Source organism: Peromyscus maniculatus, chromosome 3 (assembly GCF_049852395.1).
Source record: "Peromyscus maniculatus bairdii isolate BWxNUB_F1_BW_parent chromosome 3, HU_Pman_BW_mat_3.1, whole genome shotgun sequence".
Classification (NCBI taxonomy): Eukaryota; Metazoa; Chordata; class Mammalia; order Rodentia; family Cricetidae; genus Peromyscus; species Peromyscus maniculatus.
In genome coordinates, this window is record NC_134854.1 from 107,442,325 (window position 1) to 107,685,952 (window position 243,628).

General features: G+C 42.4%; 3 protein-coding genes across 8 annotated transcripts; 1 reads left to right on the forward strand and 2 right to left on the reverse strand.

The window, feature by feature from the left end:
* Positions 1-6,467: 6,467 nt before the first annotated feature.
* Egr4 (early growth response 4) lies at positions 6,468-9,175 on the reverse strand. Its single transcript, XM_006991554.4, has 2 exons — positions 8,662-9,175; positions 6,468-8,325 (listed from the first exon to the last, which is right to left on the reverse strand). Exons 1-2 carry the CDS (start codon positions 9,065-9,067, stop codon positions 7,016-7,018), a joined length of 1,716 nt encoding a protein of 571 aa, XP_006991616.3. The 5' UTR covers positions 9,068-9,175; the 3' UTR covers positions 6,468-7,015.
* Positions 9,176-89,566: 80,391 nt separating this feature from the next.
* On the forward strand, positions 89,567-210,900 carry Alms1 (ALMS1 centrosome and basal body associated protein). 5 transcript variants are annotated; one of them, XM_076567066.1, is made up of 24 exons: positions 89,567-90,037; positions 103,529-103,654; positions 104,976-105,171; positions 113,028-113,145; positions 114,538-115,508; positions 116,350-116,465; positions 120,963-121,122; positions 131,011-131,141; positions 131,580-136,331; positions 136,431-136,608; positions 137,648-137,781; positions 141,328-143,117; positions 168,701-168,930; positions 170,434-170,559; positions 171,810-171,965; positions 179,928-180,077; positions 185,632-186,773; positions 202,533-202,647; positions 203,647-203,850; positions 204,187-204,428; positions 204,946-205,099; positions 206,009-206,072; positions 209,811-209,910; positions 210,747-210,900. In XM_076567066.1, the coding sequence occupies exons 1-24, from the start codon at positions 89,693-89,695 to the stop codon at positions 210,789-210,791; spliced, it is 11,745 nt and encodes a 3,914-aa protein (XP_076423181.1). In that variant the 5' UTR covers positions 89,567-89,692; the 3' UTR covers positions 210,792-210,900. The 5 variants fall into 5 exon arrangements, with proteins under 5 accessions (XP_076423181.1, XP_042130362.1, XP_042130360.1 ...); XM_042274427.2 differs by having other exon boundaries at positions 89,569-90,037; positions 114,538-115,859; XM_042274428.2 differs by having other exon boundaries at positions 131,580-136,608.
* A 4,127-nt stretch (positions 210,901-215,027) lies between these two features.
* Positions 215,028-217,416, reverse strand: LOC102903252 (N-acetyltransferase family 8 member 3-like). Of its 2 annotated transcripts, none has more exons than XM_076567067.1 (2): positions 217,334-217,390; positions 215,028-216,015 (listed from the first exon to the last, which is right to left on the reverse strand). In XM_076567067.1, exon 2 carries the CDS (start codon positions 215,940-215,942, stop codon positions 215,259-215,261), a length of 684 nt encoding a protein of 227 aa, XP_076423182.1. In that variant the 5' UTR covers positions 215,943-216,015; positions 217,334-217,390; the 3' UTR covers positions 215,028-215,258. The 2 variants fall into 2 exon arrangements, with proteins under 2 accessions (XP_076423182.1, XP_015865313.1); XM_016009827.3 differs by having other exon boundaries at positions 215,029-216,015; positions 217,260-217,416.
* Between the last annotated feature and the right edge of the window lie 26,212 nt (positions 217,417-243,628).

The following is a 243,628-nucleotide window of genomic DNA, read 5'->3' on the forward strand; positions in this document are numbered from 1 at the left end:
CCAGTGCTCTTAACCTCTGAGCCATCTCTCCAACCCCAGAAACTATTTTTATCCCCACTGTGATGGTTCACCCTCTGTCAACTTGACTGGGTTTGTAACTACCTATGGGTCTGTCTGAAAGGGGGTTTAGAGAGAAGTTTAATTGAGAAGACCCTCCCTGTGCGCAGCACGGTCCCATGCCCTGAGGCCCCAAACTGAATAAAAAGGAGGAAGTGAGTTAAACACCAGCATTCACTGCTGTCTCCTTCTCACTGGGGCCACAATGTGAGCAGCTGCCAAATACTCCCACTGCCGTGCTTTCCTGGACATGCTGGACGGTGTCCTATCAAACGGGGAGGCAGGATAAGTCCTTCCTGCCAAGTTGCTCACGCCAGGGTTTTTGTCACAGAAGTGATAAAATGCACCCACTTCTGCAGGAGAGGCTAAAGTTCAGAGGTCAATGAATGGCAGGACCAGAACTGGAATGCAAAATACTCAGCTCATCCTCTGGTCAAACCATGCACCCTCATGCCATCTCTCTGCTCCAGTGAAGTTCCCGAACCTGCTCTCTCCAAATGCAGACTGGATTCTTTCACCTGTTTTCGTAGCGAGCCCAAAGTATCTCTATACCATCCTGGCTCCACCTTTGTTATGATATTGCCCTTGTGATGACTATACAAAAATAATTTACAGCAAGGAGTGTGCTTGTATGTGTTTTGTGTATGTGTACACATGGATTTGTATGGATACGGAGGTATACACCAGTGGCTGTGCAAGTATATAGAGATGCACATGTGTATGGTTATGTATGCATGTGGATGTACATGTGTGTATGTGAAGGTGGGTGTGCTGTCCTTATGCACGTAAGTACACACATGAATTCCAACATGTGCACACATATATGCATGTGCGCATGTGTGACCATGCTATATTTCACAGACAACAGTTCCTGCTTGGTTGTTATGGGAACCACTGTTCTAAAAATGTGAATCTCACTCCATGTGGGCCAGAGAAACCAAAAGAACGAGTGCTCAGTGACAAACCTATCTAGGGCTCCCAAGGCTAAGGCAGGGAATCATAAATTACGAATCAGGCAGTCCCAACTGGTGAGAGGTACATTACAGCCCCACTCCCAGGACCCCATGTTGTGCCAGGGCCTCCATCCTGCCTCTTTTCATCTCCCCATCTTTCCCAGCTTCATGCTCTCTGGCTACCTTCCTCCTCTCTTCCTCTTCTGTGAACTAGTCAGAACAGTGATTCAGTCTTTAAGTGGACTGGGTCGACTTGGTGAGCTGGAGGTTGTGTGGATCAAACATCTACCTCAGAGGGAGCTCAAAGGTGGGAACAGTTGGGTATTAGATTGGAAAGGAAGAGGATAAAGAGGTGATGGAGGGGGCGGGCAGTGGTGGCACATGCCTTTAATTCTCAGCACTCCGGAGGCAGAGCCAGGCGGATCTCTGTGAGTTCGAGGCCAGCCTGGTCTACAGAGCAAGATCCAGGACAGGCACCAAAACTACATAGAGAAACCCTGTCTCAGAAAAAAAAACAACAACAACAACAAAAAACAAACCAACAAACAAAAAAGGACAGAGAGATGATAGAGGAAGGTGAATTCAGTTGTGAAAGGGTTTACCCTCACAGTGTATGTGGTTGTTTTTTAAAAGACTTATCTTTGGTTACATGTATGTTTGTGTGCGCATATGTGTGTAGGTGCCCTCAGTGGCCAGAAGAGAGCATGAGCTCTGGAGCTGGAGTCACAGGTGGTTATCAGCTGCCATATGGGTTCTGGAAACTGAACTCAGGTCCATTCTGGTAGCAATAAGTGCTTTTAACTACTGAGCCATCTCTAACCTTTATGTGTGCGATTTTGTTTTGGTTTTGAGACAAGGTCTCTCTGTGGGGCTGTCCTAGCCCTGGCTGTCCTGAGACTCACCGTGCAGAAGAGGCTGGCTCAAACGGACAGAGATCCACTTTGCCTCTGCCTTCAGAGTGCTAAGATTAAGAGCATGTGTCACCATGCCCCATGCGTATGTGACTTTAAACATGCGATTGTGGGCTCATGTGTGTCATGGCTTGTGTGTGGCGGTTAGAGGAGGAATTTCTCTCCTTCCATTCTGTCAAGGCAGGGTCTCTCTTGCCCTACCGCTGGTGTCCTGCAGACTCCATGCTAGCTGCCCATGAACTTGCAGGCAATTCTCCTATGGTTTTCTTGTCTCCAACTCCTATTTTATGGGGGGGGGGGTGCTGGGATGACAGGTTTGTCCCACTGTGTCTGGCTTTTTAAGTGTGTTGGGGGCAATAAACTCAGGCCACCAGTCTTGGCCATCTCCTTGGCCCAGGTGTATGTATTTTGGTCAATCTGACACTATCATGCCATGAGTGATGTTCTAAGGAGTTTCTAGCATGAGCTCCGTGTAATGGAATGGAAGGAGATATCATGAATCAGAGAAACAAGGGGCACAGTTAGGTAGTTCAAACTGGTTTATACTGGTCTTCTTTCAAGCAGGGAACAGGGGTTGTTGGCCAGGATGAAAGGAAAGGGCAGAGCAAATGTTCTAGGCTGTTTTGTCCAGTTCTTCCAGATCATACCTCATCAATTCTTATTTCCAGGCCTGAGGATGTAGCTCATTGGGTAGAGTGCTTGCCCACCATGCAGGAGGAGGCCTTGGGTTAGATTCATGCAGATAGACAGCTATGTAGATAGATGCAAACTTTTAAAAAGGGTGAGAAATTGAGAAAGAGAAAAATGTCAGCACAAAAGCATGAGGTGTTGAGTTTACCCCCGGAAGGCCCGGGGAGGGCGTGTACTGCCTGTAGATCCTTTGGAGAAGGAGGAGAGCTGCCTCTGAAAAATTGTAACTACTTATATCTGCTTGGAACAGGAACTCCAAGTAAAGAAATTGTCAAAAGATTCAGCTGGGTGTGGTGTGGCATGTCTGCAAAGCCAGCTCCGGAGACACAGAGACCACACAGCGAGCTTGAGGAGAGCCTGGGCCACATGAGGCCCTATCTCAAAAGAACAAGAACAGAAAGACTGATTCCTACTGGGGCTCATGCTCTTAGAGTACCGGGTTAGGGAAGCATACCGTCAACCTCTGCCACAGAGTGCTGTTGCCCAGGTCAATCCCCAATGCCAGGTGAGCTCACGAGCTAAAAGCCATTAACTCATAAAACTACTGATCACAAGGACAGCGAACAAGACTGTAGAAGAATGAGAACAGGATTCCAGAGAGACACTGGCTGCTCTGGCAGAGGATCTGGATTTGATCCCCAGCACCCACATGGTGGCTACCAACTGCCTATAACTCCAGTTCCAGGCAATCCAATGCTCTTTTGACCTCCTCAGGCTGCTGCATGCACATGGTGCACAGACATATACTCAGGCACACACGTGTGCACGTAAAATAAAGTAAAGAAATACTTTTAAAAAAAAAAGAATGCTGATAAGGTCCACCAGGTGTGAGCAACAGTCTGGACACATGGATGGGGGACAGCAAAAGTGACTGGCAGGGAACTGTAACTACTCAGATGGGTGTAGAGAATCCAACAAAGGATTGTCATTATTGACAAGCACTGGGACTATGGAAAGATGAGTTGATTCTACATAGATTATATCTGAAATGATGGTGGGACACTCAAATGGAGGCCACAAGTGACCACTCACCTGGCTGACTTAGGAGGAATTTTGTAGGGGTGGAAATGAATGTGCTCTCCAAACACCGGAAGCAGGAAAGACAAGAGCTAAGAACCGGGTCTGCTGCGGACCCGTGCTAGAGCACTTGGCCAGCAAGCATGAGGACCCACGTTCAATTCCAAGTCAGGGGAAAAAGAAAAAGAACTGAGTCTGAGGAAATGTCCTCATTTTGAGGAGTAGATGAGAGGATTTGTTTATCTGTTTCTCTCCCCGACCCCCAGTTTAAAAAAAAAAAAAAACACTGATGAAAAGACATGTTTTTGCCAAGTGTGGTGGCTTGTCCCTGGAACCCAGTCCTACCCACCATAAGTTCAAGGCCAGACCCAGCCAGTGTCTCTCAATAAACAAACAAAACCCAAAAAACTAATGACAAGAAAAATCCAAACCAGAAACTGGAGAGAGGGCTCAGTGGTGAAGTGTGTACTGTTTTTGCAGAGGACCAGAGTTCGGTTCCTAGCACCCACATGAGGCAACTTACAACCACCTCTAGCTCCAGTTCCAGGGGATCTGGTTCCCTATTCTGGCCTCTATGGGAGCTGCATGTATGTGGTGCATGGGAATATTTACAGGCAAAACAACCACACACATAAAATAAAAACAATTAAAGATGTGGGGTGGTGCATACCTATATATTTTTTATTTTTATTTTTTCGAGACAGGGTTTCTCTATGTAGCTTTGGAGCCTTTCCTGGATCTCACTCTGTAGAGCAGGCTGGCCTCGAACTCACAAAGATCTGCCTGCCTCTGCCTCCTGAGTGCTGGGATTAAAGGCATGCACCACCACCGCCCAGCAGTGCATACCTTTAATCCCAGGATTCTAGAGTCAAAGGCAGGAGGATCTCTGGAAGTTCGAAACCAGCCTGTTCTACACGTTGAGCTCCAGGACAGCCATGGTTACATAGAGAAACCTTGTCACAAACAAACAAACAGATAATAAATAAAGAGGTTGGAAGGATTGCTCAGTGGTTAAGAGCATTCAGTGCACTTGCAGAGGACCCAGATTCAATTCCCAGCACCCCACATGGCAGCTTACAACGTTCTTTACAGTTCTGTTCCAGTTCCAGGGCATCTGACACCCTCACAACAACATATGTGCAAGCAAAGCACCAATGCACATTAAATTATTTTTAAAAACCCAAAGTAAATAATAAAAAAATAAAATTTAAAATCATAAAGAAATCCTGAACAATTAAAAAAAAACAACTCAAAATGAAAATGAACTGAGAGCCCTTGATGCGTTTGGGGATCTAAATTTGGGTTTTCTGATTGATTTGAGGCCTCAAACTCAGAGATCCACCTGCCTCTGCCTCCTAAGTGCTGGAATTAAAGGTGTGTGCCACCACTACCGAGCTGGGGGTCTGATTTTTAATAACCAGTACATGTGTAAGAGCCAAGCATGGCCACTCATTGATGCTTGTAACCCAGGGTTAAGGGGTGGAGACAGGTGCATCTGGGAAATTTACTGGCTGGCAAGCCTAGCCAAAACTGTGAGCTTCAGGTCAGGCGAGAGAGCATCTCAAAAACAAAACAAAACAAAACAAACAAACAAACAAAGCACAGTTAGAAGGGGCTGAAAAGATGACCCAGTGGACAAGAACACGTGTTACTCTTACAGAGGATAGAGGTTTAGTTCCCACAACCCACATGGTGGCTCATAACCATCCAGAACTCCAGTTCCAGGGGGTCTGAAACTGTCTTCTGACATCAGATGTCAGAATATGGGGCACATCAGGCAACACATTTATGCACCCCAAAGTAACAAAGCTAAAAACCATGGTGCAGTGTGATAGAGGACATTTGGCATTCTCTTCTGGCCTTTGCACAGGTGTGCACTTGCAAACACACATGCATACGTATACATACACACAGACAGACAACCAAACCAAAAGCAGTAAGTAGGTGGCTCCTGAAGAATGATAAAGTTGACCTACACACACACAGACACACACACACACACTTAGCTTAGAGCAGAAAAGAACAAAGTCATCAGATATAGGCCCTCTCCTTGCCTTAGCTTAGAGCAGTCATTCAAGAGGTGCAACATGGTACACAGTAGGCTGTTTATACTGCCCAACATGGGAAAAGCTTTGAGGAGGAAGATCAGAGAATAAAGCGGGTGACCCATCTTCCCTATTACAGGATCATGCTTTTTTCACCAGCCTCCTGCCTGCATCCCCAAAACATGAAGGGTTGACCTGGAAGTAAAGTTTTGGAAAGGGCTGTGACCTGGAGACCCTTCTGGTCTTCACAGCCTATGATTCTTGAACAGATACATCTGTGATAGCAAATGCTGAGTTTCATAAATCCCACTGTCATTCGGCAACCTCTGATGCCCAGGCGCCCTCTAGTGCCACAGCTTTCTCTTTATCTGTTTGAAAGCCTTTTCCAAATGCTTCCCTCTCAGGGGCTGGAAAGCAAGCAATCAAGGCTGGCGTTAGGTACCTGACCCTTGCTGTTTCTACTTGGATACTTGCCTGCAACCAACTTACACCGACTGCTTCCTGTTTTGAAATGGTACTAGAAACTGAGGATCAGGACATCAGACCAACCATGTTTACTACCTACACCTTCCACATTTGGTTCCAGAAACACAGCTAACCCCTAAGTCAGCTGTGAATAAATACATCACTTCATTCTATATATATTTATAAAATGCCTGAGGTATATCAGTGTCCTGTAGGTGCAATGTGTCAGGGGCCTGCATCTCACCAATGTGGGTTATTTCCTGTCTCCTGGCATATACTGTCCTGGAAGAGAAGTTAGGAAGGGTTAGGAGTTTACAAGGCAGATCCAGTAAGCTTTTAGCACAATAATTTTAATTGCAAAAATAAACAGTTTTGTCAAGTGCTTGAGAGTAGCGTCTGCTTTACAAAAATGAACGACAACCGAAAGAAAAATCACCCCAAAGCAAAAAACACCACATCCAAAGGCTTGCTGGACATTGCTATACAAAGTTCTCAAGAGACCGGCTCGGCTCGGCACATCCCCAGCTTTGTCTCCGGGGAGGGATAACGAGGAGGGCGTGGGGCAAACGCCAGTTACAAACAAAACAAAACAAAAACCTCTCTTTAGTCCCAAAGGAAGTGCCTGCTCTGTGGGTGGCCCAAGAGGACTGTCCCCACAGCTGGCTAGGAGGAAGGCGGCTGCGAAAGCAGGCGCTGTCCACGGAACCCGTGCTGAAAGGGCGTCTGCGGCGGGCGCTTCGTGGGAACTGGAGCTGGACTGCGGGTGGCCCCGGACGTGCGTGGAAGAGGCAGGAAGGGTAGCGGGGAGGAGGGACCGGCCAGACCTTGCCGCGTGCGCCGAGCGGCGGCGCCCCCAACCTACAGGGCCAGCTCCAGCTCAGAGGGCGGCGAAGGAGAGGCCCAGCGAGTAGAAGCCCAGGCCCTTGAGCCTCTCCTCGGCCCGCGCCTTCTGCTTCAGATGCACCTTGCTGTGCCGTTTCTTCTCGTCGCTGCGCGCGAAGCGGCGGCCACACACGTCGCAGGCGAAGGGCTTCTCGCCCGTGTGGGTGCGCACGTGCGTGGTGAGGTGGTCGCTGCGGCTGAAGTTGCGCAGGCAGATGCGGCACTGGAAGGGCTTGTGCCCGGTGTGGATGCGCAGGTGGCGATTGAGCTCGTCGGAGCGCGCGAAGCTCCGCACGCAACTCTCCACCGGGCAGGCGAAGGCCTTGACGTGCGGCCGCGGGCAGAAGCAGCGCGCGCTGCACTTGCCGCCCCGGCGCCCCTTGCGACGGGCCTTGGCCGCGGGAAAGGCGGCGGCGGGCGACACCGGCGGCGGGGCCACTCCGCTGCCTCCCGCGAGGTCGGCCACCAAGGGTTTGGGGAAGTCCGCCGCCGCCGTGGCGGCGCTGCGCAGGCCCAGCGGGGACAACTGAGGCTGAGAGGTGGCCAGGAACTCCGCGCCTTCGCCACTGCTCCCTCCCTCCCCGCCCGGAGGGGTCAGCAACTCCGGGAGGCCCTCGGTCCCCTCCCCTAAGTCACCCGGGGCCAACGAGAAGGCGTCGTAGGCCCCTGCCGGGTAGAGTCTGGTGGCCGGGCCCGGCAGCTCGGCGGGGCAGCTGATGGACAGCAGGTCCTCAACCTTGGTCCCTACCGTGGGGAAACGCACCTCGGGGGTGGCCTGGAAGCTTGCATGTGACCCACAGTTCCCCGGGGCCCCCGCAGACAGCAGCTCCCAGGGGGCGTAGGGCCCTTTGAAGGCCGAGGCAGCGTCCAGCGCTGGCGAAGCGGGAGGCGCCCGCAGCCCCGGCTTGACGTCGGGCGGGGAGAGCTGGGGCTCGAACAGGCACTGCGAGGGGGCTCCCGCCGAAGGCGCAGCCTCCCAAAACGCCTCCGGGAAGGCGGCTGAGCTCAGATCCGGGGAGTAAAGGTCCGGCAACAAGGCATCGAGGCCGGCGGGGAAAGGGGCATCCAGCGGGGACCGAGACGCTGCCGCCTCGGGGCTGGGGAAGGGTGCCAGGCCCAAGATGCCCGACATGAGGTTGAAGAGGGCCTCCGGGTCGTGCGGGTGTTCGGGTACCGCCTGGATGAAGAAGCTGCCGCTGTAGCTGAGGCCCGGAGGGGGCGTGGGTGCGGGGCCTTCCAGGAAGCAGGAGTCAGCTAGGTCGCCCCCGGCGCCGCAGCCGCTCAGAGCCCAGCTCAAGAAGTCGCCTGCCGAGGGAGGGGACCGCGCATCAGCCCCGCACACCTCAAAGGGCGTGCCCCCATCCTGCAGCCGCGACCCATCCCACCCGAGCCCCCGTGCGCAAGCCACAGGCAGAGCGCCTCGTGCACTTCCGAGTCTGCAGCGCGGGGGTTCCTCCCTACGGACGCCCCGGGACCGGAACACGCACGGGCTCCCACCCAGGAGCCCGCGGCCTTGTTGGGGGTGGGTGGGAATAGTACCGCGCGCTTTGGGACATCCCCCCACCCATCTCCACCACGCGCGCCTCTTCCACCACCCCTCGCCGCGCTCGCCGTCTGCGCGCCCCTAGTCCCTCTCCTTACCTCCAGGATAGGCGGCGGCCGAGGGAGCGTCCCTGGCGGGCAGCCGGGGCAGCTCGGGGCTGGCGTGGGCGCAGCCTTCGGTGGGTTTGGCGAGGGGCGCGTCGGGGCCGGAGAAGTCGCTCAGGTGGAGCATGGCGCGGCGGCGGCGGCGGGGCGCCCGGGGCCTCGCAGGGCTGGGGCGCGCGCGGCTGGCGGGGAAGCCTGGAGCTCTAGCTCCAAGCTCCCGACGCTCGGGTCGAGGATGCGGGTCGGGGGGCCGCGACGCCCTGGCTCGCCGGCACCGGCCTCGGGCGGCAGCTCCTGGCGGCTCCAAAGCGCAGCCGGGCTCCCCCAGCCCGCCGTCCCCCCACTTATATAGCCGAGGCGGCGCTGGCTCCGGGCTTCCGACTCCCCGGGCCACTGCCATTTCGGGAGGCCCCGGCCCTGGCGCCGTGACGTAAATGACCAAACATGGACACAGGATGTATGCCGGGGACTCCCGAAAAGGAAAGCTCGGCTTGTGACGTCGCTGCCGCCGCCGGGGCCGCGCCGCTACGTGCGCGCGAGTCCCCTGAGCGTGGAGCCTCGTGCGCGCTGGGCCACGGGTGCGCCCCGCAGGGGCTGGGCGACGTGTGAGAACCCGGAATGCGCGTTGCCCTTCCGTCCGGAAAATCGCGGGTTCGGATCCACCCTTTCCAATTTGCAGCGTTTGCTTCCCACCTAATGCCAATTTCTTCACCTGTGAGTTTGCTAAGCAGAGAAATTGAGTCAGGTAACGTGAAGTCCCGGACATACTCTGTAACCCAGAAATGGATAAGAGCACGTGAGTTGCAAGCACGAAGACCTGAGTTTGAAACCCCAGCGCCCACAGAAAAAGCCAGACAGGACTGCATTGGGGTCCTGGGACAGGCAGATTCTGAGAGATTGACTTTGTGTGTGTGTGTGTGTGTGTGTGTGTGTGTGTGTGTGTGTGTGTGTTCATTCCTGTTTAAACATCTAAGTTTATGCTTATTTATATAAAAATTGCCATAATGAAAAATTCGAAAATGGTGGTGGATGGTATCAATTAGCATACAAGAGTATTCCGTTCTTTTTTTGAGACAAAGCTTCACTATGCAGCTCTGGATGACCTAGAACTCTGTGGACTAGGGTGGCCTTGAACCTAGAGAGATCCACCTGCCTCTGCCTCTGAGCCTTCTGAGTCCTGAGATTAGTGTGTGTAGCCATACTAGGCTAATAGTACATTTTTAAAAAATTTTTTATTTTATGTGTATTCATTTTGCCCGCATGTATGTCTATATACTACATGCATGCCTGGTACCCACAGAAGCCAGGAGAGAGCATTGGATCCCCCTGGAACTAGAGTTAGAGATGCGTGTGAGTCACCCTGTGGGTGCTGGGAACTGAAGCCAGGTCCTCTGGAAGAGCATCCAGGGCTCTTATTCACTGAGCCATCTTTCCAGCCCCCAAGAGTACATTCTTAACTGAAAATTAAAGGTTTCTCTTGTCTCGCCTTCATTTTGATCTCTTGAGGTAGCCACGTAAGAAGTTTCTCGAGTAGTTTTTGGCAAAATGTTTTCACCTATGCAAACATTCAAACTGTTTTGTAATTTTTTTCCCACTTAAACTAGCTGAGAGATTTCATCATGTCTCAAGACAAAGACCTAGTTTGGCGTTATCTAAGGCTGAACAGTTAGTTCTCCATTGCACCGGAAGACCATGAATTAGCCACTGGCTGGTACCTATCCATGAACACACGAGTAACTTCTAACTTTTTTTCCCCAACCAATGTTGTTGGCATCATTGTCCTTAACTATATAAATGTGAACATGCCCAGGATTAGTTCTTATAAATGTATGTCTAAGCTACAGGATATTCAGATTTTGACAGACAGCTGACAAGCTGTTCTCCAAGGAGGTAGCAGTTCCTGCTCTGTCTCCTGCAGGGAACAAGGTGCTCCTGGAGGCAGTTTTTCTGCCCTTCTACGTGTGGTAGTGCATGTCTGTAATCCTAACACTCAGAAGGTAGAGGCAAGGGGATCAAGAATTCAAGGCCAGGCTGGACCGTATAAAACCTCTTCTCAAATAAAAACCCTTTAATTAAAAATGAAGAGAAGTTGTTCCCAAGAACACTGAGACTCCCCATCCAGAGTCATGTGGATTCCTCAACTTTAAGGAGGCTTTGACTCCCGGCTGAAAAAGCACCAAGAATCTGCTCCAGCCACGATCCCTCCTTGTCTCTACTGTAGTTTCTGATTTTCCATACAGTCTCATTCTCTATTTTATCTTAGGTCACTCGAGTCTTTTCTGAAGCCATTAAAATAAGGAGATTAAACTATATATAGGGTTGGAGTTGGGCAGTATCCCAGCACTCAGGAGGCAGAGGCAGGCAGATCTCAGTGAATTTGATACCAGCCTGGTCTACAGAGTGAGTTCCAGGACAGCCAGGACTGTTACACAGAGAAACCCTGTCTTGAAAAAACAAAAAGAAAAAGCAGACAAATAAACAGAAAAACCAAACACTTATATATAGAATAGCTTTTATTTATTTATCTACTTATTCGAGATCAGGTCTCTATGTTTCTTGCTGTCCCAACTGGCCTCAAATTCGCAGAGCTCTGCTTGTTCTGCCTCTTGAGTGCCTGGATTAAATGTGCATATCACTATGCCCAGCTTGGAATAGCATTTATTTTATTTTATTTTTATTATCTTTTAAGTACATATGTGGCTGTGTATGCATATGTGCATGTGAGTGCTGGTGCCCACTGAAGGGCTCTAGCAGGTCCTGGCATGGCAAGCATGACTGGCAGGCCTTGCCCCTGCCTCTCCCTTGCAAACCAGAGATTATATCTCTAAAGCTAACCACCAAGGTCTCTACCCTTATTTAGACACTTTCTTATGTCAGACTCATTCCTAAGGCTGATCACCAAGGTCCAGCTATCAAAGTATTGAGGTTCACGAACCAAAAGCACCCTTTTGGCTACCCTAATTAACATGCCCAATCAAAAACACACCACCGAATCCTAGCCCATTCTAACACAGACCTTCCCTTTTTTTTTAACCTCTTAAAATCACATCTGCAAGGCCATTTGCTGCTGTTTTCTGCCTGAGTTGGAAAGCAGCCACTTCCCTGCCTAATAAAAGCTCTCTCTGTGAACACAGGTGTTTGGGTGTGGTTTGTACCTAATCCAGGGTCTGGGAGGGAGCACCTCCCTGTGTGCAGATCCCTTGCTCCATGAGGTCCAGAATTGATGGATCCTCCTGGAGCTAGAGTTAGCGATTGTTGTGAGTCCCCTAGGTGGGTGCTGAGGACAGTACCTGGTCCTCTGCAGGAGCAGTAAGTACTCTTAACTGCTGAGGTGTCTCTCCAGCCTGGAATAATTTGATAAAATGATTATGTTTAATACAGAAATTTAAAAAGGAGCTTCAGTTTCTGGGACTCTGGCACTGGAGGGCAGGGGGAACAGGTCTGAGGTTCCTCATTTTATTTCCACTCTCCTAAAAATGGAAACAAGGTCCTTGTGGGGCGTAGGCTACAGAGAGGCAGACAGTGTATCTTGGAGAATCCTCTCCTTACTCCTTTAAAAAGACTGTGCCCCTTACTTTATGGACCGTACAAACTCAGTATTGCATGGTACTCTGCATCTTCCCCTAGGTTCCTCTTTGGGCCCAGATGGTAATTTTCAGCTTCTACTGGAGAGGTTCATCCTTAGCTACTCATTTCTCCACCCCACAGAGATGTTTCAATCGTTCATAGAATAAACGCTATCACACACTCATCTGTGGAATGCACCGACATGCTTTCATGCATCTTTCTAAGCCTGCAAGCCTGGTGAAGGATTCTTTACAGCCATGCACACATGTGTCCCCATGACGGTCACAGTTCCGATTCTATGTTGTCAGTATACAAGATGTGCATATAGAAAATACAGAAATGGGGATGATGATACAGCTCACTTGCAGAGTGCTTGTTTAGCATGTATATCCCTGCATAAACTAGGTTTGGTGGTTCACCCTTGCAATCCCAGCACACTGGAGGCAGAGTTAGGAGGATTTTCAGAAGTTCATGGCCAGACTTGAGCTACATAAAACCTTATCTAAAAAGAAATCCATCTATAAGGAACACACACACACACACACACACACACACACACACACACACACACACACCTATTTCAGACCCAGAGCTTGACTCTAACCCAAATGCATCACCTAGGCCAGGTGCCCTCACCAGACAGGAAGGGCACACGTGTCTCACATACACTCTGGCATCTTGTGGCCTAAGGGGAGGGGAAGAGAGGAGCATGGCTAGGCGGGTGTCCAGGGTTCCCCAGGTGGCCCGTCGGGCCAGATTGGCCAGCCCCAGGTTGCCTATTCCTTCTGCTGTTCTTCCCTCTGCCACAGTGTCCCTCTTCCCTCTTAGTCATGGATAATTCCCTTAGTCCTGTGGTGAGGTGCCAGGCCACTGCTACTTTCTGCCAAGGGCTGTTGGGCAAGGTCTGTGCTGGGACAAGCATCCAAGTCACTTTAATTTGCTCTTGCTGGAGGCCAGACCTGGGGCTGGGCTGGAGAGTAGGAAAGGGTAGGGGAGGAGACAGGTGACATCTCTGAGTTGGGGCTGCCACACCCCATCTCTGTGCACTTATATAGGAAACACATTCATACACATGCTCAAAATTGCTGCTCCTGGATAGGTAATGAGCACCTACCTGTATCTTGTTCCCTGTGGACAAGTGGGGAGTAAATGGGAGACATCTGACTATTCCTCTTCTGGTTTGGCTCTCTTCCTCCAGCTTTGTGCATGCATGTACATGTTCATATGTGCTTGCACATATGTGCTAGTGCATTTGGAGGCCAAAGGTCATTGTTAAGTACCCTTTTTTTTTTTAAAAAAAAAAAAAGATTATTATTATTTTTTTTTTTGTTTTTTCGAGACAGGGTTTCTCTGTGTAGCTTTGCGCCTTTCCTGGGACTCACTTGGTAGCCCAGGCTGGCCTCGAACTCACAGAGATCCGCCTGGCTCTGCCTCCCGAGTGCTGGGATTAAAGGCGTGCGCCACCACCGCCCGGCAAAAAAGATTATTTTTATGTACAATGGTGTTTTCGTCTTGCGTGTATTTCTGTGTGAAGTGTCAGACCCTCTGGGACTGGAATTACAGACAGTTGTGGGCTGCAATGTGGGTGCTGGGAATTGAACCTGGGTCCCCTGGAAGAGCAGCCAGTGCTCTTAATCCCTGAGTCATCTCTCCAGCTCTCAAGTATCTTCTTAAATCACTCTTGTGCTGGCTAGTTCTCTGTCAGCTTGACACAAAGTAGGGTCATCTGAGGAAAGGAACCTCAACTGAGAAAAAAACAGTCCCCACCAGATTGGCCTGTAGGTGTGCCTTTGGGACATTTTTCTTGATTAATGAATGATTGATGTGGATGGGCCTAGCCCACTGTGGGCTTTGCAGCTCCTGGGTGGGTGGTCCAGGCTTGCTGAGCAAGCCATGGGGAAGCAATCCAGTAAGCAGAAGCCTTCCCTGGGCTCTACTTCAGTTCCTGCCTCTAGTGAGGTCCCTCCTGGACTTCCCTTCATAATGGACTTCCCTTCATAATGGACTACAACTGTAAGCTGAACTAAATCCTTCCCTTCCCAGTTGCTGTTGGTCCTGGTGTTTATCATAGCAATAGAAACTTAGCTAACAGCTCTCCACTTACTTTGAGGCAGGATCTGTTTCTGACCCTCATTCTCTCTCTGAACTCAATAGATTCTGCAAGACAAACTGACCCCCACACTCCCAAGGACCTGTCTCTCCACAACTAGGATTACAGGTATGTGTCCCCATACCTGGCTTTTTCTTTTCTTTTTTCTTTCTTTTATTTAAAACAAACAAACAAACAAACAAACAAACATGGGTTCCAGGAGTCAAACTTGTGACCTCATGCTTGTGGGACAAGAACTTTACCAACTGTACCGTCTCCTTAACCTTCCCTCCCGACTTGTAGCAGTTTATAAAGAGACCCTGGGCCCAGATGGAATAAAGGTCTTCGGGAAGCCATAGAAGGTAAGGGAGCTGGGCTCTCTGATCTCTGGTTAGTTACACTTCAGATAGAAAAACATGTGAGTTCAGAAGGAAAATGATAGCCTCCTAGGCTTCCTAAATGTTGTGTCATTTTCTTATCTCCTTGGAGTAAGGAGCCGCATATTTCTGTTTTCAATGAGAAAACACTCGAGAAGTTGTGTGAGTTACCCAGGGCAAATTCTGTTCTCTGGTGGGGCAGAGTGGTGAGCACAGGGTAGTCTACTCTATAAGATTACATAGGAAAACATCATTCACTTTACAGAATGATTCACACACAGACATCTGTGGGTGGGGGGGTCTTCCTCTTCAAATAGGGAACACAACCTAGCCATCCCTGATCCCTGCAAGACTGTCAGGACCACCATGGACAAGACAACAGGGGTCATTCGGATGCCTGTCGTAGAAGCTGATGGTGGTGGTAAGTTGTGTGTGTGTGTGTGTGTGTGTGTGTGTGTGTGTGTGTGTGTGTCCTTGAGGAGAGGAAAAGGTAATTTCAAATTCCCATTAGGACAGGTAAGGTGGAATTTATTTTTAGATGATCGAGGCACAAAATGTCGCTGAATGAATGAATGGATGGATGGATGAATGACCGATTTCATTCATTGAACACAGCCTGATGCCAGGTGCTTCGAGGGCCCTTCAGATGGTGATGCTGCTGCAGCACCTGGCAGGGGGAAGCTCTGCATCCAGAGAGCAAGCTGAGCCAGGAGGGGATGGATGGCAGAGAAGGCAGCCTACTTTCTACCTCCTGGGGGAGGGAGGGAACCCAGCCGGTGCCACAGCTCTGGTAACAGGACCGCTCTCTCCCCCACACCCCACCTTGATCTTTCTGCTCTAAATATCATTGTGTTCAAATAATACAGTGTGTATTTTAAAAGACTCCAAGAAGACAGCTGCCTGGGAGTATTAATCATGAAGAGACCAGTGCTCGGTCGCCATGGTGACTCCTGACAGCTGAAGAGCAGTTCCCTGCCCCACTTCCTGGGGCCAGGAGGATGCAGGGACATTGCATCCTCCTTTGCTCCTCTTTCCTTTCCGCTTCTCCCCTCTTCCGTTCTTCCTCCTCTCCTTCCTTCCCTTTTCCTCTTCCTGAAGGCTTTACCTAAAAACAGGCACAGAAGCAGGGTGGGGCTGCAGGATTGACGAGGCAGAAGGCCAATGCGGCTGCAGCAGGGATGAATCAAGTGTCTACAGCGTGCCCAGCTTCCCCTCAACTCTTGCAGAGTCCCCCGGTTTCCATGACCACTATGGCAAGAGACTAGTCATCTGTTCATGGAGCAAGGGACCTCTGTCCTTCTCTCTTCCCTGCAAAATAGGCAGTCATTTTTATTTTCTTCCTTCCTTATCCTTCTTCTTTCTCATCCATTTTCCCCTTCTCTTTCTTTTTCCCCTTCTCATGATGGGGCTGAAATCCAGATCCTCGTGCTATGTTGGACACATGCTTATCATCATGTTTTTTGTTTTTGTTTTATGTTGTTGTTTGAGATTGTCTCACACATCTCAGACTAGCTTTGCATTTGCTGTGTAGATAGCCTTGAACTCCTGATTCTCCTACCCTGGTCTCCAAAGAGCTGGGATTACAGGTGTATGCCACCATGCCTGGTTTATACAATGCTGGAGATCAAACCCGGGCCTTTTTGCATGCTAGCAAGCACTCTTAACAACCGAGTGACGTTCCCAGGACCATTTGTATGTTTTAAACTCAAATTCACTGGTTACTAAAAAAAAAAAAAAAAAAAAAAAACTGGGTGTTTTGTATGGTAACTAAAAAGAGGAAAGAGAAAAGACTCAATGGGCACAGTGGCTTATGTTTGGAATTAGTCTCAGCACTTGGGAGCTGGAGGAGGTAGAACCAAGAGTTCAAGACCAGTCTGGGCAACATAGTCATTGTGTCATAATGAGTTCAAGGCCACCCTGGGCTACATAATGAGACCAAACCAAAAAAAAAAAAAAAAAAAAAAAGCCAGATGGTGGTGGCACACACCTTGGTTCCCAGTACTTGGGAGGCAGAGACAAGCGGAACTCTGTGAGCTTGAGGCCAGCCTGGTCTATAGAGCAAGTTCTAGGACATACTCAAAAGCTACAGAGAAATCCTGTCTTGAAAATTTAAAAAAAAAAATGGGGGCTAAAGAGATGGCTCAGTACCAGGTGGAGGTGGCGCACACCTTTAATCCCAGTACTCAGGAAGCAGAGGCAGGCGGATCTCTGTGAGTTTGAGGCCAGCCTGGTCTACAGAGTGAGTTCCCGGACAGCCAGGGCTGTTAGAGAAACGCTGTCTTGAAAAACCAAAAAAGAAAAAGAAAAAGGAAGAGGTGGTTCAGTGCTTAAGAGCATTTGTTGCTCTTGTAGAAGAGCAGAGTTCGATTCCTAGGACCCACATGGTGGCTCACAAGCATCCAATCCCAGTTCCAGGGGACCCAGCAGTCACTCACATGGTGGCTCACAAGCATCCAATCCCAGTTCCAGGGGACCCAGCAGTCACTCACATGGTGCGTATACATGCACGAAGGCAAAACATTCATACATATAAGGTAAAATAAATCTAAAAAATATTAAAAAGAAAACCACAGAAACATGGCCAGGCAGTGACAACGTATGCATCCCAGCACTCGGGAGGCAGAGGCAGGCGAATCTCTCTGAGTTCGAGGCCAGCCTGATCTACAGACCGAGTTCCAGGACAGCCAAGGCTACACAATGGAACCCTGTCTCAAAAACAAAACAAAACACAACCAACCAACCAACCAAACAAACAAACACTAAAACAAAGGGCTTGAGAGACGCCTCCACGGTTAATAGCAAATTCGCTCTTGCAAAGAACCCAAATTTGGTTTCCCAGCACTCACATTGGGCAGCTCACAACCACCTGTGACTCAACTCCAGGGGATCTGATGCCCTCCTCAGGACTTCTCAGACACCTGCATTCACATGTGCACAAACCCACATGCGCAAACACACATAATTAAAAATAAAAATCTAAGAAAAAACTTAAAGCAGAACAGGAGCCAAGTAGAGTGGACATGGCTACCTAGCACACAGGAGACTAAGGCGGGAAGGTCAGAAGTTGAAGGCTATCCTGGGCTCCATAATGAGACCCTGTCTCAAAAATTGATGAAAAGGAATCCAGCCACCTCTAGTCTTCTGTTCATACTTCGAGTATTAGTGGAGTATTAACACATTAGTATTCTAGCTAGTGTTTATATACCATTCACTATGGGCACTGCTGGGCATTGAGAGTCTCACACACAACATCATTTACTTCTACAAGCTCAGGGAGGGGTACTATTATTACCTCTATTTTACAGGTGAGGGAACTGAGGCATGAAGCTGTTAGTTTCCCCAGACTTAACAACGTTAGTAAATGGTGGCTACATGTCTAGGCCAAAGACAGAAACACTTTAACATAAATACTGCCAAGCATTCCTTGAAAAAAAAATGACTTCAGTTTCTAGGTCAAGCAGAGGCAGGGGGGAGCCAGCTGGCAAGCTAACCGAGGTATCCCGGTTGCAACTGTAAGCATCAGTAAGGATGGGCATCCTTGCACAGGACCTTGGTGTGTCTTTTCCCGTCACCCAGGCACATGAGTGGAAGCGTTCATGCTGCCGCATTGGACCCTGAAGGCGAGGCTCTCTGCTGTAGGCTGGGCTGAGGACCTGATTGGATTATGGAGGGGCAGTTCTGCACCCTTCTTACTATTGTCCTATGTTGGCTGATGGGGGATTTGGAGAGGAGGACAGGGTGGCTTCCTAGAAGCTATTCTCCCACTGTGAGGGCGGTTAGCCTTTCTCCTGCGTTCCACTCTGCACCGTGCAGGTTCCTCCACGCTGGGCCCTAATGTGACCGTGTTGAGGTATCACGGCAGTGACAAGCCACATGAGACCCTCAAGAGACCAGAGCCTGCCCAAGTGTCCCGCTTCCATTCCTGTGGCTGTGACAAAATACCCTGACAAAAACAAGGCGGCGGGGGGAAGGATTCATTTTAGCTCAGATTTCTAGGTTGCAGCCCATTCCAGCAGGGAAGCCACAGACAGTGGGAACTTGAAGCAGCTAGTCACATCTGTAGTCTAGAACAGAGAGGAAATTAGTGTGTCCATGCCTCTTCCAGTGCTCAGCTGGTTTTCTCTACTCTTACCCAGCCTAAGACACCCCACCCCCACCTAGAGAATGGTGCCATTCGCAGTGGGCTGGGTCTTCCCATTTCAGTTAATGTAATCAAGACAGTCTCCCAAAGGTCAGCTTAATGAAGACAATCGCTCATTTAGACTCTTCCCATGTAATTCTTGATTGCATCAAGTTGAAAAAAAAACGAAAGCTAACTATAACAATAAGGTCCTCGGGAGGCCTCTCCTTTCCCAAAGATTACATGAAAGGTGAACAGTTGACTGGGTTGAGACTTCATAATAGTTTAGCTGCCTTTGGGTTTCCCATATTTCTGTAATTTTAAACCCAAACTGGACTTGGAAAGAACCAAAGTGGTTTAAAACTTTGGCCTATTGGTGCTGTCTCTATACCTGGTCTCTTTGTCTCTAAGAAAAGTCACACAGCATCTTTTTTTTTTTTTTTTGGCAAAGTAAACATTGGACAGAGCCGAAGAGTGGATAATCACAGAAGAGATATGGCTAAGATGAATCATAGATGGATCTGAGGCAGGGGGGTGGACCTAATGTGTTTCCTCTCCAACCCTGGGATTTGGAGTCAGCCTCCCACTATCCCTTTGTAGCTAAGCTTGGTCCTCCTTTGAGGACAACAGTGGATTTGGATGTCTTGTGTGTTTTGTTTCTATTTAATTTCTTTATTTAGAGACAGGGTCTCTCTACATAGCCAGGACTGCCCTGGAACTCGCTTTGGAGACCAGGCTGGCCTCGAACTCACAGAGATCTGCATGCCTCTGTCTCCAGAGTGCTGGGATTAAAGACGTGTGCCGCCACACCAGCTTGTTTCATTTTTAAAGATATGTTTATTTTTACTTTGTGCCCATGTGTGTTTCGCCTGCATGGATGGCTGTGCACAGCCTGTGTGTGGTGCCATGACTTTCCTGCACTGACGGGCTGTAACCTCGCATCGTGAGCTGAAATAAATGTTTTCTCCCTTGAGTTGTCTTCGTCGGGATATTTTATCACAGAAAAGAAATCAAACGGGGCCACTTGGGGAGGCTGTGGTCTCCCGAGGGTCTCACGTAGAAGAGGGTGTCAGGTTCCCTGGAACTGAACTTACAGACGGTGTGAGCTGCCACGTGGATGCTGGGCTGGGTTCTCTGGAATTGAGCTCTGGCTGGCAGGCTTAGTGGCAGGCACTTTTGCCCACTAAGTCATCTTGCTAGCCCTGGATTTATTAGCCGATAGCATTAAGAACGCAGATTTTTAGTTCATGGGCTGAATAGGCAAAAAAGAGGCTGCTGGAGCAGACGGACAAGTCTGGAGTTCTAGAACAGAACTGAGATGTTCCAGTCAAGCCTGCTACACCCTACGTCCAAGTATTGCTTCTTTTCTGGTGTTCTCTCTCCTGCTTCCTCTCTTCCCACTTGGGCTCATCTTTTTATCTTTTCACCTTCTCCCCTCCTTCATCTTTTTTTTTTTTAAGTTTTTGACTTAAGGTATATAGCTGTATATATGGCTTTAGTATGTAGTTGAGGATGACCTTGAACTTTGTATCCTCCGGCTTTCCCAGCACTGGGGTTACAACTGCATGCCGCCATTGGAAACCCAGCATTTCCATGTGGGCTCTGAGTCTCATGCTCTCGTGACCAGCACTTCGCTGACAGAGCCACCCCAGCACTGTCTTTCCTCAGCTTTTGCTCATTTTCCTCTTTGAAACAGACCGGTCATTGTAACATGACTCTAAAACACCAGGTAATCAATCCACAGATGGGCCCACGAATCTGGAGTCTGGGCGTCTGTCTGCATCCCTGAATCCTGTCAACCGGCAAGCTGGGCTTCTAGCTGTAGAGGACAGAAATACAACCTTAATGAGTTTTGAGGCAGGAAAAGGAGTTTACCAGCTCAAGGGCCTGCTTAGATATAGGGAACACAGAGACCCAAGGATGGTTCAGCCCAGGTGTGCCATTTGCTTATTCCGTGACCTTGAACAAATAACAAATCAAATGGCGAGGGAGTCTGGCCCATGGCTGAGTCAGGAACCAGAGGCTGAGAGTTTCTAGAATGCTCTCAGGTCTTCCCTGTTGCTCTCACTGGTGACTGAAAAGTTGGCCATTAGCAGACTTGTGTGCCAGGCTCTACTGCTGAGGTAAATGAAGGCTCTTTCTGAGTCCTAGGCAGGGAGTCCCAGGAAAGACCCGCCCACCTCCTAAGGCAGGGTTCTGGCTGCTGGGCACGGGCAGTGCACAGCGGACAGCATCTCTAACGGCTTGCACTTGTTTTCAGGGCCCTTCTAGGAGAAAAGGATGCCACTGTGAACCAGGAAGCCCTCCAAGAGGCCTCAGCCTCAGGCACCGAAGGCAAGAGTTGTGCCACCACAGGCCCTGGCACCTTCTCATACTCCAGGGCAGATCAGTAGTTCCCCTTGCTTAACATGCCCCTGGAGCAGGCTACCTCCTCCATCTGTCTGCCAGCTCCAAGGAACACTGCCCAAAATAAAAATCCCCAATTAGAAATTCCTGCAATCCAGAGCAAAACAACTTATTTGTTTCCTAGAATAATCTGGAGCTACATTTGGCTTGGCAACCAATAGGTTCCACATATTCATGCCGTGCACCAGCAGGGACTTCTGTTCCGTCAAGGAACAAGAAGAGGGCCTGTGGTCACCTCCCAGGCAGCAGCAAGCAGGAGCTGAGAACAGAGATAGTTTGCTCAGTGCTCTGCACTGGGTTTCTGGAACAGGGTAGCTCGGAGAACAAAGAACTCCAATAGGACTTCAAACACCGTCTCCCACAAAAGCTGAACCAGTGACCCCTACGTTTGTGAGGGAGACATGTTCTGCAGCGAGACAGAGGCAACCAATGAAGGAGGAACAGCATCAAGCTGGGAGTCAGGGGAAGAGAGTGAACCCCAGGCTACCACTCACTGGTTCTGTGACCTTGAACCCGTGGCTAACCTTTCCTCTGCTTCCTTACCAATGAAATGGGGTCCAGAGTTGGTTCTACCTACCTACACTCACAAGAAAGAGTTAGAATTAAGGCTAGGCGTGGAGTCACAAGCCTATGACACCAACACTCAAGACTCACCCAGCCCAGCCAGGACTACATAGTGAGACCCTGTACAAACGAAATCCAGCTGGGGACATAATGTAGCAAGGTTTGTAGAGTGCTTTCCTGACATGCACAACGTCCTGGCTTTGATTCCCTTCACCACACATACCAGGGGAGGTGGCTATGGTGGTTTGAATAGGTACGGCCCCCATAGACTCATGTGTTTGAATGCTTGGCCCATAGGGAGTGGCACTATTAGGAGGTGTGGCCTTGTCAGAGGAAGTGTGTCACTGTGGGGGCAGGCTTTGAGGTCTTATATTCTCAAGCTATGCCCAGTGTGGCTCATGTAGACTCCTTCCGCTGCCTGCGGATCAGGATGTAGAACTCGCAGCTCCTTCTCCAGCACCATGTCTGTCTGCACGTTTCCATGCCCTGCCATGATGATTATGGACTAAACCTCTGAAACTGTAAGCCACCTGAATTAAATGTTTTCCTTTATAAGAGTTGCCGTGGTCATGGTGTCTCTTCACAGCAATAGAAACCCTAAGACAGTGGCCCATACCTGTAATTTCAGCACATAGGAGGTGGAAGTAGGAAGATTAGTTCCAGGCTAGCCTTGGCTATATTGGGAATTCCAGGCCAGCTTTAGCTACATGAGATACTATCTCAAAACAATGACCACAAAAGCAAAACAAAATGTAAACGAAAGAAATGAGCTAGAATTAACAAAAGAACTAGTTGAAGTTCAAGCTTGATATAGCAAGGAAAAAAAAAACAAGAGGAAATGTGAGAAACAATATATCTGGCTAAGAAAAGGTTCTTGGGGTCTGGAAAGATGGCTTAGCAGTTAAGAACATTTGTAGAGGTTGGGAGTTCAGTTCCCGGCACCCATATTAGGCAGCTCACAACCCCCTTTAAATCTAGCTTCAGGATGTCAGTTGACCTCTTCTAGCTTCGTGGACATTGCACATGCATACATGTAGATAACACACACACACACACACACACACACACACACACACACACACGCCTTTTAAAAGAAGAAAGAAATGGTGGACAGCCTTGTGTTCTGTGTTTTCTGGCACCTCCTTTGTTGTTGTTGAGACAGGGTCTCCTTATGTTTCCCTAGCTAGCCTGAAACTAAATATGTAGACCAAGTTGGCCTTAAACTCAACAGAGATCCATCTGCCTCTGCCTCCCCATTAAGGTGTATGGGATTAAAGGCAGCTCTCTGGCCCCTTTTTAATGGGGTAGGCAGGACTGAGCATCATGACTTGATTTCACTATCTTCCAATTTCCTCTCCTTCATTCATTGATCCATCCATCTAAATGGTTCTCCAATACTTAATATTCCAGCCAGTTCATTGACTTATAACAGAAAACGTGATACCATGACAGTGGCAGAACCAGCTAGCTGGTTTGAGATCCTATAGTTGTCCAGTCAAGATACTCGGGGATGATTCTCCAAGGGGCTGATACTTGAATTGAGATCAGAGGTTGGTAAAAGGGACCCAAGGAAAGGAGAAAGTTTGAGAGGGAGAACGTGGGTGGCAAAGGATTCAGTGTGCACAAAGTCAGAGACAAAGAACAAAGGTTAAATTCAAGGCGCTGAAAAAGGCCTCCATGGCTGGAGAACAAGGCATGGAAGGGCCAGAAAAGAGAAGCTGGAATCAGCTCAGAGCTTAGCAAGCTTAGGGCAACAGGGGACCTTTAATTTAAAAATAGTTTTATTACATTTATTATGCATGTTCATGCCACAGCATGTATGTGGAGCTCAGAGGGCAGATGGCAGGAGTCAATTCTTTTCCTTCTACCATGTGGGTCGTGGGAATCGAACTCATGTAGTCAGGCTTGTCAGCAAGCTCCTTTGCCTGCCCACATGGAGGATCTTTTAAAAGTTTGCTCAGGCACCTGGACCGTACCACTCACTAAGTAACGGGAACAGATCTTAAAATAAGTATTTTTAAAGAGAATATGCAAAACTAATCTTTATTGATAGAATTGAGGAAAAAGGTTATTTGAAGAGGTGTCTAATGGCTGCATGAGCCAGGGAGAGATGCCCTTCCCCACCCATCAGTGCCTGAGGCAGGTGGGAAAGCTGGCCCTGAGGTCATAAGAGTGAGTGCAAGAGCTGTTCCTGCCCCTCATGAGCTGCAGTACTGGAGAGAGTCCCCTACACCGTGCCTGGGCCACGCAGTAGAGCTGGCCCTGAAGGTGTAGGTAGGTGTGGGATGTGAAAGCCTGAGAACTGGCCCCGCCCCTTGCCATTGCGGCAAGGGGTGACCTAGCCAGGGCAATGCTGGAGAGCTCCCCCTGGTGGTGAGGACAGGGGAGAGCTGGCAGGTTGACCAACCCTGCAACTACCCAGGCCCAGAACCAGGGTTGTTAGGAGTTGGCCCACCCTAACAGCCACCCCATCTGTGATCTGCTGGAGGATGTGAAGGGACCAGCCCGACAGACCCAAGGCTGCAGGATCTCCACAACACAGGGCAACAACAGGATAACCAAGAGGAGTCCCAGTGAGGGCGCAGCATTGATAGTGTAGCAGGAACCAGAGGCCTTGAACCAGACCAATGACTCTGCAATGAACACTTGCAAGTAAAGATATGGATAAAAGGGTTTTATTGTGTGACTCACTGCGTCACACTACAGCTTCTATGACAAGATTGATTTTTTCCTTTTCAATTTTTTTCTTTTCTTTTTTTTTTCCTCTTAAATTTTATTTTATTTTATTTGTGGGGGAGGAGGTTGCAAGGGCAGAGGGCAGATATGAAGGGACATGGAAGTGAATGGGATGGAGATGCATGATGTGAAAGATATAGAATAAATAAAAAGAAAGTTCTAAAATACTTCTTTTAAATTATGTGCTTGTGTGTGGATATACGCACATGTGTGATGGTGTCTCAGTGAGAGGTAAATTTCCCCATTTTACAACCGGATCTAGGTTTGGTTTTTTTTGTTGTTGTTGTTTTGTTTTTTGTTTTATTTTTATTTATTTATTTTTATTTTTTATTTTACAATACTATTCAGTTCTACATAATAGCCACAGATTCCCTTGTTCTCTCCCTTCCTGCCCCCTCCCCTTCCCCCTAGCCCACCCCACATTCCCACCTCCTCCAGATCAAGGTCTCCCCCGAGGACTGGGATCGACCTGATAGACTCAGTCCAGGCAGGTCCAGTCCCCTCCTCCTAGACTGAGCCAAGCATCCCTGCATAAGTCCCAGGTTTCAAACAGCTAACTCATGCAACGAGCCCAGGACCTGGTACCATTGCCTAGATGCCTCCCAAACAGATTTTTTAACAGCAAACAAGGTTTTTTGTTTTGTTTTGTTTTGTTTTCCCCAACAAAGGACATGACAGCAGAGGGGAGGAGGGAAGCAGTATGAGGCCTGAGCCAGCCCCGACACTGTCACAAGACAGTGACCAAAAAGGACAGTTCCTGTAACCCCCTAAAACGGGCTCGGACTTGTCCCAGTATGCCCAAAGATAAAAAATCTAAATCCCCAGCCAATCAAAAATATATTAATGTAACTGCTGCTTGTAACCAATCATGCTTCAGATGACCTAGCTGTTCCTGAAATACCCCTGGCTGTGCTCAAGAGGACCTGCGTGCCTTTGTCCAGGGCAGTAGCCAGTTTGTACAGGTCAATGACCCCGCATATGCTGGTAAATAAACGCTCTTTGCTCTTGCATACTATTTGAGTATGGGGTCTTCCCTTAGTGTTTTCTTGCGCCTGATCCCCTGGAACTGGAGTTATTGGCCACATGTACTGCCATGTGGACCTGGGAAGGGAACCTGGGTCTTCTGCAAGTGTTCTTAACCATGGAACCATCTCGTCAGCCCCCTTGTTTTGTGTATTCTTGAACCGTCTATAAACGGAAGGAGTCTGTTTATGCCTGGTACCTTCCTACCTTCATTTCTTTGGTTTTCATTCCTCCCTCCATTCTTTCTTAAAAGTGTGTGTGTGTGTGTGTGTGTGTGTGTGTGTGTGTGTGTGTGTGTGTGTACATACATATTCCATGACATATGTGTAGAGGTCTGAGGACAACTTACAGGAGTGGGTTCTTGTAGAGAGCTGCGTGCCACACCCTAAGATGGCGCAGGCTTCTGCCCTCCACCCTCCCGACGGTGAGTGCTCTCTGTGATCAACAACTCCTTATTTGGCTAAAGCTGAGGATTTGGCTTATTTCTGCGCACCTGGACCTATCCGCAGTACCCACGTGGCAGATTGGGGTTGGCTGTCCAGAAGCTATTTTGGTTGTGGGTTGGCTTTCCCCGGGGTCTGAAGTCAGAATATTGTTCAAGGTTCCTGAATAAGCTGCTGAAAGAAGAGCTCGGTGTTGCGTCTTCCTTGCTGGTCGAGGCGGACACAACAGGTTCTCCCTTCCCGCTATGTGGGTTCTGGCAATTGAACTCAGGTCATCAGGTTGGGCGATGCCTTTAGTTACTTTTCTATTGCTGTGATAAAACACCATAACCAAGGCAATTTATAGAGGGAAGGGTTTATTTGGGGCAGAAAGACAGGATTCCATCATCACCATGATAAAGAGCATGGCAGACGACAGGCTGGCTTGGCACTGGAGTGGCGGCTGAGTGCTCATATCCTAATCTACAATCAGGAAGCAGAGGCAGTCCATTGGAGATGTAGGGAGCCTCTGAGAGGCCACGGTAGCACCACGGTGGGCTTCTCCTGGCCCCAGCCTCTACGAGGCCTGAGTTTCCGTTTAGGTCTCAGTTTCTGTTTCAGTTTTGGTTTCTGATAAGGCAGGTAAGGAAGATATTGCATGCCAGGCATGATTCAGCACTTACAGCCCCAGTCAATCAGAAACATATTAATGTGGCTGCTGTTCGCTTGGCCCGTCACATTTAGGTTGTCTATAAAAGGAGCCTACGAGCTTCTCTGGGGGGAGGGGGGTCATTGCCATTTTGTTGTGTGGCTGACCTCTACAGGCAGGAATTCTTCTCTCGAGAAGTTAATGCTCTTACCTTTGCATATGTGAGTGGTAGTCTTTCTTGGGGTGATCTGTGGACCCTAACAACTTTTGGAACCTTAAGACTGTCTCCAATGACACAACTCCTCTAACAAAGCCACACCTCCCAATCCTACCCAAAGAGCTACCAACTGGGAACCACGTATTCAAATGTCTGAGACTTAAGGCATCTCATTCAAAAACTGCCAGCCTCCAAAGATCATGTACTTCAACTACTTTTAAAATCTAGTAATAAGCTTGAGAATGTGCAAGGCAAATATGGACAGAAGTGTACATTTTTCCTAAAGGGCAATTAAAAATAGATTGAGCATGGAGATGTGCTCTTGGCTGGCAGGATCTGTTGTAAATGCATCAGTATGAGAGCCAGGCATGGTGGCTCATTTGTGACCCCAGCACTTGGGAGACTGAGGCAGGAGACTTGACAAAACCTTGAGACAAGCCTGATTTACAGAGGGAGTTCCAAACCAGCCAAGGCTACCCAGTATGGTTTTCTCTCAAACCAGACAAGACAAACAAAAAGCTCCAGTTTGGGCAAGGACCAGCAAGTGGGGGCCCAGCCTTGGAAAGAGTGAAGTGTCCTCCTGAAGAAGGCTGAGCACAACAGAGGTTTCCAGGGGTGCTGGCTGTCAGTCCAGGAGTGCTGGCTTCCTCACAGCATGGGGTCTAGCTCTGGGGAACTGGGGAGGAAGTGGAAGGTAAAGGAAGAGACTCTAGCCCTGCTGTTAATTGTGCCCGTTCATGTTCATCGTAAACATGACTGAACTTGGAATCACCTTGGAGACACACCTTTGAGTATGTCTATCAGACTGTCTCCTGAGATGTGTTTTCTTCCTAAATTAAATATTTATTTATTTTGATTTTTGTGTATAAGTGTTCTTCCTGCGTGTGCACGTGTCTGGTACCATCAAAGACCTGAGGAAGACACCAGATCCCCCAGAAACTGGAGTTACAGATGGTTGCAAGCTGCCATGCATGTGCTGGGAGCCAAACCCAAGTCCTCTGCAAGAACAACAAGTGCTCTTAACTGATGGCCCATCTCTCTAGTCCCTCTATATAGAGGTTTAATGGAGGGATAAGAAGACCCATGATGAATGTGGGCAGTGCTATTTACTGGACTAGGGAAAAAGATTGAGTAATAGAATCCACCTTTTTATGCTTCTTTTTCTTAAAGTGTGTGTGTGTGTGTGTGTGTGTGTGTGTGTGTGTGTGTGTGTGCGTGTTATGCATGTACACATGCACATGGGCTCTGGAGACTGAATCTAGCTTGCACTACAAGCGGCTTACCTGCTGAGCTAGCTCACTCTCTCTGGTTCTCAACTGCGCTCTGGCTTTCATGCCTTCCCTGCCGTGACGGATTGTATATCATTAACCAACACAAGCCTTTCCTTCTTTACCTCCCTCTTGTCAGGTGTCTGCTACAGCAACCAAAGAGTAATGACCACACGCAGCTTCGGCATCCCTTCAGCCACGTCCTCCCACTCCACAACACAGTAAACACTGAGAGTGGGAAACCTGTCATCAGTGACAAGGCCATCTGTACCTTCTAGAGTGAGTCCCACCAACATCAAATGGAGTGATGCCAGTGCTGAGTGTAGTCTGCTGAGGTCTTCATCACTTTGGAGGAGACCAGGGCCTACTTGCAGGATGGAGTCAAAACGATCTTCACCTCTGCTTCCTCTGCGGATGCCCTGTGTTTGTGAGGGGTGTGATGGGTGCCATGGTAAGTAGGGCAACTCACTCAAGACTGTCAGCAATGCCTCCTGCCCTCCCCCCCAACTGCTTAGCTCCCTGGCCAAAGTCACCCATAACAGCTCTGGCATTGTCAAGGGACTCAAGACCTCAGTCCATGCCATCCCACAGAAGACTGGACAACCTCTTCGGAAAACTAGTGTGATGGCTGTGGGTTACCCAGAACAACATTCCTGCAACTACTGGTACTGTATGGGCAGAAGGGAGCCATACTCTCTCTCAAACATCATGATAAAGTTCACTGTACTTAGCCTAAAAGAGGGGAACATGAAGAAAAATCAATAGCAATAGAGAGATGCACTCAGATATGTCACTGGAGAACAACTCCTCTGGACAGTCACTGGGCAGGTGCTGCCCAAACTAGACCCAGCTCCCAGTTGATGGAACTATTTGAGAAGGATTAGGAGGCATTGCTTTGTCTGCTTTGAGGATTCAAAAACCCACACCATTCCCAGTTATCTCTCTTTGCCTGTGGATCAATGGTTGTAGATCAAGATGTAAATGCTCAGCTATTGCTCCAGCAAGGATGAGGGGTTACAAGAGTGTCAGGGGGTGGGAGATGTGACTCTAAGACACATCCTCCCAGCATGGGTGAGTACTCACAAGAACTCATCCCTGGAGTTCCCTGCAAAATTTGCAGGCAGTCTCTGGTCTTTTCAGCAGTTGTTGCTATTTGTATGGTCTTGGTTAGGGGGAGGTTTGAATCTTGTAAATTTCAGGAGCTTTCTGAGGCTTGTAAATTCTATTTACTTCTTGAGCCTTTAAGAAAATGTTGTGATTTGAAGAACACAGTTGCAGAAGATTCACCAGCTCTTCAAACTCCCTTTGGGTTCATTGTGCCTGAGAGGCAGGCAATTTTATTGTCCACATTTATAGAGGAGGAGTCTGAGGAGTGTGCAGTTTAGTGTCATATTCTCCAGTCCCAGGTTAGTTTTACTGTTGTTGTTATTGAAATTAATAGTTTCTAGTATGATTGGGGGTTTAATACCATGTTAGAGATACGATCTTAAGATATCAATGGAAAGGCAACCTTCATCAAAGGTTGCCTTTGGGCTGCCTTCCCATTGTTGCCCCTTTGTGGTGGTATTCTAATTGTACTGAAATGTGATTTTGATTGTATGTTAATAAATAAAGTTACCCGGGGGTCAGAGCTATTAGAGCCATAGACAGAGTGTGGCGGTGGTGGCACACACCTTTAATTCCATAGATATCTGTGTGTTCAGGGATACAGCCAGCATTGGAGACATATGCCTTTAAGACCTAGGGGGCTGTACATTCAGACAGTGATGAGGCAGTCACGTGTTTGGGTTTACAACCAATGAGAAGGCAGAATGACTAGAAAAACGACTTACACACAGGAAATAGCTCTTTCGGGAAGCTGGGACAGCAGGAGGAAGGGTGAGATTTTAGCTCTGAGCTCTGACCTCTCAGCTTTCTCTTTTACATTGTTTCTGTGTTTCTTATTTAATAAGACTGTTGGATACATCTACACCTCTTCCCCATTTCCTTCCTTCCTTCTTCCTTTTCAGCATTGGGGATTGAACCCAGGACCTCTAAATGCTGAGTTAGTGCCCTGCCACTGAGCGACATCCCCAGCCTGGGTGCTGTCTACTTTGATGGGTTTCCCTGTCTGTCTCTGCTTCTGTTGCCCACACTTTTGACGTCATGTCAAGAATGTCACCCAGACCTGTGACAAGAAGCTCTTCACTTAACTGCCTTCTAGTGGTTGAACGTTTCAGGTCTTAAAGTAAGTCTTCCATTTGTTTTGAGTTGGGTTTTGTATTTCTGTATGTGTTGTGAGCTAAGGGCCCCATTGCATTCTCTACTGTGTGGATACCAGTTTCTGCAGTGGTAGCTACTGAGCAAACTACCTTTCTTCATTGTGTCTTTTTTGGCATCACTGTTGGAGACCTGAGCTATGTGGGTTTGTCTGTGGGCTCTCTATTGTGTTTGGTCAGTCCATTTGTCTGTTTTTATGCTAGTTGCTTACTGCTTTTTGTCTCTGTGTGTGAGAGAGTGAGCATAGTGTATGTGTATATGTATGTTATGTGCATGTGTGTGCAAAGGTATGAATATGTGCAAAATGTATACATGTGCAGGTCAGAAGTCAACAGAGTTATCTTCCTCGATCACTCTCCACATTAACTTTTTATATAGGGTTTCTCAGAAAACCCAACACTCACTGATTGATTAGACTGTTTGGCCAGAGAGCTCCAGTGATCCACCTGTCTCCATCTTCCCTGTTCTAGAGGTACAGACTGTACCTGGCTTCTTATGTAGCTGATGAGGATCCAGACTCAGGTCCTCATGCTTATATGGCTGGCACTTTACTGAGTGAGACATCTCTCTGGCCCTGTTTTGTGATCTATTTAAAATCAGAAAGTATAATATCCCCAATTTTTGTCCTTCTTGCTTCTGCTGGATAGTTTTATGTTAGTTTGGCATGGGTTGGGTCATCTGAGGGGAGGGAATCTCAATTAAGAAAAATGTCCATAAAATCAAGCTGTAGATGGCTGGGCAGTGGTAGCACATGCCTTTAATCCCAGCACTTGGGAGGCAGAGGCAGGCAGATCTCTGTGAGTTCCAGGCCAGCATGGTCTACAAAGCAAGTTTCAGGGCAGCCAGGACTGTTACACAGAGAAACCCTGTCTCAGGGTGGGGGGTGGGGGTTGGTGGGTGGGTGGGGACATCAGGCTGTAGCAGACCTGTAAGGCATTTTCTTAATTAGTGATTGATGGGAGAGGACCCAGCCCATTGTGGGTGGTACCATCCCTGGGCCAGTAGTCCTGGATTCTATAAGAAAACAGGCTGAGCAAGCCATAGGGAAGCAAGCCAGTGAGCAGCACTCCTCCATGGCTTCCGCATCAGCTCCTGCCTCTGGGTTCCTGCCCTGTTTGAGTTCCTGTCCTGACTTCCTTCAGTGATGAACTGTTACCTGGAAGTGTAAGCCAAATAAACTCTGTCCTTCTCAACTTGCTTTGGTTATGGTGTTTCATCGTAGCAATAGAAACCCTAAGACATTACTCAAGTCTGCTTTTACTCTGCAGGGTAAAAGTGACCTTTTTTTTTACATTTAAGTATTAAAACTCATAACTGGGGAGATATATTAGCCAGTAAAGTGAGTTGAAAAATATGAGGATCTGAGTTTTCTCTTCAGAAGTCACATAAAAGCTGGGTGTGGTCTCACTGATGGGGAGGTAGAGATCACAGCATCCTTGGGTCTTCTTGGCCAGCCAGCTTAGCCTATGTGGCAAGCTCTTTCCCAGTGAGAGACCATGTCACAAAAATAAGATGGAAAAACTAGAGGAATGACATTTGAAGTTGTCCTCTGATCTCCATATGTACACATGCATGCACACACACAAACATGTACCACCCTGGTGCTAGAGAAATGGCTCAAAAATTAAGAGCACTTACTGCTCTTGCAGAGGACCTTAGTTTGGTTTCCAGCACCCACAAGAACTGGTCAAAACAGCCTGTAACTCCAGATCCAGGGGATTAGCACCCTCTTCTGGCCTCTGAGGGCACCCCCATAGCCTTTGATATACTCACACAGACATATGCACACACACAATTAAAAATAAAATAGCTCTTTGCATGTACCACCTCAAATGAATGCACACACACGGACATGATGGATGTCTAATTCCAATATTCATGTATTACAGGAGAGTCACTGCGAGCTCCAGGCCATCCTGGGTTACAGTGTGAAACCCTGTCTCAAAAATAAAAAATAACAAACTGCTCGCTCAGATTCTCAGCTTCATCATTTCTTCCACCCAGGTACTAATCAGGCGTGGCCCCGCTAAGCCTCTGAGATCAGACTCGATCTGGTGCGTTCAGGGTGGTCGGGATGCAGCCTCTCCTGCATCTAGTTTATAAGTTATAGGTCTGTGGGGATTCCAGAATCAGGCCTGTTCACCTCACACTGTTCACTGCATGGCACCATGTCAAAGAAGCACTTTGGAAGATATTTTAAGGGATTTTGGAACTTTTATTTTTATTTTAAATGTATGGGTGTTTTGCCTGCATATATGTCTGTGTACCACAAGCATAGGGTACCAGCGAAGGCCAGAAGAGGGCGTCAGATCCCCTAGGACTAGAATTACAAACAGTTGTGAGCTGCCATGTGGGTGCTGAGAATTGAACCCAGGTCTTCTGGAAGAGCAGCCAGTGCTCTAAACCACAGAACCATCTCTCTAGCTCCCTTTAAAGGGATATTTTTTTTTTCTGTTTCAATTTTCCTAAATTGAAAAATATCTCATTTAGTTGGGCATGATGGCTCACATCTATAATCCCAGACTTGGCATGTGGGGGCAGGAGAATCAGAAGTTAAAGGTTATTCTTGGCTATACACAAGTTCAAGACCAGCCTGGGCTACACTATAACTCTATTTAAAAAAGACAAAAATATGGGCTGGTGAGATGGCTGAATGGGTGAATGCATTTTGTCTTAGTTTGGGTTTCTTTTTTTTTTTTTTTGGTTTTTCGAGACAGGGTTTCTCTGTGTAGCTTTGCGCCTTTCCTGGAGCTCACTTGGTAGCCCAGGCTGGCCTCGAACTCACAGAGATCCGCCTGGCTCTGCCTCCCGAGTGCTGGGATTAAAGGCGTGCGCCACCAACGCCCGGCTTAGTTTGGGTTTCTATTGCTGTGAAGAGACACCATGGCAACTCTTATAAAGGAAAACATTTAATTGGGGTGGCTTGCTTACAGTTCAGAGGTTTAGTCCATTATCATCATGGCGGGGAGCATGGCGGTGTGCAGGCAGACATGGTGCTGGAGAAGTAGCTGAGAGTTCTACATCTTGCAGGCAACAGGAAGAGGATTGTGACACAGGGAGGTATCTTCAGCATAGATGAGACCTCAAAGCCCAAAGTATGCCCTAAAGTGACATACTTCCTCCAACAAAGCCACACCTCCTAATAGTGCCACTCCCCATGATCCTATGGGTCCAATTACATTCAAACCACTGCACACTTTGTGGCCAAGTGTGATGACCTCCTTTCAAGAACCCCCATGGTGGAAAGAGAGAAGGTCGTCTGACCTCTGCATGCACACTGTGGCACATGCACAGACACACAGTAAATTAAAAAACGAATATTCCACTTAAAAGGAATTTGAAGGTGCTCAAGAGTTCCTGGTTTTCCACCTCACATCTCATCTTCATGTCTATTATTTAATTAACTTTAATAATGTAATTAGCACTCCCAAGTGAGTCACTCAGCAAACAAGGCTTTTGGTAGTAAGCCACATATAACCATATGGTCCAAGTCCAACCCAACACAGTCCCTCACTTCAGATGCCTTTTTGTATGTTCCAGTCAGGCCTGTTCTGTGACATCTCCTTCATCCTCTCTCTTCTGTATCAATAGGGCAAACCAGCTCAGCAGGTTTAACATTTAACAGAACCTTAAATGGCCTCACTTGGCAGAGAGGAGCTCTCGGATTAAATGCTATTTCTTGTAGCAAATTTTTTCTATGTTTAAGAAGAGTTCAAATATAGCTGAGATATTATTCATCTTGAAGCCATCACCCACCAGCCTGGATGTAACTTCCTTCTACACATTCTGGAAACCCTACCAGGATGGGATTCTTGGGCTGACTAAGAGAATCTCCGCCCAAGCTGGCCCACGTCCTCTCCAGTACTGGTTAGTGTTTTCTGCCGAGGGTCTGCCGAGGGCTAGAATGGCTCCCGAGTTCTCCTAGCCCCTTAATTTAGCGGCTGCAGGTTGGAGAGACCCTCACAGCACTGAGTTTGTTTCTAAGCAGTCCTAGACTCTGTAAGAGGTGACTGAGGAGCTGCAGAGCTGGCACAGGGTTAATAGCATGTGCTGCTTTATTCTTCCAGATGACAGCGCCTACCTCGAATGGCTCACAAATGCCTGCCACCCCAGCTCTGGGGAATCTGTCCCTCCATTTTCTGTTGAAGTAGTTAAGATGTCTTATATTTTCTGCTATCAGGAAAGAAAAAAGAAACCTTTCCTTTTTTGGTTTTCATTTATGTGTGTATATTTTCTGTGTGTTCTGTCAATGTGAGTGAAGTGCTTGTGGAGGCCAGAAGAGGGCACCAGATCCCCTAGAGCTGGAGTTACGGGTAGTCTAATGGTGAGTGCTGAACTCCAAACTTGGATCTTCTGCAAGAGCAGCAAGTATGCTTAATCACTGACTTGTCTCTCCAGCCCCATCAGGAAAATCTATTTTTTTTTTTTGAGGGGGAAGTGGGGGCATTGAGACAGAGTAACTGCCTTGTGTAATTGCTCTGACTGTCCTAGAACTTGCTCTGTAGACCAGGCTGTCCTGGAACTCACAGAGATCTGCCTGCCTCTACTGGGATCAAAGGTGTGCGCCACCACCGCCTGGGCCCATTAGGAAAGTCTTAACTGATGTAGTTCATCAGTTTGGTTACTATGAAAACTGCACCAGTTGTTACTGTTGGATTGTGGAATTTGGGCTCACCTGATCCGTGTTCATGGGCCAACAGCACTAATATTTGGCTCCAGAAGGAACTATGTCTTACTCCCTGAATCAATAAAGATTTCCAGGTTTATTGCTTTGTTGTTTTCTCTAGTTTCTTTAAATTTCTGTAAGTCTGTCTTGTGTCCATTTTTCTATCTTTGACAACAATGAATTGTGAGGCTCTTACTGTAACAGAATTGCTTTTCTTTGCATGTTCACTTATGGATTTCTATTTACTAACCCTGGTTTGGTATCTCTGCCCTCCTGCTGTCCTTTATACTCCTGACTGTAATCCCTGTTAGGTTTCATCCTGCCAATATCAATGCAAAAACACAACTTTCACCTCAAAGGGAGTAAGACATAGTTCATTCTGGAGTCAAATATTAGTGCTGTTGGCCCATGAACATGGATTCAGGTGAGTCCAAATTCTATGATCCAACAGAGAAACAATTTGGTGATGTTTTCCTAGTAACAAAATAGGAGTCCTAAACCAAGGCATTTTAAATGTGTTGGTGATTACATCCGGTAAGCAGGGTTAGAAAAGGGGGATTTGGTGGAGTCTGATGACAGAAACCGAGGTTCTGTTTGTACTTTTCAAAGAATTCTCCTCATGGTCCCAGGTTGTTAGGCCACATGCAGAGGAGGGCAATAAACGGTTATTAAAGGGGCCTGAGATGATTTGGCTCTAGGCTTGTGACAGTCCAAACTCCCCACATCAGTCCATCAACCTTGCAAAAGATCCAGTCTTTTCAGGACCATCTGTGTAAGCCGACAAGATAAGGCCTTCCCTTTTGTCCCTGCAAGGTCTTTTGAGCCACTCATGAGAGCAGTAGAAATGAAAACAGACAAAGTCAGACAAGAATGGCATCTCCGTGTGCAGGAAGGTAAATTACACAGCCAAGAGTGCGGAAGTGGTATTTAACAGGTGATGTAGAAACTCACGGGAAATCGTAGTAAGCACCCCCTACCTCAATAACCATCCCCCCTCTCTTCCTGGCATTTGACTGACCTGTGAGAGCAACACAGAGCTTGTAGCAAGGGCTGGGGAGATGGTCTTGTTAACGAAGTGTTTGCCTTGCAAGCATGAGGACCTGTATTTGATCCCCCAAACGAAATAACCCCCTACACGAAAATAGCCAAGCCTAGCCTGGTTGGTTAGAGTCTTAAAAGAAAAGCTGTGGGGTGAGGTGGGATGGGAAACGGCTCAGTGCTTAAGAGCACTTACTGCTGTCCAGGGTGTCTGAACTTGCATATCAACAGAACCCCCCGCCCCAAGAAATTGACTAGAATGCACATTTCTGGCTCCCTGCCTCTTCTCTAAAGAAGTACTCCGGAGCAGAGGTTCCATGTGGCTTACCTGGAAGACACTTCATATGGAGGGTTAATCGGAAGTGATGGTGGGTGACGCCTGGTTCGCTTTGGGCTGTTGTGTGACCCTAGGGAGACACGCACAAACATCTCCTCATGCCAGAAAGGGAACTAATGACAGACCCAAGTAATATCACCCAAGTTCAACTCAGTAAACCAATGAGTTCCTGGGGGTTACTTACAGGAGTATGGGCAAGGTGTTACTTACATCGGCCGCATCACCAAAAGCCTCCTCTAGGTAGCGCAACTGAGCTGAGAGTCTTCCAGGCAGCTTGGATGGTCTGTCTCCTTAGCAGTACCTCCAGCTTCCATAGCCTTGGGGAGGGAGGAGGCTTGTGCATCTCGTCAGTTTCAGAGACTTTCTTTTAAACTATTTTTCTACATTTATTTAGTGTGTATACAGGCTCACATGCGCCATGGCACAAGTGTGGAGGTTCAAAGACAACTTATAAGAGTTGGTTCTATCCTTCCATTAGGGATCCTTCTGTATAGGGATCAAACTCAGGCGGTTAGGTTAGTGGTAAGCACCTCTACCTGCTGAGCATCTCTTTGTTGTTAGTAGTGGTTTGTGGTTTTTTCATGTGTTTGTTTTGTTTTGTTTGAGATAGGAGTCACACTATATAGCATTGATTGGCTTGGAACTCACTATGTAGACCAGGATGACCTTGAACTCAAAGAGATCTACCTGCTTTTGTCTCCCAAGTGGATCAAGGCATGCACTCACCACACCTAGTTTGAGCCTCTCTCTCTCTCTCTCTCTCTCTCTCTCTCTCTCTCTCTCTCTCTCTCTCTCTCTCCCTCCCTCCCTCCCTCTCACTCCCTCCCTCCCTTCCCTTCTTCCCTCCCTTTCTTTTTTTTTTTGCATTTAAAAAATTTATTTATTTTACATCCTGACCACAGCCTCTCCTCTCACTCCCTTCCTCTCCTCTCCGCTCCCCCTTCCCCCATCCATTCCTTCTCTGTAATCACTCGGAAAGGGGCTGGCTTCCCATGGGCATCAGCAAAGCATGGTGTATCAAGCTGCCATAAGACCAAGCACCTCCCCCTGTAGTCAGGCTGGGCAAGGCAATCCAGCATGAGGAGTAGGTTCCCAAGAGCCAGCCAAAGCACCGGGGACAACCTTCTCTTAACAGACTTCCCTTTGGAACTTCCAGAATCTTGAGGGGTTTCCCTCCAGGAATCCTTCAACGTGGAGGAACCCGCTCCACAGCCAGGTCTGTCTGACTCGAGTCTCTCTTCCTTGCCCCACTCGTGGCTTTCTCCTCTTCTTGCCTCCTCGGGGCTGCTCCTCTCGTGACAGCACTGGCTCCTAAGTTTGGCTCCATTTTCTCCAGCAGGGAACCTAGGCTAAGGACAGAGAATGGAAGTGAACGAGTTACATGTAGATGCTCCATGCAGAAGACCCTCAAACGAAGTAGGCGGTTCCCCGTGGTTGATTCCAAGACCCAAGGCTATAAACTTGGGTTTATAGCTAACTGCGCAGCCAATGGTTTATAGTTAACTGCTCAGCCAATGGTTTATAGTTAACTGCTCAGCCAATGGTTTATAGTTAACTGCTCAGCCAATGGTTTATAACTAACTGCGCAGCCAAGCACCCCGGTGAGCCCAGGACAGAGGGGACATTCTCCCTCCTTCCAGGCTGGTCTCCAGATCCCTAGTGTCTGTTTGGGGTCTTTGAAACACACAGCACTGAGCTCAGGGAATGACAGTAACTGCTCTCTCTGGGAATGGGAGGGGCCGTCTAAAATCTTGGTGATTGTGGGGCCGGGGCTGTCCTTTCTTAGATATCCTTTTACATCTCAGGACTCTTGAAAAAGTGTGCTGTGCTGTTAATGGGAATGTAAATTAGCTCAGCTATTATGGAAACAAGTAAGGATGTTCCTCATAACATTAAAAATAGAACCGCCATATGATCTGGCAGTCTCATTACTAAGTATATATCTAGAAGAAATGAAATAAGGATCTTGAAGGGATGTGTGCACTCCCATGTCACTGCAGCATCATTAGTAATAGCCAAGATAGGGAGTCAGCTTCAATATCTATCAAAAGGAGAATGAGTAAGGAAAACATGGCACACACACACACACACACACACACACACACACACACACACACACAGAATATTATTTAGCATTAAAAGAGAAAGAAATCATGTCATTTTGTGATTGATTGGATGAAGCCAGACAGTATTGTGCTATGTGAAATATATTGAGCACAAAAAATAAATATATTGCATTATCTAATTATACATAAAATGTTAAAAGTCCAATACATCAAGGCAGAGAATAAAATGGTAGTTACCAGGATCTGAGGTGTGGTGTTGGTTTGGCAGGTGATGGTCAAAGGACACAAACTTTAAGAAAAAAAAAGATTTATTTATTATGTATACAGTGTTCTGTCTGCATGTATCCCTGCAGGCCAGAAGAGGGCACCAGATCTCATTATAGACGGTTGTGAGCCACCATGTGGTTGCTGGGAATTGAACTCAGGACCTCTGGAAGAACAGTCAGTGCTCTTAACCTCTGAGCCATCTCTCCAGCCTCAACACAAACTTTTATTAAGATAGGAGTATATTCAGAATATCTATTGTATAATATGGTGACTATAGTTAATGTCAGTTCTGCTTTTGTTCTTTGCAATGGTAAGAATGACCCCCAGCACCTCTCAGAGTGCTAGGGAAACACTCTACCACTAAGCACACCTCTAGGTATCCTTGAAAGTTGTTAAAAGGGTAGATTTTTTTAAAGATTTATTTATTTATTTATTTATTATGTATACAGAAGAGGGTACCAGATCTCATTACATATGGTTGTGAGCCATCATGTGGGTGCTGGGAATTGAACTCAGGACCTCTGGAAGAGCAGTCAGTGCTCTTAACCTCTGAGCCATCCCTCCAGCCCAAAAGGGTAGATTTAAAAAAATTATTTTTAGATTTTTTTTTTAATTTTTAGGAGTATGTGTATTTTGCATGCATGTGTGTCCACCATAAGCATGCCTGGTGCCCATGGAGGCCAGAAGAGAGCATTGGAACTGGAGTTATAGATGGTTGAAGTGGAACCATCTAACCACTGCTCTAACCACTGAGCAATCTCTCCACCCTAAATTTCCAATATTCTTATGGGCCTAACCACTAGAACTGTGGTGGACTGTGTGAGGCACATCCAGCAATTATTTTGGATGGGAAATAAAAGGGAGAATGAACTCTCAGCTTGGAGATGCTGGCCTAGGAGGGGTTTAGTTGATGCATTGTCTAGTTTATTTCAGGGTCTTCTGGTGGCCATGGTTCTGCAATATCCTTAAAAGCTGTGACTGGTGTGATGTATGCATGCTGTGGGCAGAGGACAGGCTTCTGTTTTGTGGCAGCCAGTAGGCTTTCCAGATGAACTGGTTGTTATACATCAGTTTTATCAGTAATATGGTAATGATTTGTTCCTTTTAACTCACTCTGCTGTTCTAGTTCCTGTTTGTGTGGGCATGTTGTGTGTAGCAATGCACCTGTGCATGTGTGTATGTGTATGTATATGTGTGTATGTGGAAGCCTGAGGTCAAGGTCGAATGTCTTCCTCAAACAGATTCTCCACCTTTAAATTTGTTATTGTTGTTGTTGGTGGTGGTTTTTTGAGACAGTTTCTCTGTGGTTGTTCTGGAACTCACTCTGTAGACCAGATTGGCCTCCAACTCACAGAGATCTGACTGCCTCTGCCTCCTGTATGCTAGGACTAAAGGCGTGCACCACCAAATCTGGCTTAAAAGTTTTATTATTCATTCATTTATTTATTTTTGATATTTTGAAGCAATGTCTCTTCGTGTAGCCCTGGCTGTCTTGTAACCTGCTGTGTAGACTCGACTGTCCTTGAACTCACAGAGACCCATCTACCCCTGCTTTACAGGTGCTGTGAACCAGCATGCCAGCTTCCAGCTTTGAGAAAAACATTAACATCTATTTACTTATTTATTTATGTATGTATTTATTTATTTATTTGTGTGTGCACATGCATACACGAGTGCACATGTGCGTGTAAGTTCCTATGGAGTCCTATAGAGGGTGTCAGTTTCCCTGGAGCTGGAATTATGGGCGGTTGTAAGCTGCTTGATGTGGGTGCTGGGAACTGAACAGGGTCCTCTGTGAGAGCCGTAAGAACTCCTGATCTCTGAGCCGTAGCTGCAGCGCCTCCACCTCGGGTTTCTGAGACAGTTTCTCACTGAAAGCTGAGTTCAGTGAGACTCAGACTGCCTGGCCAGCAAGCCTCAGGAATCTGTCTGTTCCCACCCCAGCCCTGTAATACTTGAGTATAGATACACGCTGCCATGCCTTTTTTGGGGTTTGGGGGGTCTGTATCCGGTTGTCATGCTTGTACAGCAAGCACTTTGCCTGCTGAGCCGTCTCTCTGACCCCCTTGATTTTATTTCATTCACTTCATTAGTCTGAATAATGTCACTGTAAGCCTAGGGAAACCCTCACTGGTGTCATTGATCCAGAACCACATACTCTGCAAGGCAAGCCCTGCCCTAGGCATCTTAGGCTGAGGACCCAGCTCTGATGTTTCATGCTAGAGAGTCATCCCTCATACAGAGAGAGGGAGATGATAAAGGTTTGCTCTCCTTACGGTGAGTCTCTGGAAAAGTGTCTCCCCTCAGCATGGCTGCTTGTGAAATGGGCCTGGTCTAGACCTTAGAGCTCGCTGAATGATAGCCGTCTGAGGCCACTTCCTTTAGTACAGGAGACCTGTTGGGTGTTTCTGCTCATTTTTCAACAGTAGAGACATGACCTTTCAGGCCACAACTACTGCCTGTCTCAGATAGTTTCCCTGGATTGCTCCAGCTTTCCTTACCCCTCAGAAACTGTGTTGACCCATGACCTCAGTGTCTTGGATTTCCAGTTCATTCTTTCATGGCTGAGTCTCACTTTCCTGAGCTGTCTGTGTGGTGAACCCTCTGGAGACTTTTTCTCCTTTTCCCTCCAACTGTGGATACATTGGTTCTCAGTAAACAGCCATTGAATTGAATCTTCCATATCTCAAAAATGAGCAGGGAAACTTGGTGATTTCTAAGCCCGGGTCTCGCTAAATGGCCTCTGGAGCTCTGCAGTTCTCTTCCGGGTCTGTTGTGTGGGATTCACCAGGGTGGTGGGATTTTAGGGCCTAGAACCAGATCCATTAAGAAAGCCTTCCGAGCTGGGCAGTGGTGGCGCACGCCTTTAATCCCAGCACTCGGGAGGCAGAGCCAGGCGGATCTCTGTGAGTTCGAGGCCAGCCTAGGCTACCAAGTGAGTTCCAGGAAAGGCGCAAAGCTATACAGAAAAACCCTGTCTCAGAAAAAAAGAAAAAAAGAAAAGAAAAAAGAAAGCCTTCCTGCTCTGTTTGTACAGCTCCAAATGGATCTGAAGCATGGACTCCTGGCACTTTGGGGCCTCTCTGCTCCCTTGGAAGTCATAGCTTGTAGCAAAGATTCCTGTTGTGCCTGACCATCTTGCAGGCATGGGTTTAGCTGGGGACGTGGGAGCCAGACTTTTCAGTTTGTGTCCTGTTGGGACCGAGTACCACTTCTGAGCAGGTCATGCTTCCTTTTTTCAATTTTTTTTAAAAAGATAAGGTCTCATTTATCTTAGGCTATCTTCAAGCTCAAAATGTGTGTTGGTCAGGGTTCTCTAGAGGAACAGAACTGATAGACTACCCATGTATATATTCAAAAGGGCATTTTTCAGAGTGGCTTTACAGGCTGTGGTCCAGCTAGTCCAACAATGACTGTCTCCTGATCAAAAGGCCAAGAATCCAGTAGTTGTCCGGTCTGGATGTCTCCACTGGTCTTCAGTCTACACTGGAATCCTGAAGAAGTAGGTTCTAACACCACTGAAGGGATGCCTCAGCAGCAGGACATACATGCACCACTGTGCCCAGTTTAATTCATTGCTATGGATGATTCATACATTCTAGGTGTCATCATAAACTTTAACTGTCACCTTGACACAGATTAGAGTCATCTGAGAGAAAACCTCAGTTGAGGAATTGCCTAGATCAGATTGGTCTGTTGGCATGTCTGGGGGCATTATCTTAATTGCTAATTGATGTAGGAGGGGCCAGCCCACAGTGGGAGGCACCATCCCCTAGGCAGGTGCTTCAAGCCTACATAAGAAAACTAGCTGAGCATAAGCTTGAGAAAGCCTGAGATCCAGTCAGCCTCAATACTCCATGATATGTGTTTTGGGTTCCTGCCTTGACTTGCTTCAGTGATGGACTGTGACCCAGAAGTGTAAGCCAAATAAATCCTTTCCTCCCCTAAGCACTTTCTTTAGTCAGCATATTTAATCTCAGCAACAGAGAGTTAAGTAGGAAGCTAGGCAGGCACTCTACCAACTGATGCCTAGCTCTGTATATCACACATCTCTTCTGATTCTAAAGCACTAGGATCTCTGGCCCTCAGAAATTCACTTAGTTTTCCTAAGTCACAGAAGCTGCAGATTGCAGGCTCACTTCACCAAAAGGTGTGGGCAGCACAGAGGGCACTGGATAGAGACTGGAAGAGGTTGGTAGACCTTCTAGGCCTGAAGCTCTGCATCTCTTAAATAAGAAGATAGGAATGCAAACCTCAAAACTTCTCACTCAGTCCTGGCATTCTAGGTTGCTCACTGACTTAGGGATTGCAACATAAAGTAGTTGGCTGCTAAATCTACTTATTCCAGTTCCCAGGCTGGGATTCAACTCTTCCTGCCTGAGGCTTGATGGTATGTACTGTCCTAGATAGACTCTGTACTTTTCTCTTGACTCTTGGGGCTGGGCTGTGAGAGGCTGTGTACTTGCAGGTTTTCTACAGAAACCCAGTTTGTAGCACTGTATACTTTGCAGCACACAATTTTTATGGTGCTAAGGATTAAACCCAGGGCTTTGTGTGTGCTAGGCTAGTAAGCTATCAAGTGAACTACATTCTCTGTCAGCACTGTGTACTTTGAATAGAACAATTTGCATATATTTTCTAGTCTGAATCTGACTCTCTCTCTCTCTCCCTCCCTCCCTCTCTCTCTCTCTCTCTCTCTCTCTCTCTCTCTCTCTCTCTCTCTCTCTGTGTGTGTGTGTGTGTACGTACGTACGTGTGTATACACTTGCATATGTGTGTGTGCCTGTGGATGCCAGAGATGATCTCAGGTGTTGTTCCTGTTATGATATGTTCACTTTGTTTTTTTGAGACAGTCTCTCGCTGGCCTGGAGCTTTCCAGTTAAGCTAAGCTAGCTGGTCAGGAAGCCCCAGGGATCTGCTTGTCTCTGCTTTCCCAGTGTTGGCATCACAAGTTTGCACCATTACTCCTGGCTTTTTCAGATGTGTTCCAAGGATTGCACTCAGGTTCTCGTGCTTGTATGGTGTGGTGGCTTGACCATGGGCTCATATATTTGAATGCTTAGTTACAGGGAGTCACACTATTTCAAAGGACTAGAAAGATTAGGAGGTGTGGCCTTGTTGGAGGAAGTGTGTCACTGGGGGTGGGCTTTGAAGTTTCAAAAGCCCAAAATAGGCCCAGGCGTGGATGCTCTCTCTCTCTCTCTCTCTCTCTCTCTCTCTCTCTCTCTCTCTCTCTGCCTATGGAGCAGGATTTAGATCTTAGCTACTTCTCCAGCACCACATCTGCCTGCTTGCTGCCATGCTCCCTGTTACCATGCTCCCCATCATGCTGATAATGGACTAATCCTCTGAAACCGTAGGCAAGCCCCAATTAAATGCTTTCTTTTATAAGAGCTGCCATGGTCATGGTATCTCTTCACAGCAATAGAACACTGACTAAGACAGAAGTTGGTACCAGGAGCGGGGTATTGCTGTGATAGGCCTGACTATGCTGTTAGCAGAATGAAGACTTTGAGACTTTGGATTAGGAAAGCAGTTGACTGCTTTAAGTGGGGCTTAATGGGCCATACTTGGTAGGAATATGGAAGATAGTTCTGAGGGCAGTTTGAACTGTGGGAGCCCAGCTCAAGAAGTCAGAGGGGAAGAAATACTATTAAGTGGTTATTAGTGATTATTCTTGTATAGATCTATAACAAAAAGGAACAAGCTGAGCAAGGAAAAATACAAAATGTACAGTTTGAGGAGAAAAGGAGCACCAGGAAGTGTAAGGGAACTAAGTCCAGTGCTCAAGGAGATCAAAAAGTTTTTAAAACAAAAAAAACAAAACCTGATGTTAAATGGAATAAAGGGAGTGGTGACCTCAGGGCAAGATCCCACAAAGTTAAGCTTCCAATCTGTGAAAAGAAATTAGAGAAAACCTTAAGAATTGAAGGAAACCATAAAATTCAGAAAGCTGATACACAAGTAATTGAATGAGGGTGCCATGTTTCAGCCCCAGCAAGTAGCAGAGCTTGGCTGTGGGATGACTCATCCCTAACACACTTGAGGGCCAGCTGGCCCAAATAAGTAAAAAAGATACTTTGGGAGAGCCAACCTGGGTCTGCCTAAGGGCCTTAGCAACAGCAGCTGAAACATGATCTGGAGATGACCTAGACCAATAAGAGACAGCCATGTCACACCAGCAGATGCATATTCATCAGACCTCCCCCCAAGGTAGGGTGGAGGGTATATAAGGCTTGCCTCTTCCTGAATAAACTGAGCTTCTTGTTTCAACATTCTCCTGGAGTCTGTGTGATTTGACTCTGCGCCTACTTGGCCCCCTCCCCCAAAGGGAACAACAGCAAGGACCCTGCTACACTTGGCAGCTTCAGACACGTGGTCATGGCTTTAGAGTCAAGGACACAAGAAGGGGGTTTTGGAATCTCCCTCTTTGGCTAAGAAAAGCCACTGAGGCTAGCTGTGTGTCAGGACTGTCCCCCTATGAAGGCCCAGAGAAACCATTGCATGAAGGCATGAAATTGAAACCTTGGTTGTGTTGGAGACTCCAAGATGTTGGAGATGTCAGAGCTGTGGGATACCAGTCAAGGAAAGACAGGTATGGAACCACTCAAAGAGAAGAGAAGTGTGTTGTAGTCAACAAAGCTGAAAGGAATTGAAGGTCTGAAGAGCCCTTTGACATCAGGCAGGTAGGTGCAGAATTTTGAGTTTGCCCTGCTGGGTTTCATTATTGCTTTGGCCCAGTATTTTCTCACTATGCTCTCTTTCCTCCCTATTGGAATGGTAATGTACATTCTGTGTCATTGTATGTTGGAAGTATTATGATTTGCTTCTTGATTTTGATTTTACAGGGGATTACAGTTAAGAGATTGCCACGAATCTCAGAAGAGACTTTAGACTTTGGACTTTTAAGCAGTGTTGAGACTGTAATAGACCATGGGGACTTTTGAAGTTAGACTGAATGCATTTTTGCGTTATGTTATGGCTACAAGCCTATGGGGGCCAGGGAGTGGAATGTGGTGGTTTGACTAAGAATGCCAGCCCTCCGAGGTTCATATATTTGAATGCTTAGTCACCAGGAAGTGGCATTTTAAAGAATTATAAGGATTAGAAGGTATGGCCTTTGGGGGTGGACTTTGAAGTTTCAAAAACCCAAGCCTAGTCCAGTCTCTGTCTGTTACAGATCAGGATGTAGCTCTTAGCTACCTCTCCAGCACCATACCTGCCTGCCTGCTGCCATGCTCTCTTGCCACCATGCTTCCCACCATGATGATAGTGGACTAAACCTCTGAATCTGTAAGTAAGCCCCAATTAAATGCTTTGTTTTTATGAGTTTCTGTAGTCATCAAATGTCTCCACAGCGAAAGAACAATGACTAGGGCATATGGCGAGGTCTTTAGGAACTGAGCTATTTCCACAACCCAAGAACTTGCCATCTCTGTTTTTAAGAATTTTTCTTCAATTATTAATCTCTAAAAGTTTCATTTATTTATTTATTTATTTATCTATTTATTTATTTATGCACACATGCCATGGCACATGTATGGAGGTCAGAGGACAATCTGTGGGGATTCATTCTCTGCTTTTACCATGTGATCTTAAGATTGAACTCAGATGGCAAGCATACTTACCTACTAAGACATCTTGCTGGATCCCTGACAATCTCTTTTTATTTATTTTATAGGTATGAGTGCTTTTGCCAGTGTGTATGTGCAGTAGAATGTCTTTCTGTATGTGGTGAATATGTGTTGCTCTGATTGGTTGATAAATGAAGCTGCATTGACCTATGGCAGGGCAGGATAAGGTTAGGCAGTCCACTCAAACTGAAGATGAGAGGAAGAAGGGTGGAGTCAGGGGAGAGGCCAGCCTGCCACTGAAGGAGCCACATGCCAGCTGACCGGTAACACCATGGCCATGTGACAACATATAGATTAATAGAAGTGGGTTGAGTTAAGTTATAAGAGCTAGTTAGCAAGAAGCCTGACCCATAGGCCATACAGTTTGTAAACAATATAAGCCTCTGTGTGTTTACTTGGGACCAAGTGGCTGTAGGACACAGGTGGGAGAGATTTGTCCTGACTGCAGGGCTGGGCGTGACCAGAGAAACTTCCAGCTTCATGTTTCCTGTGTTCCACATGTATATCTGGTACTTGAGGAGGTCAGAAGTGGGCATTGGATCCCCTGGAACTGGAGTTGTGGGTGCTGGGAATTGAACCTGGGCCCTCTAGAACAGCAGCAAATGCCCTTAGCCTCTGAGCCATCTCTTTAGCCCTGCCCTGAGACCATCTCTGAAGAGATAATTATTTATATGTGTTTTCTAGATGGGAAATTGACTCTTGAAGAAATTAAGGACTGTCGGAGATTGTCTGGATTGTTAATTGAGATAGGAAGCTATGCCTTTAACATAGATGGCATTATTTCATGGGCTGGGCCTTGTAGGTAGCAAGCAGCTACCTATGAATTTATCCTCTTGCCTCTTGACTGTGGATGTGATACTTTAAATTCCTGCCTTGACTTCCTTGCAATGATGGACTGTAACCTTGAATTATAGGACAAGTCAACCCTTTCTCCCCTAAGTTACTTTTTGTCAAGATGCTTTATCTTGACTAGACTAGACCACCTGCCTTCAGTGTTGATGGGACTACATGAAGGTGCCATACTGAACACATAACATGCATTATTCTGTTTAAGCCTTATAAGAAGCCCACTGTAATGATTAATCTCACTTGTCAACTTGATGAGATCTGGAATCACATGGATTTGAGCCTCTGGGCTTACCTGTGAGGGATTATCTTGGTTAGGCACCATACCCTTGCTGTGGACTAATCCTTTTGTACACTGTGAAAATATGTTTCTCTCATTGTTAACAAAAACCTGACTGGCCAGTAACTAGCCAGGAGGAGGTTAGGTAGGAGAGCCAAACTGAGAAGAGGTTGGGAAGAAAAAAGGCAGAGATAGGGAGTCATCAGCCAGACGCAGATGAAGCAGGAGATGAACATGCCATGCAGAAAAAAGGTACCATCGTGGTAGAGCACAGATAAGAAATATGGATTAACTTAAGTTGTAAGAGCTGATTAGTAGCAAGCCTAAGCTATCTGCCAAGCATTTATAATTAATAGTAAGCCTCTGTGTGGTTGTTTGGGAGCTGGTTGGCAGGACAGAGCTGACTGGTGGGACAGAAAAACTCTGCCTACATACTCTGGGCTGGGATCCTGGACTTTATGAAAGGGAGAAAGTGAGCTGACATCAGTGCTCATCTCTCTTTGCTTCCTGATTGTGGACACTTCATGACCAGCTTCCTCAAGCAGCTCAAGCTGCCATAATTTTCCTGCCAACTTGGACTGTGAGCCACAGAACCCTTTTTCCCTTTAACTTCTTGTGTCTGGGTATTTAAAACAGAAAAGCAGCTAAGATGCCTACACGGTAATTGTTGGGGCCTGGCTTCCACATAGAAACTGAGGGACGTGAGTTTTTGAGGGACTGAGGCTTAGAAAGGCTAAGTAGCTGTCCAGGGTCACAGAGCTAGTAAGAGGCAGAGGCAGAGCTTGTACCAAGTGTTCTGTGCAGGGTCTGTGTGACACAGGACAATGCAGGTGCTCCTGGGGAGAGTGTCCATGCCTACAGGTCCCCCGATAGTGCTTCAGCACCTCTTCAGGAGCAGCCAAATACTGGGGCGAGAAAGAGAGAGCATTAGTAGGTCAGGTCTGCACAGGACACCTCGGCGGGAGCAGGGGGGAGGAGGACACTGAGAGGGGTAGGTGGCTGGTGGGAATCAGGCATAAGTTCACCGATATCTACAACTGGGCAGCCCCATCCTCAGGTTCTTCTATAATGGCCTCTATTGAGGCTGGTTCGCATAAAAATATTTATCTCCAATGAGAACAGAAATGAAAATATCTCGGAGGGAGGGGGGAGGGAGGGAAGACATCAGGGCATTGGGAGCCGGAATCTCAACCATCTGGAATCCTGCTGAGTTTTGGAGGCCCATTCCAGAGTCTCAGGTATCTTGCCAAGATGTTTGTTTTCAAAGGAGAGGGAGAGAGGGGACACATTAGTGTTGCCTGCCATTATAACTCACCAGGTCCTCTTCACCTTGGCATTTACAGACTTCCTGCCAATGGCCTGGAGAGCATGTGATGAAATAGCAGAGAAGCATTGAGGGGGCACAGCCACGGAGTGATTGAGCTGTGCCTCCCTGGGTTCTTAATATCATTGCTGCCTGTAGCCATATGCTCCTGAGAGGCACTGACAAGCCTGGCCCGCTTTCAAAGGAATTCCTAAACCCAGATTTTGCTATCGTCATTATGTCTCCGGATTGCCGGCGCTCTGCATTGGAAACAGGAATTTATGAAAATTCTTGAATGTTTCCCCATCAGGAGGTGCCTGGAGAGGTGGGAGAGAGGCTGATAAACAGCAAATCCAGTTTATTGTCAAGTCATGAAATGCATTTCTCTCCCTTGAAATAGGATGTCTTACCACTTGAGCGGGTCCCAGCAGCTGGGTAAGAGGGAATCAAACGGCTTCTTTTCCAGCCTGTTTGGTTGTTCCTTACCACCCCCACCCCCACCGCCACTTCTTAAAACAGAGTGAAAACAGACCCAAGCTGCTGAGGACGCCAGCTCTGGAACACAGCACGGACCCTGTTTATGCAGTGGCCACCATCCAAGGCAATTGTCATTCTGTGCTGCCATGGGGATCCCATTGGATTGTACCTCTCCGTGTCTTCTAGGTCTTCTCCCATACATTTTCTTTTCCTCTCTTCACATGCTAACTTTGCTGTATTTCATGAACAGAAAATCTGAACCTGGGGCTGAAGAGTGTTAGTAGACCACTAACTAGGGTTGGAGGCTGGGAGATCATGCACCCAGGTGGGGCTCTTTAAATCTGCGGTATCCCTGACCCAGCCTCCAATGTGATAGACAATATACCAAAGGTTCTAGAGAACCCAAAGCTGTAAGCATACTGTGTATTTAGTTAAGGCTTGTGGAGCAAGATCAAATCAAAGGGATACATCCTGTGTAAAAATGGGAACCTCCCACTCGAGAATTCTTAGGTGAATGGCATGTGCAGTGGCTAGGGGATGCTGGGCATTTGCATGCCCCATGAAGGAGGCTAATAGTTCAAGGACACCCTTGGGTACTGAGGCAGAATGATAGCACATTCAGTGTATGCTTCAAAACCTTGTTCTCCTCATGGGAGTCAATGATAAGGGCAGTTTAATATCTAGAGAGGGAAACAGACTTTCAACTAAACTCTGTCTCTGTCTCTCTGTCTCTGTCTCTCTCATACCTCAGGCTGGCCTTGAACTCACTCGATAGCCAAACTCATTATCCTGCTGACTCCACCTACCAAGCGATGGGATTACAGGTGTGCATCACCACGCCTGGTTTGTGCAAAGTGTTGAGGAGAATAGAACCCAGGACTTTCCTGCGTGCTAGGAAAGAGTGCTACCCACTGAATCCCATCTGCGGCCCTTTAACTATTTTTTGTCTATTTTTGATGTGTATGGGTGTTTCCTGCAGATTCGTCTGTTTGTGACTTACGTGCCTCATGCCCATGCAGCCCCAGAAGAGGGAGCTTAGATCCCTGGAATTACAGGTGATTGTGAGCTACCATGTGGGTGCTGGGATCTGAACCCAGGTCCTCTGCAACAACAATAAGTGCTTTTAACCATGGCACCATCTCTCCAGCTCCTTTCTTTGCTTAAAAAATTATATTTTTGAGAATGTCATATGTATCAAAGATTTCCTGTGTCCACCTGGCCCTCAGTTGGGACAAATCTCTCTCATGTGCATTCCCACAGCCACGTAAAAAATAATCACTCAGAGGCTTAATAATAATAATTACAAACTGTATGGCCAATGGCTTAAGTTTCTTGCTAGCTAGCTCTATCATCTTAAATTAACCCATTTCTATTAATCTATGTTTTGCCACATTACTGTGGCATTACCAATCTACTGGCATGTTGCTCCTTGGGTGGTGGGCTGGCATCTCTCCTGCCTCTGCCTTTCTTCTTCCTGTCTCTCTCTTGGATTTCCCACCTGCCTCTGAGCTGTCTTGCCATAGGCCAATGTGGTTTTATTGATCAACCAATCAGAGCAACACATATTCACAGCATACAGAAAGACATCCCACAGCAGTCATATGTATACAGTGTACATACATTGTACAATGTACAATGTCATAACACTGAAATTTCCTCTTCCAGCTCCATCCATATCCCTGCATGTCCCCTTCTCAACCTCATGTCCTCTTTTATTATAACATCCTACTGTGTTTTAATTTAGAGTTGCTGTATGTGCATGAGTGTGGGGCCTTCCACTAGGGCATGAATACCCGACTAGTGGCCACTTCCCAAATTGTTTTTCTTGAGCACTTACTGCAGGCCAGGAAAAGTTGCAAGTCTATTGTTGGTGCTACTTCAACCCTCCCAAGGACATTCAAGTAGCATGGGGAGCCTAGGTTTGAACTGAAGGCCTGTGTCTCCTGAATCAGCTGTTCTCCACCACTTGCCCTGTTGCTTTCTCATCACCAGGGTTGTTAGCTGACGTTGGAGACTGCCGTTTCCAAATGATGCCCATTCCTCCCCCAGTCTATCATAATTCCAGTGTTCTTCAAGCTATGGTACGGATGATAAATTTAGCTGCCACCTACACATCCACTTACAATAGTGAGAAGTGGGAACTGGTGAGAGCAGGAACTTTACCATAACTAGTACTTTAAAGGAAAGGAAAAGTGGAAGGCAATTATCCAATCATCAAATACTCTAGAAGCAACATAGAAATGTCCACGTGATCATGGCTATGCTAATCCACATGTAAATTGGGTCCTTTCATCATCAGACTGCAACTGGGAGAGCATCAATGACTTCAAGACTTGGGGATGATCCAAACAACCAACAATCTAAAGCAATTTGAATATTTGCTTATTTATGTAGGAGGAAAGCTTGTATTCAGGTCAGAGAACCTTGACCAGCAAGAGCTGGTTCTCTCCTTCGATCATGTGACTTAGGATAGAATTTAGGTTATCAGGCTTGGCAGCAAGAGCCTTTACCCAGTGAGCCATATTACTGCCCCCTCCCCGACTTTGGAACAGGGTCTCATGTATCCCAGGCTAGCCTTGAACTTTCTATGTGACCAGTTGTGACCTTGAATTTCTGATATTCCTGCCTTTAACTCACAAGCACTGGGATTATAGGTGTGTACTACCACTCAGTTTGCTTGGTACTGAGAGCTGACTCAGGATTTTGTGCTTACAAAGCAATCCTACCCATTGAGCCACATCTCTAACCTGAACCAATAATTTTGAAAGTAATACTCATTCCAATTTTTTTCTCTTCAGAATTATAATTTCAGATAAAGTCATCTTCACTTGTTTCTTATATGGCCTTGAGTCCTTATAGGTCATGGTGTGGTTTTTCTTCTTGTATATTTTTTTCTGTCCATGTAATGAAATACCCTGCTCCCAGGAATCGGCTTCCTTTTCAGCCTCTCCTTTCATGGTGAAGTAAATGAGAATTTTCAAAGTTAGATTTTCAGGGTGCACCCCGTGGGACTCCAGAGTATGGGGGAACAAAATGTTGCTATTATTTTTATCTCCTACTGTCTTCTCAGGGTAGTGGGGTCTTTGGTTTGTGCTAAGTTTGAATAGTCATCCTTAGTGTAACAGTCTTGTGCATTCCTAGGGTACAATTTAATGCTGGGTGTGGAGGGAATATACAATTTTAGATGTAGAAGCTAGAAGAAAGCAAAATTACTGTGTTTAAGGAATAAGGATCTATAAAATAGGGGTAATAAGCGTTTGGAGATGTAGGGTTGTTTTGAGGGCTAAATGAGATAATTGGAAGTGTCTGGGCACAGCTAGCACCTAGGAGCTGATGCAAAGTTAAGACGATTTGTTCTCTTACCATTGTTGTGGTTGTTGCTGTTCAAGTCAAAGGCTTGCTTCAAAAATATGCTAATTATAGATTCAAGCAGAGGATCAAAACAAGATCCACAAATGACAGCTGGAAGCATTGCTTGCAAAAAGAAATGTTATAGAATTCGAGGCTATAGAATGAAATGTACATGCTATAAACGTTGACAGTGAAAATAAAGTGGCCGATAATAAAGCTCAGGATGTAGGAAGAAGTATGAATGCTCACTTGTTTTAGGTGTATCTGTAGAACACAGCAGATAGGATTAAAAAAATTACAGCTTTTGTGAATGTATGTGTCTGCTTATTGGCAGGTGTATCACATGCATACAGGAACCCTTGGAGGCCAGAAGAGGGTATCAGATGCTCTGGAGCTGGAATTGTAGGGGGTTGTGAGCAGCCATGTGTGTGTTGGAAACTGAACCCAGGGTCTTCTGCAAGAGTAGCATCTGTTCTTAACCACTGAGCCATTTCTCCAAAACACTTTAAAAAAAAATTAAGACAAGGTATCATGTAGTTCAGTTTCTTTTAACTCAATATGTAGTCAATGATGGCCTTAAATTCCTGATCTTCTTATCTCAGTCCTCTGCCTCCACTAGTGCTGGGATTACAGATGTGTGCCACCACACCTGGTAACTATCCTTTAAAAAAAGATTATTTTATGGGTCTGTATGTTTGTCTGAATGTATATCTATGTACCACATACTTGCCTGGTGCCTAGGGAGGTCAGAAGAGGGCACTGGATACCCTGGAACTGGAATTACAGATGGTTGTGAGCTGCCTGTGTGGGATGGGAACCAAACCCTGGTCAACTGGAAGAGAAGACAGTGCTCTTAACCACTGAGCCGTCTCTCCAGCCTCCAGCTCCCTGGTAACTGTCTTAATCGTCTATTTCCTTAGCCAGCCATTAATTCCCCTTTGAGAGCAATGGTGGAGTTAGAGTATTTCTACTGCTTTCCTTTGTCCTTTCTTCCTCCATGTAATTTCAATTGGTAGCCTCATTCTTAGAGTTAAACTTTGTATTATTAAATATATGGCATATACCCAAGGAATACTCAATCATACCACAAGGACACATGCTCAACTATGTTCATAGCAGCATTATTTGTAATAGCCAGAACCTGGAAACAACCTAGATGCCCCTCAACTGAAGAATGGATTAAGAAAATGTACTTATACACAATGGAGTACTACTCAGCAGAGAAAAACAATGACATCATAAAATTTGCAGGCAAATGGATGGAACTAGCAAAGGGTAATCAGGGAACAATCCACAACCCAGAGAAGTTAACTAACAGGGAAGACCCAAAGAGAAATGCATGGACCACCCTGGGAAGGGGAAATAGATGAGATCTCAATAAGTAAATTGGGGATGAGGGGTGGGCAATGGAGGGTAGGGGATGGGGGATGAGAGCATAAGAGAATGGGATGGTTGAACTGGAACAGGGAGGGAGGGGGAATGCAATGAAAAAGATACCATGATAGAGAGAGACATCATGGGGATAGAGAGAAACCCGGTGCTAGGGAAGTTGCCGGGAATCCCCAAGAATGACCCCAGCCTGGGCTACTAGCAATAGTGGAGAGGATGCCTGAACTGAACTGGCTTGCCCCAGAGATCAGACCGGTGAATACCATAACTGTCATCACAGAACTTTTCTCCAATGACTGATGGAAGCAGATGCAGAGATCCATAGCCAACCACTAGACAGAGCTCCAGGAGTCTAGTCAAAGAGAGAGAAGAGGGAGTCTATGAGCAAGTGCATCAGGATCATGATGGAGAAACGAAGGGATGACAAACAAAACTAGAGGGAACTCATGAAAGTTGGATCAATGGCTATGGAGCCTGCATGGGACTGGACTAGGCTCTTTGCATGGTGAGACAGTTGTGTAGCTTGATCTGCTTGGGAGGCCCCCTGGTGGTAGGATCAGAATCCATCTCTGGTGCATGAGCAGGCTTTGTGGAGCTCACTACCTATGATGGAACACCTTGTGCAGCCTTGAGGCAGGGGGAAGGGCTTGGACCTGCCTCTACTGAATGTGCCTCCCCATGAGAGGCCTTGCCTTCTTGTGGGAGGGAGTGGGGGATGGGTTGGGAGGGGAGGCTGGGGGGGCAGCAGGAGAGAAGAGGGGGACCTTTGATTGGTGTGTAAAATGAATGAAAAAATTTCTTAATTAAAAAAAATAATAAATATATGTATTTCTGTCTCTTGCTTTGTGCTGGCTAATCTTATGTCAGCTTGACACATAAATTAGAGTTAGCTGAAAGGAGGGAACCTCATTTGAGAAAAGGCCTCTACAAGATTTGGCTGTAAGGTATTTTCTTAATTAGTGATTAATGGGGGAGGGTCCAGCCCATTGAGGTTGGTTCCATCCCTGGACTGGTGGTTCTGAGTTCTATAAGAAAGCAGGCTGAGCAAACCATGGGGAGCAAGCCAGTAAGCAGCATCCCTCCTTGGCCTCTGCATCAGCTCCTGTCTCCAGGTTCCTGCCCTGTTTGAGTTCCTGTCCTGGTTTCCTTCAGTGTTGGACTACAATAAAGTGTAAGCCCAATAAACCCTTTCCTCCCCAACTTGCTTTTGGTCATGGTGTTCTGTTGCAGCAATAGAAACCCTAACTAAAGTCTGGGCAGTGGCGCACACCTTTAATCCCAGCACTTAGGAGGCAGAGACAGGCAGATTTCTGTGAGTTCGAGGCCAACCTGGTCTACAGAGTGAGTTCCAGGACAGGCCTCAAAACTACACAGAAAAACCCTGTCTCAAAGAATCAAAAAAGGGGGCTGGAGAGATGGCTCAGAGGTTAAGAGTGCTAACTGCTCTTCCAGAGGTTCAGAGTTTAATTCCCAGCAACCACATGGTGGCTCACAACCATCTATAATGAGATCTGGTGCCCTCTTCTGGCCTGCAGCCATATATGCAGACAAAACACTGTATACATAATAAATAAATAAATCTTAAAAAAAGAAAGAAAGAAAACCAAACTAAGACATGCTTGATACGTGCTATATAGCTCAAACTACTGAAAATGAAGATCTGGACATGATGGCACACCTCTGTATTCCCAGTACTTGGGAAGTGGGGGCACAAGGATCAAGAGTTCAAGGCTAGGACTAGAGAGATGGTTCAGCAGCTTCCAGAGCAGCCAGGTTTAATTCCCAGCCCTTACATGGCAGTTTACAACATCTGTAACTCCGGTTTCAGGTCATCTTACACCCCCTTCTGGCTTCCTTGTGCACCAGGCACCCACATGATGCACAGACATACATTCAGGCAAAACAACCATATACACAAAATAAATAAGAAAAAATAGTCCAAGGCTAATCTTGCCTACATACAGGGTTAGTAGCTAGCCTCTGAGATAAATGAAGTTCTGTCTCCAAAATATAAATAAAAATTAATGGAAGACGAAGGAACAGTTTCATACATGTTCACATTTATATATTGCATGATCTTGTTCCCCCTTCCCATCTGAGTTTTGTCCCCTGTAACTTTTTTCTTTCTTATTCATCTATTTATTTTACATCCCAGCTACAGCCTCCACACCCCCATCCTCTCCTCCACTCCCTCTCCCCCATCCCCTCACCCCCAACCCCCTCCTCTTCTGTCTCCATCCAGGAAAGGGCAGGTCTCCCATGGATATCAACCAAACATGGCATATCAAGTTGCAGTAACACTAAGCACCTCCCCATGTATTGAGGCTGGGCAAGGCAACCCAGTATGAGAAGTAGGGTCCCAAAAGCCAGTCAAAGAGTTGGAGACAGCCCCTGTTGCCACTGTTAGGAGTCCCACAAGAGGACCAAGCTGCACAACTGTAATATATATGCAGAGTGCCTAGGTCAGTCCCATGCAGGCTCCCTGGTTGTTGGTTCAGTCTCTGTGAGCCCCTGTGAGCCCAGGGTAGTTGATGGTGTGGCCTTCCCCTGCTGTCCTTGATCTCTCTGGCTCCTATGCTCCTTTCTCTTCCACAGGATTCCCGAACTCCACCTAATGTTTGGCTGTGGGTCTCTGCATCTGCCTCCATCAGTTGCTAGATGATGTCTCTCTTATGACAATTGGGCCAGCCACTAATCTGGTCACAGGAGGTGCCCAGTTCAGACTACTTATCCACTATTGTTAGGAGTCTAAGCTGGAGTCATCCTCATAGACTCCTGGGCTAGGCTTCCCTCAATCCTGAAATGCCCCCCCCCAAAACTCGCCTCCTCTGTGCCCCACCCCTCCCAACCCGTCACTCATGATCCCTCCCCAGCTGCCCTCAATCCACTCATGAAATCTTTTCTAGTTCCCCTTCCCGGGGAGATCTGGGTGTTCCTCCATGAATTCTCTTTGGAAGTCAGCGTGGTGGTTTCTCAGAAAACTGGGAATCAATCTACCACAAGACCCATACCACTCTTGGGCATATACCCAAAGGACACTCCACCATACCACAAGGACGCTTGCTCAGCTGTGTTCATAGCAGCTTCATTTATAATAGCCAGAACCTGGAAACTACCTAGATGACCCTCAACCAAAGAATGAATAAAGAAAATGTGGTACATTTACACAATGGAGTATTTATTACTCAGTGGTTAAAAACAAGGACATTTGCAGGCAAATTGATGAAACTAGAAAAAAATCATCCTGAGTGAGATAACCCAGACCCAGAAAGACAAACATGGTATGTACTCATACGTGGATATCAGCTTTAAATTAAAGGATAACCATCCTGCAATCCACAGACCCAAAGAGACTAGGTAACCTTTTTCTTTTTTGCGGAGGTTGGGGGGGGGGTGGTTTCGAGACAGGCTTTCTCTGTGTTGTTTTGGTGCCTGTCCTGGATCTCACTCTGTAGACCAGGCTGGCCTCGAACTCTTAGAGATCCACCTGGCTCTGCCTCCCAAGTGCTGGGATTAAAGGCGTGCGCCACCGCCGCCCTGCTACTTTTTTCATTTTTTAAAGTCAGAGTCTCATATGTAGCCTTGGCTATTCTGGAACACACAGATATTCTCCTGCTTCTGCCTCACAGAGTGCTGGGATCAAAGGCGTGTGTCACCACGCCTGCCCCTAGTATCATTTCTAGTCTTCCACAGTCTGTTCTTAGTCACAGTCAGGGCTGTGCTGCCCTGGTTCTCAGCTCTCTGCGGGATCTTCAGCAGCTTGTTCACCCATGCCTCCCTCGAGACCCCAAGCTCATCTGCTAATGGAGTTCTCCATTTAAGCTGACTTCATTCTCAGGATTCTCTGGTTTGATGCTGGTTTCTGACAGCTTTGTTCATAAATCACAGAAATAAGGAAAATATTCTTCTTTCCCTTGAAGATCCAGAAGTGCTCTCTTCACTGCTTTGCAGCTTCTGGAAATTTCCAGGAGCCAGGTGGCCAAATCGCAGCACTAGAGAGGCAGAGGCAGGAGGATCTCTGTGAGTCCCAAAACAGCCTGGTCTACAGAGTGCGTTCCAGGACAGCCAGGGTGACACAGAGAAGCCCTGTCTTGAAAAACAGAAGAGAGAGGGAGAGCAGAAATTTGCAGTAAAATCTAGGAGGTGGAAGCAGGGGAGGAACCAGAGCTCACCTCTGGCCTTGGCTACACAGCCATCCCAGGATAGTGAGACTCAGTCAAACACACACACACACACACACACACACACACACACACACACACACACACACAGAATTGCAGTGATGAGGTCATTGTCATCATCATCATTTCAGATAGGGACTCACTCTGTAGCTCAGGCTGCCCTTGAACTCATGGCCATCCTCTTGCCTTAACCTCCCAACTGCTGGATGGATGGATGCCATCACGCCTAGCTAAATCATTATTCAATGACAATAATTTTTTCCTCTTTTTTAAAAGTTTATTTCATTTTATTTTATGTGGATAGGTAAGTTTTGCCTGAATGTATGTCTGTGTACCACTTGAGTGACTGGTGCCCATGGAGGCCAGAGTAGGTATTGGATCCCATGGAGCTGGAGTTGCAGATGGTTGTGAGCTGCCACGTGGGTGCTAGGAATCAAACTTGCATCCTCTGGGGAACAGCCAGTGCTCTTAACTGCTGAGCCATCTCTGCAGCCCAAAATTATTCTTTAAAATGTTTTATTTGCCAGACATGGTGGTACACACCTTTGATTCTAGTGCTTGGGAGGCAGAGGGCAGGTGGGTCTCTGTGAATTTGAGGCTAGCCTAGTCTACATAGCAAGTTCCAGGACAGTCAGGATTACATAGTGAGACCTTGTCTCCAAAACCAAATAAATAAGTAAATAAACAAATCAAATATTTTGTTAATTCATTGTGTGTGTATATGTTGGGTAAGCTTGTGAAGGTCATAGGACACTTGTGGGAATCGGCTCTCGACTTCCACCACGAGGGTCCTGGGGGTTGAACTCAGGTTGTAAGGCTTTGTGGCCAGTGCTTTTACCCAATGAGTCATCTCTCTGGCCCCCTAAAATCATTATTCTTGAGAAAAGAGGTAGAAGGAGTAAAGAAAAGTGGAGAAAATGCTAGACAGAAATTACTTAATAATACAAGTAAAGGAAAATAAGTCATATAAGTGCAAAATCTGAGAACATTAGGTATGAACAAAACAGCTGAGCTATTAGCTGGAATAAACAGCAGGGTAGAGTCCCTGACTAAGCAGTGACTCAGAGATCAGTTTAAATAGTTCTTTCATGGAGCTGGGGATGTGGTTCAGTTGCTAGAGTGTTTGCCTAGTATGCACAAAGCCCTTGGTTCAATCCCTAACACAGTGGTGGTTTAAATGAGAACAACCCCCACGGGCTCATACAATTGAATACTTGGTACCCAGTTGGTGGAACTGTTTGCAAAGGATTTAGGAGGTGTGGCCTTGCTGGAGAAGGTGTGTAACTTGCAGTGGGCTTTGAGGTTTTAAAAGTCCAAGCTATTCCCAATTAGCTCTCTCTGCCTCATGCTTGTGGATTAGATGTGAACTCTCAACACCATGCATGCCTGCCTGAGGCCATGCTCCTCACCTTGGTCTAACCCTCTGGAACTGTGAGTCCATAAAATAAGTGTCTTTTATAAATTTCCTTGGTTATGGTGTTTTGTCACAGTAATAGGACAGTAACTATTAAGACAAGCATCAAACTGGGCATGAAGAACAATGTGATTGACAGGGTGAGCCTGAGCAACACCATATACAATGATAAACAATGTGATTGACAGGGTGGCCTGAGCAACACAATATACAATGGTACCCCTTGCTTTTCTTTATACACACACACACACACACACACACACACACACACTTTGTTTTTTCCCTCTCTGGCAGGCATTCTTTGTACAAGGTACTGGGTTACATAAAGATATTTGTATCCAGGTATATAATGTATATTGAGCAAATTAAAACTGAATTTTGGCTAGAGATGGCTTAGCTGTTACAAGCACTGGCTATTATTCTTCCAGAGGACCAGAGTTTGCTTCCCATCACCTACATGGCAGCTCACAATTATTTGTAACTCCAGTTCCAGATCAATGCCCTCTTCTGCCCACATAGTGTACATACATACACACTGACAAAACACTCATACACATAAAATAAAAATACATAAACATTTAAAAATTTAAACATAATCAAGTTCATTGAGACAACTGAACAGTGGGGGAGGGCAGGCAGGGTAAATAAGGACTGAGTTTCTGTTTTATAGGATGGAATATTCTGGACAGTAGTGGTGATGGCTGCATGCTAGTGAGAATGTACTTAATAACATTGAACTGTACACTTTAAATGGATTAAAATGGTTAATGTTATACTACATGTATTTAAGCAATTAAAAAAAACATGGAATTGCTATGTGATGATTAACTTAATTGTCAAATTGATATGACCTAGAATCACTTGGGAAGAGAAACTCAGTGAGGAATTGTCTACATTGGGTTAGCCTGTGAGCATGACTACAGGGAATTGTTTTTTAATTTAATATGTGCATTGATATGAGGGTGTCAGATACCCTGGAACTGGAGTTACAGACAGTTGTGAGCTGCCACATGGATGCTGGGAATCGAACCCAAGTCCTCTGGAAGAGCAGCAGCCAGTGCTCTTAACCACTGAACCATCTCTCCAGCCCCAGGAATTGTCTTAATTAAACTGACTGATGTGGGAAGCTGTAGCACACTGTGAGTGGCACCATTCCCTAGGCAGTGTCTTAAACTGTGAGTGGAGAAACTGAACTGAGAACCAGCAAGCAACTGAACACACATGACCTCACTTCTCTCCACTCTTGACTGTGGATGTGATGTGACTAGCTGTTTGAAGCTCTTGTCCTGACCTCCCCACAATGATACAGTGTAGCCTGGAGTTGTGAGCTGAAATAAACATCTTTCTCTCATAAATTACTTTTTATTAGTGTATTTTATCATAGCATTGCAAATGGAACTAGGACACTGTAGGACCCAGAAACTCCACTTGTAATTATTTAATCAACAAAACCACATTTCCACACAAATTCCTGTATATCACCATTCTTCTTAAAATTTTATTTGTATGAGTTTTTTGTTAATTGCATGTACGTCTGTGTATTATGTGTATACTAGGTGCCCACGGAGTCTAGAAGAACTAGAGTTTCAGACAGTTGTGAGCTGCTCTGTGGGTGCTGGGAACCAAACCTACATCCTCTTGAAGAGCTGGCAATGTTCTTAACATCTGAGTCCTGAGTCCAGCCCCCTCAAGTGTTCTTAAGAGCATTATTGAAAAGAAGAAAAAGCCAGAATGTCTATCAGTTGAAGAGTGGGCATGGAGAATGGAGGATGACCATCACGGCTGGGGGATCTCCTTTGGGGGTGATGGAAGAGTTTTGAGGTTAGATAATGGCTGAACAGTTCTGTCGGGGGCACATGACTGGATTATGTGTACTTTGGACAGGCGAACTGCCTATCTTGTGAAGTATGGCTTAGAACAGCCCAGCAATACGCCTAGAATGGTCTTCACTAATCACATGACATTTGGGGTGACTTGTTGCTTTTATGAATCACTTGGAATTTTAAAAAATTAAGTGTATGTGTCTGTGTAGGAGTATGCACACATGAGTGCAGTATCCTGAGAACAGAAGAGGATAATAGATGCCCTGGAGCTGGAGTTACAGGCAGTTGTGAGTGACCTCACCTTGGTACTGAGAACTGTATCCAGGCCCTCTGCAAAGTTCCCTCAACCACTCCAGCTCCACCCAAATTTGTTATTGTTATAATTTGATTTTTTTGAGACTGGACCTTGTAGTCAAAAGTTTTCCTGTTCCCACAGCTGCTGGGTCCCAAGTAAACACACAGAGGCTTATATTAATTACAAATTGTCTGGTCTATGGCTCAGGCTTCTTGCTAGCTAGATCTTTCATTTTAAATTAACTCATTTCTATTATTCTATGTGTTGCCCCATGGCTGTGGCATTACTGGTCTGCTGGCATGTTGCTCCTTGGTTGGCAGGCTGGCCTCTGCTCTCACTCTGCCTTTCTTCTCCTTGTCTCTCTACTTGGATTCTCTGCCTAGCTCTATTCTGCCTTGCCATAGGCCATAGCAGCTTCTTTATTAACCAGTGGTAGCAACACACATTCTCAGTGTGCAGAAAGACCATCCCACAGTAGGACCCCACTTTGTAGCCTCGCCTGGGCTGGAACTTAATATACAGATGAAGCTGGCCTTAAATTTACAGAGACCTGCCTGCCTCTGCCTTCTAAGTGCTAGGATTAAAGTGCTGTGGGATGTCCTGTATGCTGTAAATATATGTTGCTATGATTGATTGATAAATAAAATGCTGATTGGCCAGTAGCCAGGCATGAAGGATAGTATAGGTGGGACAAGTAGAGAGGAGAATTCTGGGAAGTAGAAGGCTGAGGCAGAGAGAGGCTGTCAGCTGCGGCCATGGGGAGCAGGATGTAAAGTACCGGTAAGCCACGAGCCACATGGCAAGGTATAGATTTATAGAAATGGGTTAATTTAAGATATAAGAACTAGACAGCAAGAAGCCTGAGCCATTAGGCCAGACAGTTTAAATAATATAAGTCTCTGTGTGTTTGCTTGGGTCTGAGGGCCGCAGGAGCCAGGCAGGAACAGGATAACTTCAGCTACAATGTACCACCACATCTGGCTCCACTTGGCTTTTTAAACAAGGACTATGAATGTAAAGAAGTGACAATGATTCTGGATTGTAGAGATCTCAGAAGTTAAAAAGAAGAGGTGTGTTAATGGGCAGTGGTGGCACACACCTTTGATCCCAGCACTCAGGAGGCAGAGCCAGGCGGATCTCTGTGAGTTGGAAGCCAGCCTGATCTACAGAGCAGCGAGATCCAGGACAGCTAGAGCTGTTACACAAAAAAGCCCTGTCTCAAAAAACAAACAAACAAACTTACAATCAAACAAAAAAAGAGGTGTGGTTGTTTGGTGGTTAAGAGAAATACATTTTTGAAAGAAAAAATCTTGTCTCTAGGGCTTGTTGTTGGATGGACACTATGCTCGTTAAAGAAATGCAAGCTGGGCGGTGGTGGCACACACCTTTAATCCCAGCAATTGAGAGGCAGAGCCAGGCAGATCTCTGAGAGTTCCAGGCCAGCCTGGTCTACACAGTGAGATCCAGGACAGGCACCAGAACTACACAGAGAAACCCTGTCTCGAAAAAGTCAAAAAAAAAAAAAAAAAAAAAAAAAAAAGCAATCTTGGGTTTGGAGAGATGGCTGGGTTGGTAAAGTGCCCGCTGCACAAGTATGAAGGCATGAGTGTGGATCCCCAGGAGCCATGTTAAAAAACTGGGTGTTGATGACATGCATCTTTAACCCTAGTCTGTGCAGGAAGAAATGCAAGGCTCCCCAGACCTAACTTGTCAGAAGTGTAGCCAAATCAGTGAGCTCCAGCTTCAGGGAGAGACCCTGCCTTAAAATAAAGGTGAGAGTGTGACTGTTGATGTTGGCTTCAACACACGTACACACCCATCCACAGACACATATGCATACATGCACACAGAGGACAGGAAATGAAAACTTTATTAGCACCATTACAATTATAAATATAACTTCATTTTTATGTTCCCTTAAGCTGAGTAATTTTCAAATAAAGACTTTCCCATGATGCAATTTTAGTGAACTCAAGATCTGTTGGGACAGATAATTCAGTGACAGAAAAGTCACTTTTAAAGAAGCAAGAACAGGAATATCTCCTTTCCGTGGTGTGCCTCTGATTTAATCTTGGTGAAGCAAGCCTACAGACATTATCTCAGCAGGCCAATCCATAATTAGAGTTCTAATTTTCTCCCAGGCACTTTCTCCTGAATTGTTCAAGGAACCCGATGAGAGGGGCCTTTAACACCATGACAATGGTCCTAGCCCTGTTCAGTGCCAGCATCCTACTGAGGAGTGTGTGGGAAGTAGGAAGTTGCATAGTGCTGAGGGAGAAAAGCAGCCACATGACCCTTAGGCTTGCGTACAAATTTCCGTGGTTCCGAAGGTTATCTGGGAAGACCCTCAGAATCCCTGTCAACTTTCTTTGCAGATACTTTCCTTTTAAGCATCTGTCTCAGAGAAAATGTGACTTGGTCACCAGAGTTTCTGGAGTATGATAAAATAACACTAAGTGAGGGACTAGAGTAATGGCTTGGTGGTTAAGAGAAGTTGCTGTTCTTGCAGTGGATCAGGGTTCAGCTCCCAGCACCCACTCCTATTCTCGGGGCTCTGATGGCCTCTTCTGGACTCCATAGGCATGAGGCTTGCACGTAGTGCACAGACATATATGCCAGCAAAACATTCATACACATAAAATAAAAATAATACAAAGAAAACAAAAAGTAGCAGGGCAGTGGAAGCTTTTAATCCCAGCACTCGGGAGGCAGAGGCAGGAGGATCTCTGTGAGTTTGAGGCCAGCCTGGTCTACAGAGCGAGTTCCATGACAGCCAGGGCGATTGTACAAGGAAACCCTGTCTCAAAACCCTTCCACCCCAGAAATAAAAAAAAAGGAAAAAAGAAAACAAAAAGTAAATTGAACAAGCTTTATGTGACTTCCATTGAAGCAAGAACAAATCAAGAGCCCATGAGATCAAAAGGCAAAAGACAAAGGACATATGTCGACGTGGGTTTTTATAACTCTCTGTCTTAAGAGTATTCTGACTAATGCCTTCTCTCTCTGTCATGCTTCCTGACCTGGGGTTTCTATTGCTGTGATAAAATGCCAATGATCTAAAGCAACCTAAAGAGGAAAAGCGTTTCTTTCATCTTGTACTTCCACCAACAGTCCATCACTGAGAGAAGTCAGGGCAGGAACCTGGAGACAGGAGCTGATGCAGAGGCCATGGAGAAACACTGCTTATTGACTTGCTTGTTCCTCATGGCTTTCTTAGTTTGCTTTTTTATACACTCTGGGAACCATGCACTCAGGATAGCACCATCCACGTGGGCTGGGCCCTCTTACGTCAGTCATTAATTAAGAAAAACTTTGCACAGACTTTCCCACAGGCCAATAGGGCGAGGGCATTTTCTCAAAATGGTCTCTCTCTCTCTCCAAATGACTAGTTTTTGTTAAGTTGACATGAAACTAGCCAGCACACTCCCTCTAATAACACAGTCCATCAATTCCTTAATCAACTGAGGTCTCAAGTCATAGATGTTTGTTTTTTAACACAAGGTCTCATGTAGACCTTGAACTCCCTATGCAGCTGAGGAAGCCTTTGAACCAATGATACCCCTGCCTCTACTTCCCGAGTGCTGGAATTACTGGTGTGCACCACCATGCCTAGTACCCTGTATGCTAGGCAAGCACTCTAGTGACTGAGCTCCAGCTCCAGCCCTCGGTCCATTATTGTGCCTGTTTCTGCCCATCTTGAGCATCCTTAGACGCTACACTCAGGGATGCTATACATTGAGATGCTTATTTGAATTTACTTGGCTACTTTCAATTTACCTACTTCTAAAACTAGCTTGAGATGCATTGAAATAGCAAGACACTCATGACAGAGGGAGTACAGATTTAGAAAAGGAAGCCAAGATTATTTAAAACGTCAATCAAGAAGGGACTGCTTATGTAATTAGAAGAAGAATCACCCTTTCTCACCCTCTTTCTCTGTCAGGGAGTAGAGGGAGGGTCAGTCTACACTAATCGTTTAATTAGGCCAAGGGTAAAGAGAAAGGGCAAATTTAAAGGTGGCTGTTTATGTAAGTAAGTCATGGGTATAAAGAGGTGGGTGGCTGAGCCAGGCATGGTGCTCATGCTTATGATCTCAGCTCTTGAGAAGTGGAGGCAGGAGGATCAGAATTTCAAGGTTACTACACATGATATGAAATTTCTCCCTGTTAGTTCTCTCTCTCTCTCTCTCTCTCTCTCTCTCTCTCTCTCTCTCTCTCTCTCTCTCTCTCACACACACACACACACACACACACACACACACACACACACACACCTTTCTCATTTTGAAGACGTAAGCTGCCATGACACAAGTAGCTAGGTGGTAAGAAATTCTGGGTAGTCCTCCTGCAGCTGAGGAAAACCTATCATGAGACACAAAAACCTTTAATTCTGGGGCTGTAAGGAAATGAGTTCTTCCAACTTCGGACGGGAGCCTGGCAGCTGCTCCTTCTACGGGCATGTTCTAAGGAGGTTTCAGCCTCAGTTCACACCCGCACTGTAAGTTGGTGAGGCCACTGTTGGGAATATTATTTTAAGGTGTGTTACTTTTGTTTATGTTGCATTTGTTTAACTCTGTGAAGCTGTGTTACTGTGCCTAGTAAAATACCTGAAGGGCTGATAAAGAGCTGAATGGCCAATAGCAAGGCAGGAGAAAGGATGGGCTGGGCTGGCAGGCAGAAAGAATTAATAGAAGGAGAAATCTGGGAGAGGAGAGATCTAGGAGTGAGAGAAGGAGGAGGACATTGGGCCCAGCCAGCAATGGAGTAAGAAAGAATATACAAAAATAGAGAAAGGTAAAAGCTCAGAGGCAAAAGACAGACAGATTAATTCAAAATTAAGAAAAGCTGGCAAGAGCTGGGCGGTGGTATCGAGCACCTTTAACTCCAGCACTCAGGAGGCAGAGGCAGGTGAATCTGAGTTCGAGGTCAGACTGGTCTACAAAGTGAGTTCCAAGACAGCCGGGACTGTTACATAGAGAAACACTGTCTTGAAAAACAAAACAAGAACAACAAAAAGGCTGGCAAGAAACAAGCCAAGCTAAGGCTGGGCATTCATAATTAAGAATAAACCTTGGCAGGCCCCCCAAAAGAGCAAAAACAATAAACAACAGGCCACAAAATGGAAAACCCAGGCCACATCCAGACTTTTGAACTATAGGAACTTCACAGAAATAACTGTGTGTTGTTGATAGTTACTAAGGCTTAGTATTTTGTTACAATCTAATAAGAAAACAACACACCCTGAAAGGTCATAGCCTTTTTGGATACCAAAAAGTAACCAAAATCAAATAAAAAACCAGGAGAAACAGGTTAGAGGCATTGCATGGAGTGAAAATTCAGATTTTGTCATGTTAAATTTTAGCTTCCTATTAGATATCTGAGTAAGATGTCAAGCAGGCAATTAGAAATGTAACCCTGGAGTTTCAGGGAGAGGCAGAACTAGAATATAATTTTGGGAGTCATCAGAGGATGACATTTACAGCCTGACACTGGATGAGTTCGTAGAAAGAATGTGAGGCAGGAAAAGGGAGCACTCAGACTGAGCACAAGATCTCACCAACATGGAGCCTTTGGTTGGAAGGTAAGAGAAGTAGCCGGAGAGGCAGGAGACCAAGAGACTGGAGCACCCTAAGAAGCAAGAAAAGGCAAATGGTATTGTGATGAGATAACCAGACAAAAGCAACATCGGGAAGCATTGATATGGCTCACAGTCTCGGGGGATACAGTCCGTCATGGTGAGGAAGGCGGCAGTGGGGATGCAAGGGACCAGTCATGGTGTGTCCATGGTCAGAAAGCATGCAGAGAGATTAATGCTGACCTTCAGCCCACTTTTCCCTTTTTGTTTCAGTCCAGGACTCCAGCTCGTGAGATGGTACAGCCTAAATTCAGGGTGGGTCTTCCTCAGTTAAACCTCTCTGGAGATGCCCTCATAGATGGACCTAGAGTTGTGTCTCCTACATGATTTCAAAGACAGCCAGGTTGGCAATGAACATTAATTATCATATTAATTCATTCTCTCTCTCTCTCTCTCTCTCTCTCTCTCTCTCTCTCTCTCTCTCTTTCTCTCTCCATCATACTCAGTAATTCCCTCTCTTGATTTCTCTCTCTCCTTCCCTCCTTCCTTCTCCCTCTCTTCATTATCTTTTCCTCTCCTCCTCTCCCCTGTCCTCTCCTCTGGTCATCTATCTGTCTGTCTGACTCTCTTTCCCTCTCTCCCTCTCTCTGTCCTTGAAAGCCTGCCACTACACTGTGAGGAATCTCAGGCCCCATGGAGAGGTACGCCTGAACTTTCTGGATGGGTCTTCTCAGTTAACCCTACCTGGAAATGTCCTCACACAGGTGCCTAGAGGCATGTCTCCTAGGTCATTCTAAATCAAGTCAAGCTGACAATAGAAATTAGACATCATAATGTCTATGTTAGAAGTTGTTGAGAGGTTAAACGGTCTGGGGCTGAACAAGCCACCACTATTTGGCCAGGTGGAGGTCCATGCTGTCCTAGGTGAAACTAGTTCCAGTGGACTGGTGTGATGCAATTGAGTTGGGGATGGATGAGGAAGAGCGCAAGATGAAGGGATAGTAGGGATGGGCAGGAGCAATCTGAAAAGTTTTATTTACTCTTTGTTCGGAAGACAGAAGGATATGGCAGAGCCTGGAGGAAGATACAGATAGTTTTTTGTTTGTTTGTTTGTTTTTAAGATGAGGGATTTGGAGGATTCTGAGGCGTGTTTGTCCCCGATGAAAGCTGTTCAATAGTGTGGGGGGACCTATGATGGAAGAGAGCGAGGGAAGAGTTGCAAATACAAGACTGTAGTGTAAAAGGGGGGAGATTAGATCGCAATGGGAGAGTTAGGCTTAGGGCTAGGGATCTGTCTACTGCTAAACAACAGATGTCAGTGCATGGATGTAGATGGGGAGGGAGTGGCAGATCAGGCCATGGAAAGGTGGCAACCTTCCTGCCTGTGATAGTGAGTAGCAACATACCACACAGGGTCTTCTGCTGAGAGAAGCGGGTAGGAATGGTGTTCAAGGGATGGAGAGGACATCTCCATCCCAGTAAAGAGCTGCGGGACCATGGAGAGCTTCGATCTTGTTTAGATTTGTACTTAAAATTTAAAGTAAAACGGGTCCAAGTAGTAAGATAAGAATCAATGGAACGAACCAGGCTAAACAATAGTTTTCAACATCTTGGCTGCATAGGAAGATCTGAACGTGACCTGGCAAGCACAGGGGGAAGAAGGCAGGGTCAAGAAATTAAGCTGAGGGCCTGGGGATGTGCTCAGTTGATAGAATGCTCACCTAGCATGCCCAAAGCCCTGAACTGATGATTCCCAGCACTACATAAACCAAGTATGGTGACATAAGCCTGTGATCTCAGCACCCTGGAAGTGGAAGTAGGGAGCCAGTCCAGCCTATATGAGTCTTGAAAATAAATGAGGGGCTGGAGAGTTGGCTCAGTGGTAAAGAGCACTGACTGCTCTTCCAAAGGTCCTGAGTTCAATTCCCAGCAACCACATGGTAGGCTCACAACCACCTGTATTGAGATCTGGTGCCATCTTCTGGCCTGCAGGGACATATGCAGGCAGAACACTGTATATGTAATAAATAAATCAATCTAAAAGAGAGAGAGAGAGAGAGAGAGAGAGAGAGAGAGAGAGAGAGAGAGAGAGAGAAAGAAAACCAAACTAAGACATGCTTGATACATGCTATATAGCTCAAACTACTGAAAATGAAGATCTGGACATGAAAGAAAAAAGAAAGGAAATGAATAAATAAATAATTGTTGCAACTGGGAGGTGGAAGCAGGAAGATGAGAAGATCAAGACTAGCCTGGACTACAGAACTACAGAGCAGGACCCTGTCTCAAATGAAAGTAATGCCTGGACCTACTGGCATAAGCTTATAATCCCAGACTCAAGACAGTCTCTGTCAGTTCATGGCCAATCTGGTCTACGTAGTGAGCTCTCGGCTAGGCTATCCGGGCCTGTATGGGAGAGCCTGTCTCAACAAAATGAATGTTTCCTGCGGACAAGTTTGTATACTTGGAGGAAGTGTGGGTACCGGAGGTCAGCAGGGATAGAGTCAGCAGATTAGGGATCTCAATTGGTCAAAAGAAATGTCTAGAGTAGAGATTGGAATTCAAATTGGGAGGAAGGGTGGTGGTCAGAGGAGATTTGGGGAGGAGGTGCATTGATGGGTAACGACAGCTGTTCAGATCTGCGTCCTTTGACCTCATCGACCTTCTGAACCTTTGAAATCTTCAATGCTCATGACTCACACAGACCACAGTCGCCAATTACTTAAGCACATTCATTCTCTCATTCCTAAAATAGTGGAATCACATAATTCATGTTTTTAACTAATGTAAATTTGGCTCTACAGTCTGGGGGAGGGGATAGAAACAGGAGAGAGCACAATTTAAATAGCACAGTTAGTGGCCTGACTGCTTCTCTGCTCCAGGGCGCGTGGGGAGGGAGGATGTGGTGGGAACCATGGAAGTGCCATCTCCTGGGCTGACTCAGGGCCCTTGAACCTCTTACTGTCTGAGCCTAACCTCTAAAGAGTCCTTTCTTTCTTGTCAATATGGTTTCTAAAAATGGGACAACTACTTCATTTGCCGGTCCACCACCGAATTTGAGGTTAAGGACAGTTATGCAGTTCCTACTGAAAAACATGCTGGATGTTTGGGCAAGTTGCATTTTTGCTTGTTTGTTTGTTTTTAATAGCGACTTGTGTAGCCCAGATTGGCCTGGAACTCATCAGGTAATCCAGGCTGAACCTGCTAAGTAGCAGAATAACTTTGAACAACTTTTCTATTTTTGTTTCGTTATGGGGGGTCTCACTGTGTAGCCCTGGCTAGTCTGGAACTCTCTATGTAGACCAGGTTTGTTTCAGACTGACAGATCCGCATGCTTCGATCCACATGCTGAGGTTAAAGGCAGGTGCCACCACACTCTTGCTAGGGAAGAGAGTCCTAATGAGGAAATATCTAGATGAGACTGGGCTGTGGGCAAGTCTGGGGATGTTATAAGTGTTAGTGATATAGGAAGATCCAGTCCATTTGGAATGGCAGTATTCCCTAGACAGAGAGACCTGAACAGCATAAGAGGAGAAAGCTAGCTGAGAGGGAGCAGGCAAGCATCCATATGCTCACTCTCTTGACTATGGGTGTGATATGACCAGTTACTTGATTTCTTGCCTGGACTTCCCTGAAATAATGGACTGTGACCTGGAATCGTAAGCCAAATAAGCCTTTTCTTCCCTTATGTTCCCTTTTCCAGGGTATTTGTCACAACAGATATGAAACCAGAACAGTAAGTTACCCATCCTGCTTTGTGTCTGAATTTATGGTTAAGTCTCTTTCTCTAAATGCTGGAGAAAAAAAGTACTGAGAGACAGGATGCGATTAAATCCGAGCTCAGTCAAGCCACTGGGAGGTGAGTGTGGAGTACAGAGAGATCAGATGTGAGAAACGGGATCACACCACAGGCAAGCTGAGGCCTGAGCCGTTTCAGAATTTAGCCTAATGCTTTTACAGGGTGAATTGATTCTACCATTCTGTCTGATTCAGAGACCATGGGGAGAATAAAAGGTTGCTTTGATAGAATTAGAGAATGTAGAGAGACTATTTAATGGAGCGCCAACAAGGCTTGAATAGATTTTCTTTTTTTAAACATTTTTTTTTGCACAAGTAGAACATGTTTATTGTAGAAAAAAACTAATTCAGAAGAGGAAAAAATAACCCAAGAACCTTGTAATCACACTTCACAGAGACAACCATTATTAATATTTTGCAGCAAATCCTTTAATTTCAACTCTCTCTCTCTTTGACCACATACCACATACATTTATTCTAACAAATGGACTTGCATTGAATATAGTGTATTATAACCTGTTTTTTTTAAAGGCTAAGGTTTATCTTTATGTATGCATGTGTGTGGGTGTTTCCTCTTGAGTGTGGTGCCCTTGGAGTCCAGAAGTCTGATCCTGGATGAGAACCTCCAAAACTGCAAGTCAAAGCAAACCTTTTCTCCTTGCAAGTGAGTCATTCCCACAACTGCAGGGCAGGAACATAGCACTGATTTCCACAGTGCTCATGTGCAGACATCACGCATAGTAAAGGGCTGTACTTAGAACGCTCCAAGCCAGGCTGCTTGTTGGAATCACCTGAGAGCGTTATTTATCACCATATTTTTTTTTTCAGACCCAGGGATGGAAACTGGGGCCTCATGCGTTCTGTGTACAAGGAATCTACAACACTGAAAGTATGTATTAATACATGTTGTATCAGTGTGTGTGTGTACACACACACACACACACACACACACACGAATAGTAAATATGAGATGTTTGTATATAAATGAATTAAATGCGGACTTAGTTAATTTTTAGATAGGTGTGATGACTCACAGCTGTAATTCCAGCACTTAAAAGGCTGAGGCAGGAGGATCAGGAGTTCAAGGATAGCCTGGACAAGATAAACTCTTTTGAGGGGGTAGGGAAAGATGGCTCAGCTATCAAGAGCATTTGCTGCTCTTGAAGAGGACCTAGGTTCAATTCCAAGTACCCATATGGTAACAAACAATCATCCCTAACTCTGCTCTCGATGGGTACCAAGCACACTCTGATGCACAGACATACATGCAGGCAAAGCAGTCGTGCATAAAATTAATAAATCTAATCTAAAAATGAGAAAGACAGGGCCTGTCTCAAACAACAACTATAGTAATGAGATACTATAGCATAGCACGAGACATACAAATGCATGGCTTAATGAGTTATTTAAAGATGCACTCCATCCAGATTGAAACAATGAAACCACCAGATAGGCTGGAAACAACTTGGGATAAGCAATCAAGCTTCAACTTCTCCTCTTTCCAAAAATAAATGCCATCCGATTACACTTCTCACTTTCTTTATGTTTTTTTTTTACCCAAATGTGCATCTTTGCACTGTAGTTCAGTCTTTCCCACTAAAATGTGTATCTACTAAGGGCTGAGGAGATGACTCAGTTGGAAAAGTGTGTACCCTGTAAGCATGAGAGCCTGAGTTAGATTTCTAGCACCCAGGTGAAAACTGCTTTGGAGTGTGAGCACCACAGAGTTAGAGACAGGGGCATCTCTGGTGCTCACTGGCCAGACAGCCTCGTCTGACCTGTGAACTCCAGGCCAATGACAGACAAGAAGATAAGGTCTCAAAACAAACTATTTCTAAACATTTATTTGTGAGTGTGTATATGGAGCATGGGTGGGTGGGGGAAAGGTGCAAAGGCCATGATGTGCTGTGTGTATGGAAATCAGAAGACAACCTGCAGGAGTTTCTCTCCTTCCACCACGTGGGTTCTGGGGCTTGGTGGCAAATGCTGTTACCCAGTACTCTGGAGGCCGATCTCTGAGTTCAGGGTCAGCCTGATTTTCATAGGGAGTTCCAGGTCAGCCAGTACTGCATAATGAAACTCTGTCTCAAAAAACAAACAAACAACAACAATAACCCCCCCAAACCCAACCAAACAAACAAAAAACCCCTGTACTACATATTGTCAGAGCACACAGCCTTTATGAGTATAGTACATCTTAGCCCTCACTGTTTGTGACTCTGCAGGAAACTGCAGAGCGACTATCACTTGTCCTTGCATACATGTCTCTGCAGTTGTTTTTATACTCTGTGGTAGTTTGAATGTAATTGGCCTCCATAGGCTCAGAGGGAGTGGCACTATTGGGAGGTGTGGCCTTGCCGAAGTAGGCGTGGCCTTGCTGAAGTAGGTGTGGCCTTGTTGAAATAGGTGTGGCCTTGCTGAAGTAGGTGTGGCCTTGCTGAAGTAGGTGTGGCCTTGCTGAAGTAGGTGTGTCACTGTGGGGGCAAGTTTTGAGGTCTCTTTTGCTTAAGCTTCTCTCAGTGTCACAGTCCACTTCCTGTTGCCTTCAGATCAAGATGTAGCCAGCATCATGTCTGCCTGCACGCTGCCATGCTCTCCGCCACCACTCTCCCTGCCATGATGATAATGGACTGAACCTCTGAACTGTAAACTGCCACCTCAATTAGATGTTTCTTTTCGAGTTGCCATGGTCATGGTGTCTGACAGCAATGGACACCTTACTAGGACGTGGCCTGAAGCTCTTTCTTGGTAGATTTCTCAAGAAAGGTTCGTCATAATATTACTGGCTTCTTAAATGTAGACAACAGAGTGTATCCTTATACTTAAAAAGATGTTAAATGTAACAAACTTATTTCATGCTTTCTTTCCTTATGTATGCTTTTCCTTCCCTTTTTTCCTCCTAGCATAAAGCATTGTAAAAATGTCTCATGAAAATCTGGTTTTCGGAGAGATGGCTCATCAGTTAAGAGCACTGGCTGCTCTTCCAAAGGCCCTGAGCTCAATTCCCAGCACCCACGTGGGTAGCTCACAGCCATCTCTAGTGGGATTGGATGCCCTCTTCTGACATAAAGTTGTACATGCAGATAGAACACTCATGCACATAAAACAAATGAATAAATCTTTAAAAAAAAAGAAAAGAAAATCTGGTTTTCTTTTTCTGTTTACTTAATGTTTTTATTGATTATTTGGAAATTTCACATAATGCACCCCAATCACATTTACTTACCAGTCCTCCCAGCTCCATCCCCACCCCATGACTTCCCCCAAGACAAAAGAAGAAAAAGAAAAAAAAAAATCCAGTTTGTGCTGCCCGTATACTCACTGGATTATAGTCAAACTCCCAGAGGCCAGCCCCTTAAAGAAAAATGAGTCCTTCCCCACCCCCAGTCCCACCCCCACCAGAAACCACCTTCTGGGAAGCTGGGTAGAGCTACACTTCAGTATCCCTATCACTCTTGAATGGCTTCCTGTCTAGACTGTTTCTTTTGGGGTGGGGGTGGGGGTGGGGGAGGCTGTCACGGAAGCCTTCGGTGTCTCATTCTCAACTCTGAGTCTGCTGTCATTGACACCACTGCAAAAGACGCTTCCTTTTACCGTCAGCAGCAGCACAGATCATGGACTTCCACATGGTTTCTGGTGACAGCATAGACCATGAATATCAACTTGGCCCCCTGCCTCATCAGGGCCCCTGGCAGCAGCATGGACCACAGTCAACATGGCCTTTGGGGGTAAGATGGGCCACAGACATCAGCACAGCCTTCAGTGGTGACATGGACGACAGGCATCAATATGGCCTCTAGCTCTATCACAGACCATGAACATCCCATGGCCTTTGGTGGTCACATGGGCTATGAACATCAATATGCCTCCCCCTCTCCCTCGCCCCTCCACTGGCCACAATAGGGTCACAGACACCAACATGACAGCTGTATGGACCATGGACCTCAACATGGCCACTGGCGGTAGCACAGGCCACACACACATCAACATGGCCTCCAGCAGCAAGATGGACCACCAGATTCCAACATAGCCCTAGTTGACAGCACAGACTATGGGCATCAACATGGCTCCGGGTGGTAGCATAGACCCCAGGCATTCCCACAGCCTTTGGCGGTAACAAGGGCCAAGGACATCAACATGGTCTTCATTGGTAACTCAGACCGTGGATATCAACAGGGCCTCAGGCAGAAGCACTGGCCACAAATATCAACATGACCTCTGGTGGCAACATGGTGGTGGTGGTGGTGGTGGTGGGAGGGACAGCAGGGATCACAGACACCAGCACATCCCCCAGCTACACCATGGATCACAGATACCAGCATGACTTCCGATGGCAGTGTGCACCATGGAGGGCTTTCAAGGAGGCCGGATACAGAAAATGGACTGTTCTCCATCATGGACATAATAACTGCTCTGCACCAGACTGATTGTTCTGCTGGCCAGCATATCTCTCTCTCTCTCTCTCTCTCTCTCTCTCTCTCTCTCTCTCTCTCTCTCTCTCTCTCTCTCTCTCTCTCTCTCTCTCACACACACACACACACACACACACACACACACACACACTTCCCACCCTCCCAAACAGCTTTACATGCAAATACTCATTGCAAGGAGTCATTTGGTCTGGTTTAAGGTTTCTGGTTTCTGAAGCACCGTAAATACTGGCCCATCACTGAGACTCGTCTTGATATCCTGCTGTTGCCCAAAGTGTGGATGATCTTGAGGCGAGGCAGGGCATCTGGGGGCAGGTTCTGCAAGAAAGCTCCAGAGCTCACTAAGCTGTGCTTGCAGTTTCAACGCTGCCCAGCATTCTCCTTCTCCCAGCATGGCAAGCAGCAGGCTGCAGTTCCATGCTGCGGGCGGGCGGGCCCTCCGGCCGAGGACCAGCTACACGCATTAATCCATGTTCTTTGTCCGCTGGGGCCATGCTCCCATATCACTCTCATGCCCTTCCTCACTTTGGAGTTTCGCCATTCTCCCCTGCCCACGCGGCTCTCTCTGTTCAGTCCTTGTTCCTTCTAATTTCGTGAGTCAACTTTTTTTCCCCCCATGTTTTTCGAGACAGGGTTTCTTTGTGTAGCCCTGGCTGTTCTGGAACTCACTCGACAGGGCTAGGATTAAAGGCATGTACCACCACCACCAGCCAACCGTGAGTCCACTTTTTAAAATGCCCCTTCCCACAGGACCTGCCCTTGTCTAGTTCTTCGGGGGGACATTGCAGGCTCTAGAGACTCCTCCTCCGTCACCTCTTTGTCCCCCCTTTGAGCCTCAGTGGGTTTCTAAGGCTCCCCGGAGTGGCACTGAGGTCTCATGGCTGGTTACCCATGGCTGCTGCCATCTTCAGTCACATCTTCAGGCTTTTATCTTTGATGCCAGTGACGTGCCCCCGGATCTGGCTCGGCAGGACCGCTTCTCCACGCGCTCCGGCAGCTCGTAGATAGAGTTGGGGTAGACCAACTCGAAGCAATGGATCTGGGCCCGGAGATCATCGGAGCTGACCAACTCCGCTGCTATCTGGGCCGAGATCCGGTGCTTCCCCGCCACCTGAGAAGGTGCGGGACTTCTGGGCGGCCTCCAAAAATCGGATTTTCTTTTAAAAAAATTTTAACTTAAAAAATATTAAAATATAGTTTCATTTCCCTCCTTTCTCCCTTCAACCCCTCATATTACACCCCCCTCTTCATTCGTGGTCTCTTTTTCTTAGTTGTTATTATTAAATAGACATGCATAAATATACAAATGCAACTGGCTCAGTCCATTAAACTTGTATGTATGTGATTTCAGGGCTGACCACTTGGATAACCAAGTAGGAGACTTGTCCCTGGAGTGGATGCATTCTCTGTTCTTCTGTGGCTCTTTGTTTGGGGTGGGCCCCCATGAGAGTTCCTGCCTCCATGCTAGCCTGCCTATTGGCTTCGTACTCGTTCATGCGTGTTCAGGCAGCCATATTATTGAGGCATCTTTGGTGACGCTTCCCTGTTATTTCCTGGAAACATGCTCTTCCAGCAGCTTCTTGAATCTGCTGCCGTAGACCATCAACCATCCTAATACCCTAATTTTAGTTTTCTTTAAAGTCCGGTAGGGAGGGGGCAGAGGATGGAGCGATGGCTCAGCAGTTAAGAGCATTTGCTGATCTCTTCCAGAGGACGGACCTGGGTTTGATTTCCTGTGCCAACAGGGCAGTTCACACCTGTCAGTAACTCCAGTTCCTGCTGCCCTCTTCTGGCCCCTGTGGGCACTGCATACATGTGGTGCATGGACATACTTGCTCACAAAGACGTATAAAGTAAATTAAATAATTTTTTTTTTTAAACTCAAATGAAGAGCACAGAGATGGTTCAGTGTGCAAAGGCATTTCTGCCAAGCCTGATGACCAGAGTTTGGTTTCTGGGGGACCAACACAGTAGAAGAGAACCGACTCCTGAAGTTGCCCTCTGGCTCCACCACATGCACCCTACTACCACAAAGTAAAAAACACATATTATGTAACTTTTTAAAAGTCACCTTTTTTCCCCTCTAGACGCCCAGAGATTTTTTTTTTCATTTTCCTTCAAGTCCAATAACATTAGAATACGTTGGAGTGAGTATTGGATGTTTGGGGTAAATAACTTCATCTACTTAGATCTCTCTTTACAAAGACACTTCCAAATCTTTTTTATTTTCAGCAAAGTTAAGTTTCTGTTTGTTCGTTTGAGGTAGGGTATGGCTATTTGTCCCAGATTGGCTCAGGCTGACCTCCATTATCCTCCCGCCTCAGCCCCCGGGGTAGCTGGGAGTGCAGGCCCATGCTAGCACATCTGGAAAGAATTAGCATTTATTCTGCATCTGTCCTTTAGAGAGTTCTACTACCTGGCTATAAAACACCTTTGTCTTTCATTTTGTTGTTTTTAAGTTTTTAAAACAGTGTTACTGTGTACACACTCGCCCTGACCCAGTGTGGAGGTCGGGGGGGGGGGGGGCGTTCTGTGGGCTCTGTTCTCTTCTCCACCCTTTTGTAGGTCCCAGGGATTGAACTCGGGTCGTCAGGCCTTCACAGTAAGTCCTTTCCCTGCTGAGCCATTCCACTGGTCCTTTTTCTTTCTTTTTTTTAAAAAAAAAGTCAATGTCAATTTCTTCTTCAAATTTTTTTCTGTTTTTACTTTTCAGACATTTCTCTTCAGGAATTAGCTGTCCTTTTTACCTGATTTCGGTCTTTTTCCATTCCAGTCTTCATTTGTGAAGTGACTTTTTTCCTTTTGATTTTTAGCCTTTCTTGAGTTCTGTCACCAGATTTCTGAGTTCTATTCTGGTTTATTTTATTCTCTTACTGTCTTCTAGCTTATCTTGAAATAGCAGGTCATAATTTTCAACTATTTTGTGGGCACATTTTTATTTGGCTTGCTTTTGTTGCTTGGGGATGTAATTCCACAGTCTCTCTTTTTTCTTATAATAATTTTGTGTAGGACTTGGTTTTGGCAGTGTTTTGTTTCTTTTATTTTTGGTGAAACTACTTTTTTGGACCTCAAAAAATGTGACAGTGTGGAAGGACCAGGAGAGCATTGTGTTAAGCAAAATAAGCCAGCCACTTAAATGCAAATGCTAAAGATTTCACCCACAGGTAGACCCTTAAAAAAGGAGGGATGATTCAGTTGGCAAGTCAGTAAGGTGTTAGCCACATGTGTTGAGAATCTGAGTTGAGATTCCCAGAACCCAGCTAAAAAGCCAGCTTGGTGGCCTGCGTCTATAATCCCAGCAATAGTGATGAGCTTGGCATTGATCAGGAGACGGGGCCTGGCCTATTGGTGAAGTTTCAGGCCAGTGAGAGACTCTGTCTAAACAAAAGGAGGAGGGCTAGGACTGGGGTCCAGTGTTAGAGTGCTCACATGAATTAAGTTAGATCTCCAGTCCTGCCCAAACAACAAACAAACAAACAAACAAATGGTGGAAGGCATGTGAGGACCAATACACAAGGTTGTCCTCTGACCTGCTCTCTCTCTCTCTCTCTCTCTCTCTCTCTCTCTCTCTCTCTCTCTCTCTCTCTCTCTCTCTCTCTCTTTCTAGAAGGTGAGGTTACACAATGGTTCTTGGAGAAGGAAAGAGGGTAGAGTAAAGAGGATGGAAGAAGAGTAGCCTGTGGGTCGCAGGAATTGAACTCAGGTCATTAGGTTTGCACAGGGAGCCTTTCCTTGCTGAGAATTTGTTTTATTTTTATTAATTATTTTTGAGACAGGGTTTCTCTGTGTAGTTTTAGTGCCTGTCCTGGATCTTGCTCTGTAGACCAGGCTGGACTCAAACACACAGAGATCCGCCTGGCTCTGCCTCCCAAATGGTGTGTACCATCGCTGCCTGGCTTGAGAATTTAAAAAAAAAAAAAAAAAAAAAAATTCTCTCTTTAAAAACAAAAAACAAAAAACCCATTTATTTATTTATTATTTTACATCCTGGCCACAGTCCCCACCCCCCCAGTCCCTCCTCCCAACCTTCCTCTGTCCCCATCCCCCAATCCACTGCTCCTCCTTTTCTGTTTAGGAAAGGACAGGATACTCCCATGAGTATCAACATGGCATATCTAGTTGCAGTAAGACTTGGCGCCTCCCCATGTATTAAGGCTGGGCAAGGAGACCCAGTATGAAGAGTAAGGTCCCAAAAGCCAGTAAAGAGTCAGAGACAGCCCCTGCTCCCACCATGAGGACCTGCTGAGCAACTTTGATGAATCTCTCTTTTCTATCACTCTTAGTTTCTTCTTTATCTTGTTCCTGTTCAGGAATTTCTCTCCAGGAGTTAGCTGCCCCCTCTACCAGCCCCTGTTCTCTTCCTATGTCAGTCTTCATTTGTTAGACAGGGAGGACTAAGTCTACAGCAGGATGCTTACACCTAGTGACAGTGCATTCTTTCAAATAGCTAGCAGACAGGATTTTGAATGTTCTCACTAGAGGTGATAAACGGTTAAGGTGATGATGGGCCAGCTCTAGTGGTTAATAGCACTTGTTGCTCTTGCAGAGGACCTGGATTTGGTCCCTGACATCCACATGATGGCTCACAACCCTGTGTGACTCCTGTTCTAGGGGATCTATTCCTTTTTCTGATCTCTGAGGCCACCAGGCACATATATACTCTGCAGACAAAACAATCACACACATAAATAAAATAAAATAAATACATCTAAAAACACTTAAGGTGATGGGTATGTCACTTGTTCTCATCTTTAAACAAGTACACAGGGTCCAACTATCAGATTTTACCCTTCAATGTGTGTGATTATTACCTGTCAATCACAGAAAAAAAACAAAAAACCGGAAACCCGGGTCATGGATCTGAAAAGCCTTTCGAACTTCACAGAGCGCCCTCTTGTGTTGTTTCTGTGTATTGAATACCTGGCTTGCTTTCCTGCTGGGAGTCTCGGCAATGCTCCCCTCTCCAGTTTATATCTAGTTTTTCTATTTGTTTACAATGTCCTTTCCCTGAAATTATTTTTTTTGTTTGCATGCTTGTTGAGCTAAGATTTCAGGTAGCTGAGAATGATCTCAAACTTCTGATCCTCCTCCAGCCTCCACCTCTCAGGTGCTGGGATCACAGGCATGAGCCACCACTCCTGGATTTGAAATTCAAGCTGAAGTGAGCATATTTTATCTTTATTTGCTGATTCTGGCACTCTTTATTTTCTGTGTTTTTGATTTTGCTGTCTGGTGGTTTTGCTGTTTTTTGTTGTTTGTTTGTTGTTGTTGTTAATGGGGAGATTTGTAACTACTGAAAAAATTAGACTGTGGCTACTGTCACTCCTCTCCAGAGTCATTACGTAATTGTCAAATGCTTTGCATTCTTTCACTTGTCTCCCCCTTCCTCCCTCCTTCCTGCATCTCCCCACTTCTTTCTTGTCTTGTATGTACGTCAGTGTGTACCACTCATATCTGCTCAGTTAGTACATGCTGTAAACCTGGTGTCTATTTTTCTCTAATTGTATTCACGTAATCATATATGCATATAAGAATAATGTGGCCGGGCTGTGGTGGCGCACGCCTTTAATCACAGCACTCCGGAGGCAGAGGCAGGTGGATCTCTGTGAGTTCGAGGCCAACCTGGTCTACAGAGTGAGAGCCAGGACAGACACCAAAGCTACACAGAGAAACCCTGTCTCGAAAAAGAAAAAAAAAATGTGTATATGGTTTTCTGTTAATAAAAAAAGACACAAGATAACTTCTCTTAGTACATTTTACTCTTCTTGGCAACATCCCAAAGATGCACACATATGCACATAAGTAAATACTAAAATAAATCTTAAAAAAATAACTCGGAGGAGCTGGGCATGGTGCTGTACACCTTTAATCCTAGCACTCGGGAGCCAGAGGCAGGTGGATTTTTGTAATTTGAGGCCTGCCTGGTCTACAAAGAGAGTTCTAGGACAGCCAGGGTTGTTACACAGAGAAACCCTGTCTCAAACAAACAAACAAACAAACAAATAAAAACAAAACAAAAAACCTAAAAAAAAAAACGAAACAAAAACCCCCCACAAAAAAAAAAATACAAAAAAGAATGTGGAGAGCCAGGTGTGGTGGCGCACACCTTTAATCTCAGCACTCTAGAAACAGAGACAGGTGGATCTCTGTGAGTTCCAGGACAGTCAAGGCTACATAGAGGAACCCTATTTTTTTTTATTTTTATTTTTTAAATTATACTCTTGATATTCATTAATTACACTCATGATATTAATCACATTTGTGGTATTCATAGATTACATTCACAGTATGTATATATGTAAAATATATATATGTATATTTATTTAATTTTAAATGCCGAATGTCATTTATTGAAGAGGGAGGAGGTCTTAAATACAGGCTTACAGCACAATGGGAGAACCTCGGAGGGCAGAAGTTCGCTACTGATGTTTTACAATCTTGCAGAGGAACCCTATTTTAATAAACCAAACCAAACTAAAACCACACCAACCCCTCCCGTTCCAAAAGATGGAAAGCAGTTGAGGAAGACATCTATATCAACCTTTGGCCTCTACATGTATGCATGCACGAACACACATACACACTATTCACATACATACCATATGCCTGTGTACATGTATGTGCACATGCACACACTTACACAAAAGATGGTATTCTAGGGGATGGAGAGATAACTCAATGGTTAAGAGTGGTTACTGGTCTTGTGGAGGACTTGTGTTAAGTTCCCGGCACCCACACAGGGGTTCAAAACATCTGTAATTCTAGTCCCAGGGGGTCTGGTGCCCTCTTCTAGTCACTGAGGACACTGTAGGCATGTGACACACACATATGTGCAAGCAGAACACACATACACAGGAAATGAAAATAAAAATAAAATAAATCTTAAAAAGCTAGGCAGTGGTGCCACACACCTTTAATCCCAGCACTTGGGAGGTAGAGGCAGGTGGATCTCAGTGAGTTTGGGACCAGCCTGGTCAAGTTCCAGGAAAGCCAAGGCTACACAGAGAGACCCTGTCTCCAAAAACAAACAAACAAACAAACAAACAAACAAAAAATATTGTGCTAGCTGGGTGTGGTTTTGCAAGACTTAATCCCAGCACTCAGGAGGCAGAGGCAAGTAGGTCTCTGTGACTTGAAGGCCAGTCTGATCTACAAAGTGAGTTCCAGGTCAACCAGGACTACATAGTGAGACCCTGTCTCAAAAACAAAACAAAAGCCAATGAACCAATAAGCAAAAAAGATAGTGCTCTATAATAAATACATTTTCATTAACATATGCTTATATATTAAATAAAGTCCATTGGTTAAAATACTACAATCCCTGATTTCAATGGGAAGGTCAGGTTGCAGTTAAATCTGTGACAATATATTTAATATCAAAGGATACCTTAAAATGTCACTAATTCTTTCTTGTAAGCAGAAGCCCTCTCCACCCCACCCTACCTGATGCTAACTTCTGGGGCAGTTTGAATCCCTTTTCTTTCTTTCCTCCATGGTTTGCTTTCATGTGGATGCCAATCATTAGGCCATGCCTCTTTTTACTTCCTCTCATTATATCTAAATCTTTAAGTAGAGTCGAATTGTCTCATCTCCCAGGGGTCCAATTATGAAGTCAAAGCCTATTTAGCAAATGAAATGGAAGATTTTTTTTTGCTAATTTATTTCAACAGACATGAATAATGTATGTGGACACAGAGTTCCAAAAATTAGCAGCATGCTTTTTAAAAAGTAGTTTACAAATATTTATTTTTATTTTATTTGTATGTGTGTATGACTGAGTAGATGTATGTTCAGGCAAGTGCCCTGGAGTTATAGGTGGTTGTGAGTTGCTCAATGTGGGTACTAGGAACTGAACCTGGGTTCTCTGCAAGAGCAGCAAATATTCTTAAAAGCTGAGCCAACAGGTTTTGGAGTGATGGCTCTTCCAGAGGTCCTGAGTTCAATTCCCAGCAACCACATGGTGGCTCACAACCATCTATAATGAGATCTGGTGCCCTCTTCTGGCCTGCAGGTAGAACACTATATGCACAATAAAGAAATAAGTCTTAAAAAAAAAAAAAAAAAAAAAAAAGCTGAGCAAGCTCTCCAGTGCCAGCAACACACTTTTAGACTCCTTTCAACTTATTTAATCTTAGAGGGTCTGGCTGCTTAGTTGTAGTGGGAAAGGTAGCTTATACAACTCGTAGTCGAGAAATCAAATTACATACCAGAAATGAACAACACTGTGAAACAGAAACCCAGGGAAAAGTGTTCTGGAATTTGTATTTATCCAATATGTATGTATCTCTTACCCCTTTCCTAAGCAACTTACCTGAGAAGGCTCAGAGAATGTTCCTTTTATCTGGGCTTAGAAAAATGGAAATAGAGTGGAGAGATGACTTAGCAGGTAAGGACGCTTGCTGTTCTTTCTGAGACTGGGGATTGGTTCTCAGCATCTGCACGGTGGCTCACAAATGTCTGTTAACTCTGTTCCAGGAGACCGGTTGCCCTCTCCTGACCTCCATAGGCACCAGGCACATGAGTGAGTGGTGCACAGACATACATGTAAAATACTCACACACATAAAATAAAGATAAATAATTCTAAAAAAATAGAATTGGAAGGAAAGGGGGAATTCATGGTATTTTCCTATTGAAATGTGCTCTTTGGACCTGCTGGTAGAGATGATCATATCACAAGAAGTGGAGGCCACAATGCGACCTTAACAATGGAGGAAAAGTGGGCCTGACTCCCTCATGGGTTCATGGTTAAAGTAGAAATCGAAATAGTTGAGCCACAGAGAGCTTTGGTGTGGTTCCTGTGGGCACTGTGGGCCACATGGACAGCTCACTGAGGTTCTACTTAAATGATCAAACCAGAAAGAGAAGGAGGAGAGTCCTGTAAGTGCGTGAAGTCCTGACGTAAGCTAACACAACAAAAACAAAACAAACAAACAAACAAAAAAATAGGGCTTCTCACTTCTTTCCCATTTCTGAGTCTGGACCCTTTGAACAAAAGTCATCAGGTCTCCTGATGTCACTTAGAAACACAGACCAACTCTTACTGTCTTCCCCAAAGGGACACATACCTACTCACCATGGTAACTGAACCTGGGGAAAGAGAGAAAAGCAGACCTCCCAGGAATTGTAACTGGCTCTAACCCAAGGCTGATCTACCTGCGGAGCTTGAGGCTATTGTGGGACATCATTTAGGGTGGGACTTCGGAGAGCTAGGTGATTGCACGTGGGTTGATATGGTATGTGTGTAAATGTGTGTATGTGTACAAGTGGGTGCAAGTGTCCAGAGGTTGTCAGGTGTCATCCTCAGTTGTTGTCTGTCTTATTTTTTCTCTTTTATTTCTATTTCTTTGTTATGGTTATGAGTGTTCTGCCAGCATGTTCATATGTGCATCATGTACATGCCTGGTGCCTGGGGAGGTCAGAAGAAGGAGTCAGATCTCCTGGAATTAGAGTTACAGGCAGTTGTGAGCCATCACGTGAGTGCTGGGAACCAAACCCTCTGCAAGAGCAGCAAGTGCTCTCAACCGCTGAAGCATCTCTCCACCTTCTCCATCTTATTTTTTTGAGAGACGGTATCTCACTGAACTTGGAGCTCAGCTAGACTGGCTGGCCAGTGAGACCCAGGGGTGCTCCTGTCTCCTTTCCCCAGCCCTAGGACTAGGTCTTCGCTGCCAGACCTGCTTGACATGGAGGTGGGGAATCTAACCCAAGTCCTGGGATTTGTGCAGCAAGCCCTTTTCCCATTGAGGCATTTCTCCAGACCCTTGACAATCTTTTCACAGTGGGTCTTCAAATACATCCTGTGATTTTTTTTCCCCTAGTTTTTGACTTTTACAGTTGAAGTAGAGATATCCAGCTACTGACAGAAAAATACACATTGTTTCCTGACCTTAAATTTGTTAGTTGTGGTAGAAAGGGCTTAGTGGAAGTACTTAGTAATCCCCTTTCCTACTAAAATTATAAACTAAAGGGAGGTTCTGTTTGTTTGTTTGTTTGTTTTTTGAGACAGAGTCTTACTATGTAGCCCAGACTGGCTTTAAACTTCCTATATAGAAAACAGACTGGCCTTGAACTCGGGATCTGCCTATCTCTGCTTTCCAAGTGCTGGAATTAAAGGCATGTATACAAGTGGGTACAAGTATCCAGAGGTCAATGTCAGGTATCACCTGAGCTTTTCTAGGGAGTAGTACCTGGGTTGGTGGACTGAGTGAGGAAGAGCTTTTCTTGTGTAGGCTGGCATTATCCAGTTATCTGGGAGCCTGGGTAGAACTCTGTCTTTAGTAGAGCCCAGATACTTCACGCCCTTGCTCTTGAACCACAGAAATCCAGTCCTTGGATTGCATCAGATTCTTGAGTCCTTATGCTTCAGATTGAAAGTTATATATAAGGTTCCTTGGACCAAGAACCCTGAGTCTCCCACCTGTTGTGTGACCTTTCAGCCTCCATAACCACATAACCTAATTTTTATAACGAGTCCCTATCCTCCTTCACATCTATATCTCTATATAACACCCACTCTCACTTTGCCTAATACACTAAGAAAGAAGAATACCACAGAAATTGCAGATCTTCTCATGAATGTCCTCACTTTGAGCTTACAGCATCATTTAGTGGGCTGTTCAGGCTGTCACTGGGCCAGACCTGAGATAACCAAGGGAGTTAGGGAAGGGGAGTGGGTACCTTACCTCTGAAATGCTACCATTTCAGAAATAGTGAAATTTCTTTCACAGTCAGAATTCATGGTCCTGGAAACCAAGTTAATAAAGGTAGTTGTTCATTTTCAATGCAAAACATTTGTTTGCTTCATTGTCTTTGAATTTTTGCCACATTTTTTGTCTCCGTGTCTCTGGCTTGAAAGAATTAGTTTCTAACATGAACACGACAAGAGGGCTCCACTGGACTGGAAGTTGAAACTGTCACTTGATGGTTTATTTTTCATGTACCTGGCTTACTAGGGCAGAAAGGGGCTTTCAATTTGGCAAGGGTAATTGATTCTGATTATCAAAGGGAACTAGAGAGTGAGCCACAGAATGGAGCGAGGAGAGAACAGATCTGGAGAGAGCAGGCTTATAGGTTAAGAGTACTTTTACAGTAGTCCTGGGACCCAGATGGTGGCTGACAACCAACTGTAACTCCAGTTCTAAGGGATTCCACACCCTCCTTTGACTTCCTCAGATACCAGGCACACATATGGTACACATACATAAATGCAGATAAAACATTCATACACATTAATAAATGAATCTGAAAAAAATGTTTAAAAGGGAATGTATCTGGAACACAGGTGATCTTCTGGGGCATTCTCTAAGAACGGCATATCTAACAATGTCATGTAAGGGAAGATGGCAGCCACCCTATAAAGGTAAGACCCCTCAGAAATGGAGTGTGGAGTCATCTAGTGGATAAAAGATCCTGTGATGCAGGCTGAGACAGGAAGCAGATATGGACAGGGGTGAAGTGGTATTCTACAGTTTGTGTCCACTTGCAAGAATGAGGAGTCTTGAGGTTATTGTGTTGCATGTAAACTGTAGATATGTAGTTGTCTGTTTTGAGTTATGCCACTTCATGTTTTTTATCATTTCATTCTGTTTAATACAAGGTGGTTTAGTTACTGATGCTGATGTTTTCAAATAGCATTTCATTCAATTTTTCTAGACCATGAATTAACTGAGATGTTCTGTTTGGCAAGGTATGTGAGCTAGATTGCTCCTTTCCAATAAATTTTTTTTTCAATTATATTAACTAGAGGAAGCCAGACATGTAGCTGATGCCTATAGTTCTTGCACTGGAGAAGCTAAAGAAGGAGAATCCCCACAGGCTTGAGGTCAGCTAACACAGTTCCAAGACAGCCTGGGCTGCAGAGTGAGGTCCTATCTCAAACAAGCAAACTGACCCAGACTAGTCACTTCCATTACTTCTAACCGAAGAATACTGCTGGACTAGATATGGACACCTGCAAGTGGGTTTCAAACAAAAGGTCTTGAGAATGTGAAATATCTGGAACTGGTCATCAGGCTGGATAAGCCTCAGCCTTGGTTATTTTTCTGTTGTTGTAATAAAACACCCTGACAAGAGCAATTTAAGGGAAGATGGGCTTGTTTTGGTTCACAATTTGAGAGTATAGTCCATCATGGTAGGTAAGTTCTGGTGGCAGGAGCTTCAGACTAGTCACATGACATCCATAGTCACGAGCAGAGAGAAATGAATGCATGCATGTTTGCTTTATTGTTCTCTATTTGATTTTTCTACTCTTAACCAGTTCTGGACCTCCTGCCTAGGGAATGGTGCCGCACACAGTGGGCAGGGTCTTCCTGCATTAACTAACGAGACAGTCTCTCACAAACAAGCAAGCATACAGGTATTAATGTCTCTCTGTTCTTGACTGTGGATGTGGTGTGACCTGCTGCCTTGACTTTCCTGCTGTGATGGACTGTAAACAGGTTGGGACTGTGAGCTAAAATAAACCCTTTCTTCCTAAATTGCTTTTTTCGAAGTAGTTTACCACAGTAGCAGAGATGAAATTAGAGCAAATAGTAACTTACTGAATACTTCATTTTGCCTTCACTGGCTTATCATGTATTTCCTTTATGTTTTTATTTCTAAATTTTCTGGCCCTTTACCATATTTTTCTGTGTATTTATCTGCTCATCTATTTTTCCAAACACATAGGTATGCACACATATATAGCAAAATTTTCTATATATGCCATATATAATTATCATTTTTTTGGAGTTATTTCTTTAGCCATTGGTGGCAATGATTCATCCTGTGAGGGTCTGGCACCTGGAGTCAACTGCAAGTTATAATCGGTTTCCCTCTACCCACACAAACACCAGGAGGTGCATTTCACTTTCTGCCTATCTGATGCCTCCAGGTAGGGAGAGGAAGTCAAAAGTTCTCCAGTAGGTAGACAGCTATAGGAACTCCAAGGGAAGCCAAATTTATTCCAGCATTCTATTTATCATCTTCTGACCAGTCAATTCAATATGGACTTTGTTCATTTAATTTGACAATGTTTACTGAGCATCTCCTTAAACGCCAGAGGCTGTTCCAGATACTAGGCATACTTGTGGCTTTTTCTCGGGGAGACAGGAACACATGTCTATCTGTGACGGTTTAAACTAGAAATGTCTCATTCAATGTTTCAGTCAGTTGAATACTTGGTTCCCAATTGGTTATGCCTTTAGGTTTTGGAGGTGCAGCCTTGATGCTTAGAAGCCTGTCATGAATGGTGGGAGTGGAGTGGGCATGTGCCTTTACCTGCTAAGCCATTTTGCTGACCCTCTTTTTAAATTTTTTTTTGACAGGGCCTCTCTATGTCACCCTGGCTGTCTTGAAACTCCCTATGTAGACTAGGCTGGCCTTGAACTCACAGAGATCCAATTGCCTCTACCTCCCAATTGCTGGGATTAAAGGCATGTGCCATACTACCGGGCTACCTCCCATTCTTCTCCGCCTCCTCCTCCCTCAATAAGGACAATTTAGGAGAATTGGTTCTCTCCTTCCACCTTTATATGGGTTCTTAGGATCGAACTCAGACGCTGTAGATGCCTTATCCGTAGAACCATCTTGCCAGCCCTGCAGGGGCCTCTTAACCTCTTTTTATAGGCACTCCTTCTCACACCACTGCATGTGGTAAAGTCAGATCCCAGTTCCTGTTTTGGACGCCAGCGTCCATTAAAAAAAATTCACTTATTTCCTTACACTTCACAACTGCTGGGTTCAGGTGCCAGCTGTGGACTGTCACTTAAGGCGCTAACCCTTTAAAAATCTGTAATTTGCAAATGTGATTATTATGGACTTATCCTAGGATTTGAGGGCGAAAAACAAAAAAATCAGGGGTGAATTGAGCAGGAAGTGCCCTAGCGCCCCCAGAAGAGCCCGGTCTAGGTTTATTGTGAGCATACAGTACAATAAGCAAGGTCTGGTGACGAAAAAGGACGTAGCAAGTCGCGGTCCTCCTCTGCCGCGGCTTTCTTGCGCGCCCCGCGGGGCGTCCCTAGCAACGCGCGCGCTCACTCGCAGCCCCGCCCAGCCTGTGGCGGTGGCGACAAGTGCGCCTGCGCACGTCCGCAACCGCCAGTCAATTCGCTTCTCCTCCACGCCCCGCCCCCTCCTCTCTCCTCCTCCTCCCACAGCCGCCCGGAGCGCGAAGCCAACATGGAGCCGGAGGACCTGCCGTGGCCGGGCGAGCTGGAGGAGGAGGAGGTGGAGGAGGTGGAGAACGCGTCGGTGGCGGCGACCGAGGAAACCGAGGAGGTCCATTCCTCTGAGGAGACTGTGAGGTTGGAAGAGGAAGAATTAGAAGAGGCGGGGCCCGAGGTGGATTTGGATGATTTGGATTTTAACAGCGAGTTTCAGCCGCGAGAGAGCACGGATGAAGAGGAGGACGAGATGGCTAAGGCCTGGCTGCAGGCTCACCCTGTCCACGCTGGCAGGGCTTTCCCTCTGCCCCCGCCCCCGCGGTACCTGTACGCGCCTGTGAAGCAAGTGAGCGACGCTGAGGTGGGTAGCGGCACTTGTAGCAAGGAGCGGGGCTGTGGGGAGGAGCGGGGCTGCGGGGAGGAGCGGGGCTGTGGGGAGGAGCGGGGCTGCGGGGAGGAGCGGAGCTGTGGGGAGGAGCGGGGCTGAGGCCCAAGCGCCAGTCGAGGTGTTTGAACTCCTGAAATTGCTCCAGGATCTCGGGGCCTGCTCGCTGCGGGTCGCCATGCCTACGGAGACCCCTGCTTGTAGGGCTGGCAAACTCTTCGCAGTCTCGGGTTCTTCCTGGCAATGACATCTCTGGTGTCTTTCCCGCCTCTTAGTGAGTCCTGGTTTTTCTGAACTAGGACAGATACGACAGATGCGCAGGGAGCTGGTACTCCCAGAGCGTTCAATTAGAAAGGCCTTTTGGGCAGAAGGTGGGAGCTGGCGAGGGAGCTTGGGGAATAGCTAGCAAGTGGAGAGACATTTGGCACCTTAGTTTTATTGAAGTGCAAGAACCCCCGCCCCCGAAGAATTAGTGTAGGCTATGGACTCTGCATGGGCTGCCTTGATAAGCTCCCCGCCTGTTTATAGCAATTTCCTGCATTTGTAGCAATTAATGGGTCCCCAACCAGTGGCAGGAACTTGGAAGGGAAGTGATTCAGCTCTAGTTTGGAATATTAGAAAGCACCTAGTCAAGACTAAATGGAGAAAGACCGAGTTTACAGAGGTCCTGCCAAGATTTTTAAAACTTAACCATGTTCTTAATTTAATGCTTTTTAGCTGTCAGGAACTGCGCTGTTGTTGTTCAATACGGCCACGTGTAGTTCTTGACATGTTAACTAGTTAGTAATATATGGAATTAGAAGGGCTGGGGAGGCATTTAGGTGTTAGAGGTCTTGCCTAGTGTGTGCAAGGCCCTGAGTTCAAGCCCTAATACTTGGGGGGAAAGAATTACTAAAATTAGGAATTCAGTGGCCCTGTTTAATCATTTTACAAGTGCTTGATAGCCATGCTTAGTCAGTGGCTGTTACTTTGGACATAGAAGTTACAGAACAATTCCATCATCACAGTGATACTACAGACTGTGATTGGTAAAGAGCCTGCTGGATATTTTAGGGAGCGTTTAATTCATTCAGCTTAGACTTTAAGCATTCACCTTGTGCCACACATTGTACTTGATGCTAAGGAAATTTTGATGACCCAAACCCCTGCCTTCCTGATGTTCCCACTTTAAAGAGGGAGGCAGATAAAATTCACATGGTCTCATAAGGAATAATGGTGTATGCTAAAGTGCTATGAATGCAGAAAAATAGGTAACCTGGACTTGTCCGTGAAGGTTGGCGAGTTGCCTTGAAGACTGTAAGGCTAATTAAGCAAGGGTTTCAAAAAAAAAAAAAAAAAAAAAGCCTAGATGAGGAAAAGCACTGTTAGCAAGAGTGTGACACTTTCACATCTTACATGTTTTGATTTTTTTGTAGGACTAGGGTTGAACCCCAGCCTTTGGGCATTCTAGGCAAACATTCTCCCTACCACTAGGCCGCATCATTTAAAGCATGACATTTCAAGGAATTGAAGGCCAGCAGGTTGAGTCTGGACTACAAGGCTTTATGTGTTATGCCAGGGATTTCAAGGATTTGTCCCTGGAGTTTTGGGGAGTCCATAAAATGTTTTAAAGGAGATGTTTATGATTAGATTTGTATTTCAGCAAGATAACAAGTTGTGTAGATAACTGTGCTAGTAGGGGAAGATTAGAGCATTCTGAATAAATGAGGGACACTAGTTAGAGGGTCGTTGCAATACTGTCAGGCAAAAAGTTTCTAGAATAAGGAAATGAGCAGGGTGCGATGATATATGCTTTTTAATTCCAGCATTTAGAGCAGTGGTTCTCAACCTTCCTAATGCTGTGGCCCCCAACCAGAAAGTTATTTCATTGCAACTTCATAACTAATTTTTCTACTGTTATGAATTGTAATGTAAATGCAAGATATCTGATATTCAACCCCCCAAAGGGGTCAAGACCCACAGGTTGAGAATCACTGATTTAGAGGCAAGGGCAAGTGGGTCTCTTGAATTCCAGGCTGGCCTAGTCTACGTAGAACATGGAAGTGTTGATGGGACTAGGGAGAAGTAGGCTGTTTCAAGTGATGTTTGTCATGCCAGGGACAGTGTTGACAGACTGGTGACCTGGTGCTGTGAGTGAATTCACCCAGACAAAAAGGCAGAAGTAGAAAGTTTAGGCTCTTGAATGGGAGGCTCTTTTGGCATTGTCTCAGTGTCATGGAGTCTTCTCTGGTGGGGTCCTTGGGTGTTTCTTTTTTTGTGACTGGTTATCTCTGCAGGGTCAACTTTCTGATGGTCTGGTGTGCTCATCAAAGAGTGGAGACAGTGGTGTTAGCAATGCCCCGAGACAGATTGCAGCAGGGCTTGTTAAACTAGCTCTTTCTGAAGGCAGCAGGGCCTTTGCTTTGAGGCCCAAACAGCCTTGCTCTGAGATTAGAATGGCTTGGCACAACCACCCATCCCAGAACAGCATTGACACTTAGAAAGCAAAGTCATCACTCTTAGTAATGGATTGTTTGTGAAGGGTAGTGTCCTGGTGTTAGCTTAGTGAGTAAACGCTTGTGCTCGTCTTGAGATGTGGCCAGGTCAGCTTTGAGCTGGTGATGATGAACTGGCTGGATGGGTACTAAGAAAGATTACAGAAGTCGTCTGGGCCAGAAATTTTAGGTACTACATTAGCTACATCTAGACCATAATGAAGCTATACTTTTGAATTAGGTCTTCTAACTTACTTTGTTCTGACTTCTTATTTGAATAACTATGAATATTTAAATTTATTTCTTTAGGCCTAATGGAGGAATTTTTAAATTAGCTCACTTTATAACTCTTACCATACCTAATATGAGAAAATTGTTTTCCTGGTTTACAGTGACCTATATAATTCTAGTTTCAGTGCTTCTTAGAGCTTGGGTTGTCTTTCTCCTTCCCTGGAAGTTTTGTTTTGTTTTTGAGACAGGGTCTCACTATGTAGCCCTGGCTGGCCTGGAACTTGCTACGTTGATCAAGATGACTTTGAACTGTGACTGCCTCTGCTTCCCAAGTGTTGGGAAGAAAGGTGTAGTCGTCACATCCAGTCCTGCTTTTTCTTTTCTTGTATCAGTTACTTACATTAGAGAATATGGGAAGGTGTAGACGGCTCACTTTTAGTTTGTTTTATGAAGTTGGGAATTGTGAATCCTGACCTTGATGCATGTTAGGCAAACTCTGCCTCTGAGCTATAGCCCTCCTCCCCCAGGTCCACCCCTACACACACACACACACACACACACACACACACACACACACAGGCTTTGACTATGTAGCCCTGGTTGTTCTGAAACTCCCTATGTAGTAGACTGGGCTAGCCTTGAACTCAGAGATTCATCTGCTTCCGCCTCCCAAGTGCTGAGATTAAAGGTGTGTGCCACTCTGCCCCACTCCTCCAGGTTTTTTAAGATGTGTTCATTGTGTAGTACTCAATTCCTCTGTCATCTATCTCTTGCTAAGTAGTAAGATTTTTATAATAAGTTTGTTTTATGTGTGTGTATATGTATGTGGTGTAGTGTTTGTGTGCACATATGCATGTGTGTATGGGTACATATGGATTGCTTCCCACCTTATTTATTTAATTTGACCAGCCTGATCTACATAGTGATCTTTATAGAGACCCACCTACCTCTGCCTCCAGAGTGTTGGGATTAAAGGTGTGTACCACCACACCTTCCATCTTAACTTTTGAGATAGGATCTGCCACTGAACTTGTAGCTCACTGGACTAGGTCAGGCTGTCCCACCAGCATGTTCCAGGGATCTTCTTGTCTTCCTCCAACAGAGCAGGGGCTGAGGATTGAATGCAGATGGACTCGGTTTTCCCCCTTTATGTTGGGATTGAACTCAGGTCACCAGGCTTTACAGGTGGAGCCAGCTCTGTCCCCCCCCCCCCCACTGCTCTCTAAGGACTTGGTTGAGGAGTGAGGGATTCAGAGCCTCTGCTCCTTTGTTTTCCTGCTGGACCTGCGCATCTTTCAGCGTACAAGAATTCAAACACCTGTCCTGGAAGCTTGCATTTGGAAGGAAAATATTTATTTTTGGGAGACTGTAATGTTCATGGGTTGTTGCACTAGAGATTCTTGGTTTTTGACTTTTAACGGAGTCATGAACCCAGCTTGCAAATTTTTCTAAGTTTCCTGTCAGCCCCTCCTCCCTCTGCTCTTACCCTCCAACTTCCATCTAGTGCGCAGCATCTCTTCTGATAGCAGGTGGCCGTGTTTTCAGAAGAAAGAACACATGGTCAGAGCCTTTTGCCTGGTCTGTGGTATTCCATTCCATTTGTATGAAAGGTGCTGGATTGAATATTTTCTATGCCCTGGAACAGATGAGTTGTGTAGAAATGTTTCTCTAATGTTTGAGCCATACCAGAAGCAAAATTATGGTGTTTCCAGGTTCCTCTCAGGTGTGGTCTATATACATACTCATGTTTCTTGGGTTAGTTTTGATAATTTATGATTTTCCTAGAAAGTCCTTCATTTCAGCAATGGCTATAGTTCATTAGAATAGAGTGCTGTAGTTTTTTTTTTTTTATTTTTTGTGGCAATTTTCATTTCTCAGTCTTAGTTTTGTGTACTTTTCTTTTGATCCACCACTGTAGAGGTTTATCTACTTTTCATCTGAGGAAACAGCTCATTTTTGGGAAAAAGCCCATTTTTTTTCCGTTTTAGGTTGTTAACAATGCTACTGCTCTAAACAGAGGTGTTGTTGTGTGGGCATGTGAGTTCATTTCTCTTGGGTATGTATCTGGTAGTGGGATTGCTGGACATTTGGCAGTTCTGTCTCCAGCCATTTAAGGGCCTGCCAGGTTGTTTTCCAGTGTGCCTGGGCCGCTTTACATTCTCGCCAGCACTGTACGAGACCTCCTGTTCACCATGTCTGACTGATGGTGAATGTATTTTTTTGTGCTTATCGATTTACTCTATAGAGCTGTCGTCCATTTAGAGCCCTTGCCCTTTCTTTATTTGGGCTTTATCTGTCTCCTGTTGGGTTTTCAATGAGAAACTCAGGGCCTTGCCTGTGTCCCTTGAGCTCTCAGCTAAGGTAATAACTAGGCCGCATCCTGCTTAGCTTCCAGGACGAGCAGAGATCGGGCACGTGCAGGGTGGTATGATACAAACTACTGGGGACCTTTATCTGTTTCCACAATCAGATGGTTTTCCTACTGCTGAGGTGTATGAATTCTGTGTCATTTTATCTATTTTAGTACACTTTTTAGATTTATTTATTTTTATTTTATGTGCATGAATGTTCGCTGCTGTGTATATTTGCACCACTTGTGTGCTTGGTGCCTGTGAGGTAAGAAGACTGGGCAGATCCCTTGACTGGACGGAGTCATAGGTGATTGGGAGCCTCCATGTGGGTGCTGGGAACTGAACACTGGGTCCTCTGCAAGAGCAGCCAGTGCTTTTAACCACCGAGCCATCTCTCCAGCCCCTGTATATTTATTTATTTAGAAGCAAGGTCTCTCTGTGTAGTCCTGGGTGTCTTGGAACTCACTATGTGGACCAGACTGACTTTGAACTCACGGCGAAACAGATTAGATACAGAGTTTGCAAAGACTGCAGATATTTTCTCCCATTCTTTGTGTTCTTCTTCTTCCTCCTCTCCTGTTTCTGTCCCTTCTCCTTCCCTCTGCTGTCTGGTCCCTCTTGTCTTTTCTCTCTCTTTTTGCCCTGTGCTCGATAGTGCACTAAGGGTCTCAGAGTGTCAGGCAAGTGCTCTTCCCTGAGCATCACCTGGGCAGCTTCCCTTCTCACTTGGTGGTCTCCTTTGCTGTGCAGCTTCTTAGTTTGCTACAGTTCCATCTCTTCAGTTTGTGCCCTGAGCTTGTGGTGTGATATGCAAGACATTGCCAAGACCAGACTCAAAGAGCTTTTCCCTGCTTTTCTTGTTTTATGACTTTAGTTTTTACATTAAAAAAATTCATTTTATTTTTCATGTGTAGTTGAAATTAAGAAATAATAACACCTAGCTTTTTCTTTCTTAAAATTGCTTAGACTGTTTGGATCTTTTGTGGTTCCGGATGGATATTGGGATATTTTGGTTTTAAATTTTCATGAAGAATGCCACTGGAATTTGATAGAGATTCTATTGACTTTGTGTATTGCTTTGGGCAGTATGGACATGTTAACAATATTAATTCTTATAATCCCCAAACATGGGCTGTCTGTTTATTTGTACTTTTTTCTTTTTCCCCTCTCTTGAGAGGATTTCATTGTATAGCTTGGCTTGGCTGGCCTGGAACTTAACTATATAGATCAGGCTCGTGTGTGTCATCATGCCTGGCCGTTGGTGCTTTTTTCAATATCTTTCATTAGAATCTTATACTCTTTAGGATACAAGTCTTAAGTGTTTACTTATGTATAACTGACTTTTTTGTTTTTGTTTTTGTTTTTCTGAGACAGTGTGTCTCTGTAATATCCTTGACTATCTGGGAACTCACTTTGTAGACCAGGCTGGCCTGGAACTCACAGAGATCTGCTGCCTCTGCATCTTAAATACTGGAATTATAGGCATGTGCCACCATGCCCAGCTGACTTTTTTAAATCTTTACTTATTTATTTATTTATTTATTTATTTATTTATTTATTTATTTATTTATTTATTTATTTATTTATTTATTTATATTTGTGAGGTGGGGTCTGGAACTTGCTATAGCCCAGGCATGTGCCACTATGCCCAGCTGACTTTTTAAAATTTTTATTTATGTATTTATGTATTTATGTATGTATGTATTTATTTATTTTTATTTGTGAGGTGGGGTCTGGAACTTGCTATAGCCCAGGCTGGCCTTGAACTCTAAGCCCTCCCTCTGCCAAAGCTGAGATTACTGGCTGCTGATTGATTTTTGATGCTATATTAATGAAACTTTTTTCTCATTTTTTCTTTGGATAGCTACTTGTATACACAAATGTAACTGATTTTGTGTGTGTGATATGTATATACTTTTTTTTTTTTTTTTTTTGGTTTTTGGTTTTTCGAGACAGGGTTTCTCTGTGTAGCTTTGTGCCTCTCCTGGAACTCACTTGGTAGCCCAGGCTGGCCTTGAACTCACAGAGATCCGCCTGGCTCTGCCTCCGAGTGCTGGGATTAAAGGCGTGCGCCACCACCGCCCGGCGTATATACATTTTCATGTATGTATGCATGCATGTATATATGCAAATGTGTGGAGGCCAGTGGTCAGCTCTCCTCAGTTACTGTCTACCTTATTATTTAGTAAATTTTTTTAGACTTATTTATTTTGTTTCTTATGTATGAATGCTTTGCTTGCATGTATATCTGTACATCTGGTGCCCACAGAGTTCAGAGAGGGTGTTGTAACTGGAGTTACAGATGGTTGTGAGCTGCCCTGTGGGTGCTGGGAACCAAACCTGGATCCTCTGCTCTAACAAGTGCTCTTTACTGTTGAGCCATCTCTCCAGTCCCCCACCTTTTAAGACAGTTTCTCACTGGGCCTGGAACTCACTGATTTAGCTAGACTGTCTGGCCAGTGAGATTTGGGGATTCCTTTCCATGCTCTACCCCCATCCCCATTCTGGGATCACAGATGCGTGGCTTTTACATGGTGCTGAGGAACCTCAAATTAGGTTCTAATGTTTAATGGAAAGTGCTTTACCAGCTGTGCCATCTCCCCAGCCCTGTAACCAATCTTCTTCTCATGTTGATTTTGCAGTTTTAATGAATTAGTTTATTCTAGCAACTTGTGTGGTGTGTATTTGTTTGTTTGTGTGTGTGTGTGTGTGTGTGTGTGTGTATGCACAAATGAATGTGTGTTTGTCTCTCTGTAGTTTTTGAGGGTTTGTATATATAAGATTATCTCAGCTGTCTTCCTTTCAATCTGTATGCCTCTTTCCTTTTCCTGACAGCTCTGGTTAGGACTTCTACTTTTTTGTTGAAGAGAACTGGCAAGAGAAGGCACCCTTTCCTTGTTCTAAAACCTTAGAGGAATTATTTTCTTTAGGTCTTTCATATTGAGTATGATATTTGAGTGGGCCTTTCACATCATAGACTTTATTCTAAGGTAGTGTTCTTCTATTCCTAGTTGGTTTTTTTTTTTTTTTTTTTTTTAAATCATGAAACAGTGCTTGCCTTTGTCAAGGACTTTTTCTATTTTAATTGAGGTGATCATGTGTCTTTTATCCTTCCTTCTGTTAATGTGATGTATTTATTATATTGATAAATTTTTCTGTGTGGATCATTCTTGTATTGCAGGAATAAATCCTGTTAGTCTTGTCATATAATACTCTTAATATGTTGCTGGGTTTTGTTTGCTATTATTTTGTTGAGAATTTTTACATCAATATTCATTAGGGATATTGGTCTAAAGTTTTCTTTCCTTTTAGCATCCTTCCTTGTTTGGCTTTGGTGTCAAGACAATGGTGGCTTCATAGAATAATATAGCAGGATTCCTTCCACCTTTGGGGGATGGGGAGAGTTTTAGGATGACTTATGTTAATTCTTTAAATGTTTGGTAGAATTCTCCAGTGAAGCTATTTGATCCTGGATTTTTCTTTTGTGGTGATATTTTTGAGTAATTCACTTTCTTTGTTGTTGGTCTGCTCACATTTTAAAAAGTATTTGTTGTTTTTTTTTTTAGGTTCTGTTTTTTTGTTTTTGTTTTTATTTTTGAGACAGGGTCTCTGTGTAGCCCTGGCTGGCCTGAAACTCACAGATCTGAATGCCTCTGATGAGATTAACGGCATATACCACCACAGCCTGGCTCATTGTTTTTGAAATAGAGATTGCTTGTATAGTCCAGGCCGACCTTGAACTTGCAATCTTTCTTTGCCTCCTAAGTGATTGTAAGTATTGATGGTAAATATTGTTTATTGAGTATACTTCAGGGAATCACAGAACTGGGCATTGACCATTATAGAGTACTACCTTCAGCTCACAGAGTGGCAATTTTTTTTTTTTCTTGCAGCATTGACTGAGGTTTGGGACTTGCATAATATAGGAGACAAGCTTCCTACCTGTGAGTCCACTGTGTGAGTCTGTGGGCGACCAGCTACGACCTGCTCCCACCTTTCAAAGGATTCTTGGTTGGAAGAGAGAGGAATGAGGAAATATTAGGTAGAAAGATAGACCTAGATGACGAGGAGAAAGACAGAGAGACATAGGATAGCTTAGGGAGGGCCCTGGGTCAATACCCAGCTGCTGCTCAGAGCTTTATTCAAAAGGGCTTTTTATAATATGCCAAGTGGAGAGGCAAGAGACCTTCCGCTTGCAAGATGAAAGCACAACCATACAGCCAAGTGTAGACCCTTCCAAACAACTGGTAAACACGCCCCTGGCAAAATCATCCTATTCTGCAGGCCTGCTGGGTAAAAGCAAGCTCAGATTCTCTGACCCTGAGTAATTTTGGCTCCCACAGTCTACCACAGCTCCATTGCCCATTTTTCCTTTCTTTTACCTAGAGTTCCCATAATAATATGGAGTCAGGTTGATCATGTTTATAAGTCCCTTAGATTCTGTTGACTTTTACTTATTTATTTTTGTACATTTTTCGCTGCTCAGATGTGGTTGTTTCAGATGAACTGACTTTTTTTCTGTTCAAATCTGCAGCTAAACCCTTCTAGTGAAATTTTTTCAATTCACTTAATTTATTTTTCATCCCCAAAATTTGTTACTTAAATTTTTTGTGTGTGTGCATGTACATGTGCATGTTTATGTATTTGTGGGTACATGTGTGCATGCAGATTTGTGTGCCTGTGTGTGTCCCTGTGTGGAGTCAGAGGACAGACTTGCATGTTGTTCCTGTGAAAAGCTATCTACCTCCTTTAAGGCAGGGTCTCGTACTGGCTTGAAGCAGCTACTTTCTTTTCTTAATGTGGATAATAGAAATTGAATCCAGATCCTTGTGCTCACAAGGCAGGTTCTTTACTGACCGAGCTCCCTCTCCAACCCTCTAGGCTTTGTCACTTTTTAAAATCATTATGTCTCTGTTGATATTTTCATTTTCTTCTGACATTGTCTTCCTGACTTTAATTGTTCACCTTAGCTTATTGCGCATGCTTTAAAAAGTAGGTTTTAAAATTTTTTCTCTATGTGTATGTGTGTGTGCATGCAAATGCATGAGTGCACACACATTTGAGCACAGGTGACCATGAGGCCAGAAGAATATGTAGAATCCCCAGGATCTGGAGTTACATTACAGGTGATTGATGTTAGCATCCTTCAACATATGGATACTGGGAATTGAATTTAGGTCCATTGGAAGAATAGCAAGCACTGAACAGCTGAAACAACTCTCCATCCAGTTCTATTTAATCTCTTGCACTTGGTGTTTGTGTGCATATATGTGCCTTCACATGTTCACACTCTTGTGTGTGTAGGTCAGAGGATAATGTAGGAAAATCAGCTTCCTTCTTTATTATATGGGTATGGGTACCAGGATTGAGCAGTGTGTTGGTCAAGCTAACTGAAAGTGCCTTTACCTACTGAGTTATCTTACCACCTTATTTATTTAGAGAAGGGTATCATGTAGCCTAGGCTAGCTTCAAATCACTAGCTGAGGAAGACTTTGAACTAGTGTTTCTCTTGCTACCACATCCTGAGTACTGGGACTATAGGACTGTATCACCACACTTGGGGTGTTGATATGGTGCTGGAGGTTGAACCCAGGGCTTTGTATATACTAGGCAAGCACTCTTCCAACTGAGCAACCTCTACAGTTTCTACTCTAATTTTTAGTGCCCTGTTTGTTATTTAGCCCTGCTGACTTTTGTTAATTTCTTGTAAACTCAAATTTGCACTCATTTTACAGCTTCTCTCCTCTTCCTTGTTAATTGGTAGTAGATTAGCTGTTTTGCTTCTAGACAGAAATCAGTAACGTGAATTTAGATCTTTTGGATTCTCTTTCCTCCTGGCTGATGCAGAGTTTTTGTTTGTTTTTTAACTTTCTTTAATTTATTCTTTGTGTCTTTCACATAATGCATCTTGATCACCTTCATTTCCCATCCCTTTATATTCACCCTCTGCCCTTGCAACCTCCCCCCTAAAATAAAATTTAAAGAAAAAAAATTTTTAAAAAAGGGAAAATCTCATCATGGAAGCTGTAGTGTGACACAGTGAGTCACACAGTAAACCCTTTGTCCATATATTTTTACTTGCAAGTGTTCATTGCAAAGAGTCACTGGTCTGGATCGAGGCCTCTGGCTTCTGCTACACTGTCAGTGCAGGGTCCTCACTGGGACTCCTTGGTTGTCCTGCTGTTGTGTTGTGGAGATCCTGCAGCTTTGGGTCTGGTCCCTTCACATCCTCCACCACATCACAGATGGGGTGGCTGTTAGGGTGGGCCAACTCATAACAACCCTGGTTCTGGGCCTGAGTAGTTGCAGGGTTGTAGTCTGCCAGCTCTCCCCTGTCCTCACCACCAGGGGGAGCTCTCCTGCACTGCCCTGGCTAGGTCACCCCTTACAGAGATGAGCTAGAGAAGGGGCCAGTTCTCCTGCTTTCACGCCCTTAGGGTCTGCTCTTCCACACCTACACCTTCAGGCCCAGCTCTACCGTGTTGTCCAGGTGAGGTGCAGGGGCCACTCTCTGAGTGCTGTAGCTGGTAAGGGAGAGGGTCAGAACCCTTGCCCACCACAGGAGGCAGGGATGGGGGCGCAGCTTTCTCTCGCCCTTACCATCACATGGCAGACAGGGGTGTGGCCAGCTCTCCCACTCTCACACCCTCAGGACCAGCTCATCCATGCCTCTGCCAACAGGGTCAGCTCTCCTGTGCTGCCCAGGTGAGGTGCAGGGCCTGCTGTCCTGAGTGCTGCCGTTGGTGTGGGGCAGGAGCAGCTCTCCTGATCTTACGACCTCAGGCTCTAGGGGTGGGGGAATCTCTTCCTCTTAATGCCACCATATGGCACATGAGGGGTGGAGCTAGATCTCTAATGCTCACTCCCTGGGCAGCTAACCTGCCCCCCCTCCCCGCCCCCAACAGCGCAACTGTGCTTCCCAGACAAGGCACAGGCCTGCTTTCCTGAGTGTTGCAGCTGGTAAGGGGGGGGGGCACAACAGCTGGAGTAGTAGGGGCAAAGGGGGGGCGTCTCCCCTCGCTCCCACCACCACACACTGATGAGGGAGGCAGTAACAGTTTCATCTCTCTCACTCCCTCAGGGCTGGCTCACCCGCAACCCTGTCTACAGGGCCAGTTCTCCCTAGTGCTGCAGGTGTTGAGGGGTGAGGGGAGGGGACATCTTTCCCTCAGGCCACCACATGGCAGACAAGAGGAGTGTGACCTGCCCATGCCTCTGCAAACAGGGTCAGTTCTGTTGTGCTGCCCAGGTGAGATATGGGGCCCTCTCTCCTGAATGTTGCAGCTAGTGAGAGGCAGGACCAGCTCTATATAGCCCTATCCTCTCTGCCTTTGGTGGTATCAGGAGCCTCAGACATCAACACAGACCATAGCTAAATCAGTGCCATGAACACAGACATTGGCCTCAGCAGCAGCCCAGGCCCAGACATCATCATTGATAAGCCAGAGTAACTATTCCAAGTCCAGCTTTGTGAGCAAATGTATTTATCAAACTTACAGGAGGAGCATGAGATCAGAGAGGGTCATATGAAGAGTACTCAAGGCCCTTAAGAAGGAGTACACTCAGATGTACTTTGGGTATTCTCTTATTTTAATTGTTAGATTAGGTCATATATATTTTTCCTACTGCACATGTCCCTTCCCATAATGCGTCTGATTTGATTCATATGCATGCCCAATTATACATAGGCTTCTTCAATAAACGGCATTCGGCATTTAAAAGATAAGATCTTGAAGATAAAGATTTATAAATTATATATCTGTTTAAAACCTTAAAAAATTATACATAGGCATAAGATTATAAATAGCAATTTTCCAAAAAAATTCACTGGAACAACATGGTTTGTCTTAGTGTACATGCACTCCAAACCAGTACAGGCCAGATTAGCCTTTCTCTTCTTTCTGTCCAGATACATTGGGATTATTCTTGAAATGGTCTAATTTGATTGTTGTTGTGTCAGAGAAACTATGCTATTGTTCAGAGTGAAGTGTACATGAAGCCCAGTGTAGGTGGAGAGTGGAGGGGTTCTGAGGTTGTTAGCTACATTGTTTGGAGAGGGATGTGTGTCTATAGTACATGCATGTGAAGGAACAGGCTGTCAAGTGCATTATTACAAGGGTGTGTGTGTACATAATCCAAACTAGATAGGGTCCCAAGCCACTAAACTGTTTCCTATGTTTGCTTGCCTTATAATGCCTTTCCTATAGGAAGGTCAACAGGCCCAGTCTTGAGAGTCTCTTGTGGGTAGTTACAGCTGCTTCTGATGAAGCTGGTAATGCTGTTATGCTTAGAGAATAGCATTTTATAGCAACATTAAAGCATTTTATAGAGTGAAAAGTGTATTCGAGCATGGTTAATTTTGTATTGTACAGTCCCAGCATTATTCAGCTTAAGTATGCTTTGATTTTCAGGTTGTTCCACTGACTTGCCATGTGTGGCAGGAGTCTTCATATCAAGACAATTCTAGAGCAGAGTTTTCCAACCCCAGTACAGTGCCACTGGAAACAACAGTCCAGTGGGATCCTGGGGAGGATCAGGTACGTCTGCAGCAAACTCTTTCTTTTTACCAGCCACAGAGAAATGCTATAATATGAAGAATGTGAAAATGTGAATTACTTTACTATTTCAGTGTTCTAATAGGGCTACATAATTTTATGTACACCAGAAAGCTTGTCCCTGCTTTTTTGATCTCAATAGTCTACATTCTTCAAAAGTATTGCAAAGTGTTTTTGTGTATGTGCATTATCTCATGGGATATTTAACATACAAGTTGAAACATTGTGGTCATTTCCTGACCATAAATAGAATATTTTAAATGGAAAGGTGTCTATTTCCTTTTTTCTTTCTTTCTTTTTTTTTTTAGACAAGGTTTCTCTGTGTAGCCCTGGCTGTCCTGGAACTTGCTCTGTAGACCAGGCTAGCATCAAACTCACAAGGATACTCCTGCCTCTTCCTCCTAAGTGCTGAGATTACCACCATTACCCAGCTGTCTATTTCCATTTTTAAACAGCTAAGTTTATTGATTTATACTTTCTATTTATATATTTATAATTTATATTTATATATATTCAATATAAATAAAATATAGAAAAGTGAACTGTTTTAGTTATACAGTTTGTCAGATGGGCTTTGAAAGATAGTTACGTAAATATCACTATGCTTGAGACATATAGCATTGCTATTATAGACAGAAGTTTCTGAATGCTATTTGATCCTTTTCTTCTCCAGTCCCTTATCTTAAATCAAGTACCCTATAGTTGGTATCTCTGCTTTGCCTTTTTAGAATTATAGTGTGTGGACTTCTAAAATCTGATTTCTTTCCTTCTGAAATTAGCACATGTTGCATGCATCAACTCTTTAAATTTTCATTGTTTTTGAGTAAACATGACTTCATTTCTGTTAAGTAAATACCTAGGAAGAGATCAGCTAAATTATATTATAATGGTATATTTAACTTTACAAGAATATGCTAAATTATTTTGCGAAGTACCTGTCCCATTTTGTCCAGGGAATGCTGTAGCTTTAGGTTTGGAAATATTTGTTCAGTTTTTTGGTTTGTTTGTTTTTGCTTTTTTTAAATAACCACATTATGGATTTGTCATGCAGTACCAAATGTATTGATTTAACAGTGAAAACTTAAAATATAACACAAGTGTCCTGACTACTTGGTACTAGGATATGGGAGTGATTGGAAGTGGTCTAGAAGGAGGTTAATGTAGTAGAAGGACATAGAGGAACAACTTCCTTTTTTCCACTCTGGTGAGAACATTGTTAAATATGCTGAGTAGACAGTAGTCTAAATGTAAATGTGTTGACTCAGCTAATGACTGAGCATCTTTTCCTTTAAAATTGTTTCAGAGAGCAGAATCTTGGCATCATCTTCCTCAAGAAAGGGATTCTTCCCAAGCCTTGAATACATCCCCGAGCAGTATTGATGTGAGAATAGAAGAAACAAAAGCAATAAATTTCCCCTCTCTGGAGAAAGGTGAATTGACTCAGTCAGAACGTCCAGTCATGGAACCAAAGCTAGATCTCTTCTGTTCTTCATTGCTAGGTAACGCCTTTGTAATTTTTTTTAATCTTTTATTTTATTTCATGTGTATAGGTGTTTTACCTGCATGTATGTTTGTGCACCATTTTTGTGTCTGGTGCCCATGGCAGCCATAAGAGGATGTCTGACTCCCAGGATCTGGAATTATGGGTGTTGGGATTCAAACCCAGATCCTCTTGAAGGGCAGCCAGTGCTCTTAACCACCAAGCTTTCTCTCCAGCCTCAATGCCTCTTTGTCTAACCAGAGGTAATAGTTTATATTTCTAAAAACTATGTGTGGGGATGTGCAGGGTGGGGAGGTGGGGAGGTGTGTGTGTGTGGGGGGGCACTTCTAGCCTTGTTCCCAACTAAATCCATTTTAGTTGAGGATCTCTGTAGAGCTATACTAAAAAAAAAAATAGCTGGTTCTGGTTTTTCACACTGGCTGGTTGGCTTAGCTGTATTAAATATGCATTTTAGTATGCTCCATTATTCAAAGAAGGCTAAAAGGAGATCATTCCCATTCTAATGGGTATGTGTAGCAGAAGTTTTTCTGTCTCTTCTGGTCCGCAGCTGCTCAGATCCAAGTAAACACACAGAGGCTTATATTAATTAATACTGCTTGGCCATTAGCTCAAGCTAACTACTGACTAGCTCTTACACTTAAATTCCTAGAATTCTCCTTGTCTCCCTATTCCACCTATACTTCCTGCCAGTCAGCGTTTTATTAAACCAGTGTACAAAAGCATTATTATTCCACAGCAGTTATGTGTCCTTAGTCTTCCATAGCACAGTTGCTCTTGGGAAAATCACGTATTATCTTTGATTTGTGTTCCCTCATCAGTGGAGACTCAATGTTTCCTGACAAATAAGTGTCTATATGTCTTAAATAGTTTGCTTTCTGTTCTTTGATCAAGATCATGATGAAAAAATAACTTAGGGAGGATTTAGCTTACATATCCTAGATCATAGCCCATTGAGAGAAGCCAAGGCTTCTGGATCTGGAACAGAAACCAGGGAGGAACACTTTACTGGCTTGTTCCCCTTGGCTTGCTCAGCTTGCTTTCCTTTTTTCTTTTCTTTTTTCTTTTTTTTTCTTTTTCTTTTTTTTTTTAAATACAACCAGGACCACCTGCCTACAGTTGGCACCACCCACAGTGGGCTCAGCCCTTCCATGTCAATCATTGATCATGAAAATGCCTCACAGACTTGCCTACAGGCAATCTGATGGAGGCAGTTTCTCAATTAAGATTCTATTTTCCCAGATATGTCTAGGTTTGTATATATTTACCTTATTTGATTCTTAGAGTCATTCTAAGCCATTATTATCCTCAACTTTGAGAACAAAACGATTAAAATGAAGAAATTGAGTCATTTCTTTGAGATAGGTTTTACTGGTTTTTTTTTGTTTGTTTGTTGTTTTTTGTTAGTGTAAAATGGCTTTCTTAGCTCTCTGCAAAGATAAACTTCAAGTACCTTTCAAATCAAGGGATTTAACCATAAAGATAGTTTTATAGAATTTTGTAGAGAAGCAGACTAGGACCCAGTTGAGCTTATTCTTTTCAAAACAAGTTAATGTGCAAGCCAGGATGCTAGTGCAGTGTTACTTGATGCGGATTGTTAAAGTCAATTGTAGGCTTCCCTCTGGAGAAAGGTGTTGACCTCTGTGGTAGTTTGAATATAATTGGCCCCCCAAAACCCATAGGGAGTGTCACTATTAGGAGGTGTAGCTTTGTTGGGGTAGGTATGGCCTTGTTGGAAGAAGTGTGTCACCGTGGGGGGTGCTCTTTGAGATCTCATATATGCTCAAGCCATGCCTAGTGTCTTTCACTTCCTGTTGCCTGCAAGATGTAGGACTCTGAGCTACTTCTCCAGCACCATGTTTACCTGCATGCTGCCATGTCCCACCATGATGATAATGGACTGAATCTCTGAACTGTAAACCACCCAATTAAATGTTTTCCTTTCTAAGAGTTGCCATAGTCTCTTCACATGTATGTGAAAGAATTGCATGTGTCTTTTCACAGCAGTAGAAACCCTAAAACAGGAGTTGTTACTAAGGACTAGGGTATTTTTGTGATAAGCCTGACCTTGCTTTTGTTTGAAGGAATATGGGCCTTGGAACTGTGGATTAGAAAAGCAGTTGAGTGGTTTAAGCACTGTTTAATGGGCCGTCCTAGTAGGAATATGAAAGACAGTGGTGCTGAGTGTGATTTGAACTGTGGGTACATGGCTCAAGAGGTTTCAGAGAAGAATGTTAGTATGTGGCCCAGAGACCAGTCTTGTGATATTTTGGTGAATGTGGCTGCTTTTTGCCCTTGTCTGAGTCTGCCTGAGATAAAGTGAAGAGATTTTGATTAATTTCATTGACAGAGGAAATCTCATAACAGCCTAGTATAGACTGTCATGGAGTTATTCAGTGGTAACTCTAATGAAGATTTATAATGAAAAAGAGCAAGCTGAGTAGGACAAAATACAAAACATAAAATTTGAGGAGAAAAGGAGCACCAGGAAGTGGAATGGAGCTGAATCCTGTGTTCAAGGAGATAGATTAAGAAATGGAATAAACTGGGCGGTGGTGGCGCACGCCTTTAATCCCAGCACTCGGGAGGCAGAGGCAGGCGGATCTCTGTGAGTTCGAGGCCAGCCTGGTCTCCAAAGCGAGTTCCAGGAAAGGCGCAAAGCTACACAGAGAAACCCTGTCTTGAAAAACCAAAAAAAAAAAAAAAAAAAATTAAGCCGGGCGTTGGTGGCGCACGCCTTTAATCCCAGCACTCGGGAGGCAGAGGCAGGCGGATCTCTGTGAGTTCGAGGCCAGCCTGGGCTACCAAGTGAGCTCCAGGAAAGGTGCAAAGCTACACAGAGAAACCCTGTCTCGAAAAACCAAAAAAAAAAAAAAAAAGAAAAAACCAAAAAAAAAAAAAAAAAAAAAAGAAAGAAAGAAAGAAATGGAATAAAGGGAGTGGTGAGCTCAGGGAAGATCCCACCCAGCTAAACTTCCAATTTGTGAAAAGGAACTAAAGAAAAGCTTAGAGCTGGGTGTGGTGGTGCAAGCCTTAATCCCAGCACTGCAGAGGCTGGTAGATCTCTTGAGTTTGAGGCCAGCCTGGTCTACACAGCAAATTCCAGAATAGCCAAGCTTAGGCAGTGAAGAATAACCATTGAAAACAGAAAGCTGGTGAAGATGTAATTGAAAGGTCTCTGAGTTTAAGGCCATCGTGGTCTACAGATCCAGTTTCAGGACAGCTAGGCTTAGGCAGTGAAGGAAAGCACTGAAAACAGAAAGCTGGTGAAGTTGTATATCTAGTTAATTGAAAATAATTTCTTGTACCCACCCAAGTCCTTTGTGGTGTAAGCCCCAGTTTCTTTTTCAAAACCTTGTTGATTCTTCCAGTGGTGAAGATCATCTGCTTTGAAGGTTCAAAAATGATTTTCTAAGTCAGTGCCAAAGATGAACCATATTACATTTTCTCTGATGTTAAAAAGTTTTCCTGTGTGTGTGTGTTTCAAATGTATACTGTGCTTGTGCATGCCAGAGATCAACCTCAGGTATTGTTCCTCAGGAGCTGTCCATTTTCTTTTTTGAGACAAGGTCACTCACTGGCCTGAAACTCACTGATGTGACTGGCTCCCTGCCATGTGAGTCAGTACCTGCCATTTTTACCTCTCCAACATTGGACTTGCTAGTGTGCAACACCATGCCTAATTTTTTTGTTTGTTTGTTTTCTTTTTCGAGACGGTTTCTCTGTGTAGTTTTGGTGCCTGTCCTAGATCTCGCTTTGTAGACCAGGCTGGCCTTGAACTCACAGAGATCCACCTGGCTCTGCCTGCTGAGTGCTGGGATTAAAGGTGTGCACCACCACCGCCTGGCCATGTCTAACTTTTTTACATCAGTTCATGGAATTGACCTCAGGTTTTCATGCTTGAGCAAAAGCACTTTATTGACTAACATTTTATTTTGAAAGTTACTACCTAGTTCTTATTTTTTTTATTCTCTTTTTTTATTTTTATTCTTTTTTATTTTTATTCTTTAAAAAAAGAATTTATTTAATTCTTTAAATTACACTCATGATATTCATTAATAACACATGATATTAATCACATTTGTGGTATTCATAGATTACATTCGCAGTATGTATATATGTAATATATATATATATTTAATTTTAATTGCCGAATGTCATTTATTGAAGAGGGAGGAGGTCTTAAATACAGGTTTACAGCACAATGGGAGAACCCCAGAGGGCAGAAGTTCGCTACTGATGTTTTACAATCTTGTGTCTAAGCTCTTAACGCCCATTATTTAGGATACACAGACAAGGAACTTCCCTTTAGCTTTCAGGAGGGTGGGAACCTGGCAGGAAATTAGCATAGGGAGGATATCAAGGTCAAGGTCCACAAAAGGCAACAGTTACCCAAAACGGGGGCCAGGGACCTACAGGTCCCCCTTTTATTAAAAGCTTAGGAGCTTCTATGAGCTTCTGACTTGGGTTGCATGGGACATCAGCAGGTCACCTTACCCGTCATGGAGACGCCTGCCCAGGCCACACAGGTGCTCTGTCTTAGGTTGGTGAGTGCCCTCCCCCCAGTTCTTATTTTTAACCAGTTCAGTAAATAGTTTTAATTTGAATATCCACTAAGAGTAGCTGATGCTTTGCTTGTCGTTGAGGATATATCTGTGATAAAGCAGCTTTGTGGAGTTTTAGAGGAATCAAGCAAGTGTGCAGAATTCAGAGCAGTGAGAGCATTAAGGCCCCAAGTGAGGGACGATAAAGCCCTGTGAACAAAAATTCTTCGTGAGAATTCCAGGGTGAAGGCTGGTGCCAGGGCAGAGTCCTCACTGTGTACATAGTTGAAATCAAGAAAGTGTGCTGTAGCAATTATTAAATTCATGTTGAAAAAACAGTTTAGTTTTAGCAACATATCATTAAAGCCAATTTTAGTAGGCTGCTGTTTTTATTTCTATGAATATTTAATTTTTGTTTTATAATTGTTTAAGTGCTATAGGGAATAAGGATTTTATACTAGTTTTTTATATATTTAATGACATAATTTCTTAAGCACTTGGAAGGGAGAGGCAGAGGCAGGTAGATCTCTGAGTTTGTGCCATCCTGATCTATATAGAGAATTACAGGATAGCCAAGGGCTTACATAGAGAGACTCTGTCTCAAAAAAACCAAAAACTAAATCACTCCTCCCTGAACCAACACCACCAACACCACCACCAACAACAAAGAATTACTTAAGATGGAAGGAAACCATGGTATTTTTTTCTTTAAAGCAAGTTTTCATACTCTTTAGGTAGCATACTTATTTTATATATTTCAGAACTAGAACTCCAAAGAGTATTTGTTTTTGTGATATCTTCTCATAGTAGAGCTTAAACAGAAGATTTAAGGAATGTTTATTTAAAACTGGCCACACTGTTATTTGTATATTAACATTGTACATCATTTTCTAGACAGCTATTTTGTAAAACAAAAATATATTTTAGAAGGCAGGTCTTGTTTTAATATTATTTTGAATATAATTTTGATCCTCATCACCTAAGAGCCCTCAACTTTGATATAATGGTATACGTTTTTATATTACTTAAGATTGAGGGGCCAGCAAAATGACTTAGTAGGCAAAGGCAAAGGCATCTGCTGCCAAACCTGATCTAAGTTTGATCCCTGGGACCTACATAATGGAAGGAGAGAAATGATTACTGCAAGTTGTCTCCTGATTCCCATTTGAGCATTATTGCATGGTCACATCCACCCACCCACCTAACCACTCACACACAATAAAAATATAATAAAAAGAGACATGCTTTAATTGTCAACAAACACCTAAATTATTATTATTATTATTATTATTATTATTATTATTATTATTATTATTATTTTTATGCCTCACACTTAATTTATTTTAGGGACACTTAATTTATAATAAACATTTTCTTAAGTCACTAAATATTCAGAAATATATATTTTTTGAAGATTGAACAATACATGTTTTATTAATTGATCAATTAATTAATTTTCCCCAGCCCAATCACAGTTTTCCCTTCCTTCCTCCTCTCCTCCCAATCCCTCCCTTCAGCTCCCCATCCCATCCACTCTCTCTCTCTCCCTTTCCTTCAAAGAAGTGCAGACCTCCCATGTATATCAGCCAGTCACAGCATGTCAAGTTGCAGGAAGACTAGGCACCTCCTCTCCTATTAAGGCTGGATGAGGCAACCCATCAGGAGGAAAAGGTCCCAAGAGCAGGCAACAGAGTTAGAGACAGTCCCTGCTCTGTCTGCCGAGAGTCCCACAAGAGGACCAAGCCTTATATTCTTAATGGTTATATTTCATTATATGAGTATAGGACAGTGAGTATAATCAATCTAATACCATTGCATACTTAAGATGATTTCTAATAGGGATGTGGGGTACATGCCTTCAGTCTCAGGACTGGGGAAAAAGAGACAGGCATATCTCCAAAAAATTATATGTTTGTAGTTATAATATTATAATTTATAAATGATATACTCTATTTAATATGGATGGAAAGATAGAAGACAGTATGCAGGAAGGACATACAAAAGTGTTATTTGTCAGCACAGGCATGTTCAGAGAAGCAAAGTTCCTAACAGCCCAAAGGTTAAAGAAACTCAAATGTCACCAGCAGATGAACAGATAAAGAAAGTCCAGCTAAAGGAATGTTTCTCAGCTCTATGGAAGAATGATACAAGTTACAGCATGGGTGAACCTGAAATCATTACATTAAGTGAGAGCAGCCAGTCACACTGACAAATCCTGTGGGACCCACTCACGGGAGGTGCCCGGACCAGCCTAATTTATAGAGATGACATGTAAATCAGAGGTTACCTGAGCTCTAGGGAGGGGAGAATGGTGGATTGTCTAATGGATGCAGTACAGAAGGAAGCAAACAATTCTGGAAAGGTAGTGAGCACACAACATTATAAACATACTAATGACACTAAATGGTATATGTAAAAATGGTTAAGATAGCCAGGTGGTGGTGGCACATGCCTTTAATCCCAACACTCAAGAGGCAGAGGCAGATGAATCTCTGTGAGTTCGAGGCCAGCCTGGTCTTCAGAGTGAGTTCCAGGACAGGCTCCAAAGCTACACAGAGAAACCCTGTCTCAAAAAAAAAAAAGTTAAGATTATGAATTTTATGCTATATATGTTTTATCAGGATATAAAACAAAAATACATTTTAAAACATGATTCATAAACTAAAAAGTGTGAGAGATTATAGTCCTCCTGTTCTATTATCTATTATTTTCTGTGAAAAATATAAAACTTGATTGAAAAAAAAAGTCATGAAATAGCCCAGGGTTCCTCAGGATAAAGAATGCACACATACATAGATGGAATTTCTGCCATGTATTGTGAATGGAACAAACTCACCACAGCATAATCTACAAAAGGAAAAGTTGTCTAATTACCTAGTGTGAACCCTATAGCTTGGCAGAAACTATTCCCAGGAAAGCAGTTCATGGGGAAACAGATGAGAAGCATGGGGAAACCACGGGTCAAACACCTAAATTATATAGTAATTTGCAAAGAAGTCAGAATTCTGGCATTTACCCTTACATATGAAATTATTTAATAATATTAGATTTTATAATCATGTTCCCTCACCTATAAGGTAGCTTTAGTAAATGGTACTTATTTTTAAGTTGTCATGGATTAATGAAATACTGTGTGCTAAATGCTTGGGCTTTTTCAGGTGCCATAGATGGTTGCTGCTGTTGTAAATTATTATTGTAATGATTGTAGAATCTTCCAGGTGGTAGCATGTTTAGATGCTTTAAAGTATTATAATTGTACGCCAAATACTGCACTTCTTGAATGCTCAGTGTTTTTACATTTGAAATTTTGCAGTCATACAGGATAACTTTGCTGGTTCTGATTTGCCTTTGCTGACATGTTTAACACAAGACCAGGAATTTGAGTCTGATTCCTTGTTTCAACAAAGTGAACAAGAATTTGCACCTTTGAGGTAGGGTGATTCATTTTTTTGCCTTCTAAACTTTCTACTCTTTTTTTTTTTTTCTTTTTTTAAAGATTTATTTATTATGTATACAGCATGTATGACTACAGGCCAGAAGAGGGCACCAGATCCCATTACAGATGGTTGTGAGCCACCATGTGGTTGCTGGGAATTGAACTCAGGACCTCTGGAAGAGCAGTCAGTGCTCTTAACCTCTGAGCCATCTCTCCAGCCCTAAACTTTCTACTCTTATTGTAAGTTGTTATTAGTATTAATGGCTTCAAGCCAAAGTGGGATTGGGAGTAGGGGTTAGGTATTCCTATTCCATTTTGGTATTAAATTGGTGCAGTGTTTTGCATGCAGAGATGTACCAGGTGACTGCAGTTCATTTACAAATGGTATATGGTTTGTGTAGCACTTTAGGCATACTTTAGGCATACTCAGTACCCTGAGTTTCCTTATTCTAAATCTCTCTATTTGTTGCCACTGTCCTTCCCCTCCATCCTGCCTTAATTCTGCAAAGAAAGCAGTCATTTCTAGGATACTGATTGGTCTGTACTTTCATTTTGCTCAGCTGTTATTGAATCAGTTTTGTTAGCTTTCTTTATACTATGTGCAAATATCAAGTAAGATTTTTATAATAAATTTCAAATGATGTCTTTTAGAACATTCAAAATGGAAGGATGTTCTGTAATTCTTCAAAAACATACTTAGAATTGTCCAAGGCTTTGTTTTCTGTTAGAACAGAAAGAAAACTCTACCTTAAACTCAAAACTCTAGATGTTTAGAAAGTAAACTTGTATACCCTCTGTCATTATACTATGTATTACTTTAGAATCACATTGCAAAGTTCTCTGTTAACATTAGATTATCAAAGTGATTAAGCTATGTAGTATTTTGGGAGTAGACCATAAGCATAATAAACTGACCAGTAAGCAGAGAAATGCAAGTTAGATGACTATAATTCATACTAGGTAGCATGTGTTTAAAATAGTAAACCTTATTAAAATGTTATTTCAGACTTTTAAACTTTTTTTTGTAATATTCAAATTGATTGTTTTAGAGAATGTCGAGGCAATATCAGGTTCACTAGTTGCAATATTTTCTTTGTTTAATCTTTAACTACCTTGTAGGAATTGAAGATTAGAACTTTTTTGTTTGTTGGTTGGTTTGTTTTGTTTTTGTTTTTTGAGAAAGGGTTTCTCTATGTAGCCTTGGCTGTCCTGAAATTGACCAGGATAGCCTTGAATTCTGCCTCCCGAGTGCTGGGATTAAAGGCATGCATCACCACCGCTTGGCAAAAAAGCACTTTCAAGTAAACTGGGTTTGTATTTTTTTGTTAGTATTTAAAAATTAAAGTATTAAGGTGCTAATTATTTCTTTATAACTTTGTATTTTCAGAGGGATTCCTGATAAGTCGGAAGATTCCGAATGGCTTGCTCGGCCGTCAGAAGTTAGTGAAGCTTTATTCCAGGCCACCTCAGAAACATCTTCAGACTTAGTTAACAGTTGCCTTAGTATATCTCAACATCCACTTACAGGTAGCACAACTTTTGGGTCTCAGCACTCTCTTTTCCCGTCTGAACAAGAGAACAATGGAGAGAATGCACCATCTAATGCTCCTGATGACCTGAAAGACCCGAAGGACTCTGATCATTATGATGCCCTGCTTTCATTTATGTCATGGCAGACGGAAAAGGATACTCAGCAGCCAGAAGGCAACTTGGCTGATAAAGACCAAGTTTCCACCTCCACTTTATCCGATGTTAGTGATGAAAGCATAGGTGCTAAAACCCACAATGATTTTGATTCTGTTTGTTCACATACTCAGTATTGGAAACAGGAAGCCTTCCAACAGACAGAAGCATGTCTGGCTAGTAAGGACGAGGCTTCCTTCCCATGCGAAGTTATTCCTCCTCCTCCTGATAAAACATCCTATTCTTTCCTGAGATGCATGTTGGAAAGAGGAAAAGGGGATCCCTTTACCTCTGTTAACCATCTTGAGAGTGTTTGTTTAAGGACTCCAAGTGAGGATGATCTGAGTCCAAAGATGGATCCTTTGGAGAGCTTTGGAGGAAATGAAGATCTGCAGAAAGAATTATCTCAATATTTTAAGCAAAAGGAGATTAGAAATATTTTGGCATCATCTGAGGTGCATGCCAAATCTCCTGAGATAAAGTTTATTGGGATGGGTGCCGTCCCTGATAGTCATGAACGAGTTTCAGAAGCACATATACTCTCCAGAGGACTTGAAATCTCTAAGCTGGAGGTTTCTGATGGTCCCCTTCAGACAGTTAAATCCAACTTGGATGAGACAGCAGAACAACTATATTTTCAAGAGGAAAGAAACCAAAAGGCAGCTTCTACTTTTGGTGAGAAAAATGTTGATGCTACTGAAAATGTAGCCTTTGAGGCAGTTATTGCCTCAATTGAGCCTTCCAAGCAAGAGAGTCCTATAAGTGAAATCCAAACTGACATCAATAAGCCATTAGCAGATGACAGCCAAGAGAGAGAACCCCCAAAACCAGATCTTCCCCCATTAAATTATAATGATGAAAAGTCTTTCATGGATAAGCTTAAGCATCCAAAATACCAGTCTACTCCTGGGGTGTTTGAACCAGCAGCTTCAAAACCATTGTTGCATAAAGAAGATGATGGTGGTAGCTCCCTATCCTGGGATCCAGATTTAAAGTCACCCCCTAATGCTCCTCAGAACATGCTCAGTAAGCCTCTTTCTGTTATTCCAGGGCTTAAGTCATCTCCTTTAAGTGAAAAAGCTTACAACAGGGCTGTTAGTCTTGGGGAAACACAGTCACCTTCATTTCAGTATGATGTAAGCAATCTTGACCTTGCAGAGAAGGTAGGATCTTCAAACATTATTTTTACAATGAAAGTATCACCTTCAGATTCTTGGGTTTTACAAGATTTAAAGTAGCAGATCTCTGAAAGAAGTTGCAGATTCCTCAGACTATAATTTGGTAAGGATGTAAACTATAGTAACCCTGTTGAAGGTTCTGTCTTCTCCTGTGTGGAACAGCTTGTCAGCAAACTTGGCAGCATGTGATGCAAGTCCCACTTTGCTTTAACACTGACTGGTGATGCATCACTGATTACAGTGAGCTAAGAGGTATGCTGGTAGCTGAAGAAGGCCAAGCTGAGTCTAGCTTCATTGTATATACAGTTATGCAACATGACTATTTTTTTTTTTAAAAGGCCTGCAGGGGAAGGCTGAGTCTGGCATCGTTACTCTGCATGGTGATGTTGAGTACTCCAGCCTATATAAAACTGCTGATGTACACAGTGAAAAAGTTGCTGAATTGCAAAGAAAGGTGAGATACAGTGAAATGGTAGTTGTAGAAATATGATCTTTTTCAGTACTGATTCAGGAAATGGTGTTTGTTTTTACTTTTTACAATTTCCCAAACATGGGATCTGCAAGGCTTAACTGGTGAGTACTTGGAGCTCGCAGATTTAGAGACAATGCTTGATTATCTTTATGACAGCTCCTTGTTTAGGCTACCTACTTCACAACTATCATCTGAGGAGAGCCATTTTGAAAAGTCTGTAAGTTACTCTACTTGACATTTTTTTTTTTTTTTTTGGTTACTTGACATTTTTTATGGATAGGGAAAGGAATATTTTAGTTGAAAAGAAAAATGAAAGTCAAAGGCTCATTTATCTTTTGATACCAATTCTGACTCACAGTGTGGTCTTCAATTCATACCCAGGACTATGATCTACTAAGTGTTGACAGAAAGATTGTTTCACAGACCACGACACTTTTGATATTGCCAAACAGGGTTTCTTTGTATCGCCTTGGCTGTCCTGGAACTTGCTGTATAGACCAGGCTGGCCTCGAATTCACAGAGATCTGCCTGCCTCTGCCTCCTGAGTGCTGTGATTAAAGGCATGCACCATTACTGCTTGGCTTCACTTCATGAGTTTTATGGTGTCTTAGAAAAAGGTGTCTTTTGGAAGTCTAGGCTTTTTATCTTTTTTTTTTTTTTTTTTTTTTTTTTTAATTTGAGACAAGGTGTCTATATGTAGTTCTGGCTGTTCTGGAGTGTGTTCTGTAGACCAGATTGGCCTTGAACTCAGAGAGCTCTCCTTCCTCTGCCTCTCAAGTGCTGGGATTGAAGATGTCCACCACCAACCACACTGGGCCCTCTAGGCTTTTTATCTTGAGGTATCTTTTTCGTGTTGGGCCAGCAAGAATCTTTGGAACATGTGAAAACTAGACATATTCATGAGAACATTCAGTTGTGCTTTCCCTCTGGTCTTTAGTGCACCAGCCTTGAGATACTCAAGTATTTCTGTTTAGAGTTCTTGAAAATTTTGACTTCAGGCATTTAAGGAAATGTGAAGCATCATTGTTTTCCTGGGAAGAATACGACAGTGCTTAGAATCCAAACTAGTCAGTCTTTCTGAAGGGATTTAACTGCCTCCTTCTCTTATGAACTCCCTAAGCTTGTACCCCTGCAACCCCAAATCTGTTTATGCCACTGTTGTCATGTGTCTGTACTAGAAAATGAGTGACTCTAGGGACTTATTAAAATGCTTTGTAAGGCATCGTTTGCTTGGATCTTTGGACCGTCTTGGCTTTCAGTTTCCTTGAGTCCCACCTTGTTTGTGTGGTGCTGTCAGTACCACACGGGTCTCACTTGTGGTGTGTCCTTGTATCTTGTTCAGGTTTAGAAGTCGATGCAAGAAGATGAACAAAGGTAGCATGAAGAGTTTTCCTTTTATGTATAGGTTGTTGACTATGTAAGAAAGTTTTATGGGGTCAATTTTGTTTCTTCAATATTCTAAAATAGACATTGTTTGAATTTTCAATATGATGAGAGTGGGGATAGAAATAATGGCTGACAGTCTGCTCCAGTGCAGTGCCAAGAGCTTCAGGTACATGGTAGTTCACTTAGTCTATCCTCTCAAACTGGATTAGTGTGGATTATTTTCATCCAGTTTTCCAGTGAATACTTCTAGGATCGTGATTCAGTATACAAGGATATCAATAGGAAAGTAACCTCATTATGTTCTTAACTACTGTATGATGAACTGCCTTCTGTTGAACCGCTAACCCTCTCCTCAAGAGGTCTAGTTTTCTAACTGGGCAGTGGTGTTGAACACCTTTAATCTCAGCACTTGGGAGGCAGAGGCAGGCAGATCTCTTGAGTTCGAGGCAAGCCTGGTCTACAAAGTGAGTTCCAGGACAGCCAGGGCTACACAGAGAAACTCTGTCTTGAAAACAAACAAACAAACAAACAAACAAACAACAACAACAAAACTAAACAAAAAAAAAGGTCTAGTTTTCTGGATTGCTATCAATTGTACTTTTAGATGATAATGTTTTCTGAGTTAGGCCCTTTATGGTATCTTACATGAATTTTTTTTTTTTAAAAAAAAGGAACATTATGTTCACCTCAAATGCAATTTGTTTATATTAAGAGAGCTCATACTTTCCCCCAAATCAGACTGATCCTGCAGACTCTGCTTCTGTAAAGAGTGTTAGCATTTCTCAAGTTTCTTACTCATCTTTTATTCTCTTTTCATTGATTAAAATAGGAATTTCCAGAGGACCTAAGTTCAGTTCCTAGCACTCATAACAGGTGCCTTACAACCACCTGTAACCAAAACTCCAGGGGGTCCAGCACCCTCTTCTGACCTCTGAGGGCACCTGTTTCCATGGAATAAACATACATACATAAACAAATAAATAAAAAATAAATATTAAAAAGATGATAATTAAGGGGCTGAAGACCTAGCTTAGTGAAAGAGCATTTTCCTAGCATGTCCAAGGCCCTGGGTTTATTCCCCAGCACTGCACACACAAACTTAAAAAATGGGAAATAAATCTTAACATTTTCCTCTTGGTTCCTTTCATTTTCAAATAGTTCCCTCAGATCTGTTGGTCTGTTAAATACTTCTCATCCTTTTATTCTACATTATTATCTCTTCATTTGGCTATAGCCAACAGGTCACAAAGTTATATGTATTTTCTTTGGTATTACCTGCTCTAATAGTTCTTTAGATTTGAAGGTTTGATAATACCACATTTTATTGAAGTTCAGATTGTAGTACGTTTTCTTCCTTTATTTGGAAGCAGTGGGAGAAGACTAATACACTCTCTTGATCCACCTACATCTCCTCCTCTCCTCCTACTCTGCCTTCCTCCCGCAAGCTATACTAAAAAAAAAAAAAAATCTTTAAGAGTGGGATTCTTGTCATAAAAATTTTGGGCTTCTCGGAGTTGGGAATTTAGCTGAGTGGTAGAGCACTTGCCTAGCAAGCACAGGGCCCTGGGTTCGGTCCTCAGCTCCAGAAAAAAAAAAAAAAAAAAAAAAAAAAAGGAAAGAAAAATTCTGGGCTTCTCAGCACTTATATTTTGGATTATATATTTGTTTGATCTAGAGAACCACTGTATTTTAGTCTGTTTTCTGGCATCTCTAGCAGCTCCCTATCCTACACTCCTGTTCTCACCAGTTATGACAGTGAAAAATGTTTCCTGACACTATTAGATTTCTCTTTGCAATGCACAGGACTTTCCCAAAAGAGAGCTACTAGGCTTAGAAAAGTATTTAGGGAAATAGAAGTAAAATATTAATTCATATACCTGGCTTTCATATACCTGGCTGCCAACTTCTTGAGAACTGAAAACCCAACAAACAAGAAATATAAGTAGTGTATGTCTATAATCTCTGTACATGAGAGGTAGAGACAGGAGGATCAGGAGTTAAAAGCAAGCTTCAGCTATGTAGGGAGGAGTGTGAGGTCAACCCGGGCTACATGAGATTCTGCCTCATTATATATATATATATATATCCTGTCTCTAAATAAGTAAATAAACAGACATAAATGAATACATGAAATTATGCTGTTTGTTTTTGGATTCCTTTCTGAGAGGGCATGACTAGACTAATCTTTTATAAACCTGATAGTGCTGTATGTTTTTACCTAAGTATCCTATGAATTCAGTGGAGATTTATTAACGTTTATGCTTTAATGCCACTAGTTACCAATATGCAGTATTCTCTAAGGCAGCGTTCTAAACCACAGAACCATCAATGGTGTCTTCACCAGACAAAATATGATCTGTATATGAATGCAAATGGCTGAGAATATAAGTCTCACCCTGTCATTAGACTGGCCCAGATCTCACTGTTAGCTTCCACTGGCCTCAAACATGTGATCGCCTCAGTCTTCTAAGATTTCAGGCATATGCCACCACACTTGGGAAGAATATGACCGTAAGTAACTGGTACAACTCCCCAGTGTGTTGGGCTGGGGAGGTAGGTGATTGGTGAAGAGTACTTGTTGTTCTTTTAAAGATGTACTTTATTTTGTGTATGTTTTGCCTGAATGTATATCTGTGCACGACATATATTCAGTGCCCTTGGAAACCAGAAGAGGGTATTGCATCCTCAGACTAGAGTCAGACAGTTGTGAGCTGCCATATGGGTGCTGGGAATTGAACTCAGATCCTCTGGAAGAGCAGCTGGTACTCTTAACTGCTGCAATATCTCTCCAGCCCCAACTTGTTCTTGAAGAAGACCGGGGTTCTATTTCCAGTATCCACATGGTGACTTATAATCATCTGTAACTCATTCCAGGGGATCCAACAACTTCCTTTGAACTCAGTACGAGTTGCACATACATACATGCAGGCTAAATACTCACACATGTAAAATGAAATGAAGTTAAAAAAGTTTAAATAAAATAAAAATTATTAAGCCTCTTCAGTGTTCATTTTTATAATAATGAGGTTTGTTTTTTAGCCAAGTTAAGTGTCAAATTAATCTTTTTTCTTCATTTCTTTTCTAATTTCGTAGGTAGACCATTCTGATCTGGGCATTAGCCAGCCTTTTCCATCTCCGTTGCCTTCATTTGTTCCTCAAGAACCAACCGGTGAATCAAAATATTATTCCCCCAATCTCAGAATGTTGAGGGTATCTCCTGACACTCTGCCAACAGCTCCTACACGTTCAGCAGGTATGTATGTAGAAAATGGAGGCGTTACATTTCCTCCTTATATCTAGCTCATGAATATTATCTTGCTATGCCTTTCTAGCAATTTAATGGATTAAGGGATGCCCAGTATTACCCTGTTAACACCTTGGCCATCTTAGAACTCTCAGGTCACACACTCCATAACTCAGGGAAGTCAGGGCAGGAACTCAAGGCAGGAACTGAAGCAGAAACCACAGAGGAAATGCTGCTTACTGGCTGGCTCCTCCTGGCTTGCTCTATTTGTTTTCTTTTTTTTTTTTAAACTTTTATTTTATAATTAATTTAATTTTACATATCAGCCACAGATTCCTCTGTCCTCCCTCCTCCCAACCCCCAGCCTTCTCCCCTAATTTACCCCCCATTCCCACCTCCTTCAAGGCAATCCCAGGACCATCTGCACAGTGGGTAGCATCATCCACTGATGATGGCTGGGTGTTCCCTTCCCACATAAATCATTAATCAAGAAAATGCCCCACAGCTTGCCTACACTCGGACCTTATGGGGGCATTTTCTCAGTTGAGGTTTCTTCCTTTCAGATTACTGTAGCTTGTGTTAAGTTGGCAAAAAAATTAACCAATACACTAGATAATTGGTAAAACAGTATTTCTATATATACCTGTAAGAGTATCTGAGGAAGAGATTTGAATAAGCAGACCTAATAAGGAAGATGTGCCTTACCATTGTGAGTCCGTCTAATTGGTTGAGTCCTGGACTGAACAAAAGGGCACCCTGGGACACCACTTTCTTGCCCTTGAAAGTCAGAAACCAGGTTATTGACCTTTAAGTAGTTTCTCGGCCCTTACTCGTGGACTGAGTTACACTGTTGGCATCACTGATTTTGAGACTTTTGGGCATGGAATAATGGCCATACCATCAGCTTCCTTAGACTAATATCACAGAATCATTCTCTCCAATCTCAATTTACTTCTGAGAATTATCTGCCAATCTTTTTGTTAGTCATTTCCATCTAGTTTTTCTTTCAATGTAAATTCTATTTTGTTTTTTTTTCTCCCTTTTTTTTTTTTGAGACAGGGTTCTCACTATGTAATTCTGGCTGTTCTGGAACTCACTGTGTAGACCAGCCTCTGCCTTGAGCTTTGGGATTAAAGGTGTGTGCCACCATGCCTGACAAGTTCTAAGTTTTCAACAGGCTACTCTTCTCAGATCTCAACTGCTTCTACCATTAACCATCCTCCCTCAGCAGATAATACTGCTTTCCTCTTCAAAATGATCTCCCATGCTCTTCTTTACAAGATTTTTTGCATCCATACCTCTCTTGAGCTCAATTACTTTTGCCTTTAAGTCATGAAAAATGTCCCTCTGTGAAGATGTGAATTCATTATGGCCTGAATGATTGTGTCCCCTGAAAAGTTCACATTGAAATTCTTACTCTCCCAGTGATGGCATAAGGAAAAGGAGCCTTTGGAAGGTAATTAGATCACAAGGACTCTTAGTGCCAATTAAAATGGACCTTGGAGTGATCCCTTGCCACCCTCCCCACATATGAACACAGTACAATGGCATCCTCTATTTGTAAGAGGCCCTTGCCAAACTCCAAATCTATAAGCATCATCATCTGAGGCTTTCTTCCTTTTCTGTGAAAATGGGCAGTCATTCTAAGTCCTTTAATGTTGAACCAGAGCCAGGCGGTGGTGGCGCACACCTTTAATCCCAGCATTTGGGAGGCAGAGCCAGGTGGATCTCTGTAAGTTCAAGGCCAGCCTGGGCTACAGAGTGAGTTCCAGGAAAGGCTCCAAAGCTACATAAGAGAAACCTTGTCTCCCTCCCCCTACCACCACCCCCAAAAAAAGTTGGACCAGAAAAGTCTCCTTAAACATTCACATAGATGACACCACTAAGCTAGAGAGCTTTGGAAGAAAATACATTTAGAAACCATCTTTTGCCAGGCTGACTGGTCAGCTCTCTTCAGTGCCGGTGGACTTTAGAGGACAGCTTTTGAGAGTTGGTCTTCTCTTTCCATTATGGGTTCTGGGAATTGAACTCAGGTTGCCAGGAGTGTATGGCAAGCCCTCTCAACCTGCTGAACCATCTCACTAAGTCCTATTTCTTAAGTCTATGACCATATTGTGTGCAAACAGGAGTACTTTGACTTCTTTTTCTTGTCTATTTGCATTTCTTTTCTTTCTTTAGTTGTTATAGGTAAGACTTCAAATAATATATTTAATCAGAGTGGAGATGGTAGATACCCTTAGACTTACAGTTTTTTCCCATTTAGGAAAATACTGACTTATATGTAGCCTTTATTATATTGAGATATGTTTCTTTTGTTTCTAATTTCTTCATGGCTTTCATCATTAAGGGGTGTTGGACTTTGTCAAAGGTATTGTCTATATTTGTTGAGATGATTGTATGATTTCTGTCTGAGTCTATATATGTTGTATGTTATGCTTATTGACTTAGATATGACAAATCATCCTTACATTCCCTGGAATGAAGCTAACTTGGTCATTCATGGTAAATGATCATTATATTGTATTATTGAATTTAGTTTGCAAATATTTTACTAGGATTTTAAATGTTCGAGTTCTTCTGGTGTACTGGCCTTTAATTTTCTTTTTTGTGGGTCCTTGTCCATCATTGGTATCAGGGTAATATTGGCTTCATAAAATGAATTTAGTAGTGTCCCTTCCTTTTTCATTATATGGAATACTTTGAGGATCATTATTGGTTCTTCTTCAAAGGTCTGGTAAGGGCTGGAGAGATGACTTAATGTTTAAAGAGCACTGACTGTTCTTCTAGAGGGCCTGGGTTTGATTCCCAGCATCCACATGGTAGCTAACAACATCTATAACTCCAGTTCACACTCTCTTCTGACCTGTGCAGGTACTGCATGTATGTGGTGCACAGACATTCAGACAATACACCCATGTACATAAAGATAAATAATGTTTAAATGGTAGAGAGCCAGAGAGAAGGCTTGAGGGCAAAAGCACTTGCTGTAAAAACTTGGGGTTTGATCCCTAGAGAGAACTGACTTTTGAATGTTGTCTTCTGACCTTGAATGCACAAGGTTAAACTGGTATCTTAGTCACTGTTCTATTGCTGTGAAGAGACACCATGACCAAGGCAACTCTTATAAAAGGAAGCATTTAACTGGGAGCTTGCTTACAGTTTTAGAGGCTTAGTCCATTATAGTGACAGGGAGCATGGCAGCACACAGAGGAGTTGGAGTAGCATTGAGACCTTATCATGACCCACAGGCAGAGTCAGTCCCTGGGCCTGGCATGGCCTTTTGAAACCTCAGAAGCCCACACCCAGTGACACACTTCCCCTTAACAAGGCCACACTTTCTAATCCTCCTAATCCTTTCAAAGAGTTCCATTCCCTGGTAATTAAGCATTCTAATATATGAGCTTATGGGGGCCATTTTTATTCAAACCACCACAACTAGTATTTGTGTGTGCACACACACACTAAGAAAATTAAATATTTAAAGTTTTAGAAAAGGTCCCATAGAATTCAGCAGTGATACCATATGGGCCTGGACGTTTTTTTAGTTGATTTTTTTTTTTTAACTTCTTCGGACTCATTGCTTGTTGTAGATCTGTTGAAGTTATTTATATCTTGGTTTAGTTTTTGTAGTTAACATGTATGGTGGTTTGAATGAAAATGGCCTCCCATAGATTCATTTATTTGAATTCTTGGTTCCTAGTTGGTGGAACTGTTTGGGAAAGATTAGGAGAAGTGGCTTTGTGTTACTGTGAGTGGATTTTGAGGTTTCAAAAGTCCACAGTATTCCCACTTACCTCTCTCTGGCTGGTGGTTGTATCTCAAGATGTAAGGTCTCAGCTACTGCTCCAGGGCCATACCTGCTTGCCTGCCTGCCAGCTACCATATTTCCTGCCATGATGGTCATGGACTCACCCTCTGAAACTGTAAGCCCCAATTTAAATGCTTTCTTTATAGGCTGCCTTTGTCACAGTATCTCCATGACAATAAAAAATAACTAAGACAATATGTACATAGAAATTTACCTATTTCTTTTAGATTTTCTAGTTTATTGGCATATGAGTTTTCATATTGGCATGCCTTAATGATCTTCTGAATTTTATTGTTATCTGATGTAATATCTCCCCTTTTCATCTCTAATTTTATTAATTTAGGTATTCTTCCTTTTGGTTAGGTTGGCTAAGGATTTGCCAACCTTCTTTTGTCAAAGAACCACTTCTTTGGGTTTCCATTTTAGTAATTTCTGTTCTGATCCATATTTCTGTTTCCTGGTCTCACGTTTGGCTCATTCTTATTTTTCTATGAACTTGAGTTCCGTAATTAAGTTCTTTATTTGAAAACTCTGACTTTTTAGATGTGGATATGTGTAGCTATAAGCTTCCTTCTCAGAACTGCTTTGTTTCATCTCACAGGTTTTTGCCTTTGCTTTCATTTATTTCCAGGACTTTAAAAAAATTCCCTCCTGATTTCTTTGACCCATTCATCATTCAGTAGTGTGTTGTTCATATTTTCTGTAGTTTCTCTTGTTAGTTTCTGGCTTTATTCTTCTGTGATAAGATGGAATATAAGGAATTATTTCAACTTTCATGTATTTGTTAAGACTTGATTTGCTAAAGTATGGTCTGTTTTGGAAATAGTCTCGGGCTACTAAGAAGAGTATGCTTTGTGAAGCTTGGTGGGGTGTTCAATAGGAGTCTCCTAAAGTCCATTAAAGGTTCTTTGGTTAACTATTGTTATTATTTTTTTCTGGTAACCTGTCTGTTGGTGATAGTGAAGTGAACCCACTATTACTATGTTGTTATTGTATCAGAATTATGATAATGAGGGATATCATTTTGCTTTTGTTGTTTGTCAGATTTGGTCCTTTTCTAGTCTTTGTTTGAAAAAGTTACTCATCTAGCAGAACTTACTTTCGTCTATGACCTTATGAATGTGTTTATCTCTCTCTTCAATATATAGGATTCCTTCAAGAGTCTTCTCCAGTGCTGACTTAGTTGTGGCCATGAACTCTTTTGCTTTATGTTTATCATAGAAAGTTTCTCTTCATTTACGAAGGACATCATTGCTGGTTATAGTAATCTTGGTTGGCAGTTGCTGTCTCTCAGAGCTTCACATACATTGTTCCATATTATTTGGGCTGTTAAAATTTATTGTGATAAATCTAATATTACTCTGGTAGGTTTGTGTTTGTGTGACTGGCATTTCTTTCATGTAGCTTTCAATATTCTTTCTTTGATCTATATACTTAATGATTTAACTACAATATGTCATATCAACATTCCCTTTTGGCCTTGTCTATTTGGTGTTCTAAATGCCTCTTGTATCTGGATGGCTACCTCTTTCTCTAGGGGGAGTTTTTCATTGAATACATTTTTTTCTGCCTTTAGACTGTACTTTTTCTTTGCCATGATTTGTTAATGTAGTCTTCCAATAGTTTTATTTATTTATTTATTTTTTATTTTTTTTTATTTATTTATTTATTATGTATACAGCATGTTTGACTGCAGGCCAGAAGAGGGCACCAGATCTCATTACAGATGGTTGTGAGCCACCATGTGGTTGCTGGGAATTGAACTCAGGACCTCTGGAAGAGCAGTCAGTGCTCTTAACCTCTGAGCCATCTCTCCAGCCCTCCAATAGTTTTATATGTACTGTTTATATTTTATTTTTATTTTTATTGTTGTCTGAATGTGCTCCTTCATTTACCTTGTCTTCGAGCCCCAATCCAGTCCTTTGGTGTGAATTCCACAGTGTACTTGACTTACTTAGCCTTTTATTTCCAAAATTTCAATTTGAGTTTTCAGTATTTCTATCTCTTTATTGAGTTCATCTTTTATATCTTGTATTGGCTTCCTTATTTTGTTTGGTTGGCTGCTTGTGTTGTCTTTGAATTCATTCAGGAGTTTGTTCATGTTTTCTTTAATTTTGTTGAACATTCTTAAGATCTGTTTTTGGAATTCTTTGTCTTAGGTTTTTAATCTACTTTATTTTCATTGGAATTTATTACTGTAGAAATGGGAATTTTTAGAGGAATCACAGTCCCTTGATTTTTCATGTTTCTTATATTTCTGTATTGGAACTTGGCATATGCAGAATTAGATGGGTTTCTTTAATCACCTGTATTCTTTCAGTTCAAGTATTTTCAATATTCATCTAGGACTAAGTTACAGTTGTCCAGTGCCAAATAGTCAGCTCTGAAAACATATATACAAGTAAATTATATGAGCTGAGCAGGTTATATTTAGGAATCCACACACACACTCATGTAGTAACAACTAGCACTCAGGAGGCAGAGGCAGGTGGATCTCTTCTTAAAGGTGTGCATCACCACCACCCAGCTGTTATTTTTATCTAATTAATATTTATTTCTGTTTTTACTCAATCCTCCTCCATTTTTTTAATCTTTGAAGTTATAATTACATTTCTCCCTTCTCACTCCTCCCATATACCCCTTCCCACTCTCCTTCAAACTCATGGCCTCTTTTTTCACTAGTTGTTACTAAGGGCTGCTTACTCACCATTCCAACTCAGTTGTAGCACGAATCTTAGAAAGTCTTATTAATAAAAACAAACCTGGGAGCCAGGCATTGGGGTAAATTCTGAAAGATCAGAGAGACAGAACAGGCCACAGCTAACCTCACCTCGATAACTTCTCAGCTTATCCTGTTTCCTCAGACTGGAAGCTTCTGTGTCCTCATCCAGAATGAATCTCAGCTGAACTGCTGCCCTTAGTCGCCTGTAGAATGGAAGACTGGGAGGGCATCTCATGTTGTTTGTGAGCAATGAGCACTTGCTTTATTAACTCAGGCTGACTGAAGACTGCCCTCTAAGGAGGCCTCTTTGTAATAAGCACTTGCTTTCTGGGAAGAATCCTTGAGCAAATCCTGACCAACTCTCTAGTCTTGATCACATTTCTATTAGGTGCACCTTTTACATTGGAAGGCAATTATGGTCTATTAATGGCTTTCTTCTGGCAATTTTCTTTCTTTTCTATAATCAAAATTTTAATCAACCCAGTTCTAAAAACAATCTTCGTGAATTTAGAAGTTGAGTAGTAATACTCGGTGTGTTTATTTCTCTCTTCCAGGGTTGAGAGAGTAAAAAGTACCTACAATCATGCCATCTGTCATCATGAATTCTTTACCTGCACAAACACTTCCAAATATAATTACTAGGCTTGTGACTGTGGATGCTTCTGATGTGGTGATATTGTGTCCCCCAATATATTTTGTACCCTAATAAACTTTATCTGGGGTCAGAAAACAGAACAGCCACTAGACAGACATAGAGGCCAGAAAATGGTGGCACACACACCTTTAATCCTAGCTTTCTGGAGGCAGAGATCCATCTGGATCTCTGTGAGTTCAAAGCCACACTGGAAACAGCCAGGCATGGTGACATATGCCTTTAATCCCAGGAAGTGATGGCAGGAAGCAGAAAGGTATATAAGGCATGAGGACCAGGAACTAGAGCCTTTTTAAGCTTTTAGGTTTTTAGCAGCAGTTCAGTTGAGATCCATTTGGATGAGGACACAGAGGCTTCCAGTTTGAGGAAACAGAATCAGCTGAGGAATTGGCGAGGTGAGGTTGGCTGTGGCTTGTTCTAATTCTCTGATCTCTCACAATTCACAACAATATCTGGCTCCAGGTTTGTTTTTATTAATAAAACCTTTTAAGATTTTTGCTACATTCTAATATTTTGAAGTATATGCCTGTGAGTTTGCATAGAGCTGGGGAAATTTCTCCTTCAACACCAGGAGTCTCTCGCCCTTTTAGCCGCTTACCCTGTACCTCTTCTTCAAGTTTCCTTTGCTAATCTTTTCCTTTCTCCCCAGGTCTCATCATCTCATGTAAACCTCTACATCTTTTGAGGTCTGGGTTATGTCTTCAGTCGTTGGCCATTCATCTCATTTGCTTCCTTCATGGTGTTGCTAATACTTTGTAATGGTCAAAAGGAAGTAAAAACTTAGATAAATTGGGAAATCTTGGGGAAAATAAGATTTTGCTTTGTTGATCTGTTCTGGTTTATTAACTTCTTGAGGCTTTCTCACAAAAATTTTCTCCTCAGGTTATACTGCGTTTCATATTTTCCTTTGCGTTTAGTTAATACTTGATACTTCTATGCCTTTACAACTCATTTCTCACTTTGTTTCTCCCAACATTCAGTTATCATTTGGAGCTCAACATGGCTTTAGAGAAGGGGATTCAGTTGCAGTATAAAGGGGTCAAAAGTCAGAGTTAGAATTGAAAGGTTCAAGTTCTCTAGCTCTAGACCACTGTGAAACTTGTAGAAGTACGGAATTTCAGGTTGTACCTTGAGACCTGTTGAATCAAGAGTATGCATGTTAGTAAGAGCCCTACATTTAGAAGCACCATTATATAGTGCTTTCTTGTGGAGAAAGGAAACTTTCCTTGTATGTAAAGTATAGATAATACTTGTTATATTTAATAACCTTCTCACCAACATTTGACAAACCATGTTTTTGCCAGTTTATTTATTGTGATTTTTCCTGCTAGCATGTGTAGTATGGGAAGTAGGATTATCTGTCTCTTGCTTTATATTTTGTATTTGGAACAATGTCTGAACACACAGTACACATATTTCTTAAGTAATTTACTGGATGATTGAACAAGCTGTCAGACTTTTGACATTTGTGTTGTGGTATATTTAAATGGCTAGACCTATCTTCATTTAAAATCCCTTTTTTACACTGAAATAGAACAGTTCTGTCATTACAGAAAGCTTTGTTAGTTTGTGCTGCTCAGATGTCCACATTCCCTTCCTTCCCACTTTGAATCCATATTTATGCAGAATGGTTCCTATCAAAGCTGTCAATAACTCCCTGTGCCACATAGTTCAAATTTCTTAGGGACTTATACAGTTTCATTTTTTTTTTAAAAAAATAAATATTAGAGAAAGTAATTTGAATCCAATACATGCATAGTGTCCATCTGCACTGTAGTTCATTGCTTCCACTGGACTTGAGGGCCAGAGAGATCTCTTCTAATTTATTTTTTATTTTTTACGTTATTTATTTTATTTTATTTGAATATTTTGACTGCATGTATATCTGTACCATGTGCATGCCTGGTACTCACAGAGGTCAGAAGAGGGCACTGATCCTCTGGAACTGTCGTTATAGATGGTTGTAAGCTGCTGTGTGGGTACTGGGAATAGAACTCAGGTCAGCCAGAGAAACCTTGAAGTTAAGCTGGTGGTTTTTTGGACCATGGATAATAGTACTTTTTTTCTTATTCTATAACTGAGGGTCTTATGTCTCCTGGCACCACTCATGGTATAATAGCAGGCTCTTAGATTGGAAGTAGGAAAAAGTTAAATCTCAGACCTAACATTTTTGCATCCAATTAAAAATTCTTAAAAATTCCCAATTTTAAGAACCGTATAATATTTTGTAAGTGCATGTCCTGTTATTTTTAAGCTATTAATTCTGTTGTTAGTTATTTTTACTTTAGTTTATTTTATAGTTAATATCTTCATGTACATCTGTCTCATTTGTTGATGATTTCCATAGAATTAATTTCTAAATATTTAAAGGCTTGAGGTAATAAAGCTTTCTTCCTTTATTTATATTTGTGTACAAAAGAGGAAATTTTAAAGTTCCAAAATTTTTTTTTTTTTTTGTGTGTGTGTGTGTGTGTGTGTGTGTGTGTGTATGTGTGTGTGTGTAGGTGGGCTCTGGCATGTGAGTAGAGCTCAGAGGAAAACTTCGTTAGTTCTCTCCTTTTATCTTTACATGAGTCCAGGTTGTCAGGCTTGCTCAGCAGTTGCTTTACCTTCTGAATTATCTCATTGGCAAAAGAGAAAAAAGTGAATTAAAAAATATGTATTTATATAATATTAACAAATCATTGTATTTTTTGTTTTTCTTTCTTTTTAAAGGAGACACTTCTAAAGGAGGCAAAGTTGCAATTGCTCAATCCAAGTTGAAACCAGATATCACTAACACTTTTGGAGATTCAGACATTGAAACACGCTCATCTTTGCCTTTTGAAGATTTAACTCAGTTTGCTGTAAGTTCTCAGAACACTGTTGGTCCCCACATTTAGACTGTAAACCAGAAAGTATTGACAGATAGTCATTTCACTGAAGAGAGTCTGAACTTTCAAATATTCCTGAATTAGCTGGCCAGAAGATATTATCACTTCTTCCTCCCCACATAGGGAAAAGCCTCGTATTTTTCCAGGTGGTCATCTAATGGGCAGTCATCAGCAGTGTCTGTTGTTACTGTACCCACCATCCTGAAGCTTGGGGCAGTAGCAGTGCCCTCTTCTTTATACTCACATGAGACCCAGTTTTTTCTATGAGCAGGGATTTCCAGAAAGCTATCCAACTGAGGAGGCTCTGAAAGGTTCAGTTGTTTCTGCACTGGTTGACCACAAGACTGGTCAACCAATAGTACTCACTCACATAGAAAAAAGCCTGAAAAACCTGATATTTTCTATCAACAGGTTGTCCCTGAAGGCCTTCTATCTGAAGAGGCTCCCAAAGCTTCAGCTCATCTTGGATTAGCTACCCCAAATACTGGGACATCACCTGTAACCCCTACTTCCTATGCACAGAGAGAAAAGCCCGGTATTTTATATCAAGAAGGCTTGCCAGATGGTTATCGAATTGGTCAGGAACTGACAGTTTTAGCATTTCCTGGACAAGCTGACCAGAAGAGTGGTTTATCAACAATGGCCCCTGTCTCGTATTCACAAAGAGAGCAGCCTGATACTTTCTATCAGCAAGTCCTAACAGGTGGTCATTTACCTGAAGGCATTCCAAAGACGCCAGCTGCTCCTAGTCTGAGTGACCAGAAGAGTAGCTTCCCAACAGTAACTTCTACTTCTTACTCGCAAAGTGATGAGTCTGCTGTTTTCTACCAACATGCCTTGGCAGGTGGTCGTTTACCTGAAGACATTATGAAAACTTCAGCTGGTCCTAGGCCTACCGACCAGAAGTTTGATGTTCCAGCTTCACCTCTTACTTCCCACACATATGAAGGACCTACTATTTTCTACCAACAAGAGTTGCCAAACAGTCATTTACGTGAAGAGATTGTGCGAGGTTCAGTTCTTCCTGGACCAGCTGCCCAGAACATTGGGATAACTGCACTGTCCTCGACTTCTCTTTCACATGGAGAAAAGGCTCATACTTTTTATCAGCAGGCTTTGCCAGAAAGTTATTTGAGTCATCAGCCTTGGAAAGTTTCTGTTGCTCCTGGATCTGTTGACCAGAAGATGGGAGCAACAGTAGTCTCTTCCACCTACTCACATGAAGTAAAGCCTGGCAGCTTTCCCCAAGAAGAGTTGCCAGATAGGCATTTTATTGAAGAAACTCAGAAAGTGTCATCTGCTTCTAGGCCAGATGGCCAGAAGCCCGAAATGTCAACAATATACTCTAGTTATCACTCAAAGGGAATGAAACCTGTTTTCTATCAACATCCTCTGTCAGAAAGTCATCCAGGCAAAGAGCCTTTGGATGTTTCAGCTGTTTTTGGATCAACTGAGAAGACCCAGTCCTCAACAGTAACCTCTGCTTCTCAGCCACATAAAGAGACAGCTAAAACTTTCTACCAGCAGACATTATCAGACAGTCATCTAACTGAAGAAGCATTGCCCGTTTCTGTTATTCCTGGCCGAGGTGACCAGAAGACTCCTTTACCATCAGAATTACCTGTTTCGTATTCTTACAGAGACAAGAACCTGCCTGAAAATGTTGAGAAAGTTTCCATTGATTCTGGATCTGCTGACGAGAAGGCTGACATTCCAACAGTGTCTTCTAGTTCCTACCAGCACAAAAAGAAAACTATTGTTCCTTATCACCAAGAGTGGCCAGACAGTCATGTACCTGCAGGGACTCAGAAAGTTTCACTTGTATCTGGACCAGTTGACCAGAAGTCTGGGATTTCTCACTCATATGGTGAGGTTCCCGGTGTTTTCTATCAGCAGGAATTACCAGATAGTCATTCAGCAGAAAAGTCTACAAAAACATTGATCCCAGGACCAGCTGACCAGAAGACTGATCTGTCAACAGTACTCCCTACTTCTCCATCACACACAGAGAAGCCTATTTTCCCCTACCAGCCAACCCTTCATGAAGCTTTCAACGCTCCATCTGTTTCTAAACCATCTGATGAGCTATCTGGCATATCAACTGTAACCTCTGCTTCCCACTCATATAAAGAGAGGCCCAGTATTTCTCATCAGCAGAAGTTTCCAGACCACCACCTAACTGAAGATGCCCAGAAAGTCTCAGGTACAACTGGATCAGTAGACCAGAAGACAGGGACACCAGCAGTGTCCTATTTACAAAAAGAGAGGCCTGGTATTTTCTACCAACAGACCCTGTCAGGTCCTCTATCTGAAGAGGCTCTGCAAGCTTCAGCTATGACTAGACCAGCTGACCAAAGCATTGCTATGCCATCTGTAGCCTCCACTTCCTCCTTACAAAGAGAGAAGCCTCAGATTTTCTACCAGCAAGCTCTGCCAGGTGGTCATTTGCCTGGAGAGTCTCTGAAAGTTTCAGCTGCTCCTGGACCACCTGACCAGAACACTGGGGTACCAGTAGTATCTCCTACTTCCTATCTTCCTGGAGAAGAGTCCATTATTTTCTACCAGCCAGGCTTGTCAGGTAACCCTCTATCCGCAGAGTCTTTCAAAGTACCAGGGATTTCCGGATTACCTGAGCAGAAGACTAGCACACCAGCAGGACCAGCAGGTTCCTACCCAATTGGAGAGAAGCCCATTATTTTCTACCAAAACACTTTGCCAAGCAGTCCCCTGACAACAGAGACTTTCAGAGTGGCTGCTATTCCTGGGCCAACTGAGCAGAAGATTGGTACACCCGCAGGACCTTCAGGTTCCCATCCAGTTGGAGAGAAGTCCATTATTTTCTACCAACAGGCCTTGCCAGATGGTCATCTTCCTAAAGAAACTTTGGACATTTTAGCTTCTCCTGGACCAGTCGACCTGAAGACTGGGGAGCCACCAGTGTATTCTACTTCCTATTCTTTTGGAGAAAAGCCAATTATTTTCTACCAGCAGGGCACATCAGAGAGTCAGCAAACTAAAAAAGGTCGCAAAGTTTCAGTTGCTCCTGAACCAGCTGACCAGAAGACTGGACTACCTCTCATTACCTCTTCTTCATACTCAAATCTAGAGAAAAATACCATTGTTTCTTACCACCAAGAGTTGCCAGATAGGCCTCTAACTGAAAACGCTGGGAAAGTTTCAGTTGTTCCTGAACCAACTGACCAGAAGACTGGGCTACCAACAGTGCCTTCTACTTCCCACTCATATGTAGAGAGGCCTGCTGTTTCTTACCAGCAAGAGTTTCCAGATCTTAGTGAAAAAGCTTTGGAAGTAGAAATTTTAGGTAGTGTTGGACCTACTGAACAGAAAACTGAAATACCAAGAGTGCCCTCTACTCCCTTATACAGAGAGATACCTGCTGTTTCTTATCAGCAGGAGTTGCCAGATCTTACTGAAGAAGCTTTGCGAGTTTTGGATGTTCCTGGAGTAGTGCCCTCTGTCCCTTACACAAAGGATGAGGCACCCCTCACCTCTTACCAGCAGGACTTACCAGAGCTTACTGAAACAGCTTTGAAAACAGGGCCTGGTGCGACTCATCAGAAGACTGGGGCACCAATAGTTTCCTACTCAAGTAGAGGGAAGCCCAGTGGTTTTCATCAACAGGAACTGCCAAGCACTGGTAAGGATGCATTAGGTGGTTTTGTTCATCCTGTACCATTTGTCCAGAAGGCTGGGAAAGCAACAGAACCTTTAAGTTACTACCCACAGAGAGAGGCCAGTGCTTTCTCTCCCCAGGAGTTGCCAGCCAGCCATCCCACAGAAGAGGCTCTGAAAGTGTCAGCTGGTTCTGCACTTGCAACACAGACACGTGGGACTCCAACAGGGCCTTCCAGTTCCTACTTCCACAGAGAAAAGTTCAGTGACTTTTATCAGAAGGCCTCACCAGATCATGATCATGTTCTAACTGAAAATTCTCTGAAGGCTTCAACTGTTCCTGGACTATCTGACCAGAATAGGAGACCTGCAGTCTTATCTGGTTCCTACTCACAGAAGGAGAAGCACAAGATTTCAGCTGCAGATCCGCTGGATGACCAGAAGACTGAGTTGCCAACAGTTACTCATAGGTCCTACCTACATAGAGAGAAGCCTGCAATTCCATCTGTGGTTGGACCAGATGATCAAAAGACTCCATTACCAACAGCTTTTCATGGTTCCTACCCTCAAAAAGTAAAACCTGTTATTTCTGTTCAAAAACAGTTACCAGATAGAGATCAAAGTGAAGATATTCCGAAGATTTCAACTGTCTCTGAGCCAACTGTTGTAAACACAGGTGTACCAGTACCTCTGTCTGGTTCATATTCACACAGAGAGAAATCGGATACATCCTATGGATACTCACAGGAACTGCCAGACAGACATCTAACTGAAGATGCTCTGAAGGTTTCAGGTTCTCTTGGTCAAGCTGACCAGATTTCTGGTTTACCTACAGTTTCTCCTGATGCTTATTCACACAGTGAAAGGCACCAACTTGTCTCAGAACATGTCCAAAAACTGATAGATAATTTGAATTCTCCTGAGTCTTGTTCTCTCATTGCAAACAGTATGCCTTTAAATTCGCAGATTGATGATGGAGTTATCATATGTAAGCCAGAATCTTCAGGTTTTGGTGATGTTGGCTGTGAGGAAGTCCGGGATACCGATCGTGGTTCCAAAACTCTTAAAGAAATTCAGACTCTTTTAATGGAGGCAGAAAATATAGCACTGAAACGATGCAATTTCCCTGCTCCCTTAGTGCCTTTCAGAGATGTTAACGATGTTTCGTTAATACAATCCAAGAAGGTAGTTTGCTTCAAAGAACCCTCCACAACTGACGTTTGTACCCAGAGGGAGCTATTTACAGAGGAGGTCCCTCACATTGAGTGTGTACAGAAGGACATTGGCACACAGACGAACCTCAAGTGCCAGAGGGGTGTTGAAAATTGGGAGTTTATTAGCTCAACTGCGATTAGAAGTCCTCTCCAGAGAGCAGAAGACACAGCGAGAATGGCATTTGATGAAACTTTCAGGCGGTATGAAGCTTCCAGGTCTGTAATGAGGTCTGAACCTGAAGGTTGCAGTACAGGCATTGGGAATAAAATTATTATCCCTATGATGACAATCATAAAGAGTGACTCGAGTAGTGATGTAAGTGATGGTTGCTGCTCATGGGACAGTAATTTACCGGAGTCTTTGGAGTCTGTTTCTGATGTTTTTCTAAACTTCTTTCCATATACTTCACCCAAGACAAGCATAACAGATAGCCGAGAAGAGGAGGGACTGTCAGAGAGTGAGGACGGCTGTGGTAGTGTAGATTCGCTGGCTGCACACGTGAAGTACCTTCTTCAGTGCGAATCCTCACTGAATCAAGCCAAACAGATACTTAGAAATGCAGAGGAAGAGGAGTGTCGGGTCCGAGCCCAAGGTAAGGACTGACTTATACAGGCACATTCAGGCTTGTGAACATTATAGCTTAGCCGTTTAAAATGGGACATTTGAAGTTCTAATTTATTTTCTTACAGAACTGTAGAATGATTATATTTTCTATCCAAAACCTGGAAAACAGAAGCAATGATATAAATAAGTTATATGATTAGTAGTGCTATTCTGAGTTTATGATTTTAGGCGAAGGAGATTCTCATGTCAGATGGACAATAAGAAAGTAGTTTGGGCTTCTTTAATTCTCTCATTGTAATGTCCTTGTTTTGGGGACACAAATGCCTCCAATTTACTCTTCTGTAAATTATTTTGTGCTCTAAAACTATGTAGCTTTCTCTTTGTTTTCTAATGAAATTTTTGGAGTTGATCTAAGATATAAGGCAAAAACACTTACGAAGGTCTTTAGTACTAAAACTTTTAGAAGTCTAAAAGGCGATGTTTATTAACCTCATTAATCTCTAGTAGAATCTTTGTAAAGGAGATGTAACAATCTTGAAGACATGAGGAAATGTTTCGGGTAGTAACTTGTAAGTGGTTCAGGACTGACTCGGAATCTTGAGGTTAACTGACTGTGCCATTCCTTGTACATTTTGATTCTGTCAAAATCTCTCTATTAGGTACCGTAAAAGTGTTAGTAACCATAGCAGGTACCAAGACGGGAGATAAAGAGACTCTGATTATAAGAAAAATTAAGATTAACGATTTAAATATCATATTTAGAGTGGCTCCTTTGGAAGTCCATCTTGGAGGATGGTTTAAAAACTGTGGTGGCTAAGGCACAGAAATCCTGAGTTCAGGGTTTCCCTGGATTACATAGAAATACCCTGCTTTGAAGGGTGGGTCGACTTTTCAGTGAAGTGACCTCTTAAGAGCTCTTGATGTGTCACACACTGAGACCACGTGCTGAGCTTTGTGTTGGCAGTCAGGGGCAGATGTTGCTGGTTTTCTTTGCTCATGTAGTCATTGAAAAATGACCAGTTTCACAATTTTTAAATATCAACTGTTTGTTTGTGATTTCTCTCCAGCCTGGAACCTAAAGCTTAGTTTAGGACATGACTATGGATACTCCATTTCAGAATTAAATGAGGACGACAGGAGGAAAGTAGAAGAGATAAAGGCGAAGTTGTTTGGTCATGGAAGAGCAACTCACGTGTCTGAGGTATAAAAGAAATGTAGAAATGAAAACTGAAACTGAAACAAAGGACAGTAGAAATTAGAGCCCTTAGTTGGCATTGATGACTCCAGAGGAGTTGCTGATAATCTTAGGGTAAAGTTTTATTAGAGTCTTAATTCTCTAAAAGTTAAAATTGAAGGACTAGATTCTATAAGTTTGGATTAATTCTAAATTATCATAGTAGTAAAACAAGAATTGAGTTGTTTTGCTGATTTATTTTTGTTTTTTGTTTAATTATTCAAGACAAGGTTTCTCTGTGTAGCCTTGGTTATCCTGGAACTCACTCTGTAGACTAAGCTAGCCTTGAACTCAGAGATCACCTGCTTCTGCCCTCCTGAGTGCTGGGATTAAAGGCGTGTGCCACCATGCCTGACTTGCCAATGTAATTTTACAATTGAGAGGTTAAATGTCTCCTTTACATCTTGCAATTCAGGTGGAAACTCAGTTTCAGAAGTTGTATTTTAAGAATAGAGTTAAAGTAGTTTTTATCTAAGAGCAGCTTTCCTTTTAAATGTTTGTTTTCTTCCTTTAGTGAGCCATTTCTTGAATAGACGCACTTATCTAAAGAGAAGTTAATTCCTGTGATTACAGAACATTAACAGATGCCATTGAGCTGAGCATGTGCACTTTAATCCCAGTATTGGGGAGGCTTAGGCCAGAGATGGCAAGTTCAAGGCTATTTAATAAGATTGTTTTCTCAAAAAACAAACCAAGGGCTGGAGAGATGGCTCAGAGGTTAAGAGTACTGGCAGCTCTTACAGAGGTCCTGAGTATAATTTCCAGCCACCACATTTTAGCTTACAACCATTTATAACGAGATCTGGTGCCCTCTTCTGGTATGCAGGCAGAACTGTATACATAAGAAATAAATAAATCTTTAAAAACAAACAAACAAACAAACAAAAAAATACAACCAAACCAACGCGGTCCTACCCCTGACAAATGCCATTAAAATGTTTTGGATCTCCTTTCTTAGCTATGTCTGTATTTCTTACTCTGACATGTGTTGACTCTCTGTTCTTCGGTATGCTTTTGAATTTTACATAGAATCAGCATGAGATGGGACTGGAGAAATGCTCAGTGGTTAAGAGCAATTGTTGTCCTTGAGACAGGGTCTGGCTGTCCTGAACTTACTATATAGATTAGACTGGTCTCAAACTCACAGAGATCTGCCTGTCTGCCTCTGCCTCCCGAGTGCTGGGATTAAAGGCATACACCACTGTGCCCAGCCAATGTCTTGCAAAGTTTTAATGATCGATCCCAGTCATGACATTGGCTTTAATACAGTCAGGATACTGAAAATCGGTATTTCACAAACTAAGGCTGTCATAATTACATCCATGCTGCTCCTCCCACCTCTTCTTTAACACCTGTCAACCACCTGTCTAGTCCTCATTTCTATATTTTGTAATGTCAAAAATATCATAAAAATGAAGTCATTTTTGTATGGCCTTTTCCATTCAGAATAACTGAAATATTTGAGTTAAGAAGAATTGCTTAGAAACTCATAGGGTATTACTTTATCAATAGCTTTCCTTTTGTGTTGCTGTGGATGCCCCATAGTATGTTTAAATATTCACCTGTGAAGAACATTTTAGTGGTTTCTCAATCTTGGGCTTTATAAACAAAAGTTGCCTAATATTCATTTTGCTTTCTTTGGGAATATGCATTTGTTTATGTGATGTCAGTGTCCAGGAGCTTAATTTGGGTTATCAAATTAACCTATCATTTAAGGGTAAGTGATCCACTTACCCCATATCCTCAGCAGCATTTGGTATTGACATTGTTTTAGCTGTTCTGCTAGGTTTGTAGTGAAACTTAACACACACACACACACACACACACACACACACACACACACTTTTGTGTATGTGCATATGAATGTGCTTGCATGTTTATGTGTACATAAAGGTGCCCGTGGAGGCTAGAGGGTATTGTATCCCCTGGAGCTGGTAACTGAGCCTTGGTCCTCTATAAGAGCAGTAAGTGCTCTTAACCATTGAGCCATCCCTCCAGCTCCTAGAGCAACACATTATTGTGGGGTTTTTGTTGTTGTTGTTTGCTTATTTTTTGTCTTGTTTTATTTTTATTTATTTATTTATTTATTTATTTATTTATTTATTTATTTATTTATTTATTTATTTATTGAGGCAGGGTTTCACTAAGAAGTAGCTCTGGCTGTCCTGGAACTCACTGTGTAAACCAGACCAGCCTCAAACTTACAGAGATCTGTAACAAGAATCTTAAAAGGTCTTATAATAAAAAACCCAGAGACAGTTATTTGGGTGAAAGCTGAAAGATCAGAGAAGCAGAACAGCCAGCCTTTACAAAATTCTTAGCTTCAAGAAAACAAGTTCCTATTTTCTCACATCGTATATACCTTTCTGTGTCCTGCCATATTACTTCCTGAGATTAAAGGTGTGTGTCACCACTGCCTGGTTCTGTTTCTCTCATGTAGCCTGGTGTGGCCTTGAACTCAGAGAGGTTCATACAGATTAAAGATATGTGCCACCACTGCCTGACCTCTATGTCTAATTAGTGTTTGGCTCTGTCCTCTGATTCCCAGGCAAGCATTATTGGGGCACACAAGATATCACCACAGAGATCTGTCTACCTTTGCTTCCTAAGTATTTATTGTGGTTTTGATTTACATTTTCCTAATTTTTTTGATGTTGAACATTCTTTTCATTTCCGTTTCTCGTCTTTATGTCCTATTTATTGACATATCTATGTGTCCTCTTTTTTGTTGTTTGTTTGCATGTGTGTTGTGCTGGGGATCCAACTTACACCATCATACATGGTAGGGAAGCACCTGACCTGACACTCACAGTCCCACTGCTGATTTTTGAGTTTGGTTTTTGCTTTTTGTTTTGTTTTGTTTTGGTGTATGTATGTGTGTGTGTGTGTTTTCTTTTTTAGGATTTATTTATTTACTGCTACCACCACCACCACCACCACTATTATTATTGGTTTCTTGAGACAGGGTTTTTCTGCATAGCCCTGGCTGGCCTGAAACTTGCTCTGTAGACTAGGCTGGCCTCAAACTCAGAGAGAATTGCCTGCTTCTGCTTCCCAAGTGCTGGAATTAAAGGTGTGCACCACTACACACTGCTATTTTTTGTATTTTTGTTTATGTATAAATGTGTGTGTCTGCATGTAGGCATGTGTATGTGAATTCAGGTGCCCTTGGAGGCCAGAGGCATTGAATCCCTGGAGCTGAAGTTACACAATGTTGGGACCTGCCTGATGTGGGTGCTGGGAACTGAACATGCGTCCTCTGAAGGAACAGCCAGTGATCTTAACCACTGAGCCATCTCTCCAGCTCCAAGTAGAACACTTTTAAGAGTTTCCTAAGTGCTGTTCATTATCATGAGCCATTTTATCCTGCAAAGTTTTGTTTTTCCTGCTGTTCCTTTGACCTGTCTTATAGACAGATGAGATGATTTTCATGGTCATTTTTAGCTTGGATATAAAACTGATCAGTATATGACTTTGGATTACTTTATGTGGAAAACTATTTATATCTTCTAGGGCTTACGGAGTCCACGGGGAATAGGTTGTGTGCCCGAGGCTGTATGCAGTCACATTGTTATTGAGAGCCATGAGAAAGGATGTTTCAGGACTCTAACTGCTGAACAACCACGACCAGACAGCCGCCATTCTGTTTTCCGATCTGTTGAATCTTCAGATGTAACTAGAGGACAACGGAACCCATCATCATGGAGAGGCAGGCACATCAACCTTTCCAGATCGATAGATCAGAGCAATACCCGTTTTAAAGTTTGGAATTCCTTTCAGTTACAGAGTCATCCCCCATTTCAAAAACTTGCACCAGATGACATCAAAATTAGCAAGGGTGTTGGAATGCCATTCCATGCATACATGGACCCCCAGCCATTGGGATTAGTAGAACCTTCTTGTGTGCCAGCTAAAGAAATGGATTTCCCTTCCTCATCACAAATACTTCCCCCTGAACCCAAGAAGCAGTTCACTACCTCCATCACTTTTTCTTCTCACGGACACTCTAAGTGCATTTCTGATAGCTCTGTTTTTAAGGTTGGTGTTACTGAAGGTAGCCAGTGTACCAGACCATCTTTAGGAGTGTTTAAGTCACATATCCCTGAAGAGCAGATTTCTCCTAGAGATCTTAAACAGAAAACCTCTTCCCCTTCATCACTTAAAAGGCATAGTCATTCACCAGTGACTATTTTAGCTGAAGGTAGTAGGCAAAGGCAAAAATTACCTGTTGATTTTGATCATTCTCATCAAAAAGGAAAACTCTTAGAAAGATCAGATTTTAAAGCTGGTCATTCTGAACCCAGTGTCAGTGCAAGTTTCAAGGGAGTTCAGTTTTCTGGTAAGGATACCATTATTAGCCCAGACAAACTAAGTCCTACACTAGAAGTAAAAGAGAAGAATGTAGCTATAACTCCTGATCTTCCTTCTTGCATTCTTCTTGAACAACGAGAGCTCTTTGAACAAAGCCACACCCCACATACAGATCACGAGATGAGAAAATACTCTTCTCCCTTCTGTCCAGACATTGCTTCTTGCATTTTTCTTGAACAGCGAGAACTCTTTGAACAAAGCAACGCCCCACATGTAGATCATGAAAACAGAGAAGACCATTCTTTCTTTCCTAAGCACCAGGATTGTTTAGATGCAGATCTTCCTTCTCCCGATTTTCTTGATCAGCAACAATGCAAATCCCCAGATGTAGACGACCACATGAGAAAACAGCAGTTCCCTCTTTGTCAAGGTCAGGATTGGGTAGTAGAAAAGATTCAGCATATACCTCAATCTCACTTTTCTAATATGATAAATGTTGAAGCCAAGGTCAGTAATTTGATCTCCCAGTCAGCCCCTGACCACTGTACAGCTGCATCTACTTCACCTTCGAATAGAAAAGCACTTTCATGTGTTCGTATAACTCTTTGTCCCAAGACTTCTTCCACGTTGGATTGTGGAACCTTAGATGAAAGGTTTCATTCATTGGATCCTGCTTCTAAAACAAGGATTAATAGTGAGTTTAACTTTGATCTTCGAACTATATCTTCAAGGTCATTGGAACCAACCTCCAAATTACTGACCTGTAAACCTATAGCACAGGATCAAGAATCTTTAGGTTTTCTAGGACCTAAACCTCCACCGGACTTGCAAGTCGCACAGTCTTCTCTTCCAGATAGTAAGACTATTTCTCAGGACTTGAAAACCAAACCTCCTCAGAATAGCCAGATAGTAACCTCAAGGCAAACACAAGTGAACATTTCAGATTTGGAAGGATATTCCAAACCAGAGGGGACTCCAGTATCTGCAGATGGGTGAGTCACTGTGATAACAGGCAAACTGATGGAATGTATAACAAAGGATTTAAAATAGTTAAGGAAATGGGAAGACTGGGGTGGGGGTGAGGGCAGAGGGCAGTGTAATTTCTTTATAGGAGATTGAATCTAACTGGTCTGATAGTCTTTTAAGAGGTATATAAATCAGTGAACATGTGAAGTAACATGAAGAGCTTTTTGTAAGATTTGACATCAGATATAAGAAATCTAAAACTTTAAAAAGAACCTTTGGTCATCCATTGGTACAATTTACTACTTCATTTTATGTTGGAGATGCACTGATGATTTCCTGGGAGTTTGAAATGTAAGTGGGGAGAGATTTGTTTTGGTCTATATTTAGAGGGGGGTCAGCTGACGTTTGCTTGCTCCAACATCATATTATATGGCTACAAGAGGATAAGGTGGAGGAACCTCCAAGAAAATGCCCCCAGTGATGTAATTTTTCCAGCTATTCCCCACTTAAACAGTTCTACCATTTCCCAGTAGTCTGTTCATATTTTGAATCCGTCAGTAATTTAAAACAATTCTTAGATCAGAGTTGTCATGATCTAATTAGCTCTGCAAATACCCTCAGATATATCCCATCATTTCTCAGTCCATTTAAGTTCACAGTCATGATTAACTTGCATATGCTCTTTGTATTTCTCTCCTCTCTTTCTAGCTCATGATTTCTCTATTACACTATTTACAAGAGATTTAAAAAATTCCCCATCACTTTAGCCAGCCCAGCAGTAAAAAATATCATTATAATGTTTCTGGATGTGAAGCCTCTCTTACCTTGTGTTACAGGAATGGAAACTGAATTTATGGACAGGTTAATAGGCTTGTCTTACTCAGCCTAATATTAGTAATTCATCACTGATTTAGTTTTCCCTTCATAAATCTTTTATAGCTAAAGAGAATTACCTGTGTGTTAATGGTTAAGGTAGGATACTACAGTGGAAAGCCCAAGGCTTGGGAAGGAGGAAGGGGAAGTGTTTATTTAACATCTCCTGGCATAAGTGACATTGATATACAATCTTATCTAGTCTTCATGACAACTTGATTCCGTGATTGACTGGGAAAACAACTCGCTAACATTGCCCCTTGTGCCAAATGATGCTGAAGAGCCTGGCTCAGTAGCAGCTTATTTAAGCAAAGCAAGAACCTGCTTTCCTACATAGATGTGTCTTGCACATTCTTTAATACTACTTAAATTTCTTGTGGATGAACTTTAATTTCTTTGGCACTCTTATTAGGAGATGCACAAGAAAACGGTTGAGAAGTTCAAAGGTCCTTTACAAAGCTGAAGTGATTAATAACTGGATTTGAGTAAAAAAAATCCAAGATGCCAACCTCTGTCTTGAATATTATAAATCATGGGAAGTGATGGATATTTTTTATAATGCTTAGAAATTCAAAGTATAGCAAATTTGTATACAGTATTCATTATACCCTTCAAGGTTTGAAATAAATTTACTGCAGCTGAATTCCTTTAAAATTGAGGTAAAACTATGAATGAGAAGAAAATAAATTATTGCAAATATGAACTAGTAAAGATGCTGTTTATTGAGAATGTACTAAATGCTGAGCTTCATGGTGAATGTTTACATTGTATATACTTAGAATCTTAGAGGTAGATACCATTAATCATTAACTCAATTTCTGTTTTTTAAATCTTGAAAATTAGAGAAATTGTTTCTGTGGTCTGGGAGGGTGGGTAGTGCTTCTGGAAAAGTGCTTGCCTTGAACGTCCAAGGACCTGATTTGATCTCTAGTCCCCATGCTGAAAGCCAGACATCCGAGTGGTCCTGTGTAGTCCCAGCATTGTGGTTGCGGAGACAGACAGATCTTGGGACTTGTTGGCTTAAGTCAGTGAGAGGGTTAGGAGCTATGGCATCCAGTAACAGCTGAGCAAATCTGGAGCTTGCATTTGGGGTTGTAAATAGCGTAAATACTATGCTGTATACAAAAGAAAGGAGGTTCTTAAGAGAAATGACTAATTCCAGGCTGGAGTGGGAATTGGGCAAAGCTCTGAAATCACTCTCAGAAACTGAATAACTTAAGTACTGAATTACAACTCGAAGTATGAAAGAGATATTCCTGAGTCTATACTGATATAAATAATTAAAAAGAGGAAAAAAGCGAATGGAATAGGCCAATAATACTTCCTTCCAGATGAATAACATCAGGGAAAGAGGTTTATGCAGGCTGAGCTGGGAGTACACAGTTCATCATGGTGGAGAAGGCACAGTGACTGAAATGGCTGGAATTGTGACTGCAGAAATTTGTGAGGGGGCTTGTTGCATCTCAGCAAACCAGGGAGAAGAGAGGCTTGGGCTGGAAGTGGGGCCGGCTACAACTGCCAGTGCCTGCTCCCACATCTACCAGTGAGGAACCACCTTCTAAAGCTTCTACAACCTCCTAAAAGAGTGGCCATTGGCTAGGGCTAGGGACCAAATTAGAGACATTTTACCTCCAAATGCTAACGTTTTCCCATAATTAAAAATTGTATTCCCCTTATCTTTAATTTTTTCATGTTTGCTTGGTTATCCTGGCACTAGCAAGATGGTTTCATGCTCAAAATTTGGTTCTCTTCATACCAAGAGAATTTGAAAAGAAGTTTATCATTCACACAAAAGAATCTCGGGGAGATCTGGCCATAAGTAGGTCTGGGCTGACTTGACCAAAGCGAACGAAATGAGTTGTGCTAATAGTAGCTAGAGCAGAAGACATTCAAGAAGGGCCTAAGTTTCCTGCTGGTACCAAAGGGAACAGACTTTTTTGCCAGCTTCTCTAGCTAAAGGACCAAAGTGGGAAAGGAGGGAAAGTCTTAAAAGGAGTTGGTGATCAAACATCAGAAATGGAGGGAAACTATTACTGTGGTTGCAGAGATCACTGTCTACATCCTTAATTCATTATATCCTATGTTGATATGGTTGCCTAATATTTAAGGCTTTTTTACAGCTGTGCTCATGAGAGAAGTATTCACTTGTAAACTTCCAGGCTTGAACTGACTTCCTGAAAGTATTGATAATCTGTGAAGATTTGGAATTAGTTTTGTACAGTTATTAGAATTCATCAATGAAATTGTCATAGATGGGAGTTTTTATTATTGGTTCAATTTGTTTAATGCATGTGACTATACAGATTTTTTTCTCATGTCAGTTTTGAAAAAAGACTTTTTGAAAACTTTGTCCTATTCTAAGTTGACATGGTGATATCCTGTTGTGACATTAGCTTTTTTTTTTTTTTTAATTTCTGATACTGGTAATCTCATCGATCTTGTTAAGGTTTTAAGATAGGAGTTTTGGTAAGCCATCTCTAGTGTGTGTTTTCACTTTGTTAATTTCTACTTTTATCTTTATCTTCTATTTTGCATCTGGAATTTGTTTTTCTACCCTCTTGAGAGTAAACAATTTAATGTATTCATTTTTTGTTAATTTTTAGCATTTTTCTAATATGTTTATAGAGAGTGTTTATGTGTTTATGTAGTTTTCAGTTTCTTCTTTGTCCCATTGACTGGTGCTCTGTGTTTCTTAACTGCATTGTGGTCATGGTGGTTACTCTGAATGACCTCACTATATTTAAGTTCAGAATTGCTTCATGATATTTTATTTTGACCAATGTGTGGTTGAAAAGATTGTGTGTTCTGCTGTTGCTGTGTGGGGTAGAGAACAATCTGGTTTAGCTTGTCAGGTGAGCTGTTGAATCTTTCCCTTTGCTGTATTTGTCTGCTTGTTAATCAGCACATGAGAGGAGCATATTACATGATAACATGTAGTCACACTTCCAAGCATGGTGTTCTTATTTCTCGCCTTCCTTTGATTTTACTTGTAATTTTTTTTTTTTTTTTTTTTTTGAGTAAGTTCTCCTTCTACTTAGTCATTTGGGAAGTTGTTGACCTGCCCCACCATTAATATGACACATTCTCATTTCCTTAAAGATCTTCTACATAATGATAATGAAAACACCCAGGCTGGGAAATTAACACTGCTTCATTACAGGTGTTATTCTGACTCCTCTACTTCTCCTAGTGTCTTTCATAGCAAAAGAAACAATCCAGAATTACATGTTGTATTAGTTATTATGTGTGTTTAATATCCTTTCCTTTGAAGTTGTTTCTTCAGTGGTTTCTTTTCTTTTTCTTTTTCTTTTTCTTTTTTTTTTTTTTTTTTTTTGAGACAGGGTCTCTCTACATAGCCCAGGCTGTCCAGAAACTGACTATGTAGACCAAGCTGTCCTGGAACACAGAGAGATCTGCCTGCCTCTGTCTCCTGAATGTTGGGATTAAAGGCGCATGCTCTACCATGCCCAGCTTCAGTACTTTCTTGATGTTTGTAACCTTGACACACTTAAGATTTTATAAAACAATTATTTTGTGAGATGTTCTTTAATTTGAGTTTTCTGATGATTGCATTTCTGTTACTTTATATTGACCTTCATTACATCCTATCATGTTGCACAGTTTTGATTTCCCATAATTGAAAACCACCATTTTAATTGCTTAATAAGGTTGTGACAGCCTCTTGTTACCATTGTCAAGTTACTCTTTTCTCCTATATAATTGAATATTTTACATAAGATACTTTGAAATTAAATAAACTCTTGCTACTTAGCAAATTCAGCTTACTGATTATACCTACACCTAATTATGCTTTCTTATCTTACTGAGTAGTTTATGATTTACTGTTTTTCTTTTCTTTTCTTTTTTTTTTAAGACAAGTTGTCACTGTGTAGCTCTGGCTGTCCTAGAGCTTAGCATGTAGACCAGCCTGGTCTTGAACTTACAGAGATCTCTCTGCCTCTGTTTCCAGAGTGCTGGAATTAGAGGTTGTGTACCACTATACCCAGCCCTCTTTGTTCTTGCTATAGAATCTTCTCTGTATCCAGGCCAGCTTCACACTTGTAATCATCCTGCCTCACACATGGGGTTCCCAGTGTGTGCCGTGAGCCCTGGCTGTCGCTGCTCCTTTGCCTTTTCCTTTTTATCTGAAGTAGGTACGGACTATCGGGAAAGCACAAAAATAGTCAAGAAAGCTGAATGTGGTGGCTCAGGCCTATAATCCCAGCATTCCGGAGGCCAGGGCAGACGGATTGTCATGAATTCCAAGCCAGCTTGGCCTATGTTACAGAGTAAAACTCTTTCAAAGAAACCAAAATAAATAAATAATAAGTAGATTTTTTTTTTTTTTTTTTTTTTTTTTTTTTTTTGGTTTTCGAGACAGGGTTTCTCTGTGTAGCTTTGCGCCTTTCCTGGAGCTCACTTGGTAGCCCAGGCTGGCCTCGAACTCACAGCGATCCGCCTGGCTCTGCCTCCCGAGTGCTGGGATTAAAGGCGTGCGCCACCATCGCCCGGCAATAAGTAGATTTTTTAAAAAAGAAAGTAAAAGTTCTGAACTGTCCTCAGTGTCCATTACTCAGTTTTCCTGCTGGTAGTATCTTAGTATCATTGAAGTGTAGTATCAAAACCAGTAAATTGGCATTACCAAAATACAGCTATCAGATTACAAACCTTAACCAGTTTAAAATGTACTCGGTGTTTTGTTTTGTTTAAGGTGTATGTGTTTAGTTCTGTGAAATTTGTTCACCTATACAGATTACTGTAACCACCATCATAAGCATGGTATAAGAATGTAGTGTCCTTGTGCTACCACTCGATGCTCTTCCTCTCCCCTCTTCACAGCCCTCTTCACCTCTTGTGATCAAGTGACCTGCTTCCTGTTACATCATTCTGTCCTCGGCGAATGCTGTTCAAATGGAATCATACAGCACTGCAGCCTTTTGAGATGAGCTGTCCCCTCCCTCTCTCCCTTCTTCCTTTCCTGTTGTTGTTCTTAATGTCTGAGGTTGAACTCGGCACATAAAAGCACTCTGCCAGTGAGCAATACTCCCCAGCCTTCTTTTAACAAAAATTAATGATACTATGTTCCATTTAACCTAGTGCATCTCAAATATTATTTTAACGTGCTATCAATAAAGTTATTTATTTACATGCAATCTCAAAAACTCAATGAATTCAGGTGATTTTTTAAAAAATATTTTAATTTATTTTATGTGTGTATGAATGTTTTGTCTGCATGTATATCTGTTTGCCTCATGTATGCCTGTTGCTTGTGGAGGTCAGAAGAGGGCAATGGATCCCTTGGAACTGAAGTTACTATGGTTATGAGTCACCATGTGCAAGAGTGGCCAGTGCTCTTAACCACTGAACCATCTCTCCAGCCCTGCCTTCAGATGATTTCAAGTGTTTCTAATCATGTGCAAACAGTGCTTCCCCTCCTTTCCTAATGATAGGAATCAAACGTAGGGACTTGTGCTAGGCAAGTGCTCCACCACTGAGCTGCACTCCCAATCATTATTTGATCTTTAATAACAACTAAAATAATTCTGCAGTCTCTACTTTGAATGTTTTGTTCTCTAATCACCATGTCATTAGAGTTCATGATCTGCTTCTACTTAAAATAGACCCTGCCAAGTAAAGCCAGTTCCTTTACATGGATGTTAAAAGTAAGCAAAGAGCAATGGAAAATGCCTTCTTCACCCATTTCAGTAAGCCTATCCAGGAAGTGCAAAATTAATCCAGAACTCTTTTGACATCTGCATTCTCGTAAGGGGAAATGCAGTATTGTGAAATTGATAAGACTAGGGAAAATCCATTCTCTCCTGCTTAGAAGCATAGTGTCTCCAAGAATCTGTCCTCTGAGCTTGCATCCATGAGTGTGTCAGGAAAGCACAGAATCACAGATCCCCCTCTGTAGCTGGGGATGCAAGATTCTAGCACATAAACTGATGCTGTAATTGCAGACCTTGCCATTGGAGGCAATGTGGTGATTTGTGGTAGGATGTCTAATTAGCAGTGATCTCTAAATCAAGAGCCCATCCAATCAGTTCATGCAGCCAGTGGCTGATTCTTCAGTCAGCTGCTGTTGAAAAGCAGCAGTTGATTTACTCAATGGCTAACTGATTAACCATGGATGCAGTCAGTAGCTAGCGTGATAAGTGGAGCTACTCAGTGGTTGAGCAAACCAATGACTGTTCTAATCAGTGGTTGGTCCTGTCAGTGGCTGATCCTGATGGATCTGATCAGATGTTGACCCACTTGGCAGTTGATATAATTAGTGGATGATCTAGTTTACTTTTTATACCCAGGGTCACAGATATATGGGTATCTTAGGTTTCTACTGCAGTGATTAAACACCTTGGTTAAATGCTACTTAAGGAGGAAAGGGTTTATTTCAGCTTACAGTTCCATATTACAGTTCATCTTTGAGACAAGTCAGGACAGGAACTCAAGCAGGTCAGGAACCTGATGCAGGGACCATGGAGGAGTGCTGTAATTTGCTTGTTCCCCTTGGCTTGCTCAGTCTACTTTCTTTTCTTTTTCTTTTTTTTTTTTTTTTTTTTTTTTTTTTTTACCCCCGAGACAGGGTTTCTCTGTGTAGCTTTGCACCTTTCCTGGAACTCACTTGGTAGCCCAGGCTGGCCTTGTACTCACAGAGATCCTCCTGGCTCTGCCTCCTGAGTGTTGGGATTAAAGGCGTGCGCCACCACCGGCTGGCCAGCAGTCTACTTTCTTATGGCACTCAGGGGTGGTATTATCCACAATGATCTGAAAACCCCTCTCCCCCAACGATCACTAATTAAGAAAATGTACAGCAGATTTGTCTATAGGCTAATCTTACGGAGGCATTTTCTCTAAATGTCCTTGTATAACTTCCTATTTTTCTACAAGGGAAGGCTTATATCTGTCTGGTTAAAGTATCCAGAAAAAGAGAGAAGAGATTCTTAAGTTCTCCTTGTTGGAAGTTTCATAATTGTAAAATCTGCTTTCCGGCTCTTCTAGGCAACACAGCCCAGCTTGTATTGTCCATTTGAATGGCAGCACAGGTAGCCTCACTTGAATCTATATAAATGGTTCTAGTGGTTTAGTTATGTGAGCTAATTGTGCACGTCTGTTATGTAATGAATTGAGCTTAATTGCTTGGCCACCTTTTCTTGGCCAAAGTCAGTTCTTTGTCTATCATCTGTACCCCGGAGACAGGAGATAGTTGAAAGCCTGCCTCCTTCCTCCTCCTCTCTTCCTTTGAGTTTTCTGTAGAGTAGGAGAGAGCAAGTTTGTAGAGAGACAGGTGGGCTCAGATTGTAGCCTCACCTCTAGTATGTTTTGTGCATTTCCTTTTTGGATTAATCAGCCTCTGTGTAACTTCCTATCATTCTTCTGCCAGTCTCTCCTTCACTCAGTACTTGAATGTTGATTCTACATAGTGGTTACCATTCAGTGGACAAGCTGTTCTCATCCTATTTGGGCTTTCATTGATTATATCAGACTACCTTTAACCAGGATACCACCTCACTGAAATGGTTTTGTCTCCTCAGAGTGACTAGGTTCTGAATCCCTATTTTCGACTGTTCTGCATGTAAATATCTCCCTCATCTTGCCCAGGGTTGTGACGTCTCATGTTAGGCTCCCCTCTATTTAGTCATCGTCGTCCTGTTCAGAATCTGGCTCCAGATGCCAGGCTTCCTCATATCGACATCTTTACCCTGATTCTCGAATCCTAAGCCAAGCTGCCTCCTTACAGCCGATGTAGAAGGTCTGTCTCCCAACCTGTTTAGACCATGGCACCATGATCCTGTTTGGCATTTTACTTCCCAAGCCATCCTGCTTTTCTGTATGTAAAGTACTTTCCTTATTCTGCTCTAGCTCTACCACTTTGTGACACACACACACACCTGACCCCTGGTGAAGACATTTTAAACTATTTCTAAACTTGGTCTTAGCCAAAAGGCTCAGAAACGATAACCCATTTCTTCCTTCCTCCCTCCCTCCCTCCCTCCCTCCCTCCCTCCCTCCCTCCCTCCCTCCCTTCCTTCCTTCCTTCCTATCTAGTATACAGAGTTCTGCCTGCATATATGGATGCAGGCCAAAAGAGGGCGCCAGATCTCATTATAGGTGGTTGTGAGCCACCATGTGGTTGCTGGGAATTGAACTCAGGACCCCTGGAAGAGCAGCCAGTACTCTTAACTGCTGAGCCATCTCTCCAGCCCCCATCAACCCATTTCTTTTAGGCGCTGACATCACATTATCAGGCTGGCCCAGCCTCTGTGGAAGCTCCTTTTCTCAATCAGGTTCTGTTAATGCATGAGGGCCACATCTCCATAGGGGTTCTCCTCTGGCCCTGCTTGGTTTCCTAGCCTGTGATAGACTTCTTCTTGGCATCTTCCTCACCCTTAGGTGCTCTCGGCACTTTATTGCGGGCATCTGTCACCCCACATCTTGCTGGTGGTCACATTGTTCTGATCACTCAGTGGCCTCTTATTCTGATGACCCAATGACCTTAATATTCAGGAAAGGAAAAGCAAAGGCCAAGGGAAGGGAAGAGAAGAGGAAGCTTATATTTGGTTGTATATGCCTGGTATATCTTTTCCTATTCTTTCACTTTATTACTACTGATGGCCATATAATAAAGTGTATCACTGTACATCAATCATGGTGCCACACACCTATAGTCCCAGCATAAGGAAGCAGAGGCAGGAGGATCGGGAGTTCAAGACCAGGCTCGATGACATAAATAAATTGGAAGCAGAAGAAAAAAAAAAGTGTCACTTTTGAGTGGCATGTAGTTGAATGTCACTCATTTAAATCTCTGCTAATCCTTATCTTTTAATTGGTATTTGGTTCGTTTTAACTTTATATAGTTGAGGTAGTTACTACTATTTATTTTTCTTATATTTTTAAATTATTTTTCTTCTACAATTTTCTACATTACTACTGGCTTTCTGTTATATTCCTTTCCTATTATTCTTATATTGGTTACCCTAAAGACTATATTTCCTGGGGTTGGGGAGGTGGCTCAGTAGTTAGAGCAGTGATTGCTCTTCCAAAGAACCCAGATTCAATTCCCAGCACCTGTGTGGCAGCTCAACCCCATCTCTAACTCCAGTCCCAGGGACTCCATGTTCTCTTCTGGCTTTCATAGGCAGAGCAGTCAACATGTGGGCAAAACACACAAACACACAAAATGAAATATTTCCTTGGCTTTATAATTTACCTTAGGTTAGTACTCTTCACTTTACACACTTAACCACTTCTGTTTGTGTTTGTTGTCATGTACATCTGTTCTGCCTATTTCAGACCTCGTCAGACATTTACTGTTTTCAGTGAATAGCATTTTTATGTGTTTGTGTATTATATAGAATATAAAACAATATATAACTGTATATGTATTCAGTGTACATCTTTATGTGCATATAATATATATATATATATATATATATATATATATATATATATATATAGACACACATTCTTTAAATACTTTTTTTCCCTACCATTCTGAATTGTGTTAGATCATTTTACTTAAACTTAAAAGATTTTCTGGAGGCTGGGTGGTGGTGGCTCACATCTTTAATCTCAGTACTCTGGAGGCAGAGGCAGGCAGATCTCTGTGAGTTTGAGGCCAGCCTGGTCTATGGAGAGAGTTCCAGGACAGCCAAGGTGGTTATACAGAGAAACCCCCGACTCAAAAAACCAAAAGAAAAAAATTTTTTTTCTGTTGTGTTTTCTAAGGTTGTGTTTCATTTTCTTAGTTTTCATATGTGAATATTTCTTGGTACATATTTTCCTTTTTTTGTATATGACTGAGTGTTGCTTTGTAGCTCAGGCTGACCTCTAACTGGCAATCCTCTGGTCTTTGCTTCTTGAGTACTGGGATTAAAAGAGTTTATTGTGACATTCTCCTAAATTTGTCTAGATTTTATTGTTAGGTGTAACACGACTCTTAAAAGGTCTTAAAATAAAAAACCCAGAGCCAGATATTAGGGTGAAAGCTGAAAGATCACAGAAGCAGAACAGCCAGCCACTAGCTTACCTCTACAAAATCCTCATATACCTTTCTTGCCCTGCCATATTACTTCCTGGGATTAAAGATGTGTGTCACCATTGCCTGGTTCTTTTTCTGTCATGTAGCCTGGTGTGGCCTTGAACTCACAGAGATCTATATGGATCGATAGGATTAAAGGTGTGTGCCACCACTGCCTGACCTCTATGTCTAATTTAGTGGCTGGCTCTGCCCTCTGATCCCCAAGCATGCTTATTGAGGTATACAATATATCACTACAGTTAGGTTTAAAACATTTATTTCAGTTGATTATAGAATTAAATTTGTACCTTTGCTTTTTTTTTTTAGATTTATTTATTTATTATGTATACAGAAGAGGGTGCCAGATCTCATTACAGATGGATGTGAGCCACCATGTGGGTGCTGGGAATAGAACTCAGGACCTCTGGAAGAACAGTCGGTGCTCTTAACCTCTGAACCATCTCTCCAGCCTGTACATTTGCACCTTAAAAGGTCCATTATCTTTGCTGAAAAGTCCAATTTCTTTTTATTTTTTTTTGTTTTTGTTTTTGTTTTGTTTTGTTTTTTAAAAATAATGTCTCTCCACATAGCCCTGGCTGTCCTAAAACTCATGATGTCCATCAGGCTGGCCTAGAAGCTCAGAGTCCCCTGCCTCTGTTATTAAGTGCTGTGTGCCACCACTCTTGACTTAGGGTGGTTTTTTGTTTGTTTAGATTTACTTGTATTATTTTTTAAATTGCATATAGGTGTGTATGTGTCTGTAGGCATATGCATATAACTGCAGGTGCCCACAGAGGTCGGAGGAACTGGACTTACAGGGGATTGTGAGCCATCCGATTTGAGTGCTGGGAATTGAACTCAGGTCCTTTGGGAGAACATTATGTGCTCTTAACTGCTGAGCCACCTGTCTAATTTTTGCCACTCTGACAATAAATCTTTAACTTTAGTTTGTGTGTGTAATGTTTTTGTTATTTCTTTGCTTTGTAATTCACTTATGTTCATTGAGGTTTTTTTTTCAACTCAGTGAATTAATTAGATTGATACCTGTTTTGGAAAATTCATAACCATTTACTCTGTTGTTGTTGCTGATTTTTGAAGCATGGTCTCATGGCCTAGAACTTACTGTGCAATGGAAGATAACTGAATTTCTGATTTTCCTACCTCTACTTTCTGAGTGCCAGGATTATAGGTGTGTGTCATCATATCCAGACTCCATTAACTCTTATGTATTGTTTCTACAGTATTTTTTTCCTCTGGAAATATATTTGTATGAATTTTAGTTTATAGAACTTTATCCTTTGACTTTCTGTCGTGTGTTCATCCCATTCTTTTCCTTTTTGCTTTTTTTTTAATGGATTTTTCCTGAGTTTTCTGTAGTAGTCTCTCATTGTCTGTGGCATCTGATATAGGATGGCTGAAGCTGTAGGTAGTCTTGATCCCTGTATAAACTGTGAACCCTATAAATATGTGCCAATTGCATAGTTTAATTTATAGAGCACAGTAAGATTAGTAACTACTGATCAAGTTGCAATTTTGACAGTGTTAAATATTAATTGAATGTGGTTTCTGTATATCTTACTTTCTGTATTATTTTCAGACTTCAGTTGATTGTAGAGAGCCAGATGTAGAAAAGGAAGATTCCAATGCTTAATCATTTATAAACCCACCTATGCTGACATAGAAGGGACCCAACATCTGAATCCCTTTTGAATCTGTTTGGGTTTTTTGTTTATTTTGTTTGATTTGTCTCAAGTTTTGGGTAACTTCTGCTTCATAAATTTTCAGTTCTTATTGTGAAAGTCTCAGCTTCATCTTTAGAGTCTTTGAATTGAGCCCTTAGGATAGGGAAGGTTTCAGGAAGGGCAGAGCTTGCTTTGCTGCATTTTCACCTTCTCAGGGGAACTTCTCACAAGGGCTCTAAGATTGGGAGTGCTCTTTTGACTTTTGATTAAGAGTCTGGTGGGCTTTTAATTCCTTAACCTTAAATGTTCGTACTGTAGACAGCTCCAGAATCTTTTTTTACTTAGCAGGGAGACCTTCAATGTGCTTTTCAGTAGTTTTTTTTGTCCAATGACGGGAATTACTCATAGTTAGGTGACTGTGTGAGATTGTAATCTGATGTCTTGGCCGGATCTCCTGAAACTCACTGACACTCAGGATTGTCTTCTTGAGAACTCATGCTGCTCCATCACCCCAGCCCACTTGCATTTCACATTGTGGGTAGTTACTCCTGTGGTCTGAATGCTTCCATCATTCAAACAAAAAAGCATGTCAAACCTTATTCCCTAACAAGATAATTGGAGGTCGGAACACTGGGAGGTGATAGATATCAATCAGGTCATGGATTGGTTGCTCTTGAATAAAATTAGTGTCTTACACAGGGAACTGGGGAGCTGCCTAGATCCTTATGCCATATAATGGCATAGTAAGCCAAGAGCAGGCCTCTTCCTCTGCACAAAAATCAATTAAAAACTTTTAAGACCTGAATATAAGCTTAAACTTTTGAAACTACTGTAGGAAAATATAGAGGAAGTACTTCAAGACCTAGGCATGCATAGGCTTTGACTTTCTGAATAGGACTCCAGTAGCATAGGTTAGAGCAAGAGTTGACAGACTGTGTTCATAAAGCTTCTGCAGAGCAAAGGAAATACTAACCAAAGTGAAAAGCCAGCATACAGAATGGGAGAAAAATCTTTGCCAGCTATTTATCTGACAGGGACTACTATCTGGAAAATATTAGAAACTCAAATAAATAAACATCAAAACTCTAATTAGCCAATCAAAAAATGGGCAAATGAGCAGTTCTCAAGAGTCAATACAAATGGTCTATAAATACATAAAAAAATATTCACTATCTTTAGCCATCAGGAAATATAAATCAAAACTATGCTGAGATTCCATCTCACTCTAGTCAGAGTAGCTAATACCAAGAAGTAACAACATGCTGGCAAGGATTCATGGGGAAAGAAACTCTTATACAGCATTTGGTGGGAATATACATTTTAAGACAACTGCTATGGAAGGTAGTGTGACAGTTCCTCAAAAACTAAAATTGTAATACCATATGATCCAACTCTACCAGTTCTGGGAATATACCCAAGGAATCTAAGTCAGTTTACCACAAAGACACTTGCATATAGTGCTGACTGTTGCACTATCTATAGTAGTCAGGTCATGGGATCAGACTAGATGTCTATCAAGAGATAATGAAGCCGGGCGGTGGTGGCGCACGCCTTTAATCCCAGTACTCGGGAGGCAGAGCCAGGAGGATCTCTGTGAGTTCGAGGCCAGCCTGGGCTACCAAGTGAGTCCCAGGAAAGGCGCAAAGCTACGCAGAGAAACCCTGCCTCGAAAACCAAAAAAAAAAAAAAAAAAAAAGAGATAATGAATAAATAAAAATGTGGAGTTCTATTCAGCCATAAAGAAAAATGAATTTATGTCATTTGCAGGAAGATGAATAGCAGTAGAGATCATTAAGCTAAGCTTGAAACAAGCCAGAGTCACAATCACAAATCCCACATATATAACTTTCTCTCATACACAGACTCTAGATTTTAAAGCAGTATATAGATTAGAAAAACTAGATGCCACTGGGCGGTGGTGGCGCACGCCTTTAATCCCAGCACTCGGGAGGCAGAAGCAGGCGGATCTCTGTGAGTTCCAGGCCAGCCTGGACTACCAAGTGAGTTCCAGGAAAAGGCGCAAAGCTACACAGAGAAACCCTGTCTCAAAAAACAAAACAAAAAGAAAAAAAAAGAAAAAAAGATAAACTAGATGCCATAATGGTTTTTGGGAGAACTTCTAAGTGATGAACTTGGCTGAAGAAATTTCTAAGCAAAGTGTTGATGATACAGCTTGGTTTTTCTTAGATGTTGATTATAAAATACAAGAAAAAAAGATTTTTTAAAAAGTGTTAATTCACTGGGCGGTGGTAGCGCACGCCTTTAATCCCAGCACTCGGGAGGCAGAGGCAGGCGGATCTCTGAGTTCAAGGCCAGCCTGGTCTCCAAAGCGAGTTCCAGGAAAGGCGCAAAGCTACACAGAGAAACCCTGTCTCGAAAAACCAAAAAAAAAAAAAAAAAAAAAAAAAGTGTTAATTCATTTTACTTTATTATTATTTTGCATGTGTATAGAATGTTAACTGGATCATTAGCAACTTTACTAGAAATGACTACACCCTGAAGAAAAATAACTCTTCCTCATTCAGCAGCCATTAATTGTCATTAACTCCTACACCAAAGAGTGTGTTAACAGCTCTGAGGGGAAAGGTATCCTGATAGTTGGAAGCCAAAGAATACCTACAGCTTGGAAAGGAAGATATCCTGACAGTAAGAAGCCAAGGAATACCTTTAAGTGTTACAACTCTGAAGGAAAAGGAATTCTAGCAGTTGGAAGCCAAGGATTACCTGCAACTCTGAAGGGAAAACTATCCCAACAGAAGTGTTGCAGCTCTGTTCCAGTTAGCAATGCTTTCCCCAGTGAAGTATTACAGTCCTTGCTCCCGGGAAGGGTTCCCTAATGCAAGTGCAACACCTCTGCTCCAGCAGGGGAGGATTTCCCCAGAGAGGTTGTCCCAGCTCTGCTCTGGAGAAATGTTACAGCTCTGCCCAGCTTCCCGGGACTGTAACACTTTGCTCCAGCAAAGGAAACTTCCCCAACACTTTGGTTGGCTCTGCTCCTGCTCCCCTCTGGCAAGAACCATTACAGCTCTGCTCTGGCAAAAATTGTTATAGCTCTGCTCTGCTAAGGGAGTGGTCCCCCACCCCCACCCCCGAAATGTAGCAGTTCTGTTCTGCTCTGGCAATAGCTGTGACAGCTTTGCTTTGCTTCAGTGGGGAAAAAGTTTGTTAAACAAACCTCACTCAAGAGATTTATTGGGAGGGAGGAATCCAGGAGAGTGGCTGCCTCTGCCAGGGTAGAAAAAGAGCAACCCCAAACTGGACAGATAACAGGGCTTACATAGGGTTTCTTAGGGGTGGAGCTTTCCAGGGTGAAGATTTTCAGGGTGGGAATTGGTAGGATCTCAGTTCCTGAGCTTGGGACAAACTCAGAGATTGGTTGGATTTCATGCTCTGGGATTGGTTGGATTTCAATTCCTGAATTAGTTAGGGGCAGGGTGTGTTTCTTTGGCTCTAGTCTTAGGGCCAGGGTGTTTTTTCACCTATCCTATTTTACCCTACAATGAGCCCTTTCTCTGTTGATGCTGGAATATTGACAGGAAAGAACCTGCATAGGTCTTGTGTAGGTACCACAGCTGCTGTGTTCATGAGTACAACGGCCATGTTACATCCAAATGACAGTGTTTCAGAGCAACCCCTCCCTCCCTGTTTCCAGCTCTTACATTCTTTCCACCACCTCTTCTGTATTGAAGGAAAGGATTTAGAGGTGTAATTTTAGTAAGAACAGAAGTAGAGATTTAAAACTTGGAAAATATTTAGCATCTCTGTATTACAAAAATGTGACAGTGTGTTTGGCAGAGAATACCAGTAGTATGGTCAAGTGGCCATTTGATAAAGTAGGTATGGATCAGCAAGGTGCTGTTCACTAACACTATTGAAGACTATATCCAAAGGCATTTCAGATACTATTGGTGCAATTCCTACTGATAAGCCATAGTGCAGGGACCTTGGGGGCATACTAATTTCAAAGGAGACGTTTCAGGTCCCTGTGAATCTTCTGTGCTCACTGCACAGTGCTGCCCCACAGATTCTTCTGTTACACACTATGTCTCTGCACTCCTTAGTATTGGTGAAATTATTAAGGCCACTCCACGTAGTTAAAAGGAAGATTTATTTAGTGGATAACTTACAAGAAAGGGATAGGTAGGTCGTGGGGTCTGGGGAAGGTGTATCGCAGTCCAGCGGTGTTCTCTGGAGCTCTGCTCAGTCAACCTCCACCGTCAAGGGTCCAGGAACAGAGAGAGCATTAGCCCATCCAGATCTTGGGTCTCCAGGTGCCTCCCTTGGCCCTGCCTTGTAAGCGTGGCAGTTGCCGAAGCCTCAATGGGGGTTGGAACTTCCAGATCAAAGCTGGAATGGCTACCCACTACATCTCCCCCTTTTTGTCTAAATAAGAAGGTTCTAACCTAATACAAGACTATATACAAAGGAATGGTTATCAAATATTGTCCAGCAATAATGAGGGATAATCACCTAGATAAGATGGAACTACAACCAATGCGAACAATATCAAGCAAGAAACACATACTAAAATCCAGAGAAGTCTAGAGCATAGGTAAATGGCATGTTACAAAGATCATTCCAAAAGGTGTCCTATACTAAAGAACCTAAATCTAATATTTAATATGTTCTAAGTTAATATATATGTATATATATATACTAAGTTGTAACTATAACTGCTAGTCTTCAATCTCATCAAAGACCTGAGAAGGAATATAATGGTACCTGAGAAATGGTAGATGGATGCAAGCAACTTTCGGGAATCTTTCAAGAGTAGACTGAGACAGCTGGCAGCTTGGACAGTCACCTGATATTTCTCAGCATTGTTGGTGCATTCAAATTGGCTACAGGCCTAGAGTATCTGACAGACCATTTTCAGAAGCAGGAATTCTGAAAAACCTTCTTACCCTGTCTTGGCAGAGTACAGTGGTCGCTTTCCTTGTATCCCACTTGTCCAGAAAGGATAGCATTGCATTCGTACTGTCAGCAGTTGAGGCAACGGCAGTTCTTTGCTCAGTAGGCTATTTTGTGCCAAGAAGATAAACTGTGGTGGTATTCTAATTGTACTGAAATGTGATTTTGATTGTGTGTTAATAAATAAAGTTGCCCGGGGGTCAGAGCTATTAGAGCCATAACAAGAGTGTGGCGGTGGTGGCACATGCCTTTAATCCCAGCACTTGGTAGAAGAGCTAGGTAGATCTCTCTGTGTTCAGGGATACAGCCAGCATTGGAGACATACGCCTTTAAGACCTGGGAGGCTGTACATACAGACAGTGACGAGGCAGTCACATGTTTGGGTTTACAACCAATGAGAAGGCAGAACAAAAGACTATGAAAAGACATACACACAGGAAATAGGTCTCTTTTCAGAGAGCTAGGACCACTGCAGGAGGAAGTGTGAGATTTTAGCTCTGAGCTCTGACCTCTTGGCTTTCTCTTTTACATTGGTTCTGTGTTTCTTATTTAATAAGACGGTTGGTTACATCTACAACAAACTTCCAAATGGAAATGTCTTAGAAGCCAAACATTCTCTCGGGATGAAATTGGTGCAGCCAGGAGCAATTGTGTTTCACGTCAACAGAATTCTAAGTTATTTAAATGCCATATTCTCTAGGTCTATGAAGTGTTTGAAGATTACCTGTCCATCTGACCTATGTATCTGTAAATCTGGATAACCTAACTAACGTAACTATAGAGATGACAAGCATAGCTGACTATAAATCTGTAAGTCTTATCTCCCGAAATAACCTAAGGACTAAGGCTTCAAGTAAACAAGGTAAACAGTCTATAAGCGAATGTATGGTAAAGAACGATGACTTCAAAATTGTGACAATACACAAGATATTTATAACAGAGGTAGGAATATACAGTGCGATATGCAATATGACAATAATCTTAAATAAATATCAGTATACCAAATATCCTAAACAGAAATACAACATACATAAAGTATGACAGATATAAATTTACATTTGTATCAATATACAAATATTTTAAATAAGAGTAGAAATATATGTACATTATAACAAATATAGTTCTGTATTTGTATCAATATACAAATTATCTTAAACAGGGATATAAAAATAGTTTACATTTGTATCAACATATAAGAATCCATAACAGTGCAAATTACAGTGCAAATTATCTAAGCCTGCTATTTTACTAAATTTGTTTACTAGTATATAAATAATCTACCATAATATCTTATACCTATCCATTCCATTTCTTATTTTCCTTTTTTTTTTTTTAGGAGAATACTGAGTCTAATATTTTCTTCCACCCCCAACCCTATAACCATCATCCATAACCCTGAGAAATATGAAACCTTAGTCAGAAGGGGCGTCGTTTTCTTAGAATTGCTTCCTGCTGTTTATGGGGTGATGGTATCTCTGTTGGGTACTGTGCGAAAGCCCAGATAGTTAAATCTCAGTTAGACTAACTGTAGGTTCTGCAGCAAGTCTTAGAGTAATGAGTAAGATTGTCTGAAATTCTGGCAAGAAGTGTAGTATGATAATGATTACCATGGCATCATTCTGGATTGGGTAGAGTTGTTGTTGGGGCCCCATCTACCTTCTGGAGACTTCTGAGATTGCTATTGGAAAAACTTATTTGTTATCAAAATGGAAAGTTTGGATTTAAAGAGGACATAGCATGTAAGAAAGGATTCTGAGAAATCAAGAGTAAGCATGGAGAGAGTTAGAATCTTGAAGACAATGGTCCCTTTTTATTGGTTTCCTTCTGTCCCACACCAGAGGGCTCTTCTGATACGGGACTGAAGAATCTCTCAACCTTTTCGTTTAGCAATATGCTTGGGTTTAGAGAAGGAGTGAGCCAATTCCATCTCCAAAGCCAGCTTGGCTTATAATTGGATTGGAACCACAACTTTTCTAGATTGATAGAGAAATAGATGTTAGACAGTGAGATTTTACTGTGTGTAGATTGGTACCAATAGATTCTTTCTTTCTGCTGTAAACATTCAGATATCCAAGGCCTTATGATTTTTGGAAGATGAGTATTTCCATTATCCTGGAAAGACAAAAACAGAACCCTACCCCAACCTTTGATTGTTAAATTTTTCTTACAACTTGTAGAGATGTCACATTGGTGGATGATCTTGTACTTCTCCTCATCAAGGGGTTTTTCCTGTTTGAATCGAATTTTTATTAATTTTGTTGGTATCCATAGCTTTTCTTCTCCTGCAGAAACAAAGGCAAAACCCCTTCCCCAATGTAGAACATATCCAGGTTTCCATTCTGAGGTCAGCACATCCTTGAAATAAACTGGTTGGTTTAGCTTAGGAGTTTTGTCTGTCGTCCAATGTCTCTCCGCAGCTGTTGTTCCTTTCTTATCAGCATTGAGAAAATTCAAGGTTAATAAAGCACTATGCAGTCTATTTCTAGGAGTCATTGTTACCTGTTGCTGTTTATTTAGCATATCCTTTAAAGTGTGATTGGATCTTTCTATGACTGCTTGGCCTGTGGGATTGTGTGGTATACCTGTAACATGCTTTATATTGTAATAAACAAAGAATTGTCTCATTTTATTGGGGACATATGCTGGGGCATTGTCTGTCTTAATTTGTACAGGTATTCCCATGATGGCCATAACTTCTAATAGGTGTGTAATCACAGAATCAGCCTTTTCAGAACTCATAGGAGTTGCCCATTGAAATCCTGAATAGGTGTCAATGGTATGATGTACATACTTTAATCTTCCAAATTCTGCAAAATGAAACATATCCATCTGCCAAATTTCATTTCTTTGTATACCTTTTGGATTGCTCCCTGCAGGTAATGGAGTTTGGTTATAGATGGAACAAGTAGGACATTTTTTCTGCAATATCCTTAGCCTGTTGCCAAGTGATAGAGAAATCCTTCTTCAAACCTTTGTTATTTACATGGTTTTTCTTATGAAATTCTGAGGCTTCTAGCACATTACCTATTAGTAACTGATCAATTTCATCATTACCTTGTGCTAGAGGTCCTGGCAGACCTGTATGGGATCTGATATGTGTTATCTATATAGGATGTTCCCTTTTTCTGTTGATTTCCTGCAATTGTATGAATAATGACGTTAATTCTGTATTATTAGGAATAAATTCAGCAGTTTCAATATGTACAACAACTCTCTGCATATTGAGAGTCAGTGACTATTTTGAGGGGTTCTGTGAAGTCCATCAGTACCATAAGAATGGCATACAGTTCTGCCTTTTGTACAGAGCTGTATGGACTTTGTACTACTTTACTTAAGTCTCCTGATTTATATCCTGCTTTCCCTGATTTATTTGCATCAGTATAGAATGTGAGGACTCCAGAAATTGGCTTTTGTCGTACAATGTGAGGAAGGACCCATTCAGTCTTCTTTATGATTTCCATTCTCTTGCTTTTGGGATAGTGGTTGTTAATATCTCCCAAAAAGTTACTGCAGGCTCTCTGCCAGTATTCATTATCTTTCCATAGTGATGAAATTTCCTCATTAGTTAAAGGTACTACAATTTCTGCTGAGTCCATTCCTGTCAACTGGCAAAGTCTTGGTTTACCTTTTTGAATCAAATCAGAGATCTTTTCTATATAAGTCTTTAATTTCTTATTTGGTTTACGTGGTAGGAATATCCATTCCAATATAATATCTTCCCTCTGCATCAAAATACCTGTTGGGGAATGTCTGGAGGGGAATATGACAAGAATGCATTTAAGTTCTGGATCCACACGATCCACATGTGTTTCTTGAATTGTCTTTTCTACTAGAGCCAATTCCCTCTCAGCTTCGGCTGATAATTCTCTTGGACTGTGTAATTCTTTGTCCCCTTCTAGAGTATTAGCCAAATTTTGTAGTCCATCTTTGGGTATTCCCATGATACTCAGTAAGTTGGAAATGCTTCCTAACAACTTTTGAAAATCATTGAGTCTTCAATTGATCTCTCCTTAGTTGTACCTTTTGGGGTCTAATTTTTTTGTAGCTCTGTCTTATATCCTAAGTAATTAATAGAATCTCCTCTTTGTATTTTTTCAGGAGCAATTTGCAGTCCCCAGTGAGGCAAAACTTTTTTTACTTCTTCAAACATGTTTTCTAATGTATCTAACTTTGGATCAGCTAATAGGATATCATCCATTTAGTGATAAATTATGGATTATGGAAACTACATGAATTATCTCCAATGGTTTCTGCACAAAGTATTGGCACAAAGTAGGGCTGTTTAACATTCCCTGTGGGAGGACCTTCCATTGATATCTCTTGACTGGCTGAGAATTGTTATAATTAGGTACTGTGAAGGCAAATTTTTCTTTATCATTTTCTTGTAAGGGTATGGTAAAGAAACAGTCTTTTATATCAATAACTGTTATAGGCCATTCTTTGGGTAGCAGAGAGGGCAAGGGCATCCCAGTCTGTAAGGAAGCCTATTGGCTGAATTACTTTATTAATAGCTCTCAGAACTGTCAACATTCTCCAATTACCAGACTTTTTTTCAAATAACAAACACAGGAGAATTCCAAGGGCTGGTAGATTCTTCAATGTGTTAAGCATTTAACTGCTCTTGAACCAGCTGTTCTAAAGCTTGTAGCTTCTCTTTTGTCAAAGGCCATTGTCCAACCCAGACAGGTTTATTAGTTAGCCATTTTAAAGGTAAGGCAGTTGGTACTTCTGAGAGCTCAACAGCAGTCATGTTCTGTTTGTGAACAGCCTGAATGGTTGATGACTGATTTTTATAGCATGTCATGATATTTTCCCTAGAAACATGCATTGGTCTGTATTCCTTTTCTGAAAGTGTAGGAATTTTAATCTGGGTATTCCACTGTTGTAACAGATCTCGGCCCCAAAGATTTACTGCTACATTTGCTACATATGGCTTCAGCCTTCCTCTCTGTCCTACTGGCCCTGTGCATTCAACCTATCTCGAACTCTGTTTTATCTGAGATAGGGTGCCAATCCCTAAAAGTTGGACATCTACCTCTTGAAGAGGCCAATTCCGATGCCATGATTTTGGTGTAATTATACTCACATCTGCACCTGTGTCTACCAGGCCCTCCATAACCAGGCCATTAATTCGAATTCTAAGCTTTGGTCTTTGTTCATTTATGGAAGTCTGCCAAAATATTTGTTTTATAGTGTTCTTTGTAAACTGTGATCCATCTATCAGAGCTGTGTTATCATCCATTGCAGTATCGGTTTTTACATTAGGCATTGGTTTATTCAGTTGTCCTGGAGAGGAATTTCTTCCACAGTGGCTGGGAATGTTCGTACTACGTTTGATTTGGTGGCCTGCAAGAGGCCCCCTGAGGGGTTTCCTGCCAGTAAAGGGTTGCCTCAGATATCTTTTTTTTTTTTTTTTTTTTTTTTTTTTGGTTTTTCGAGACAGGGTTTCTCTGTGTAGCTTTGCGCCTTTCCTGGAACTCGCTTTGGAGACCAGGCTGGCCTCGAACTCACAGAGATCCACCTGCCTCTGCCTCCCGGAGTGCTGGGATTAAAGGCGTGTGCCACCACCACCCGGCTTCATATATCTATTTTTGATCAGCACTCACTGGTCCATTGTCAGCCTTTGCCACACCTTCTACATAATCCAGGAGGTGGTTGGGATTTCCTGTTTAGGCTATTCCTAAAAGGAGTATTACTTCTAGGAGTACCCCACGTACAGTTTTTACGTATATGACCTGGTGTACCACATTTAAAACATTTGGTAACACGGGGCCTTCTTTCACCTCTGGGATTTGTCTCTCCTATCCAAGCCTCATTACTGTAGTTAAGAGACTCAACACCATTAGTATTCTGAATCCATTCTTCCAAAGGAGTTGATCTGATCTTTAATGGTGTAAGTATTCTTCTTCATTCTGCATTAGCATTGTCAAATGCCAAGGACTCAGTTAATACTTTTCTTAATTCTTTATCTGATACAGCTTTTGTTATAGCTGTGTTCAGCCTTTGTAAAAATTCGGTGAAGGGTTCGCGCAGTCCCTGAAATATCTTTGTGTCTACCTCAGTTGGTTTTCCAGGTTCTGGAATTTTTTCCCAAGCATTTAGAGCTGCTGTATGGCATAGGGATATTGTATGCTCATCATAAGTGGCTTGTACATTCCTGTCAACAAAACATCCCTCACCAAGTATTTGATCTTGGGAGATCACAAAACCTCTGTGTTTACATTGTTGTTCTAAATTTTTCACCTCTTCTCTCAACCAGTTTTTCCACTGTAGTTGCTGGCTATATTCTAGAACAGCTGAAATTAACTGATGCCAGTCATCTGGGATTATTCTATGTGAGGTAGACCATGAATTTAACATCTGTCTTATGTATGTGGAGTGTATCCCATACGTAACTACTGCTTCCTTTATATTTTTAAATTCCCTTGTTGAAACTGGTTGTGATGTATATGTTTTATATGGCTCAGGGTGTGTGTCATCATGTGTGCCTGGCTCTGCATTGGAAGACACCCCATGGGCATTGTCTGCCACAGTCATGGAGGCTGGAGGGCACAGCTTCTGAGATTTAAGATTTAGGACTTGTTTGGGACCTTTTTTTCCTTTTCTATTTTTCCCTTTTGGAATGAGAATGTCATATGCTGGTCCTACTGTAGTATTTTGAAAAGTATGTTTTATGTTATTGGTTCACAGTTGGAGAATATTTTGTCTTGAGATAAATTGTACATTGAATCTGCCTCTGATGTAGATGGTGTTAGATGACACTCTGGACTTCAGAGTTGTTGTTGCGATGAGTTAAGATTAGGGGTGGAATGAATGTATTTTGCATGTGAGAACATGAATTTTGGGAACCAGAAGCAGAATGCTATGTTCTAAATACTTGTCTTTCCAAGATTCATATGTGAAAATCTAATCCCCAGTATGATGGTATTTGGTGATAGGGCCTTAAGGAAACATTTAGGTTGTGAGAGCTAGTACCTCATGAATGAGATTAGTGCCTTTATCCATTAATACCACTCCCTACAGCTATCTAGACCCTTCTATGTGAGGACATGGTAAGAAGGCAACATTTATGAACCAAAAAATAGGCCCTCACTAGACAAAGAATCTGTCACTGCTTCAGTCTTGGCCTTCTCAGGCTCCAGAATGGTGATCAGTGAATTCTGTTTAAAGGCCACATAGCCTATGGATTTTCTTAAGACAATGCAAATGTCTCTTAGCCTTCTGTGGTATATGACAATCCTTTTGTTCTTCCTTGTTTTTAATGGACTTGGCAATTTTGAAAAATCCTAGACATTTGCTAAATAGATCTTCCATTACAGTTTGATTGATGTTTTCTCATGATTAGACTAAAGATTTAATTTGAGGAAAGGATATTGCAGATGAAATTCACCCTTAAATCAAACAGGGAAAATTGTACTCACAAGTCATCATTGTGATGTCAACCTTGATCAGGTGGTATGGCTGCTTTTCTCACTTCTTAGGCTGTATTCTTTGAAATCTAGCCACCAAGTCCAGCCAATACTTGGGGATTTGGGAGTGAAAGTTAAGCTTTCCCTTCATTGGTGAGAGGTGTCTACATGTTCTATGGAATTCTTCATAAACAAAACTGGCCTTTCTTCCTACATATTTGTTATTCAATCATTCATTTGCTATTTTTAAACATGAATTCTCAGTAATCTTTATTACACACACACACACACACACACACACACACACACACACACACACACACACACACACCCTTTAGGACTTCTGGTTCCACCATTGAAATATAAACCCCTTGTGGCAAGACTTTGTTTCATTTTTATCTTTGTGTCCTCTGGGCATTTAGTACAGTTTTATCGTAATTGTCAAATTAAATATAAATAAATGAAAGTCTGTTAATTTCAACTAAAAACTACTGTTTCCTCAGTTAAATTACATAATGGTATTATAAATTAAAAGTAGATTTTGGAATAAATAATAAGAAACATGTTTGATTACTTTTTACTATGTATCTATCAGAATGAGGAATACTGTGGAAATGGGTTATTAACATGTTAGATCACTGTATTTGTAATTGTCTAATTACTTAAATATTCCTTGCCAAAGATATGAGCTGTTTTTTCTTTTTTCCCCCCATTAGTTCACGCGAACAGAGTGAGGCTCCCTTTCCTACATCCTCTGCAAAGGTATTATCTGATGCGGTCACTCAGATAACAACAGAAAGCCCAGGAAAGACCACGTTTTCATCTGAAATTTTTATTAATGTTGATAATCATGGACAGGAAGTTCTAGGCCCCAAGGCCCAAAAGCCACCCAAGTTTGCATCATCATCCTCGGTGCAGCAAATCACGGCTTCTCATGGCAAAGATGGTAAGAGAATGTAACTGAGTTTTACATCATTAACCCACTGTTGTGTGTAATTATCTTTCCAATGTTACTGTCTTAACATTAAACCTAATTTGAATGTAAACATTATGCTACAAAATTACTACATCCAGTTTTTGTTTGCATACCTATGAAAAGAATAGGATTTTCATCTTAATTTTGAAGGAGTTAACAAGAGTATGTTACAATTCATGCTGCTTATGTCTGGCTGTCTTTTGTCCCATGATTTTTGTAAAAATAGGGTTAGTATGTAAGAACTGTTTTTAAGGCAGGCAGATGAATTACTGGCATTTGGCTCATAGTAATGTGACATATGAAACTTTAATAGTGCACAGTAATGGTGTATTTCTTGCTTATGAAATAACCACTTGTTACTCAGGTTGACCATTAATCCTACTGTATGGAAATGTGACCATAAATAAGCACACAGGCATGCACCCCCACACGGTAAACATGAACACATACATACACATATGAAAAGAGAAAAAATTACATGGATGTTAGTGGATGTAGCTCAATGATAGTGTGTATGCATACCTAACATGCACCAGGTCCTAGACCAGTCTGTAGCACTACCAAATATATAGAAATTCACACATACTCTCACTCACAGTTATGTATTATTTTAGTTTAAAATAATAAAAATTTGTCTTTATGTCTCAGGCTTATGAGCCAGTTGGAGTTTGGCAGAGTTTGGCTCCAGGTGGCAAAAGTAGTTTAGGTGTGCCCCCAAGTGCCTGTTTCTGACATTCAGGCTATGGGCAATTGCTGTCTTGCCTGGAATATGCTGTTTTCATAATGGTGGCAGAAACACAAGAAGAGAGACCCAACTGTGAAAAAAATTTAAACCTATATTTATATCAGTTCTCTGAATAGGATAAAATTAATACTCTATTATTATAAAATAGAAGAACTGAATTCTAACTTTTTATTTATTTTATGATAATGAATATGTAAGCAGAGGAAAAACATGAATAGAATATACATTAAACTGATCTTTAAATAGTCAGACCTTGTCTTTTTTACTTCGGTATATTTTCTTAATATTCAAAGTCATACTTATTTAGTAGAAGCTTTATTTGAAACTGTTATATGAAAAGTGAAGTAGACTTATTTTCTTATGTCTCTTGGACTTTTGTTTAGTATAAGAGAAACTGTTTTATAGTTAGAGTCATCTACTTGTGGAATAGATTGCTGAAAATGCACTTACCATCCTGGTTAAGCTGCTGCTGGTTTGATGTCCTTTCTGTTCCTGATCCTTCACAGTATGTGTCACACCACTTGTAATTTATTAAAATACGAGATAATTTCATTGCATAGCTTAATTAAATATGCCGTGTATTTCCCACGTTGAAAGTAAAGGTGAATTTATGTTTAGGTCATTCATGTATTCCTAGAAATGTGAGCACTGCCTGGCAGGTGGAAAGTACTTGGCATGTAGAGTCGGGGCTGCTTTCTTTCTAACAGTTCTGATCTTTACCTCCTCAGCCCAGCCTGCGTTGTTGCCATATAAGCCATCTGGTAGTCCGAAGATGTACTATGTTCCACAATTAAAAGCAGTTCCTTCATTTCTGGAGTCCAAATCAGATACCACTGTTGAGAGCTCACATTCAGGTATTATGCAAAAATTATTTAAGATTTTATTTTTAGAAATATTTTGTATTAGCTGGTTGATTGTGAAATTTTTAGTGTAATATGGAGGCTTTCTAGCCTTAACCTCTGATGGATTCTAATAAGTGAGTTATTTGAGATTTTGTGTGAGAAAAAAGGGAAGACTAAAATTGAGTTGACAGCTGCCTGGGTTGGTGTTAAAGCTCCTTTAGAATAAGCACAGAGCCCAAAGACGTGAAGACTCACTGGTTTCTATTGTTTAAGGCAGTCTTCATACAGGCACTAGCCCACTCCCATGGAAATTGAGTAGAAACTTGACTGGCCGTACACAGTCAATTGTAGTGCTTCTGGCACACCTGAAGCTCTTGGCCCATTGTGTCCTGCAAACGGTACAGGGTAAAGGACTGAAGTAGCAGGGACATGTGCTGCTTTCCTTTAGAGAGACACGTGAATTAGAGTAGGGACCTTGGTATGAAAAAATACTTTACCCAGAAAAACAACTTTGTGTAACAATCAATAAAGACACCTTTGTATAGCAGTTCCAGGTTTGGTTCATCAGAGGCTGGACCTTCCTGCTGCCACACAGGCCTTAAAATTTCATCTTGGAGTGACTTTTTCCTCTATTGACTCATGCAACACAGAACACCCTGACATTAGACAAATCATTCCAAGTCAAAGCTTATGAATTACTCCATGATTTAAAAATGTCTTCACTGATGCTACACTTCATGTACAGTAAAATTTATTATGTTCTTGGGATTGGGATTCCATATGCTGCCGTTATGTTTAAATAGTACTCTTCTTAATGTGTCTGCCGTCCAGCCTGAGCGCAGTGTGTACTGTTCCTATGCATGCCGTGTGTGTGTATGTGTGTGTGTGTGTGTGTGTGTGTGTGTGTGTGTGTGTGTGTGTGTTAGCATAGTATCTCACGGGTCTTTTTGCCTTCGTATCACACCAGAAGCCGCCTGCTGTCATTTTCCTTCTTCGGAAGCTTTCCTGAGCTAGTGGTGGTCTCCTGAACTAAGCACCATTCCCTTTTGTGTCATGTCTTACATCATTTTCTTCCTTGCCTGGTAATTTTGGCGTTTATTCTACATGTCTCTGAGTTTCAGTTTGACTGAGAACCTTCTAATTAGCCTGCAGCATCCTTGTCATAGTGCTCTTTTCATAGAAGTGGTCTAAGGGAAGAAAAAGTCTTTATTGACTTTAAGACTGTTTTAGTGTTAATTGTAATATTTTCTCATTTTCCATAGGGTCCAATGATGCGATTGCCCCAGATTTTCCACCTCAAGTGCTAGGCTCAAGAGATGATGACCTCTCAACCACTGTGAACATTAAGCATACAGAAGGGATCTATAGTAAGAGGGCCGTATCCAAGGGGAAAAAACCCCCTCGGAAAGATGATGCAGGTAACGAGGGACTACCTTGCCTGTTTTACAACCTGTTTCCTGAACCTTTTTATTTGAAGTGAGAATATTGTTGTCTTTATCCATTTTCTGGTTCGTTATGGAAACTCTGTCCTTCCCACTACATTAAGTATACACAGGAAAGTATAATGTTAGAATATTTAAAGTGCTTCAGAGAGATTGGAAAACTTTAAACTTCATTTTCACCATAAATAAAATATATTATAGCTGGTGAAATGAAACACTAAATCAAGCTTATTTTGAATACTAAATATCAGAAAATCTTGATTAAAATTCTTATGAATTTATCTGTGTCACATGTTGCAGTGTGGCATTTCTGGCAGGATTTGACAAGGAGTCAAGAGTTCACATGTTGTTTTGAAATTTTATTTTGCTACTAACATGTGAAAATTCAATTTTTGGGCTCGTTAGGGGAGAAAAAAATGAGAATGTCTGGTTGCCCATAGCTGACATTCTCTGTGACAGTAGTCACCTTAGCTGAGGCCTGGCTGTTCCTCCAGACAGGACATCCATTCCTATGTTTGCGTCAGTCCCCAGGCCTCTCGGGTCTTCTTGCTTCATTCAGACATACTTGGTCTCTCTGGTCAGACTGTTGAGTTTTCAACTTTTTCTCTAGATAGAGGACAGCTATTTTCTAAAAATACAATATATTTAAAATTACAGGATTATCACTAGCTCCAGCAAGATCCTGTTTCAAAAAAAACTAAACCAAAACATAGAAACATAGATTAATAGGTAAGTAGATGGACAGACAGATAGATCTTCTATAAGAAAATGGAAGAGTATGCCTTCCTAATTTTAGAAAAGGAAAAATCTCATTAAACGGGATTCCTCTCCCAAAAACAAAACATAAAGTAAAACCAGCAACCGTATGCAGAACTGTGGTCAAATAAGGAACGTTAAAGTGAAAAAAAAATTTTTATAGAATGTGAACAGTAAATAAAGGCAAATCACAGAGTGGAAGTAAAAATTACAATGTGCACATTCCACAAAAGATATTCTGAATGTAAAAAGAAATAGTGTGAAGAAGATATTCAGTTCAGTTGAAATTGGGCAAAAGAATTGGGGACCATTATTCTATAAAAGAGACTATGTAATACCCAATAGTTGCATATAAAATATCATTGTTGATAATCTGGAGATACAAATTAAAGCCATAGTAGCTTTCTGTACTCATCAGAATGGCTGAAATGAAAAACACTGTGCTGTGGAGAATAAGAATAAGTGAGAGTGTAAATTAGTATCCTGACTCTGTGTATGTCTGTTGCTGAGTTTTGAATCTAGGGCCTTACATAGGTTAAACATGCACTCTACCACTGAGCTATACTCTTAGCCCCACACATATTCTTCAGGCAGTATTTGTAATAGTTCCAAACTAGAAACCACTCAAGTAGCCAACATTTGTTTAATAAAATAGATAACTTGTAGTACTAACACTATTGAATACTTACTGGCCTGGAGAAAAGGGGTAAGGATATGTAACAACACATAATGAACTTTACAAACATAGTGTGAGTGAACACACAAAGTTCAGACATTCCTGATGACTTTCTTGTATTTAAAATCAGCTATTATATACTCTGGTTTCTCCTCAGTTTGTGTAAATCAAGTGTTGGAGAAAGTGGGAAAGGAATGAGGGGGCTGTGTAATAAGCTTCTATTCAGATTTTATTTCTTGACCTGAATAAGGTTATACACATATTGTTTTATATATGCAAATGTTTTCTAGGACAGTTAAAATCTTTTCTTAAAAGATGTGCAAAAGAGCCGGGCGGTGGTGGCGCACGCCTTTAATCCCAGCACTTGGGAGGCAGAGCCAGGCGGATCTCTGTGAGTTCGAGGCCAGCCTGGGCTACCAAGTGAGACCCAGGAAAGGCGCAAAGCTACACAGAGAAACCCTGTCTCGAAAAACCAAAAAAAACAACAACAAAAAAAAAACAAAAACAAAACAAACAAACAAACAAAAAAAGATGTGCAAAAGATAAGGTTATTAGAAATGAGCCTAAAGTACATGCAAGTTTCTAAAATTACATTGAAATTTATTTCTCTATGTATTTATTTATTTATTTATCTTTGGTTTTTTTGTTTTTGTTTTTGTTTTTGTTTTTTTTGTTTTTCGAGACAGGGTTTCTCTGTGTAGCTTTGCGCCTTTCCTGGGACTCACTTGGTAGCCCAGGCTGGCCTCCCGAGTGCTAGGATTAAAGGCGTGCGCCACCACCGCCCGGCTTATCTTTGGTTTTTTGAGAGAAGGTTTCTCTGTAGTTTTGGTGCCTGTCCTGGAGCTCGCTCTGTAGACCAGGCTGGCCTTGAACTCACAGAGATCCGCCTGGCTCTGCCTCCCAAGTGCTAGCATTAAAGGCCTGCACCACCACCATCCGGCGCTACATTGAAATTATTAAGGAAGTCTTATATAATTAAAGAATATAATAATAATAATAATAATAATAATAATAATAATAATAATAAAGTTTTTAATTGTCATTAATCTCTGGGCTCATAAGAGAGCTTGCTGTACCAGCATCCAAACTTTTATATGTAGCTTACTAAAATTATTTGTAAAAGATTAAAAAGAGAAGTGTAGGAGGCAGTCACATAGGTGAGACTTCAGGGGTGTGGCGTCTGACATTTCTAGGAGACAGAATCTCACAACAAACTTTCTGTTCCTCTGGCTCTTGAAATCCTTCTACCAACTCTTCTGCAGTGGTCCCTGAGTCTTAGGTGCAGGACTGGAGTTACAGATGGGTCCGTTGTGACTGAGCTGCCCAACTCTGCATTTTGATCAGTTGTGGTTTTCTGTAATGGTCTCTGTCTGCTAGAAAGTTTCCATTATGAGGGGTGAGAACTGCACTTACCTCTGTGTTTAATCAGACAGTAATAATAGACACACTAGCATGGAAGGGAAGCTTAGGAGGCCTCAACCCTAGAAAAAGAACTACAGGCAACTAAGGAATGTTGAGAGCTGGAGACATAGTCTTCCCTAGGGAAGAGCGCACCAATTGGTTATCCAATACCAAATGGTCAGCTCTGAAAACATATATATACAAGTAACATAAGAACAATCAATTTGTATTTATATACTTAGGAATACACACACAGACACACCACCATCACTACCCCCAACTAAAAAGAGGCCATGCATTTGAAAAAGAGCAAGGGGTACAGGAAAGGGTTTGAAGAGAGGGAAAGGGAAGGGGGAAATGCTATATTATAATCTCAAAAAATAAATTATTTTATAAAAATAAAGTGTAGCATAATGTGATCCAGAAACAAACTTAAGAATGTGGAAACTTAAAAAGAGAGATGATGTGCCAATCATGAACTTTGAGGATGTACATGAGTAATGCTTAGAAAATTGATAACATATGTAAGATAAATCAGATAAATCCTATCTGCACACTGAACAAAAAAAATGTATAATGTATGATAGTTATATGTGATCAAAAAGAAAAATTTATAATTTACATACCCTTATGACTCTGAAATAGTTCAGAATTTCATCCTTTCTTTGAGATAAGATGTCTTAATTAAGGTTTCTATTGTTGTGACTAGACACCATGACCATGGCAACTCTTACAAAAGAAAACATGTAATTGGGGCTGGCTTACAGTTTCAGAGGTCTAGTCCATTGTCTTCATGGTAGTGTGTAGGCAGACATGGTGTGGGTGAAGGAGCTGAGAGTTCTACATCTTGATTCCCAAGCAGCAGAAGCAGCTGTGTGCCACACTGAGTGTAGCTTGAGCATAGTATACCTCAAAGCCCACCCCTACTTCCTCCAGCGACACCACACCCACTCCAGTAAAGACACACCTCCTAACAGTGTCACTCCCTATAGGGGCCATTTTCTTTCAAACCACCACACAGGGTTTTATATATCTTAGGCTGACTTTGAACTTGTTATTTAGCTAAGCAAAACCTCTGCTTTCTGATTTGCCTTGAACTCCACCACCTCCATGTAGGCATCACGGGCATGTGCCACCATTCTCAGGTTTTGTGGTACTGGGAATCAAGTCCAAGAGTTAATGTGTGCATACTGCTAGGTAAGCACTCCAGCACCTAAACTACATCTCCAGTCCCCAGTCTAGGACTGACATGAAATATAGATACAAGGTGGGGAAATGAAGTTATTAACATGAAAAACTTGGCATATAAAAGATATTATAAGCAACCAAAAAAAAAAAAAAAAAAGGCTAGGCGGTGGTGGCACCTGCCTTTAATCCCAGCACTCAGGAGGCAGAGGGAGGAGGATCTCTGTGAGTTCGAGGCCAGCCTGGTCTACAGAGTGAGATCCAGGAAAGGCACAAAGCTACACAGAGAAACCCTGTCTTGAAAAACCAAAAAAAAAGAAAAAGAAAAAGAAAAGATATTATAAGCTATTCAAAGACATAGATTAAAAAAGATGTTTGCAACTTGTAAAGTCAATGAGAAATGTTAAAGGAATGCTTACTCTACTACTTTTCAGCATAAAAATAAACAGAAATAACCATATGTTGATCAGTAGATGAGTTTATGGGTTAAGACAAAAGAATACTGCATATATTGACTGTTAGACTCACATGTTAATATGGCTAAATTTCAGACATCAAATGAAAAGGCATGCTTTTAAAGATAATATACAGCATTGTATCTAATATATTTTAGACATTTAAGATAAGATTGTAAATTATGAGTATAGATTGTTAAAATTATTAATGTTTCTTATTAATGCAACATGCTAAAAAGATTGAGAGAAATCTAAGTCCAGTATAAAGAGTGCTACTAAGAGGGGATAGATTGCATTGGGGAAACATGTCTGTAATGTTTTATTTCTTAAGCCAAGTTGTTAATACCTTGTTAGGCTCCTAGTGTGTCTAAAATATTAAAAATGCTAGAGAATTAGGTGAAAAAATTTAGAATTGAAGTAATAGCAATAAGGAAAAAAATAATTGATTTGAAAGAAAAGAGATGCTGGGTAAGTAAAGCCGAAGCTGATTCTTTGTTGTGTGTTTCATTGTTTGTTAACATTGCTCTGGTTTCTTTCTTGAGAAATATGGATAGTTAGAGGTAAGAGAGGACATATGACCAAGGAGGGAAAAAGAGAACATAAAGTATCAGACAAGCTTAAAAGTTATAACTACATGAGATTTAGAGGATGCTATATGTAAAAATCTAGATTTTTATAAGTATTTCTTGACTATATGATGTATTAATTAGCTTCACAGTTGATAAAAACTTTGAAAAGGCCAGAGAGCCCCAAGAAATTATTTAAACCTACACTTTTACTTTGAAAAACTTAATTGATTTGAAAGAAAAGAGATTGTGGTTTCATGAGACTGTTAACAGATTTTAAAGTGTTACTTTACCTAAACTCATGTGCATTGAAAGATGTGGCAAACTTTCTACTTCATATTACAGTTTTCCAAACCAGAGCCCAAGAGGTCTTTTTCCTCTCATTTGTAAAGGGCTTGGGGGTGGCTGTGTATTAGGGAGGGGCAGGAAGGTTGCTTGTCTTTTGTTTATTATCCTCTCCTTCTCTCTGTGATCAATGATGTCCTTATCCAGAGGCCCCAGTTCAAGTGCCCGTCACTGGGGATCAGAATGTCTCGGACAAAATACAGAAAGCGTTCATCAGTAAACAGGTTGTGACCAAGATGACAGGGCCTGAAGAAAAAGGTTCCCTGTGGGACACTGCAGGTAGCTGAACTGAATGGTTTGGGCTCCGATTTCCTCTGTTCTCCTATGAAGACTGTTGCTTGAAAATAACAAGCAGCAATGTGCTCTCCAGTCTCTCTCTGCTGTGTACAGGTCTCCACTCAGCTTGCTCATGTGAAGCAGCTAAAAGGTTCTAGCTACAGTTTTGTTTGACTTTAGTATGGATAAAATTGACATTTTAAAAATTCTTTAAGATATTTATGTAGAACTTTTGACTATGTGATATTACAAAGTAATCTTATTGCCAGAAATTGACTTACCAGGGGCCTTTTCTTTTTTTCAGTAATTTATTTCACTGTCACAAGATACTCTCCACATGAAATATATATATATATAAGGCTTGAGAAAAGACTTTTTGTTGTTGTTGTTTTATTACCATAATCTGGACAATTTATTTTTTAGGACTGTCTAGAACTTTTTCCTTCTTTATATTCTTGTTTTTGTCTTTTCTTTATTGTTTATAGAATTAATCCTCCATCTGATAGAACTGTTACATTTTCCCCTAATTTATGTCAATCATTCCATACGATTCATTTTGAATACAAACTTTCTTCCTCTTATTCTTCCCTCCTTTCTTACTTTGCATGTAGTTTCCAAGTCATTATTATGAAGCTCTTACCATGTTTAAATTATGCTCATAAGATCCTGTTTTACTGAATTTTTATAGCTGCTTTTAATTTTTTTATCCTTTCGAATATTTTAAAAATGAATAGCAGTGATACCAGTTGTTGAATGTATTAAATATGCTATACATTTTAACTGAGTTAAAGTAGTCTCTCACATAGATTACATAATATTTTTTATAAAGATAGTCTCCTACCTTTGTTGTACAAAAACTGTTTACTCTGTAGATATTCAACTCATTTACTTTGGAAGTTATTTTACTTCAATAGGATTATGCTGAAATTGCCTGCAGTAGCATGCTTAATTTAGTATTAGCTTTGGTTCTAAGAGATAAAAACCCAAAATGTAACAGGGTTTAAAGAGGACAAGAAAACATTTCTTATAAAATCCAGAGCTCAGGGGCAATGCTCTGTGTTCCTCTGTTGTTGCATTTCTGGCCTTCATTCTCAAGCTGTACCATCAGCTGGCATTCCACCCAGCACGAAGAAAGGAAAAGAGAAAAGCTTCTTCTTCCTTAGGGGAGCTTCTTAGAAGTGACACTCTCCTTCCATCCTAGAGGCCAGCCTAAGTCATGTGGTCACATCAAGTTGCATTGACAAGGAGGCTGAGCCTTTATTCTGGGAACAAACATGCTCAGCTATTGTAGAGGAAAAAGAAAATGTGTATTAGAGGACAGCTGATATTTATGCCACAGTCAGGACCTCGAGATATTTTAGAGCATAAAGCACTTTTCTTTTTACATGCAGTTTTTCCTAAGACTTTAGATTTGTAGTCTTGGAAACACTCCAAAATTTGACCACTTTTTTACTCTTGCTAAATGAACGTTCCTGAAACCATTTTGATTATGTTAGTCTCCTGATACACTTTAGTCCTCATTGTCCTTGGGAATAAAACCCAGCTCTTTTAGTAGTCTTCTAGAATGTTAGGACCAGCTCCCAAATAACTTCACCTGCTCTGGTTTTCCCCTCTTCTCAAATCTGTAGATGTTTGGTGGCTTTCCTATTCCACTCTGGGTTATGGGGCTCCTTTGCTTTCAGTGACTTGATTTCCACTTCTGAATGTTTCCTATCTTCAGAGACCCAAGTCAGTTGTCTCAAGTTCTCCTATGGTACTGCTTGCTAGAATTACTTTTTTCTTTGTTTGGTTACTTAATGCCTCTTCATCTGTCTCTCTCTTATGGTGATTCTTTTTTAAAAAAACTTTTAAAATAGATAATACATTTTAATTGGTTTTTATTTTATGTGTATGGGTGTTTTGCCTGTATGTATGTGTGTGCGCCATTTGAATTCCTGGTGCCATGGAGATCAGAAGAGTATCGCCTTGAACTGGAGTTACACACACATGATTGCAAGCCACCATGTGGTCTGGAATCTGAGCCCAGGTCCTCTGCAAGAGCAACATGTACTTTTAACTGCTGAGCCATCTCTCCAGCACCTTATTGTGATTCTGTAGCTCTCTATGACATGTTTGAATATATGTGATTTTTAACTCCAATTTACATTTTTCTAAACATTGTGGTATAGATATTTATGTTTTGCAGTGTCACCAATGATGGCTTTCATATATGAGATGGTTAGAAGCTTTTTTGGGTTAACTTCTTGTATGTATTAATGTGTTCATTTTGTTCTCCTAGGTTACAGTAGTACCACTGTACAAGATGGAAGAACTGAAAACCTGCCAGGCACTAAATCCATTGAACAGAAGGAAGAGATCTGTGTTGAGAGGACCATCCCTCAGGAACGCTGCCCAGAGAAAGAAGGATCCTTAGAGATAGACATTGCAGGTAATGCAGTATATGTCAGTCAGTGTGTGTGTCTGAGTGCTAGTGTCTCTGTTTCTGGTCCATTGTGATGAAAATAAGATGCTTTTCTATTTTACTTATCAATATCATTTCAATATTGCTTTGTCAGCATGGCTATATATATGGATTTGTAAAATAAATGTTAATTCTAGGGAAATATATATAGAAGCAGTATTACAAGTAAATACATTCAGCCTTCCATACCCAATTCAACCAACTCCATGCAGAAAACATTTGAGAAAGAAGTTTTCTTCGTTGACCTAGTATGGTCTTCTTCTTCTTCTTTTTTTTTTTTTTTAAATCATTACTCTTCACAGACAGCACAGGTTAATAACCATTGACCTTAGCATTTACCTTGTTTCTGGTGTTAAAAGTGATATAGTGACAATTTAAAGAATAGAAGTACTGATATACATCCATGTACATAGATATATGCAAGCCTCTTCCTATTTTATGTAAAGCACTTGGCATCTACAGATTTTGGTATCTGTGAGAAGTCCAGGAACTAATTCCACCAGACACTGAGAAATGGTGTTCTTAGAAGTACAGTATCATGTCTTAGTAATGAAACATGGAAACCTGAAGTTACCCTAGAGTACTGAGAAGGATAACATCAATATATAATAGTAAAAAGCCAAATTAAATGACTTTGTTTGTATTTGACCCTGATATTATGACAAGAGCATACAGAACACAAACCATTATTGTTCAGCTGTCAATTTTTACCTGTTAGATGAGTTTCCATGTAAGAAAAAGGAGCAAGGATTCAGTCTACTAACTCAGTATGCTGAAAAGAGTTTCCAATAACTACTCACATACAGAATGTATAAGATAATTTTTTCCAAGGGTACAAGTCCTAGGAAAGGATGATAGTATAGAAAAACTGGATAACCACATTAGAAGAATGAAGTCAAATCATTACTTTACATAAAAATTACATCAAAAAAGATTAGACACAAACAGAAGACCTGAGCTCCTAAAACCAATTGAAGACATAAGAGTAAAGCTTCAGGAAACTGTATTTTGGTAATCACTTTTTTAATATGACAAATGAAACTCGGTTAAATTGAAAAACTTGTACACCTGGAAGCAAGCAAGAATGTAAATTGACTATCATCAGAATTGGGAAAATCAATTCATCTGTCAAGAGTTACACCTAGAATTTATAAGGAGCATGTGTACCTTGAAAACAAAAAAACAAACCTGACTTAAAAATGAACAAGGAGTTAAACATATAGTTCTCCAAAGAAAATATAGATTTGATCCAAGAGAATATGAAATGACACTCAACTAATTTAAGAGAAATGTAGCTCAAAACACAAGGAACTAACAGTTCATGCTCATCAGAATGGCCACAATTAAAGGACGCTACCAACTGTTGGGAAGAATAAGGAAAACTTGGAATTAATGCACTACCAGCAGGAATGTAAAATGGTGTAGTTGTTCTGGAAAACAACGTTGTATTCCCTTAAAAAAAAAATTAAAGAATTACCAGTTGATATAGCAGTCCCACTTTGGTGCATATATTCAAAAGAATTCAGAGCAAGACCTCACATTTCACAACATGTTTATCAGTGTTATTCATTATAACCAAGAGGGAGAAGTGATCCAACTGTCCATCAGATAATGGATAAGGAAAAAGTGAATTATTGGTCAATGAAGAGTAGTTGTCTTAGTTTGGGTTTCTGTTGTGAAGAGTCACTATGACCACAGCAGCTCTTATAAAGGGAAACATTTCACTGGGGCTGGCTTCTAGTTCAGAGGTTTATTAGTTCATTATCATTATGGTGGGAAACATGGTAGCATACAGGCAGACATGTTGCTGGAGAGGTAGCTGAGAGTTTTACATCTTGATCTGCAGGCAGCAGAAGGAGACCGTGTGCCACACTGGGGATAGCTTGAGCATATGAGACCTCAAAGCCTGCCTCTACAGTGACATACCTCCTCCAACAAGGCCATACTTCCTAATAGTGCCAGTCCCATGGGCCGAGTATTCAAATACATGAGTCTATGGGGGGCTGTATATCTGTTCAAACCACCACTGTGGTATATGCCTGTAACCCAAGCACTCATGAAGCAGAAGCAGGAGGATTACAAATTATAGGCTACTATGGTCTACATAGTGAATTCAAGGTCATTATGGAATACATAACTAGACCTGTCTCAAACAAAATATCAAAAAAGAAAATGTGTTTAAAGATGGTTATTATGAAGCCTTCATGAGGAACTTATGTCATATGCTACAGTATGGATGAACCTTATAAGGACATATACTAAGCAAAATAGCCTAGTCACTAAGGCACAAGTATTTTTTGATTATACTAATATGAAATATCTCAAATAGACAAAAATCATAGAAACAGAATGTAGAAAGGTGATTGTCAAGTGCTAGAGTTAGGAGGAGGATGGACAGAGAATAGTGTTGTCCAAACAGACCTTGATCTTGTGATTTTCCTGTTTAGCTTCCCAAGTACCTGGAATTATAGGCTTCTGGCTTATTTTGGTAATAATGTTCTTTGGAACACAGTTTTCAATTTTGATAAATGTGAGTATTTATTTATCATGACACTAGCTATTAAAACAACTATTTTCTCATCAGATGGTCCTGAAACTTGTACCAAAAATCAACTGACTATAGATACATAATTTTATTTCAGGACTGTCAATAATATCTGTTGATCTATGCTTTGATTCTATGATAATACCAATCTGTCTTGATTACTGTTGACTTATAGTAAGGTTTGACCTGGGGATGTGTTTTAAAACTTTGTTTTATTTTTCAGAATCATGTTTTCTCCTCTAGATTCCTTAAAATTGCATATGAATTTTAGAATTATTTTGTCAATTTCTAAAAAAGAACAAACTGGGATTCTGATAGGGATCGCACTGGATCTATAGAGTATTACTGTTTGTTTTCTTTTACTCTATGGATGAGGTGTTTTTCATTTATTTAAATACTTAATTTCATAGCAGTACTTCGTAGTGTTCAGAGTATGGGTTTTGTGATTCTTTTATTAGATTCTTTTCTAGTCTTTTATTTTTGTGCTATAATGACTAGAATTATATTTTCAAGAATTTGTATATAGGACTTTAATAATTTTGTAGTCATTTACTAGCCACCATATTTTTATAGGTAGCCCAATTTTCTTATTTCAATGGTGTATATGTTTGTATTTGTGTATGTGTATGTGTATACACATATATTACATAAAACTTATATGAAGTGCCTTTTTCCCCCATTTCATGTGGTGAATATAGTCAGACTGGTAATTAGAACCACTTCTGTATTATTTTCTTTTGTATTACTGTGATAAAACAACATGATCCAGGCAACTTACAGAAAGAAGGGTTTATTTGGGCTTATGGTTCTGGAGAGATAGGAGTCCATCACCATCATGGAAAGGAAGTGTGGTAGCAGGCAGGTATAGCGACTGGAGCAAGTGTAGCAGAAGTTTTCTCCAGTCCTGCTTGGCCCATGGCCAGGACAAATCTCTCTCACCCGCCAGTCCTGCAGCCACTTAGACACAACCAAGTAAATACACAGAGACTTATATTACTTACAAACTGTATGGCCGTGGCAGGCTTCTTGTTATCTAGTTCTATCTTAAATTAACCCGTTTCTATAAATTTATACTTTACCACATGGCTCGTGGCTTACCAGTATCTTACATGTTGGTACTCATGGCAGTGGCTGGCAGCGGCTCCTGACTTAGCCTTCCACTTCCCAGAATTCTCCTCTCTCCTTGCCCCACCTGTACTTCCTGCCTGGGTACTGGCCAATCAGTGTTTTATTTATTAACCAATCAGAGCAAACACATTTAACATACAGAACATCCCACAGCAAGCAAGCTAAGAGCTTATGTCTTAAAACTGCAAGCATGAAGCATAGAGAGTGAATTGGGAATGATGTAAGTCTTTGAAACCTCAAAGCCTGCCCCCAGGGATATACTTCATCTAGCAAGGCCACAACTAAGCCTTCCCAAACAGTGCCACCACCTGAAGACCAAGTATTCAAATGCCTGAGTCTCCAGGGGACATTGTCCTTCAGACTACTACAACACGTAGGCATAGTTATATTTGCTGTATATCCTTTGTTACATATTTGTGCTAGAATTGGTTTTTATTTCATTTTCAGTTTACTTACTATAAGTATATAAAATTCAAATTGTAAACTCATATTTTTATCTTGAAACCTACCTAAGTTTTTATATTAGTTCTAATTGGTTTTTTTTTTTTATGGATTTCTTAGTAAAGGCTAGATTAGAATTCAGTTAACAACATTTAAAAGTTAAGGTAACTGTATATCTAACTGATATATCGGATACATAGATATAAATCTGGCATTGTAATATAAATCTATGAGTATATATTGACACTGCAATGATACTAAAAACCATGAGAAGAAGTGTGACATCTTGAAAGGGACTTTTGGGTGTGAGCATACTATCTAGATAGAATTGGCTCTTTGAGAAGACCATTGGTCACATCAGAGCTGTTATAATCCAGTGGGGTGGCTAAACTCCATAAAATTTGAAGAGAGAATTGGTTTGGGAATGAGTTAAAGACCAGGAAAATACATGTTTGCTACTTTAGCAACTTGACTGTGAAGAGGAACAAAGGAATGAGCCAGCACAAGAGTTTTTGAATGCTGCTGCCATGATTTGAATGGGCCAGCAATCAGGGATGAAGTGTTAATGTGCAGCTCAGAGAAACACATTCTAGTAGACTGTAAGATATGATTGCCTTCAACAATGCCAGTTTTGATGTGGAATGATTGCCCAAACATGAGGCTTTAAAATAAGTTCTTTTCACTTCACTCACTTAATGCTGATGGTGAAATCTCTAGGTTTTAGCTGGAGATGTCCATCTAATTCTTACTAGCAGCGTGAACTTCTTTAAAGAAAGAACACATACAAAAAATTGCCTATCTAGAATAGGTCATGAATATATAAGGGAACTAATGGTAGTGTGGAGAACTAAAGGGCTGTCCTTGAGGTCACGTAGCTTTGTCACATGATGGAAGAGTTCAGTCCAGATTTGTTTTGTTGTTGTTGTTGAGACAAGGTAGCCTTAACTGGCCTAGAACTCACTGTGTAGACCAGGCTGGCCTTTGAACTCTCAGAGGCCAAATGGCTTCTGTACTCTAGTGCTTGGACACTTGTTTTTAGTTTTTGAGACAGGGTACCATATAATTAGACCAGGCTGGCCTTGAACTGGTTGTGTAGCAGAGGATGACCTGGAATACCTGATCCTCCTGTCTCTATTTTTTGAGTGCTGGGACTATAAATGAAGTTTATAGCATTTTGGAAATTGAACCAAAGGCTTTGTGCATGCTAGGCAAGCTCTCTTTCATCTGACATCCAGCCCCAGCTCTGTCACATAATGGCAGAGTTAACCCAGAATCCATAGATTTTGATTCATGTCAGTCTGGTTGCTAAGCACATGTTCTATGTCTAAAGAAAAAAACAGTATTTATAAAGAAATACAAATATTTCTAAATCCTTTCAAAATCTTTTTTTCTTTTTGTTCTTTTCAGAGTCTGAATGTCATTCAGCATTTGAAAACACCACTCACTCGGTCTTCAGGTCAGCCAAGTTTTACTTCCATCATCCAGTGCACCTGCCCCATGAGCAAGATTTCTGCCATGAGTCTTTGGGAAGGAGTGTTTTCATGCAGCATTCGTGGAAGGATTTCTTTCACCATCATTCAGAGCACAGCTGCCTTCCTCCTCCTGGCCCAAGTGCAGACAAGACCAAGATGGATTATACTAGAATTAAAAGCCTCAGCATCAATTTGAATTTGGGAGACAATGAGAAGATGCATACTATCAAGAATCAGGCCAGAGACCCAAAAAGCAAAAGACAGACGAATGACCATAAAAAGGATCAGAAGGTCACCCCAGAGTTAACAACACAGTGCACCGTGAGTTTGAATGAACTCTGGAATAAGTACCAGGAGAGACAGAAACAGCAGAAACCTCCTGGCGTTTGTGATAAGAATGAACTCTCCTTGGTGGAACGACTTGATCGTTTGGCTAAACTGCTTCAGAATCCTATCACACTTTCACTCCAGGCCTCAGAAAGTACACAAGATGAAAGCAGAGGGGGGCGAGGAATGAGGGGGCGGACTGGGAGGAGGCAGCATCCGCAGAAGTGCAAGCTGCAGAGGAAGTGGCCTAAGAGTCTGGAGAACGGTCGGAGTACTGGTGACTTTAGGAAAAGCAGAGTGCTTCCTCATCACGGTGGGAAGTCCAATCAGATTAAGATTGAGCAGGTTAAGTTAGACAAATACATCTGGAGGAAACAACCAGGATTTAATTACATCAGCAATACCTCCTCGGATTCTAGACCCTCAGAGGAAAGTGAGCTCCTCACAGAGAGTCCCAACATTTTTTCCAGCACGACTTCTCCTGTGGACTCAGATGTATTGACCCAAACTGACCGGGATGTGACTTTAAATGAAAGGAGTAGCTCCATATCCACCATTGACACAGCCCGATTGGTCCAAGCTTTTGGCCATGAAAGACTGTATCTGTCACCCAGGCGAATTAAATTATACAACAGTGTCACTAATCAACAGAGGAGATATCTGGAGAAGTGGGCCAATCACAGCAAGAAGGCACTGAACACAGGCTATCCCCAAATGACTTCTGAGCACACCAGGAGGAGGCACATCCAGGTACACGGCTACAAATTCAACTGGCATTGTGACTGCCTTTTTTGTGGACTTTTTAGTTAACCTCTTCACACAGGTGGAAAAAAAGCCATTTGCCCTTTCCTCACTATAACGTTTCTTCCCAGCTGAAAAGAGTGAGAAAGTGTAGCACAGCATTATTGTTTGTTGTCATTTCTTTCCACCAACACACACTTGTCAATCACCCTTTGGATGCAGACCTTTGCACTAGATAGTTTTCGGGATCTGTGAAGTAAAAGGAAGACCCCGACCAAGGGAGCTTCAAGCTTAGCATGGCCTCTATTCGGCCCGGGAAGGGGGTTTTGTTTTTTGTTCTTTCCTCCTGTCTTCTGAGAAGTATTTGAATTGCCTTTAAACACATACACATATAATATGACATTGTTTTTAAGTAAATGAAACATTAGGATCATATAAAAATTGAAAATGGGGTAAGCCACACCATGATTTAAAAGAAATAAGATGGAAAGACAACTTAAAGCCAGAGGGCAATAAATACACCTGGTGGATGTGTTTGCCAGAAATAAGCAACAAGTTTGGTGTTACATGCTCTGGAAGATAAGTTGTGATCACTCAACATTGTATTATAAAAGCAAGTCAGAATTTCAAAATCATTAGTTATTTCAGTTACAAATACCTAAGTGAAGTTTCTTCATCTGTCTTCATAAAGAAGACATTACAAGGTAACAGACTTCCAAATCCCTCATGGTAGATGCCACAGTCGCCAGACTGTGAGGTTGCATTACTTCAATATGAGTTGGTTAAAAAAAAAAAAAAAAGAAAAGAAACAAAAAAAAAAACCGCAAGAGTCAAATTAGAGCCATATACATGATGGTGCACACTTGCTATCTCAGCATTCAGGATGCTGAAGCAAGGGGGATCATGAGTTTGAGGCCAGCCTTAGCTACTTAGCGTAAACCTGTCTCAAAAAGCAAAATCAAATCTAGAGAAGAGCTCTCCAAGGAGAGATGCTCTGTCCATTGGAATAGGGAAAATAGAATTTATATTTATTTTACTCAAGCTTTCAAGTTTTCTATTTTTGTATATTTTATAATTATATGGTTAGTGAAATAATTTATAAATAAATGCAATTTGTGCTCAAAAATATTTTGTCGGTAGGATTTCATGGCCACTGCTGGCCTATAGGGAAGGAGATAGGAGATGCTCTGTTTACCATAAGCAGTATTTCTCATGATTAAGCTTTGGGTGGATATGAAATGACACTGATCACATACATTGATTTTTTTTTTAAGTCATAAACAGACTGGAAATAACACTGGAAAGAGGGAAGAGGATTCAGGTAGAAGGTTAATGTGTGACCACGTAATACAAAGTTTACACTTTTGAGCTGAACATCATGGTATATATCTGTATTTGAGGTACTCAGGAAGCTGAGACAGGAAGATTGCTGTGAGTTGGAGGCCATCCTGAGATACTTAGTGAGACCCTATCTCAAGAGTCTAGAAAGTTTTTTTTCCCCCCTGCTTAAATAATTAAAAGACATTTGGGGCTTACATTAATCATCCATGCCCTGCCCTTTTCACCAGCCCTTGGCAGCCAGTCTTCTGCTTCTGTCTCTGGGGACTTGTCTGTTGTGGTCATTTCATAGAAACACAACTGTATAGTATGTGATTTTTTGTCAGGCTCTCCCCTGCCCCCACTCCTTTTGAGCCAAGCGCTCTACCACCAAGCTGTGGTTCCAGCCCCACATCAGGCTTACGTTTTTCCAAGACTCATCTATGTTAAAGCACAAACAGTACTTCAGATTTTCATGTTTGATACTATTCTGTTGTATGTGTCTACAACATACTGGGTTTTTATCTATGTATGCATCCAGTGATAGACAGTTGGATACTTTCATCTCTTCAGCTGTTGTGAATAGGGCTTATCCTGGATCCCTATCTGCAGTTCTTTGTGGTACACCTAAGAGTGGAATTGCCAAATCATATGGCAATTCTCTCTTCCTAAGGAGCTGCCCAACTGGTAAGACCACAGCGGCTGTCCTTTCTGCCCCTGCCAGCAGTCTTGTGAGGGCTCCTGCAGGCCGCCTCCTCTGTGGCTGCCTGGTTTTACGCTCTCACCAGTACTGTACAAGGGGTTCCATTTCAACACAGCCTTGCCAGGATTTATTTTCTCTTTTTTAATTTTATATTCTAGCTGTGCTATTGACTAGGAAGTGGTTTCTCACTGTGAATTTGATTTACATTTCTGTAGTGATTAACCATGTTGAACTTGTAGTATATGCATTTGAACCATTTGTATATCTTCTTTAGCCTTTTTTTTTTTTTTTTAAAGTCCTTTGACCTTTAGAAACTTAGCTACTTGGCTTTTTGTACTGGAGTTGTTAGACTTTTCTTTATCTTCAGTATAGTAGCTCCTTACTAAATGATATTCTGAAAGTACGGTTTGCCATTCAGTAAGCGGCCTCACACGCAGTCACTTTGTTGATGGTATCTTGTGACATAAAGCAGTTTTAATAGTGCAGCATTTACTTTTTGTTAACTGTGTTTTGGGAGTCAAATCCAAGAAATTGTTGCCAAATCTGATGTCATAAGATTTTTGTCTTTTTAGTCTAGCTTTAATATTTAGAAATTTATTTTGAGTTAATTTATATATATATATATATATGGTATTCAGAAAGGATCTATCTTCATCTTTTGGCATGTTGTGTCTAGTTCTGGCAAGATCATTTATTAGACTATTTTTTCCCATTTGTTCCTTGGCACTGTCATCAGAAATCATGTGACTGTGTGTGCACGCGTGTGTCCGTCGTCCACATTTGGATACTGTATTTTGTTTCATTGGTTTGTTTTTCCTTGTGCCAGTACCAGTTTGAATTCAGTATATCGCCATCAAAAGTTTTGTTAGAAAGAACTGTCCTGTTTTCAAGATTGTTTTGACCACTCAGAGTCCCTTAATAGCCCATACTTGTAAATATTTTATTCTTTTTGATGCTATTGTAAGTGTAATTGTTTTAATTTCATTTTTGGATTATTTGTTGGTATATAGATACATAGCTAATTTTTACATGTTGGTCTTGTACCTTAGCAGCTTTGTTAAATTGATTTGTTACCTTTCTTCTTTTTTCTCTTCTCCCCTCCCCTCCCCTCCCCTCCCCTCCCCTCCCCTTCTCACTCGCTCTCTCTCTCTCCTCTCTCTCTCTCTCTCTCTCTCTCTCTCTCTCCCCCTCCCTCCCTCCCTTCCTTTTTTTTTTTTTTTTCCTGAGCTAGAGTTTCACTGTGTATCCCTGTCTGTGCTGGAACTCACTCTGTAGACTTGACTGGTCTTGAACTCACAGAGATCTGCCTGACTCTGCCTCCCGGGTGTTGGGATTATTTAATTCTTAATTTTTTTGTAGAACATGTAGAATTTCCTCTCATCTGCAAATAGAGACAGTCTTTGTTTTCAGTTTGGATGGTTTTAATTTTTCTAATTGATTTACCGAGAACTTCTAGTAGATTATTGAATGGTAAAAGCAAGTATTCTTGTTTATTTTCGCAGGAGAAATACTTTTAATCTTTGACAATTGAGAATGTGTTAACTGTGGACTTTTCTCTCGTGATTTGTTGTATTGAAGAAGTTCCCTTTTCCTCGTCTGTATTTTATTTTTCTTATAAAAAGGTTTTGGTTTTGGTCAAATTTGGCAGCTGATGAAATGATCATCACTACCATCCCACTTTCTATGAATATTGTTTGCATTAATTGAGACTCACATGTTGAAGTGAACTTCCAGTCCTGGTGTAGTTCCCATTTTGCTACGTTATGCGATCCTTTTCTTGTGCCGTGGGATTCAGTTTACTAGACTTTTGAAGAAGGCCTTTGCGTCTGTATTCATGTGGCCTGTAGTTGTCTTGTGACGGCTTGGCTTTCTTTGTTGTCAGGATAATGCCAGCCTCATGGACTGAGTCTGTCATCCTGCTGTGTTTTGATGATGAGTGATAGATTATTGATGCTGTGGTTAATGTTAATTCTTTATGTGTTTGAAAGAACTTACCAGTGAGTGCCATAGCCGTAGGTCATGTGTTTTTCTTTGATTTCTATTTCTTGAGTCAGTTTTTGTATTTTGCTAGTGGGTATTACTTATTTTTAAAAGATTTATTTATCTTATTTTATATGGCTTTGAAACTCAAAACTACCTGTCTGTTTCCTGATTATAGACATGTGCCACCGCAACTATGTATTTGTTGTTGTTGTTGTTGTTGTTGTTGTTTTAATCATACAGAAAAGTCAAAAGTTTTAAACTGGAAATACAGTAATGCTGACTGTAATAACTACTTAATTGACATTAGGAGTGTTTCTTTAGTCAAGTTGTGTGAGTCCTCTACAAAGCCTGATTACAATCTTTAAAAGGATATATGATTTAAAAACATGTTCTTCCCCCATTTTTTCCCTTTTTTAAATTAAGAAATTTATTTCATTCATTTTACACACCAATCAAAGATCCCCCTCTTCCCTCCTCCCGTGCCCCCAACCCATCCCCTCTTCCCCCCACAAGGCTGCACAAGGTGTCCCATCATAGGCAGTGGGCTCCAAAAAAATCCTTATGCACCAGGGGTGGATTCTGATCCTACCGCCAGGGGGCCCTTCAGCAGATCAAGCTACACAACTGTCTCACCATGCAGAGGGCCTAGTCCGGTCCCATGCAGGCTCCACAGCCATTGATCCAACGTTCATGAGCTCCCACTAGTTTTGATTTGGTCATCTCTGCAGGTTTTCCCATCATGATCATGATGGACTTGCTTATGGAATCCCTCTTCTCTCTCTGACTGGACTCCTGGCTTTTTTATTTTATTTTATTTTATTTTTTTAAAACAGTGTCACTCTATGTAGCCCTGGCTGCTCAGAACTCGCTGTGTAGACCAGTTTAGTTGGCCTGGAACTCACAAGATCCTCCTGCCTCTACCTACCAAGTACTGAGGTTAAAGACAAGTGCCTCCACTCTGCGCTTGTTCTTCCCTGTTCTGCATTGCTCTGCAGACTGTTGATTTCACTTGCAGTGCGGCACTCTAACTTTAGCAAGGTCCTGTTCATGTACTTCAGCACTTGTGCACCTTAATGTCGCATCTCAAATGCCTTGACCCAAAGTCACACAAAGAAACACTCCTTGCTTTTCTCCTAGTGGCTCTATATTTTTAGCTTTCATTTAGTTTATGTCAATTTCAGCTACTCTTTAAAGGTTGTATGGGGCAGCCTTATTTCTTTGTGTGTTGCTATCCAGCTGTCCTAACACCATCTGCTTCAGACAAGTTTTCCTCCATTAAGTATTTTGGACACCCTTGCCAGATATATTTTCTAATAAGAAACTGTAAAATTTGTATGTCGGGGTGGGGAGGCGGTATTGTTTGTCTTTATTTTATGCGTGTGAGTGCTTTGCCTGCATGTATGTATGTGCGCCTCATGGTGTTTGTCTGGTGCCCGTGAAAGTCAGAAGAGGGCATCGGATCTCCTGGAACTAGAGTTACACATGGTTTTGAGCCACTATACAGGTGCTGGGAATCAAACCCTGGTCTTCTTCAAGGAATAAAAAGTGCCCTTAACCACTGAGCCATCTCTCCAGCTCCCTATCCCCACCCAAAACTTGTTTTTGTATGACATTAATATGTGTGCAGAGAATTCAGATTTCCAAATCTCTCATTAATTTTTATTTTCTGCCTGAATGATCGGCTGACCCTCCAGTTTTGTCCTAGTGAATCTTCTCAGAAGTGTGGTGAAAGAGAAGTACGAGAGAAATACTGTGCAGTTTCTATACCATTTCTGTCTCCTCTTGCTCCACCTCATCTTCATCATCATCTTTTTTGATATACATAGTTTTATTGTATAATCCAAAGCTTATCCCAAGCTTGTAATCTTTCAGCCTAAGTCTCCCAGATTGTAGCTTTACCATCTAACACTCATACCTGACCAAAAAAAAAAAATAACTTCCCATTCATGGCCTCCCTTTAAAAAAATTTCCCTGTAGCCATTCTTATTTCATTCATGTGACTGGCCTTTAAAAAAATGTATTTTGAGTCACATGGGTTCTTAAAAATTATTGTGTTGCTGAGCTTGTGGTGGCACATGCCTTTAATCCCAGGACTTAGCAGACAGAGGCAGATGGATCTCAAGAGTTCGAGGCCAGTCTGATCTATAGAGCAGGTTCCAGGACACCCAGGGCTACACAGTGAAACCCTGTCTCGAAAAGCCAAGAAAAAAACAAAATGTGTGTGTGTGTGTGTGTGTGTGTGTGTGTGTGTGTGTGTGTGTGTACACGCATTTCAGTATAAAAAGCATACCACTGTTTCTTCTTCCTCCTCCTCTTCCCCCCTCCTCCCCCCTTCTTCCTTTTATGCTCATTGGTTTAGAATCCATTGACATCTAATCATTACAAGTATATCTAACCCAGGTGTCTAATCACTGCATAATACTCATAATCACTGCACATTTACATGTGCTCTGCTGGGCACTCGGCCCATATGTCCAGCGCACAAAACAAGCAGTGCAGATCTTTGTCTCTCTGAGACAGTCCTTTGCATATATACTGGAAGTGGGATTCTTGTCAGGCTACATGAATACTTAATTTCATACCAGAGTACAAAATTTTCTTTTCATCTTTATTCCTGCCTGAATTGTATAAAAATTTATGTTTCTACTTTTCAGCTGGTAATATCAAATCTTCATTTGAAAATAAGAAATACAGATTTCTAAACCATGTAAAGATAACATTTTGTTGTTGTTTTGTTTTTGTATGATCTTTTTGGTTTTTCTAGTTGTTTTGTGTCTGAGTGAATGCCACTTGTCTTTGTCTGCCATATTCTCAAACTGTGGCTATGGCACAGTAGCACATCTTTCCTTGTCAAAAGAGAAGCTTTAAAGAGATTTATTTTCAGCTTTAACACATTGACTTGCCCACCCACAGACGGTTCTAATACGGAATATGACCAGTGGGGTGGATGCTCTAACACACTTCTTTTGAGACTCACATACACATGAAGAAAGGATGGGAGACTGTGGTACAGTATTAACAAGTTTGTTTTAAGATATCTCTGTAAAACTCTATTCTCAAAACACAGCACCCATTGTTAATTCCAAACATCAATGGAGTATTTACAAAAAATAATTGTACATTAGGCAAAATGTTGACGAATCTCAAATTAGTTTTATAAGTAAGCTGGTATTCTGTAACCACAACACAGTAAAACTGAGCTGAACAAGTATTTTAAAATTAAATACATGAGAGTGAAATAAATCTTTTCAAGGCCGTAACGGTATGTCAGAACTGTTGTGGCCGAATCTGTGGTGAGAAGGGCTTGTCCACCACAGGAATCTATTCCCAGGACTCATCAGTACAGTCGCGCAGATCGGTTAAAAGGACAGTAGTTCCCTCTCTGGTGGTTCTTGCCACCGAAGGAAAGAAGATCATATATAGTGATGTGGAGACACAGGCACAGACAAGGGACATTTCTTAGATTTACATGAGTGGGTTTGCCTTCATGTATGTGTGTGCATCACATGGGGATAAAGGTGGTTTTTTAAAGGTGGTTTTGCAGTTTTTAGGCAGATATATTTTAGAATCTAAATGGATGATGATTGAGGAAAACATAAACTGACCAAAAAGTTACAAAACCTACCTAGTTAGCTAATCAAAATTGAATTGCTGTCTATAATCTATAGCCCACTACCTCCTGCCCCTGAATGTAGCCCGTCTGGGATGTGTGCTGTGTTATCCCCAGGCCCAATTTAGGGACTCAGCTTTTTAACATCTGCTAATACTCTGAAATGTTTTTAAAAATATTTAGTTTAAAAAAAATATTTAGTTTAAGATTTGCTATTGATATTTTTATGTTGTCTTTTATAACCTTTTTCATTATTCTCTGAAGACATTTTTGTTGATTCTTACATATTAGTTGGACTGCAATTGTGTTGTTATACACATTATTTCTCTATTCATTCTATTAGCCCCAACCTCAAGATTATAAACACAAACTTTCTACTAAAAAAAATATGTAGGGGTAGGGAAGCAGTACATTTAAACTGCTAAAATACGTACAATTTATTTTGTATGTAAGCATTTCTAAATAGTCAATTATCACTAAATATCCTTTAATAAGAAAGTAATGTAGCCAGGCGGTGGTGGCGCACACCTGTAATTCCAGCACTCTGGAGGCAGAGGCAGGTGGATCTCTGTGAGTTTGAGACCAGCCTGGTCTACAGAGCTAGTCCAGGACAGGCTCCAAAGCTACAGAGAAACCCTGTCTCAGAAAAACAAAAAAAACAAAAAAACAAAAACAAAACAAAAAAAAAAAGTAATGTAAAGTTACTAAGAAAATCTGGTGTCCTTTTGGTAAGCTGGACTCTTAATCATTAAGACTCACTAATTGAGTAGCAGGGTTCTTTTAACAGTTGGAATATGGGAGACCTGGTCAAAATGCAACGATCTGAAGTGGAAATTAATTCTGGCTCAAGTATGAAGTTTTATTCACTAATCCTAAAATTGGATCAGAGCCTCCAAGTAAACCTAACAGATCAGGTGCAGTTAAAAAGTCTGAGTCAAAAAGATGTCCAGTCACCCGTGAGTGATCATGATCCCTCTTGATATTTAGAGCCAGTAGTTAAGGGGTTTAAGGGAGTACAAAGAAGAAAAGCTACTTCCAGACCATAATGTTCCCAACTTGATAAAAAACCTTTGAATTGCTGCTCTACTGCTCTGCCACTCCACAAGGTTTGCGTGACTATGAGTCAACTTCCTGATTTCCCCACATGTTGATGGTGGAGTTAAGTCCTGGTTACCTTTCTCCGGTGTTCCTCAGTCCTACTGTATCTGGGAACGTTCCTGACCGTGACCATAATGACGTCCGTAGTGTGCTAACCGCCTTGGTGGCTACAGCTTGAATGTTGGTGTCACTCACAGCTGTTTTCCTATTTTTCAGTCCTCCCTCACATGGGTACCGGGGAAAAAGCAACAACAACAACAACAACAAACCAAACAAACAAACAAACAAAAACCAAGAACCTGTTCATATACAATGGCCTTTTAACCTTCTGGGGGAAGGTTTTATACACATATTTTATTTGTTTTTGAAATAGGGTCTCTCTACATAGTCCCAGCTGTTTGGAACTCACAGTGTAGACTAGGCTGGCCTCAGATTCACAGAGATCTGCCTGCCTTTGCCTCCCATTAAAGGTGTGTGCCACTACACCCAGCAATATTTTATAATGAGTATCATTTGTAACTTTTGTCTCTAGGAATTACATGTCAAAAGGTTATTTTTTGTACAGACATATAATTATGTTACCCCTTAGTGGGCCAGTATATTTTATTATTAGACTATAGTTATCTGGACATGAGCTGTAGTTGATCTGGACATTTCTAGAAGCCTTTTGACAAGAAGCATGTTTTGGTGCCATAGAGCCCTTTTGGTTTTGACTGACTTACTAGAGTGTATTTCTGGCTTAAATTTAGATAGTTATGATTACCATCAATCCATTCCTTAGAAGGAAAAACCTCTCCCCTCAGTTGCCTACCTGACTGAAGGCCATTGAAATTAAGCTAACAAATATGATTTCCCAAGCTCATTTTTTATTATATTCAGAGTAATTTCTCTATTTTGGACAGGGTCTCATGTAGCCCAGGCTGGCCTTTAACTTGATGTGTACCCAAAGATGACTTTGATTACCTGATTCTCCTGCCTCTGCTTCCCAAGTGCTGGAATACAGTTATACACCATCACACCTGCCAGTTAGGTTGTCTACTGACTGGTATGATTAATGAAAAAAAAAATAGAAGTAATTTTAGACTTTTAAAAAGTATAAATAAGCTGGGACATAGTGGCAAATGCCTGTACTCCCAGAATTTGGGGGGTTGAGGCAAGTAGATCAGAAATGCAGTCACCTTTGCCTACAAAGGCCAGACTGGGTTACATGAGATCCTGTCTCCATAAAGACAATATTTAATTTGAAGGCTTCTTTTGGATCTTTCTGATGTCTAATCAATAAATGTAGGAACAGGTCTTATCTAGTACTTTATAACTTAAAAGATACTATAAACGTCTATAGAAACCTCCCTGTAATGGTAGCATTTTCCCTGTGCATGTGTAGAACCAGGCACCAACAGGTGAGTTTGTTCTCATAATAAACACTGGAGAGAGCAGCCAGCTAGCTGCTTGGTTCTTCCAAGATGATACACAAAAGAAAGTGTACACCATGGTAACTGATGACATTTAACTTGGAAACGCTTAAATCGTTATTGGAAGCCCCATGTTGGAAAACAAAATGAGCCAATCTACACTCCTCTGGAGGTTGATAAAGTGCCGGCCGGCATCCTTCTGTGGACAAAGTCACCTGGTCTATTGCTTGCCCGAAGCATCTGTCAATGAAATTTTAACAATGTAACCCATGGTGGATCCCCAAAACCAGTTGGACACAAAGTGCAAGGCTTTTCATGGTGACTTTGGAATCTGGGTAGAACTCAGTATTTCCTGCACCATTGCTTGACTGGCCATATGCCTTGGGTTTTACTCTAGGGTGTGGGGCTGCATTTCACCTGATGTTTTCACATTATGCCATAACACGTTTATTATTTTTATGGCCAAATACTCCACTAAATTGAATGCCACATTTTGTTTTGTCATTCAGTTCATGGATATGATTTTCTTTTTTGCCTATTTTCAACAAAGCTGAGTGAGCGTGTATACATTTTTATGTGTTGGCCTGTTTTCCCTTTTCTTGGGAATATACCTAGGGGTGGAATTGTTTGATCCTATGCAACTCTCTTAACATCCAGTGAAATGCCAGACTTTGAAAAATGTCTTTAGCATTTCACATCGCCACAGGCAGTGTGGACATTTCAGTTTCTCAGCATCCCAGTTAGTATTTGTTTTGTCTCCTTTGGCTTTTGCCATCATTTTGATGGGAGGAGTTTATTTTTAGACTATAGCTTTGAATGTTTAACAAAAAAAATGCACTGTAAATGTGGGTTTTCCCTGACTTTCGTGCATTCACAACTGGTCGCGTATCTTGGAAATACAGAGGGCCTGTAGTCCTGTCCATGGCTATCACACCCGGTCTGAAGCAGGTTTGCTTCAGCAGCTCCTCTGCACCATCTCCTCAAAGGGCAGACCAGTGCATGTATCTGAGACCCTAATTATCAGAGGTTTTTACTACTAAGATTGCAAATGCACTTGCTTTGGGCATTCTGGCATGGTAATAGGTCTGGCTTTCTCCCTCTTAGCTCCCTGCTCACAAGGTTTATTTCTCAAGGTATCCACTTTAACCATTCCTCACAGATACTGTGTGGAAGAACTTTCCATTTCCTTTTCCAACTACAGTAGCTTTCTTGGGGATATGTTTGTGGATATCCTACTTTAAAACTTGGACCTTGAACTAAGCATGTTGATAGAATCAGTTTACTGCTTTTATAGGGCTAAAATGTCTACAACCTAGCACCATCAAACTCATTATGTCCTTATTGCCACACTCATCACTTCAAGCCCTTGTTTTGTTAATTCTCTCTTGAACTGGTAATACAGCCCAGTGAAATTAGAAATAATATGCCGTATTTGATGAGTGTCCTTCCCACTCTTCTTACCAGGCACCAACTCATCAGAGGCAACCTGTGTTAACAGTTTCTAGCGCAAGTGAGTTGTGCAGTCATCAGCATATCCACTTTAGAATATTTCGATCTGGGAAGCTGCCTTGTTTTTGTTTACAGTTACTCCCAGCTTTGGGAAACCTTATCTTGCCCATTCTGCACAGTTCATATAGAGTCACTGATGATGCAGCCTTTTGTATCTGGCTTGCTTGCTTTTGTGTGATGTTTTCAAAGTTTATCCATGTGCTGTGTTGTCAGTAATTCCTCCTATTGTGGAGTAGTAGTTGGTTATGTGGGGTTTTACCACATTGTGTCTATTAGTGGACATTTAGAATGTTTAGATTGTTTTTTAATTATCAGAATATGACTATGAACATTTATTTAAAGTTTTATGTAAGCATTTTCATTTCCTTTAGGTGTGAAACGGCTTATAAATTTTTAATGTTTTAAGAAACTTTTTTCAAAATGCCCACGTGCAGTGTATTGAGCATTCCAGTTCTTCCACATCTTACCAAAACTTGTCATTATGTTTTTGGTATGACCATCCTAAATGATATGAAGGCACTTCATGATGCTTTTAATCTGGACTTCACAGATGACTGGATAGTAAAGATCTTTTTGTGTGCTTGTCTTTGGTGGGAAGGATACTCAGATATTTTGCCCATTTTAAAGCTAGGTCTGTCTTCCTGTTCAGCTCAGATGAGTTTTACGTATTTGGGTCTCGGCCTTTTGGGTAAGACCAAGTGTGGTATCTGGTCTCACTAGCTCTATATTTTTGGCACCAGTCTTACCAGGTGTATAACTTGAGGATAAGTTCTGTTCCTGCACTCAGTTTATTTTAGAAGTGAAATTTAATGTTCAAATGGTGAATAATGCAGTTTGGTTTAACATTGTTTTCCCCTTGTGAATTGTGCTGTTGGTATTAGATCCAAGTTGATTTTTTTTTTCCTGGTCAAAGTAACAAAGGTTTTCTCTTATGTTTTCATTTTAAAACTTAAATAGGCATGTCCCACCTGTAGTCCCCATGCATCTCAGGATAGCTAGTGTGCTATTCATAGATGGCAACGTCATATAGCGATCTCAGAAAGCTTGGACATACCTGTTGGTTTTAGTAATTATTTAGCTCTGCTCAGTGCATTTTTGTGTATGTAATGTAGTGTCTAAAGTCATTTTTTATATGTGAAGATTCATTTGTTCTAAATTCCTTGCTCAGGGGTCTGTCCTTTGCTCCAGTGGGTAGCCTTGGTGCCTTTCTGAAAAATCGGTGACCATAATCATAAGAGTTACTTTATCACTCTCAATTCTGTTTTGAATTTTAAAACACCCAGTTTTTAACCTCAGTTATACTGTCTTAATCATTGTAACTTTGTTTTGAAATCAGGAAATGATTTTTTTATCTGTTCTTTTTCTTTCCTAATAATTTTGGGCTCTTATGATCCTTTGCCTTTCCATGGAAGCTTGAATCCATCAGCTTATAAATCTCTTCTGGAAGGTTTAGGATTTTTTAGGCTTCTAGAGAACCTGCAAATTAATATGGAGAGACTTACCATCCTAGCAGTTTTTGAGTCTTCTGACTCATATACATATGAGTGTCTCGCTGTTTTTTTAGATTTTTAATTTCTCTCATAAATACTTTGTAGGTTTTTTTTCTATTATGAATGAGATTGTTTCCTTTATTTTCAGTTTTCACAGTGCTGGAGTACAGACACGACTTTTCTGTCTTGAAACTCAGCCCCTCTTTGGGCGCCTGCTGTACTTGCCTCTCACAGCAGTTGAGGTCTGTGGTGTTTCCTGCCATCATGTCGCCCTGTTGTCCCCTCTGTATTTGCACGTTTGCTTTTGAACATCAGCGTTCTCAAAGTTTACACTAGTTGGGTTTTTGTTTTGTTTAATGCCCACCATCAAAACCTTTTTTATTTGTTTGTTTTGAGATGATGGCTCACTTTTTTGCCCAGGCTGGGCTTAAACTCATGAAGAGCTGAGATTTTTTTTTCTAGTATTTCTTTTGTTGATTTGTTGTTGTTGTTGTTGTTGTTGTTGTTGTTATATACATGCCTTTATTCATTCGTTTGTTTTGAGACAGCCTCACTGTGTAGCCCAGGCTAGCCTCAGGCTGCAGTCCTTTGGCCTCCTCCCAAGTGTTGACTGCAGGTGTGGGCCAGCATGTTCAGCCTCCTTCGACACCTCCTGTAATTTCAGGAGTAGAAACTTCAGTTCCATTTCTAAATGAGGAAACTGGCACAAAGAGACAACTCTGTGTCTTGAGAGACAAAGAATAAAGGCAGAATCTAACACTGGCTGGGAGCTTAGGATTCTAGGCTTGAAGCTGGCTTTTGTTTTTTGTGGTTTTCCCCTCCTGCATCAAAATTTTCATCATTCTGTCTACACAGTGCTCTGGCCTTTAATTTACATAATTTTCACTACTAAACATCCTTTGATTTGATTTGGGCCATACTCCTGTACCTTGAGAGCCTCTCTGGCACTCTGGGTGTTTATTATATAGAAATCTTGCTTTCTAACTCTCCAAGGCATTTATACAGAAAACATGAAGCAAGACTGGCCAAACCTAGAGAACAGGAGGTACTCAGTGGGGATTTGTACAGTGCACGTTGTCTGCCCAGGCCTTTCCAGGTGTTGAAATAACGCTAGGGTAAGTGTGGACTTAGTGGCCGTGGCTCTACCAGCATGTGCTGTCACTTCAGTCCCTGGAACTCCATCCAGTTCTCAACATGCTGTCCTTCTGTCCCCAGATAAGTATACTGGACATGCTGCCGCTCAGTGACTGTCTGCCAGGAAACGGCTAACCTGGCAGGCCAGTTTTTGTCTTCTTTCCCATGCTTGGACATTTGCTAGCCTTGACTTTCACCTGCCTGGAGATTATCAGATTGATGATCATCTCTAAACTTGACAGGTCAACGGTATTACACTCACCAGTTTACAATACTTACCCTTCTGAAAGTCAAAATGTTTCCTCCTACAGATGTCTTAGCATTGCTCCTTTTCCCCCAGGATTCTGGGCTAAGTTCCCAGAGGCCTTGGAGTATAGCTTTTAAAGTTCAAAGAAGTAGATACATGGCTTGAGCTGCACAGCACCTCTATCAAACCTGCTTTGAAAATGTCATTTAGCACTTATTAAAATTGAGGTGATCAAACCTCTCCCCTAGAGATTCTGCCCCCCTCCCGGAGCTCTCCCACCCCCAGACAGTTTATGATGAGCAGCCTTAAACACCCTTCGGCTTGAGAGGTATCACTGGGGCAGAGCGCCTGCTGTGCCATCCTGCCAACCAGTGCTCAGGTGCCCGCACCTGCCCACAAGCTGGCCATCCTTTGTATGCCCGTGTTCCCAGATCTGAGGGAAGGGAGAGACAGGGTTGCTGGGCCTTCCTAGCTTCCAATCTAGTTGTGAAAATGTGAGCCCAAGTCCAGGACTTGCCTCGAAGGAGTAGATTGAGCGTGGTGGAGGAGGTTGCTGTTGCCCTCTTCTGGCTTCCGTGTGTGTGTGTGTGTGTGTGTGTGTGTGTGTGTGTGCGTGCGCGCGCGCGCGCGCGCACTTAGATACAGACAGCTTTTTTTTCTTTTCTTTTTTTAAAGAAACAGTTTTATATATTTGTTCAGCTATATTTTGATTTTTTTTTCACCCACCAGTCAACTTTCATCCCTTAACTGGACCTGCAGTGCACTACTTGCTCTGGGTATATTTAAAGGAGGCTTTGGGACTTTCCTGTATTTTATACTTGACTCCTTGGGGATTTCTTGAGGTGCAGTGCAGCTCTTTGTGTGTCTCTGTCGTATAAAAAGCCTCTGAATCTGCTATGATTGAGGGGTCCTCTATGGACTTCATCACTTAAGTTAGCATCTCTTTTAGCTCCGGAATTATCTACAGGTGTGAGCTGAGAATTTCATTCTGGAGACATGTCAGGCAAGGGTTAGCTACCAGCTTCAATTTTCTCAAATCCCCGAGGAAGTCCCAGCTCTCTTTGGATTGAATAGCTTGGGCCTATCTTACAGCAGCATTCTCCATATCGTGGATACATGACCACATTATTCACAAGTTTCTTTCAGCTCTGTCTCAGCTGTTTGACTACAGAGGGTTGCAGAGGCTTGTAAGCTGGCTTGCCCTGTAGGTAACTGGTGGTCCTCTGGCTACCAGTCACTCTAACAGTCTTTTTTTGTTTTTCCAGGTGACAAATCATGTTTCTTCTGATTCCATTTCATCTGCTGATAGTTTCTTGAGCTTGGACTCCACCCTTTACACTGAGGAAAATGTGCACATGTTGAATAAGGGTGTACAAGCTGGTAAGTCCTTTGAATTTAAATTTGCATTGATATAAAAATGCTTCAACACACTTAACCTCACTCATGATAAAGGGTATAAAGATTAAAAGTACCTGCATATTTAGATGCTATTTTTTACTTATTAATTCTAAGTTTGTAAGCAAGAGTATAGGCATAGGTGCCTTTGTAGCAGAAGTCCAAATAATACAGCCTCTGTGAAAAGCAGTTTAGCAGTTCTTATCAAATTTGCTTTGACTCAGTGGGTTTTTGTTGTTGTTGGTTTGTCTATTTTTGCTTTGGGAATTTGGTCAATAGATGTACTCAAATATGTGCAAAATGTTAAGTGTAAAAAGTAGGGTTATTGTAGCAGAAAATTAAAATCAACTTTGATCGCCATCATAACAATGGTGAAATTAATTATTGTAGTTTCATATGAAGATGTTTTATATAGAACGAGGAAGCTCTCTAAGAACTGGAGAAATGGTTAAGAGCACTGGTTGCTGTTGCAGAGAGCCTGGGTTCAATTCCCAACACACACATATTTGAAAAGAAGAATCAAGGTACAGAACATGAACAGTTTACTACTGTGTGCATTGTGCAGAAACCAAGGGAAGGCAGTGGCGTGAGTGAGTAAAGTCCTCTGAGGTCCTGATGTGTAAGCAGAGTGACTGGGGAGCAGGACTAGGAGAAGTTGAAGCTTAGGCCTGCAGAGCGTTTGCTTTCCTACAGGTCAAAGGGCCTTGAGCTCAGCACTATCGCCCCCTTACTGGGTGATTGGCAGCTAGTCCAGAAGTACTGACTGTCTTGCTCCCTTGGAGTTGAAAGCCTGAACCAACTGAATCCGTATTTCTTCCTTCTCTCTGATAGCTAAACCCGCTTAGAAGTTAAACCTGTGTCTGTCTCTGCCCTTTTCCTCTCTTCCTCTCCTTCCCCTCACCCCCATGCATCATGTCTTTGAGTTAGGGGCTCACCCCCTGACTTTAAGCCTGCCAGCCACGATATATCTGTGTTTCCCTCCAGGTAACTTGGAGATCGTGACTGGTGCCAAAAAATACACTCGGGATGTTGGGGTGACTTTCCCAACTCCCAGTTCTAGTGAAGCCAGGATGGAAGAGGACAGTGATGTGACTTCTGGGTCAGAAGAAAAAGCCAAAGAGAAAAAGTTCCTCACCAATTATCTGCGGGACAGAAACTTAAGGAATCACAAGTCAAGTTCCTGTGAAGGTTGGTTGGTTTATATTTTGAAGGTCAGTTTCTAACCCAGGTAGCCGGGAGTCTCACAAAGGTATGTCGAAGTCTCTTGCAACCCTGGGATGCCTTGCTTCTGAGGACTCTGTTGACTCCACCTGCCACTAGCCACCACACTGGCATGCTTTGAAAGTAACTAGAACTTCATGTAGAGAGTCCTACTGTGTTTAAGACAACTCAAGGGCACCCTAAGGGTTGTCACCCCAACAGATGAGTCCTTTGCAAGTCAGGATTACATGCATGCCTTTGTAGTTGGCTACGATTATCAAAAAATACAACTTTTCAGTTTCTTCTTGAAAATATTTCCTGTAGGTGTCTCATGGTTTGTTCCTGTGGAAAATAGAAAGTCTGAATCTAAGAAAGAAAACCTGCCAAAGATTTACGGCCCTGGTATCTCCTGGTTTGAACCAGTAACCAAAACCAAACCCTGGAGGGAGCCACTGAGGGAACAAAACTGGCAGGTGCTGTGCATGAGCAATCGTGGGTCCCTGGGAGGCCCAGGCGGAGATGGTGGCCGTGTTCCGCTTAGGCCGTTTGTGAGAGCAACCCTGCAGGTGGGTCCCGGGACATCAGTGTGACTTTGGCCGTATGTTTTGTGGGACCATGTGTGACTGGCATGTGTGACTCAGGAGCTGATGACAGGGAGGAGGAGGGGGTTCTACCGTGGCACTGCTCGCTGTGTGCAGGCTTCCACATGTGCGGTAGCAGCCCGGTGTCTGGGCCAGGACTGCACTGTTCTATGGCCTTGCTGTGTTAACCGAGTGCTTCCCCTCCAGCTCTTCCCCTCGCTCAGCCTTACCAGATCCCTTGGTGACTAAAGGGATTGATATTTAGTGATGCATTTGTTTGAAGGGAATGAACTTCCCGCTGTCTCATCGACATTTGGAAGAGGTGCAGGTGACCCCACGGGAAAGAGTTCTCAGCTTTTCCAAAGGCGTTTCTGTGCTTCCTTTGATTTCCCTGGGGGTGCCCTCCCCTGCAGGCTCTGAAACCTGTGGGGCAGGTGCCGTTTTTGGGGGGGCACTTGAGAACAGGCCATGTCATTAACATGAGGCTTTTTCTCTCCTTTAGGAAGCTCTTCAGCTTCACAGACCTGACTTCATCTCCCGTTCTGGGGAGCGGATAAAACGCCTGAAGTTACTAGTCCAGGAAAGGAAGCTACAGAGCTTGTTCCAGAGTGAGCGGGAGGCTCTGTTCAATGCTGTGCGGCCCCTGCCTAGGAGAGGTACATACACCTCAGGTCACTTGTCCTGCCCAGGAGAGGCACACCTCAGGTCACTTGTCCTGCCCAGGAGAGGCACACCTCAGGTCACTTGTCCTGCCCAGGAGAGGCACACCTCAGGTCACTTGTCCTGCCCAGGAGAGGCACACCTCAGGTCACTTGTCCTGCCTAAGAGAGCTATACCCTCTTGTCATTTTGTGGAGTGGCAGTGGCTGTGCTGAGGAGCCGCTGGATGCCAGGCCCCAGTGAGGATGCTGAGACTCCACTCTTGTTGGCTAATAGACTGGCCCAACCGAGCCTCCCACTCAGCTGTGACCCCAGGAACCGGGTTTGCTGGCCTTGTCACTGCATCTCTGTCTCTTCAAACAGAGAGGCTGCGTGAGGATGACTGTTCTGTGACCCAGCCTTGCGCTTCTGGTTCAGAGTGTAATAGGAAAATAGTAGTGATAAGCAGGTCTGCTTAGAACTGTTCTCCCAGCACCTGTCTAAGAACAGCACTGTAGTAATACTCTTCCTTCACAGGGAGAGTAAGTGGCTTACCCAAGGTTACACCCCTCTTAGGGAAGGAGCTGGGGTGTGCACCAAGATCTGTGTTCTTAGCAGTGACACCAAGGGGCAAGTCTCAATAAAACAACACAAGAAAGCTGTGCAAATAGAAAATACCACCTAAAGCTGTCAGCCTTACCTGTCAGCTAGTCAGTAGCTGGGTTCACGCTGTGGCTGGCCGCAGTGGGTGTCGACTTTGGTCCCAGTACCCTAATGCAGTTCAGGCTTTGGCCTTGCCCGTGGTCTCTTACTCACTGCCCTGTACCGCTAGCTCAGGTTAGGGCCCAGCAGCTCCTCTGCACAGCTCTACAGGCCACACCTCCCCTTATGGTCACTGTCTACTACTAAACCTCTTCTCTTGTCTAGGCCCCCTGGCTACCCAAAAGAACAAACCTATTGGAAAGAAAGAAATGATCCAGAGGACCAAACGGTAAGTCCGAAAGAATGAGAGTAAGTATGCAACTATAAGCCAGCCCTGGTGGTCCCTCTGCTGCCCAGGCCCAGGCTAAAGGTGCATGCTCAGTAGGAAGCATGTGAGAAGGTGCTTCCCAGAGCACAAGAAAGGAAGAGAAAAATCGAAGACAGTGCTCGAGTGCTTCCTGTTCAAAGAGGGAAGGAGAATGCCTGGGATGAGCTTGTCTTTATTAGAAATCTGCATGAAACTAAAAAGCATTTGGAAATAAAAACAAATATTTATTTTTGGTCACCTTTATCTTAGCAATCTCATCTCTAGGAGTTTTTCCAACAGAGTAAGAAATAATGGGCTTGCTCTCCAAGACATTAAGTTAAGCTTAAGAAGCTGAGTTTCAGAAGCGTGCTCAGTTTCAGTTCATTGCTGCACTGTGAAATGAAATGCCTTTGCTTTATAGCTGGGTAGACCTGTGCATGCATAAAGTATTTCTGTAATTGCAAAAGAATTGCTAATAGTGGTTACCTTTGGGAAACGAGAACAGAGTGGATGGGTGTAGGAATCTGAGAGACCAGGTTTTTGATGTTTTTAAGATTTATTTTTATTGTGTGTATGAGTGTTTTGCCCATTTGTATGTAAGTGTGCATATCCACATGCATGTGGTGACCCCAGAGGCCAAAAGAAGGTGTTGGATTTCCTTGAATTGGAGTTACAGACAGTTGTGAGCTGCCACATCGGCGCTAGGAATTGAACCTGGGTCCTCTCCAAGAGCAGCCAGTGTTCTTATCCATTGAGACTGAGCCATTTCTTCAGACCAGGTTTTCAGAGACTTTTTGAATCTTGTGCCGTGGCAGGCGTTGTCTCCGCATTAGTTAATCAGTTTGATGCACACACACATTGATCCTGAGAATGCCATTGAAAATCTAAGTCATGGGGGACATTCCTAGGGGCTCTTTAGAATCTGATTTTAGTAAGAACAGGTAGTTGCGTGGTGCTTCTGATGTGATGGGTTGTTGTTGTTGTTTATCGATGTTGGTTTGTTTGAGACAAATGTATATGCTCATGGCTGGCCTGGAACTTGCTCTGTAGACCGGGCTGGCTTGGAACTCACGGATCCTCCCGTCTCGGCCCCCACTCTTGGCACTGCTTCCCTTTCAGTGACTTTTGCTTTTTGAATTGAATACTCTGTGGACACTATTTCTAAAAGTAGAAAGAAGAAAGTCAAAGTGTTACTCAGAATTCTTCCCTCCATCCTACACACACTCATCTTGTTTTCAAGCTCCCCTCAGCCTGAGGTTAGGGGCACCCAACCCTATCTAGGGTGCAGTGTAATTTGTCACCTGACTGTCAGACCTGTAGCCGCCTCAGCCTCTCCGCACCTGCTTACACCTGTCTCCCTGTACCACAGCTCCGTTTCTCCCAGCGCACATTCCCAGCGTGGATACCCTTTCTCCTGTCTCTGTCCTGACCCTGACAGTTCATTTCCAATGCAAGCCTGTAGCAGGGTCCTGGTCTGTTGTTCCCTTTGGGGGCAGGGGCCAAGTAGGCACAGAGTCAAACCACACTGACAGGGAGAATGTGGAAACAACAAGCTCAGTTTATTCAGGAAGAGGCAAGCCTTATATACCCTCCACCCCACCCTGGGGGGAGGTCTGATGAATATGCATCTGCTGGTGTGACTTAGCTGCCCCTCATTGGTCCGGGTCATCTCCAGATCATGTTTCAGCTGCTGTTGCTAAGGCCCTTAGGCTGACCAGGTTGGCTCTCAGAAAGTATCTTTTTTACTTGTTTGGGCCTTCTGGCCCTCAAGCCTATTAGGGATGAGTCATCCCACACAAGCCTAAACTCCTCTGAAGCCTGCTTGGCCCTTTCTACAGAATAAGTGTCTCTTCTCTATTAACTCAGATATTTTACAGGTGCAGCTAGTCTAGTACTTTCCTTTATTTTCCTGTGTTTGAAATGCAATAGTAACTGGAACTGCTAGAGGCAAAACACATCAAGATAACAGTGATATGTAAAGGTTTTCTGAGAAGCACAGAAAATAATCCACAGAATTAAAAATGGAATTTCATGAAATTAAAGTTCCTTCCAGCAAAGAAAGAAACATCAGCAGAGTGAAGTGATGGTCTACAGAATGGAAGAAAATCTTTGCCAGCTGTGTATGTGTCTTAGTTCTTTTCTCGTTGCTGTGATAAAATAGCCCAACAAAAGCAACTTTGGAACCAAGGGTTTATTTTGGCCTACAGTCCATGGTGGTAGCGGCCAACAGGGGAGGCTGCTGACCCGTCACATTGCACTTCCCCTTAGGAAGTAGAGAGTGCACAGTAAGTGGGTCCGTGATCCACTTCTTCCAGTGGAGTTCCACAACCTTCCCAAACAGTGCCACCAGCTGGGGACCCAGTGTTCAAACGTGTGAGACGGGGACATTTCACAGCACCATCCAACAGAGGATTATAGATTCTAAAATTTATAGTGATTAAATATATTAAAAGAATCATCCAGCCATTAAATAGGCTAATGAACTAAATAGACAATTCACAAAAGAAAAATCAATTGGCCAATAAATACTTGAAAATGTATTCAACATCTTTAGCCATCAGGGAAATGCAAATCGAAACTCTGAGGTTTCCTCTCCAGTCAGAGTGGCTAGCATCAAGGAAACAAATGAGGACAAATGCTGTGGAGGGAGGAGGTGGGGAAGGACGTGTGTTGTGGGAGGGAATGGAAACTGTTCCATCCACCGTAGACTCTGTAGAAAGTTTCTCAAAACACGGAAATTAAACTATCCTATGACCCAGCTCTACCACCTCTGGGTGTACACCTGAAGGGCTTTGTGTCAGCATATCACAGAGATGCTTGCACATCCTTGCTCATTGCAGTGGTGTTCACAGTGGCCCGCAAATGGAATCAGCTCCAGTATTCCTCAGCAGATGAATGGGTAAAGGAAATGCGGTACCTATATACAGTGAGTTTATTCAGCTGTAAAGACTGATAGTATATTTCCAGGAAAATGGGTAGAACTGGAAATCATTGTGTTAAGCAAACTAGGCTAGACTCAGACAAATGCCATATTTTCTTCATATGTGGAACAGAAAGTAGAAAAGCAGACTCAAGGGATGATGGGGAGACGGGAAGAGGCTAAGGAGCGTGTGCATCATGAAAGCAGAAAGGGCACTATTTGGGAAAGAAGGGGACTGGCAAGAGGTGTAGAGAGGACTAGGAGGGCAAAGAAGAAAAACGATTTTATACACGTGGCATCTCATAGTAAAATCCATTTCTTTGTATGCTAACCAAAATATTAATTTTAAAAATACAATAGTAATCTGGATATGGTGTTGCATAGCTGTATAATCCCAGCATTAGTAAGCTAAGGCTAGGTTGAGTTCCAGACCAGACTGGGGTACCTCAGTTGATCCTGTCTGTGTACATACGTGTATGTACTCAGTAATAGCTTTTTGTTATATTGAAACTATAGGTTTGCAGATAGCGTGGAAAACATAATTTTACCTACTCCCTTTTCTGGAAATAAGCACTATTATCAGTGTTTTATATTTTCATAATCTCTCTTCCAGATTGTGGGCACCCCAGGCCATGCTCTCCATATCTATGGACATGGACATGGATGCTTATCAGGGGTGGCTCTGTCTAGAGGCTGGATGCCTGGGCAGCATAGAGCCAGAGGTGTCGGGAGAGCCGCTGTGTACCTTCATGCCAGATAACTGTACTGCTTTCTGTCTTTCCACGTATGCCATTTCTAAGGATCTATGAGCAGCTTCCAGAAGTGAAGAAGAAGAGAGAAGAGGAGAAGAGGAAATCAGAATATAAATCCTACCGGCTGCGAGCTCAGCACTATAAAACGGTTAGCTCTGCTGACACCCTGTCCATGGAGGGATGGCTCAGGCTTATCAGCACAGGGAAGTGGAAGGAGCCTGACTGACACTTTGGAGAAGTACAGGGACTGTTTAAGTGCTGAGATTTCAAACGTTAGGCAGCTGTGATTCGGCACTGTCCATGTGTCTGCAGCTAACCCAGACTTCACACAGGCCATTTAGCCCCTGACTGAGCTGTAGTTCCTAAATGGTGACTTGAAACCCATTTTGCAAGTCCAGAACCATGTAAATAACCTGGACAGTGTCTATGCATCGTCAGCAGGGAGTGAGAGGCTGGAGAGTGGAGCCCGCCAGGGCCTCCCAGAGCAGCGGCCCAGTTAATTCCAGACGCCACTGGCTTGAAGGGCCACGTCCTTCCCAGTTCTTGTGTTCCTCCCAGGCTGCTCGCTGCTCTTTAGAGGACTCTGAAAAGCAGCCACTAAGGACCAGAGCAGACTAGTGTAAGGCTTGAGAACTGTGTCTGGAGCACCCAGGAGCCTGGGCATTGGGGAGACAGACCTCAGGAGCTGCATGCCTGCCTGCGTGCTGTGTTAGCATCGCATAGCCCTGCTGTGCTGCTGGCTGCTGTCAGCCGATGGGTTGCTCAGTCCCTCTCCATTCTAGTATCTCTTCCTGTGGAGAAGGTGCAGATTATTGACCACCTTTCCAGAACACTTGAAGAAACACATTTGTCCTGATTGCCACTGGGTGTGGGTGAGTGACACACACAAGCTGTAGGAGAGTCTCATCGGCAGTGTGCCGAGACAGTGGTGACCAGCCACCTGGTGACTGCGTCTGACACTTCTTCCCTGTGTTTTTTCCACAGAGAGTGACCAACCAACTCCTGGGGAGAAAAGTGCCTTGGGACTGACGTAGATGACTTTCCTCAGAGCCTAGGAATCCTTTTTTATAAGCCTAAAGAAGCCTAATTTATACTTTAATGAATGATTTAATAAAGCTTTCTCTTTGTCCATGTGTAACTTAGTACTCTGGGGTGTGGGCGGTGGTGGCCAGAGTGGCTGTGGTTTGGAATCAGTCCCCCCTTTCTGCATCCAGGCCATGCCGTATGGTGGAGCTCTGGGTTCTAGCCAAGAGGGAGTCCCTTTTGTATCTGTTTTTATACTTTTAGAAAATAAATCACTGCTGATTGACTCCTAGTGAACAAGCAGCAAAAGGTCATTTTTTTTCTCCATCTGGAGAGGAGCAGGGAGCTGGGCAGTGTCTGCCCTGCTGTGTGGAGGGACATGAGCTCAGAGAATGAAATGTGGCTTCTTTTTGAACCATAGCACAGTGTGTAAGGTCCACTTTTGCTCAGCATCGGCTTGTCTGGAATGTACATCACCCGAGTCTCCCAGAAAGGTTCGTCTGTGGAACTGAAGCCTCAGACCAGCCATCTTCTCACATGCAACAGTATTTATAACACAGGACAACTTCTGGAATAGAAGTGATGATAAATGATTCCCACAATGCTCTTAATCCAGTGCCTGGGCAGGATACAGAAAGCTTTCTTCCCTTCTGACCGGGAAACACAGCTAAAACCTGAAGCTAGGGAAGAAATGTGCTGGACATTCAGCAGACACTCCTGTGTGTGTGTGTGTGTGTGTGTGTGTGTGTGTGTGTGTGTGTGTGTGTGTGTGTGTGTGGTCTTTTCTCTCCCATAATGGTTGACTCCAGGAGACCTGCAGTGGGAGGGGCAGCCAGACCAGTAGCCACCTCAAATGACGCCCTGAGATGGCATGAAGGCAGGTCCTGCCCCAGTGTCCTGTGAGCAGTCACGTCACGTAGCCGACTTGTGCTTGTACCCAAAAAGATAGAAGATGCAGGGAAGGGTGCTCAGCCACCCGCCAAATGAGAACATCAGTAGCTTTTAAACCCTTTTCCACTCCAAAATGCTGTGGCTTCGTGGCTTGTGGGTTCCCATTCAGAACAGAACTAGAAAGCAATGGTTGTCCCAAACTCGAGTTTGCAAGGCGACTTAGGCAGGATAGAAATAATGAATGATTCCTTGGGCCCAGCTCTGGGTGGTTCGGATGCTCTCCAAGAGCATTCAGATCTGGCACCTGGACTAGGTAACCAATCTCCGAGCTGAGGTCGCCTTGCCTCTGAGTGCAGAGGTCTTTTGTAGCCTCCACCTTGCGGGCAGTACTTCCTGCAGTCCCCTCTGCTCCCAGAGCCCGGATGGCTTCCCGACTGTGCACAGCTCCATCTGTGCTGTGTACAAAAGCAGGAGGCCCCACCTCAGGCTTCGTTCCTAGGGTGATCAGCCTGCCCTGCTCTCTCTGCCCCCAAACACTTGCCCTGACTGTACTCTGTGGGGCTTATCAAGACCCATACCTCTCACTTGGCTGAAGCCCAGGCCGGGGCTGCACACCGCTGCTGCCCCTAACTTACTGTGATTGGCTCTAGAACTGCTTGCCTCCTGCTGTTCCTCTGCAGCCTGGCCCTGCAGTGATCACCCTGGCCTACAGTTTGGGGTGAGGGTATGGCAAAGAGGACAGCATTTTAATGTGAAACCGGGGTGGTAAAGTGGAAGTAGCCCAGGCTGGCCTCAAAGTCAACAGCCGGGCCCCCAGCCTCCCAAATGCTGGGATTTCAGGTATGTCCAACCATGTCTGACTTCATGAAGTATATTTGTGTCTCAAATGATTGTTCAGTCCAGCTATGAAATTAGACCAGTCTGAATCATAATGTGGCCTGCATCTTTGCTGGGAGCGAGGTGGTTTCAGCCTACATAGTTGTTGCTTCTAGCCATCTCCCAGGTGATCCAAGACACTTGGCAGGCTGGGCTGGGCAGGGAGCTCACCGGGGAAAGAGCTTTACAAACTAGTATTGCCCAATAGAGGGCCCTCTGCAGCCTCAGCCCCTTCTTAGCCCCACAAGAGGCCCTCCCCCATCTTAGGAAACCATCCCCACCACTCCCCAGAGAAGCCATTCTCCAAATCTGACCCAGCCATGTTTTGATGTTTGGCTGTTTGTTGTGTGTGGTGGTGGTTTGGGGTTGTTGTTGTTGTTGTTGTTGTTGTTGTTAGGGGGCTACATTTCTAAGGAACGTGAACACAGATGTACACTCAATTCTCTCAGTCTGAGCAACACTAGCCCTGAGTTCCTTCCCTAACTTGCAGAAAGCTTTCTCCCCAGGCTCTAGGGTGAAATCTGCATATGGGTGCCTGTTCTCTCTGTCCTCGGCCATTTCCTCCAGTGCAATGCTTAGACTGGACTTGGTCAGCCTAGGTTCCTAGATTTCTCTTCTGCAGAGGACCTGCGGCCAAGTTCCGAAGTGGGCATGGTCAGATGTACATACCCCTCCAGTTCCTGGCCCACTCTATCACAATATTCACCCTCACCTCACCTTTGCTCCCCAAATCCAGAACCAACGTAAGATAGATTGAGCCAGACTGAACAAAGCCTCCACTTGATTTCATGTTGTTAGAGCTGAGAAATGGTGGAAGGAGCTTTAGAGCATGTGTGCTGTCTTCCAGAACATAGAGACTGGGCACCTTGGCCAGACTACAAACAGGACAGCCCTATCACCCCGTGACACACACCTCACAGGAAGGCATCAAGCAGTCTTAGAACAGAGCTGGAAATAGAAAACTTGTTGCTACAGAAGTGGTTGGGATGGTATTGCTTTTTGTTTTGTTTCTTCCTGAATCGTCCACTAGAGACTCGAGAAAGGCAATCATCATCGTGTCTTGTTATTTGGTCTTGCACACATGTAGCTCCTGGTTGGCTCAGTAAGAACCTGCAAAGTGCTTCACACAGTGATCAGTCTAGATTAGAAGCCAGAGACTTTGGAAAGGGTGGTAGTGGTGGAGGGTGATGTTGAAGGAGGTTCAGGACAGTTGGAAATTGAATAAATAATAAATATACAACAAAAACAAAAACCTAGGGCAAGAATAAGAAACTGGTTTTACTATGTAGCTCAGCTTAAACTAAACACAGAATACTGATGAGAATCATCCTTGTAAACTGTGGAATCTAGGAGACACATCTTGAGCATGTCTTCAGAGACATTTCCAGAGAAGTTTTAAGTAAGGAGAGAAATCCCTCCCTGAATGTGGATGACGCCATCCCATGGGCTGGAGTTCTAGCAGAATAAAAAGCTGAGTACCATGAGTCATCTTTATCTGCTTCCTGACTGTGGACCTGTATAACCAGCCACCCCAGGCTTCTGCCATCACAGCTAAACCCACACTTAGCACCTTGCCTTCCTCCACATGGTAGACTGTCCCCTCGAACTCTGAGAGCAAACAAACCCTGATGTTGTTGCTTGTGAGCTATTTTTGATCACAGAACTAAGAGTAACTAATGCATACCCCAAATAGCACTCCTGTACAGGGGGCTGGGAGGAGGACCTGTGCACATGCATGTAGACACTTACCACTTGTTCTCAGCCTTGCCGAAGAGCACACAGCGCACAAGCCATGACTGAACAGAGGAGAAGGAGCCACAGAAACCCTTTACAGGAGCACAGGGGATGTTCTGCACATCAAACCACAGACTACTCTCCTTGAATAGGTAAATGGTTTAAGGAACAAATACTAGCCCTAAAGAAACGGGTTGATAAATATGATAGATAAAATGGGAGAGAAAAGAACACACACACACACACACACACACACACACACACACACACGGGGCGCAGAGATAATTGCAGCACAGGTAGCCAACAAAAGATTCACATGCAGAACATGTAAAGAGCTCATAGGAGTCAACTTTCAAAACTGGCAATGTAGGAAAATGAACTAAATAAAAACAGGCACAGGCAATTTCACAGAAGAACAAACATCTGAACCTTAAATATGGAAATTGCCCTGCTTTGGGCAAATGCATACTATAAGCAGAATAAAAGGACCTTTTTTTGCTCAGTGGATTGGCAAAGATAATTTAAGTCGGACCAGGAAGGGGGCCAAGTGGAATTCAAGAGCAGCTTGAACAGGTTTGCATTCACTGAACAATTGAGTCCTAAGGATGCACTCTGGGACAGTGCACCCCACTGCCCACCCAGGAAGGTTAAAGGCAACATCTTCCCAACAGTGCAAGGAACAGGAGACCCCGAGAGCTGTCCTGCCAAGACCAGTAAATGATCCAAAGATTCAGAAGCTAAATAAAATTTTATTATTTAGTGTTTCATGTTATACATTACTATAGAGTCAGATAAAAGACACCTCGGAAAGCGTGTATGGGAAAGAGTGGCCATTGCCCCAACCTCCCCCCAAACACATGACTCAGCTGTGCTTGAATGTGAGGGTTAGTGGTTTGCTCCTGAAGTAGCTGGGTTTGTTACTACTACAGAAGCAACCAGATCCTGACTGATGCACACACCGGAGGTGATAGATCACAGGCCCCCTTCCTGAGCAGAAGTGAGACAGTATTTTAATTTTATCATCGGAGATTTCCTTAGTCTGGAGATAATGGTGAAGTAGGACTCGCCAGTCTTCTGGAAGCCCATATCCTGGTAGAGAGCCAGGGCTGCATACTGGAACACACTGGTGGAAAGGACAACTTCAGGGAAGGCCCGGGCCTGTGCAAACTGGAGGACCCTCCTCACCATAGCTTTCCCTATCCCCTGTCTTCGGTGCTCCAATGACACAGAGAGGTGACGTAGCCATAGTTGCTTCTTCTGCAGGAAGGGATCCTCCACCGGTAGGGCAGCCACCATGCCCACTATCTGACCCCTAGATTCAGCCACCCAGAAGCACGAGTCATGAGAACTCAAGTAGGTTGTGGTGATGTCAGCCATGTCTGTGTGCAAACACGTTACTAAATACTTCACCCAAGTATGTTTTGCAAGGAGCCACAGGGAAGTAAAGAGAATAAGGCTGGCGAGAAGAACCACAATCCAGGAGCCTGAGACCAAGAGTAGGGTAAGAGGGACCCCAAGTAAGAGCAAGAGGATTCGGGGCAGCATCAGCATGTAGCGGAAGGTGGTGGGGATGTGCTCCTTCATGCCTCTGGAGAACAAATCCACCACGCTCTTGTGGTCGCTATCCTGGTATTTGCGGATATGATAAGGAGGCATGGGAGACTTCTGGGTCTCAAATCTCAAAGGCCAAAAGGCACAGTTGGCTCTGCCTGTATGCTTCTCTGTAATCCTGCAGAAGAGAGAAGAAACCATGTAAGTCCCTAACCAAGTTCCCAGCTTGCCAGTAACCATGGAGACCCTGCTTTAGGGTGTGTGTGTGTGTGTGTGTGTGTGTGTGTGTGTGTGTGTGTGTGTGTGTGTGTGTGTGTGTCTTCTGGGCCGAAAGGATATATCATAGAGATTCAGCTGTGTATTAAAGCTGAACTTTGACCGGCCAAGGGTCTGTCAAAAGGCAAAACCATGTATTATGAATATTTGGTGTTACCCAGCCTTTAATATTCCAGCTGTCTTCTGCTATGAAATCCTTGCCTGCCCAGACCAATTGGTAAACAGTTCAGCTCCCCAGACCTGCTGAACCTACTAAGTTACTAACTGCCCTGCTGAGCTTAGGAGACCTGCTGGGGGGAGACGCCTAGCTTTGTTTCCTGTGCTAATGAAGCTCAGACCATCCCCTCCCCTTGAGGAGGCCTAGTGGTTCTCCAGAGCACTTGGACTGCGAACAAAAGAGGTTTTTAGATATCAAGGTGAGAGATAAAACAACATTCCTGAGGAGGCAGGGAACCACGTGCCCAGGGAAAGAAAAGGCAGGCAGGGAGAAGAGAAAAAAGAATGGAAGAACTAGATGGGTAAGAACTTGAGAGGAACAAACTGAGATGGGGAAGAACTAGATTGAAGGACTAGAAGAGTACTAAAGGAATGAGATGGAAGATGAGGAAGAGCCAGATGGGGAAGAACAAGTTGAGGAAGAACAAGGTGAGAGAGAATGATGTGTGAGGAAGAACAAGATGTGTGTGTGTGTGTGTGTGTGTGTGTGTGTGTGTGTGTGTGTGTGTGTGTGTGTGCATGCTGTCACCTAAGAGGAAATCATCACAGGGAGAAAGCATAAGGCCAGACACACTAGTTAGAATGTTAATTTCTCTCTCTGTCTAGATGTGTGACATTGGGCATGTCACTTAATTTCTCTGGACCTGTTTCTTCATTTGCAGAACAGGATAAAAAAACATTTGCCTGTGAGGACTTGATAGAGTGGCTAACAAGAAGCACTGGTGGGTCCCTTCTCTACCCTCCTGGCCCCATTACTGGAGCTTGGGAGCTTTGAGATGGTACCCTGTGGCAACCCCTCTTCACCCCCAAGCCCTTTGATCTCTATCTCTCTTAAGTCTGTACATTGCAAATCTGGGATTCCCAAGAACAAGTTTCAACAAAGCCACTGCCTCTTAACTCTGAACATTTAGACATTTGAGAAAACCTGACCTGGAGGTCCCAAGAAGGTCCTGTTACTCAAGACAAATGCAGAGTCTCCAACCTTGCCCTGAAGTCCTCCTCACCTAGTTGCTTGGAGCTGAGGGTCTAGATCAACCTCAGTGCTGTGCTTGTGACAGATATTCAAGCTTTTCTGTGACCTACCCTATTGGGGTAACAGACTGGGTAGAAACCTCATTGGCTGGAAGCTGGGTGTTTGATAATCATAAACCACAGGGTCAAGGAGCTGGGCTGTGAAGAGGGACATTCAGGTCAAGTCAACTTCTTGATCCCCACAGAATAAAACTGGAAAGGATTCAGGATCTGAGATGGCTCAGGGGTCATTATTCTCATGGCAGAAAGCCTGCTTCTCATCGCCTAGTCCCCTCCTGGGTGCAGCAACTCTCTCCCAGCACGCTCATCCCTTTCTGAGGCCCACTCTGGTTCCTGGTTCCTGCTCCCTTCTATATTGAGCCCAGGGATTCTGATTCTCCTATTCCTAAACTCATTTGTCATAAACAAGAGCACACACCCACTGGCTCCAGAACAAGACTCTTCATTGCTGGGCTCCCCCTGCCCAGGATGCACCTGTCCCATATTAAATGGCTCCTGGTGGTCTTCACGGATTTCCCCACCTCTTCCTCAGCCATTGTGTGGACACACCCGCCATACTGAATGAGTCTGCTCAGGCCGCAGCCATCTAGAGAGACATACTTCTGTGTAAAAATGTCCCGTTGAAGAGATGTCCCATCTATGCCCCGGCTCATGGATTCCTACACAGGGTGAAGCCAGCATTTGTCAATAGCATTTAGCTATGGGAAGGTCTAAACTAGGAGACCCCTTTCTCCCTTTCATGGTGTTAGAAGAACAGACAGAAGCTGATTCTCCAAATATAAGTCAAATTCAGTGGGGATGCATAGAGCATTGGAATGGTGTGTGTGTGTGTTACAGCACACAGTGTCCCCTTTCCAATGGCTGGTGGAAATAAAGGAGGGTTACATAACATTTTTACATAACCTTTCCTGGCAACAAAGATGGAAATTGAGAGAGATCAAGGATCAGCATCCAGAACAGTGCCACTCCCACAGTGAACTGGGCACAGCAGTACAAGATTATGGTGATCTTTGGGCAAGATGTGTTGGGTCTCTGGTGAGTATTACTATTGGCTTTGGGGTACACATCTCTCCTGTGCACCAACCAGCTTCTTTGGGGACTCATGCATCTGGTGAGGAATTGACTGCAGTGAGTCTTGGGTTGATTGAGACAACTCGCACAATGTTCCTGGAATTTATTGACACACCTGTGTCTTTGTGCACAGGTCGGTGGAGGAGAGAACATTCACAGTGATGTGGGATGAGGATGGGCTTTAGTGCCTGTCCTGCTTCAGTCCTTTCAGGTTGGCCCTTGGTCTCAGTTTCTAGAGTGGAAGCCTCCAGATAAACTCCATCCAGCATTGGGATAGAATCCATCTGGAAGAAGCTGGCTGGACAGGTCCCTGCCTTCTGGGAGCTGATAAATTCTTTCTGGCGTGATTTCTAATGATCTAGAGTTGAAGTCAGGTGTGCATTGGGGAGAACAGAGGCCCTAAACAACCACCCTTGGGGAGTTTGGAGTATCCAAGCATAGCAGAGAGAGTGCAAGGTCCTGCTTTCTTACTGCTGGGAGCAGCACCCCCTGCCACACCCCCCCACTGAGTGGGGAAGTTCACAGTTCATAGTTGCAGGTTGTGAAGGACCCACATAACTCTAGCCAGATTCCACATGTCTAGTGAAGTTGCTGGTTTGTCTGTGCCAAATTTCTGGGTTCATTTGCTTTGTTGAATCTTCCAGGGCTATGAGACTAAAAGGCTGAACTTATTTGATTTGTTTGCTGGTTCTGATTCAAAAATTCATTCTTTTTCCACCTTGAAATTGTGGGACCAGTAAGAAGGCTGAGTGTTGATTGGGAATCAAAGGTGACTTTCATTCTTGGCCAAGAGCAGAACTGGGAGATAAATTCCCAAATCTACTTCTCCACCTTTTGGGAAGCTGCAGTTGAGAGTATAAAATAAAATTGAAGGGGAGGGATAGATTAGGGAAGAGATGGAAATCCATCTTTTCTCTGGGAATGGGTAGAAACTTTCTCAGAATTCACACACCATATCTGCCCCCCTCTTTGTATGGTGTTTTTCTTTTCTTTCCTCATTATGGCAATGCCAAGTGTCTTGGGGTGGGTGGGGTGCCATCAGAATGTAGTTGCTTTACAATTCAGTTATATATGTCTGCTAGACACTCTGACAGAGTTAGACCCAACTGGAACCTGAGTTCATGACATCTGTATAATGTGACAGTAGCTAAAGCTATCTCAGAATTTCATTTTCTTCCTTCCTTCCTTCCTTCCTTCCTTCCTTCCTTCCTTCCTTCCTTCCTTCCTTTCTTTCTTTCGTTTGTTTTTTGAGACAGGGTTTCTCTGTGTAGCTTTGCACCTTTCCTAGATCTCGCTCTGTAGACCAAGCTGGCCTCGAACTCATAAAGATCCACCTGCCTTTGTCTCCCGAGTGCTGGGATTAAAGGTGTGTGCCACCACTGCCCGGCCAGAATTTCATTTTCTCAGTTTGGATTTTTCTGGAAAAGAACATGTAGATTTAGATACTAGAAAAGCTCTTTTTTCCCCCAGTAGTGACAAGAGAAAACATCTCCCATAGTCTTACTTTGGGGCTTACAGTTTAGATCTTGAACGTTCCCAAGGTGCTCCTGTACTAAGCAGGTAACACTTAATTGGCGGATTTTCTAGAAGTCTCTTAGGAGGCTCAGTCATTAGGGGATTGTCTTAGTTAGAGCTTCTATGGCTGTGAAGAGACCCCATGACCATGGCAACTCTTACAAAGAAAACATATAATTGTGGTGGCTTATCTACAGTTTCAGAAGTTCAGTCCAATATCATCATGGTAGCAAATGGCGGCATGCAGGGAGACATGGTGCTGGAGAAGGAGCTGAGAGTTCTATATATGGATCCATATATAGGAAGGTAAACTGGGACATTGGGCATAGCTTGATCATAAGAGACCTCAAAGCCCACCCCCACACTAACACACTTCTTCCTACAAGGCCACACCTACTTCCAACAAAGCCACACCTCCTAGTAGTGCACTCTGTATGAGGTTATGGAGGTCAATTATATTCATGCTACCGTAGGGAAGACTAGAAGACTATACCAGATCCAGCCTGGATCTATGGTGAAAGAATGAAGGGCTGCGGGGCTGGAGAAAGAGCTCAGCTGGTAAGATGACCCAGATCCAATCCCTAGCCTCTACACGGTGGCTTAAAACTCAGGCTTTGAACATTGTTACCTTCCCTAACCTTCTTCCCATCAGACACTGGAAAGTGTTTCTGGGCAACATCTTGGGGCCTCCAAGGCAATCCAGGCTTCACCTTCACGGCTTGACACAATGGCCTCTCTAGACCTCCATTCAGGGACATCCCTGCCACATGCCTGACCTCAGCAACTTTTCTTTGTTGCAGAGGGAGATTCCATAACCCCTTTCTTCCAGAACCACATGGCCAAAGATGCCAAGTTCTGCTGCTTGCTGGAGCTAGAACATGACCCTCTTGTTCAATTACATCTTCACCAAATTTCTGTTTTCCATGGTCTCCTTTACTGCCTCAGCTTGGCTGTCCTGAAATTTGATCTGTAGACCAGGCTGGCCTTTTCAACTTAGTCCCAGACTAATTTACCCATGTGTTTTAACAAAAGCATGCAGTATACGAAGCAGTAGTGGCTTACCACCTACTTTTAGCAGGCAACCAAATAGCAATGACAGTAGTCTATCTTTAAAAAACCATTCTTAGGGCTGGAGAGATAGATCATCAGTTAAAGACACTGACTGCTCTTCCAGAGGTCCTGAGTTCAATTCCCAGCAACCATATGTTGGCTCACAACCACACATAATGAGATCTGGTGCCCTATTTTGGCCTGTAGGCATTCATGCAGGTAGAACACTGTATACATAATAAATAAATAAATCTTTAATAAAATCCTAAGATTATTTTTATGTGTTTGAGTGTTTTGCCATGCCCTAAATGGATTTACATGTCCCACATTGGGTGCCAAATATAATGAGTGTAGGTGGAGTTTTTGTCAAGACCACAATCAGCTCTGTTCTACCAGCCACTCCCCAAATAACCACTCAGAGAATTATTATTAATTATAAATGCTCATCTGATACCTCAGACTTATTACTAACTAGCTCTTACAACTTAAATTAACCCATTTATATTAATCTACATTCTGCCACATGCTAATACTTCTCTTTCATCTTGCACCTTCTATTTCCTCTCTGTGTCTTATTGGCAACTCCACTGAGCTGCTCTTCTTCTTTCCAGTGTCCTTAGTCTGGTTTTCCCACCTAACCCTAACCCCCCTTTTAGATTTCATTTCCAGGGCCAAACTGCTATGTAGGCTGCAGGAGGTTTGTTATTACCAATAATCCTATTATCAGCATTCCAGAAAAGATATACTTGATTTTAATGAATCTTTTTCCATCCCACCAGCCAGTTTCCAAATAATGACATGTGTCCCATCCAGCAGGCCAGGTTATTCGCAGGTCTCGAGGAGGGACCACCTGGAATCAATGGGGGCGAGAGGGAAAGGAGACCAAGTGCATGAAGAAAGAAAGACAGAGTCAGTCTGAGTTGTGTCAAGATCTCCTTTATTGGCTGGGGCTTGAGGCTTAAAAGCAGGGCTTCAGGCAGGGAGGGGGAGCAGGGGAAGAGAGGGGAGGAGAATGGAAAATTCTTGAGGTCGCTTTGGTCCCCGGCCTTGCAGGTGGCCGATAAGCACCCGTCCATGAAGTTTATCTAAAGCACGTCTCATGATTTTGGCTAGAGCATCTTGTCTTTTTCAAGGCCTGCTGGAGCAAGAGAAAACTTATACAAAGTTCAAGACACAGTTTGCCCAGTTGCCCAAGGTTGGTCTCCAACAGACATGGAGACTTATTGTTATTTATGAAAACTTGGCCTTAGCTTAGGGTTGTTTTTAACTAGTTCTTATAATTTAAATGATCCCATTCCAATTAATCTATGTTCTGTCATGTACCACCCATTCTGCTTCTTCCATGTCTCTTGGCATCTCCTGTGTACTTAGATTTCTCCTCCTCTTCTTTACTCTCCCCAGAAATCCTGCCTATACCTGCTGCCTAGCTATTGGCCACTTAGCTTTTTATTACACCAATCATAGCAATACATTTTCACACAATGTAAAAATATCCCACATTTCCCCATTTTTGTCTAAATAAAAGTTTTAACTCTAAAATTTGGAGAAATTATTATCTATCTTATCTTGATGAGTCCTAAGTTTTATACCTAAACCATTTTTATCATAACTTGTATTACTACCTTAATAATATCTTTTTAGACTTAAGACATCTTCTTAGATAAGCAACTTAAGCTTCTATGTTTCTCAACCTTATACACTTTACATCTCTTATCTAAGTTTCTTTTTAAACTTAGTTTGGTTGGTTTATTTATTTCTTTTTTGGGGGGAGGTGTTTAGAGACAGGGTTTCTCTGTGTAGCCCTGGCCATTCTGGAACTCACTCTGTAGACCAGGCTGGCCTCAAATTCTGAGATTTGCCTGCCTCTCCCTCCTGAGTGCTTGGATTAAAGGAGTGAGCCACCACTGCCCCCCCCTTTTAATTTGGTAACAAGGAAAACCATAAAATTATAATTAACTATTCTTTAACCCCATCAAAGACCTGAGAAGGATATAATATTGCCTGAATAAACAGGAACTGTAGAGCAAACAACTTCCAAAACTACAGAAATGACAAAGACAGCTTGCTGCCTAGACAGTCACCCAAGGTTTGTCTGCAATGTTGAGGCATCCATCTTCAGCTTACGGGCCTTGAATATCTGACAGAATTTTCAGTGAAGCAGGAATCTTGAAGGACTGTCCTACTTTGTCTTGGTAGTCACTTTCTTTTGTGTCCTGTTTGTCCATTTTGGACAGCATACTATTGGCAGTTGAGGCAAGGGAATTTCCTTGCCCAGTGGTTAACTTTGCAACATTGAGAGCAAACTCCATATGGAGGTTTTTTGATGCCCATCATCCTTCTTCAAGTAAATTGGTGCTGCCAGAAGCAGATGTGTCTCACTGTCATGAAATCCTTATGTTACTAAAACATTTTAAATGCCATATTCTGTAGTCTTTGAAGTGCTTGAAGACCATTTATCTATTTAAAACATATCTCTGTTTGACATTGACATTTGACATGAAAACATACCTAACATGACTATAAGTCTGATTGTTATTGATGACTAACTTCTAACCTGTCCCTTTTATTATCATAAATAGCTTTCATAAACTAAAACTTTACCTTATATTTTTAAATGAGCTGTATAGGTACAATGCCTTAAACAAGGCTAGAATAAAATATATATAGTATAACAAAAGTAACTTCAAATTTGTATCAATATACAAAAATCCGTATCAATGTAAATATTTGAGACAAGTACTTGTTCAAAAGTAAATTTAACAATTCACCCTTTTATCCCATTGTTTTTCTATTATATTCCCCCCTTTTCCCTTCAGAAGGAGATCCTTGAATCTAATCTCCTTTGTTCAGTTTTTTTCCTGACCATGACCAACAACAAGTTTTAACCAACCCCCCTAAAAAATTATAAATATCCATAAACCTCCAAATGACCAAAAACCACCATCCCACCTCTTGGGAATGTGGGCAGTGTGTTCTCTAGACTGCTTCCTGTTGTGTGGTGAGACAGCATCTTTAAGGGACCCTGAGAAAATTGGGATAATGGTCAAGTCCTGGGAAAACTAGCTGTTTCCAGGCTCTGTGTAATGGGAAAGTGCAGGGCTTTTCTCAAGTCCTGGCTCGAGGAGTGTGTGAGGCTGGACCATCTCAGCTAGCAGTTTTGAAGTAGTTCTGAATGCAGAATTTCAAGGAAACTGCAACAGAGGCAATCTGAGAGGCTGGATCACCTGGCTACTTGTCTTTATTGATGTCTGATTCTTTCTTTTGAAAACACACAAGCTTTTAAAGGTAACTTAAATATATGTATTAACACAAGTATGGAATGTGTGTTGTGTACAAGTCAACTATAGATGATTTTTTTTGTTTTATGTTTGAGGAGGTAAAAGGCATCTGTTAATGTTAAATAAGTCTGTTAGGACTGTATAACCAAATCTCTGTCTATGCCATATGAAAGAATGGCATGTAATAACAAGTCATAAGGATCTGTAGCCAACAAGATTTATCATGTTTCATCCAGTCTCAGAGCTGTTCCCATGTAGAGGGATGAGCACATATGTCACCTGTCTATAGAGGTATTTGCTCCACCCATGACCTTGGGCTATAGGGCCTGAGGGAGGTGGTGCTTCTTCCATTGTACATGACCTCTTAAAAGGAAAGGGAGCAGGGTCATGAGCCCCTTCTTCCTGCTGCCTGCCTCTTGGTATGATCGAACTGCTAGGTAGATTCGTTCCCAATCAGATAAGAGGATGATTTCATCTGTCTACTCTCTTTTGTATTCATGAGTGTATTTCCTTAATTTACTCTAATAAATTTTGCTAATACTCCTTAACTAGACTCCCATGGATTTATCGCATTATCTGGCGCCCTACCATGTGGATCTGAGCCCCACATACCCCTACTGGGACTTGTAGATGTAACCAACCATCTTGTTAAATAAGAAACACAGAACCAATGCAAAGAAGAAAGCCCAGAGATCAGAGCTAAGAGCCTTACCCCCCTGCTGCAGCTAGCCTCTTCAGCCAAGAGAGCTCTCCAAAAGAGAATTACTTCCTGTCTGTTTGTCTTTATAGAGACTTTCTGTTCTGCCTTCTCATTGGTTGTAAACCCAACCACATGACTGCCTTGTCACTGCCTGTCTGTACAGACCTCCAGGTCTTCTATGGTTGGTATTGAGATTAAAGGCAGGACATTCAGGCCCAGCGGCGGCCCACAGAGGTAGACAGGCCCGGCGGCAGAGACAAGCAGACGCAGGTAGGCCTGTGGCGGGGGCCCGTGGAGGTAGACGGGCCCAGCGGCGGCAGCCGACAGGGATATTCAGACCGGCAGAAACATCCAGGCCCAGCGGCGGCCCACAGAGGTAGACGGGCCCAGCAGCGGCCCGCTGAGGTAAACGGACCCGGCGGCAGCGGCCAACAGGGACATTCAGGCCCGGCGGCAGCTGGCAGAGACATTCAGGCCCAGCAGCGGCCCACAGAGGTAGACAGGCCCGGTGGCAGAGACAAGCAGACGCAGGTAGGCCTGCGGCGGCGGCCCGCGGAGGTAGACGTGCCCAGCGGCGGCAGCCGACAGGGATATTCAGACCCGGCGGCAGCCGGCAGAGACATTCAGGCCCAGCGGCGGTCCACAGAGGTAGACAGGCCCGGCGTCGGAGACAAGCAGACGCAGGTAGGCCTGTGGCGGCGGCCTGTGGAGGTAGACGGACCCAGCGGCAGCCCGCTGAGGTAGACGTGCCCGGCGGCAGCGGCCGACAGAGAGCAGCGGCCGACAGAGACATTCAGGCCCGGTGGTGGCCCCCAGAGGCAGACAGAACCAGCGGCAGCTGACAGGGACCACAGGCCCGGCGGAGGACCGCAGAGGTAAACAGGCCCAGGGACGGAGACAAGCAGACGTAGCTTGGAACAGGGACGCCCCTAACCCCAACAACTGGGGAAGAAGCTATCTCCGTGGGTCAGAACCAGAACGAATCTGAACACTCCATCTGAGGACAACCCAGGGCCCAGCTGCTGATCCTGTGAAACCCAACAACTTGGAGGTGTTGGTGAGACTACCCTGCTCAGCTGAAACCCATCTGGGAGAGGATTCAGATGCCTACAGTTTAAAGTCTGAAGAAACAAGATCAGCGGAGGAGTTGACAAATGAACAAAAAGTGACCTGAGAACACAGAAGAAGGCGCTACCCAGACACCAAACCAGATCACCAGAATCATAAGTATATAATTCACCGATCGAAATCAGCTGCCCCTGAAGAAATAGCCCAATAGCACCAATTTAACCAAGAACCACTACTAAACCAAGACTAAAAATTAGAACAAGAGAGGCACTCTCAGACACAGACACCACCTGCACCTCACAGAGGAAGAGATGAGCAGACGCCAGTGCAAAAATACAGGCAACAACATAAAGACCTATATGGCAACATCAGAACCTAGTGATTCTACACCTGCAAGACCTAAACATACCATGACAGAAGAAGCAGAAGAAATCAACCCTAAAAATGACATTAAGAAGATGATAGAGGCCCTTAAAGAAGAAATAAAACATTCCTTTAATGAGGAAATAAAAACTTTCCTTAAAGAGGAAATAAAAAACTCCCTTAAAGAGGAAATAAAAACTTCCCTTAAAGAGGAAATGAAAAACTCCATTAAAGAGGAAATAAAAAACTCCCTTAAAGAAATGGAAGAAAAAACGAACAAAAAATGGGAAGAAATCAAAGAAAGCCAATAAAAGGCAATTAAACAGATGAAAGAAACATTCCAAGATCTGAAAAATGAATTTGAGACAATAAAGAAAACACATGCTGAGGGAATGCTGGAAATAGAAATCCTGACAAAACGAACAGGAACTACAGAAACAAGCATAACCAACCGATTGCAAGAGATGGAACAGAGAATCTCTGACACTGAAGACACGATAGAGAAAATAGATTCGTCAGTCAAAGAAAACAATAAAGACAAAAAAGTCCTAACACAAAACGTCCAGGAAATTTGGGACACCATGAAAAGACCAAACCTAAGAATAATAGGGATAGAAGAAGGAGAAGAATACCAACTCAAAGGCACAGAAAATATATTCAACAAAATCATAGAAGAAAACTTTCCTAACCTAAAGAAAGAAATACCTATGAAGATACAAGAAGCTTACAGAACACCGAATAGGCTGGATCCAAAAAAAAAAGTCCCCTCGCCACATAATAATCAAAACACTAAACACACAGAATAAAGAAAAAATATTAAGAGCTGCAAAGGAAAAGGACCAAGTAACATATAAAGGCAAACCCATCAGAATAACACCAGACTACTCAATAGAGACTATGAAAGATAGAAGATCATGGACAAACCTCATGCAGACACTAAGAGACCATGGATGCCAACCCAGACTATTATACCCAGCAAAACTCTTAATCACCATAGGCGGAGTAAACAAAATATTCCAGGATAAAACCAGATTTAATCAATACCTGTCCACAAATCCAGCCCTACAGAAAGCACTAGAAGGGAAAATTCAACCCAAAGAAGCTAAACATATCCATGAAAAATCAAGCAATAGATAATCCTACACCAACATACACCACAGAAGGACAACACAACACAACCAAGAAAATAACAGGAATTAACAATCACTGGTCATTAATATCCATCAATATCAATGGTCTCAACTCACCTATAAAAAGACACAGGCTAACAGAATGGATTAGAAAACAGGACCCATCCATATGCTGCATACAAGAAACACACCTTAACTCCAAAGACAGACACTACCTCTGAGTAAAGGGCTGGGAAAAGGTTTTCCAAGCAAATGGACCTAAGAAACAAGCTGGTGTAGCTATCCTAATATCTAATAAAATAGACTTCAAACTAAAATCAATCAAAAGAGACCAGGATGGACATTACATATTCATCACAGGAAAAATCCACCAAGATGAAGTCTCGATTCTAAACATTTATGCTCCAAATACAAAAGCACCCACATTCATAAAAGAAACACTACTAAAGTTTAAAACGCACATCAAACCCCACACATTAGTAGTGGGAGACTTTAACACACCACTCTCACCAAAAGATAGATCTACCAGACTGAAACTTAACAAAGAAATAAAGGACCTAACAGATGTTATGACTCAAATGGACCTAACAGATATCTACAGAATATTCCATCCTAACACAAAAGAATATACCTTCTTCTCAGCACCCCATGGAACCTTCTCAAAAATTGACCACATGCTTGGACACAAAACAAATCTCAACAGATACAAAAAAATTGGAATAACCTCCTGTATCTTATCAGACCACCATGCCTTAAAGTTAGAACTCAATAACAACAAAAATTATAGAAAACCCACAAACTCATGGAAACTGAATAATACCCACCTGAAACATCAATGGGTCAAGGAAGAAATAAAGACAGAAATTAAAGAGTTCCTAGAATTCAATGAAAATGAAAGTACAACATACCCAAACTTATGGGACACTATGAAAGCAATGCTAAGAGGAAAATTCATAGCTCTAAATGCACACATAAAGAAGATGGAGCAATCCCATACCAATGAATTAACAGCACAACTGAAAGCTCTAGAACAAAAAGAAACAAACTCACCCAGGAGAAATAGACGCCAGGAAATAATCAAATTGAGGGCTGAAATCAACGAAATAGAAAACAAGAGAACAATACAAAAAATCAATGAAACAAAGAGTTGGTTCTTTGAAAAAAAAAATCAACAAGATAGAGATTAAAGGCATGTGTCTCCAATGCTAGCTGTATCCTTGACCACACAGATATCTACCTAGCTCTGCCTACCAAGTGTTGAGATTAAAGGTGTGCATCACCACCACCCAGCTTTTGCTATGGCTCTAATAGCTCTGACCCCCGGGGCAACTTTATATTAACATACAAATAAAATCACATTTCAGTACAAATAAAATATCACCATATTTCCCCTTTTCTATTTTAATAAAAAGAAAAAAGGTTATGACTAACATAAGAAAAACTATATATGCCGGTCGGTGGTGGCCCACGCCTTTAATCCCAGCACTCGGGAGGCAGAGCCAGGCGGATCTCTATGAGTTCGAGGCCAGCCTGGGCTACCAAGTGAGTTCCAGGAAAGGCGCAAAGCTACACAGAGAAACCCTGTCTCAAAAAACCAAAAAAAAAAAAAAAAAAAAAAAAAAAGAAAGAAAAGAAAAGAAAAACTATGTACAAAAGTACAATAACTATATACAATATATACAAGTAATAAATACCTAAACAATGTCTAGTCCATTTGTATTTGACAAATTCAGAGAAAATAATTCCATTATCTATCCTATTTTGGTAAGTCCAAAATATATCTAATTCACTTTCTATCCTAATTAATCTTCAACTGTAACTAACTAATCTTCAACTCCCTCATAGATCCAAGGAAAATAATATTACCTAACAAAAATAAAAACAGGAAGTGCATGCAAGCAATTTCCAAAAAATTTGTGAGTTGACAGAAACAGCCAGCTGCCTGGACAGTCACCTGAGGTTTCTCTGAAGTATTGGGGCATCATCTTCAGCCTATAGGCTTAGTGTATCTGACAGACTCATTTGTGAAGTAGGATGTACACAATAGTTCGACCTCACATTGGGTGAGAGCAGTCCATGTACCAGAACCACCTGAATTCCACTAGTGTCCTGTCATGATTCAAGATTTTAAATTCTGGAAATTGTCGATGTTTTTTTAATTCAGCTGTCCATTCTTCTTGGCTGTGTATATATGGATTCATCTCAGCATTCCTTTCTTCTCCACATCTCTCTATTAAATGCCAGTCTACTATTGAGAGGCATGAGCTTAGTTACTCTTAAAGAATAACTGTTTCAGCTGCTGTTCCATTGCACATCAGAAGCCATTGGCCCACTGCCTGTTAAGCTGCCTTCGAAGAAAAGGGCACTGTACCTTTTCCAGATTGCGAAGGCCACTTCAGGGATGGTGTCATATTGTCCTGACCTCAGAAGATGCCTTTTGATAAAGCCATAACCACACTTGTTTTGGCAAGAATCAGTAGTCCTTTGTTTCATGTCCTGTCTGTCCCTTTTGTCCTGTTGATTCGAGGATACTTTGTTGCCCAGTGACTAACTTTTGCCACAATGAAAGTTAACTCCATATGCAGTTTCTTCAATGCCCATATTCTCTCTGAAGTAGATTGGTACTGCCAGGAGCCGACATGTCTCATAGTCATAACAAAAAAGAAAATTTTTCTAAGTTATTAAAACATTTTAAATGCCATATTCTGTAGATCTCTGAAGAGTTTGAAGATGACCTGTCTATCTAAAATATATCTGCTCAATTTTTAAAAACATGCCTAATATGACTACAAGTTCTATTATAATGTCTAACTACTAACTTTCATTTCTTTATATCCTAATAGTTGGTAATGATAACATTCAAGGATCAGAAAATTGCATTACATTGTTAAATGAACGGTAAGAAATATACATATAGCATTTTCTAATAATGTCAATTTCAATTTATATAATTTGTATACAATATAAAACAATCCAATCCAATGTAAAGTATTTAAAAATAGTAATTGTCTTTTGCTTTTTTTAAAAGAAGAACCTTAAATGTAATCTCCTTTGCTTAGCTTTTTTCCTAACCCTTGACAACAACTTGTAACCAACCCCCCTAAACAATGAAAATTATCCCAGAATCAAAACCCATTAAAAAGACCAAAAAACCACCTGCCCCACACCACCTCTTTGGGAATGTGGGCGTTGTATTCTTAAAATTGCTTCCTGCTGGGTATGGGCGAAGGTATCTTTATCCTGAAAAGAAAAATGTTAGGTTAATTGTCAAATTCTAGGAAAGGTAACTCTATCCTTCATTATCCAATCTGTGTATAATGCCAAAGTTCAGGGTTTATCTCAAGTCCTTATTCAAGTAGTCTTTGAGACTGGATCATCTCATCTAGCCATCTCAAAATTGCTCTGAGCACTCTGTAGTCCAGCTGATCTGTAGATGACGTTTGTCAGATTAATTATATTATTATTGTCCACGTGGAATTGTTGTTGTTGTGGTGCCCCATCTTCTTCCTGGAGACTTCAGTTGATGTTAGGCCTGGCTGTGATTTTCTGCAGAAAACTGATAAGAGACTTGAACACAAAGACATATATATGCAGCTAATTGAAGCCTTTTTCTTTCTAGAATTAGTTAGTACTCTATATGACCATTCATATCTTAACAAAGTTTAAAATGTATATATATATATATATATATCTTATAAATTTTGATATAAAATTCATACTTTAAGAAAAGTTTAAAGAATCAGAATAGAATCAAAGAGTTGAGATTAGTAATAGTATAGTCCCTTAATTAATTTGGTTTTTCTCCTGTCCCATAGCAGAAGATGGCTCTTTTCTTCTGGCATGACACAGGGAGTTTGCATTTTCCTTTTAACAACATGCTTGAGTTTAAAGAAGGAGAGAGCCATTCTCCAACTCCAAAGTCAGCTTTAAATTTTAATTGAACTGGGACTACAAGAAGACCCATAGTGTTAAATTTCTTTAGAGAAGAGCAGAAACAAGCATTTAGGAATACTTGTAAAATTTTTTAGATGATATACCCATATGCCATTTCACTCTGTTTCCTGGGATAGATGACTTGTCCCTTTTCTTCAGTTGTCTCATTTGTCCTGTGTTCTTCAGATTCCTTAACCTTCATTCTCCTAAAAGACAAAAACAAAAACATTTCCCCAAGACTAATTTTGGGGATGTTCCTTTTTGGCAAGTTATTATCTGATTAAATGAAAAGGCATGTGTTACTGGTATAAGTTAGTTTAAATGGGATGTTCATGCTGGTTGATGAACTATCACCTCCTCTAATTAAAAGGTCTCTCTTGTTCAAATCAAACCTTTATCAGTTTTGATGGTATCCATAGCTTATCTTCTCCTGTAGAAACAAAAGCAAAACCTCGTCCCCAGCGTAATACATACCCTGGTTTCCATTCTGAGGTCAGCACATCCTTAAAGTATATAGGCTGATTTAATTCTGTAGTTTTTTCTATTATCCAATGTCTCTCTGTAGCTGTTGTTCCTTTCTCATTGGCATTGAGAAAATTCAAAGTTAATAGAGCATTATGCAGTCTATTTCTGGGGGGTTTTGTTACCCCTCTCTGTGTATTTAGCATATTCTTTAGAGTTCTGTTTGATCTTTCTATAACTGCTTGACCTGTAGGATTATGTGGTATACCTATAATATGCTTTATATTGTAATAAGCAAAAAACTGTTTCATTTTAACAGAGACATATGATGGAGCATTGTCAGTTTTGATTTGTGCAGGTATACCCATGATGGCCATAAGTTCTAGCAAATGAGTGATTACAGAATCAGCTTTTTCAGAACTCAAATCAGTTGCCCATTGAAATCTTGAATAAGTATCAATGGTGTGGTGTACATATTTCGATTTTCCAAATTCTGTAAAGTGAAACATGTCCATCTGCCAGATTTCACTCCTCTGAGTACCCTTTGGGTTACATCCTGCTGGTAATGCCATTTGATTGTAGAAGGAACAAGTAGGACATTTCTTTACTATTGCTTTGGCTTGTTGCCAGGTTATGGAAAAATCCTTTTTTAAACCTTTACTGACATGATGTTTTTTATGAAATTCTGAGACCTCCAGCACATTTCCTATCAATAATTTATCAATCCCATCATTGCCTTGTGCTAGAGGGCCTGGCAGACCAGTATAGGATCGGATGTGAGTTATATATAAAGGATGACTCCTTTTCCATATTGTATCTTGTAATTGAATAAATACTGAAGTTAATTCTGAAACATCAGGGATAAATTCTGCAGTTGCAATATGTAATACTACTCTTTCAGCATACTGAGAGTCAGTTACTATGTTGAGAGGTTCTGAAAAATCCATTAATACTAACAGAATAGCATACAATTCTGATTTTTGAACTGAATTATACGGACTTTGAACCACTTTACTTAAATTTTCTGATTTGTAACCTGCCTTTCTTTCTTTGTTGGCATCTGTATAAAATGTACGAACTCCAGATATGGGTTTTTGCCGTACAATTTGAGGCAAGATCCATTCAGCTCTCTTTATAAGATCAATTCTATTGCTTTTGGGATATTTGCTGTTAATTTCTCCCAAAAAATTACTGCAAGCTCTTTGCCAAGGTTCACTTTCTGTCCATAATTTTTCAATGTCCTCCTTAGTTAATGGTACGACAATTTCTGCTGGGTCTATGCCTGCTAATTGACGAAGTCTCAATTTTCCTTTCCAAATCATGTCAGAGATTTTTCCACATAAGTTTTAAATTTTTTATTTGGTTTATTTGGAAAAAAATATCCATTCCAATATAATATCTCCCTCTGCATTAATATTCCTGTAGGAGAACACCTAGAAGGTAAAATAATCCAGTTTTGGATTAATACAATCCCCGTGCCCTTCATGTACTTTCTTTTCTACCAAGGCCAATTCTTTCTCAGCTTCAGGTGATAATTCCCTTGGACTATTTAAGTCCTTGTCACCTTCTAAGGTTTTGAACAAATTATTCAGTTCATCATTTTTTACCCCAACAATAGTTCATAGATGAGAAATATCTCCAAATAATCTTTGAAAGTCATTAAGTGTCTGTAGTCTATCTCTCCTAATTTGCACCTTTTGGGGTCTAATTTTTTGTAGCTCTATTTTATATCCTAAATAATTAATAGAATCTCCTCTTTGCATCTTTTCAGGAGCAATTTGTAATCCCCAGCAAGGCAAAATTTTCTTTACTTCTTCAAAGATTCTTTCTAAAGTATCTGCACTTGAGTCAGCTAGTAAAATATCATCCATATAATGATAAATTATAGATTTAGGAAATTTTTTTTTTAAAAGATTTTATTTATTTATTATGTATACAGAAGAGGGCGCCAGATCTCATTACAGATGGTTGTGAGCCACCACGTGGTTGCTGGGAATTGAACTCAGGACCCCTGGAAGAGCAATCAGTGCTCTTAACCTCTGAGCCATCTCTCCAGCCCAGATTTAGGAAATTTTTTATGTATCACTTCCAATGGCTATTGTACAAAATATTGGCACAGAGTTGGCCTATTCAACATTCCCTGTGGGAAGACCCTCCATTGAAATCTTTTAACAGGTTCAGAATTATTGTAAGTAGGCACCGTGGAAGCAAATCTTTCTCTTGTAAAGGTATTGAAAAGAAACAGTCTTTTAAATCAATAACTATGAGAGGCCATCCTTTTGGTAACAGAGTAGGCAAAGGAATTCCAGATTGTAGAGAGCCCATTGGATGAATTACTTTGTTAATTGCTCTAAGGTCTGTTACCATTCTCCATTTACCAGATTTCTTTTTAATAACAAATACAGGACAATTCCAAGGGCTGGTTGATTCTTCAATATGCTGAGCATTTAACTGTTCTTCTACCAGCTCTTCTAAAGCCTGGAGTTTCTCTGTTGTTAAAGGCCATTGCTGGACCCATACAGGCTTGTCTGTTAACCATTTTAAAGGTAGAAGCTGTTGGTGTCTTTGGAAGATCATCAGTTGTTGTGCCCTGTTCTTGTATAATATGGATGGCTGGTGACCACTCATTAGAATAATATCTTCTAATATTTCTCTCAGAAAAATGTGCTAGTTTATGATTTGTTTCTGAGATTGGAGAGATATTAATCTGAGTATTCCATTGTTGCATCAAGTCTCGACCCCACAGGTTCATAGCTATGTTAGCCATATATGGTTTTAATTTTCCTCTCTGTCCTTCTGGACCTATACATTCGAGCCATCTTGCACTCTGTTTCACTCAAGATTATGTCCCAATTCCTAACAATTGAACGTTTACCTCCTGAAGAGGCCAAGTTGGATGCCAAAATTCTGGTGCAATTATGGTAATGTCCGCCCCTGTGTCTACCAGACCAGACAACAAAACACCATTTATTTTTATTGTTAATTTTGGTCTTTGTTCATTAATAGAAGTTTGCAAAAAAATTTTCTTTATGTTTTTTTCTGAATTTTTTATTCTCTCTGTTTCATCATCCTGACCAGCATGATTTATTCCAATGGGCATTTGGTTATTTAGTTGCTCTGAGTAGGGGTTTCCTCTACACTGCAGGAAAGGTTTGAAGTGGATTTACTGTGGGGGCCTGCCTGAGGCCCCTCTGAGAGTTTCCCGAAGCCGGAGGCAAAGGGTTACCTTGTCTGTCCCTTGTTGATCTACATTCATTGGTCCAGTGTTTTCTCTTACCACACCTTCTGCATACTCCAGAAGGAATGGGCATTCTGTTACCAGTGTTCCTTGAAGAAACATTGTTTCTAGGAATGACCTGTTTACAGTCCCTTTTCAAATGTCCTTGCTTTCCACATCCAAAACATCTAACATTTCTCAAACCTTTTGAAATTGCTTCTCCTACCCACATATCATCATGGTCATGAGCCTCAACATTAACCGTATCTCTAATCCAATCTTCCAAGGGTGCAGATCTTGCCTTTAACAGCCTGATTATTCTCTTGCAGGCTGCATTTGCTTTCTCAAAAGCCAAAGATTCAATTATTCTCTGACTGGCTTCTGAATTTGGGACCATTCTCTTTACTGCTGAAGTCAATCTTTGTAAGAAATCTGTGAAAGATTCTTTTGGGCCCTGTATAACCTTTGTAAATGACTCAGTTTTTTTTTTCCTGGTTCCTCAACTCTGTCCCATGCATTCAAGGCTGCCATTCAACATAGAATTAGGGTTTGGACATCATATAAACATTGTGTTTGTACTGAAGCATATTGGCCTTCTCCAATAAGCTGATCCTGGCAAACTTGTGTTCCTTTATCCCTCCATTGTTTTTCTATATTTTTAGCCTCATTCTTGAACCACATTTTCCACTGGAGGTTTTGTCCAGGCTCTAGAACAGCCTGTGCCAGCTCCCGCCAGTCCTGTGGTAGAATCCTATTATAAGTTGACCAGAAGTTTAACATTTCCTTTACATATGGGGAATGCATGCCATAAGATGCTACTTCCTCCTTAAATCTTCGTAAGCCTAACATTTCTATTGGAATCCAAGTAGTTTGTCCATTCTCTTCACCAGGTAGCTGCTCTATGGCTACCGGATAAATTAAGGGTGATTGCTTGAAAACAGGCTTTCTTTCTGTAACCTTATGATCCAATATTGAAACAACTTCACTGTTAATTTCTTCTGTCTGAATTTGAATTTCTCTATAATTCATTTTTACAGGTTTAACAGGTTTTTCTAAAACTGTTGTCCTGGCACTTAAATTGACTATCTTTTTGAATAGTAAAATGAGGATAAGAAAAGTAATAAACTGCATAATTCGATCAATATTAATCTTCTCATATAGTTGTTCCATTGTCAGACTGCCTAAAATTTCAAACAAAGCCCAATTTTCTTTCAATGTACACATAAAACCCATTTATTTAATGTGGAAAAAGTTCTCTTTTAAATAGTTTCCTTTAAAATATTTCATATCTTATTTGTCTTACCAAGTCTACGTAGAACAGTAGAAATCTGAGGGAATTTCAAAACAGCCACCTAGTGTCCGAGGTGTGAATCCAGAGAGAGAGAGAGAGAGAGAGAGAGAGAGAGAGAGAGAGAGAGAGAGAGAGAGCAAGAAAGCATAGCCACAAATTCTGGCTAAGAGCTTAAATCCAGCCACATGTTCCCGCTTGAGCTGAGTCAAGGCTTGGCTCTGGCTTCCTTAAGCTCTGACCACGTGCCTTGGCTTTACAGGCGGGGCCCCGTTTGGCAGGGCAGGCCTGAGTTGTTTGTAGCACAGGCTTTAAGGAAGTAGCTCCAGCTGCCTGCAACCGCTTGGGGCTACAGTCAGTCCGGCCTGAATTAGACTACCTGAAGGGTTCACAACATGCCCCCACGGTTGGGCGTGTTTGCATATGCCCTGCGGACACTTCTTCCTAGCCAGTTCCAGATCAGGATAGCCATTTCTGGTCAGGGCATCTCGAGTGACCAGGATGCCTGGCAGACCTGGATACTTCCGCATAGCCAGTTCCAGGTCAAGATAGCCATTTCCTGGTCAAGGCGTCTTGCGTGACCAGGATCTGTGATGTGGCGTGGCTACTTATGCTCGCAACGTGGCCATGTGATCACCACGCACTTGTGGAGTAATGATGTCGACCTGTGCACCCCCAGCCTTTAAAATCTGGTGCCATGTTCCCGGTTCCTTCTTCTTTACACACGTTTCCTACAGGCCTGTGCACTCTCTGTCCCTCTATCTTTAATAAAACTCTTATTAGCGGATTCTGTCGTGTTTCGTGACATTTCCTTGCAGGTAAGAGCACAATTGGGCCAATTAACTAACACTACCAGCAGGGTGTTCCTTTACTTTTAGAACGGTTTGGTGTAGCTGCTGCCAATTCTGGGACAACTTGGGCCACCACCCTCGAGAGTGTGCCTGCTCAGCAGCCTGGCACCCCCGCCGCCACTGCTGCTGCTGACATCGCCATTCCATGCACAGCTGCCGCCATTGTTCGGTGAATTGCTTCGTTTGTTGTGATGCCAGCAGCTCTGCCCAGTACTCACAGGCAGGGGTTGCCTGGGTTAGTGTTTGATTCACAGAGCTCATTCAGGAAGCTGAGTCAGCTCACACCAGACCTGCCTTGTACTCTACACCTGCGACACCTGCTGGCCAAACATCGCTACTACACCTAAAGACCATTGCCAGACCTGGAACATCTGCAACACTTAGGAGTATTAGGAACAGCTCTCAAGGATTTCATCTGAGGCAAAATTACTCTATAATTTTACACCTTAAACAAATTAATAGATAAAAAATGAATAAAGTTTTTCTTTACAAATTTTGACTATTTCTCAAAAAATGGCAGACAGTATCACTGCTCAGGAATTTAAAAGCTTTTTTGTTTGTACTATGAATGAAATTTTACAGGACATATATGACCTTCCTGGCACATATACAACTTTTGCTATACTAGCAATTAGCATAGTGATTCATCTCATATCCTTAAAAATTGGATTAATAGTAACAACAAAATGAGACATTAATGGGACAGATGCAGGCTTTACAAAGTGGTAATGAGGACTTAAATGGAGGATTCTTCCTATGGAATCTGCTAATTTACCACAAGAACTTCAGTCCAATAATAATAACTGGACAACCAGATTTCACTATATTGATAATAAATACAAATACTTAATAGATAAAACAATAACCCTTCAGAGCAATCTTAATGCCATTCAGATAATTTCTAAGAAGGAAAGATACTTGCTCATTGATAGAATAAAGTCTTTGGAATCATATGTTTCAGATGAACATAAAAAAATTGTATGATTCCATGAAATCTCTAGAACCCTTTACAACAGAGGAGGTTCAAACGCTGCAACAGGTGCTAGTTAATTGATTTCAAGCTCTGGAGGATTCTCTCAGAAAGGACAATAAACTAATAAGCAGAAGGGCAAAGCCATATAAGTAAAAACATCACCAGGTGGCTCTTATGAAATGGCTTATCCTGTCATCATCCATGAGAAGCCAGCAGATGATACACATGCTGAAGAATAATAGAATATATCTGGCAACCTATTTATATGAGGGATTTAAAACACATTAAGGATGCTGTAGTTACATATGGTATACATTCAACATATGTGAAACAGATGTTAAATACATGGTCTTGTAGAAATAGAATTATGCCAGATGACTGGAATCAGTTAATCTCAGCTGTGTTAGAATATAGCCAGCAGTTACAATGGAAAAGCTGGTTGAGAGAAGAAGATAAGGCCCTTGAGCAGCAAGGTAAAATTAGAGGTTTTGAAATCTCCCAAGATCAAATTCTAGGTGAGGGCTGTTTTGCTGATATAAATGTACAAGCTACTTTTGATGATCATATATTATCCCTGTGTCATACAGCAGCTTTCAATACTTGGGGAAAAATTCCAGAACCAAGGAAACCAACTGAACTATATATAAAGGTTTTCCATGGGTCAAAAGAGCAGCAGTTCGGCTGAGATTCATTCTGGATGAGGATTCAGAGGCTTCCAATCTGAGGAAACAGGGTCAGCTGAGGAACTGGCAAGGTGAGGTAGCTGTGGCTTGTTCTGCTTCTCTGATCTTCCAGCATTCACCCCAATAACTGGCCTCAGGCTTGATTTTATTAATAAGACTCTTTAAGATTCCTGCTACATTTTATTATTTCTAAGCTATTTTTTTCTGACTGTCTATACATGTTTTCTTTTCTTTATTTAGCATTTATGCATATTTTAAAACACATTATCTATTTAGAGATATTCTCAGTCTGGACCTGACTTTTTGTGTGTCTTCAGGCTTCTCTGACCACATGCGCCAAACCTTAAACTGCTAAGCAGCAGCTAGGCCTTCCTCTGGGTGGCTCTGCTTAGCACATGGCCTGGAAGCCTGCTTTGCTCCCTTCAAGTCAGTGAGAGCAGAGCCTCATGCCTGCAAGCCCTGGCCTGAAGTTGGTCTATCTGCCTCTAGTTCCTGTAGGTGCTTCTACCTAGTCTGCTGCCACCAAGTAATGTGCCAAGTGTCACTCATAAACCCCATTAAAGCGTTCAGAAGCTGGGTCTCTTAAGAGTTGCATCTCTGTAGACTGCAAGCACCTAGCCCACTCAGAACTTTTTTTTTCAGCTTTCTAAGGCCTGAAGTGGATTTCTATGCCCCACATTGGGTGCCATATGTAATGAGTGTAGGCAGAGTTTTTGTAGAGACTGTAATCAGCTCTGTTCCACCAGCCACTTCCCAAATAACCACTCAGAGACTTATTATTAATTATAAATGCACGGCCAGTAGCTCAGGTTTATTACTAATGAGCTCTTACAACTTAAATCAACCCATTTATATTAATCTACATTCTGCTGTATGGCATTACTTCTCTTTCATCTTGCACTTCCTGTTTCCTCTTCGTATCTCATTGGCGACTCCTCTGACTCTGTCCTTCTTCTTCCCAGTGTTCTTAGTCTGGTTTTCTCATCTCACCTTCTCCTGTTCAACTATTGGCCAGTCAGCTTCTTTATTAAACCAATCACAGCATAATTTACACAGTATACAGAAGGATTATTCCATAGCATTTCCCTCTTTTGACTAAATGAAAAAAGGAAGGTTTTAACTATAACATAATAAAATTATATACAACAAAACAGTTATCAAGTAAGAATTACAGATATAATATCCAGTCCATTTATATTTGGCAAAATCAGAGAAAATATTCTATTATCTATCTTATCTTTGTGAATCTAAAGTTTCACATCAAATTTATCTTTTTATCATAACTAAGGAAAACTTTAAATCTAATTATTAATCTTTAAAGACCCAGAAGGGTGAAATGTTACCTAACAACAGGGATATCTGGCTGCCTGGACAGTTACCCTAGGTCCTTCTGCAACATTGGGGAGCCCAGCTCTGGCCTACAGGCCTGGTATATCTGACAGACATTTCAGAGAAGCAGGTAATTTTGAAGGACTGTCCTAACTTGTCATGGCAAAACTTGGCAGTCATTTTCTTTTATGTCCTGCTGGTCCAGTTTGGACAGTATACTATCAGCAATTGAAACAAGGGCAGTTTCTCTGCCAAATAGCTAGCTTTTGTGATAAAGAAAGCAAACTCCATATGGAGGTTCTTCAGTGCCCATCATCTACTTTTAAAGTAAATGGGTATTGCCAGAAACAGATACATCTCACTGCCATGAAAAGCCTTAGGTTATTAAACATATTAAATGCCATACTCTGTAGGTCTTTGAAATGTTTCAAGACTATATATCTATCTATTTAAATAAATCTGTGTATAACCTTGAAAACATACCTAACATGACTATAAGTTTTACGATTATAGATGATTATTAATCTGTATTTATTAATTATACATTATATTTTTAATAGTGCATAAGCACAATACACTAAGCAAGAGTAGAAACCTACATATAGTATAATAAAAATAACTTTATTTGTATCAATAAACCACAATTCATACCAATGTAAAATATTTTGAGATTAATAGATTTTTTTTGGATTAAAGTAGATTCAATAATATGCTTTTATCACATCATTTTTATATTATACCCCCTTTTTTCCTTCAGAAAGAGATACTTTAACTCCTTTGTTTAGCTTTTTTCCTGAATATGACCAATAACAACTTGCAACCAACCCCCTTTAAATGATGACAAATATCCCTAACCCATCTTTTGGAAATGTTGGTATTGTTTTCTCTAGACTGCTTCCTGTTGTCTGAAGGTGTTGGCATCTTTTGGGACCCTCAAAGAAAAATGAGAATAATGGTTAAGTCTTTGCTGATGTAGTTTGTGAGGCTGAACATCTTAGCCAGCAGCCTTGAAGTTGTTCTAGATGCAGAACTCTGAAGAAACTACAACAGATGTGCTCTGAGATGTTGGATCATCTGAGACACTCATTTTTATTGCTGTCTGGTTCTAATTTTCTGAAAATACATAAACTTTTAAAGGTAACATCCATATGTGCATTAATACAAGTATAGACTGCGTGTTGTACACAAGTTAGCCAAAGATGATTTTTTGTTGTATGTTTGAGCAGGTAAAATATACATCACATGTCTCGTAGTTCTTCTAGGTTTATTTTTTATGTCTGTAGTCAGAATTTTCAGGGGGTCTTCATCAATCAAACCTGATCTATATCAACCTGAAATGAATTCATAGTCTCACATTACCTGTGGAAATAAAAGCATAAACTCTTCCCCAAATAACACATCTTTTGACTTCATTTTGAAGTCAAGACATTTTAAAAATACGTAGGTTGGGTCAGGCAGCTGTGGCACATGACTTTAATCCCAGCACTTGGGAGGCAGAGCCAGGTGGATCTCTGTGATTATGAGGCCAGCCTGCTCTACAGAGCGAGATCCAGGACAGGCACCAAAACTACACAGAGAAACCCTGTCTCAAAAAAAAACCAAAAAATAAAAAATTAAAAAAAAATGTAGGTTGTTTTAATCCAGCAGCTTTCATAATCCAGTGTGTTTTAGTAGCTGTCATTCCTTCATTAGCAATCAGAAAATCCAAAGACAACACAATAACATACAGGATTCAGACTCTCTGTATATTTCCAATCTTTGCCTGGATTTTTTCCTTTATATTACTTTATATTCTTTCTTTACAGACTCTATTATTTTCAAACTATTTTTTATGACTATCCATACTATTTCTCTTTTCTCTCCCAAACCTATGTATATTTTTAAACAGGCTGTCACCCATTTCGAGTTTTTTTTTTTTCCTGTTTGGATCTGTTTTTACTATGTATCTGTAATCTTTTCTGTCTTCATGAGCAAACTTAAACCCACCATGTGGCTTAGTTCATGGCATGCTCCTGTTGCTCACTCTGGCCATGCTGTGCTGGCAGTTTATGGCCTGCAGGCAGCAGCTGGGAGAAGTGTCTCTGAACTGTGGCCAGCATGAGAGACATGAGACTAGGAAGCCTCCTTTGGCTCCATTTTTGTGTATTCCGAAAACTTTTTAAAAGCTTTCTCAGGCCTTATGTGGATATAGATGTCAGACATTTGGGCACCATTCTAGGCAGAGTTTGTTGTTGGGACAACAATCAGTTCTGTTCCTCCAGCCATTTCCCAAATGGCCACTCAGAGACTTATTATTAATTATAAATGTGTTGTTGTTTGTTTTTGCTCTTTTCTCTTTGGGGGGCCCACCACCTAGCTTCCAAATAAATCACTCACAGAAGCTTATTCTTAATTATAAATGCTTGGCCTTAGCTTAGCTCGTTTCTAGCCAGCTTTTCTTTCTTTCTTTCTTTCTTTCTTTCTTTCTTTCTTTCTTTCTTTCTTTCTTTCTTTCTTTCTTTCTTTTCTGACACAAGATTTCTCTGTTTAGTTTTGGTGCCTGTCCTGAATCTCACTCTGTAGACCAGGCTCTAGCCATCTTTTCTTAACTTAAATTAGCCCATCTATCTTTTGCCTCTGGGTTTTTCTATTTCTTTTTCTTTCTTTCTTTCTTTCTTTCTTTCTTTCTTTCTTTCTTTCTTTCTTTCTTTCTTTCTTTCTTTCTTTTTTTTTTTTTTCCGAGACAGGGTTTTTCTGTGTAGCTTTGCGCCTTTCCTGGATCTCACTCTGTAGACCAGGCTGGCCTTGAACTCACAGAGATCCACCTGCCTCTGCCTCCTGAGTGCTGGGATTAGAGGCGTGTGCTGCCACCACCCGGCACCTTTTTATATTTCTGTATCTTTCTTTCTTACTCCATTGCGGGTTGTGTAGCTGGATGGTTGGCCCCTTGCAGCCTCCTCCTTCTCTAGCTCCTTTTTTCCTCCCAGATTTCTCCTTCTATTTATTCTTTCTGCTTGCCAGACATGCCTATCCTTTCTCCTGCCTTGCTATTGTTCATTCAGGTCTCTATTAGACCATCAGGTGTTTTAGAGAGGCACAGTAACACAGCTTCACAGAGTTTAACAAATACAACATAAACAAAAGTAACACACCGCAAAATAATATTCTGCTATATAAATGATCAGCAGATACCTCTGATCTGATTAAGCAGACAACTTAAATAAACCCATTTATATTAATCTACTTTCTGCCATGTGGCATTGCCTCTCTTTCATCTTGCACCTCCTGTTTCTTCTCCGTGTCTTGTTAGCAATTCCTCTGACTTTGCCTTTCTCCTTCCCAGTTTCCTTAGTCTGATTTTCCCATGAAACATTATC

Bases quoted from the DNA above. Each gene is read 5' to 3' on its own strand.
- Egr4 (XM_006991554.4), bottom strand. From the start codon at position 9,067: ATGGCAGTGGCCCGGGGAGTCGGAAGCCCGGAGCCAGCGCCGCCTCGG. The intron at 8,326-8,661 runs GTAAGGAGAGGG...CTCCCTCGGCAG, and splicing joins GGCCGCCGCCTATCCTGGAG to GCGACTTCTTGAGCTGGGCT.
- Alms1 (XM_042274426.2), top strand. From the start codon at position 89,693: ATGGAGCCGGAGGACCTGCCGTGGCCGGGCGAGCTGGAGGAGGAGGAG. The intron at 143,118-168,700 runs GTGAGTCACTGT...TCCCCCCATTAG, and splicing joins ACTCCAGTATCTGCAGATGG to TTCACGCGAACAGAGTGAGG. The intron at 186,774-202,532 runs GTACACGGCTAC...TTGTTTTTCCAG, and splicing joins CCAGGAGGAGGCACATCCAG to GTGACAAATCATGTTTCTTC.
- LOC102903252 (XM_076567067.1), bottom strand. From the start codon at position 215,942: ATGCCTCCTTATCATATCCGCAAATACCAGGATAGCGACCACAAGAGC.